Source organism: Myotis nattereri, assembly GCF_964212035.1.
Source record: "Myotis nattereri genome assembly, chromosome: 5".
Classification (NCBI taxonomy): domain Eukaryota; kingdom Metazoa; phylum Chordata; class Mammalia; order Chiroptera; family Vespertilionidae; genus Myotis; species Myotis nattereri.
The window spans coordinates 29,456,950-29,730,521 of NC_138080.1; the positions used below are offsets into that span (position 1 = coordinate 29,456,950).

The window sequence follows — 273,572 nt, forward strand, 5'->3', positions numbered from 1 at the left end:
CCCAGGAGCTGTGGGGGGCCAGTGGTGGCAGTGGCCATAACAACCCCCTCCTATGCTCCAAGCCCAGTGGTAACTCCCCCATGTCCTTAATCCATCTGTCCCCAGCCCATCTTATCTACGGGGCAAGACGCCTCCCAAGGCCACGTAAGAAAGAGAGTGGGCCCAGCCTGCTTGGCTCAGAGGTTCAGTGTCAGCCTATGAACCAGGAGGTCATGGTTCGATTCCCTGTCAGGGCATGTGCCTGGGTTGTGGGCTTGATCCCCAGGAGTGTTCAGAGGGCAGCTGATCAATGATTCTCTCTCATCATTAATGTTTCTATCTCTCCCTTCCTCTCTAAAATCAATAAAAATGTATTTACAAAAAAGAAAAGAAAAGAAAGCAAGAGTGGGTGGGCGGACCAAAGGGGGACAGGATGAGGGGGGTGGAAGCTTGCTGGAGCCCCCACAGGCCAGAAGGTCTCTCAGAACTTCCCCAAGAGCGCCTGGGCGGGGGGAGGCTGTCAGCATCTCTGCGGCCACTGGCTCAACCTGAGGTCAGGGTCACAGGCCAGGTGACCCCTCTCCTCCCCTCTGCTAACAGGGAGGCAGAAGACAAGTGGGTGGGAAGGTCCTACACAGCCTCCGTCCTTTGCCTCCGTTGCCCCATTCCCCGCACCTTCCTCCCCGCTGAACACTGAACGCTGAGCATAGGAGCAAGTGGGGCCGCAGCGGGAGGATGCATTTACAAGTGTCAGCGGAGCAGCCACCTGCTGGCTGCCTGCGTGTGGGAGGCCGGTGTCTGGGGAGATAAACTCCCGTCGGGCCTGTGTGCACGTGCGTATGTGGGTGTGTGTGGTGGGGAGGGGCGGCCGATCTGCTGCTGCTGCTGAGGGTGGTGAGCCCCACAGCATTCCTGGCGGGAGAAAACTTCATTGTGTGGAGCCTCAGTTCCTTTATCTGGAAAATGGGTGCAGTCACAGCACCCGCTTCAGAGGCTTGTAAAACTCGGCGGACACAGCAGGCTCAGCAGAGGCCTGACACACACACAGGCCGCCAAGTCCGGGCTGTGACGAGGGACACACAGGCAGCTGTGGGAGCCCAGGCTAGTCCCTTGATCACGCCTGGGGCCAGGGAAGCTTCCAGGGGGCGGTGACAACTGAGCTAAAACTTTAAGCGAGAGCAGGAGCCAGCCATGGGGAGAAGCAGGCAGGAGGCGTTTTCTGTTCTTGGCTTGCTGACCTCGGTCAGAGTGCAGGGCCACCCTGAGCCGGTTTCCCCATCTTCAAATCCGACTCCTGATACCCACCTTGCAGGGCAGCCGCCGAGGGCTGGGCGGAGGCAGGGGGTGCTGAACGGAGAGTGAGTGCCCATGAGGACTGGTTATTAGCATGGGGGGTTTTGTTTGCTGCGCCCGGGAGCCCCAGGCATGGGAAGGAGGCGTAGGATCCTGTGAAAGGGCTGAAGTGTTGAATGTTCTCCTGGTGAGCGGTTCCCTCCACCTGGGAGCCCGCCCCGCACGCCCAGACGCAGCAGGTGAGGTGGCTCCATGAGGGAGCAAGTCCAGCTCCTGAATCAGCTTCTGGTTTGGGCCCAGGTGATTGTGTCTGTCAGCCTCAGCTTCTTCTCTCCATCCACCGTGGCTGATTGTCCCCACCAGGCTGAATTGCAGGGCATTGTGGGTCTGGGAGGGTCAACCCCTGTGGACTGGTACTATCACCTGTCCAAAGTCGCCAGGTGTCCACGGGAACCCAGGGGAGGAATTCGGGCTCTGGCCTGTCCCACCCACGAACTCATGCATCCCATATGTGTTTAGTGAGCACTTACTTTATACCAGGTACTGTTCCAGGCACGTCGGGGAACACAGCAGACCAAATGCACTGCCTTCATGGAGCTGACTTTCCGGTGAAGCACGAAGCAGGAATTATGCAAATTATTTAAAAATTACAATCGTGCTAGCCTAACGGGCAGTGGGGCACTCAGAGCAAAGTGGGATCCTGGGTTGGACCCTGGAACAGGAAGGAAAAAAAAAAGGTCATTAGTGGAAAAACAAGAGAAATCCACGCCCAGAGTTGGGAATCAAACCCAGACCTGCCATCCTCTCTGCCCAGCTCAGCGCTTCCCTTCACCCTGGGAGTACTTCTGTCCTCTTCTCGGACTGTCCTTCCCTCCCACAGCTCCGTCTGGTCAGCCTCTCTGGGGTCCCTGACTATTTCCCTGAGACCTTCCCTCCACCAGGTTCCTACAACCAGAGGGTCAAGGCAATCCAGGAGGGCTTCCTGCAGGAGAGGGCTCCTGGGCAGCAGAGTGTTCTGAAGATTAGGCCCAACAGCCTGTGATGTCCTGGTTGGTTTGCTCATCCTCACTTGTCCGGGGACACAGGGCTTCGGTGGGAAATCTGTTTCCTCTGCAGTCCTCACACCGGCCTATCTGTCCTGATGACTTCATCTGGGCCCGAGCAGGGGGTGCTGCTGACCTCATCCTCCCACCTCGGGGAGGTGTGTTAGCCAAACCCTGACATGATAAGATGGTAACTCAGCAGCCCCACACCCGGCCAGAATCTGGGGCAACGAGCGTCCTCTACACATTATCTCAGAGCCCCTGTCGCGGCATTGTTACAGGCTCCCTTAAGCAGATAAAGAAACATACCCCAGAGAAGGAATTCGCTTGCCTGGGGAGACACAGCTGCTCACCACTGAGCCACTCAGCTACTGCACTCTCCCTTCGATTCATTCTCCCTGCAGCCGCCAGGGGGTGCCTGTGAGCAGGAGAGTCAGGTCAGGTCCCCTCCTCTACCCGCAGCCCTTCACGGCTCCCACCGCCCTAGTAGTAAAAGCCCAAATCCTCCCCACAAGGTCCTACACAGCCTGCCTGTGTCCCCTCTCTGCCCTCACCGCCTCCCTCTCTCCCCTCACTCACTGTTCCAGACCTATGGGCATCCTTGCTGTTCCTTCAATACTCTAAGCAGGTCCTGCCCCTGGGCCTTTGCACGGGCTGTTCCCTCTGCCCGGGAAGCTGTTTCTGAAGCTCTTTATAGAGAATCTCCTTCACATCAGCGGAGGGTGTGGAGGGAGGAGACTCCTGCTGACAGATGGCTGAGGGGTGGAGATGGTGGGACGCCTTCTGCCCTCTTCAACCACCACCCGCGTAGGAGCGCTCCCCTTCCCCTGGGCCTCTGTTCCCCATCTGTAAACGGACAGGTAACATTTCCAAATCTATGCCAAATGGTTTCTTTCCATTTTCCTCATATCCATACTTGTTTACACCTGCTCACATTTGGAACATCAATAAATAAATGTAGCCCAGCCAGTGTGGCTCAGTGGTTGAGTGTTGACCTATAAACCACAGGAGGTGGTTGTGGTTCCATTCCAGGTCAGGGCACATGCCCGGTTGTGGGCTCGAGCCCCGGTCTGGGGAGTGCAGGAGGCACCGATCAGTGATTCCTTCTCATCATTGATGTTTCTCTCTCTCTCCCTCTCCCTTCCTCTCTGAAATCAATTTTTAAAAAATTAAAAATAAATCAATGTATTTGTTTTTTAAAGTCTCTTTTTTTATCACAAAGGTGAAAATATCAGCATCTCATGCCATAGGTGGCGGTAACTGGAAATGCAATTTAATCTGAGCCTCACTGGCTACTGCTGCCTTCAGAAGCGCTGACCCTGTGTCGTGGGGTTAGCAGCTGGAGAAGTGCTGCAGACCCCCTCCCCCAGGACCCAGCTGAGACTGGGAAAGATGGAAATGACATTTAACAGGGGTCTCTTTGCGCCAGGAGTTTGATATTATTTCCTGCCATGCCGATCACCCAACTCAAAGCACACAGTACCTTGGGCGACGCTGGAACAGATTCTAGGACCGGGTACTGAGACTTCACCCCCCAGGCAGACCCTCCCTGACAGTCAGCTTCAGGTGTTGTCTGTTTCATCCATGTGTTTCCTGTCTGTCTCTCTCACTATGTTCCATGAAAGCCAGAATATGGTCTACCTCGTTCCCTGCTGTGTCTCCAGCACCTAGGGTAGTTTGGCATACAATAGGCGCTCAATAAGTGTTTATAGAATGAATGAATGTATCCATGTCCGCATCTCCTGTGGTTGGCAGAATAATGATCGCCCCCACCCCAAAATGTCACACCCTAATCTCCAGACCCTGTGCACCTCTTAGGGGAGGCCTCAGGGGAGGATCGCAATAGAAGATGCGCCAGCTTTCCTCCTGCCATTAACGTGTCACCTTACGTGGCAGAAGTGACTTTGCAGGTGCGATTAAGTTAAGGATGTGGAGATAGGGAAGGGGTCCTGGATTATCTGGGCGAGCTCAGTGTCAGCACAGGGTTGTCATGAGAGGGAGGCATGAGTACCCGCGTCTGAAACGTGACCACAGAAGCCCAGAACCGCAGCGATACCGTTTGAGAAAGACGTGACCAACCTTTGCTGACTTTGGAATGGAGAAAGAGGCCGGAGGCCCAGCAATGCAGGAAGCCTGTGGGAGCTGGAAAAGGCAAGATCGAGGGTTCTCCCCTAGCGCCCCCAGAAGGACTGCAATCCTGCTGACACCTCGATTTTAGCTCAGGGGAGAGCAGGATGGAACCCAAGGGGGAGAGTGAAGGTGTCAGGACCCTGGAGAGCTCTACCCAGCCCTGAGGCTGCTCAACCAGCATGGACTGAATGCCTACTGTGTGCCAGGCCCTGTTCTGGCTTCTGGGGAGGTAGCAGTAGAGAAAGTTGACAAAAACCCTTGCCCTCGTGGAGCTGATATTACAGTGGAAAAGCTGCACAATAAGCAATCGAATAAAATGCAGAATACAGTGGCAGGTGTATTCTCTCATCGACAAAGAAGCAGGTTACCAGAGGAACAGAGTTCATTTATAAAGGCACCTCTGCGGAGGTGACATTTGAGCCGAGACCTAAAGGAGGTGAGGAGGGAGCGTGCGGATTTCTGCAGGAAGAGTGTTCCAGGCAGAGGGAACAGCGTGTGCAAAGGCTCTGAGGCATTCGCACATGCTGTTGAGCTGTTGTTTTGGGGACAGACGGAGGATGATGGAGGAGGATTGATGCTTCTGAGTGCACAAACCCAGTGCCCCAGCGATTCCGTTTTTAGCCATACTCCTTAGAGGAAATACTTTGCCAAGTGCATAAAGAGACGTGTAAAACTGTCCACAGCAGCAGCACAACATCAGAAACCAAGAATTAGCGTAAAAATGCATCAACAAGCCCAGCCAGTGTGCCTCGGTGGTTGAGTGTCAACCTATGAACCAGGAGGTTGCGGGTCAATTCCCAGTTAAGGCACATGCCCGGGGTTGTGGACTTGATCCCCAGTGGGGGGGGGGGGGGAGTGTGCAGGAGGCAGTGGATCAATAGTTCCCTCTCATCATTGATGTTTCTCTCCCTCTCCCTTCTTCTCTGAAATCAATAAAAACATATTTTAAAAAATGCATCAACAAGAGAACAGATAAATGAATGAAGGCATATTCAAATGATGGAATAGTGTGGGAATTAATTAGATTAATACAATAATAATTTCTTTTTTATTTTACAAATCTGTTTTTTAATATATTTTTATTGATTTCAGAGAGAAAGGGAGAAGGAGAGAGAGATAGAAACATCAATGATGAGAAGAAATCATTGATCGGCTGCCTCCTGCATGCCCCCTACTGGGGACTAAGCCCATAACCTGGGCACGTGCCCTGGGACTCCAACCCTGACCTCCTGGTTCATGGGTTGACACTCAACCACTGAGCACACTGACTGGGCACAATAATAATTTCTAACATTAATTGGGCACCTGCTGTATGCCAGGCACTGCATTAAGCACTTTCTGTGATAACATGCACCATCCCTTGGAAAACCACCCTAAGAATTAGGGAGGATTAGCATCTATGTTTCTCAAATGTGGCAGCTTTAACACGTGTCCATGAATCTGACAATTTCTCCCACAGGGGAGCCTAACGCCCCTCTCCTTGAGGGAGGGCTGGACTGGGTGCTTTGCTTTCCACGCACAGAATAAGGCAGCAGCGCCACGCGTGCCTCTAAGACCAGGGAGTAAAACGCGCTCCCGCTCCCTCCTTGAGCACTGCATTGGGGCGAGGGGAGCGGGAGCCGGTTGCCATATTGGCAGGGTGTTCAAGCCTCACTCTGGCGAAGTCCATGTGGACAGGAACTGGGCCTCGTGCCCACAGCCATGGGCGTGCACCACCTTGGAAGTGGCTCCTCCAGGCCCAGCTGGGTGCCCGCCAATGCCCCCGGCCAGAACACCCAGATACACCGCTCTCAGATCCTGGCCCTGGGAAATTTAGGAGATAATATGTATTTGTTGTTTTAAACTGTTCAGTTTCAGAATATTCTGCTACTCAATAATAGTGACTACTGTACTAGGCTAGAGGCCCCGTGCACAAAATTCGTGCACGGGGGGGGGGGGAGTGTCCCTCAGCCTGGCCTGCACCCTCTCCAATCTGGGACCCCTTGGGGGATGTTTGACTGCCGGTTTAAACCAGCAGTTGGACATCCCTCTCACAATCCAGGACCACTGGCTCCTAACCGCTCATCTACCTGCCTGCCTGATCATCCCTAACCTCTCTACTTGCCTGCCTGCCTGATTGCCCCTAACTACTCCTCTGCCTGCCTGATCACCCCTAATCTCTGCCTGCCTGCCTGATTACCTCTAACTGCCCTCCCCTGCCAGCCTGGTCACCCCTAACCGCCTCTGTCTCGGCCCCCACCACCATGGCTTTGTCTGGAAGGACGTCCGGATAGATATCTGCTCTAATTAGCATATTACCCTTGTGTCTCTTGACTGAAATCTCTCCTTCAAGAGAGATTTATGCACAAAATAATCCTCTCTGCTGTTCATGGTAATATAAATGTATAAAAATGTGGGAATAGAGCTGGGAATCAAATGAAACTTCATATTTAGTTCTAATGTTTTGTTTGTGGGTTTTTTTTAATCCTCACCTGAGGATATTTTTTTCCATTGTTTTTTCACAGAGTAGAAGGGAGGAGGGGGAGAGAGAGAAACATTGATGTGAGATACATCGACTGGTTGCCTCCTGCGCACACCCTGATGAGGGGGTTGGGGGCGTCGGGGAGCAAACCTGCAACCAAGGTATGTGCCTTTGACCAGGAATTGCATCTGTGACCCTTGGGTGGGCAGGCCCGAGCTCTAACCACTGCACCGCACCAGCCAGGGCTTGTTTGTTTGTTTTTTAATGAAATAGATCTGAGGCAAACCCGCCAAGTGTTAACCATTCATTGTCAGTCCTGATGGGAGAGGCACAGGTGTGTGCTGTATTTGTCTTTGCACTTTTAAGTTTCTCAAAATTAAAATTAACTGGTTGTGACAAAGGAAGAGCGGTGGAGGATTTAAATGGGTGCAGGGAGCAGAGGGGTGCTCCAGGCAGAGGCATCGCTTCACGGAGGCCTGGAGGCAGCGGTGGGGAATGAGGAAACCCAGCAGTCCTTCTGCACCTGCCGGCACAAAGCAGGTACCAGCCCCACTCCAGGCCGGTTACCTGGGGGGCAGGGTAGGGGTTAATAGTGACAGAGCTGGGAACTGCCGGGTACATGGTTCAGTGCGGTAGCCTCTTAAAACATGTTTTCTGAGTAATAGTGAGTTATTTGGGGAGAATAATACAGAGGTGAGGGGGATGGGCAGGTCTCTACAAGCCAGTCGTTTGGAGTTGGGATTGTTTGGGCGGCCAAGTTCCTTCCATTGTACTAATCAGTGGCCATCGCTAGCCTCCAAGGATTCCAGGGATGACGTCCTATAAAGGAAATGCAAGGAGATGATGCACAGAGAGCCGCCAGGCAGCTTTTGGAGCTGGGGTTGTTGGGAGGGCTTCCCAGAGGAGGGGACATTTGAGCTGAGACCTAAGGGGTAAGCCAGCCCTAGATTTGTGTGGGAAAGGTGTGCCCGGCAGAGGGAGCAGCAGGAGTGAAGGCCCTGCCCTAGCCGGTTTGGCTCAGTGGATAGAGCATCGGCCTGCAAACTAAAAGGTCCTGGGTTCGATTCTGGTCAAGGGCACATGCTTGGGTTGTGGGCTCGATCCCCAGTGGGGGACTTGCAGGAGGCAAGCCGATCCATGATTCTCTCTCATCATGGATGTTTCTATCTCTCTCCCTCTTCCTTCCTTTCTGAAATCAATAGAAATATATTTAAAAAAGAAAAGAAAAGAAAAGAGTGAAGGCCCTGAGGAGGCGACAGACACACAGGTGGTTCCAGGGCAGGGTGACCGGGGCTGTGATGGGGGACCCAGAGGTGGCGCAGATGGGGAGGCTCAGGGTCAAGCTTCAGCGAACAGGCAGCTAGGATTCAGGTATGAATTCTCCCAATTCAGTGCTGTCACTCAGCAAAGGCCCCGCCCCCGCCCCGTGTCCCTGAGGGAAGCAGCACCTGAATGGAGGCTTTCTCTCCCCGACGGGGGTGGGGGTGGGGGGGCGGAGTGAACATGATCACCCCACACTCTTCTGATTTTAAATTAGCCCAGTGCACGCGGAACGTGGTGCAGGAAAACAAGAAGTTATTAAAATATCATTCTGCTCCCGTCTCCAGCAGCAGAGGGACGGGCAGAGAGAGGGAGGGATTTAGAGATTGGGGAGATGGACAACTCACAGGGAGTCGGGCCGCTGGAACAGGAGGCTCCTGGGGTCCCAGACCTGGCCCCCACCTCCTCCACTCCTGCTCCCCAACAGCTTGGCTCCCACACAGCCACGGCCAGAGCGGCCTATCTGAACCCAGATTCACCCCATCCCACCTGCCCCAGACCCCTGGCTCCCACTGTCCTGCCAGCAAAACCCAAACTGCACTCTCCCCGTCCCACCTGGTGCCCCAGCCAGAGAAACCCGCCTCCCCTCTGAGCCCTCTGCCCCTCTGCCCTTCCTAGGAACAGACAGAGGAAGTCACCCAGGCTCTTAGTCATCTCTGGCTGCGTAAGAAATGAGCCCAAAATTAGAGGCTTCGAGCAAGACATGACTACTCACAGTGTCTGGGGACCAAGAATACAGGCTTGGCCCTGGCCGGTGTGGCTCATTGGGTAGAGCGTCGGCCCACGAATGAACTAAGGGCTGTGGTTTTGCTTCTGTGCCAGGTCGGGGGTGTGTGCAAGAGGCAACCAATCGATGTGCCTCTCTCATGTCAATGTTTCTCTCTCTCTCCCCCTCCCTCCCTCCCTTCCACTGTCTTTAAAAATCAATGGAAAAAAATACGCTGGGGTGAGGATTAAAACAACAGCGTAAAGAACACGGGAGGGCGTGGCTTAGCTAGGCCTGCTTCAGGGGTCATCGCATTCCTGGAGACAGCCCGTGGTGGTATTGGCATCTGAAGGCTGGGCTTCCAGTCTGCGAGCAGCATTCAGTCCTTCAACTGCTGCTGGCCAGAGGCTGCCCTCAGTTCCCTGGGTGGGGGTTGGGGGGGCGGGGTGGAGGGGTGGAGGGGATGGAGTGGGGGGGGGGGTCTTCTTTACCAGGGCAGGCATTGAGGTGAGCCACAGAGAGGAGAGAGAGAGGGAAGGAGGAAGCAGGCGAGGGGGCGGGGGGAGGAAAGAGAAAGAGAGAACCAGCAAAACCGAAGTTGCAATCTTATGTAACCTGATTTCTCTCAGAAGTAACATTCCATCCCTTGCTAAATTCTATTGGTTAGAAATGAGTCATTGGCCCCACTCACACCCAACTGGAGGGATTGCACAAGGATGTGGAATCGGGGCTTCATTAAAGATACCACTGGCCGAAACCGGTTTGGCTCAGTGGATAGAGCGTCGGCCTGCGGACTGAGGGGTCCCAGGTTCGATTCCAGTCAAGGGCATGTACCTTGGTTGCGGGCACATCCCTGGTGGGGGATGTGCAGGAGGCGGCTGGTCGATGTTTCTCTCTCATCGATGTTTCTGACTCTCTATCTCTCTCCCTTCCTCTCTGTAAAAAATCAATAAAATATATTTAAAAAAAAAGAAAAAAAAAGATACCACTGGATGCACATGCTTGGGTTACTACACAGCTGTTAAAAGGGATAGGGGAGCCCTGGCTGGTTGGGCTCAGTGGATAGAGCATTGGCCTATGGACTGAAGGGTCCCAGGTTCGATTCCAGTCAAGGGCACATGCCCAGGTTGTGGGCTCAATCCCCAGTAGGGGGCATGCAGGAGGCAGCCGATCAATGATTCTCTCTCATCATTGATATTTCTATCTCTCGCTCCCTCTCCCTTCCTCTCTGAAATTAATAAAAAAAAATATATTTGTGATAGGGGAGCCCTAGCTGGTTTGGTTCAGTGGCTAGAGTGTCGGTCTGCAGACTGGACTGAAAGGTTCCGGGTTCAATTCCGGTCAAGGGTACATACCTCAATTGCAGGCTCAATCCCTGGCCCTGGTCGAGGCACATACAGGAGGCAACCAATCCATGTGTCTCTCTCACATCGATGTTTCTCTCTCTTTGTCTCTCCCGCTCCCTTCTACTCTCTCTGAAAGTCAATGGGAAAATATCCTCGGGTGAGGATTAAAACAACAACAAAAAAGTGATGGAGTTTTACCTTATATTATCCTGTTACTGTTGAAAAAATATATCTATATATACATACAAACATCCCTCTTAATCCAGCAATGGCCCTGCCCCAGGGCCTTTGCACGTGCTGTGCCCAACGCCTGGAATGCTCTTTCCACAGCTCCCAGCTCTCTGCTTGACTTCCTCCCTCATCTTCAAGTCGATATACAAATGTCACCTCTTCAGAAAGGGCCTCTCTGACCGCTCTCTGTCAAAAATAGCCCATCTGCCTCCCTGACCCCCTCCTCTGTTTTGTCCATAGCACTGCTCACTGCGTGACCTTATGGAGTTATCTTTTTATTTTTTTAATATATTTTATTGATTTTTTACAGAGAGGTAGGGAGAGGGATAGAGAGTTAGAAACATCGATGAGAAACATTGATCAGCTGCCTCCTGCACACCCCCCACCGGGGGTGTGCCTGCAACCAAGGTACATGCCCTTGACCGGAATCGAACCTGGGACCCCTGAGTCCACAGGCTGACACTCTCTCCACTGAGCCAAACCAGTTAGGGCTGAAGTTATCTTATTAACCTCCTTCACTACTGGAACGTCAGCTCTAAGGGGACTTTCGTCTGTTCTGTTTACTGCTGTGTTTCCATTGCCTAGCACATAGGGGATGCTCAGTAAAGATGGATTGAACAAGTAAATTTACACACACTCACATTCTTTGATTCATGTCTGTTTCTCTCCACCCCTGCAAAATCCTGAATGTCTTTTTTTTTAAATAAAAATAATTCAAGTTTGCTATTAAACGTTTAGAAACTTACAGAATTATAAGAAAGATCACAAAATATGATCACTCAGAGACAAATATATTTAATCTATTGATGTAGAAATGAGTTATTATTATTTACATGGATCAAACTATATTCACTACATTATTTATAGCTTAAAAAATAAAGAGCCGAAACCGGTTTGGCTCAGTGGATAGAGCGTCGGCCTGCGGACTGAGGGGTCCCGGGTTCGATTCCGGTCAAGGGCATGTACCTGGGTTGCGGGCACATCCCCAGTGGGGGATGTGCAGGAGGCGGCTGATCGATGTTTCTCTCTCATCGATGTTTCTGGCTCTCTATCTCTCTCCCTTCCTCTCTGTAAAAAATCAATAAAATATATTTTAATAAATAAATAAATAAATAAATAAATAAATTTTTAGTCCACCTTGTCCTTTATCTTTTTTTCTGGCTTATTCTCTTTAAATGCAGGGGAAGTTGGCAAATTATTTCATCAAAGATTGTGTTCAATTCAGATCCACTAGCCCAGCGGTTGAGCATTGATCTGTGAACCAGGCGGTCCCTGTCAGGGCACATGCCTGCGTTTCGGCTGGATCCACAGTTGGGGGCGTGCAGGAGGCAGTCAATCAATCATTCTCTCTCATCATTGATGTTTCTCTCCTTCTCCTTTCCTCGCTGAAATCAATAAAAATATATTTTTTAAAATATATTTTATTGACTTTTTTACAGAGAGGAAGGGAGAGGGATAGAGCGTTAGAAACATCGATGAGAGAGAAACATCCATCAGCTGCCTCTTGCACACCCCCTACTGGGGATGTGCCCACAACCAAGGTAAGTGCCCTTGACCGGAATTGAACCTGGGACCCTTGAGTCCGCAGGCTGATGCTCTATCCACTGAGCCAAACCAGTTAGGGCAATAAAAATATTTTTTAAAAATTCAGATCAACTAGAATTGAGCGTTCTCTAAACATGTATATCTGTCCTATTTACGCTACCTGATATTTTTAGATGATTTACAAGTCCTGCTATTACCATTTTTCTTAAGTAGTTCACGAGAAAATCCGTTTTACTTTTTATTTTGAAATACTTTTTTAATATTGTATTGGGGTGGCATCAACATGAACATAGAGGTTTCATGTGTGGATTACTAATTTACAGAACCTGTATACAGGACCATGTGCCCACCACCCAACTCAAATCTTCTCCTGCCACCTCCTATTAGGGCCCCTTTCTCCCCCCACCTCCCTCCCTCGGCAGCCACACCGCTGTTTGTCTTCATAAGTTTCAGTTTTATACTCCACACGTGAGTGCAATCATACAGCTCCGAGCTTTTCCTGTTTGACTTATTTCACTTCCCATAGTGTTCTCAAGGTCCATCCGTGTTATTGTAAGTGACGCTATTTCATCCTTTCTTGTGGCCGTGCAGAGGAAATCCGTTTTAAACACAAAGACATGTTAGTAAACACAGGAGGCATCCATCTATCTACACTGATAAAAGAGAAACATGGAAATTGGTGTCACTTGGCTATGCCCACCAGCCAATCAGGATGAGAATGCAAATTAACCCAACAAAGATGGCGGTTAATTTGCATATGCAGGTTCGCAGAGTGAAGATTGAAGGCTCCACCTGAGCGAAGACTGAAGACGACTGAAGACTGAAGAGGCTGGGCTTCTCCACTGCGGCCGGAGTGAAGGCCTGGGTCCCGGGTGCCAGAGCAAAGCTGGTGCTGGCCACCAGGGGAAGGAAGGCCTATTGCACGAATCTCTTCGTGCACCGGGCCTCTAGTCTTTATATATAAAAGGCTAATATGCAGTGTCCCCTCAGGAGTTTGATCACTCGCTATGATTGCGCTGACCACCAGGGGGCAGCGCAGAACATGGTGGGTGACCAGTGGGGGTGGGGCACTGAGGGAGCGAGGGAAGAAAGAGGTGGGGTGGGGAGGTGGGAAGGAGGGGGGGGGGCGGGGAGGTGCGGAACCTGATTGGCTCTGATCTCTGGCCAGGCCTAGGGACCCTAACCATGCAAGAATTTCGTGCACGGGGCCTGTAGTTTTCTACAATATTACATAACACATTCAAAATTTTCCCAGAACTCACTACCTACCATTTACAAACTGTTCAACACAGGCAGGTCATCTTCAGAATTTTTTCAAGCCATCATTTTAAGAGCATTCTAAAGATGTTCTAGAGATAAAGAGTGGACGTCGAGAACAATTCTAGAGGGTACACCCACGGGACATTAGAACGGGAAGAATCACTTGCTATAATCTGATCCAGTGCCCACCCTCCTTTCCAACTTTTACTTTATCTCAGAAAATTCAAAGCCAGAAAGATGAATGCCCTTGACCAAGCTCACCGATTGGTCAGTCCTGAGATTAGAGCCTGTGGCTCAGTGTGCGACTCCCAGTACTTAGAGTCTCCACAGAACTCCAGCCCTGCTTAGGGAGCTCCTGGTTTGGTAGAAATGGAAGAATATACTGGTCAGCTGGGAAGTCAGCACCCAGAGCCCCACCCCCAGAGGTAAGGCCTCACCGGCCAAGGCCACCTCTCTGTGGCCGATCTCCCCGGAAGCTGTCCGCATCGGAGCCTTTGATGCGGTTGAGTTTAGATGCCCTGGCCAGTGTGGGTCAGTGGTTAGAGCGTCTTCCATGCCTGGGGAAGTCATGGTTTGACTCCCATCAAGGCATGTGCCCGGGTTGCTGGTTCAGTTTCTGGCGGAGGCAGGCGATCAGTTGTTTCTTTCTCACATTCCCTTCTCCTTTCCTCTTTCTCCAAAATCAACATTTAAAAAAAGGCTTTAGAAAACAGACAGTGTGTTCCACCACAGGACCAAGCAGCATCCGCCGAAGCCGCAAGGCTCAGGCCCGGCTCCCAGTCCTGCCATGGACAGACGGCCGGCCGGGCTGGTGCTGCCGCAGTCACAGAGCTTCGGAGCCCTGCCGCCAAGGACCGGGTTCTGCCTAGGCCCTGCCGTGTTAGTTCCCCGGTGCGACCCGAGGGCAGTGAACAAAGCGGGTCCTGTAACCCTGCTCCACCAATAAGGCCCACGGTCTGCTCTGTTAGGTCATCCGCCTTTACAGCCCGACGCCCCCCCCCCCCCCGCCCCCCGGAACCTTCCCCTCCCACACCCCCAACACGCCCTGCAGGGCCCCGTCTGTGGAGAAGGAACCATTCCTGTCGTAAGAAGCACAAAGCCCCTGGGTCTCTCCTCATTCTCGGGGAACAGTCATCAGGACATACAGGGGCAGTCTGTCTGACCTTGGGCTGCTGTCCTTCTGGGCCACTCTCTACACTTCTCCACCCATAAATGTCCACCCCGAATCCTAAGGACACAACAAGGCTCACCTGCTCTCAGGCTGCGGGTCAGGTTTGACCAACGGGGCGTTGATCAGAGAGAAGATGACAGACCGAAGCGAGTGAGGAGAGAGGATTTATCCTCCCACCTCGCTCCTGCGAGCTCTCCCCTCGCTGGCCGAGTGTCCCCAAGGTCCCTGCTCCTCTCGGCCTGACCTTCACGGAGGGACTGTCCTGCCACAGACAACAGCCCGTCAGGGGCAGCGTGTGCTCTACTATTTCCTGTTCCTGCACTAACCCGTGTGGGTCCCTGCCCTCACCCCCACCTCGATCATCGTGTCCTTGGCCGATGACGCGTGCTCAGTACATCTTAACGCGTGTGCCTCTATGGCCTCCTGACGGATGCAGAGTCAGCGCTTCAGACCGTCTTCCTTAGGGAAAGCCGCGGCCTGCAGTCCTCCGTAGAACATAGAAATGGTTTGTGTTTCCTTCCTTGTTTGGAAGGTGGCCATTCCTCTTTTCTTTCTTTCTTTTTTTAAAAAAAAGATTTTTATTGATTTTTAGAGAGAGAAAGGGAGAGAGCAACATCCACATAAGAGCCCAAACCGGTTTGGCTCAGTGGGTAGAGCGTCGGCCTGCGGACTCAAGGGTCCCGGGTTCGATTCCGGTCAAGGGCATGTACCTTGGTTACGGGCACATCCCCAGTAGGAGGTGTGCAGGAGGCAGCTGATCGATGTTTCTCTCTCGTCGATGTTTCTAACTCTCTATCCCTCTCCCTTCCTCTCTGTAAAAAATCAATAAAATATATTTTAAAAAATAAAAATCATCATTCTCCCCTTTAAAAAAAAAAACAAAACATCCACGTAAGAGCAGCACGTGGATCGCTGTCCCATACTGGCCCTACCAGCGATCAAGCCCGAAACCTAGGCATGTGCCCCAACTGGGAACCAAACAGGCAACTCTTAGGAGCACAGGGGCAACACCCGACCAACGGAGCCACACCAGCCAGCACAGCCCCCTTTGCTTAAATGCTCCCCTCACCCCAGACACTAGGAAGAAGTGGTCTTGACCCTGTCTGTCATTTTCATCCTCGTTGCTAGGCAACCCAATGCTCTTGACTCCCCCAGCCCCCAATTCATATTCCTTTCTTGGGTGGAACAGACAAGCTGTTTCCCCCCCCCCTCCCCTGCCCATGCACCAGACCACCCTTTCTGAACCAGGCTAGCCTCTGGATGAGGGTCCCAAAGCAAGCCGCCCCCCCAGCTCCCCATCCCCCGCGGGAAGAGCCGGGTCTCCTCCATCCATCTTTCTCGTGTTCTGGGTGCCGGCCCTGTGCCGTGTGTTGCCCTGTCACCCAGCGAGTGGCACTCTCATTAGCTACCTGCTTACACATGAGGCTGAAGGGCCCCATCATACAGCAAGTGGCGGCCTGAGGGGCCTCTCACGGGCAGTGGCAGGGGTCCCAGGCCAGGTGCTGTGTGACTTTGGGGAGGCCCCCTTCCCTCCGTGTCCCCCCACCCCCACCCCCAGGCCGGGAGAGGTGAGGTCACAGGATACATTTCAGTTTTGCTCCCAGCTGAGTGGAGTAGCTGGGGAAGCAGGGAGCAGATGGAGGGCCCCACCCAGGAGAAAAGGAGACTGTGGAGCTCAGAGGGCAGCGCTGGGGAGATGCCCAGCACATCTCTGATCCCTGCGACCAGAGATGGAAACACAAAGTCAGGGGAGAGGGGAGGAGAGGGGAGGAGAGGTGGGCGGGGTGGGGAGTGATGGAGGGAGGCCAGACCATTCCCCCCATCCTGGGGCTAGTCCTAGAGGGATATATGAGCCCACACAGTGTCTGGGGGGGGGGAGTGAAGGAGGTATAGGGGAAGACAGTTAGGGGGAGGGGGAGAGGGAGAGAGCCAGGAAGTTGAGAGAGGAGGGGGGAGGCAGTAAATGAAGCGGGTGCCCCACGGAGAAACTGAGACAAACGGAGGCCCAGAGGGAGAGAGAGAGAGAGAGAGGGGGGGGGGGAGAGGGAGAGAGAGAGAGGGGGAGGGAGAGGGGGAGAGAGAGAGGGGGAGGGAGAGGGGGAGAGAGAGAGGGGGAGGGAGAGGGGGAGAGGGAGAGGGGGAGAGGGGGAGGGGGAGAGGGGGAGAGAGGGAGAGGGGGAGAGGGGGAGAGGGGGATGGGGGAGGGGGAGGGGGCAGGGGGCAGGGGGAGGGGGGAGGAGGGAGGGGGGAGAGGGAGAGGGGGGAGGGGGAGAGGGAGAGGGGGAGAGGGGGAGAGGGGGAGGGGAGAGGGGGAGAGGGGGAGGGGGAGAGGGGGAGAGGGGGAGAGGGAGAGGGGGAGAGGGGGAGGGGGGAGGGGGAGAGGGGGAGGGGGAGAGGGGGAGGGGGGAGAGGGGTGCGCACAGCCGCACACAGGGATCAGGGATGTGCAGATAAGGAGAGGGGGGGAGACAGGCACTGAGGTCGGGGAAAGACCTCATGACATTCAGGTCATAGTTGTTGAGGCTGCTGGTTTCTGTTCCTTCAGCAGTTTCCTTTGGGTACCAGGGGATCCCCCTGGGGCCACCCCCGACCCCTTGTGGTCAGGCTGGGGTGGAAAGGGTGGAGCTCGAGGGGAGCAGGGAGGGGAGACCTGGTGTGGGTGGGAGAATAAGGCTGTAGAGCAGAGGGGCTGGGAGCTGGGGCATTAAGGATGAACAGGCAAGCGATCCCTAGTAAGGAATGACTTTGGGTGAAAGGCATTACAGGCAGTGGGCAGAGCCTATGCAAAGGTCCTGGGGTAGGATGGTGGCTGGTGTGCTGGAGGACTATCGAGGAGGCCCATGTGGCTGAACCTGAGTGGGTGAGAGGGAGAAAGGGAGGGCATGAGGCAGAGAGGGGCCGGGGCAGGTTGTGCAGGGCTTTGTGGGAAGACTTGGGCTTTTAACCCTGAGGGAAGTGGGAGTCCTGGGGGCTGTGGGCAGCATAGATGTGACTTAGATTGTAACTGGATCGTTCTGAATTCTTTCCTATAAGGAGAGAAACAAAAATCTCCGGCAAAAGTGACAGCACTGTCCATCAGCTAAGGTCGGTCCTCATGTGGTATTATCCCCGGGATTTTGTTACTTAAGACGTTCTCCAAATATAAATCAACGAATGGCTGAACAAGGACAACCTGAATCCAAGTGGTGGGTCCCCAACTCCAGCCCCAGCTGAACCCACTGACTTGGGGGCTTCCAGGCCTCCCTCTGAGGCGCATTCAATCCTCTGCCGGGGCTGGGGACCCTATGGCCGCCCCTCACCTGGAGCCTCTGGCAGGAGCCTGGCTTCTTCCCTGAAGCTGCCTCGACTCTGAAGGTCTAATTGTGCGCGAAATCCAATCGAATTATCAGGCCCCGATGAGCAGTTTCCAAGATTATTTAGTTCAGTGAAGTAAATGATGACATTAGCTTCTCCTACAAGCTCCTGGAAGCCTGCCCCCCCCCCCCTTCAGTACTAGCTGCCTGCACAGTCTTTTGCCTGAGGGGTGGGAACAAAGGAGAGAGTGAGGGGCACAAAATCTTCAGATGCTAGCACCGAGGGGCTCTGCTCTTCCCTAAGCAGGGCCTGCCCGGAGCCACACAGAGAGTTAGGGCCTCTGGAGCCCGTTTCCGCCTCTTCTGCCTCCCCTACAGGCAAACGCTGACCGCGCCCCCCCACCCCATCCCCATCCTGGGTGTGTGGAGGCAGAACTCAAATACCAGGCAAGGGTAGTGACATGCAGAGTGGTGGTGATGGGGGATGCTGGTGTGCATGAACCCAAAGACCTCGTGGCCTGTGTGGCTCCGCTGGTTGGGTAAAAGGCATTCCAGGCAGTGGGCACAGCCTAGACCAGTGATGGCAAACCTTTTGAGCTCGGCGTGTCAGCATTTTGAAAAACCCTAACTGAACTCTGGTGCCGTGTCACATATAGAAATTTTTTGATATTTGCAACCATAGTAAAACAAAGACTCATATTTGTGATATTTATTTTATATATTTAAATGCCATTTAACAAAGAAAAATCAACCAAAAAAAAAATGAGTTCGCGTGTCACCTCTGACTCGCCATCACTTATGGCCTAAGCAGAGAAGCCAGTAGCCTCAAGACTTGGCAAGACAAAGTTGCCAGGTGCTTCTCATGATTTTCGGGAAAGCCACGATGAAGTTCAAATAAAAAAGGGCGGGGGGACCTTAAGAATTAATCTGTACCAAAATATTCAGTGGAGGAATTTTGAGACCTATGGACAGGAGGGTGTATAATATCTCAATATCTCAGACCCCCACGAACCTGCTCTTCAGATCAGCTGAGAGCCCTCTGTGCTTCAGAAGCCAGATGCATAGGTTTGCTTGCTTTGCTTTTTCAATAAAGGTGCATGCTTTACTTACTTTAATAAATTGGCTTTTCACAGCGCAGTCAAGCTTTCTCATATGAACTCATTTATATGAGAAGACAAGGATCGAGGTTAGGGACAGCCCGCTCCACTGACCCTGGGGGGTTGGGAGGAGAAGGTTTCGTGCCGATGACACCTCTCTGGTGTCGGTGAGAGGTGCCTATAACAAAAGGAATTTATCTCAACATAATAAAGACCATAGATGACAAGTCCACTTGTCATACTCAATGGTGAAAAGCTGAAAGATTTTCCTCTAAGATGAGGATCAAGTCAAGCATGCCCACTCTTCACCACTATAGTTCAACATAGTATTGAAGTGCTAGCCACAGCAATCAGACAAGAAATAAAAAGGTCCAAATTGAAAAGGAAGAAGCAAAATTGTCACTGTTTGTATATGACATGATACTATAGAGAGAAAACGTCAAAGAATCCATAAAAAAATAGACTTAATAAAGGAAATCAGTAAAGTAGCAGAATACAAAATTAATATACAGAAATCTGTTGTGTTCCTATACACTAATACTGAATAGTCAGAAGAATTTAAGAAAACAATCCCATTCACAATTGCATCAAAAAGAATAAAACATCTGGGGATATATTTAACCAAGGAGGTAAAAGACCTGTACTCAGAAAACTATAAGATACTGAGGAAAGGAATGGGAGAGGACACACACAAATGGGAGCATACACTGTGCCCATGGATTGAAAGGAGTGATGTCAGGGAAGTTACAACGGCCACACTCCCCCAAGCAATCTACAGAGTCAACGCCATCCCTATCAAAATACCAATGACGTTTTTCTCAGAACCAGAACAAATAATCCTAAAACTTATATGGAACTGCAAGAGACCATGAATAGCCAAAGCAATCTTGAAAAAGAACAGAGTTAGAGCTATCACACTCCCCGATATCAAACTACACCACAAGGCTACAATAATCAAAACAGATGGTACCGACACACAAAAACAGACACAGAGATCAAAAGAACAGAGTAGAGAGCCGAATGACATAAGCCACACCTGTGCAGTCAATGAATCTACAGCAAAGGAGGCAAGACTATACAAAGGGGCAAAGACAGTCTCTTCAATAAACAGTGTTGGGAAAACTGGACAGATACATGCCAAGAAATGGAACTGGAACACTTTTTTACACCAGTTGTAAAAATACACTCAGTATGGATGGAAGACTTAAATGTTACACCTGAAACCATAAAATTCCTAGGAGAAAACATAGGTAGTAAACTCTTTGACATCAGTCTGAGTAACATTTTCTTGGATATGTCCCCTGGAGCAAGGGAAACCAAAACAAATATAAAGAAATGGTCTTCCTCAAACTAAAAAGCTTCTGCACAGCAAAGGAAACCTCCAACAAAACAAAAGACAACCCACTGAATGAGAGAAGATATTTCTAAACCAGAGGCCCGGTGCACAAAATTCACATGGGTAGAGTCCCTAGGCCTGGCTGGTGATCAGAGCTGATCAGGGCCTTCCGGCTGCTGGCCAGGGGCCTCCTTTCATTCCTCCCCGCCCCCTGGTGGTCAGCACACGTCATAGCGAGCGAGCAAACTCCCAGCCTTCCAGTCGAACTCCCGAGGGGACACTTTGCATATTAGCCTTTTATATAGATAGATGATACATCTGATAAGAGGTTGATATCCAAAAATGTAGTAAACTCATACAACTCGATAACAAAAAAAAATTAACAATCTGATAAAAAAAAAAAAATAGGTAGTGGATGCCCGGCAAGTGTTCTCAGTGGTTGAGTGTTGTCCTGTAGGGCCCAGTGGCTCAGCCTCCCCAGTTACCTGAGGTGGACACTCTTGGTGCACCCCTTTGTGGGCTTTGTGCACAGTCTTGTTGTAGTTAGGCCTTGATTGTTGTAGGATCACTGGGAGGAATTGACCTCCAGGCCAATTGGCTGTGAGAATCAGCTGTGTCTGCAGTGGGAGAACTTCTGTGCTGAAGACACCCTTCTGGGGCAAGACTTGCTTCAGTGGGGCTTTGGTGCTCACTGAGTCTGCCCCCTGAGTGTGTCCCTTATGGATCTGAGGAGTTGTAATCTGGATGGTCCCCCTCTGACCACTGGGTACACTGGCTCTTGGATCTAAGGAGGTGCTAATTTAGCCTCTGCCTGAGGTTACCCAGCGGGAGCTACGAAGAGAACTGCAGATTCCCCTTCCTTTTTTGGGGTTTGGAGGTGCCCAGATGAGGCCCAGCTGTGAAGCAATGCAAGCTGCTGTGGGACCTTGGGCCTTCTCTTGGAAGTTCTGGGTCTGTCTGGCCCGGCTGCAGTTAGGTAATTTTCAGGTTGCAAAAGGCCAGGGCATTCATATGCAAAAGCCTCTGCCACAGCCTGGGTGGGGCGGGGTCTCAGGGAATCAAAGGGCGGAGCAAGCAGCTATGGTTGATCTTCAGCCCTGCCCTAAGGGGCTGTGAGTCTCAGAGTCCTGGTAATTGCTGCAAGCACCTCTGAGGGAAAGCCGCCCTCAAGTTCCGAGTTCTGCCTGCTGCCAGACAGTCCAGTTTCTCCCCGTATGAGCCCTGGGTCCCCAGAGACTTCCCGGAACGGGAGTTCAGAGCAGTCGGGAGCTTGTGACTCCCTCCCGATTCAAAAAGACAGCTGCGTCCTCAGGTACCAGCCCCTTTCTGCGCGCGCTTGGGCCTCCGTACCTCTGCACTTTACTTCTGCACCTCCTCTGAGTCTCAGTGTGCTTTTCTTTTTTCTTCTAGTTGTAGAATTTCCCCTCAGCCAGCCTTCCTGTAGTTCTGGATGATGTCCGTTTTGTCTTTTCGTTGTATTTTTGAAGTTGTTGTGGGAGGCAGCAATTTCTGGTGTTTACCTATGACACCATCTTGGTTTCTCTATTTTCTCTACTTTTATATATGTTTCAAATTCCCCATAATAAAATGTTAAAAAAAATGGTGCAGATAAGCTTAAAAGTCAAGGAATATAAAAAGATTTACCAGGCAAATATAAACGCCCAAAAGACCTCAAAACAATAAACCAGATCCACCCCTGCAGGGTTGACTGTTACCAACATTATGCACCTTCATATTCCCTTCTTCAGTTCTTAAAAAGAATCCTTTTGCCCAAACTGGTGGCTCAGTAGATGAGCATTGACCTATGAACCAGGAGGTCATGGTTTGATTCCCAGTCAGGGCACATGCCTGGGTTGCAGGCTTGATCCCCAGTAGGCAATCAATGATTCTCTCTCATCATTGATGTTTCTATCTCTCCTCCCTTCCTCTCTGAAATCAATTAAAAACAAAAAAAAAGAATCCTTTCTCTGGTTCCCACCCCAGGCCCTTTGCACATGCTATACCCCCTGCCTGGACCAGGTTTTCTCCACTTACGAGTCTCACTGGGCCTTCAATGTCTCAAATTCAATGGTCCCTGATCTGAAAAGCCTTCTCTGTTCTCCAGACTGGGCCAGCTGCTTCATGTACACCCCCAAACTTCCTGGGTGTCCTTCATGACCTTCTGGTAACTGCCTGATTTTGCATCTGTCACTCCCATGGGGCTATGAGAGCCAAGAGGACAGAGACCCAAACAGTAAATCCAGGCCCCAGCATGGGCCTGGCACACACAGTAGGTGCTTGGTCCTTATTGTTCTGGGTGAATGCCCCTTGACATTCCCCCTCCATTTTTGGGGCCTGAGTTCCCTCTCCTGCAAAGTGGTGTGAAACCCTCCCACCAAGGCTGGGAAACTGCTGTGGTGCTTGCACACAGTAGGGGCATTATGACTGTGGGCTCCACCTCAGTTCAGGCCTGGGTGTGTAGATAACCCCATATCAAGAGGAATGGTGCCATGGTCTCCAAGTTCCAGGGCTGAGCCCTGGACCTCTGTGGTGGGGAGACCCCATTTTAGCAACTATGGCCCCTCAGGGAGGTGGTCTCAAGTACCAGATTGTCCCGAGAGGACAAGCAAGGCATGAGCTGGGAGCCTCTCTCTCTCCCTCTCTGTCTCTCTCTCTCTCTCTCTCTCTGGCTTAAAACAACATAAGTTTATTATTTTAAAGCTCCGGAGGTCAGGAGCCTGACAGGTCTCACAGGGCTAAAATCTAGGTGTTGGCAGGGCTGAGTCCTGGAGGCTCCAGGGGAGACTTCTCAGTGCCTCTTCCGGTTTCTAGAGGCACCGCACCCTCAGCTCCCGGCCTCTCATCACAGCGGCCCGGAGGGGGGTCTTTCTCACATCGCATCACTCCAGTTCTTTGGCTCCCTTTTCACGAGGATCCCTGCCACTGCACTGGCTTTACCTGGATGATCCAAGGTGACTGATTTATCTTCTTTTAAAAAAATGTTTGTATTAATTTTAGAGAGAGAGGAAAGGAGAGGGAGGGAGAGAGAGAGAGAGAGAGAGAGAGAGAGAGAAAGAGAGAGAGAGAGAAACATCGATTGGCTGCCTCTTGAATGCACCCTACTGGGGATCGAACCATAACTGTAACTGGGGTATGTGCCCCAGCCAGGAATTGAACCTGGGGCCTCTTGGTGCATGGGATGACACACAACCAACTAAGCCACACTGGCCAGGGCGCCAATTTATCTTTTTATTTTTTATGTTTTTATTGATTTATTTTCTTTTCTTTCTTTCTTTCTTTTTTTTTTTAGAGAGAGAGGAAAGGAGAGAAAGAAAAACATCCATGAGAGAAAAACATCATCCATAGGCTGCCCCCTGGAGGGATCCAGCCTGCAACCCGGGCATGTACCCTCACCAGGAATCCAACCTTCCCTGACAGGAATCGAACGGTGATTTATTGGTTCCCAGGTCGATGCTCAACCACTGAACCACACTGGCTGGGCTCAACTTATCTTAATGTCAACTGATTAGCAACCTTTAAACAACCGAAGCATGTTGTTACCATGCCACAGTAGTCCTCCCTTTCCTCCTTCCAGACTGTTCTATTAATCATCCTCTGCTTGTGTATCACCTCCTTCAGGAAGCCCACCCTGATTCCCCTCTGGTCCCCACTGCTGTCTGTGTGTCCCCATCAGAGCCCTTACCACCCTGTGTGGGTTACCTGGTGACGTGCCTATCACCCCTGCTGGACTGCAAGGCCCCAGGAGCTGTGTCTTGTCCCTGCTGTGTCCCCGAACCCCTAGCAAACAGTTGGTGCCCAATAAATGCCTGTGGCCAGCAGGAATTGAAGGCTGTTCTACTTGGGTCTGTAAATAGCCATCCTAATGGCAATAAACATAATAAGAGCAAACACAGACACTCACGAACTAGACAGTTGGGTGGGCACTGGTGGCCTGGGGGACCCCTTAGCCCTGGCCCTGTCTGGCCCAGCCTGGCCCTGCCTGGCTCAGCCCGGTGCCTGCCACTCACAGCAGCTCCTTCTGGAGTCGTTAAAGCAAGCCTCTTACTTAGGCAGGTGCTGCCAATACTAATTGATTGCCTATATCCCAGGGGTGGAGGCTGAAGGGGATGGGGGTAGAGGGGCGGACTCAAGTTCCTCAGGTCAGCAGCTGGCCCTGGGCCAGGCCATGACAGATGGGAGGGGCCCCTCAGGGAGAGGAAAACAAGGCCGGAAGGTTGGCCTCTGCCTTGCTGGAGGGGGCCCTGCTGGCCACTTGCCCGCCCCGCTCTGGCCCCCAGGTCTGGGGCACCTACTAACCTGCAGGCACATGAACACATGCAGATGAACCCACAGCACACAGATCGGGCAGACAGGCAGTGTCGCATGGTGGTGAGATGAGTGGGCACATAACAGCTCTGTGCCTCAGTCTCCCCACCTGCAAAATGGGATTGTAACAGTACTCCCAACACACACACACACACACACACACACACACACACACACACCAATGGGGCTTCTAGAAGAATGAAATAATAGAAAATGCTTAAACTGGGGCCCAGAATATGTTCAGTGTTCTCCAATGCTTCTTATTTACCTATTCACCAAGCATTACCTATTGCATGGCAGACCTAAGGGTTACAACAGTGAACAGGATATGCACAAATTCCTGTCCTGGGGAGCTGACACCTGAATGGGGAGGGACGGAGTAAGACTAATAACAGACACACACACCACCTGGAGAGGCAGTTTCTACAGCTTCTGCGATGATTCCCATTTCACAGGTGGGATAAACGAGGCTCTGAGATGAGAAGGAAACGGGCTTGTTCACGGCCACACAGCTGCTGCAGCATTCCACATTCTGTGTGACCCCAGAGCACTCGCTCTTGCTGTTCCATTGCCAGGCTCCCTTCCCTCTCCTCTTCCTTCTGTTCTCAGATCAAGCATCACTTCCGCCCTAACCAGTTTGGCTCAGTGGATAGAGCGTCGGCCTGCGGACTGAATGGTCCCAGGTTCGATTCCGGTCAAGGGCATGTACCTTGGTTGCGGGTACATCCCCAGTGGGAGGTGTTCAGGAGACAGCTGATCGATGTTTATCTCTCATTGATGTTTCTAACTATCCCTCTCCCTTCTTCTCTGTAAAAAAAAAAAAAAAAGCATCACTTCCTCAGGACATTCCTTCAGCTCCTCACTCACATGGAGTCGCTGATGAAGCTCTCCGAGAGCTTCTTTCATTAACATGTTACAGATGCCACTGTGTTCGCAGAGCCTAGAACACAGTGGGTGCTCAATAAATGCGCATTCACTGATAGCACCAGTCTTCAGGCCCAGCTCGGGGTGCAGTCCTTCCCAGACAACCCGCCAACTGGCAGCTGGGGAAGGCCAGGCCGGGGTCCTCCCACCTCCCGCCTGGATTCGGGCTCTCCCCCTTGGCCGCCATGCTTCTAGAAGCTGTTTCCAGCTTCTCCTCCTCCCTGGGGAGGCCTCATTACTGCTCCCTGACAGCCCGAGAGGCAGAACGCTGCAGCCTCCTGGGCTTTGAAGCCACACATTAAATCAGAACCAACGCCTCCCCCACGCGGACACCTTGGGCTCAGCCCCGGGGCTGGGAGCCCCTGGCCACCTGCTGTCACTTTAAGCCCTTCCTCTGTGAGTTGAAGGGCTGGCAGACTTGGGAGCAGTTTGGGATTTGCCCGAAGCATCGGGAACTGGTAATAACTGTCATTAGGATAATGATTTTAATTATTATTTAATAAAAGTATATTTAGCAGCATCCATTTGGTGAGCGTTTACACTGTTCAGAGCACTTTTTAAAACTCTTTTGTTGATCCCACATGCCTATCCAGTGACCACCCGGTTTTCCCGAGAGTCCTCTGTCCACACTCACTGTCCCCACTTCCCCTTCTCATGTTCCCTCTAGAATCTGCTCCAATGACTCTCTCTTGCCCCCCCACCCTCACCCCCCACACACTCACACCAGGACACTGTGCACTGGGAAGGGTGCCAGTGGCAGGAGCACCCACCTTGGTGACCAAGGGGCAGATGGAGGGGGCTGGGCCCCTTCTCTGCACAGGGGAGAGCTGGGATCCTGCCTGCAGCCCCTGCATCAGGGGAGCCACAGTGGGGGGATGGGGGGCTTTGCTTCCACTCCCTAGAGACTATCCAGACAGGGTCAGAATTGGGTGGGTCTCCCCACTTCAGGGGCTCGGGGTGGCCTACACAGCCCCGGCAGGGAGATGGAGGGAGCTGTGGGGGAACCGGCCACTCAGTGGGCAAGGGGGACAGTCCCAGACACAGCTGCCGCAATCGGGACTCCAAGTCTGGCCCGTGGCCACCGCTCACCACCCCTCTCCAACCTGGGCAGTTAGATCTGCCCCCTGCCCAGTCCCCCTTCCCAGGGGGTGGGGGTTCACCTAATGCCCCTGGAACCTCCCAGGAAACAGCGCTGCCTCTGTGTCCCGGGTCGAGGTTTGCCAGCGTTGCCCAGAGACGGGTGGGCAGCAGGCAGGCGACGGCTCCCGCACGCAGACCCCGCCGGCCCAGCCCCCTGGAACCCGGGTCCAAGACAATGAGCTGGCCCGGCCCGGAGCGGCGAGGGCGGAGCTGGGGCCGTGGGGGCCTGGGAACGAGGCGGCTTGGGGGTGGTGTGCAGGGAGGGGGGCCTGCGATCAGTCGGGGCTCCAAGTGGGGGTGGCACTGGGCGGGGTGGGGGGGACACAAGGGGCTCCCGGAGGAGGGGCCTCGGGGGGCGGGGCCTCGGGGAGGAGAGGGCGGCGCCTGATGCGGGCGGCACCTTAGCTCTCCCCCTGCGGCTCCAGAAAGACGCGCCGACCCGCGGGCCCCAGGCTCGCCCCAGGGACAGGTGTGAGGGGTTCTGAAGGCAGGATAAGGGGCACAATCCATTTCGGAAGTGAAGTGACATTGGTCGCACCGCTATAAATATGGACACAGCTGACTAGGGGTGGAGGGGAGATCTTAGAGAACCTGGAGGACCCTAGAAGGGGGGGGGGAGGAAGGATGGGGGGCTACGCTGAGATCTGGGGACGCGGTCAGGTTTCTGGATGGACACGAAACCCCGGAGACAAGATACACTCGGGACCTGGTGTCCTGGGGCCCCAGGGGAGGGCAGAAGGCTGGCGGGCCTTCCGGTGCCCCCCCCAGTCTCATGGAGCCCCCACCCCTCTCTCAGCCCCACCCCTTCCTGAGCCCCTTCCCCTCCTGAATCCCCTTCTCTATCCCCCTTTTCCTGAGCGCCCCTCCCATCTTTCAGTCCCTTCAGAGGGGGTGGCCTGGACAGCCCTTCCCAGAGAGTCCAGATAGAAACGCAGCCCTGTGGCTGGTGGGGACCTCCCTGCACCTCCTTAGCTGTGGCAGCACCCTCATATTTTGTGATATGTAGAACGGCCTGAACTTTTCAGGGGTTCCCTGCAGCTGATTACCCAGCAAATATCTGCAAACACCACTGACCTGGGACCCCGGGTCCTGGGCGAGGCTCCTCATCCAAAACCGTGCTGTCCACACCCCTCCCCACTTCACATCCCGGCACAGACCTCTCCACCTCACTTCCCAGCTAGAAGCCCATCTAGAAATGGGGGGTGGGTAGGAATGTGGACATCACTCGTTCAACCATTCATTCATTCATTCATTCACATTATTCAACAAACATTTCATGGAGCACCTGCTGTCTGCAAGCCTGTGCTGGGGGCCCAGGGTACAGTCCCACAGTAGGGGGCTCACGGTCCAGTGGGTGATGGGGGTCAGAGGAATGTGATGGGGGCACACAGGCAGCTGTGGGGATCCGGGAGCTGGTGGGTCCAGAAAGACTTCCTGCAGAAGGTGTCACCTAAACTGAGGGCTAAAGGTATTAGGGGTTAAGGGAGGCTGTTCCTGGCAGAGAGAACAGCAAGTGCAAAGGCCCTGAGGCAGGAGTCCTGCCTTTGGCTCCAGCTTGGCCATTCCTTTGCTGTGTGATCTGGACAAGCGATCGCCTCTTTCTGAGCCTCAGTTTCACACTCAAGTTAAAGGCCCAGCAGGGCACCTGAAACACAGCTGGCACTCCATCGGTAACTGCCAGATGTGGGTGAAAAGTTGAGGTTCTAGACGACTGTCACGAAACAGAAGGCTCCTGGTCCCTGTCTGGGGTGCACAGGTTGGGGCAGCTCGTGACCTTTTCCTGGCCAAGGTGCCCCTTCCCCGGGCCCCTCTCCCCTCGGCCCACCAGCCCTCCACCAGCTGTCCTTCCATGTGTGCGCCGGTCTGTCAAGACCAGGCGCCTGTTCCGGAACACCTGATGCCCCGCTTCCCAGGGATTTCAGAGGAGTAGATGCGCGGAAGTTCAGCTGCCGCACGGGCTTAACCCTGGAGCCTGGGCGCCGGGTCCTCAGAGGCCCAATGCCGGCCCTCTTGACCCCACAGGGAACCTGGCACTGCTCCCAACCTTTGCTGGAAAGACCCCACTTCGACTCCCAGCGCTGGCCTCGCCTCGATGTGTGGCCTGCGGAAAGCCCATCAACCTCTCTAGTCACCCTCACAGCCAATAACGAGGAGAGCCAACACACCCTCAGTGCGAGCATGTGCCCGGGGCCATGTTTAGAGTCTTTCTATCAGTAAACTCTGTCTTAGAGCAGGATTCTGAGTTTCACAAGAAGTGGAAACTGAGGCACAGAGCGAGGCTCTATGACTCACAGGGTGAATAATCCAATCAATATCAACAGAAATAACCTATTGTGTGCCTTCTTTATATGGATCAGCTCATTAAATTCTCCCCAAAACCAAATGAGGTGGTGGGGACCGCTAATAGAGGTCTCTTGTTATAGACGTGGAGACTGAGCCCAGAGAGGCTAAGCAATCGGCCCCAAGTCACAACGCTGTACAAGAGGGACCCCCTGGGAGCACTCCGTGAATAGGACCGCTTTATTACGGCTGCTGTTGCGTTATTATTTTTCTACCTGCTAAGAAAACTTACCAAAAACGTGGGCATGCCAACCGAGGCCAGCTCCCTCCCTGCCCTCCCCAGCCCAGGAGCCTAGCCACCCAGCACCAGGCTCTGCACACCCAGGCCCCTCCCGCCCCGCTCCAAGGAGCAGCTCCGAGAACCTGTCTTCCTCCCATGATGGCAGAGAACCAGGTCAGCCAACCGCTGGGACATCAAAGGGAATCTATAAATACAGCCGCAGGAGGAAAAATAGACACTTTGCTAGCTCTTCTCAGCCTTGCCTCTCTCCCACTCCGAATCTTTCCTGGCGAGGTGCCCACCCCGGTAGTTGCTGGGTCAGAGCCCCCAGCCCCAGGACCCCCTACGGGAAAACGGTGGAGGGAAGCAACTGAGTCAGGGTGGTCAGGAAGGCTTCCTGGAGGAGGTGATATGTGCTGAGACCAGGGAGGATGGGGAAGATAGAACTAAAGAGCCAGGCTGGGGCGGGGGGAGGCTGAGAGGAAGAATTCCGAATCCTTCTGTGTTCTTCCCTCTTCCTCGCTCCCCAAGTCCTGTGCCTCCAAAATGCCTCTCAAATCTTTCTACCACTTTCCACCTCCACAGCCCTTCCCTGCTCCGGGGTCCCATGCCGCTCCCCGAGTCTAAGGCAGTCGTCTTCTCCTGGTCCCCCTGAGCCACTGCTGTCCAGGGTGCATCCTTCTCCACAAGACAGCCAGAGGGATCTTTTTTAAAAAAATATATTTTATTGATTTTTTACAGAGAGGAAGGGAGAGGGATAAAGAGTTAGAAACATCAATGAGAGAGAAACATCAATCAGCTGCCTCCTGCACATCTCCTACTGGGGATGTGCCCACAACCAAGGTACATGCCCTTGACTGGAATCGAACCTGGGACCCTTCAGTCCACAGGCCAACGCTCTATCCACTGAGCCAAACAGGTTAGGGCCAGAGGGATCTTTTTAAAAGTTCAATCAGGCAGTCCCAATGGCTCACCATAAACTCTCCCATAACCAGCTCAGCCTCGGTCACTTCTGTGTTCCCAGCAGGGCCTAGAGCCTGTACACAGTAGGTGCTCAATAAAGTTAGCTGAATAAATAGGCTGATGAGAGTCAAGGCCCACGGGCTTGGTTCTACTTCCTGAAGACATTGGAGGTTTGGTAGCTGGAGCCGAGCTGGCCCCAGGAAGGGCAAGAGGGTACACGGAGCGTGGTGTGGAGCTCCTGAGCTCAGCACCTGCCGAGGGCACCGCCACCCACTGACGTCAGCATCACTCGAGTCGTAACCCTGGTGGCAGTGATGGAACCGCCACTGGCTGAGGTCATTCACACCCCCCTCCACTGTCCCCATCTGTTTTCCTCCAAACAGCTTTTCTTTAAAAAAAAAAATATCATGGTAAACTATACATAATAATACTTATTGTTTTGGCCATTTGTAATGTACATCTCAGTGGCATTGAACACATTCACATGATTGTACAATCATCCCTACCGTCTGCCTCCAAACTTTCTTATTTTCCCAAACTGGAACTCTGTCCCCATGAAACACTAACTCCCCAGCACCCCTGCCCCCCACCCCCACTACACACACACACACACTCAGCCCCTGGCTCCCGCCATCTACTTCCTGTCTCTGTGGATCTGACTCCTCTAGGGACCTCCTGTGAGTGGGATCACACAGTATTTGTCCTTCTGTGTCTGGCTCATGTCACTGAGCACCATGTCCTCAGGGTTCATCTATGTTGTAGCAGGTGTCAGAACTTCCTTCCTTTTTAAGGCTGAGTAACATTCCCCTGTCTGGATGGACCACATTGTGTTTATCATCCGTGACACTTGGGCTGTGCCCACCTTCTGGCCATTGTACATATGCTGGTATGAACACAGGTGTGCAAAAACCTGTTCCTGACATACAGGTGTCTGTTCTGTCTCCCCCCCCCCCCCTTCTGTAGACAATGCCCTGAACAATGTCAAGGGCATCAAAGCTCCTCACAACTTCCAAGGAAAGAGTTAAGAGGAAGAAATGGGGAGCTCTAGGACCTCGAAGGACGTGAGAAGGAAACCCATCTTCGTGGAGCACCTACTGTGTGCCAGGCCCGGGCATCTTTTGAAACATCCTCACACTAAACAACTTGCTCACGGCTGGGAAGTGGCAAAGCCGAGGTTTGGACCCCAGCCCGCAGCGGGCACACCTATTCCACCACCTGCTGGCTTGCCTCTAAGGGGGCGCAGCTCACCACTCCATCGCTGATTCAAGAATGAATCAGTAAGATGACCTTAGAAGAAAAATGCTGGGTGATGAAGAGCTGCTCTGTTGGAGAAAGTGACATTGGCCAAGCACAGCAAGGATCCTCCCAAGCAGACGGAGCAGCCCATGCGAAGGCCCTCAGGCGGGACTGTGCCTGACTTACTGGAGGAAGGGCGAGGAGGGGCAGGTCGATGTGGCTGAAGCAGAGTGAGGGTGGGAAAGTGGGAGGGCTTCTGGATGAAGGCGGCACAGGGCAGGGCCATGGCCTAGGCTCCTAGACACACGCACCAAGACAGAACTCCCATATGGCCTTCCCCATGGTTACCGCTGCCCTCCCGCCTCCATTCATGCTCAGGTCCCTGAGATTTCTGGATAACAAACATTTATTGAGTACCTACTGTGTGCCAGGGTTGTTCTGGGCCAGGAGTGGGGAACCTTTTTTTCTGCCAAGAGCCATTTGTATATTTATAACCTCATTCACGGGCCATGCAAAATTATCAACTTAAAAATTAGCCTGCTTTATTTGGTCAAACATTTAATTAACTCACCCCTAATGCCTTGGCAGGCCAGACCAAATGATTCCTCAGACCTTAAGCGACCCATGGACCAGACGTCCCCCACTCCTGTTCTAGGCGATGGGAATCCAGCAGGGGACAAATGGTGCTGTGGGAGAGGCAATCTGCAATGCTTGGCTGTGAAAATAAAATGAAGAAAAACAGAGCAGGATGAGAGGAAAGAAAGGACAGGGTGTTGCTATAGATGCAGAGGTCACGGTGGCCTCCCTGCAGAGTGACATTTGAGCTGAGACTTAGAGGAAAAGAAGGGCCATACAGAAATCTGGGGAGCCCTAACCAGTTTGGCTCAGTGGATAGAGCGTCAGCCTGCAGACTCAAGGGTCCCAGGTTCGATCCCGGTCAAGGGCATGTACCTTGGTTGTGGGCACATCCCCAGTAGGGGGTGTGCAGGAGGCAGCTGATTGATGTTTCTCTCTCATTGGTGTTTCTAACTCTCTATCCCTCTCCCTTCCTCTCTGTAAAAAATCAATAAAATATATTTTAAAAAAGAAAAATAAAAATCATCATTCTCCCCTTTAAAAAAAAAAAAGAAAAGAAAAAAAGAAATCTGTAGGGAGAGCATTGCAGGCAGAGAGAATGGCAAGTGCAAAGGCCCTGGGGCAGGTACAGAGTTACACATTCAGAGACACCATCAGACCCTTAACAGCTGTACCTCCAACACTTCCGAGTGATGCTTCCTCCTTCCCGAAGTCCCCCTAGAGCTCCTCAGAGCTTCCAGATGAGAGTGGTACTCGTGATGGGGCTGAAGAAGCAAGGAAGGGAGGGTCCATCTAGGTTCAGATGTGCCTAGAAAGGGTGCAGGAAGCAGGTCGCCGAGACCCTACTCACTCAGTCCAGGTCCCAAGTCATTTGCCTGAAGAGCCTTCCCAGCTAGGGGTCCCAGAGCCCATGGAGACAATGAAAAGTGTGGGCTTACAAATCCAGTCCCATTTCCTGGCTATGTGAGCGGCCAAGCCTTTTCTCTCTGGGCCTCAGTTCCCACGCCTGAAAATGGGATCATAACAGTAGCCTTGTTCTGGAGTCGCCGGGCTGCATTCAGTAGCTGCTCGATAAATGTCAGCTCATCCTTCTAACGGTTAACACATGCACAAGACGGGCCACGTTCTGGCAACAGGCCCACGGTGCTGTGTCCTCTCTGGAACGGTCCACACCCTCTCTGGGCACCAGTTACACCGAAATCCTCCAGAGGGTATTTGAACTTGGAAAAGCGTCCAAGAGAGAACCCCCCTCCCCTGCAAGAAAGCAAGGGTTAAAGGGCAGGGGCGGGAAAGGGTAAGGACCAGGACGCACACAACCCCCCCCCCGCACCCCCCCCCCCTACACACACCCCAAGGACTCCAGGCGGTTAGCTCCGCGGAGGGACCAGCTGTGCGGATTTAGCCGGCGCATCTGCCGCCCGAGCAGCTGCCGCTCTGGGGGGGCCGGGGGGGATGTGGGACGAGGGGAAAATCTGTCCGAGGAGAATTGCGTCTGCGCCGCCCAGCTGCCGGCTCAGGCTGGGGGGACACCCCAAATCCGCCGGGACCCCGCGCCCCTCCCCTGCGGCGGCCGCCCCCACGTGCCTTTGGAGGAGGGGGCGTCGGGGAGGCCCTGACGTCACAGGAGGCCTCGGCCAATCGGAGCTGTCCTTCCCGAGCCCCAAAGGGATTCCCGGGCCACACCAGGGACCTGGGGCCAGACCCAGCCGTGACGACCCTCCACCCGGGGCTCAAAAGGGGGCCCGCACCCGGCGGGGGGACCGCGGCTGGGACCCGCCCGAGGGGGGCGGGCCGGTGTGCGGCTGCCAGGCCCGGCTCCCGCGGGCCCAGAGACGGGCAGCACGGGCGGGAGTCACACAGCGGGCGGCGGCCGGGAGCGCGGACGGGGGCGCGCGGGCTGCGGGCGGGCTGTCCTTTCCCCGCTGGCGCCTGGCACCGGGGCCGGGCTCAGCCTCTGCCCGGCGCGGGGCCTCCGGGCCCCTCCGGGTCTCTCCCGGCCCCTGCGACCCGGGGCCGCAGCCCGGCCGCGCTGGGCACGAGGTGTCAGTGCCGCGGGCGCCCGCAAAACCCGCACCGGATTCCTCCCGGGTCGGATCTGGACGGGAGCTCAGTGCTGCCCCACCGGCAGCTCAGATGGGGAAACTGAGGCCCGGAGGGGCGGGACTTCGCTTAAAGTCACAAACTAGGAGGATGCTGCTGGCTCTGGTGACCTTGGGTGAGGCCCTGCCCCTTCCCGGGCCTCCCTGACTCACCCCAGGGGGAGCCGTGAACTTCCTGCCACCCTCTTCCAGGTCAGGGCTCAGACAGTCAGGAGCCCGAGGCGTGAGGGGGGAGTTGGGGGAGGAAAGGGGCGGGAAGGGGAAATGAGCAGCCGGGCCTGACCTTGCCCTGGTCCAGGGCATGAAAGACCCATTCATGGCTGCTGAAGACTGGGTGGCAGCTGAGCTGGCCTGTGGGGGTGGGGCCTCCCTCAGGGCCTTTGTCCAAGCAGGTCCCTCTGCCTAGGATTCCCTTCCCACCCCTCACCCCGCACCTCATGTGCTTTGCCAAATCCATCTATTGTCCTTCTGTGGTTCCCCAAATCACCTTCTCATGGTCTTCTGGGGCCCCCACCCAGTCACAGTGCCCAGTCATCTCAGCCTCGGTTCCTCTATCTCCCTGCTAGATTGAAAGCAGGTAGCTGGATTGTCTTGTTGACTGCTCAGCCCAGGGCCTGGTACACAGTAGGTGCTCAATAAATGTTTATGGAAGGAATAGGTTGCCAGAGAGGAGGACATGCCAGGGGGTGGGCACAGCACAGGTAATGGTATGGAGGTCGGAGGAAGGTGTAGAGCCTGGCTGCTCCCAGAGGTGCTGTGTCTTAGCCCCCTCCTTGTTGAAGGTGTCATCTGCCCAGGTGGGCAGGACACAGGGGTGACAGGTGCAGGCTGATTTGCCTGGGACTCTGGCTCTGCCGGAAAGCAGGTCAGGGCAGAACCACTGGCAGGAAGGCCTGGCTGCTGGCGGAGGTTTGTGGTCACCAGGAGGGCCCCTGGGCAGATGCCCAGGCCCTGAAAGAACCCAGTTGCTCAGGACCCAGTGTATCCCACGGAGCAGGGTTCAAGTTTTTGTTTTGTTTTTAATATATTTCTTTATTGATTTCAGAGAGGAAGGGAGAGGAAGAAAGAGATAGAAACATCAATGATGAGAATCATTGATTGGCTGCATTCTGCATGCCCCCTACTGGGGATCGAGCCCACAACCCAGGCATGTGCCCTTGGCTGGAATCGAACCCAGGACTCTTCAGTCTGCAGGCCGACGCTCTATCCACTGAGCTAAACCAGCTAGGGCAGGGCTTATGTTTTGATGTCATACAGGGAGGCCACATAGCCTGTTGGGGGTCCAAAGATGGGACACAATGGGTAATGCCCACATAGAAGGTGGCAAGAGGAAATGTTCCCTTCCCATCTGCCTGTGCTCTTGGGCAAGCTCCTTGGCCTCTCCCTGCTTCAGTTTCCCATCTATGGGAGCCTTCTAGGGCTGCCCTGAGGAGTGAATGAGGTCACTTCTGCATCAAGGGCTCAGAAGTCGCCCCTGTACACAGTAGGTGTGCAAGACATGTGGCTAGATAAATACATCATAGTAAAACGTTTGTTGATTGCCTACTGCATACTGGAGGTGCTGGAGGAACAAGGGGGTGGGGGGATACATTGTCTCACCCGCATGGGGAGGTGCTTTGGACAGACAGGGACACTGAAGCCCTGAGAGGGGCTCCCGCTGTCCTCAGGTCACAGAGGGTCCAGGAGCTTACAGGGATGTCTCTGGAATCAGAAGAGCAGCTTGTCCTGGAGTCCCAAAGGCCAGGGGCAGGAATGCCCCTCCTGGGCCCTAGGAAGCTCTTTCTGCGCCAGGCCCCGCAGGACGCTGGGACGGAGGACAGCCTCTGTACCATGATCTCTGCAGCCAGCTGGCTCAGGTTCAAATCCCCGCGTTCTTACTAGGTGACTTTGGACAAGATGCCTCCCTGCGCCTCACTTGTCTCACGTGTCTGCTGAGTGTTACAGTTAATGCTTGGAGACTGAATAGATACCCTCATAGGAAGGGGACCCCGGAGACCAGGGGGGTGTCTGACACCGCCCCCCTCATCCACGAGTGTGGTGGGAATGTCCTGAGGATGTGAGTCTGGCCCGAGTGGACCAGAGCAGGAAGTCCGGAGGTAGGAGGGTGCGCAGTTCGGTGCCCCACCCGGACAAAGGCAGGAAGCCTTCTCTTGGATCTCTCTCCCCACCCCCACCCCCACCCCCCATCCCGTCCCCAGTGCCTCCGGCCCCCCACCCAGCTCTGCCGCCCTCCGTTCCGCACCCCTGTCAATCCGGGCCGCGTTTTGCTTGGCTCCGGCCCGGTTTTTGGGGGGGAGAGGTGGCCGACTTGGGGGGGGGCGGAGGTGGCTAGCCGCGAGTTGCTGCGGCCGCCGCGGCGGGCGTGAAAAATGCGGCCGCGGCGCGCCCCGGGTCCGGCCGCCCCGCAGCGCCCTCCCCGGAGCGGACGCCAGCGCCCGGGGAGCCGGGGCTGAGCCCCCTCCCCCAGCGCAGCGCCGCGGCCCGGGGGCGGGGGAGCGCGCGCCCCCAGCCCCCTCCCCATCGGGATGCCCGGCTGAGCCAGCCAGGCCAGGACAGGTGCGCGCACCGACCCCCCTCCCCGCCCCCCGTCCGCCCGCGCCCTCCCGCCCTCGCGCTCCCTCCCGCGCACTCGCGGCGGCCGCGGCTCCGAGGTAAGCGCCCGGGGCGTCTGCGAGCGGGGGCTGGGGAGACGCTGCCCTGGGGGTGTCTGTCGGCGCGCGGCTCGGGGGGTTCATTGTCGGCTGGGGCGGCCGGGTCAGGCGCGGTGACTGGGGGGGTCCCGAGGACCCGCCATGGGGAGGGGGCTGGGTTTGGAGCCGGGAGGCTTGTGGAGCACCATCACGGGGGCATCTGTCAGCAAAGCCGCTGGAGAGGGGGCTGGATTTTAGAGGGGCTGCTGTGTGGGGGGTTATCATGGGGTCCAATGGCAGCGCCTTGAAGAGGCTGGATTGGGGCCTGGGGTGCTGAATGAGGCTTCGTCATGGGGGTGTCCGATGGCACCGCAGCTGGGGGGGGACGACTGGATGTTGACTGGGGGCCTGTATGTGGAGCTATAATAGGGGTTCTGTCGGCACCACAGCGGGTAATTTGTCCGGGGAGGGGCGCTTAAGAGACAATAATGGGGGCTCAGGGCTGCGCCGCTAGGGAGCTGGATTTGGGCCCAGGTTGGGGGGGGTGGTTCGGGGTGGGCAGGGGGCCTGCTGGCCGGCGATGAGGACGGGTGTTGGGTGTTGGGGGGGCGGGGCCCTGAGGGCTAAGTCAGGGCCACACAGGGCTGGGTGGTGGTCCCAGCGCGGTGAGGCCCCTCCATCCCACTTCACCGTCAGCCACCGCACCTTGGACGCCCCTGAGCCCTCTCCAGCCTCCTGCCTGGCTCAGATCGAGTCCAGGGCCCCAGCCACAGGGGAGGGGCCGCGGGGGGCCGAGAGAGCCCGTCTGGATACCGTCTGGATACCCCTCGCTGCAGTGGAGACCCAGGGGGGCTCAGGGGGCCCCCAAGAGCTGACAAAGGGACAAAGAAAGCGTCTCTCTCTGAGACTGCCAGGCAGGGTGGGGGGCACTGAGTGTGACCCCTCCACTCGTGCAGTGCTCATTGGTCCCCAGAAGGGGGTCGCTTGCCCTCTGCCCTACTCTCTACCTCCAGGTTCCCTCCAGTTGGGGGCACCTCCCCAGATGGGGTGCCATAGGGAACCCCTGCCCCTGCCCAGAATGTGTAGGCATTGGAGCTTGAAGTATTTGCAAGAGTCCCGGGACGGGGCAGTTCTCACTGTCAGCCCTGTCAGCCCTCGCTGGCTGAGATCTTTGGCATCTTACCCCTGAGGTTGTCATCTCTGACCCCAGATCTGAGGGGAACTGGGGCTTGGGGTTTTAGGGATCTGGGTTTGGATTTAAGAAGGAAGGAGGGGGGACCGATGACTGGGGCTGCAGAAGGAACCCCCACCTCATTTGCAAAATTGCATTTCTTCATATTTCTTTGGGTTCCCTCAGCTTCTCAAGGGGCCCGAGATCAAAGTTCAGTGCCCTGGGACACCCCTACCCCTTAAGCTCCCTGGCCCCCACCCCCTTTCCTAGTAGACACAGTTTCTTTCAAGGATAAAAAATTTCAGATGTGTCTGGGCAGTTGCTGAAAGTCTATTTTGAGAGAGTATAGCATGTGGGGGTCGTGGGTGGGGTTCAGGACTCACCTGAGAGGAGGTGCCAAGCTCTACAGGAAAGTGGCTGGGGGTCGGTGGGGCCCTTAGGAAACCCCTTGGGTACCGGGCAGGTGGCAGCCTGCAGAAGCCTCACTGAACTATAGAGTGTCCACCCTGTACGGGCTCATTCCCAAGAGCAGATTGGGAAACTGAGGCCCAGAGAGGCAGCAGAGAGGGTGAAGAGGGAAGCCAGGCCTCTCCGCTCCTGGGACTGCTAGATGGGGTCCGGGGAAAGGTGCCCCCACATGAAACCCAAATGCTCTCCCAAAGGTCACCATCCTGGGCTGGGCAGAAGTTAGGCCTGGAGCTTCCAATGCCCTACCCCTCTCAAAAATATATATATATATATATATATATATATATATATATATATCAGCATAGAGGAAAAGGCAGGAAAATGAGAAGTGTGGCCCTAGGCAGGTCTTTCGCCCTCTCTGGGCTTCCATCTCCCCAGGAGGTGCTCTTCGGGTTTAAGGAGCTCAATGGAGGGAGATGAGGCAGAGACAGGTCACGTAAGAAAGCCCTGGATTTGTAACCTCGCCATTGTCCTTCCACTTCCCACCTGCCTCCTGCCAGAGCCGAGCACCCACGGGTCCTCAGGGTGCTGTCACCTTCCCTGCTTTGAGGTGAGAAGCTGTCTCTGAGCCAGCGGAGGTATTGAGTCACCTAGGAGCGGCCGTTCTTGCTCTAGGCTTCAGCTTTCACCTCTGTCCACTGGGTGAGGAAGGTGCTGGAGATTTGCACTGTAGAAGAGTTTGGCATCTGCAGTGGACGCCCAGGGCTTGTGACAGGAGTTGCTGGGGTTACCTGGGGCTGGACCTGCAAGATAGAAATCAAACTGTCCTTGGAAAGGTGACCCTGACGTCAGCCGGCGGGACAGGGGAGCTGGGTCCCCAGGGGCTGAAGGACGTGCTGGTTGCTGCCCAGTCTCCTGGGATGGAGGGTGTCCCTGGCTGAACCTGGGGTGTGGCCCTGTCCTCTGTGCCTGGCCCTTTGCCAGGTGATGCTGGGGGCCAGAGAGGACTCAGCCAGGGTTATGACAGGTGGAAGCAGGGAAGGCTGCCTGGAGGAGAGGATGCTGACACTGGGCTTGAAGGATGACAAGGATGTTGCCAGGAGAAGAGGGAGGCAGGGATTCCAGGTGGAAGGAACAGCAAGGAGAGAGACTGCATGGTGAGTTGCGGGGAGTCCTGAGTGGCTGGGCTGTTTTAAGGGTGGGAGACCATGGATAATGAAGCCTGAGAGTCAGCAGGTGCTGTAAATGCCAAGATAGGAGTGGGCTTTATCCCAAGGGGAACAGGGAGCCATAGAAGGTTTTAGAGCGGGAGAGTGAATGGGCAATATCTCAGACCTTGAGCAACAGTGAGGAAGAGTAGTTACCAGGAGACAGGCTCCTGGAAACCAAGTTAGCTGGTTGGCACAGTGGTGGACCACCCATCCTGGGAGGTAGGCAAGTGGGGTCGTACAGCCATCTTTCCAGAATCCAGGAAAAATAATTCTGGTATCGGTTAGGCCCAGGTGACCCTCCAGATTCCTTCTAAATTTCCAGGGACTGTGGATTTTCTGAACTGGAATGTTTAAGATACCACGATTCTGAAATCCCAAGTCATTTAAAGGGCTGCAGATTCTCAGACTAATTCCTCTCTAAGACCTAACAGTGATTGGGGTTGACTGTGGGTGGAGCCTCACTTAGCAGAAATAGAAAAACTGAGGCTCCAGGGAGCCCCCAACAGACACCGGCGAGAGCCAGGGCCTAAGAGGTCTGGACCTGAGCCACAGAATTATCTTTTATTTCCACGGCCATTCATCACCTGTCCTGCGGGATGTCCAGATAAAGTGGTGGGAGCATTAAAGCACTGGGAGGAGACTTGGGAGGCCAGGACCCCCACCTTTGGGCAGGGACACGGGCCCCTCACTAGCCGCCCTCGATGACCCTTCACTGTCTGGTCCCAGGGTCCAAAGGTGGCTACCCCAGGGCCTGCAGGGAGGGAGACCCTGTTTAGTGAGGACTACATTCCCCAGGATGCACCTTGGCCCAGGCTAAGCCAGCATTCCAAGGGCAGACCTAGGAGAGAACTTCCCAAATGGAGGAGTCCAGCAAGGGTGGTGGGTTCTTAGGGGAGCCCTCATCCGAGGCAGATGGGGAGACCAGTTACTCAACAAAGGCTGCGAGTGGCCTCCACGTGCTGTGTCCCAGCTGCGTGACGCTGGGGTCCCAGAGGAGGAGGCTTTTGCTCTGTTTGGCCCTCAGTGGGGGAAGGACACAGACGCAGGCATTGGCCCTCTGCTACATGGGGTCAGCGCCTGGGCACAGTGAGCAAATGGGTCTGGTGAAAGTGGGTTCTGCCCGGTGGATCAGAGAAGATGCACTTTGGAGGGGCATTGCATCTAGGACCATGATGAATGGATAGGAGTTCACCAGAGGCGACCACACGTTCTCTGATAGTTTCAGGAGAGCAGCCTTCCTTTCCTGGAGCAAGAGTCTTTGGGCAGTTGAAGTAGCCGCTCTGAATGATTGCCCTTAGAGGGGCCACAACCGTCAGATCAGACTGACCTAAGTCTGAGCCCATCTCTTCATTCACTCACTCGGGCCCCCTCCTCTGAGCCTGTTTCCCCACCAGTAAGTCACAGATGCTAGTCTCTCTCTCTCCCTTAGGGTTCAACATTTAAACAAGAGGATGCAGGCAAAATGCCAGGCATCGTCCTGTCTTTTTTTTCTTACTCCAGTAAAAGGAGTTACTTTGAAAAAACAGAAGGTGTGTCCTCTGGCCCTGATTGCAATGGGAGCCATGGGTCTGTGCTCTCATTTGATAAGCTGACGAGTACTTAATGAGCACCTACTCTGCGCCAGGTGCTAGGAACCCAGCAATGACTGAGGCTGACTGGGCCCTGCCCTTGTCATGCTCACAGCCGGGTGGGGATATGGACACTAACCAGAGAGAGAAAGTAAATCAAGTATAATGAGTGGCCTGAAGACAGAAATATTGGATGATGTAGCTGAGAAGGGCAGAGCTGATGGAGTAGGGAGGGTGTCTGAGAAGGTGGCATTTGAGCTGAGACTTGGAAAATAAGAAGGAGTCAGTCACTCAGAGACCTAGAGGAATAGCATTCCAGGAAGAGGGCACAGCCTGTTCAAAGGCCCTGGGGCAGGAATGTGCCTGACGTATTGGAGGAACTGGAAGGAGGTCCATGTGGCTTGAGCAGAGTGAGTGAAGGGGAGAGAGAGGGGGGACAAGGGTGGGGTTGGGGGAGGTTATACAGAGCCTTGCGAGGGGGGCGGGGCCCTGAGGCCTGTGGGCAGAGAAGGGTGGGACCTGGCTCAGGTGACCAGTGGTGACTCTGGCTGCTGCAAGGAGGACTGCTGTGGGAGCAAGGGCCAGCGCCGTGGGTGGGAGTGGAGGGACTGTACTGGTCCAGATGGGTGATGATGGGGGTGGCCCGGTGCAGGCAGTAGAGGGGGAAAGAAGTGGGTGGATGGAGTAGATTTTGGACTTGCTGATGGATGGATGTGGGGAGGGACTGAGAACCTCTTTCTCTGGGGGCAGGTAATGCTGTGATTAAAAGTGTGGTGTCTGGACCAGATGACCTGGGTTTAAATTCCAGCTTGGCCATTTCCTAGCTGTGCAACCTTGGGCGCATCGCTTACCCACACCGGGCCTCAATTTCCCACCTGTAAAATGGTGAGAAGAACCCCTCCCACCTACCCCACAAGGATTTTTTTAATTGATTTCAGAGAGGAGGGGAGAGGGAGAGAGAGATAGGAACATCAATGATGAGAGAGAATCATTGATCGGCTGCCTCCTGCATGGCCCCTACTGGGGATGGAGCCCGCAACCCAGGCCTGTGCCCTGACTGGGAATTAAACCATGACCTCCTGGTTCATAGGACGACGCTTAACCGCTGAGCCACACCGACTGGGCCCCCACCAGGATTTTCTGTAAAGCCCCATAGCACAGGGCTGGGAACACAGAAGATTCTCTGTAAGTGTTTGCTGCTACTTCCCTTCGAATGTCTAATACTCAGGCTCTGGGAAGAGAAAGGAGGCACAGATTGGGTGGCACGTTCCCCGAGGTTGCCCAGCGAGGGCCCCTCGCTGTTTCTCTCCATTGATGCACATTTCTCATGACCCATCCCCCAGAGCCCATATCGCTCTGCCCGTGATTCTGCCATTCCTGAGCTGTGACTCACTTGGACTTGTGGTCCGCTCTGACCCCAGGACCTTCCCTTGGGACCTATTTCCCGCTTTTGTCTTCAAGTTCATTGGCCAGGTCTTCCGTTCCCAGCAGCACTTGGCATAGCCCTGCCTGCGTCCGGCCCAGCATCTCTGAGTGGTGTGTCCCCCTGCCTTTCCTGCCCCCTCCCACTTGGGATCCCTGTGTCCTCCCAGACAGGGCCTCTGAGAGGGGCAGTGACTGGAGGAATTCTGGGTGGGGGCTCAGCCTGGGGTAAAGGAGGGCTCCCAGAAGCCCAAGTGAGTGGGGCTGGGGTCCCCATCTTCTGCTCTCAGATGGAGGACACCGAGGGCAGAGACCAAATCTCCTAATCCTCCCTAAAATGGGGCCCTGAGAGCCAAACCTTACTTCCCTCCGTCTCCCAAAACTGGGCCCCAAGAGCAGGGCCTGACTCTGTATTTTCTCCAAGTTGGGGCTGAGGGCAGGGCCTGCCCAGGGCCACCCCCATTTGGGAATCTGTGGGTGCCCAGCCCACCAGCCCCAGCCCAGACTCCCTAGGAGCGAGCCCCCAGCCCCCTTGGGCAGTCTGTTTCTGGGCCCCCTAATGACTCACGGGGAATAAATGGCACTTGAATTTCCTCGAAATGGTTTCAGCATCACCGAGAAAGCAGCCCCCTCTTCCCCATTCCTAGTTACAAGTTGCTGCTTCCGATTTGCCTCCTGGTGGCCCAATTTCCAAACTGATTAAATTAATTACTCAGGAGCAACCCCTCCCCATCTGGGCCAGGAGTCCCAGGGACCTCTCCCCCATTCCAGGTCCTGCCTCTGCCACCTGGTCTCCGCTCTGGTTCCCCGAGTGCCCTGGGGCAGGACAGCCTCTCTCTGGGTCTCCAGACTGTGCAGCCCCATAGACAGATGGCACATTGTGGGTGCTAAATAAATGTCGGCAAGAGGCAGTGTAGCCACATGCCTGGGTTCAAATGCTGGCTGTACCATTCTGTGCTGTGCAGCCTTGGCCAAGTGACTTCACCTCTCTGAGTCTCCATTCTTCCATCTGTAAGACAGAGGTGGTGGGGCTGGTTTCTGTCTCATATCGGTGTGGACAGGACACGAGTTCATGCATGTGAAGTTCTTGGCCCAGTACCTGGTGCACACATAGTAGGGGCTTCATAACATCTTAGTTGAAATGCCTGCTCTGCTGGGCTTCTGTGGGGTAGATATGCTCAGGTACTCTGAGTACTGTCCTCTTTAAAAGAGACACTCTCGCCGAAACCGGTTTGGCTCAGTGGATAGAGCATCGGCCTGCGGACTGAAAGGTCCCAGGTTCGATTCCGGTCAAGGGCATGTACCTTGGTTGCGGCCACATCCCCAGTAGGAGATGTGCAGGAGGCAGCTGATCGATGTTTCTCTCTCATCGATGTTTCTAACTCTCTCTCCCTTCCTCTCTGTAAAAAGTCAATAAAATATATTAAAAAAAAAAAAAAAGAGAGAGAGAGAGAGAGAGAGAGACTCTGCATTCATTGAGTGCTGACTGCATGCCCAGCTCTGTGTCAAGCTCTTGAGACACAGTCCTGGTCATGGCTCAACCCCTGGCCGTGTTGGCACACAGTGGGTGCTCAGAAAATAAATATATCCTTGTAGCTCTTTTGTAAGTAGGGACTGTTTATGGGACATTCATTCAGCCAGTGCTTGTTGAGCACCTACTGTGTGCCAGACCCCCTGCTGTCATGAAGCTGACATTTTCGTCTGATTCACCAAGGAGGAAGCAAGCCCAGAGAGAGGGAGGATGTAACTCAAGGATGCACAGCCGTCCGTACAGTTTATTTAGCACCTACTATGCGTACCTCATTTACTTTTCATGATAACCAGATGGTGATGGTTATCATGAAGGAGAAACAGGGAGGAGGGTGGGGAATGGAGGAGGACTCACTCTCCGCCTCCCAGGCTGGGGAGAGATGAGTTAACTGGCATTGAGAGAGCATCGGGGGCCAAGGGGGCCCTCCACAGCCGCCTCACCATGCCCAGAGCCCCAGGAACACCCTCTAGCTGCTCAGCCAAGTTCCTAGACAGCTCCAGAGCCCAGCTAGGCTGCGACGGGGGCGACTGAGGCAGCTGGAGGAGGCAGCTGTAAGCAGAGCTGGTAACCAGACCTGGATGGTGCAGGGGCCTGGCTGCCAGGCCAGGTTACTCGATCTCCTCAGGGACGCCTGGCCCCGGAGCTGGAATCCTGGGATGGCCGGGCTGACAGGAGCTCCTTCTATGGAACTGGAAATGGGCATCTTGCCCCAACCTTCGCCACGGCAGAGGGAGAAATGGGCTCGGAGGCTGACCCAGGGTCACTGAGGTCCTGCCATGATACCGAGGCCCAGAGAGGGCTAGCTGCTGGCCCAAGGTCATCCAGCAAGGTCACTTCACATAGAGTGAGCATGTGGACCCGGCCCTGTCCTAGTGCCTCGTATTACAGAAGGCAAATCATCTCGACTGGCCGAGGGGGAGAATCCCAGGCGTCCTCCCCGACCCGCGGGACCTTCTTCTGTCCCTTCGATGGTCCCGGTGACAGTGCATCCGTCCCACGCGCAGCCTTTCACCTGGAGCTGGGCCGCCGCTGAGTCACCTCTGCGACGGGGCCACGAGGAAATTTAAAGCTGCACACGTGCGTGCGTGGTTTTCTGTTGTACGTTGCTGGTCGACACTGTCCTTTCAACCCCGTAGCCACCTAAGGTTTGGACTTACATTCGCCCACAGTTGCTAGGTAAGGAAACGGAGACCCAGAGAGGGGAAGTGACTGTCGGAGCGCTCGAGGCTGGCGAGAGGCAGAGCCGGGATGTGAACCTGGACCGTGCATTTCGGAGACGGGGCTGCTCGCTGAGGCTTCTCGGCGGCTACTGTCCCTGTCCGGCCCTCACTCTGGGCCTCAGTGCCCCCACCTGCCAGCGAGAGTGGGACGGGAAGGGCAGGGCGGGCGGGTGGGTAGATGGCCTGTCAGTAGTTAATTGGGGTCCTTGGAAACTAACAGCCAGGAAGTCAGCAATAGGGGGGTGCAGACAGAAGCTCCCTGGGTGTTACGTGTGTACACTCGGACACACAGGCATGTGCACACACACGTGTGGACCGCCCACCACTGCTGGGCACATACTTGTTCTGTGGTTGCATGCATGGGTACGTGTGAACACACAGATGCCATAACACACGGTAGACGTGGGGGCCCATGGGCGTGCGTGGGGGGGACCCACCCACCGGCGGACACCCATGCATGTGGAGGTGATGAGCAAAGTTGAATCAGGCAAGAGGTCCAATCTGGGTTCAATTCCTTGTGCTGACACTTAGTTCATCAACATACAACAAGCCATTATTGAGCTCAGTGGTGTGAGTTCATCAACATACAACTAGCCATTATTGAGCCCAGTGGTGTGCCGGACACTGTGGGGACATGTCACCGGCCAAGATACACCCAGGCCTGTGCTCACAGGGCTCACCTCCAGGGGGGCAGAAAGGCTCTGGATGAGCTATGATGTGAGTGATTAGTTCATTTGGGGGAATCTGTGCATAGTGGATTTTCTGAGTTATTGTGCACACAGGCCTCTGGAGATCTTGCTAAAATGCAGGCTCTGGTTGGGAGGGTCTGGGAGGGGGCACGGGACTCTGCATTCTAATAGCTCTCAAATGAGGCCGAGGCTGCTGGTTGGAGGACCATTATTTGGAGAAGCAAAGAGTCTAGGGTCTAAAGCAGTGGTTCTCAACCTGTGGGTCGTGACCCCTTTGGCGGGCGAACGACCCTTTCACAGGGGCCGCCTAAGACCATCCTGCATATCAGATATTTACATGACGATTCATAACAGTAGCAACATTACAGTTATGAAGTAGCAACGAAAATAATTTTATGGTTGGGTCACAACATGAGGAACTGTATTTAAAGGGCCAGAAGGTTGAGAACCACTGCTCTAAAGGCTGCTTTGAGAGTCTGACACCATGTGGGGGCGGGGTTGGGACCTGGGGAGGGGTCCAGGGTGGTAGGGGTGGGGAGACTCTAAGGAGACAGCATTTTAGCAGAGACCTGACATAAAGAGGGAGCCTTGTGGGTATCTAAAAGAAGAGGCTTTCAGGTGTGGAGAACATCCTGTGCAAAGGCCCTGGGGCAGGACAGTGCTTGGCATGATGGAGGAACAGCAAGGCCCATGTGGCTGAAGCAGAGTGTGCAAGGGGGAGAGAGGGAGGAGGTGAGGGCAGGGAGGGGCAGATGAAAGCAGGTCATACTAGGCCCTGTGGGCCCCTGGGAGGACTTTGGCTTTTACCGGGTGGAAGGTGAGTCCTGGAGGCAGAGGTGACACAGCTCTGACATAGGTGCTCACACAGGCCCTCTGGTGGCTGCTGGGGGAAATGGGCTGAGGGAAGCAAGGACAGGAGCCAGGGTGGATGGAGGGTACTGAACTGGTCCACATGGGAGAGGCTGGGGGCTGGCCAGGGAGCGGACTGGGAAGGGGTGAGAGCTCTGGATAAATTAGAAGGACTTGCTGGCATTGGATGTGAGAGTGAGAGCACAGGGCTGGGGGCAGCGCAGGCTTGGAGGGAGCTCGAGGGCGGTTCCAGGGTGTGGCCGAGCCCTCAGCTGACACAGGCAGGACCAGGGAAGCAGGGGTTGGGGTGGGGGAGCAACAGCTGTCAGTCAGTAGTTCAATTTGATCTACGCGTCCAGCTCCTTCCGGTGAAAATCCTGACAGGGTTTATGTTTTATCTGTTGTTTGTTTTGGGACTTACCAGCTGATCCAAAAATTTATGCTGAAGCTGTGGGTTTCAAGAGTAGCCCAGGCCTGGCCGACGTGCTCAGTGGAACGTGCCTTGTCCTGTGCGCCAAGAGGTCACTGGTTCGATTCCTGGTCAGGGGACATGCCCGGGCTTCAGGCTTCATCCCCGGGAGGGGACATGCAGCAGGCAGCCCATTGATGTTTCTCTCTCGTCAATGTTTCCATCTCTCTATCCCTCTCCCTTCTCTCTCTAAACTATATAAAAAAAAAAAAAAAGAGTAACCCAGACACCCTGGCAGAAAGAAGTGGGGGAAATGTTCCAGAAGGAAATTCCAGCCTCTGACAAACTTATGGTCACTAAGGCAGTGTAACGCCTGGGAGTCCCTTGACGATGGGAGGAGATGAAGTCGGGTGGCCTTGAGGAACTCCCATCCCTGCCTCAGTTTCCTCACCTGAGAGTGGCAGTCCCATGGGGTGGCCTGCCCGAGTTGGAGTGGCAGCTGAGGGGTCAAGCTGAGAGAGCCAGCCACAGAGGACAGGTCCTCTGGGTGGGGCCTATCACTGGATCCGTTTATAGATTGATGCACAGGACAAGGCACTGTTCCCTGCCCCCGTGGGCGCGCATGCATGTCGCAAGGCTGCAGGCAGGAAGCATGCCCCTCTGCAGGCACGCAGATGTGTGGGTGCATGGGTGCCCTGCATGGCATGGGGTGCACATGCTGGCCACACACGTCCATGCCTGGTGGCAGCTCCCGGTGACCAGGTGCCGGGGCAGGTGGTGGGGCGGCTTCCCGGCAGGCGGGCGCCAGGCGGCTGCTAGCAGAGGAGCCTCAAGTTTCATGGAGAGAAGCAGATGGTCTTAGGGGGCCTGGGGGAGGTGCTAAGGCCTCTGGTAACCCCAGGTGGGGGGGGGGGTAGGCTGAGGCCAGGTGCAGTGGGTTGGCCCTGAAGTAGCCCGGACTCCCCTAAAGGAGTCTGTGGGGTTTAGTTCTGTGTCATCACCATCAGAATAACTAACGTGAAGACACACAGCATCAGCCTCACACTGAGGATGGCGACGGTCAGAAAACAGGCAATGAGAAGTGGAGGCAAGGATGTGGGGGGTCGGGACACTGCGCTGCTGGTGGGAACGTGGAGCGGTGGAGCCACTGTGGAAACAGCATGGCTTTTTCCAAAAAACAAACACACAGAGAATTACCGTAGGACCCAGCAGTATCACTCCTGGGCGCGTACCCAAAAGCATGGCAAGCAGAGTCGCAAAGAGATTCGCCCGGCCCTGTTCACAGCAGCGTTATTCACCGGAACCAAGAGGTGGAGGCAGCCCGTGTCCATCCACAGGTGATGGACACACACAGAGCGACCCATCCACACACGTCAGCCCTGACACCTGCTACAGCACGGATGAGCCTTGAGGCCGTGGCGCTCAGTGAAGTCAGCCAGACACCGGAGGACAGAGATTGTGTGATTCCACTCATAGGAGGTCCCTAGAGGAGTCAGATCCATAGAGACAGAGAGTGGATGGGGGGTGCCAGAGGCTGGGGGAGGGCGAGTTGGTGCTTAAAGGGAACAGAGTTTCAGTGTGGGGACGTGAGAAGGTTCTGGAGACGGGTGGTGGGGATGGCTGCCCAACATTGTGAATGGACTTACTGTCACTGCACGGGACACTTAGGAGGGTTAGGATGGTCCTGCCCGTGTCGCTCAGTGGTACAGCATCAGCCCGAGCACCATGGGTCACGGGTCCCATTTCTGGTCAAGGGCACGTTCCTGGGTTGCAGGTTCCTTCCTCCCCCCTTGGGCATCTGTGGGAGGCAACCAATCCATATGTCTCTCTCATTTCTTTCTCTCTCTCTCTCCCCCCCCCCCACCCCCCGTTTCCCTCTCCTTCCCTGCCACTCCCTTTAAAAATCAATGGGAAAAGTATCCATCATTAATAAATGTTAAAAATGTGTGTGTGTTTTTTAAAAAGGGCACAGAGCAGACAGAGCACCGGAGAGATAAGGGGTACTCTGGCTGGTGTTGTAGGGGAAGGGAGTGGGGTAGGCAAGAGTGGGGCTGGCGGTGAAGTTGTTATTTTAAATTATTATCCCGACGGGAATTTGGGAGGAATAATGAAGGTCCCGGCCGCTGCGGCTCATAAGCGCCATCTGGTGGCGGATACAGGCCACGCCGCCCACCGCCCCCCCTCTCGCCCGCAGGTGTCACCTCCTGTCTTCGCCATGCGGACCCCGCGAGCGCCCCCTCCCCGCCTGGCCCTACTGCTCCTGCTGCTGCTGCTGGGGGGCGCCCACGGACTCTTCCCTGAGGAGCCGCCGCCGCTCAGCGTGGCCCCCAGGGACTGTGAGTGGGGGTCCTGGCGAGGGGGGGTTCCGGAAGGAGGGTCTTGTTCCCCAACTGAGCCCGCTGCCCCCCTCCCTCGGGGACTCACGAGGCCAGGCTCACCCCGGCCCTAAATCACACTCCTCTTCCCCAGACCTGAGCCACTACCCTGTGTTCGTGGGCAGCGGGCCCGGACGCCTGACCCCCGCAGAGGGCGCCGAGGACCTCAACATCCAGCGGGTCCTGCGGGTCAACAGGACGCTGTTCATTGGGGACAGGTATGGGGAGTGTCCGGCAGAACGCAGGGCGGGGAGCCTTTGGGGGAGGTTCCATGGTGGGGCTTATTGTTGGGCCGGGTGTGAATGTGTGGACCTCGGGTGGCACTTTTAAGGGTGCTGGGCTCGGGTGTGGTTGGAGCCGGGTGTCTGCTATGGGGTGTTAGCAGGTGGGGACAGCTGTTCGGTCAAAAGTCACCGGGTGACTCCAGGGGGTGCTGAGGAGGTGGCATTTGGTTTGAAACCTACATGATGAGGAGGCAGCTGCGAGGAAATCTGGGGGAGAGGGGAACATCTGGGCAGAGGGCAGAGGGCAGAGGGCAGAGGCCGGGGCTGTGCCTGGTGGGTTAGAACAGCAAGGAAGTCTGCATGGCTGAGCACAGTGAGAGGGGGAGAGAGGAGGAGGAGGTGAGGGCGGGAGGAGACAGAGGCAGATGCTTCAGGGCCTCCTGGCTAGAGGGGAAGGCGGGTTTTTACCTGGAGGCAGGCGGGAGCCCTGGAGGGCTGTAGGTGAAGGGAGGGAGCCTGACTTAGGTGCTCACAGTCGCCCTCTGGTGGCTTCTTTGGGGAGGCAAGCTGGAGAGACTGAGCTGGTCCAGGTGGGAGACGATGGGGCTGGAATGGGGGGTGGCCATGGAGGGGTGAGAAGTAGGTGGATTCTCAACATTAAAGGCAGGGGAGACTGATGTGTTGGATGTGGGAGGGGGGAGAGGTTTGGGAGGTGAGGGTGACTTCCAACTTGTGGTCTGCACCCTCAGAGGACAGAGCTGGACAGAGGAAGGTCAGAGGTGGGAGACAGAGGGAAGCGGGGTCCCAGTTTGGGGGAACAGTCGGGCTCAGAATGGCCGCACTGAATGTGAAATGCCTGTGAGCCTTCCGCGTGGCGCCTCCCAGGAGCCCGGGGCCCCCGAATCTGGAGCTCGGAGGAGGCCGAGCTGGAGACAGGACTGCGGGCCTGGTCATGAGGGTGCAGTCAGTATCAGAGTGGACGAGGCCGCCCGGGAGGGTGGGGGAGGCAGGAGGCCAGAGAAAGTCTGAAAGGTAGGAGGGAAGCCTGGTGAGTTTGGGGGGCCGGGCCCTTGTGAGAATGAGTTCCCAGGAGGAGGGGGGACCTGCGGGGGCCAGACACTGTGGAGAGGGGGAGGGGGACAGAGAAGTGACTGCTGTACTTCAAACCAGTTGGCCAATGACCTTAGCAGGGCAGGTTTCCATGACATGGGGGGGGGGGAGCCTGGGGTAGACTGAGAGGTGCTGAGGGGGCACCTGATGAAAGGCATCGGACAGTTCATCATGTCAGTGTAACCCCAGGACAGCGGGTGTCGCCCGAGGTGGCATGCGCAGGCAGGTGGCTGTGCTGGAACTATGAGTCTTTGTAGGGCATGAGGACACGTGCTGGGGTACACGCAAGCATGTGAGGCACGCCCAGTGTTGTGTCCATGCCCCAGGGGGTGGAATGCGGGGAGAGTGGAGGCCCCCAATCTCACTAACCGCACCCCTCCCTCAGGGACAACCTGTACCGGGTAGAGCTGGAGCCCCCCACCTCCACGGAGCTTCGGTACCAGAGGGTGAGGAGGGGGCGCAGGTGGGAGGAGGAGGGGACAGCCCTTTGGGGCGCCCACCGGAGGGAGCTGACATGACAATGGGGAGCAAGATGGACTCGGGCCTACCCGGCAGGGGTTCCTAGGGCTGTTGGGTACCCCTTACCCCTCACCAGCTCCCTGTGCCCCCAGAAGCTGACCTGGCGCTCCAACCCCAGCGACATCAATGTGTGTCGGATGAAGGGCAAGCAGGAGGTGAGTGGGCCTTGGTCACGCCCCGCATCAGCCACGACCACGCCCAAGCCACGCCCCAATTCAGCTGGCCACACCCAAGGCAAATCCTCCTCCCCCTTCATCCCAGGCCTGGACCCCGTGTTGTCATGGCTACGCCCTGAGCCTGGCCACGACCCCCAAGGGGTCCCAGTCATGGCCACGTCCTTAGGCTAGGTCTTGCCATAGCCCCATCCCTCAATGGCCGCGGATGGAAAGTAGGCATGGCCATGCCCCATCTCGGCCTATTCTAGCTGTGACCACGCCCCTGATGGTGCTGAGACCTGGACACGCCCACACACGGCCCCGCCCTGTATGTCTCCACCTCGGTCCTGGTCCTCCTTTGCCCTAGGGCCCCCCCACCCCCACCCCCCACCGCCTTGAGGCCCACAGCAATGCCGTGCCCCCCAACATGACCACACGTCTCTCTTCCCTCCCCACCCCAGGGCGAGTGTCGAAACTTTGTAAAGGTGTTGCTCCTGCGGGACGAGTCCACCCTCTTTGTGTGCGGTTCCAACGCCTTCAACCCCCTGTGCGCCAACTACAGTGTGAGTCCCGGCGGCCCCAGGTCCAGCTTCCAGACCTCTGCTCACCTGCCCTCCACTAGCGTGCCCGTTCCCCCGCCCACAGAGCCTCCTACGAGAGCCCTACTGGGTCTGTCCTCCCCACCGCCTCACCCACAGCTCAGGAGGCTTCCCAGGGAGGCCCGTTTAAGGTCAGGGAAGCCCTAGTTATTTGACCTGTGACCCAGTAATAGGGTTAACTGGAGTCGACTCTTAGACCCATTTAGAGATCAACAAACTGAGCCCCGGAGAGGTTCAGTGCCTGGCCAAGTCACACAGCATCCAAGGCAGAGACAGGATTCCCCTTGGAGGGAGGTCTGGGGGAGCCCGGGGGCTGCCGGGCGTGGCCGAGCTCTGTCGCTCAGGCCCCGTCCCCCTGCAGATAGACACACTACAGCCCCTCGGGGACAACATCAGTGGCATGGCCCGCTGCCCGTACGACCCCAAACACGCCAACGTCGCCCTCTTCTCTGGTGAGTGTCCCCCCAGCTCTGGCCATCTGATAAGGCCCCAGCCCCCAGCAAGGCATGGCGCTTTCCACTCTTGGAGTTGGGGTCATGTAGACGGTGGCTGGGAGACTGTCCAGCTGTGAAACAGGCAGAACCTCAGCCTGGAGTCGGGGCTCAGTGGGAGCTGGGGTTCAGCGGGGCTCAGGGCCTCAGCAGGGTTGGGGCTCAGCCTGGGCTCAGGGTTTAGATGGGGTCAGGGCCCAGCCCAGAGGCAGACTCGCTTAGGCTCAGGGAGGTAGACAGAGTGTGGGAAGATCAAGTATTGACCCACACAACCTCTGGCCTCTACGACCCAGCCGCTCACCTGCTCTCCCCCATCGCTCCCATCCAGAAGGAATGCTCTTCACAGCCACCGTTACCGACTTCCTAGCCATCGATGCTGTCATCTACCGCAGCCTTGGAGACAGACCCACTCTGCGCACCGTGAAACACGACTCCAAGTGGTTTAAAGGTGGGATGGACATTCGTCGAATCCCACCACCGCCCCACCAGAATAAGAGTCCCAGCGGAGACAGGGAGGGGACTCCCATCTCATCTTTGGAACCTACTGGCCTCTTTAAAGACAAAGCCAGAGACAAGATTGGCCCTGGCCAGTTGGTTAAAGCATCGTCCCAATGAGCCAGGGTTGCGGGTGGGTTCGATCCTGGGTCAGGACACATACTAGTATCAACCAATGAGTGCATAAATAAGTGGAACTGCAAATCAGTATCTCTCTCTCCCCCCGCCTCCTCTCGCTCTAAAATCAATGTTTAAAAGGCTATAAAAAGATTGAAGTTGGATCTAAAGTAGAACTTGATGGGAATGGGTGGCTTGGGAGCCCAAAATGGAACTACAAGAGGGAGAGAGCAGGAGCTCAGGTCTTTGACACCTGAGGGAGGAAGGTGAAAGAAAATAGTAGCTGTTGCTGTTTGCGGAAGGTAGACACTTTAGGATTCTGACACTTCCTCTTCCCGCAAAACCCCAAAGCTTTGCGTCTGTTTCCCTTTGCCTGGGTGATCACGTGTGTCCCCCCTTCACCATAAGAGCAGCCACCCGGGCTGATGTGTGCCCAGCCCCAGAAGCACCTTTCTCAGGTCAGGGTCTGGGTGCTGACCCCGCCTCTCCCATAGAGCCCTACTTTGTGCATGCGGTGGAGTGGGGCAGCCACATCTACTTCTTCTTCCGGGAGATCGCAATGGAGTTTAACTACCTGGAGAAGGTAATGCCCCATTTCCCCTCCCAGAGAGGCATCCATTCATCACACATGCATCCATTCATTATCTCCTTCATCACCCACCATTATCTCCTTCAAATCATTCATTTACCCATCTATCATCCATCCATCCACTAATCCATTCATCCATTCCTCCATCCATTCCTCCATCCCTCTACCTGCCCATCCATTGCAGCAGCCAAACAGTAGGTGCAAAGACTGCCATTTCCCACTAGTGTGACCTTGGGCCCGTCATTTCCCTTTCCCTGTGCCTCAGTTTCCCCACCTATACAATGGGGATATCAGTAGGCCCTCCCTGGTAAAGCTTTGGGAGGAAAGTAAGAGTTGATGAGAATAAAGTGAACCATCTGTAAGTGTACCTGGTGAGTATTCTAACTGCCACGTTGCTAGGATCCTAGTGCCAATCCCCATATTTCCACCGGGGACTCTGACGCCCAGAGAGGTGCAGTGACCACAGGACCCCACAGTGAGCCAGGGCCAGGCTCCTCCATCCCAGCCCGGGTGGTGGGCAGGGTGGCCTTCGGAACTCAGGGCTCAGGCCTCGCCTGTCTGCTGTCCCCCCAGGTGGTGGTGTCCCGCGTGGCCCGGGTGTGCAAGAATGATGTGGGGGGCTCCCCGCGCGTGCTGGAGAAGCAGTGGACGTCCTTCCTGAAGGCGCGGCTCAACTGCTCCGTGCCCGGGGACTCCCACTTCTACTTCAATGTGATGCAGGCCGTCACGGGTGTGGTCAGCCTGGGGGGCCGGCCCATAGTCCTTGCCATTTTCTCCACCCCCAGCAACAGGTCAGTGAACATTGACCGAGTGGACTCGGGGGCCCGGGTGGACAGGAGTGGCCAGGTCCCGCATTCACTCGCTGCCTATAGTCCTAGGCTGGGCAAGATTGGATCCCCACGACCGCAGTAGAACAAAGCCACACACTGACCCCCCAAGAGCCTTTGGTCAGAACTGGGCAGATGGGGGACATCAACTCCCCCTGCCTTTGAAGGAGGGGGTCAGAGAGAGCTGCCTGGAGGAGGGGACATGGGAACCAGGCTTCAGTGGGTGTGAGATGGAGGAAAAGGGAAGAGCATTCCAAGTTGGAGGAACAGCATGTGCAAAGCTGTGAGGATACAATGAACTTGGTGTGTTTAAACAACAGAGAGGAGCCCATGTGGCTGGAATAGAGGGAGCAACGGGGAGAGTGAGAGTGTGAGGGCAGGGAGGTGACGGGCTGCAGAGAGGAGCCTGGGTTTTATCCTGGAGCACTAGGGAGCCATGGAAGAGCGAGGAGCAGAAGAAGGAATGGTTGTAAGGGGGCAGGAGGGATGTCTGGGAGACTGGACAGTCAGGCACACGACAGTGGAGGCCAGGACACGGGTAGTTGCAGAGAAGCTGAAATAGGATCCCGTCTGAGCACGGTTCAGGCAGCAGTGACTGGATGGGGCAGGTGGGTGACACGCCGGCTCAGGGGACTGAACATCTGACAGCTCCGGAGGACAAGGACTCCTCCACACACTTGCCTGAGGCAGCGCCTCCACCAGGCTCACCGCTCCCTTCCATCTACTTCCCCAGCATCCCCGGCTCTGCCGTCTGCGCCTTTGACATGACACAGGTGGCTGCTGTGTTTGAAGGCCGCTTTCGAGAGCAGAAGTCCCCGGAGTCCATCTGGACACCTGTGCCCGAGGATCAGGTGCCTCGGCCCCGGTGAGCGCCCCTCCATCCCCAGACAGGTGCCGGGGTGGACCTGTCCCCACGACCGACCAAAGGCTGGGGACTCCCAGGCAGTTATCTGGCTGTTGCCGAGTTCAGCTGCACCCATTACACAGATGAGGGAAACAAGCCTTGGGGCAGGGCCTTGAGTCCCATGGAGAATCAGAGCCCCTATATGGGGACCCCTGAACTGCCCTGACCACCCCCTCACCCCCCAGGCCTGGGTGCTGTGCAGCTCCCGGCATGCAGTACAACACCTCCAGCGCCTTCCCTGATGAGATCCTCAACTTCGTCAAGACCCACCCCCTGATGGACGAGGCGGTGCCCTCACTGGGCCATGCGCCCTGGATAGTACGAACTCTGACACGGTCAGTCCCACGTGTGGCTGGGATCCTTGTGGGGCGGAGGGTGAAGATGAAAGCCTAGGACAGGGTGGTGGGTGGGGAAGGAGGGCGGGGCTGACTATGGATGCGAGGTGGGTGGTGGAGAGCAGTGTTGCTGGAGATAGCACACAGCTCAGAGGACTGGCCGGAGACACAGAGAGACACAGAGAGGAGAGAGACACACACAGAGAGAAGGAGACAGAGACACAGAGAGGGACACAGTGAGGGGCAGAGAGATTCAAGGAAAGAGAGAGACAGGCCCCGTGGGAGCCCAGGGTGGGGTCTGTTTTGGAGGAGGGTTGTGTGTAGCTCTGTACCCACACCAGTGCCCACCTTGCCTGGTGTGGGCGGTGTCTCTGTGTCTGCCCAGTGGGGGTGGGACTGAGGGGGCTGTGGTGCCAGACTGACCCCCCTCCCCGGCCACAGGCACCAGCTGACTCGAGTGGCTGTGGATGTGGGCGCCGGCCCCTGGGGCAACCAGACTGTCGTCTTCCTGGGCTCCGAGGCGGGCACCATCCTCAAGTTCCTGGTCTGGCCCAACGCCAGTGCCTTGGGCACCTCTGGGCCCAGTGTCTTCCTCGAGGAGTTCGAGACCTACCGGCCAGACAGGTGGGGTCTGGCAGAGGTCAGGGGGCAGAACCAGTGGAAGTGGGGCACAGCCCCTGAGCCTTACTGATCTGCTCACCCCCAGGTGTGGCCGGCCAGGTGGCAGTGAGACAGGGCAACGGCTGCTGAGCCTGGAGTTGGATGTGGCCTCAGGAGGCCTGCTGGCGGCCTTCCCCCACTGTGTGGTCCGTGTGCCCGTGGCCCGCTGCCAGCAGTACTCAGGGTGCATGAAGTGAGTGCCCCCGGGCCCACTGCTGGGGGTGGATGTGGGGGGGGGGTTGAGGGGAGATGAGCATGGGAAGAGGGGAAGAGCTGAGTCTGAGTTAAAGGGCCCAGCAGCAGCCTGACTTGTTGAAAGATGCGAGGGGCAGAGGGCACAGCACGTGCAAAGGCCCTGGATGGGACCATGACTGGGGTTTTAGAGGAACAGTGAGGAGGCCCATGTGGCTGGAGAGGAGTCAGTGAGGGAGGGGGTGAGGGCAGGGAGAGGATGGGGGCAGGTCATGCAGGGGCTTGTGGGCCATGGGGAGGACTTGGGTGTTTGCCCCAAGGGAGGTAGGGCCCTGGAGGCCTGTGGGCAGAGGAGGAGTGGGACCTGAGTGACATTTTTTAAAAATATATTTTATTGACTTTTTACAGAGAGGAGGGGAGAGGGATAGAGAGTTAGAAACATCAATGAGAGAGAAACATCAATCGGCTGCCTCCTACACACCCCACTGGGGGTGCCCGCAACCAATGTACATGCCCTTGACCGGAATCAAACCTGGGACCCTCCAGTCCGCAGGCCGACGCTCTATCCACTGAGCCCAACCAGTCAGGGCCTGAGTGACATTTTTTTTTTTTAATATATTTTTATTGATTTTTTACAGAGAGGAAGGGAGAGAGATAGAGAGTTAGAAACATCGATGAGAGAGAAACATCGACCAGCTGCCTCCTGCACACTCCCTACTGGGGATGTGCCCGCAACCAAGGTACATGCCCTTGACCGGAATCGAACCTGGGACCCCTCAGTCCGCAGGCCGACACTCTATCCACCAAGCTAAACCGGTTTTGGCCTGAGTGACATTTTTAAGAGCAACCGGAGCAGAAGCTGGGGACCAGGAAGGGGCTGTTTTCCCACCTGTAAAATGGGTGGAAACCAGATGCAAAGTACTGGCCCCTCCCCCGAGCTCTGTGGGAGCCTCCCACCCCGAGACACGCCGCCCGCACCGCCATCCTGGCAGGAGTGACGGCATTGCACAGAGCCGGACACACACTCTGGGGCAAGCCCGCTGGACTCCGACCCCGGCTCTGCTGCTCGGGCAAAAGTGAACTTCCCTGGCCTCAGCTTTCCGATCTGTAAAATGGAGAAGGAACAGCCCCCACCGCAGAGACTTTGGCCAGGACTCCGGGGCTGCAGGAGGTGGCACGGTGCAGGAGGCCGTGGCTGATGCCGGTCCCCTGTCTGCCCTAGGAACTGCATTGGCAGTCAGGACCCCTACTGCGGGTGGGCCCCCGATGGTTCCTGCATCTTCCTCAGCCCTGGCACCAGGTACTGAGGGGGGGAGGGGAGGGGGTGTAACCCGCCTGGTGACCAGGGCCCCTCCTCCCCTCGGGCTCCCTGAGTGGGGCTTCTGCTGACTGTTTCTGCCTTGCCCCCATCAGGGCCACCTTTGAGCAGGACGTGTCCGGGGCCAGCACCTCAGGCTTAGGGGACTGCACAGGTAAGTGGGGGAACGGGAGACCTGGGGACCCTCCCCTGGGGTCCTCATGCCCTTCGCAGCCCATGTCCAGGTGGGGGGCACGAACTAGCTTTGGAAGGTCAGGGGATCCCACACCCGGGTAGGGAGGTAGGTGAGGGACAGAGATGCCCAGAGACAGACAGACAGACGGGTGAACCGAGGGGACAGAGATGCCCGGGGACAGACAGAGGCACGGACAGGCTTCGAAAGGGACGGAGAGGTCATGAGAGCAGACAGAGGCTGGAGACGGATGCCAAGTGACAGAGATGCCACAGGACAAGCAGATGAACAGAGTCTGAGAGGACAGACAGACCCCAGAGAAACAGAGGCGCCGCGAGGCAGGCAGACAGACAGACGGGCAGAGCGGCGGCGGCTGGGTGTGGCCCCCTCCCGCCGCCCCTCTCACGCCCCTCTCCCCAGGGCTCCTGCGGGCCAGCCTCGCGGAGGAGCGCGCCGGGTTGGTGTCCGTGAACCTGCTGGTGACCTCGTCGGTGGCGGCCTTCGTGGTGGGCGCCGTGGTGTCGGGCTTCAGCGTGGGCTGGTACGTGGGCCTCCGCGAGCGGCGCGAGCTGGCCCGCCGCAAGGACAAGGAGGCCATCCTGGCCCACGGGGGCGGCGAGGCCGTGCTGAGCGTGAGCCGGCTGGGCGAGCGCCGCGCGGGGGGCCCCGGGGGCCGGGGCGGGGGCGGGGGCGGCGCCGGGGGGCCCCCGGAGGCCCTGCTGGCCCCCCTGATGCAGAACGGCTGGGCCAAGGCCACCCTGCTGCAGGGCGGCCCCCACGACCTGGACTCGGGGCTGCTGCCCACGCCCGAGCAGACGCCGCTGCCGCAGAAGCGCCTGCCCGCCCCGCACCCGCACCCGCACCCGCACGCCCTGGGCCCGCGCGCCTGGGAGCACAGCCACCCCCTGCTCCCCGCCTCCGCCTCCTCCTCCTCCTCGCTGCTGCTGCTCGCCCCCGCCAGGGCCCCCGAGCAGCCCGCGGGCCGCGCCCCCCACGGGGACTTCCCGCTCACGCCCCACGCCAGCCCGGACCGCCGGCGGGTGGTGTCAGCGCCCACGGGCCCCTTGGACCCGATCACGGCCTCCGACAGCCTCCCGCGGCCCTGGAGCCCGCCGCCCACGGGCAGCCTCCGGCGGCCGGGCCCCCACGGCCCCGCGGCCGCCGCCCTGCGCCGCACGCACACGTTCAACAGCGGCGAGGGCCGGGGTGACCGTCCCCGCGGCCGCCACGCCCGGCCCAGCACGGACTTGGCGCACCTCCTCGCCTACGGGGGCACAGACAGGACTGCGCCTCCCGTGCCCTAGGCGGGGGCCCCCGACGCCTCCGCTGTGCCAGCCACGGGGAACAGGAGCGAGAGACCCGGCCCAACGCCGAGTGGGGTGCTCCAGACCGCCCCCCCCCAGTGCGCAGGGGAGGGGCCTCCGCCACAGGAAGCACAAAGGCCTGGCCCCCCACCCTGCCGGGGCCGCGGGACATGAGGCGGTTTGGGGGGGCGGGAGGATGTGCTATAGATTTGAGGTTGACCTTCTGTGCGTGGGTTTGGGTTTGTTTCCAATTTGCGATTGGTTTTTTTTGCAGTTTTCTACCCAATTGCACAACTCCGTTCTTGGGGTGGCAGCCCAGGGCTTGGAGGTGGCGGGATGAGGAGGGGGCCACAGCTGCAGACCCAAGTGCCCCCCCTCCAGGCCCCTCCTTGACCTAGGCTCCTGGCGTGTGTGAGTGTGTGTGTGTGTGTGTGTGTGTGCATGCCGTGTTCGTGTGCAAGGGGCCGGGAAGGGGAGGGAGGTGTGCGTGTGAATGCCCACGAGGGCTGCTGCCGGCGTGTGCGTGGCGATGGGCACTCATGCAGGGTGTGTGTCTGTGTGTGAGTGCGGCGGCCCCAGAGGCCTGGGCGTTTGGCTGAGCCAACACAGGGGCTTCCAGAAGGCCAGGGGGGCCTCCAGCTGCCGGTCAGGAATTTGAGGGGAGACAGAGAAGGGGTTTCAGGGACAGAGGCCAGGAGGCCTGCCCATTAGCCACACTGGCAGCAGCTGTGTGAACGTCTTGGGGGGCAGCAAAGGTGGGTGGCCCCCTGTAAATATGGCCCCAGGGTGGTCAGAGGGTCCCACACCACCAGTCCCCTTGTGACCTCCCCTCCGACCTCCAGCTGACCATGCATGCCAGCTGAGTGGCCAGCTGAGACTTGGACCCTCTCTGGAATTTGCCTCCCCAACCCCCTCCCGATCAATAAAACTGTTTACAACCACCGGCCCCCAAGGCTCTGGGTCTGCTCTGTCTCCCAGGGGTGGGGCCTGGGCAGTGGCAGGGCCCTGAACAGTTGGGAGCACCCACAAGACTCACAGCTGGGTCACAGCAGCCAACAGAACTCTGGGGCGCTGAGTATGGGAATGCAGAGAGTTGGGGGGAGTCCCTGTCTTCATGTGCATGGGGCCAGTTCCTGACTGGTCCTTCAGCAAATATTTATTGTGCACCTACTATGTGCCAGGCACTATGTGGGGACAAAGACCCTGTCCTCGGGAGCTCACAGCCTAGTGGGAAAACTGACCACATACAAGCAATTAGTGCTTGATTTGCAGCAGGAATATGTGTAATATAATAAAACCAGATAATATGCTCAGTAGTGGAGGCTGTGTGGAGAAGGAGGGGGGTCAAGGAGGGCCTGCCGGGGGTAACATTTGAGCTGAGACAGGGGAGATGGGACAGCTTGGGAGAGATGTGCAGAGAGAGCCTTCTGGGCAGAGGGAACAGCCAGTGCAAAGGCCATGCAGTGGGAATTCACTTGGAGGACAGGTGGCAGCCAGTGTAGCTGGAGCAGTGGGTGAGGAAAGATCAGGGGGCGATGAAGAGGGAGAAGAGGATAGGGCCCCAGATTGGCAGGGTCTTGCAGGTGAAGAGTACCATTTTTTTTAACTGTGGTAAAATATGCATAAATACACATAAATTCACATGTGCCATTTGAGCCTTTTTAAAAGTGTTCACTTCAGTGGCATGAAGTCCATTCACATTGTTGGGCAACCATCCCCACCATCCATCTCCAGCACTTTCTCATCTTCCCAAACTAAACCCCCGTCCTCATTAAATAGTAAGGCCTTATCCCACCCCCACTCGCCCAGCCTCGTGGATTTTAAGTTGGACAGGGAGCCACCGGAGGATTTTAAGCAGGGGACATGATCTGAATTCATTCTAAGAGATCGCTCTCGTGTTATGTCATTACAGTTCACAGCCCTTCCTTCCAGCCCATGTCAATTAAGCACCTACTGTGTGAACAAGACAAACCTGGTTTCTTCTTGACATGGGGGGAAACTGATAATAAAGAAACACAAATACTCTGACGGCATCTAACAGCTCCTCCTGAACTTGCGTGTGTCTGTTTTTTCAGCTTGAGCTATAATTGACATATAACATTGTGTAAGTTTCAGGTACGCAACTTGATGATCTGATGTACGGATATATTGTAGGATGATCACCACAATGAGATGAACTCATCCATTGCCTCACACAGTTACCTTTTAGTGTATGAGCAGAATATTTAAGATCTACTGTCTTAGCGACTGCCAAGTACACAATACAGTTTCATCAACAATAGTCACTATGCTGTGCATTAGAGGCCCAGAAATTACTCATGACTGCGGGTTTCTACCTTTAGGCCAACGTTTCTCCTCTCCATTGCCCTCCACCCCCAGCCCCTGACGAGAACCATCCTACCACCGGTGCCTATGAGTTCATTTTTACATTCCACATATACATGAGATCACACAGTATTTGCCTCACTCTGTCTGACTTATTTCACTTAGCATAATGCCCTGAAGGTTCATCCATGTTGTTGCAAATGGCAGGATTTGTGTCTTATTTTATGGCTGAAGTGTGTGTGTGTGTCTTTGTGTGTGTGTGTGTCTTTTTGTGTGTGTGTGTGTGTGTGTGTGTGTGTGTGTGTGTGAATAATGCAGTAACCAGGGGGAAGCAGATATCTAAAGATGGTGATTTCATTTACTTTGGATAAATGCCCAGAAGTGGAATTGCTGGATTTTTTAATTTTCTGAGGAGCCTCCATGTTGTTCTCTGTAGCACCAATTTGCATTCCCACCAACAGCGCACAGGGCTCCCTTTTCTCCACAGCCTCGCCAATACTTGTCACTTCTTGTCTTACTGAGAATAGCCATTCCAACAGGTGTGAGTGATATGTCTCACGGTGGTTTTGACGTGCATTTCCCTGACGATCATTGATGCTGGGCATCTTTTCACGTATCTGTTGGCCATTTGTGTGTCTTCTTTGAAAAAATATCTCTTCAGGCCTTTTGCCCGTTTTGGTATGTGCCTGTTTTGCGTGGCTGTCTCTGCAGGCCTGCCATTCTGTACTGTGTGTCCTGCTCTGTCCGTGTGTCTGTTAGGTTCTATGTATTTTTGTTTTATCTCTGTCAGTATCTATGTCTGTGGATTCATGTGTATCTATCTTTCATTTTTTTTAATATATTTTATTGATTTTTTACAGAGAGGAAGGGAGAGGGATAGAGAGTTAGAAACATCGATGAGAGAGAAACATCAATCAGCTGCCTCCTGCACACCCCCCACTGGGGATGTGCCCACAACCAAGGTACATGCCCTTGACCGGAATCGAACCCGGGACCTTTCAGTCCGCTGACGCTCTATCCACCGAGCCGAACTGGCTAGGGCTATCTTTCATTCTTCATCTGTGCCTGTCACTGTCAACCTGTGTGTTTATCTCTGAGCCTGTATGTTCTGTCTCTAAGACAGAACTCAGTCATCATCACAGCTGAGGAGGGATAAACCCTTCAGAGATGGGGCAGGGAGAAGAGGCCATCGCCAGGCATAACAGATAAGATAACAACACACACCTGAATTTTTAGAACTCAACCAGAATGAAAGCACTTAATAGCAAAACCCATGAGATGCAGCCAAAGCCATTCTCAAAGGGAAATGTATAGCCTCCTAATGTATTCATTAGTAAACAAACAACCCAAAACGAATGGTGCATCAGCTTAGGATGAAGAAAGAGCAATACCTGAAATCTATATAATTTTATTAACCAATGTCACCCCAATAAATTCAATTTTTTTAAAAAAGAGCAGATGGGAGCTTTGGAGATTGAATTCAACTTCACAGATGGGGAAACAGAGGCCAAGAAAAGTTAAGCCACTTGCCACAGTCACAAAGCATAGGAGTCCTGGCACAGCTGGGATTCAGAAATAGGTTTAGTCCCTCCCAGCTCATTGTTCAAAGACTTCTGGCATCCCTCGCTTTTATATTCTATTTTTAAAAAATTATTTCAATAAAAATATATCCAACAACATGTCATAAACTCAAGACAAGTGTTTTTTGTTCTCATCACTGCACTTCCTGATTGCTCAAGTGTGTCGGAAATAGTACCTCTTGTCCCCATCCTCCAGGACTGGCACCTTGCAAGCTTGACCCTTGATTCCTGGGTTGGGGGGTGGGGGGAGTGGGGACTCACTCCCAGAGACTCTTGGTGCCCACTTTCCAATAGCAGGAATCAGGGGAAGGAAAACTGGACAAAAACAGGGACAAGAAGGGGTGGGCAGCCCCTCTGCTGTCCTCCCCCACCAGGAAACAATTTTGCAATCTTGACTCCTCCCTTTCCTGTGCCTGGCTCAAGTTCAGGCCCTATCGGGAACAGGATGTGGGTGGGTGGGGACTTCCCTACGTTGGTGCCCCTGCCCCCAGCCCAGGTAGGTATAAGGCCACCTCAGCAGACCAAAGGAATCTGGATGGAAAAGAGAGAGGCCACCATGTCCTCTTGGAGCCCAGAGGGAAACCAGAGGTAGGTCCCCACCCTGCTGTTCCTGGGCAGGCTTGGACACCAGGCAGTGCATGGTCAGTCCGTTCTGACCCACTGAAATCACAGGGCCAGGCGTAGGCCTCCTGGCTGGAACAGACCAACACTCAGGCTCTAACTAGGACAGGTTTGCTCCCTTACACACACTCACCTGCAGACATCCCAGGCAGGGAGTGAGAACCCACCCCCGGCCTCAGAGGCCTGCTGGAGGGGGACCGGGAGCAGCAGAAGCCCCAGCCCTTCAAGGGTTACAGTGCCAACTGCAAACCATCCAATATCAAGGCCAAATGCCTGCCCCGAGCCTGCTTTGGGCACTTATTTATTTATTTATTCATTTTGCTTTGGACATTTTTCATGTTCAAAGTCCCATTTGCACCCGGAGCCCTGGCTTGTGCCTGGGTGCTTGAAGCAAGATGGAACTGGACACAGATCACCTGACCTTGTTTAGTCAGGGTTGGAAAGAAAGAGTAGGAGCACAGAGGGGGAAACCATGAGTTCTGCTTGGGAAAGTCAGAGAAAGTCTCGTGAAAAAAGGGGCATTGGAGTTGGGGGCTTTGCAGGATGGGTAGGAGTTCACTGGCTCTGCCTTCAAAACATGAAGAGGAGGAGGAGGTGAGTGCACTAGTCCAGAGGAGCAATGAGGAGGCATGGTTCTGGGGAGCAAAAGTGGATAGGAAGAAGTGGACATTTTCTGGGTATATTTTCCCTGAGTTGGGTATATTTTTATTTTGGCTCATTAAGCACCTTCTGTCATTGCCTCCAGCCCAGGGGTCCTGGATCCCCACCTTTCTAGAGCCCTGTTCCTGCTGCTACTAATTGTGGCCCCCTCAGTCCACGGGGCCACCCCAAACCCTGAAGCCTGCCAGGTGTTCCAGTCAAGCAATGGCAGCTCCGTCAACTGCTACCCACCTGCCAAATTCCCCCGGCAGCTCCCAGCCGACACCATCTTCCTGTCTGTGGAGTTCTTCAACCTCACCCAGCTACCACCCGAGACCCTCCTGGGCATCCCTAACCTCCAGGAACTGCACCTTTCCAGCAATGGGCTGGAGAAGCTGTCAGCCAAGTTTCTGTTGCCTGTGCCTCAGCTGAAGGTGCTCGATCTAACCAGCAACGCCCTGACCCAGCTGCCCCCCGGCCTCTTCCAGGGCTCAGCCACCCTCCACACCCTGGTGCTGAATCAAAACCAGCTGGAAGTCCTGGAAACCTCGTGGCTGCAGGGCCTGAAAGCCCTGAGGCATCTGGACCTGTCCGGGAACCACCTCCGGACACTACCCTCCGGGCTGCTGGCCAACTTCACCGACCTGCGCATCCTTGACCTTGGCAATAACCAGCTGGAGTCTTTGCCCTCTGACCTTCTGAGGGGCCCCCTGAAGTTGGAACGACTGCACCTGGAGGGCAACAGATTGCAAGCCCTCGAAAAGGGCCTGCTGGAGCCCCAGCCACACCTGAGCTACCTTTTCCTGAGTGACAACCGTCTGGCCACGGTGGCGGCCAGCGCCTTCCAAGGTCTGAAGCAGTTGGACATGCTGGACCTGTCCAACAACTCACTGAGCAGCGTGCCCAAGGGGCTCTGGGCATCTGTGGGGCAGCCCGGGGCAGGCCGGGACATGAAGGATGGCTTTGACATCTCTGGTAACCCTTGGAATTGCGACCAGAACTTGGACGACTTCTATGAGTGGCTTGTGTGCAATAAAGACAAGATGTTCTCCCGGAATAACACATACTGCGTTGAGCCTAAAGCCATGCATGGCCAGACACTCCTGGCCGCGGCCATGTCTCATTTGAAGCTTAAGGCTGGGCTGGAGATGGATAGGAACGGCCTGGCAGAACACTGCACCCCATTAGGCAATTAATTCCCTTTGCAGAGTGAGGCAGGCTTCCCACAGTTGCTAGACCCATTTTGCCCCTGCTTCCCAAAACACCCCTTAGGCTCACAGGCCTCCTTGGCTTTGCTCAAGCTTTGCTCATTCCTCTTCCAGGAATGCCTTCCCATGTCCCACATCTCTTGGTCTCCCAGCTCCCTCAGCACAACCCTGGCCACACTGGGGCTGTCTCTGACTCTGGCTCCCCCACTTTTGGGGGGCTCTCTGAGTGCAGGGCCTGGGGCTGAGGTGTCTCACTCAGTTAGGTGTCAGACCCGAGGGGGTTAATAAATAATTGTCAGCCCTAGCTGCTTTGGCTCAGTGGATAAAGTGTCAGCCTAGGGACTGAAGGGTACCAGGTTCAATTCTGGTCAAGGGCACATGCGAGTTTCGGGCTCGATCCCCAGTAGGGGGCGTGCAGGAGGCAGCCAATCAATGATTCTCTCTCATCATTGATGTTTCTTTCTCTCCCTTCCTCTCTGAAATCAAGAAAAATAAAATAAAATGTAAAATATTTTTAAAAATAAAAATAAATGTCAAACGGAATTGGACAAATTGGCATTTACTGTGTTCCTGCATCTCCCAAGTCAACTTCCTACTTCTCTGGGATGAAGGAGGAAATAGGCATGACAGGGTGTGGGGTGCTGGACTTGAAATCTGAAGACCTGTGGCTCCTCCTCCTCCTCTCTCCTATCCTGAGGCTTAACTGGAAATAAAACTCTGACTATTGGCCGGGGTGTCATTTTACTGGTGGATTCCTGCCAGAGCCTGTGCCCTGGGGAAGGTTTAAATTAAACCAGATTGCTTCAGGTCTCCAAACAATTCGTCATGTTGGCCAGTGATAGCCCAGGGCGCAGCCACCCAGGACAAGCATGGGCAGAAGCCAGGGCTGTGCTCTCAGAACTCAGGACCTAGAGCCACCTGCTGACAATGCTGGGTATAGTGGGGCCAGGGTCAGATTTGGGGGGCCAGGGGTGTTTGGGCCATGCTCGGTTTTTTCAGCCCCCTGGAAGGAGTATCATGACCACATTGGTGATCATTCCAGGCGTGAAGATGAAAAAGCCAGGGTCTGGAGCTTGATTTGATTGAATTTAAATCAAATCCGCCAGTTACCGTGGGACCCAGGGCAAGTGGTTTAAGTGTTCTGAACCTCAGTTTGCTCATCTGTAAAATGGGGATCTCAGAGAATGGGCCAGGTTGGCTCCTCGTTAAGTGGTAGATTAAAAAAAAAAAAAAATGGAAAGAGCCCTGGCCAGTAACTCAGTTGGTTAGAGCATTGTCCTGATATGCCAAGGTTGCAGGTAGATATGCCAAGGTGCCGTAGTCAGGGCACATACAAGAATCAAGCAATGAAGGCATAGATGGTGGAACATCAAATCAACGTTTCTCTCTCTCTCTCTCTCTCTCTCTCTCTCTCTCTCTCTCTCTCTCCCCTTCTCCCTCTCCCTCTCCTAAATAAACATTTTTTAAAAATAGAAAGACATGAAGGACTTGCCCAAGGTCACTGGAGAAGGAGGTGGGAGTTGTGGTCGCCCCCCCCGCCCCCCCTGCAGGCAGCGAGGGTGACAAGTGGCCAAACTCGGCCAACGGAAGTAGCTCAATTTTGGGGCATCCACCATCCCCAAGTTGCTTTGGCAACCGCACAGTACTCGGGAGCACAAGGGCTCAAGAGCGTGGGGTCCTGAAGCCCCACCCCTGACACGCCCCTGAGCAGCCTTTCCCTATTGGCCAATCCCAAGAGGCTCCGCCCCCAGAGCCACTATAAGGCGGGCAGGGCCGGCAGAGGGCGGAGACAGGAGCCAGAGTCTGGGGTCGGCGGCAGCACCGGGGGGCTGAGGCTGCGCGCGCCCAGGTGAGTGTCACCCGGGTGGCGTCCAGGAGCACCCAGCAGGCCCGGGGGCCCGAACTGGGTGGGCAGGCGAGGGCTCAGCGGCGTGGGGAGAGGAGGGGGTGACGGGCTGGAGCAGGTGGCTGAGACCCTTGGCCCAGTTGGCTGAAGCTCAGGACCCTGTTGGGCGGGGACCACAGCTCCGAAGGCACGGGGTAGGGATGACCTGCAGGCGGGGAGTCTGAGGTCAAACTCCCTGCTCTGAGTCAGCTTAAGCTGAGTGACCTTGAGCGCAGCATGGACCCCTGTGTGCCTCGGTTTCCCCGATTGTCGATCTGACTGGGTTTATTGGGATTCTACAGTTACCACCGGCATCCCTGTATGGGGCTGCTCGTGCAGTTCTGTCCAGGGTAGGGGCACCAGGGACCTCCCCTGCTTTGCAGAAGAGGAAACAGCACAGAGAGGTGAAGGCACCTGTCCAGAGTCACACAGCAGGTAATGGCAGGATTGACACCCTAAGCCCATGCTTGGAATCACTACAGGGGCCCCACTTTGCCAGAGCCTCTCTAGTGTGCACCTACTGTGTGCAGAGTCTTGTGCACTGTCTGTGCTCCTCATGACATTCTGAAGTAGGGTATTATCATTACCTCACTTTTTGGATGCGGGAACTGAGGCCCCAAGAAGGAACAAGACTTCCTGGAGTCACAGAGCCCAGACAGACAGAACCCAGGGCTTGGGAGGGAGCTTGGTGGGCTGGCCCCCTTCACTCTATCCTGTCCCCCAAGGTGACCCTATTTGCAGCAGGCATGTCAGAAGATGAGGCGGCTCAGACCCACCCACCCAGCCTGTGGGAGCAGGACCAGCAGGTGAGGGGCTGCACCTCCCATGGAGCAGCACATGGGGAAGGGAGGGGGACAGTCCCTCCCTGAACAGCTGGGTACCCCTCCCACCTCTGTCTTTGCTTTGAGCACCTCACTCTCAGGGCATGTTGGACCATGGAGGCTGGCATCTCTGCACCTCCTACCCATTTCCCAGAGGGGCACAGTGAGGCCTGGGAGGGGAGCATTTCTTCAAGCACACCCAGCTGGCTTACCTGGCCTCTGCCCAACCTTCCCCCTCCCACCTCTGGGTCTCCGCCTCTATCTCCCTGTTTCTGTGTCCACCATCGTGGCACTGTCATCAGCAACAATAATAGCAGCACTCACAGCATCCACCCTGCATCAGTCACTGTTCCAAGCACTCCACATACATTGGCTCCTAGAATTCCCATCACAGCCCCAGAAACCCATTTTACAGATGAGAGACGGAGGCACCACGCAAAGCAGTTCACTCACTTGCCCAAGCTCACACAGCTCAGAGGTGGCCTAACCAGAGCTGAATGCGGACAGTTTTGCCCCAGGGGCATGTACCCTTAAAGCCACCAGACTCAGAACTTGTCACGCTGTGTGTGTGCTACTGACAACAGGAGCCTGTGAGCACCTTCACGTGGGCTCCTCTACTGCCCACAGCCAGGCGCTCCACATGCTTTCCCACAGAGCTCTGGCCCACCCCCGTCTGGCCCCTACGGAGGAAGTGGGTTAAAGTGAGGCTGAGCCTTCCACCTCCCTGGGGGCCCCTCTGACTGCACCCCTTCCCACAGAATGTGGTCCACCGAGTGGTGGCCCTGCCCCTGGTCAAGGCCACGTGCACTGCTGTCTCTGATGCTTACAGCGCAGCCAAGGACAGGCACCCGCTCCTGGGCTCTGCCTGCCGCCTGGCTGAACACTGCGTGTGCAGCCTCACCACCAGCGCCCTGGACCACGCCCAGCCACTGCTCAGCCACCTGCAGCCTCAGCGTGAGTCCCCCTGGCCAGACAGTCCTGTGGTTGCCTCATGGTTTCACCCTCTCATGCTTCATCCACGTGGCATGGCCTGAAGTGTGGACTCCCTGACCTGGGTGGTGTCCCTCCTCAGTCTTACCTGTCCTGTGCCTTTAGTCTGACTGCCCCCCCCCCCACCACCTGTGTCATCCTTGCTCAGTCCTTGTGCCAGGGCCATCTCCCAGTCCCTCTTTGCCTGGCCCTCCCCTCTACCTGTTGGCATGTTATGTCTCACATCCTGGTCATCATCTGCCCGTAGCAGCTTATTTGTGGCCCCTCCTTCTGTCGCATTCCATCTGTCGTGAAGTTCTCCTCCCTTCTTGGTTGGTCTGTTAGGCCTTGGGCCCCCTTTACCTGTCCAACCTCCCTTCCCCGTCTGCCCCCTTGTCCTGAGGGCTGCCCCCACCTATCCGGATCCCCATATCTTCCTAGACCTGTGACCAGCTCGCGAGTCCAACCTGACAACCTGATGGGGGTGGGGACAGAGACTCTTGACTCCAGAAGGGGGCCACCTGAGGTTCCCAGCCCAGGGCCTCCCCACTTCCTTCTGTCGCTGGCTTGAGTGACCTTGAGCCTGCTCCGAGGCATCTGCGCTGAGCGTGGGTGTGGAGTCACCTTGGTGCTGGCAGGAGTCTGTGGCAGGGCAGAGGTGTGGAAAGCAGAGGAGGCAGGGCCCAGCCTGGGGGCCCACCACGCCCTCAGGGTCTCCAGCCCCTCAGGGAATCAGCCAGGTCACCCCTTTCACAAAGGCCTCCCTTCATCTCTCCCTATCTGTCCCTCTCCCCCTCTCCCTTCTTTTTTCTCTGCTTCTCCCTCTAGTATTCCCTCCTGTGTCCCCTCGGTCATCGTCTCCCAGATTCTCACTCTCTGCCTTTCCCTCTCCCCCCAGTGGCTACAGTGAACGATCTTGCCTGCAGGGGCCTCGACAAGCTGGAGGAGAAGCTACCCTTTCTCCAGCAACCTTCGGAGATGGTATGGCACAGATCATGGGGATCTGCAGGGGGTGGAAGTGTGAGGGAGGAGGGCTGCCTCCCTCAGACCCAGCCAGAACCCCTCTGCCAGCTGGACTCTAGGACCAAATCAGGCTTTGGTCAATGCAAAAAACACCACACAGATGAGAATACTCAGCACCCAGCCTGGCTGATGTGGCTCCGTTGACTGGGCATCATTCAGTGCACCGAAAGGTTGCTGGTTCGATTCCTGGTCAGGGCACATGCCTGGGTTGTAGGCTCCATCCCCTGTGCGGGGTGTGCAGGACAGCTGATCGATGTTCCACTCTCACATTGATGTTTCTCTCTCTCCCTCTCCTTTCCTCTCTCTCTCTAAAAAAATCAATAAAAATGTGTTTTTAAAAAATAATCGGCACCCATATTTATCTAGCACTTACTATGTGCCAGTAGGTGCTGGTAACCCCTTCGGCCACCCTGTGAGGGAGAGATTTGATTTTCCTCCAATTTGTAGACAGGGGAATTGAGACCTAGAGCTGGGAAAGAGCCAGGGGTCCTTGACCCCCAGGAGCCAGGGAAGGGAGCTGAAAACTGACAGCACCTGGATCGGGGTCCGTCCCGCCAGGTGGTAACCTCAGCCAAGGACGCAGTGGCCAGCAGTATGACAGGCATGGCGGGCTTGGCACGGCAGGGCCGGCGCTGGAGCGTGGAGCTGAAGCGTTCCATGAGCCACGCGGTGGACGTCGTGTTGGGCAAGTCGGAGGAGCTGGTGGACCACTTCCTGCCCATGACTGAGGAGGAACTCGGTGAGGCTGGTGTCCTCTCCACCTGCCCCCAAATCCTCCTGCCCAGTCCCCATCCCCAGAGGTTACAGATTAGATAGGTGCCTTGGCCTGTTTGGCTCAGTGGATAGAACAGATTGAAGGGTCATGGGTTCGATTCCAGTCAAGGGTATGTACCTTGGTTGCAGGCTCGGTCCCCAGCCCCATAGGGGTGCGTGTGGGAAGCAACCAATCGATGTCTCTCTCACATCCATGTTTCTCTCTGTGTGTCTCTCCCACTCCCTTCCATTCTCTCTAAAAAAATCAATGGGAAAAATATCCTTGGGTAAGGATTAACAAAAAAACCCAAACCGATTAGAGAGGTTCAGGACTCACTCGACCACAACAGATCAGCAGGAACATGGAGCTAGAGCCCAGCCCGCCCACCCTCTCCACCTCCATGGCCCCCCAGCCCTCATCCTACTAGAAACCAGACAGGCCAGACCCCAAGGGCATAAGTGGCTTAAAGACTTGAGAGAGCTGTAGCCCTCCTAATTGTATTATCTGACATGTACAATGCCTTTTAAATGTTTTAATTCATTGCATGCACTTAACAATCAGATTTTGCCCTACAAATCCCAATTTTTGGCTTGCCTTGAAAAATTAGACACTTGGGTTGAATAGCATCTGCCCCCTTAAAGCCCACCTTCTCCAATGTTCTAATATCGTCTGCTGGCCCTGGAGTCGATCTGACTTCTCAACCCCTGCTCTGGCACTAGAAGAACATATTGACATACTTTGTCCTCAGCGGAAAGGCTGTAAGGCATTTATGAAGCACTGACTGTTCCAGGCACTTGTGATATATTCTTTAAGAGGCAGTTTAGTAGAGTGGTTAAGGCCAGTCTAGCAGCGGTTCTCAACCTGTGGGTCACGACCCTTTCACAGGGGTTGCCTAAGACCATCGGAAAACACATACATAATTACATATTGTTTTTGTGATTAATCACTATGCTTTAATTATGTTCAATTTGTAACAATGAAATTGGGGGTCACCACAACATGAGGAACTGTATTTAAGGGTCGAGGCATTAGGAAGGTTGAGAACCACTGGCGGTGAGAGCGCCTGGGTTTGAATCCTGGTTCTGCTTCTGGCACACTGTGGGACTTCACCTCTCTTTGCCTCAGTTTCCCCATCTGTGAAATGGGGCTAATAACAGTGCCTACATCATAGGGTTTAGGGAATATTGAGAGTTGAATTTGATAAAGGGAAACTACAAATTTGGGAGCCCATGAGCTTGTCCATCCAGAAGGAGGGTGAACAGACATGGAAGGGGTGTCCACACTGACCCCCTCTCCCCCATCCTGCCCTCCAGCGGCACTGGCGGCTGAGGCTGAGGGCCCGGAAGTGGGCTCAGTGGAACAGCAGAGGAGACATCAGGGCTACTTTGTGCGCCTGGGCTCCCTGTCAACAAGACTCCGCCACCTGGCATATGAGCACTCTCTGGGGAAACTGAGGCAGAAGAAACATCATGCCCAGGACACACTGGCCCAGCTGCAGGAGACACTGGAGCTGGTGAGATCCCTCTGCCTGCCCCCACCCTGTAATGCTGGCCAGTAAGCATGGATTGAACACCAGCCGAGTACCTGGTCCCGTGCTAGACTGAAGGGGGAGGCAGAACTGGTCTCAGCTGCCTCTAGCTGTGCATGTTTAGGACTGGGGAAGAGGGTGCCTGGGGCTGGAGGAGCTTACAGGGTGTTGAGACTCAGCCTGGGGAGTAAAGAAGGGGTTTTGTGGAGAAGTAGGAGCTGGAATTTATAGGCAGTTAAGGTAGGTCCGAACAGGGAGAAGGTACTTCTTCCCTCGCTCTCCTGCCACCAATTCCAATCCTCTGCACCCTTTAGGTTCCAGTGCACACCCAGCTTCTTGTCTCACTGTCCATCCCTCCCTGCCCCAAAGGAACATGGCAGCCCCTGCTTACTGGGCTACGTGCAGATGCCGCAGCCTGCCTGTCCCGCACCCCTCTCATCTCAATCGCCAGCAGCTCCGTTCTCAAACCCTCCCTCATCTGACATATCAGCTATACTGTCAGCTCTGCCCTCAAAGTCTATCCTGAACCTGCCCACATTTCCTCCCTCTGCTGCCTCCATCCACCTGCTTCCAGCTTTCATGCTTGCACACCGTCACCCAGTTCTCCTCCTGGACCCGTCTGTCCTTTCACAGCAGCCAACAGAGGGCACCTGTGAGCACCTGAGCACGATGTCCTGAAGGTTCATCCATTTTGTAGCATGTATCAGAACCTCCTTCTTCTTTATGGCTCAATAATATTCCACCATATGGATGGGCCACAATTTATTTCTATTCATCTTTTAACACATGCCCTGTCCTGGGTACTGAAGACACAGTGCTCCTTCAGGACACTCACAGGCCAGTCAGGGGATCAGGGTCAAAATGGGGAACACGGCAGGTGCTCTGGGACCCAGAGGATGGATCACGCAGCCAGAAGGGGAGGAGGGAGGGCTTCCTGGAGGGGGTGGTGTCCACACTGAGACTTGAACTGGAATGAACCAGCGGGGGAGATGAGGTGGAGGGAAGAGTGTACGTGGCTGAGGGACCAGCATGAGCACATGCCTGGCGGTGAGTCTGAGCTTCAGGACCACAGGTCACAGGGTCAGCCAGAGGCAGAGGATTCAATGAACAGGCCCCAGGCTGGGTCAGCAGGTGCAGAGGCTGCACACAGCAAGTGTTCCTGAAATGCTTATTGAGGCCAGATCCAAGCTAGGATCCGTCCCGGCTCCCCCGACCCCTCAAGTCCTCCACCTCTGATGAACACTTTTCCGGTTGCCACAGATTGACCTCGTGCAGTGTGGGATGACCCCCACCGCCCCAGCCCGCCCTGGCAAAGTGCACGAGCTGTGGGGGGACTGGAGTCTGAGCACCCTGGAGAACGGCCGCCGCCGTAGTCAGGTAGGACGGTAGGATGGGAGTGGTTCTGGATCCACCCGGGGTTGCCAGGGGCCATGACTGAGCTATGAATAACCAACTGCTGAGCTAGCTGGTTGGAGTGCCCATGGGGAAACTGAGGTAAGTTGACCGTCCTATTGGGTGCCCACAGGAGAAACTAAGGCAGGGCTTGGTCTGTGGTGTGCAGGGAGGAAACTGAGGCAGGGTGATGCAGTCCTGTTGGGTATCCATTAGAGAAACTGAGGCAGGGAAAGTCTCTTTGTGGGTCTTTGAGGGAAACCTTCCCGATTCCTGCTTTTGGGAGGCAGGGCTATCTCCTTGTGTCCATGGGTGAAAAGAGGCAGGGAGATAGTCCCATTGTGTCCATGGGGAGATTGAGACAGGGTGGCAATACCATTGTGTCCATGGGAAAAGGGAGGTAGGGCTCGGTCCCGGTGTGTACCTATGGGGAGACTGAGGCAGGGTGGCAGTCGCGGTGTGTCCATGAGTAAACTGAGGCAGGACGGCCGTCTCAGCACGTGTCCATCCGGAACAGTGAGGCCCCCCTTGCCTCCCCTCCCCACAGGTGGAGCTGGAAACACTGGTATTGTCCCGAAGTCTGATGCGGGAGCTACAGGGCTCAGTGGACGCACTGGAAACCAGCGTGCGGGGCCTGCCCCGGGATGCCCAGGAGAAGGTGGCCGAGGTGCGGCGCAGCGTGGACACCCTGCAGGCGGCCTTCGCTGATGCGCGTTGCTTCGGGGATGTGTCAGCCTCGGTGTTGGCCGAGGGCCGGGGCAGAGTGGCTCGGGCTCATGCCTGCGTGGACGAGCTGCTAGAGTTGGTGGTGCAGACCATGCCGCTGCCCTGGCTCGTGGGGCCCTTTTCGCCCATCCTCATAGAGCGGTCGGAGCCTCCACCTGGCCTGGAGAACCTGGTGGACGAGATCGTGGGGGGCCCTGATCCCCGCTGGGCGCATCTGGACTGGCCGGCCCAGCAGAGAGCCTGGCAGGCCCAGCACCGGAATGGGCTAGATCTCCCGGAGGACATTCCAGAGGAGCCTGAGCCCCCCAGTCGCCCCAAACACACCTTGATGCCAGAGCTGGACTTCTGATCCCCTGGAGCCTCACTGCCAGTGGCAGCAGGAGGCTGCCCTACACTTCCATAGCCTGCTGCCCTCTAGTGGCCACACAGAAGCACAACAGCCAATGCCTTTACCCTGGCCCAGGCACGGAGTTGGGGGTTCCTGTGGAATTCTGACTCTGGACCAGCTACTCTGACATCAGACCCTTCCCAATCTTTCCCTTGGACATATGAGGACATGAACCTAAGTCAGGTCTGACTAGTCTCCAGCTGGATTCATCTGTCTGTAGTCACCTGTTCCTCACCCCAAGAAGCTGATCAAAGCTCCTCAGAGAAACACATTTTGCCCAGTGGCTTCTATTTGGGGCTTTGAAAAACAAGCATCCACCTGCTCCCCCAGCTTGTACATCCTGGTCTGAGGGGTCCCCAAAGATGCCGGGCTGCACCAACTGGGCCAGCCGGACCCACTTGCTTTGCTGTTTGGGGTATGCTCTCCAGAATAAAGGTGCTTCATGTTGTTCAAAGGCCCATGGCCTCTGTTCTGGCTGGAATGAGTCTCAGTTACAGGGTGCCCGGGGGGCCTCAGAGGTGTGATGTATGACACAAGCCAGGGTTTGAGATTTGAAAGGAGTGATGCCTACTTCCCCCCCAACCCCTCCCTCCCACTTGCCATTCTGTCTGTACTTCCACCTTAGTGTCCAGCCCACCTGGCTGAAGCATTGCACTCAGATGTAGCTTCCTGGAGTGAAAGTTCACACTAGTATAAATGAATGTCTTGGAACTGCAGGGAGCAGGATCTTGAGGAGAAAGAAGTTAGAGGGGTCAGTCCTCCTATGCCCACCTCCCTGCACCCACCGTTGCTGATTTTGCTGTGGTTTCTCCACTGATCAGGACTGGGGAGACAGAGACAGGGCAAGGGCCATGGGCCAGTCTCATGGGGTCCCTCCCATCTTCTGACCACATTCTTGGCTGCCCCTCAGACTCCCCAGTGGCCAGGCAGGGTGTTAGGAAACCATAGCATGATTCGGTGAGGTCAGGATGGCCCCTGGCTTCCCTGGGACCCAGCCCAGGGGCAGCTCTGGGAGCCCTGACCACTTCCCACTGGTCGGATTCTCTTCCCTGCCCCTGCTCGGAACCGCCTGGCTCCCTGTCGCCCTGGGGCTGAGTCCCAGCCTTGCCGGCAGGTGGTTAGGCAACTTATTTTTCCTCTAAACATGTTTCTCCTCTGAGAAATGGGTAAGTCATGCCCAATCCCAGTAAACACCTCACCCACAGAAGCTATTATTCACTCATTCATTCAACAAATACAGGGTATCCCCCAAAATGTATACACACTTTGAATAATTACTAATTCCAATGGGTTAAATCTGAAAAGAAACATCAATTGAGCTATCAGCTGTTAAAAGTGTGTAAACATTTTTTTGGAACAACCTGTATTTATAAAGCACGTGCTGTGTGCTGGGCAGTTCTCCACCTTGGGGACATGGCAGTGACAAAATGGATAAAATTCCTGCCCCTCTATGACCTGACAATACAGTATGGAACAGGCAATGTACAAGAAAAATAAGTAAATTACTATTTTTAGTGTTAGTAGAATAAGAAAAATAAAAGGGGAGGACAATGGGTAGTATGTGGGCATTTGAGGAGAGATGTATATTTTTAAATAAAAGAGGGGTTCCAGAAAGGCCTCTCTGAGGAGGTGACATATGAGCAAAGACTGGAGAACATTCCAGGTCGAAGGCACAGCCTGCGCCAAGGCCCCGGGGCAGGACCTTGCCTGGCCTGTTGGAGAAACAGCAAGGAAGCCTGTGTGGCTGGAGCAGGGTCGGGGGGAAGGGAGTACATGGCGGCAGGGAGACAGGACGGGAGCAAGTCGTCCAGGGCCTATGGGCCACAGGGAGAACTTGGGCCAAGGGAGGTGGGAGCCCTGGAGAGCTGTGGCCAGAAGGGGACAAAACCTGAGTTGGTATTGATTTCAGAGAGGAAGGGAGGAGAGAGAGCGATAGAAACATCGATAAGAGAGAATCATTGATTGGCTGTCTCCTGCATGCCCCACACTGGGGATCAAGCCCACAAACCAGGCATGTGTCATGACTGAGAATCGAACCGTGACCTCCTGGTTCATAGGTCGATGCGCAACCAGAACCACACCGGCCAGGCCATTTTATTACTTTTGCCGGGGGGAGGGACACACCCAGGATCCAGCTCCCCAATCCTGCAATGTCACCTTTAGGAAGTGTTGGCTAAGGAGAGAGGCTGGGGAATCCCCCTTTTTGTTCCTTGACTGTTTGACTCCAAGGAGACAGCCTGAGGGTCATCAGGCCCAACAGCAGGACCCTCCCTTCTCCCAGCTCAGAGCTCAGAGCCACCAGCTGGATCTTTCCCAACCCCCACCAGCATGACTGTGATCCCTGTTTCAGGGGCAGGCCAGGAAGGGCATGGCAGTCACTCCTCTGCTCATCTGGGCACCCATCCACAGACAGCCCGCTCTACACACAGGCTCAGGGTCTGGGTCTAAATCCTGTCTCTGCCACTTCCTGGCTCTGTGGCCTTAGGTACAAAATACCTCCTCCAGGAAGCCACCTTGGATTGGCCCAAGCCTACCAGGCCTGCTTCTCATGGGCCCCGGGCCCAGCACCTTTCCCCTGTTCTCAGTACTGGGCCACCTCTGCCCACAGCACCCGCCCCCACCAAGCTGAGTGAGTCACAAGCCATCCTATGTTCCAGGCTCTGTTGGAGCTGTTTTGGTCTGTTTTGTCTCCTTTCTCAAGGGAAGTCCCTTCCAGAGAGTGACATGTCCCATCCCTGCCGAGGACAGCCGCTGTTCCTCTCTGCCTGGACCATGCTAAGCTAATGTCTGCTGAGCACCTGCTGGGTACCAGGCAGAGGGATAAACAGGTTACATGTGTGACCTCATTTCCCACTCACAACCACCCTATGAGTTGGCCCATTTAATCAAACATTTATTAAGTGCCAACTGTGTACCAGGTACTGTTCTATTGCAGGGAACATGGGGAGGGAGGCAGCTATGTGGATGTTTGAGGGAAAGTGCTATAGGCAGAAGACATAGCCCATGCAAAGGCCCTGAGGCAGGACCATGCCCAAAGATTTGGAGAAATCGCAAGGAGGCCCCTCTGGCTGGACTGATCAAAGAGGTAAGAGCCAGGGGAAATGAAGGGCGCAACATTGTGGGCCAGTGAGGAGTCTGAAGGGGAAACTGCAGCCAAGGCATCCCAGAACTGAGATTTGAACCATGTCCATCTCATGGATGGAAAGAATAGACCAAGAGGGCATATAGGCTGTGTCTCAGGAACATAGGATGGCCTGGGAATCACTCAGCTTGGTGGGGCGGGTGCTGTGGGCAGAGGTGGCCCAGTACTGAGAGCAGGGGAAAGGTGCTGGGCCCGGGGCCCATGCAAGCTGGGCCGGGCAGGCAGGCACGTGACCCTCCAGGGCCCTCCCCCAGCAGGCTGGCTGCCTGCCTCTGCAGGCCAGGCCTGCGCCTGCCCCAGACCCTATAAGGCCTGGGAGCTGAAAGCAGAGCCAGCTGCCAGCTGCGCCGCCAGTCACTCCAAAGGACCCTCTCGCAGTCCAGGTGAGCAATGCCAGGGTGAGGCAAGGTCTCCAGGTGGGTGTCAGGGAAACTCTGGGGGCTATGGGTGTGGGGCAGGAGGCATGGGAACCCCATTTATGAACCATCTCTGCCCCCTCCCAGCTGCTTAGAGTATTAACATGTCTGCTCAAGAGGAAGGAGGCCGGAAGCCCCACAAACCCAAGGGCAAGGTGAGGAGAGGTATGGGAGGGGGAGATCCCTGCTATGGCCTGGAGACCCCCAGAACCTTACAAAGGTGACCACCACAGCCTTCAGATCTGGGAGTTTTCTGGGTGGAGTGGGAGAGCTCTGAGAGCCAAGGTGCTAACTCTTTCCTCCTGTCCCAAGCTGGGGGTGGGGGCAGACTTCAGCTCCTTTCCTACTTTGTGACCCTCGGCTAGCCACAGCACCTCTCTCAGCCTCAGTTTCCCCATTTGTGAAATGGGGGCTTTGGAAGAAGGCCTTGGAGACTCAAAGGAGGACCTTTTCCTCCTTCCATGGGAGGCCGGCTGCATCTGCCCATTGTCCAGACTAGGAAACTGAGGCCTGAAACTCAAGGTCACCCAAAAACAAGAGCCTGAGAGGTGTGGAAGCCCAGGGTTGTCTGATGCTTTCCCCCACCCCATCCCGTCTCGGCCCAGCCTGCTCATGCTGTCCCCTCCCCACATAGACCCTGAGCAACTTCTTGGGGTTCCTGCCTGGCTTCAGTTCTGCCCGGAACCTGGTGGCCAACGCCCACAGCTCAGGAGGAGAGGCCCAGCCAGTAGCTGATTCCACAGGTACTCCTTCCCCCGAGGCCGCCCATCCCCAGGCCCAGGGTGAGTACACAGCTCGATAGGGTGGGGGGGTCTGGGGAGACTCCAGGAATAGGAAATCCCCTAGCAGGGACTTCTGGCCACTTTGGGACATTTCCTATGTGCCTGCATCATCTAAATAGACACTGCATGACTGGCAACACTCATTCAGCACCAGATGAGGAAACTGAGGCATAAATATGGCAAGTGAGTGGCCCAAGGTGCATAATCAGCAAAAGTGAGGCTGTGAACACAGCCTAGCTCCCTTCAGTACCACCCACACTTTCCACCCCCACCCCACCTCCCATCACCCATTTCTGATGCCTGTGGACCAGGGCCTGGGTGTTCGGCAGGCAGACCTTGTTGGGGGTGGCAATCCTGGTTCCCCAAGAGGGACAGTGGCTTCCCTGGGATGGCAGAGCCTGGGGGTCTCCCCACCCTCGTTACTCAGCCAGAGTACTCGGGACACATCGGGGGGCTGGTGCCGGCGTGGGGGAGGGGGGAGACAACCCAGGTTTGGGTGGCTGCCCGTGCTGGGCCTCATTCTGGGCCGAGCCCTTGGCAGCTGACTTCTGCTCCACATACCCAGGTCTGACAGGCAACTGCCAGCTGTAGCAGAGATGGGGCGGGGCCCTGACTCCTCTCCCTGCAATCTCCCTGGGTGGGCGTCCAGCACCCAGGACTCAGGTGGAGACACCACCAGGGAGATCCTCAGTTCCAGGGGACTGAGGTCCTGGGGGGTCGAAAGGAGCCAAGCCCGTGGCCATAGATGTCACCTCCTGCTGTCCCTGGCGGAGTGGCTGGGACATTCCTGACCTTTTGGGCTGTGCCCGCCAATTGCGCAATGGGCACCAGAGCAGCTGATGCCAGCCAGCTTCCCTCGCATTCCCTGGGGTGCCTGACCAGCTTCTGTCCCCATAGCAGCTACCGACCCGAAGCAGATGGCCAGGGAGGTGGAAAAGCTGCCGTCGCCTTCAGACAAGGTGAGTGGCTGTCAAGAGTCTGGTCTGATGGCCTCTGCCTCCCTCGGGAATGTTTCGGTTCCTGCCCAAGGAGAGAGCAGACATCCCTCTAAGCCTCCACTGCCACATCTGTGAAATGGGTGCATTCCTGCCTCACTGCCCACATGGACAGGCTCCAAACTACAGACCGCCCCTCACTCTCTGTCTAGCATGATGGGAACCAAACAGCAGCAACTCACCATGTGTCAGGCTCTGGACACTGTGCTTTATACGTGCTGCTTAATAGTTAATCCTCCCAACCACCCTGTGAGGAAGGGAGTAAGTAGTACCCCGCACGACAGCTGAGGCACAGAGAAGCTGAGCCGCCTGCCAAAAGTCATATAGCAGGTCATGGTAGTTTGCGACTTGAACCCAGGGGCAGTCAGAGGCTGAACTACACCAACGCTGTATCCACCCTTGGTCCTGAATACATGGGGACCGCCCATGTTATCCTGTCCCCAAGGCTGGGCCAAGTGGAGGGACTGATGTAAGCCAGCTGAGGCCACAGAGGGTGCAGAGCCCTGATAGGAACTCTTCCGCCCAGCACATGCACCCACTCTGGTCTTCCTAGTCTCCCTCTGCCCTCAGCCCAAGCAGATCTTAGCATCTCACAAGGGGAAGAACCTCGACAGGTCCTTCTGGCTGAAATTAAAACAGACCCTTCGCCCCTTCTGCATTTATGCAATTCTTTTCTACTCCTCTCCACTCATGTTAACTGAACACCTACTATCTGCAAAGTGCAGATAATCCTTAATCCATAATCCTTGAAGGTGGTGCTGTTTTAATCACTTTTCAGAAACTGGCTCAGAGAGGGGAATGTGGATTTCACACAGCGAGTGCAGTAAAGCCGAGATTTGAACCTGGGTCTCTGCGGGCACAGATCCCAAGGTGCCCACTTGATTTAATCCTGGGCAGGAAGCAGGTAGTGAGAATAAACTTCTCAATGTCAGTACTGTGGCTATTTGGGGCAGGATCATTCTTGGTTGTGGGTCTCTCCTGGGCACTATGGGTGTTGCACAGCATGCCAGGCCCACAGGCAATCAATGTAAGTAGCGCCCTGTGCCCCCAGTCACAACAATCACAGATGTCCCCAAACTTGCCCAATGTCTCCGGGGAGATGAGGGGGGAGGAGGCTGGATCTCCCCAGATGAGAATCACTGAATTAAAAATAGCACACTCACGGCTGAACCTGAGTTGTGGCAACCCTGAGGCCATTACAACCCTTTGGTATTGGTTGACACTGCCATTGGGTAGGTTAAAAATAATTAGTTATTGACAATTTCCTATGGCTCGAACCCAATACTTGTCCCTGTACTTGTGTGGTTACCACTTTCCCAAATGTTTATTCCCTTCTCTTAGTTGAATACATTCATTTTAATGAACAATTTGGTCTCCCCACTGTAATGGGGAAACCAGGCTCAAATTCTGCTAAAAAAGAACAAAAAAACATAATTCAATGGCTTGCTGAGCCTAAGGCATGGATACCACCAAGGCACCTTGTCAAGGGTTGCAGAGGTGTTAGGGACCCGCTGTCAGCAGGGGACCTATTGGATCAGAGGAGTGATGTGACGTAGTGATGGGCTTGTGAAGGCTGTGTCCTGAAGGCCATGGGTGCCTGCGGGTGGGAAGAAGGAGGCAGGGCCTCTGGGTGACAGATACCACTTACCAGGCCCATCAGGAATCAGGCTGGCAGAAGTCTGCCTCCCAGCTCTGCTCTTGACCACACATGTCCTTTCTCATCAGATGATCTCTGGGGTGAAGGACCAGGTGTGCTCCACGATGACCAAAACGAAAGATGCCATCTCCTCCGGAGTGGCCAACGTGACAGACTCAGCTAAAGGTGTGCTTCAGGGAGCTCTTGGCATGTCCCAACCTGAGCACACTGGAACCAAGGAGGCTGTGGCCAGTGGGGTCGCAGGGACAGTGGATATAGCCAAAGGGACCTTTCAGACTGGTGTGGATACCACCAAGATGGTGCTGACTGACACCAAGAACACCATCTGCAGTGGAGTGACTGGTGCTGTGAACATGGCGACAGGGGCTGTACAGGGGGGCCTGGACACCACCAAGACAGTCCTGACTGGCACCAAAGACACAGTGTCCTCTGGCCTCACCGGGGCAGTGGGTGTGGCTAAGGGTGCCATCCAAACTGGCGTGGACACTTCTAAGACAGTCCTCACTGGCACCAAAGACACAGTGTCCGCTGGCCTCACTGGAGCAATGGGAATGGCCAAGGGTGCTGTTCAGACGGGTATGGACACCTCTAAGACCATCCTGACTGGCACCAAAGACACAGTGTCCACTGGCCTCACCGGGGCAGTGGGTGTGGCCAAAGGTGTCGTCCAAACTGGCATGGACACCACCAAAACAGTCCTAACTGGCACCAAAAACACAGTGTCTGCTGGCCTCACCGGGGCAATGGGAATGGCCAAGGGTGCTGTTCAGACCGGTATGGACACCACCAAGACAGTCCTGACTGGCACCAAAGACACAGTGTCCACCGGACTCTCTGGAGCAATGGGTGTGGCCAAAGGTGCCGTGCAAACTGGCATGGACACCACCAAGACGGTTCTCACTGGCACCAAAGACACTGTGTCCACTGGACTCACTGGTGCAGTAGGTGTGGCCAAGAGTGCCGTCCAGACTGGTGTGGACACCTCCAAGACCATCCTAACTGGCACCAAAAACACAGTGTCCGCTGGCCTCACCGGAGCAATGGGAATGGCCAAGGGTGCTGTTCAGACGGGTGTGGACACCTCTAAGACCATCCTGACTGGCACCAAAGACACAGTGTCTGCTGGCCTCACCGGGGCAATGGGTATGACCAAGGGTGCTGTCCAGACCGGTGTGGATACCACCAAGACGGTCCTCACTGGCACCAAAGACACAGTGTCCACTGGCCTCACCGGGGCAATGGACGTAGCCAAGGGTGCCGTCCAAACTGGCATGGACACCACCAAGACAGTCCTCACTGGCACCAAAAACACAGTGTCCGCTGGCCTCACCGGGGCAATGGGAATGGCCAAGGGTGCTGTTCAGACGGGTGTGGACACCTCTAAGACCATCCTGACTGGCACCAAAGACACAGTGTCTGCTGGCCTCACTGGGGCAATAGGAATGGCCAAGGGTGCCGTCCAAACTGGCGTGGACACCTCTCAGACCATCCTGACTGGCACCAAAAACACAGTATCCACCGGACTCTCTGGTGCAATGGGTGTGGCCAAAGGTGCCGTGCAAACTGGCATGGACACCACCAAGACGGTTCTCACTGGCACCAAAGACACTGTGTCCACTGGACTTACCAGTGCAGTAGGTGTGGCCAAGAGTGCTGTCCAGACTGGTGTGGACACCTCCAAGACCATCCTGACTGGCACCAAAGACACAGTGTCCACTGGCATAACTGGAGCAATGGGAATGGCCAAGGGTGCCGTCCAAACTGGCATGGACACCACCAAGACAGTCCTGACTGGCACCAAAAACACAGTGTCCGCTGGCATCACCGGGGCAATGGGTATGACCAAGGGGGCTGTCCAGACCGGAGTGGACACCACCAAGACAGTCCTCACTGGTACCAAAGACACAGTGTCCACTGGCCTCACGGGGGCAATGGATGTAGCCAAGGGTGCCATCCAAACTGGCATGGACACCACCAAGACAGTCCTCACTGGCACCAAAGACACAGTGTCCACCGGACTCTCTGGAGCAATGGGTGTGGCCAAAGGTGCCGTGCAAACTGGCGTGGACACCACCAAGACGGTTCTCACTGGCACCAAAGACACTGTGTCCACTGGACTCACTGGTGCGGTAGGTGTGGCCAAGAGTGCCGTCCAGACTGGTGTGGACACCTCCAAGACCATCCTAACTGGCACCAAAAACACAGTGTCCGCTGGCCTCACCGGGGCAATGGGAATGGCCAAGGGTGCTGTCCAGTCCGGTGTGAACACCACCAAGACAGTCCTCACTGGCACCAAAGACACAGTGTCCGCTGGCCTCACGGGGGCAATGGACGTAGCCAAGGGTGCCGTCCAAACTGGCATGGACACCTCCAAGACTATCCTAACTGGCACCAAAAACACAGTATCCACCGGACTCTCTGGTGCAATGGGTGTGGCCAAAGGTGCCGTGCAAACTGGCATGGACACCACCAAGACGGTTCTCACTGGCACCAAAGACACAGTATCCGCTGGCCTCACTGGGGCTGTGGGTGTAGCCAAAAGTGCCGTCCAAACTGGCGTGGACACCACCAAGACAGTCCTGACTGGCACCAAAGACACAGTGTCCGCTGGCCTCACCGGGGCAGTGGGTGTGGCTAAGGGTGCTGTTCAGACGGGTGTGGACACCTCCAAGACAATCCTGACTGGCACCAAAGAAACAGTGTCCACTGGCCTCACCGGGGCAATGGGAATGGCCAAGGGTGCTGTTCAGACAGGTGTGGACACCTCTAAGACCATCCTGACTGGCACCAAAGACACAGTGTCCGCTGGCCTCACCGGGGCAATGGGAATGGCCAAGGGTGCTGTTCAGACGGGTGTGGACACCTCTAAGACCATCCTGACTGGCACCAAAGACACAGTGTCCGCTGGCCTCACCGGGGCAATGGGAATGGCCAAGGGTGCTGTTCAGACGGGTGTGGACACCTCTAAGACCATCCTGACTGGCACCAAGGATACAGTGTCCACTGGCCTCACCGGGGCAATGGGTATGACCAAGGGGGCTGTCCAGACCGGTGTGGATACCACCAAGACGGTCCTCACTGGCACCAAAGACACAGTGTCCACTGGCCTCACGGGGGCAGTGGACGTAGCCAAGGGTGCCGTCCAAACTGGCATGGACACCACCAAAACAGTCCTCACTGGCACCAAAGACACAGTGTCCGCTGGCCTCACCGGAGCAATGGGAATGGCCAAGGGTGCTGTTCAGACGGGTGTGGACACCTCTAAGACCATCCTGACTGGCACTAAAGACACAGTGTCCGCTGGCCTCACCGGGGCAATGGGAATGGCCAAGGGTGCTGTTCAGACGGGTGTGGACACCTCTAAGACCATCCTGACTGGCACCAAAGACACAGTGTCCGCTGGCCTCACCGGGGCCATGGGAATGGCCAAGGGTGCTGTTCAGACGGGTGTGGACACCTCTAAGACCATCCTGACTGGCACCAAAGACACAGTGTCCGCTGGCCTCACCGGGGCAATGGGTATGACCAAGTGTGCTGTCCAGACCGGTGTGGATACCACCAAGATGGTCCTCACTGGCACCAAAGACACAGTGTCCACTGGCCTCACGGGGGCAGTGGACGTAGCCAAGGGTGCCGTCCAAACTGGCATGGACACCACCAAAACAGTCCTGACTGGCACTAAAAACACAGTGTCCGCTGGCCTCACCGGGGCAGTGGGTGTGGCTAAGGGTGCCATCCAAACTGGTGTGAACACCTCCAAGACAGTCCTGACTGGCACCAAAGACACAGTGTCCGCTGGCCTTACCGGGGCAATGGGTATGACCAAGGGGGCTGTCCAGACCGGTGTGGATACCACCAAGACGGTCCTCACTGGCACCAAAGACACAGTGTCCACTGGCCTCACGGGGGCAATGGATGTAGCCAAGGGTGCCGTCCAAACTGGCATGGACACCACCAAAACAGTCCTGACTGGCACCAAAAACACAGTGTCCGCTGGCCTCACCGGTGCAGTAGGTGTAGCCAAGAGTGCTGTACAGACCGGTGTGGACACCTCCAAGACGATCCTGACTGGCACCAAAGACACAGTGTCCACTGGCCTCACTGGGGCAATGGGTGTAGCTAAGGGTGCCACCCAAACTGGCATAAATACTTCAAAGACTGTTCTTAAGGGAACCAAAGACACGGTGTCCACTGGATTCACTGGGGCAATGGGTATGGCCAAGTGTGCTGTCCAGACTAGTGTGGACACCTCCAAGACCTTCTTGACTGGCACCAAAGACACAGTATCCACTGGCCTCAATGGGGCAATGGGTTTCACCAAGAGCGCTGTCCAGATTGGTCTGGGCACTATACAGAATTGGTTACCTGGTGCTGGGGAAAGCTCCTATGGTGGACTCACCAATGACCAGGAGACCGACAAATTTGGGCAACAAACTGTGCTGAACCCCCTGGAGACTTCATCCTGCATGGTCTCCAGCCTCCCAGACACTCTCTGTGCAAGCCATGTCCTTGCCACAGAAGCCATTGCAAGTACCCAGAGCCTTGGTTCCACTGTGGCACCATTCACACAAGGAACCTCACTGGGCACAGAGGATGCGGGGTGCATGGCCACCATGCACAGCCATGAAGGTGTCATGGGCTTCATGACACTCCCAGAGGAACTGCGGGAGATCTTCCACCCCATGAACGCTGAGGAGCAAGGTAAGGACTAGCAGTCCTAGTGGGTGCTTGTCATCTGTCCAACCCAAGATCTGGATGCCACAAGGGGACTCAGGTTGAGTAATCCCATCTTCCCTTCCAGCTCAGTTGGTGGCTTCTGAGCCTGGGCCCAGGGTACCCGCAGCAGACCAGAGCAGTTACTTCGTGCGTCTTGGTGACCTGGCCCACGGCTTTCGCCAGCGGGCTTTCGAGCATACCCTGAGCCATTTGCAGCATGGCCAGTTCCAGGCTAGGGCCACACTGGCCCAGCTTGAGGACTCCATCAGGCTGGTAAGAGTGTTCCCCTCTCCAGGGTGCCTTTCTCAGAATATCTCCCCATGGTTTCCCCTACCACAGGCAGTGACCCATCATCTCAGCCACTAAGATGGCCATAGATTGTTCTCATGGCACTTGTGTCCCAGAGAGGGAGATGTACAACCAAACCAAATACAGTAGTCCCCCATTTCTTTGGGAGAGACATTCCAAGACCCCCTGTGAATGCCTGAAACCATGGATAGACTGAACCCTAAATATACTGTTTTTTCCTACACATACATACCTATGATAAAATTTAATTTATAATTTAGGCACAGTGAGAGATTAACAGTAATAATAAAATAGAGCAATTATAACATATTGTAAGTGATGTTACTGTGGCATTAAGTAAAATAAGGGTGACTTGAACATGAGCACTGTGATACCCCAATAACTGATTTGATAACTGATACAGCTACTGTGTGACTAATAGGTGGGGGCATCTACAGAGTGGAGACACCGGACAAAGGGATGGGTCACGCCCCTGGTGGGCAGAGCAGGGCCATTTGAGATCTCATCACACTATTCAGAACAGCGTGCCATTTAAAAATTATGAATTTTTTATTTCTGGAGTTTTTCCTTTAATATTTTTGAACCGTGGTTGACTGCAGGAACTGAAATTGTGGAAAGTGAAACTCACCATAAGAGGGGAATGCTGTACCTACAAAAAGGGATGCAAAGAAGGAAACAAGACAACCATGTAGATAGAGAGGGTCTGGGCTGGGCAGGAGAGCGCCCCTTTGAGCCACATTGTGAATGCCAAGGAGAGAGCCATGCAGAGTTGGGGAGAAGTGGAGACCATAAGAAGAGAGTGCTCAGTCCTAACTGGGTAGCTCAGTTGGTTATAGCATCATCCCAATATGCCAAGGTTGCAGGTTCAATCCCCGGTCAGGTCACATATAAGAATCAACCAATTCTATATAATAAAGAGGTGATATGCAAATTAACCCTCACACCCTCACAAGATGGCTGCCTACGACCAGGCCGGCAGGGGGGTTAGTGAGGGACAACCACATGACTGAATAAGCAGGCTGCATGGGGCGACCAGGCCGGCAGGGGGATTAGTGAGGGACAACCAAGCAACTGAACAGCAGGCTGTGTGGGGCGACCAGGCCAGCAGGGGGGTTAGTGAGGGATGACCAAACGACTGAACAGCAGGCTGCATGGAGCGACCAGGCCGGTGGGGGTGGGGGGGTGGGGGGGGGAGTGGCAACCAGGCCAGCAGGGGGGGAAGTTAGGGGCAACCAGGCTGGCAGAGGGGGGCAGTTGTTGATGACCAGGCCGGCAGGGGGGGGCAGTAAGAGGCGACCAGGCCAGCGAGGGGGGGGTGCAGTTGGGGGCAACCAGGATGGGGGGTGGGGCAGTTGGGGGCAATTAGGCTGGCAGGGGGGGCAATGAGGGATGACTAGGCTGGTGGGGGAGGCAGTTAGGGGCGACCAGACAAGCAGGCAGGTGAGCGATTAGGAGCCAGCAGTCCAGGATTGTGAGAGGGATGTCCCCCAAGGGGTCCCGGATTGGAGAGCTTGCAGGCTGGGCTGAGGGGACCCCCACCCCCACCCTCGTGCATGAATTTTATGTACCGGGCCTCTAGTGAATGTATAAATAAGCGGAACAAATCAATGTCTTTTTCTCTCTCTCCTTTCCTCTCTAAAATCAATGTAAGCCTGGTCGAGATGTCTCAGTGGCTGAACATCGACCTATGAACCATGGGTTTGATTCCCAGTCAGGGCACATGTCCGGATTGTGAACTCCATCCCCAGTAGGGAGTGTGCAGGAGGCAGTCAATTGATGTTTCTCTCTTATTGATGTTTCTCTCTCTCTCTCTCTCTCTCTCCGTTCTTCTCTCTCTAAAATCAATAAAAACGTATTTTTAAAAACTAAAATCAATTAAAAAACAACACCAGAGTGCCCAATAACAAGCTATGTATTCAAGGAACAGAAAGGCAGCTGGGGTGACAGGATGAAGTGAAGGTGGGGACGGGATAGAGGGAGCCCAGGGATCCAGGGTTCAGTGATGTACAGTGATCATGATGGGGTGTTAGCGGGAGATGAGGTCTGAGATGCCTTGGGGGCAGATCGTGCAGACCACAGGGAGGTGTTTTTTTTATCCAACAGGGAATGGAGCCACATGAGGGCTTAGAGTTGGGGGGTGACAAGATTGCATCATCTGTTATTTGATCTCCCTGAAGACCTCATGAGAATTTAGATTATTGCCACTTTACAAGAGAAGACAGGCCTATCAGGGACAGCTGGCTCTAAACTTGTGGCACTCCCACCATGCCACACAGCTCCAGGCCAGGGAGTACCCACCCCAACTCCTCATGCCATTCTTAGGAGAAAGTGTGTGAAAGGTCCTTGCCAAAAGCCCTCACTCATTTCTCTGTTGGGCTCTTTACAGATTGAAAAGGCCAAGCAGGCTCCAGAAGGACAGCCATGGACAGATAAAGCCGGTACCCAAGAGGTACGTACAAGACAAGGCTCCCAGGGTCTTCTCCTCTCTGACCCCTGCTCACCTCTCCCCCTCTTCCTGCAGGTATCAGACTTGGGGGCTCTGTCCAGGACGTGTGGACTCATCCAGCAGCTCCACGTGGCTTACAGCACCCTAGCCTCCAGCCTCCAGGGTCTCCCAGCCGAGCTCCAGCAGCAGGTCAGGCAGGCGAGGCACAGCCTCTGTGAGCTGTATGGTGTCGTCTCCTCTGCCAGCTCCATTGCAGAGCTGCCAGCCGAGCGCCTGGCTCAGAGCCGTGAGAGTGTAGGCCAGGCCTGGCAAGGGCTGGAGAAGCTGCTGGAGAGCGTGCAGCATAGCCCCCCGCTCAGCTGGCTGGTGGGACCCTTTGACCTGCACCCTAGTGGGCAGCAACTGTAGGTCCTTCTCAGAGCCTCCCAGCCCCAACTCCCTGAAGCTCTGGGACTGCCCCATCTACCTTTCTTCCCAAGCATGGCTGGCCTAGGAGCCGAGGGTTGCTAAGACCATTGACAGAGGGCCTGCACTTGAAGAACCTGAGCAAGCACTCCAGTTACGAAAGAGAAGTGAAATGTGCCTGAGTCTAGAAGATTCTCCTAGCAGTCCCCACTAGGAGCCCCATCATCTGTGCAGGGGATGGGGGTCTTTCACCCCAGTCTGGGCCGTCAGCTACCAGCTTAGCGGGTAGTCCTGCTCCTCTGTACTCACTTTGAAAGCATCTACCCCAGACCTAACAAACACCTTGCACCACAATGTACCAGAATGCCACCACCATCCGGAGGCAGGGTCCCAACTTCCTTTGCTGAATGTGGCCTTAAAGGGCTTTGGGGGACTACATTGTTTAGAGGGGCTTTGGGGGGCTAAAAATCAAGTCCCTTCCTGCCTCTTCTGCTTGCCCACCTGCCCTGTCCTACGGGCCAATCACAGGATCACAGAGCTGAGGTTCTGGTCCCTGGGGCATCTGAGCCCAGAGGCTGCCTATGAAAGGGCTTCCCCACAGGGGCAGGGCCCCAGGGAGGATGGGACAAAAGGTGCTGAGTGATCCTTCAGGTCTTGGTAACTTGCTCCAGGCTGGAGACGAGGGCCTCCAATGGTGGGAGCATCCCTGCAACCCCAGCCAGAGGGCCAAGCCCCCTGCCCCTGCCCCCAGATGTGAAAACTCAGGATGTTCATCCAAGAAATTCCCCCTCACTGGCCTAGGCCTCTCTCCATCTGGGAGCTGGACATCAGAACACCAGCAGCCCAAGCCGGGTCCAGCTTCCATCTTCCCAGAACCTGCACCATGCCGACAGCACGCCCCCACACTGCACCCCCTTCTCAGAAATGATCAGGTGCTCTGAGCTCAAGGATGAACGGGCTCACTCTCCCTAAGGGTTACCAAAGGCTGCCAGCATCTGGGAGGGACTCTGCACTGGGGTGCTGGCACCTGGCTTGACGAAAGAACCAGTCAGTGAACCTTCCAAGACTTTCTTTCCTCGACCTCCAACACATAAGGTTATCAGAGGTGAAGACACCAGGAATTCAGCTATTCACAGAAACCCAGCAAAGTGACCTGACTTCAAGTCCAGCCAAACCAAATGGGGGGCAGGCAGGTCTCAAGAAATCCCTGCCATACCAGTCTCCCTCTCAGCTAGGATGGTGGGCTCACGCAGGACAGGGGGACACATAGGGGGCCACTGTTTAGCCAGAAACTGCCGAGGGCAGGTGCCTGGCCGGGAGTCACACACACATCCTCCATCTAAATCCACAAGACTTCCCTGTGAGGCTAGTCAGCCCCTGTCCAGGTGAGAAAAGAGAAGCCCAGAGCGGGAGTGCCACTTGCCGGATGTCACACAGGGAGGCCTGCCCCCAGTGCTTACGCTCTCTGAACGTGTAAAGGAAACAACCCACAGGACACTTCCTGGCCTGAATGCCCTGAACTGGCAGTGCCAAGCACACTGGTTCTTGACTTGGGGGGGTGGGGGGAGGGGGGCTCGCAGTGCCACCTGCAGTCTGGGCAAGAGGGAAAACGACTGAGTCAGTGGAGCAAGGCAGCGGCTTCTGGGGAGAACATGGTAGCCACTGTCCCGGACCTGCCTCCACGCCTCTCCCCCCCCCCCCCCCCCCCCGGCCTCTTTGTTTCTCCTTTCTGGGCACTGGGCAGCCAAACCCAGGACATCAAACCACAGCTTCCATTTGAGCCTCGAAGTTCAGAGAGTTTTATTTTTCCTTTATTATTTTTGGAAAGGCCTTGCTCCCACCCCATTTCTTCACCATCAGGCCTGCCGGGCAGGGAACACCATTAAAACCAAGCTCACATTCACTGTATAGGGTGGCACTATGGCTTAAACCCTTTGTCCCCAATAGGGCCCTTGACAGCTACAGACCTCTCCCCATTCTAGCCCAGCTGCACCAGTAACACTAGAAAACCAAGCCAATAAAAGTGATTTTTTTCATTAAAAAAACCCTTTATAGTCATTTCATGTCGGTTGGAAATCACAGAAATTGGGCAGAAAAAAAACCCCGAGGGACAAATACAAATGAAGAGCACAGCATCTCCCCAACAGTTCTCTGCTCCCTGGGCGGCCGGGAAGGAGTGGGGCAGGCCTACGGGCATCTACATGACGGGCGGGGCCTGGCCGCCGGGCTGCCCGGGGCTCAGCTGTCCTCGTCGTCCAGGGACTCAGAGTCCACGTGCGCCCTCTGGCGCTCCTGCCGGTCCTTCCCTGGCCCGTCCAGGTCGGGGCCCTCCCTCGCGCTGCTGGTGAAGCACAGCACGGTGGGGGTGAGCAAACTGCCTTTCTGTCTGTCTATCTCCGTCTACCACCGACAAACTAAAAGCCCTAGGCCCATCCCACCGTGCCCAATGCAGTGGGTGTGTGTTGAATGGTCTGGGGTTCTCAGCAGGCCGCACACCACACTCGAGGGTGGTTGTGAACAGACTGCCTGCACCCACTCCTGGAGAGTTGGGAGGAAGCCACTGTCTCTAGGATCTGACCCAGGGCAGCTCAGCTTCCTCGCCTGGGGCGCCCTGAGGGGTCTGTTGCCAAGGTAGGGGATGGGAGGCCAGCACGTGGGGGCCAAGTCTCTGGGACCCTGACCAGGATAAGCAGCCCAGACATCAGGGTGCCTTCTCAGCAAGTTGCCCCCCTCCCCTGCTTTCTTAGAAAGTCACCCCCAGTGCCACAGCCCCCAGGGACACTTACTCATTGTGTAACAAGTCTTCAGAGGAGCCCCCCACTGGCCCCTCTTCCAAGTTCTGTCCTTCCTCCTGTTCCTTGTCCTCCGTGCTCCCACCCTTCTGGGATGTGGCCTCACCATTCACTGAGGCTGAGAGATCTGGGGGAGGGAAGGGGGTCATACGACACTGTGGTGCTATTGCCCAGGACCCCTGTCCCCTTCCCATTGAGAGCAGGTGGGAGAGCAAGCCAGCTTTGGGACAGGGGACCCTCGACACCCCTGAAGGACCCTGGCCCCATGTGTCCACAATCACCTCTACCTCCGTGCCTCCCAGTCGCACGGGGACTGGCAGCTCCACCAGCCCACGGCTGGCTGCATGTGCTTCTGCAGCCAGCCCAGGCCCCTGAAGAAGGGAGGGGCCAGTAAATGAGTGCTGAGGCTGGGACAGAGGTAACACCCCGCTGGGCTAGCCCCCAGGCTGCTGAGGCTTTTTCAGCCGAGCCAACTTAACACCAGTCTGAAGGGCTACTCTAAGCATCTGTCATGAGGACCAGGTGACGCCAGCAGGAACACCTCCTGCTCCCAAAGGCCACTGTCCCTGCTGGAAACATCCTTTTTCCTCTCAGCTCACCCATGACGCTCCAGCTGCAGCCCAAGGCCTGTGCCTCACTTGGCTCACACACACTTGGCGCACACACACACACACACCCTCCTACACTGCCTGACTCTGAGTGAGAGTCCAGAGACCGTGAGGGGCAGAGGTGTGTGCGTGTACCAGCCACGAGCTGCCTTGGGGACAAAGCCAGGCCTGCGCAGAGAGCACCAGGACACACCACCACTGTCATCAGGGGAGGAGCCCACCCAGCTCACCAGCACTGGCCTCATCCTCCGCCCTCTCCGACGGGGCCTCCTCTCCCACCGGAGCCTCCTCAGGCTTCTCTGCCTCCGCTGGCTCCTTCTCCACTCCAGTCCTGGTTGCCTTCTGAATGGCCTCAACCTTTGGTCCCAGGACCCGAGACTTGAGCCGGGTGTAGACCTCCGCAGCCTTCTCCATCACCTCCTTGTTGGCCTTGTAACGGCGAATCTGCCCGCCAAGAGGCCTGGCTCAGGGAGTGTAGTTGGCCTCACCCCCCCTCCCCGCCCTGAGACCCTCCCTACTGCTGCCACCACCTGGGCACCTCCCACGGAGACTGGCACACCCCTGGGCAGTCCACCGGCCCTCTCCTCACTGACCAAGGGCAGCTGAGGCTAGACCCCGGCCCGCTTCCAACCCTGGGCTCCAACTGTACCTTTTTCAACGTGGCCACCACATCAGTGTTCTTCTGGAGAATATGCGAGGTCACCTGCAGGGTCCCAAGCTCCTCTAGTGCGTTCAAACACCTCTTCACGTCCTGAGGGTGGGAAAGTAAGAAGTAAGGAGGGATAGCACCTAGGCGACCCAATAGGTCAGAGTAGGACACCCCAGGGCTTTCCCTGTGGAAAGAGCTGCAGAAAGACCCAGATTTGGAGGGATTTGGGGCCCGCCCACAGCACCAGCTGGCAGGGACACTGAGCACTGCACATCAGGATGGCCCTCAGCTAGGGGACACACAATAAAAACAATGGATCCCGCCCCACCCCGCCCCATCCACCCAAGGAACCCTGGATTTGCTGCAATTCCTGGAGACTTCTAAGGGAGCTCTAGACATGCAGGGGTGGCAGGGACTGCTTCATCAGGGAAAGTGGCTTCTCATGACCCCAAGGTGTGTCTTACCGGATTATCAACCTTTAGGGCGAACTTGATCTCGCTGTGCAGTTTCTGAAGCTTCTCCTCCACGGAAGGTTCTGTGGCCAGGAGAGAACGCACTGCCTGGGCCTCAGCTCCCAAGCCCAGACTTGGCCAAGGGCCTGAGCACCCCTACGTGACAGAAGAACCTGCCCCCTCCCGACCTCAGCAACCGTGGGCTGCAAGACCTTGGCAGCGACTGTGACAGCTGGGCCCTCACCTTTCTTCTTCTCAACCTTCCTGTCGGGTGGGAACCCTTCTGACCGCTTCCGGGTTCGTTCCACCTTCATGGGCCTGTGAAGACTCAATCCCTTTAGGCCTCTGACCAACATCCACGAAGCCACCCTGGCCCAACCACTGCCATCCTCCCCACTAAGGGCCGGGAGCTACAGAAGAAAACCTTTAGGAGGCCCCAAAGCTGTGAGGAGGGGTCAGGGATCTTCGTGACCTGGTCTAAGACAGGCACCTAGGACAAACCATGTGAAATCTCAAAGTTCTTTTTTTTTATATATATATGTGGCTGTGGGTTAATGTCTAGTATGTAAGACCCAGTGAATGAGTTACTAAAAGGTGCTCCACTTGGACACTCATAAACAACAGCAACACTCGTTAACATGGTTCCAGTTCGCTATAACCGGTTTGGCTCAGTGGATAGAGTGTCGGCCTGCGGACTGAAAGGTCCCAGGTTCGATTCCGGTCAAGGGCATGTACCTTGGTTGCGGGCACATCCCCAGTAGGAGACGTGCAGGAGGCAGCTGGTCGATGTCTCTCTCTCATCAATGTTTCTAACTCTCTATCCCTCTCCCTTCCTCTCTGTAAAAAATCAATAAAATATATTAAAAAAACAAAACAAAACATGGTTCCAGTTCTATACTCTACTCAGCAGTCAGGCTGCAAGTTCCCAGTGGGTAGATTCCAACCAGTGGCTAGAATTCCATTTCAAAATGTCAGGGAGATGTGCTGGCCCCACAGTGGGTCTTGGACTTAAAAAGCCTGAGAACCACTGGTCTGGGGACAGTTTCCCCTTTGGCACTACTGACATCAGCGCCAGGCCATTCTCTGTGGGGGGCCATCCTGCATACTATGCTGTGTTGAGCAGCATCCCTGGCCCCCATTCACTTGATGTCTGGAACACCCCAGTCAAGGACCACAATCCTGAACAGAGGACACTTCAACAGGATCTGTTTACCAAACTAAATTTGGAAGCTGGGCCCCTCCAATAAGGAGAACCTGGGGACCAGGATGGGCCTCGGGGAGCTAGGGCAGACAGGCTAAGTGAGTGCTGACCTGGATCGGGGCTTCTCCTCAGGGCGCCCTTTCTTCTCCTTCTGGCTGGGTCTCTTCACAGGTTCTGTGTTTTGTGGCTGCAACTTCTTAGCTGATTTCTTCACCTGCAGCAGCAAAATAGAGGGGCTGGAGCGGCAGGGGCTGGCTCTGAACTCCTGAACTCCCCCTTGGGGAGACAACACTTCCTGCCACCACCTTAACACTGCTGGGAGCTGGTAGAATGGACAGGATGGAATGGGAAAGGTCCCTGTGTACCATCCATCCCTGGCAGCAGATCTCAGGCTCTGAAAGGCCCACCAACAGTGGGGCAGCCCTTCGTATTCCTTCTTCCAAGCAGGACACTTCCTGAGGCAGGGAACTTGGTCCCCACTTTGGGACAAGGGAAAGCAACTGGGAGAGAACAGGGTGTTGTCAGGCTTTCCCCATTCCCATGTAAAGTGGGATCCTGGTCTAGAATGTGATGCACCCTGGAAGTCAGTCAGACTCTCGGATTCAGGCCCACACCAACTCATGGGGCTTGATTGTCACCACTGCCCTTTGCTGGCATCAGAGTCTTCCTGACTGCTCCCATGCTCACCCCACAAGCTGTTACCCCATAGTGGCCAGAGGACACATGTGGACATCTAAGTCAGATCCACCCCTTGTCTGCATACAGCCCTTCAGGTCTCCCACTTCCCTCAGGGTAAAAGTCTAAGTCCTCCCCACAGTCCACAAGGCCCTGCACATCCTGACTCCATTCCCTCCCTGACCTCACTTTCTTCTCTCCCCCTGGCTCACTCTGATCCAGCCATACAGCCCTTCTTCTTCCTCCAACATGCCAGGCATGGTCTTGCCCCAGGGCCTTTGCACAGGCTTCGCCCACAGTCTAGGAAGTTGTTCTCCAAGTTATCTTCCCAGATCACCTCCCACTTAACTCAGATCCCTACATGTCACCTTCTCGACTGCAGCCTTTAGGGTCTACCCCATTTAAAATAGAAACCCTCCCATCCCCACACTTCATGGCCTTCCCTTTGCCTTATTCCTCTTAGCACAGAATGCTCTGGAAAGCACCATGTAACATTTTAATGTTGTTTACACTCCTTCTCCCTCCCTCGGATATCAGCTCCTTAACATTGGGGGTTTCTGTGTGTCACCCACTGCTTTCGCGCCACACCCCCAGCACCCAGAACAGTGTCTAATACACAGCAGGTGCTCAATAAACATGCTGGATAAAGGAACGGACTTGAAGGGGTGGGTGTTAGGGAGAAGCCTCTTCAGTTACCCATGTTTCCCCCCCAACCCCCATGGGCTACATGACCCCCGCCAGGTGGGGCGCACCTCTCTCTCCAGCTCAGCCTCCGGCTCCGAGTCAGAGGAGGACTGGGGCCCCCGTCCCCGACCCTTCCGGCCACGCTGCTTCCTGACGGGCTCTTCCTCATCCCTGACCTCATCGCCGCTGCTTCCCCCACTGCCCCCTTGCAGGGCTTCCCCACGCTCAGCCCGTTCACGCCTCCGCTCCTTCTCTTCCTTCTCCTGCTCCCGCAGCCGCCGCAGCTCTTCCTCCTGCTCCCGGCGCCGCCGGGCCTCCAGCTCGCGTCGCCGTTCCTCATCACGGCGCTTCCACTCGCTGATTCGGTCTACCTCCTCACTGTCGCTGGGGGTGCAGGCCAATTAGAGAGGGGGCCTGTCCTCAGAAGGCACTGCTCCAGACCCACCCACAGCCTGGCTGAGGACCCTATCAGAAGCAACCCACCTGTCACTGCTTGAGCTGCTCGGGGGCCGCTCAGGCTTCGGTTTCCGCCCGCGGGGCTTGGGGGGAGGCTTCTCAGCTACGAAAAAGAAAGGGTGGCCTTCTTCTGCACTGTCCTCCAGGCGGGGCAGGGGACCCCCACAGCCCAGCCCAGAGGCGAGGGCCCATGTGGGGCAGGCCCCAGGGAACCAGGTCAGAACCAGTGCCAGCTACCTACCTGGCTTCCTGCTCCTGGGAGGTTTCTTTACTGACACATCCGAGTCTGAGGAGGAGGACGAGGAGGCCAAAGAGGAGGAAGAGGCCGACCTGGCCACGGCCACTGGCTCACCTTTGACCCCTTCAGATTCTGGTTTGGAATCTGAGTCCGAGGCCGATGGCGGCTTCTGGAAGAGGCCGGGGCATGGAGGTGAGAGAGCAGACCCCAGCACCCCTTACAGACCCCAACCCACAACACTTCACCTCCCCCAAAAAAGCTTTTTTAGGCTTAGCATCATAGGCAGCCCTGGATGTGCCTGCAGCTGCCTGATCCTTCACCTTGGTCACAGTGCATAGCCTCCCCAGACCTCCCGCCTCCTGGGTAAAGTGCAAGGATTTTTCCCAGTGGCAAGAGCTTTTTAAAATCTTGCCTGGAGGCCCAACTAGATGTGCTGCCCTCTTCCACTGTCTCTGCCCCCGAGCTCCTGAGTCCCCAGCACACACTTGTACATGTACACTCACATCCACGTGTGTACATGTACACAATACACATAACACTTGTATATAACTTGTACATAGCTCATACATGTCAGACAACACACTCATGTACTTGTACACACCACACATGCACACTTGTACAGGTATGCACATGCTCATACACACACAAGCACATACAATACATACATCCATACATTCACACACACACACACACACACACACACACAACACAGCTCTCTCTCTCTCTCACACACATGCACACATGCACACAGCTTCCTCTCTCTCTCTCTCTCTCTCTCTCTCTCTCACACACACACACACACACACACACACACACACACACACACAAGGGACAACTAAGAGTGCTTCATTCCCTTCTGATGCCAACACCTGTAAAAGACAGGAGCGGCAAAAAAATAGGTCATCTGCTCAGGGAAGTGCTCTGCACACATGGTACTCAGAAACTAGGGGCTGAGGCCATCAGTGAAGCCAGACGTGGAAGTCAGCAGTGCCCTGGCCTACGCCCTATCCTCCTTCAAAAAGGACCCAACTCTAATTGTGGACAGTGGTTGGTGACCTTGAGAGAAGCTCTAAGAGTTTCTCCCAGGTGAGCATAAAAAAAAAAAACCCACCTCTAGCCTGGCTGGTGTTGCTCAGTGACTGAGCGTCAACCCAGGAACTAAGAGGTCAGGGTACATGCTCGTGTTACAGACTCAATCCCCAATAGGGGGTGTGCAGGAGGCAGCCAATCAATGATTCTCGCTCATCATTGATGTTTCTATCTCTCTCTCCCCCCCTCTCCTTTCCTCTCTGAAATCAATAAAGATATCCGTATTTAACAAAAATAAGTAAGTAAAATGAAAACATACTTTAAAAAAACCACACAACACACCTCTACCTTTTTCTTCCGTCCTGCCAGGGGGCCCCGCCGTGGCACCCGAACCATGGCTTTCTTCTCAGGGGTGAAATCCTGGGCAGAGAGAAGAGAGCTGAACAGAATTCAACTGGCTGGCCACTGCTCGGTTCCCACCTGTGTATCTCTCCCCACCCACCCAAGGAGCAAACCACCTGTTCACCTGGTCACTGGTCTTCTCTGACTCAGATGAGCTTTCAGAGTTCTCCTCCTCAGACGGGGACACACTAGCCTGATCCAGGTCACTGGAGGCCTTCCGGGCTCGTTTTGAGACCGACATCTGGAGGGAGAGCAACCCAAACAGACCAGAAAAGAATATGTGCTCAGCAGAGCCGTCTCCCCCCTGACCCCTCTTATCCCGGGAAAGAGCTCGAACTCTACAACAGGGGTGTGGAATTCTGGCCCAAGAGCCGTATAAGGCCCAAGAAATCATTTGGTCTGGCCTGCCAAGGCATTAGAGATGAGTTAATTAAATGTTTGACCAAATATAGCAGGCTAATTTTTAAGGTGATAATTTTGGCACGAGAACGTTATAAGTATCCAAGTGGCCCTTGGCAGAAAAAAGGTTCCCCACCCCTGCTCTAGAACTTTTAACGAGGTCAACTAGGACCCTTCGAGAATCTGATTAAAAAACCAGGAGTGGATAAGTAAGCTGCAGGATGCAACTTCAGGCTGGAAGGAGAAAGAGTCAGGGCACTGCTGGGCCACCAGCCCCTCACAGGCCAGGTGCACCTGCCCCACCCCACCCCTACCTTCAAGGTTGATGCTTTTCGCTTCAGACTGCTGTTGTCACTGCTCTTGTCTGAGTCTGAATCACTCTCCATCCTGTCGCTGGCAGCTGCAGCAGTCACGGCTGTGACAGTCATGACGCCCCTGTCCTCGTCGTCTTCACTCCTCCCTGCCGGGTCAGCTTCAGGGGCCTCACTGTCAGAGGAACTCACCGGCTGGGAGGAGGGGGCAGAGACAGTGAGTGAGTTCATTCTCAGGCTTGGGTGGATTTCCCAACCAGGGCAGCAACCCAGAGGACAGCACCCACCAGTGGCAGTGTCTCAAATGCCAGGGCCTCCTCACTTTCCCAATGGGGAAATTGAGGCCCAGAAAGCCCTGAGAACTGAGGCAGGAGGCTGAGATGGACAAAACTATGATTCAAGCACTGTGGGACTCATGGTAAAACCCTGGGCAAGTGACTTAAGCCTCTCTGTACCTCAGTTTCCACATCAAAGCAATGAGGATGTCACCGCTTTGGCCTCACAGGGATGAGACACAAGTGGTATGTGATGTACTTAGAACAGTGCCCAGACTGGCAAGAGATCCATCAAGGCTTGCTTTTTATTACTATTACTATTATTATTATTCTCATAATTAAGAGAAGGGAGCTGACCTAACACAGGACCTCTGGGCTTAAACTTCAAGGCACTGTTATTTCTGCTTTACCCCAAATTCCTATAGAATGGAATACTATTCAGCCATAAAGCGGGATGAAGCTCTGACACAACCTTATGTGTGGCATTTGTTCTACTCGAACCATATGCTAGGCTCATTTACAACTCACTTTTGGGAGGAGGTACTCGGTGCCAGGTACTGTGCTAGGTAGATGGTAAGTGCACAGATATGAACAGAACATGGTCCCTGCCCCTGGGGAACTTACAATCTAATGGGAGAAACCAACCATAGCCACCTGGACAGACCAATGTCACACTGTGGTGAAGGGCAGCAATGAAGATATCAGCACATGAGTGGGAAGGATCAGAGAGAGGTGTATGCCAGGTGGTGGGAGTATTTTGCACTGGGAGGGGGACCTCAGAAGACATAACATTTTAGCTGAGGAGTTGTCCCAAGCATGCAAAGGGATAGGGGCTAGAGGCATTTGGGAAGACAGGATTGGCATAAGTGAAGGTTCCCCTAAGGAATCTGGACAAGTAGGGGGGGAGGGTGCGGGCCGGGGAGAGGCACAGCGAAAGAAAAGCAAATGACAGCAGAGAGGCTGGGGGGTTAGGCCCGGCCAGGTGAGGCAGGGGTGATCAAGGCTCGAGGCGGTCAGCAGATGGCACAATGACAGGCCACAGGGCTTTCTCGGGTCCCTTTTTGAACTTCTGTATGTTTTATGTTTGTGTGAGGAAGACGGATGGGCCCCGGTCATATATAGCCATCATTCAGTCATTCAATGAACATCACGGAATACCTGCTATATGCCTGGGCCTGTGCTGGGGCTAGAGACGAGTAAGTCAGGGTCCCTGTTCTTGGGAACCTCATAGTCTAATGGGGATACAGACAAGTAAATGCAATTACAACACAGCATGAGGGGAGGCACCCAGCCAAATCCAAGCATAAAATCTGACCAGGTTTTTTCACAGTATGTACCTCTTTTCTAAATAACTGATTTTTTAAAGAACAAGATTGAGATTCTTAAAAGCTACATTCTCTGGAATTATATGGAAACAACCCAAATGTCTATATACTGATGAGTAAATAAAATGTGGGATAGCTATAGAATGGAATATTATTCAGCCATAAAAAGGAATGAAGCTCTGACACATGCTAACCAACACGAGTGAACCTTGAAAGCATGCTCAGTGAGAGAAGCCAGATACAAAGGCCAAATACATGATTCCATTCATATGAAATGTCCAGAATATGCAAATTCATCAAAACAGAAAGTAGGTTAGTAGTTCCTACTGTTTGGGCAAGAGAGAACTGAGGGTGACTGCTAATGAAGAAGGTTGTTTCTTTGGGGGTGATAGGAATGTTCTGGAATCAGATAGTAGTGACGGTTGCACAACATTGTGAAAGTATTAAAAGCCATTGTACTGTATGCTTTAAAATTCTGAATTTTATGTTATGTGAATTTTACCCCGATTAAGAAAAAAGACACTACCCCCAAAAAGCCACATTCCCTTGGTGTGATGACAGTTCTATGGATTGGAACAGGGCATGCACGCTGACCAAGAAAAAAGCGAGGAGGACCAAAAGGGCATGAGAGGACAGGAGAGGGCTGCACCAACGGGACGAACTAAGTGAGACTAGAAAGAGGAGCAAGGAGAGGTGGAGGTTTGTGTGCCTGGGTGGCCAGGAGGAGGGAAGACGGGTCATGAACAGCTGGACAGAGGTAGAGGCCAAGTCCCAGCAGCACATCAAATAGAAGAGAATGGACATGTGAGAGTAGAAGCGTGGGCACCACAGCCAGACCGGGGACGGCAGTGACACAGGAAGGACCGAGCGGATGGAATGGCCGGGAGGGACTCAGTCTGCCATTACTCCCCACTCCATGCTCACTCCGGGTACAGAGCCACATTCTTCCCCCTCCGAGAAACTGAAGTCATAAGCCCCCCCGGCCTTCACCACAATCCCTATTTAACAGGAGAGAAAAATGAGAATCGTGTTGACAGGACTTGGCAACTCAGCACCAAACACCTTTTGTCTCCCTTGCATCACTGTGACCTTAGGCAGGGAGGCAGGGCCTTGTCTGTATGGTTGACAAGATTAAAAAGTATAAAAAGAAGTAGGCTAAGGCCCACACCTAAAACGCTAGAGGAATCGCGCCTTTATGGTGGGTTTCTGTCACACTGTCCTCCAGGACTGAGGAGCACCACTGGTAGACAGAGAAAGGAGATGCTATCCCGTTTGTCCCTTGGAGAGTAAGTGACTAACTGGCTGGTCCAATGCATTTGCAAGTGTTAAGTCAAGTGCAAACCACCAAACACTGAGCTCATCCTCTCTCTTCTCTCCCCCTCTTCCTCTCTGTGTGTAACTTGTGGAAGCTGTTATCCTCATTTTGCAGATGAGAAAAAAGCTGGTGTGACAAGACAGCACAGCAAGTAAGTGTCAGAGATGGGATGCAAGGCAGGTTCACCTTGGCCACGAAGCCTGGGTCCTGCACACAGCTAGTGCTGATTAGATGCCTCCTCGCTTCTACCGAGCTCTTGATCAACTGTGCCTCCATGGCCCAGTCAGGTGATTGGGATGAATGGGCGTGGTCCACAATTAGGGAAACCGAGACTCTGGACACTAAGTGGCTTGCCCTACACTGTGCCTGTGGGTAGAGCCAGGAGCTCTGATCTGGGTCAGCCCATGGTATCTAAGTGTTGGGAACTCTGATCCATGTGGAGAAGTTTGGGGGACATTTGGACATCCAGTGGCTAAGTGATGAGATGAGCACTCATTTCTCTCAATGTCTTACTGAATCTGGATATGAATGAGGTGGAAAGGGAAGGTGAAATCCAGCCTGGCCTCCTCATTCCCAACTACTATCTTGCACTTACAAGGTACCTGACACACATTTGCTCACTTGAACCTAGGTTCAGATGCCCACATAGCACTGCCCTTTTTTTAAAAAAGATTGTTACTGATTTCAGAGATGGAGAGAGAAAAACATCAATGATGAGAATCATAGATCAGCTATCACCTGCATGACCCCACTGGGGATCGAGCCTGCAACCCGGGCATGTACTCTGACCAGGAATCAAACCGTGATTTCCTGGGTTCATGAGTTGATGCTCAACCGCTGAGCCACACTGGCCAGGCTACCAGGCTGATTTTTAAGTTGACAATTTTGTATGGTCCACGAATGTTATAAATATCCAAATGGCCCTTGGCAGAAAAAAGGTTCCCCACCCCTGATGTATAGAAGTTATTCTTGGGGCCTTCCTCCTCATCCTCTAGGCCCTTATCATGGCTTCTATCAGCCAGAGGGAAAGTAATTTTACCCCGGAAGGCGGGAGGCCTAGGTTTTAGTCCCAGCTCTGCTCTAACCAGCTTGAGAACCTTAGATACGTCCCCTTACCTCTTCCTGTATCAGTGACCAGATACAGTAAATGGCATCCTTCTAAGTCAATGGTGTTCAACCAAGGGTGACTTTGTCCCTCATTTGGCAACATCTAGAGACATTCTGGTTATCATGATGGGGTGCTCCTGGCACTGAGTGCATGGGGGCCAGAGAAGCTGTTCAATATTCCATGGTGCCTAGGACAGCCCCCCACAAAGAGGTCTCAGATTCAAGCTGGGTCCCTCTGAGCAATCAAGGGAACTCTCTGGGCCTTAGTTTGCTCATCTGTAAAATGGGGGAAATGCCACTGGCCCACCCCACTCTAGGATTACTGTGTGGATCAAAGGATAATGAAGTTGGAACCGTAGCAAGATACCATTTTTCACCTCCTGGCTTGGCCAAGGGATGTGGAACAGGCCTTGCCAGACACTCCTGGTAGGAGCACCAGATGAGTTAAGGCTGTCGGAAAGAATGAGGCTATTCTCTGCATGTTGCCATGGGCCAGTCATCAAGCTATATTATTGGGGGGATAAAGCAAAGTAGAGAATTATATGCTTTAAAAAAGAAAGCTATAGGGTTTTATATGCATAAAGAATCCTGGAAGGATATAAGGAACTGGTAGCTGTGGCTGTCTTAAGAGGAAATGGAAACAGAGTGACCAGGAGGCAGGAATGACTTTTCACTGTACGCCCCTTTTGTACCTTTTCAATTTTATACCATGACACTGTATTCCCACTCAAAATGTAAAAATAAACTGCAAACTTAGAGGATGAAAAAAGAGACTGTTCAGGTACCCATAAAGCAATGACTCTAAGTCTGAAGACTGGCTCCACCAGAAGCATCTAGGATGATGCCTGGGAAGAAAAACCCCAAGGTCCCCAGAGCTCCGACCTAAACTACTAAACCTAAACCTCTAGGGGAGTAGGGGTGAGGTCCAGGAATCTAGACTTTAAACCGATATTCCATCTGTAGGCACAGACTGGTTAGAGAACCAAACAGCAGTGATAAGCTCTCACACTCAGAGCTACTTCTCAACATGGGGAGCCTGCATGGGCCTAGTTTAATGTCAAGGTCATACCATTTTTGAGTTCTCTTTCCTCGAGGGCAAGCATCTACATAGTACTTAGCAAGCTGTGGGTGTGCAATAAATATTAAATGGAGTGATGATTCACCAGGAGGCAATAAGCTTAGGATGTAACCAAACAGAACTTGAGGTGGGGCCAGAAAAAGAGCTCATGAAACTCAACTACCTTAAAGACCTTCCGATTCCCAGTTAGGGACGTGCAAAGCAAAGGAAAAGAGTGGGTATCAAAGCAAGGGGACCTCTGTCTCCCAGACCCATCACTGGAGGTAAAAGTCAAATACCCCCCAACATGCACTAAATATGTGAGCCTGGTCCACCTGTTGAGTGAACCCTAAATTCTGGGCCATGAGCTCCTGGAAGGCAAGAAGTGTGCCAGTCATTTTGAATTCCTGGTCCCTAGCTGGTGCAGGTGTCAGTACAGTAGTCTGCTGGATCAGTTGGTGGACTGAGCCACAGGGGGCACACCCAAACCATCTTAAGATCCGAAGTTCTCAAGCAGGACCTGGCCCCACAGAACCAAGCCCTCTCTGACTCCTGCTTCCCTCCCCACAGACCTTGCTGGTAGTACTTTTTCTCTCTTCCAGCCAAGCTCTGCCCACGTTGGTCAGTTTGCTTCCAGCCAATCTTGAGCCCACCCATGCTGAGGCCAGGCTACTCCGACTCCCTACGCCACCCACAGAAACCCCAAAAGCAGTGGTTAACAACAGAGTGGAGAACCCCAGCCTAGCCTCCCTTCATCTGCATCTCACCCCAAAATACCCAGGGCAAGGCACCCCTCTGCCATCCTTCTGCAGCCTTCCACAGCTTTCTATGAACTTAACTTCAACTTTTCTAGATCTTTCCCTTCCCTGAATGTTTTCAGATACTGATGTGCCACTAAGATGTCATCTCTGTGATCCTTGGCATTTTTTTTCCACTTAAGCAAGAACTCTCACATGTACTAACTGCTGTCTTTTTCCAAGTCTAAAATCTGGCAGTAATGGCAGAAGTGGGGGTTATTATTAAAAGGAAAAATGTTTTTCTTAGAAAACAAAAGGTTTTATAAGAGCTAACACTATTATAAATTCACACTAATCCCAGAGCAGTGGGTCTCACCAGGGGTAAGCCCACATCCCTCCACCCCACCCAAGGGACACTAGGCAATGTCTGAGGACATACTTGGTTGTCACAACTGGGGTGGGGGGGAGGGGCAGGGGGAGGAAGGATGCTCCTGGCACCAAGTGGTTGGGGCCAGGAATGCTGCCTAACACTCTATAGTGCCCAAGCCGCCGCCACCCCCCGCCCCCACACACACAGAATTACCCAGCCCAGATTGTCAGTAGCACCAAGAGGGAGAAGCCCTGTCCCAGAGGCCTCTCCTTTTTCTATGAGACAAGCTAAGGCTACTGCTAGTCTCCAGTGCACGTGGGCACCACTTGATTTGGCTCTGCAGACCCCATGCCAGCTGTCCCCAACCCCCAGGTACTCACCAGAGGGGCACTGTAACTGGCGTGGGGATTGTTCTGGATTTCCCACAGTCCCTCATTGAAGCCTTTCCTCTTGTTGGGTTTCCCGTACTTATCTTTCCACTTGTCGTAGGGAAATAGGTCCTTGGGTCCCAGGAAGGCTCTGGAGAGAGAAACCACAGCCGATCCTAGGTGAGCCAGGCCACCCTGGGAGGCACCCCTGGGGGAATTCAAGCCCAGTGAGGGACACTTACGTTTCATGTGTACCAAAGAAGAAGATGGGGTACTTGTTGGGTGGGGGCTTCACAGCACCATCAGCAATGTCATCAATCTGCAGTGAGAGGCCAGTAAGGGGGTAGCTGAGGGGCAGGGCAACTTCACCCACTAACCCAGAAATTAGCCAAGTTACTTAAGGGAAAGCATGCTGGGAGAAGGGAAGCCTTCCACCTAGGAAGATGCATCACCTTCCAGTTAGGCATCTGCATTCCTGTGTACCCCGCCCCCCAAGTGCATATTTATCCCCTCCTCCACACACAGGGTTGCCCCCAAGGTAGGTACCTGAGCAAAGCCAAAAATAGTCCTCTGATCAGCCGGGGGTGGGGCCAAGCTCAGCTTCTATGAACTACCAGGACCCTCCCACAAGAACCCCTCCCTCAAAGAGGGGATCGGGTGGTGGGGTGGTTGGTCTCCCAGAGGCTGCAGCAGGCAGCTCCAAGGATGCAGAGGGTGGGGGGTGGGCTGCAGGAGACAGGCCCCGAGCATCCAGGAAGTCCCACCCTCCCCTACAGGCCCATGGGCTCTAGCAGCTGTCAGTCACATCCCACAGGAGGTTAGCAGCCCCTTCACTTCCAATCAGGTGCTTGGAAATGTTCAGGGCTGAAGAGAGCCAGCTGGAAGGGGGTTGGAGAGGGAGAAGCTGGTACTCTGGAAAGAAGGGAAGTGCCCATAAAGTTTCATTGCTCTGGTGCCCCCCAAGAAAATAACAGTGAGCCAATCAGGTTAAAATGGGTTCTCTGGTCCCCGTTAATTCCTTAACATTCTCAATACCCGGGGACTGCTGAGATCTTCCCTGCTCCCCTCACTCAGCTTCCTTCCTGTTTTATAGGCTACTTTTCAAATCCTTGGCCCTGGGCTGTGGATCTCTGGCATCCATCTCAAGCATCACACTCCCACACAGAAGCATCCCCAAACGCCATCACCCTGAGCTGAGGCCCGGCCCAACATGCCTTCCAGGCCATCTTCTGCTCTGGCCTCACCCAGGGCCCGCCTCTGAGCTCACAGCCCAGACATCCTAGTAACAGCACCAGCCCCAGACTGGTCTCTGGGCAGGGGTCCCCGAGCCTCTCCTGACATCCTATGGTGTCCTCCCTGCACCCCAACCCCCAGCTCCAAGTGCCGACCGTCTGCTTACTTCCACCCACAGAGAGGGAAGGTCCAGTCTGAAAACTCCAGCCGTCTCACAGCACTGTTCTGGCGACTCCCTGCACTCCTTCTATTCTAGTCAAATCTTCCGCCTCATCCTTTCACTGTCCCCGGCTGCTGCCTGAGCCTCGTCCTCCCAACCCCCAAAGTCCTTCAGTCCTACCAAGCACAGTCCACCAATCTCAGCCCGGGGGCAACTTTGGACCTAAGACCTGGCGTTGACCATAACCTCCAGGTCCTCTTCCACACGGACCTGCCCTGAAGAGTGCCCAGAACTTCACCCTGCAGACCTGATAAGGGACCCTGGGCTCAGGACTACCTTTCAGACCTGGATGGAATCCTTCGACCACGAGGGTTCTTTGGATCACAGCTTCCTGCAAAGGGGGTCCCCCAAAGTCCCCTTGGCCCAGCCCCCTTCCCTCATACGCTCTCTTTTGGAACCGATCCCCCTTTGCAAGGGGCTGGTCTCTGATTCAAGCACCTTGGGAGGACAACCACACCCCAAGCCCTCCCTCCAGCTTCCTCCACCAGGCTCTGGGAGTGGGGGGGGAGTCTCCCCAAGCAAGTCTTACTCCAACCTCTCATGTCCCAGACATGATCCGATCAAGTCCTCTCAGCTCCAGTGACCTCAGGAACAGAGCCTCCAGCCCTCGCCACCCTCAGCCTTGACCCTCAAGCCTTCCTCCCTTACTGCGCCCCTCATCCCCAGCCACCCTCACACATGGCCCCAGAGCCCTCAGAACTTGGCTTCTCGTGGCTTCCCCCAGGAAGTCCTTCGGCGGGACGTCCCCTTTCCATCAATTTGATCACTCTCCTCAAATTCCACGTTCCTCAGTTCCCCGCAGACTCACGGGTCTCCCTCCAAATCGAACCATGTCCGCTCAGGGCCCAGATCGCTCAAACCCAACCTTCCTCGGCTCTGGGACTCCCCGAAGCACAGGTATCTCAGCCCGGGACCCCCAGGCCCGCAGCTTGCTTTCCTCAGGTCCGGGGGCCCAAAAAAACACGGCGCGCGAGTTCCTCAGGCCTGGGACCTCCCCAGACCCCCGGCGTGTGTGTGCCCCAGAATCAGGGTCCCCCAGACCTCTCGAGTGCACAAGGCCCGAGGCTCCCCAGGCCCCCAGCTCCCAGACACCAGGCGTGTGGTATTTCAGGCCCGGGACCCCCAGACTTCCAAGAACGCGGGTCCCTCGGACCAGGGACCCCCCTCCAGAACCCGGGCGCACGAGTCTCTCCGGCCCTGGCCGTCTACTGCCCCACCCCCAGCCCCCCCCACCCTCCGCCTGGCACATCTCCCGCGCGGCCTCACCCGGGCCGGCCAGTGCGGGTAGCCCTTCATCTTGGCAAACACCAAGTCCCCGGGCTTGAAGGCGTGCGGCATGCTGGCGGCGGGAAGCCCAGGCCGCGGGAAGCGGCGGCAGCGGCGGCAGCGGGAGCAGCGGTGGAGGCGGCAGCGGGAGGCAGCGCCGGGGGCGGGAGCAGGGAACCAAGGGGGCGGAGACGGTCGCTTGGGCAGCGGCCGGCGCGTGCTTATTGGACTGCGCGCTGCCGCCGGATGTCCCACCTTCCTGCCGTCACCGGCGGGAGACAAGGTCGCTCAGAACCACGTGCCGGGATAGAGGAGCGCAGAGACCAATGAGGAGAGGGGGGTTGGAGAACACGTTAACGGGATTGGATAACGGGTAGAGCAGAGGGGCGTGACCCAGAGGCCTAATTGAAGGGAGAGGAGGTTATGGGAGGTGAAAGGGCAAAGGGGGAAGGAGGGAAACGGAGGCGGTCAGGAGCCGGGTGGAGAGGGGCCAGACTTCTTCGGGGCGGAGCTTAGGGTAGAGGGGCCGGCCATGGGCCGCCATAGTAGGAGGGGCTTTATGAGGGAGGCAAGCCATTGGATACCACAGAAAAGAAGGCCCAATCAATGTAGGCGGCGGGTTGTTTGATAGCCTCCACTCCCAGAGGCGGGGCTTAAAAGAGAGTTGCAGGCCGTTGGATGCCAAACAAGAAGTCTCTCAAGGTAGGGAGCGGCCATTGACTACCACAGAAGGCGTGGCTTATGCATCTGTCCGCCATTGGATATCGTAAGAGAGGAAGTGCAAAATAGGGAGGTGCCTTGGCCTACCCCCCAAGGGGCGGGGCTTAGGAGAAGGAGCGGACCATTGAGTGGGTTCTTAGGTCAGACACCCAGAAAATGCACAAAACACTTAGAAAAAGTTTATTGAACACCATTTGCCAGGGCTACAAAGTACCCAATCTATATGGATTCATTCAAGAAAAATGTTTTTAGCACTGCGTGGCCAAGTTACTTAATGGCTCTGTGTCTCAGTCTACCCACCTGTATTATGGAACTCATAATGTACTGATCTGATAAGGGCACGAGGATTAAATAACTTCACGCCTAAGGCGCTGGCAACTGTGCCTGGCATTAGGAAATACTGGCAGCATTGGTATTGTTAGCCTGCCCTCCAAGAACTCAATGTTAAATAAAAGAATTTAACTTCCACAGCTGAATGTCTTTTTAACAGAAATGGTTTAGCTTTGGCCTGTGTGGTTGGGCATCTTCTGGAGCACGAAAAGGTTGCCTGTTCGATTCCCAGTCCGTGCACATGCCCTGGTTGGGGGCTCGATCCCGGTAGGGGGCGTGCAGGAGGCAGCCAATGGATGTTTCTCTTTCTTCCTTTCTCTCTAAAAATCATTTTTTAAAAATCTTTTTTTTAAAGGCCATAGCTAGTAATAATAATAATAATAATTATAAGAATTAGGGGGAGGAGGAGAAAGAAGAAGGAGAAGGAGTAGGAAAGGAAAAGGAAGAAGAGGCCCATTTTGGGGTATGGAGTCTAAACCACCAGCAGCATAGCTTGGTAGGAAAGACATGACCATACATCTTGGAGCTTGCAAGCATTTTTACGCATCAAGTAGGGAAAAGAGGAAAGAAAGATGTAAGCAGTCTGATGAAAGAACTTACATTAGTTGCCCAGCTGGCATGGCTCAGTGGTTGAGCGTCGACCTGTGAACAGGAGGTCACGGTTCAATCAATACTGGGCTCAATCCCCAGTGTGGACGTACAGAAGGCGGCCAATCAATGATTCTCATCATTGATGTTTCTATCTCCCTCTCCCTTCCTCTCTGAAAACAATAAAAGTGTATTTTTTAAAAAAAGAATTTACATTAGTTATAGGCAAAGGGGTGGGAGAAAGTGAAGTGGAGCTAGGGGCTAGTTCTAGGATAGACACAGCAGAGTACTTAAAGCTCATATGTAAACATGAAGCAGAGGCACCTAGGGTTCTAGGGGCTGTTCTCTCTTTCTAGCTAATCTGAGAAATATCTGCCTGGAAGTTAATTTAATAATTTCAACATACACTAAGGCAGCGGTTCTCAACCTGTGGGTCGCGACCCCTTTGGCGGTTGAACGACCCTTTCACAGGGGTCACCTAAGACCATCCTGCATATCAGATATTTACATTACGATTCATAACAGTAGCAACATTACAGTTATGAAGTAGCAACGAAAATAATTTTATGGTTGGGTCACAGCATGAGGAACTGTATTTAAGGGGCCAGAAGGTTGAGAACCACTGCACTAAAGAATATGTGTAATCCTTTGTTTGTTTTGCACTGCAGTTGTTTTCTGATGAACCCCTTTGGTCTCTTCTTTCCACCCTCTGGACTACTGTAATTTAAGACATCTCAGAATTTTCACCTGGTAAGAACTCAGTGAAAAAGCCAGAGTGTTGCCCTAGCCGGGTTGCCTCAGTGGATAGAGTGTCAGCCTGAGGACTGAACGGTCCCGGGTTTGATTCCTGTCAAGGGCACATGCTGCAGGAGGCAGCTGATCAATGATTCTCATCGTTGATATTTTTATCTTTCTCTCCCTCTCCCTTCCTCTCTGAAATCAATAAAAATACATTTAACAAATAAAAAGAAAAAGCCAGAGTGTTGCCCCTAGCCGGCTTGGCTCAGTAGACAGAGTGTCGGCCTGTGGACGGAAGAGTCCTGGGTTCAATTCTGGTCAAAGACACGTACCTTGGTTGCAGGCTCCTCCCTGGCCTGGGTCGTGGTCAGGGCACATGCAGGAGGCAACCACTTGATGTGTTTCTCTCACATTGAGGTTTGTCTTTCCCTCTCTCTTCTACTCTCTCTAAAAACCAATGGAAAATTATCCTCAGGTGAAGGTTAAAAAAAAAAAAGCCAGAGTGTTTAAGAAAAAGTTGAATACTGAGGGAGACTTCGTCTATCCTAGGGACCAGGAGAGCTTTCTGGAGGAGGTGGTTTAACCAGAGACTTCAAAGATAAATGGAGCCCTGGTGGAGCAGCTCCATTGGTTAGAGTGTCATCCCAATATTTCAAGGTTGCAGGTTCAATCCCTGGTGAGGAAGAATCCAAGAATGAACCAATGACTGCATCAATGGGTGGAATAACAAGTCGGTGTTTCTTTCTTTCTCTCTCTCTTTTCTGTTTCTCTAAAATCAATTAAGAAAAATTTTTTAAAAGATAAATAGATATAGGCATATATAGGAGATGGATGCAAGATATTGCAAACATCTGAGTTTAGGATGAAGAAGTAAGAGTGGGGAGAGTGGTAATGCTAGAGGGATCCATTAAGAACCCATCATAGTGCCTTATAAGAATTTTAGGGCTTTGTTTGTTATATTAATCCTCACCCAAGGATATTTTTCCATTGATTTTTTAAAAAATATATTTTTATTGATTTCAGAGAGGAAGAGAGAGAGAGAGAAACATCAATGATGAGAGAGAATTATTAATAGGCTGCCTCTTGCACGCCCCATGAACCCACAACCTGGGTATGTGACCTGACCAGGAATCAAACTGTGACCTCCTGGTTCATAGGTCAGTGCTCAACCACTGAGCCAAGCCGGCCAGACCTATGATTTTTAGAAAGAGTGGAATGGAGGGGAAGAGACAGAGAGAGAGAGAGAGAAACATCGATGTAAGAGAGACACATCAATTGGTTGCCCCCTGCATGTCCCCCGATCAGGGCCAGGGATTGAGCTTGCAGCCTAAGTACAGAGAATTTTAGGTTTTATTTTACCTTCTTGGGAAAATATTGGAGGGATTTGATCACAAGGTACAAAGAAATTACTTTAGCCTCAAAAAATATCTTTATGGATAGAAGCAAGTGCTGCACCCCAAGCTGGGAGGCTTCTGAAGCTGTCAGCCTATGTGTGTCTTCCTACATACAGCGAAAGGGACACCCTTTGAAACCCCTTTCCAGGGACAGGCTCCGCTAGTGGTACACCGGGAACTGGTGGACTGCTGCCTCCAGTTTACCTCTGCCCACAGTTCCTATTGTTCTGTACCTCCTGGCCAGCTTCCACACTGAGTATGATGCAGCTCACAGCCTCATCACTCAGCCTCATCACCCAGCGTACTGATGCCTAAATTGCCTCCGTTCTAAGGGGTTCATCTCTTCGACATCAACAAACACTGAAGGCTGGGGCTGGGGCTGGGATGTTGTTGGAACAAAGGGCGGTTGCATCTTTCCCTTCTCCAGATAAGTCTTCTATATCTTGAAACGCTCCCTGGATCCAGCCCTGCTAGGTTTCTTTGAATCAAGAAAGGCATGTGAGTTGGTTAGGGAGTCCTCCCAATACACCAAGGTTTGGGGTTCCATCCCAGATCAGGGCACATATAAGAATCAACCGCCCTAACCGGTTTGGCTCAGCGGATAGAGCGGCCTGGGGACTCAGGGGTCCCGGGTTCGATTCTGGTCAAGGGCATGTACCTTGGTTGCGGGCACATACCCAGTGGGGAGTGTGCAGGAGGCAGCTGATCGATGTTTCTCTCTCATTGCTGTTTCTAACTCTCTATCCCTCTCCCTTCCTCTCTGTGAAAAATCAATAAAAATATATTTTTTAAAAAAGAATCAACCAATGAATGCATCAATAAGTGGAACAACAAATTGATGCTTCTATAAATAACTAAAAAAAAATAAAATGAATAAATGAATAAATCCTATCTAATAAAAGAGAAACATGGTAATTGGCATACGACCGCTACCTTTCCCATTGGCTAATCAGCGAGATATGCAAATTAACTGTCAGCCAAGATGGCGGCTGGCAGCCAGGTAGCTTGAAACTAACATGAGGCTTGCTTGCTTCAGTGACGGAGGACTCCAATGTTCCCTGCCTGCCTTGCCGGCCTCTGAGCCTGCAGTTTCAAACATTGTAACAAATATAGATGCTAAACAAACCCCCAGAAACCAGCTTTCAGCAGACTGGAATCTCAGAGCTGGAGTTGATACAGAGTTTCGATATATGAACCGAAACAAACCAGATACCTGCTTTCAGGAGCAGAGGCCTAAGAGCTGGAGCCTCAGAGCTAAAGCTGGCCCAGAATAAAAAAAAAAAAAAGAAGCAGTTGAGAGCTTCAGTCCCAGCCTGAAAACAACCCTCAGCCCCTCACCCAGACTGGCCAGGCACCCCAGTGGGGACCCCCACCCTGATCCAGGACACCCTTCAGGGCAAACCAGCCAGCCCCCACCCATGCACCAGGCCTCTATTCTATATAGTAAAAGGGTAATATGCCTCCCAGCACCAGGATCAGCGGAGCTTCGAAGCCTCCCAGCACCGGGATCAGCATGACAGGGGGCAGCACCCAAACCCCCTGATCGCCCTGCGGCTCTGTGTGTGACAGGGGGTGGGGCCACAACCCCCCCACCCCATGGGCCCTGCTCTGTGTGTGACAGGGTAGAGCCATAACCTCCCCATCGGCCCTGCCCTGAGTGTGAGAGTGGCGGCGCCCCAACCCCCTGATCGGCCCTGCTCTGTGGGTGATAGAGGGTGGTGCCCCCCCCCCACGGGCCCTGCTCTGTGTGTGATAGAGGGGAGCTCCCCAACCCCCTGATGGGCCCTGCTCTGTGCATGACAGGGTGGTGCCGCAACCTCCCCATCGACCCTGCCTTGAGTGTGACAGGGGGCGGTGCTCCACCCCCCCAATCGGCCCTGCTCTGAGCCCGACCAGGGGCTGCACCTAGGGATTAGGCCTGCCCTCTGCCACCCGGGAGCAGGCCTAAGCCAGCAGGTCATTATCTCCCAAGGGGTCCCAGACTGCAAGAGGGCACAGGCCAGGCTGAGGGGCCCTCCCCTCCCCACTGAGTGCACAAATTTTTGTGCACCGGGCCTCTAGTAAATAAATAAAACAAAAAAAGAAAGGCAGCCCTGTCGGTGTGGCTCAGTGGTTGAGCACTGACCTATGAACCAGGAGGTCACAGTTCAATTTTGTTCAGGGCCTATGCTCTGGTTGTGGTTGTGGGCTCAATCTCCAGTTGGGGGCGTGCATGAGGCAGCTGATTAATGATTTTCATCATTGAAGTTTCTAGCTCTCTCTCTCCCTCTCCCTTTCTCTCTGAAATAAATTTTAAAATATAGAAGGAAGAAAGAAAAAAAGAAATGTGATGGAACGCCAAATCACTCTTTACCCAAGAGAAATAAAAATAAATATTTACACAAAAACTTCAACACTCACAGTCATAGTAGCATTATTTAACAGCCCAAAGGAGGAAATAACCCACATGTGCATCAATGGCTGAATGGATAAATCAAACCTTGTATATCCTTTGATGAATACTACCCAACAATGAAAGGAAATGCACTAATACACACTGTAATGTGGATGAACCTCAAAAATATTATGTTAGCCTGGGGGCCAGTGTGCTCAGTGGTTAGACTCTAACCATTAGAGCGTCTGCCTGTGCACGGGAAGGTCATGAGTTCAATTTCTGCTTGAGGGCAGGTACCTGCATTTCAGGTTTGATCCCTACCCCAGTCTTGGGGTATGAGCCGGAAGCAACCAATTGATGTGTCTCTTTCACATCGATGTTTCTCCTCTCTCTCTCCCCTTCCTTCCTCAATTTCACTCTCTCCAAAAATCAATGGAGCCCTAGCCGGTTTGGCTCAGTGTGTAGAGCGTCGGCCTGCGGACTGAAGGGTCCCACGTTCGATTCCAGCCAAGGGCATATGCCTGGGTTGCGGGCTCAATCCCCAGTGGGGGTGTGCAGGAGGCAGCCGATCAATGATTCTCTCTCATCATTGATGTTTCTATCTCTCTCTCCTTCTCCCTTCCTCTCTGAAACCAATAAAGAAATATATTTTTAAAAAATAAAAATAAAAATCAATGGAAAAAATATCCTTGGATGGGGATTAAAAAAAGAATCCAGCAAGGAACTGGGGACTGCCAATAACCATTTGAGTGAGCTTTGAAATAGACGTTCCCTCAGTCAAGCCTTTAATCAGCGGTTCTCAACCTTTGGGTAGCGACCCCTTTGGGGGTCAAACGACCCTTTCACAAGGAGTCACCTAAGACCATCCTGCATATCAGATACTTACATTATGATTCATAACAGTAGCAACATTACGGTTATGAAGTAGCAACGAAGTGGTTGGGTCACAACATGAGGAACTGTATTTAAAGGGCCAGAAGGTTGAGAACCAACGCTTTAGGTGAAACTGTAACCCCAGCCAACAGCTTGACTGCAACATCATGAGAGTCTTGAGCACAGAAATTATGAGATGTTGTTATTATAAATTGGGAGATAATTGGCTACGCAGCAATTACTATTATCACTGCTGCTGTTTAGTTCCCATATTCACAATTTCTGGTGGTTATAGAATGTTCTATAGAGGGGATGATCAGACCACACATTATTTGATTTTCGCAGAGAATCTACTCTCAGACCCTTCACTCACCCTACTCCAGACACCGTGTTCCCTGAAGAAGCTGTCATCTCAGGACCCTTCGCTCTTCCTTCCGCCTGGAATGATCTAGATATACCTGTAGTTTGGTCCCTTGTCTCTTTCAGGGGTTCCTATTCAAATGTCAGACTTACTAGCCTATTTAAATATATATATATATATATATATATATATATATATATATATATATATATATAAAATTGATTTTTCACAGAGAGGAAGGGAGAGAGAGAGAGAGTCAGAAACATCGATGAGAGAGAAACATCGATCAGTCGCCTCCTGCACACTTCCCACTGGGGATGTGCCCGCAACCCAGGTACATGCCCTTGACCGGAATCGAACCTGGGACCTTTCAGTCCGCAGGCTGACGCTCTATCCACTGAGCCAAACCGGTTTCGGCTCCCATAACTTGATTCCTTTCTCCTACTGTATTTTTAATAGAAGTGAGCACTATCTGGTGTCATATACTTGTTTAATAGCTGTGTCTCCGTTTGACTGTTAGCCCCTCAAGAGCAGGATCTTGCCTGTCTTGTTCCCTGCGATGACTCTACTGGCCTGACACACAGTAGGTGCTCAGTTAATGTTTGGGGAATGACTGCTCTCATTTCTACCACTTGGAAAAAATACAGCCATGATCATTTCTACCTAAAGTGTGTGTGTGTGTGTGTGTGTGTGTGTGTGTGTATGTGTGTGTGAGTACGTTTGTATAATTTTTTTGCTGGAGTATTTAAAAGCATATCTCAGATGTCATTTCACCCATAAATACCTCAGACTACATCTCTTACAAAAATATACTTAAACATAACTACCATGACCTTATTACCCTTAGCAAAATTAACAGTAGTTCCTTTGTATCATCTAATGTTCAGACACATTCAAATGTCAGTGGTGGTGTCTCTCTCTCTCTCTCTCTTAAGGATAAGTTTTCTTTAAAAAAATATTTTTATTGATTTCAGAGAGGAAGGGAGAGATAGAGACATCAATGACAAAGGAGAATCTTTGATTGGCTGCCTCCTACAGGTCCCTCGCTGGGGATCGAGCCTTCAACCCCTGCATGCTCCCTGACCAGAAACCCAACAGTGACCTCCTGGTTCATAGGTCGAAGCTCAACCACTGAACCAGGACGGTTGGGCAGTGGTGGCCTCAAAACTGTCCTTTTCCTGTGCCTGACTCTCTTATTTGATGTTGCAAACTGCCCCCACCCTGCCCTCCTCTATTCCTGTTTTCCACTTTTTTTTTCCATAGTGCATAACATCTACAATACCACAGATTTTATCATATTGTCTGTCCCAACCCAATCCCATCGAAAAAAAACCAGGAGCTCTGCGAAGTCAGAGAATTTTGTCTGTTTTTCTCATTGCTAATACATTGCCGATTCTCAAGAAATATTAAAGAGGTAACATATAAAGTCTGCCACTTATTGAGCCTTCCAATTGCATTATCGTGCTTACAATTCTCCTAGGAAGCGGGTGCCATTCTTAGCCCCATTTCATAGCTAGGAAACTGAAGCTCAGGAAGGTTAAGGGGGGATGGCGAGAAACTGGGGATGGCCACGGGGCTGGGTTGGGGGGGGTCTAGAAAGTGCCCACAATTGAATTGGGACTTTATCACATAATCGCTGGTTTCTGAGCAGGGCCCGCGATCCTTCCGTGGGGCCAAGTCGGCCTGTCCCTCCTCTCCAAGGGGAGCGCGGTAGAAGGTGCCCGAGCACAGCCTGCAGCTAGAAGCGCGCTCGTCGCCCCTGGCAACAGACTCCGGAAAAACCACAGAGACGCAGCCCGAGAGTGCAGAGCGGTCCCCGCTGGGTCGTGAAACGAGGAAATCCAGAAAGGCGTGCCGGGCCGATTGTCACGTGGGCGGGACTTCCGGAAGCGCCTATTTTTTTATTTTTTTCCGGTTGTTGGCAGCTACGAACTCCACCGGGCCCCGCGCCCCCCGCCCCCCCCCCCCGCGGCCCCGCGCCGCGGAGCCTGCCACCACCATGAAGAAATTCTTCCAGGAGATCAAGGCTGACATCAAGTTTAAGAGTGCGGGTGCCGGACAGAAGCTCACGGAGTCGGCGGCGTGCGTGACGGGGGCTGGGGCGTGAGGCCCGGGGGCGGAGAGTCGGGGGAGGCCACAGAGGGCGAGGGGCGAGGACGGGAGGCCGAGAGTCAGGGAGTGGGGAGAGGCCTCGGGCCGGGCCCGGGGAGCGGGCGGGGGTCAGGGGGAGGGGAGGCCTCCGGGGGCGGGGTGGGAGGGGCGAGGCCGGGGGGCGGGGCCGAGCCGGGGCGGGATCAGGGGGCGGGGCTGGGCGGGGCTGAAGGGAGCCGGTGGGGAACCCGGAGTCCTGGGAAGGGAGGAGGGCAGTGTGGTCAGGGAAAAGCCAGGAGTGGAGGAGGACCCCTGAAGAAGCATTTAGATTTGGGGGGATCTAGGTGACGGGGGTTGGGGGCTGACCTTGGGGAAGGAGCATCGAGAGGCTTAGCGTCCATGGCGTGAGGGGTCTGGGCCCCGGCTCTGGAGCGCCAGGGGGGCCTGGATAAGAGCCTGGGAGGCCAGGGGGTCTTGGGGCATTGCTGGAAGGGTCAGCAAGGATTTGGGAAGCCTGGGTGAATTGGAGGGGGCTGCGAGGGGCCTAGGAATGTGTGGGAGGAGAATGGAGTCGGGGTGGGGGGTGAGAACCCGTGTGTGTGTGTGTGTGTGTGTGTGTGTGTGTGAGAGAGAGAGAGAGAGAGAGAGAGAGAGAGAGATGGGGGGGGGGGGGAGATGAGGGCCTTGTGGGTGTGGATGAGGTAATTGGAGGGCCTTGGGAGATCTGGAAGGGGCAGGGGGTGGTGTGCCCATCCTGAGGCCTCGGGGAGCTTTCTGGGGAGGACTTGGAGAAGGGAAGGGCCTGGGGCAAGACTGAAACCTCAGTGGGGTTATGTGTGGAGGGCCAGGGCCAGGGAGGGGGCGTGAAATGGTGGAGCAGGGGAGGATGCTAGACTGTCAGGGCTGGTGGGCTGAGCGGGAGGCTCCACTGGGGGTGGGGTTGGCCAGGGAGCCTGGGAGGTGCTGAGGCTGCTGGGGGAGCTGTAGAGGGGGCTGTGGGGAGTGGCCGAGGAGACCAGCCTGGGCAGGGGGCTGTGAGGAATAATGGAAGGGATTGTGAAGAAGTAGGGGCTGGGAGGGGTAGCGGGAGAGGCAGGGAGGAGGGCAGGAAGGGTGGTGAGGGAATCATGAGGTGGGTGAGGGAGAGTGGGTACAGGGTCAGGACCTCGGGGCATCCGTCGTAAGGATTGGGGGTTCCTGAGATTCTTGGGAGGAGAGTGCTGAATGGGACAGAAAAGGTCCATGAGGCCCAGGTCTGTGAGTAAGGGAGGGATTAGACAAGATCAGTTCCTGGGAACCTGAGCGGGAGGGGAGGGCAGCTTAAGAGGGGCCAGGGGGAGTGGTGGACCAGACAAGGGGGTCCATTCATTTGTTTGACAAGTGGGGGGTAGAGCTGGGGCTTGGGGCAGCTGGGTCTGTGTGACAGGAAGAAGATGTGGGTGATTGTTGGGCCAGAGTGGGGGCCAGGGAGAAGAGGGAAGGAAGTAGTTGGAGGTTCGGGCTTTTGTGACATGCCTGGAGTGAGATGAGAGACTCGGGTGCTGGAGGGCAGGTGTGTCAAGCACTGTCAGCACAAACGAGACAAAATTCTCATTCTCTCAGGGCTCACCTTCTATTGGGAGGAGATGGGAAAAGAAACCAATGCATGATTTAGCTTATAAATATTGGGTGGTGCATGGGGCCATGAAAAAAATGAGCAGGGGCAGGGGCTAGTGAGTACTGGGGGGAACCTTTAGGTGGCCCAGGAATGCCTCTCTGAGAAGGTGACATATGAGCTGAGAGCTGGATGAAGTGAGGTTGCACGTGCACATAATGAAGCTTCTCTACCCTCTCCCAGACCTCCTTTCCTCACCCCACCCCCAAGTGGAACATCCAGGCAGATGCCACAGGAAGCGCAAAGGCTTTGTGGCAGGAACCAGCTGGCCCTGTGAGAACAGCAGCAGGGAGACCGGGGAGAGAGGCAGGTGTGCATGGCCCGTGGGGACATGGTGGCTTTAGGGTTCTGTTGTGCAGGCGTGGGGAGGACTGTGTGCAGAGGTGTGATAGCACTGACAGGTTTTAGAGGGATCCGGTTGGCTGCCCAGTGGAGCCATGAAGGGAATGGGTGAGGTGTTTTGAAAAGTAGCATTTCTATAGAAAGTTCGGAATATCACATGGGACGAGGGTGGGTCTATGTGACTCATTTTTTCTTCAACATTAGGTTCTCGGCTGTGGGGAAGGTTGGCGAGAAGGGCAGGGATGGGCAGGGATGGGCAGGGATGGGCAGGGATGGGCAGGGATGGGCAGGGATGGGCAGGGATGGGCAGGGATGGGCAGGGATGGGCAGGAAGCAGGTCCCAGAAGCCTTGGAACAGAGAAGAGGGGGCTGCATATCTGAGCAGAGTGGGAGGAGTGAGGCTGTGAACTCTTGGGAAGGTTTTACGAACTCAGCACAGAGGATCCCAATTACTGGGGCTGGGGGAGAACCCTTGAGGAAGAAGGTCAGTGAGGTAGGTGAATAAGACCAGGGTGGGAAGAAGGATTTCTCTGCTGGCACATTCAACACAAGCTCATTTTCCTGCTAAGTAGATTAAGAAGCCATCCATCCCCTGGGGTCATCACATCACTTATTTCCTAAGTGGGTAGAGGAGGGATTAAACCAGATCTTTGTACCATGCTTAACCCAGGGCTTGCGTGGTGTCTGAGCTTCTGTGTCCCTCTGGCACTTGCAAAAGATCTTATGACTGCCCTCAGAGGGGTGTTGGTATGAGGAAAACATACTGTGTGCTGCCTGGCACACAGTAGGTGCTCAGTTAATGAAATTGCAACTGCGCCCTAGTCAGTGTGGCTCAGGTTGTTGGGCCTTGTCCTGTGCACGAAAAGATTGTTTGATTCCAGGTCAGGGCACATGCCCAAGTTTTGGGCTCGATCCTCAGTAGAGGGGTATACAGGAGGCAGCCAATTGATGTTTCGCTATCTCCCTCTCCAAAAATCAATAAAATATTCTTTTTTTTAAAGGATGTCTTTACACACACACACACACACACACACACACACACACACACACTAGAGGCCCGGTGCACAAAACTTTGTGCACTCGGGGGGTACCTCAGCCCGGCCTGTGCCCTCTCGTAGTCTGGGACCCCTTGGGGGATGTCCACCTGCTGGCTTAGGCCTGCTCCCCGGGGGATTGGGCCTAAGCTGGCAGTCAGACATCCCTCTGGCAGCCCAGAAGCCCTCGGGGGATGTCCACTTGCAAGCGGGGAGCAGGCCTAAGCTGCAGTCAGACTTAGCACTGCTGAGGAGGCGGGAGAGGCTCCCGCCACCACCGTTGTGCTGGCAGCCATCAGCCTGGCTTGTGGCTGAGCAGAGCTCCCCCTGTGGGAGCGCACTGACCACCAGGGGGCAGCTCCTGCATTGAGCATCTGCCCCCTGGTGGTCAGTATGTGTCATAGTGACCAGTCATTCCTAGTCGGAGTCAATTTTCTTATAACCCTTTTATTATATAGGATAGAAGCCTGGTGTACAGGTGGGGACTGGCTGGTTTGCCCTGAAGGGTGTCCTGGATCAGGGTGGGGGTCCCACTGGGGTGCCTGGCCAGCCTGGGAGAGGGGCTGATTGTCGTTTTCAGGCTGGCCATGCCCCCTGGTGACCCAAGCTCCCAGCCTCTCCTTTTTTTTCTTTTATGTGGGATTTAGTTATCTTCTATAATTGAAACTTTGTAGCCTTGAGCTGAGCCCAGGGCTGGCCAGGGCAGGCAGGAAGCTTGGCTTCCTCCATTGCCAGGGGCAACCAAGCCTCCTGCTTGTTCCAGCTCCATGGCTGCTGCCATCTTAGTTGGGTTAATTTGCATACTTGCCCCTGATTGGCTTGTGGGCGTGGCTTGAGTGTAGTGGAGGGATGGTTAATTTGCATGTTTCTCTTTTATTATATAGGATATATATTTATTGATTTCAGAGAGGAAGGGAGAAGGGAGTGAGAGAGATAGAAACATCAATGATGAGAGTCGTTGATTGGCTGCCTCCTGCACAATCCTTACTGGGGGCGGGGATTGAGCCCGCAATTCAGGCATGTGCCCCTGGTTGGAATTGAACCTAGGACCCTTCAGTCCGGAGACCAACACTCTATCCACTGAGCCAAACCAGCTAGGGCAATAAAATATTCTTAAAAAAACAAAACAAAACCTGCAACTGCTCACTGTTTTAGACAGTAAGGGTAGAGATGCTTAGGAGGGAGCAAGGAGAGGAGTGACACCTGAGTCTCAGCAGTTCCTGAAGACAGTAGGGTGCTGTCACACACGCTTCACCGGATGGCCCTCCTATAGGGGGTGGGTGCTGTTACTTGTTACCCCATTTAACAGATGATGACTCTGAGATCCAGGCCGCTGCAGGACTTGCCCAAAGGGGCCGAGCTGGGAGTGAAATCTGCCCCAGTGGTTCTGCTGTCTGTGTTAGAACCATGGGGTGGGGCAGAGTGGGGGCCTGGGAAAAAGGGACATGTCTGTCTGATGGAGCAGGAGTAGAAATGGGAGAGGGGCAGAGGCTCTTCTGTGTGACCCCACATCACCTCACTTCCCCTATGTCTCTCCCCAGGGAGAAGGCCCCCAAAGAAAAAAACAGTCAGCCGGCACGCCAGCAGCCCCGCCAGGGACCCACCAATGAGGCACAGATGGCAGCAGCAGCAGCCCTGGCCCGACTTGAGCAGAAGCAGCCCAGGGCTCGGGGCCCCGCATCACAGGACCTCATCCGGAACCAGGGTGACCTGCGCTGTCCTTGGGTTGCAGTGGGGGGAGGCGAGTGGAGGTGGAGTGAGGCCTCTGCCCCTTCATTCTTGAGGCCTGTTCACAGGCCTCAGATCCTGTGCTTGGCCCTGGATGAAAATAATTACATAACCCCCATGACTTTGAGGGGCTTTAAAATCACAGTTGTGAGAGTGGGGAAATTAAGGGTGAAAAGGAATAAGGGTCTGATGTCGTCTGGGTGCCATGTAGGTCAGGGAGGTTGAAGAAGGAAGGGAGGGAGGAGGAGGATGTTGAAAGTCATCATCAGGTGGTCAGGTGAAGCCTGGGGGCATGGAGCATTGTTGCAGGAAGATGGGTCAGGACCTTAAGCTAGGAGGACTAGGACTTGAGGGCCAGCCCCGGTGGGGCCACACCCTGACCCTTCTCTGCCTCTTCCTCCAGTGAGAAAGGAACTTCCAGCTGAAGCATCTGTGAGTGGGAGTTCGCAAGCCTCAGGGACTAACATGGTAAAAGCATCCACAGGGCATGATACTCCAAGGGGTGACCTGGGGCAGGGGAGCTAGGATCCCGCCCCCCAAGTTCTTGCCTGCATTTGTCTAATCGGCCATTTCCTCATCACCAGCTAAGTGCCCAGCCCAGGGCTGTAAGCACCTGGTGCTGGGGCGGTGGGGATGCAGAAGAGATGTCAGGGTGGATAGAGGTCACCTCTGGCCTTGGGGACCCCGGCTTTGAAAGGTGGAGGCAGGGTGTGGTTGAGTGCAGCATTGACAGGGACCTCCACGCTCAGCACCTAATGATGCCAGGCTTGGGTGTTGAGGGTAGGATTGGACCTCATTAGCTTGTTGGTTCACTCCTCCCCCCGCCACCCCCCTCCCCTCGCCCCTGGCTTCCTAATCCCATGAGGGGGGATGCTGTTATAGTTCATACTTTCCAGAAGAGAAAACAGGTTTAGAGAGGTGAAGGCAGCTGTCCTTAGTCCTGCACCTCAAAATCATCAGGGACAGAATGGGGACCCATCTCTGGGACTCCAAAGCACTGGCCTCTGTAGCCTTCTTGGGAGGTGGGAGGGCTCTCTGGAGACAAGTGGAATCAGAGGCCTTCCTGAAGGAGAGAGCTCTGCAGAAAGGATGGTCCTGCAGTTCACCCCTTGAATTCTCACTGGATTTTAGAGTGGAAGAGACTCTAGACCAGGGGTGGGCAAACTTTTTGACTCGAGGGCCACAATGGGTTCTTTTTTTTTTTTTTTTTTTAATATATATTAATGATTTTTTACAGAGAGGAAGGGAGAGAGATAGAGAGTTAGAAACATCGATGAGAGAGAAACATCGATCAGGTGCCTCCTGCACATCTCCCACTGGGGATATGCCCGCAACCCAGGTACATGCCCTTGACCGGAATCGAACCTGGGACCTTTCAGTCCACAGGCCGAGGCTCTATCCACTGAGCCAAACCGGTTTCGGCACACAATGGGTTCTTAAACTGGACCGGAGGGCCGGAACAAAAGCATGGATGGAGTGTTTGTGTGAACTAATATAAATTCAAAGTAAACATCATTACATAAAAGGGTACAGTCTTTTTTTTTTTTTAAGTTTTATTCATTTCAAACGGGCCGGATCCAGCCCGCGGGCCGTAGTTTGCCCACGGCTGCTCTAGATACTGCCTAGGACTTGAGGTTCAGAGGGGCCAGGACTCATCCAGGGCACCATCATTCAGCTCCTCACCACAAAGCCCCGTCTCTACCAGGTAGCAGGGACCGGAACAGCAGAAGCCATTGATTGAGTGCTGTGTCCATGGCTGCCACACCCTTCCTTCCTTCCTTACCCTGCTGGATTCTGAGCTGGTCCTGCAGAGACATTTCACAGATAAGAAAACAGTCTCAGAGGGGCTCGGTCTCAGGCCAAGGTGTTTCATGGTCGAGGGGACAGCGCTGGGACCAGGGATGTCTGACTCCCAGGGCCATGCTTTCAAGGCCGTGGCACTCAGTGACTTGAGGTGGCTTCTGTCCACTGTCTAGGCTCAGACACTTTCATCCCCATCGCCCTAGATAGCTGAGCCCAAAGAGGAAGGCTCAACGCACCTGGCGGCGCCTGGAGTGTACTTCACCTGCCCGCTCACAGGGGCCATCCTGAGGAAGGACCAGCGGGACACCCGAATCAAGGAGGCCATTCTCTCAGTGAGTAGAGGCCCCGTGCCCCCATCCCTCACCTAGAGGTTTCAGGTCAGGCTGCCTTCACTGAGCCCCAGTAAGGCCGGGTGGTACAGATCCTTCGTAGTGTCTTCACCTGTGTGTATTGTGTCTGTTGTCACGTGTTCAAAGAGGTAATGCTTACTTGTGATAAGAATTCAGGATACAAAAAGGGTAGGCAGGGAAAAACCACTTCCCCCCACCTCCCAGCTACCCTTCCAGGATGCAACCTCTGTGGGTGGTTCAAGTTCCTTTTCAGAGACATTTCAAGTATGAACAAACTACTGACATACTTGTATCTCCCCTTCACTTGTTTTGTTTTCCATAAAAGGTAACGTACCACTCACGTTTAACATAGGAACTGCCAGCTATTATATCAGTACAAAAAGAACTCCGTTACTTTTCTTTCTTTAAAACTGAATTTGGAAGTAATTTCAAACTTAGAAGAACAAAAAGAACACACGAATATCCTTGCCCTGGGTCTGAGTTTCTCATTAACCATCATAACAGATTACTACAAACTCGGGGACTTCAAATAGACGTCTAGTCTCTTAGAATTCTGGTCAGAGTGTGACATGGCTCTCACCAGTGGCAGGAGGGCTGCATTCCTTCCTGAAGCTCTGTGAACAGTCCATTTCCTGTTCTTTTCTAGCTTCTAGGTCACCTGTATTATGTGGCTCCTTCTTTCACCTTCACATCTAGCGATGCCAGGCTAAGTCTTTGTCCGGCTGCCATCTCTCTGGCTCTCTCTCCTGATGGGCTCTTATGATTACCCTGGCCTAGCAGGATTGTCCAGGCTAATGTCCCATTTTAAGATCTGCTGGTCAGCAGCCATAATTCTATTGCATATTCTGGGCTGCCGACGACCCCATCTTCCCTAGAGGTGAGGGCAGAGCTGAGGCCCAGGAAGGAGTTGTCAAAGGGCTTTTCTTTTTTTTCTGCTGAGTCCATAGAATTGAGTTAAATACTACTGGCCGGTCCACCATGAGACTGTTACTAGTATTATTACTGCTGCCTCCTGAGTAGTGAGGCCTCCAGGCCATGAGGTAAGCACTTTCTGACATGCTTTCCTCACTCCTCCCAGCACTTCTCCACTGACCCAGTAGCTGCCTCCATCATGAAGATCCACACGTTCAACAAAGACCGGGACAGGGTGAAGCTGGGTGTGGACACCATCGCCAAGTGAGTGGGTGCCCTCTCCCCCCACTGGGAGGCCAGCCTCTTGGGCTTCCAGCATAACCTGCTGAGGGGGCCCAGAAGGATCCTGGCCCTGGGAGCCAGGCCCCACCCTTCACTGCCCCTGAGCCCATGAGAAAGGGGCTTGGCCTCTTGGGGCCTCTGTCTGTAAAACGAAAGGGTTTACAGAATTGGGGATTTCCAACCCTGGCTTCCCTTTGGGATCATCAGAAGAATGGGAAGTAGGTGAGTTCCCACCCCACTTCCCTGACTGAGTAGGTCGGGGAGTGCTGGAAGTCTGTTTTTAATTTTATTGATTAGAGAGAGACAGAGAGAGAGAGGAAGGGATAGAGAGAGAAACAGAGAGAGAGGAGAGAGAGACATTGATTTGTTTTTCCACTTATTCATGCACTCATTGGTTGATTCTTGTATGTGCTCTGACTGGGTATCGAACCCACAACCTTGGTGTATTAGGACGGTTCTCTAACCAACTGAGCTACCCAGCCAGGGCTGGAAGTCCATTTTGCTCATGAGCCCCCAAGCCGACACTGGTGGCCCATTGGCCATGTCCCCCATTGGTGTCCTCCAGGGAAGGCTTGGAACAGTGATAGGACCCAGGTGGCAATGGTGGTGGGGGCAGTGGTGTCCTATGCAGGCCCAGGCTGTTGGCACCAGGGGTCAGGCTCCATGAGGTGTCTGAGGTGTGATGGCACACCCCCCCCCCCCCCCCAACATCTCTCTTACCACAAGCCTGGGTGTGGCTCTGAGCTGCTATCCATCTGTGGATGGGAGGTACAGGGGAGCCAGTCAGACAACCCTGGCCTGTCCCGGATCCCCAATTCTGTCCTAGGTACCTGGACAATATCCATCTGCACCCCGAGGAGGAGAAGTACCGGAAGATCAAGCTGCAGAACAAGGTGTTCCAGGTGAGGGCTGTGCTGAGTGACTTTTAGCCTGTGTAGCCAGCGTGGCCAGGCCTCCAGTTACACAGGGCCCAGTCTGGCGGTGGGGCCAGTGGGAGCGCTCCTCCAGGGGTTTCTGGTTGAGGTGGGCAGAGGTGGCATGTGGAGAGGGGGTTTTATGAACATAGGTCATACACCACATCTATATTTAATCTGCATTCCCCACCACCCGTGGCATGCTTTGACTTTTTTTTAGTTGGGATCACATCAGCACTGGGGGGATTTCTTATACAAACAGACTTCTGACTTCTGTGGAGAAATCAAGGGGTTCCGCCACCCTGGCCCATGTTACCTGTGCTGCTGGCAGGACACCTACTGCCCCCCCTGATATATAGCCCTCTCCCAGTTTCCGCCCCCCCCCCCCCCCATGCTATTCTTTGACTCTTTAGCTCCTCTTCACCCGTTGTTGGCCTTTGGGGTCCCACATCCTCTGTTACCAGCTGTGAGAGCCTGTCCTTAGGCAGTTTTAGGAGGGGGGTTCATCCTGTCCAGTAGGTAGCAGCTGCTCTAAAAGAGGGGGATGCTGGGCCTGGTGGAATGGGCTGGGCAGCAAGGCTGGTTGGGCTTGAGGAGGCCCAAGGGCCCTGCATGACTTCTGATTCTGATTCCAGGAGCGCATTAACTGTCTGGAAGGGGCCCACGAGTTTTTTGAGGCCATTGGCTTCCAGAAGACATTGTTACCAGTTCCGGATCAGGGTAAGCTGGGTAGAGAAGGGCCTTGGCTAAGTTGAGAGGTGGGAGTCGGGGGCGGGGGGGCCAGCGCGGGGTCTTTCTGCTGTGGCAGTGACATCACAATGACATCCCTGCGTATCCCAGAGGGCCCCGAAGAGTTCTACGTGCTAAGCGAGGCCGCCTTGGCCAAACCCGAGGGCCTGGAAAGACACAAGGAGCAGCTGCTGTGCGGCGAGCCTGTGCGGGCCACACTGCTCCGCCAACGCCGTGTCTTCCGGCCCTCACCCATGGCCTCCCAGTTTGACCTGCCCCCCGACTTCTTCAACCTCACGACTGAGGAGGCCAAACGGGAGCAGAAGCTCAGGTCTGAGGCGGTGGAGCGGCTGAGCATGCTGCGGACCAAGGCCATGCGGGAGAAGGAGGAGCAGAGGGAGATGCGCAAGTACACGTACACACTGCTGCGCGTCCGTCTCCCCGATGGCTGCCTCCTCCAGGGTGAGGCCTGGGAGGTGGTGTCTGCTCTGGGGCTGAGTTGGGTGTGGTACAACTGCAGCTGTGGGTTGCTGTGCCTCCAGGAGTGGAAGGCCTTTCTGGTCTGAGCTTCTCTGGGCGCAGCTTGTCTGGGCTGGGGGTTCCCAAGATCTCCAGCCCCACGCTGACTGTTCCACCCCTCAGGGACCTTCTATGCCCGGGAGCGGGTGGCAGCACTGTACAGCTTTGTCCGGGAGGCCCTGCAGAACGACTGGCTGCCCTTTGAGCTGCTGGCCTCGTGTGGGCAGAAGTTGTCGGAGGATGAGAACTTGGCCTTCAATGAGTGTGGGCTGGTGAGTGACGAGCTCCCGCATGCGGGATCTCCAGGTTCTTGTTGAATCTGCACAGGTTCCCCAAGAGGGCGGCCCTCTTCAGTATGGGGTGGTGCTAGGAGCAGGGGTCCCAGAACCAGGCTCCCTCAGTCCTACCTTCCTCTTTACTAGCAGTGTAACCCTAACTTCTCTGTGCCTCAGTTTCCCACCTTTAAAATGGAAAGGAAGGTAGCAAGTGTGTTATTTCGAGTCCTCTGAGGAGCAGGACCCAGATGGGATTGAAAATGTGGGGATTTCCTGACAGCTGCCTAGCACTGAGACAGTCTTAGCCAAATCTGAGGTGTCTCCGAGCCCGGGTCCTCTGTAGGAGGAGCCACTGGTTCAGGAATGGACTGACTGTGTGAAGGCCATCCTGGTGTCGCCAGCGGGGAGTAGTCCTGGGAGTGTGTGGCCCTGATTCCAACACGAAGATTTGAAGGTGAAGAGATGAGCTTTTGTCCTGTAAAGGCCAGAACAAAGCTGAAATTTCTCTCCCCACCACAGGTGCCCTCAGCTCTCCTGACCTTCTCGTGGGACATGGCAGTGCTAGAGGACATTAAGGCTGCGGGGGCTAAGCCAGACTCATCTATCCTGAAGCCCGAGTTCCTGTTGGCCATCGAGAAGCTCTCGTGAAATAAAAGCAGGGTTGGCTTCAGCCCCCATGGGTCTGTCTCCTGCTTCCTCCACCTCTGCTCACGTCCTCATTCTCCCTCCACTTCAAGGCCTCCCGGCCTCCTCTGGGACTGCCCAGCCCATGGGCAAGGGAGAGCCACTGGTTGGCCTGTGACCGCCACTGAGGGCTTTCAAGCAACAGCTGCTGTGCTGTCCTTGGTAGCATTCTCCAGCTGCTATTAAACTAATTAACGGAACCCCAGGCATGACAGACCCGGGCGCCTCCCTGGATAGGAATAGGCCTGCAGCTTGGGTCCGCCCCATGGCTGGCCCTGAGGCTGTCCTGTGGAACTGCCGGTGATAGTGGCATAAGATAGAGATGCTGGGCCTGGGCAGAGTTCTGTAACACTAAGTTCTGAATCCAAATAAACAGGCTGTTTGACTAGTCTCCTGTTGGTGAATTCCAGCCATGTGTTGTAGGGCACCCCGTGGATGAGCCCACCTTGCTGAGGGAGGGTGCCCCAGGGATCCTGGGCTGTGGAGCTAGGGCCTCTTAGGCCCCGCAGAACAGCTCCTGTAGATGTCCATGTCCTCACCCCTGGAACCTGTGAATATTACTTTATGTGACAAAAGGAACTTTGTGTTGATTAAGGACCTTGAGATGAGAGATTGTCCTGGGTTTTCCAGAAGGGTTCTTACATGTTGAGGAGGAGGTAGAAGAGATGGGAAGATGCTACACTGCAGCTTTCAAAGATGGAATAAGGCCACAAGCCAAGGAATGCAGTGTCTTCTAGAAGCTGGAAAAGGCACAGAAATGGATTCTCCCCTGGAGCTTCCGCAAGGAACCAGCCCTGTTCACATCTGTATTTTAAAGTAGTGAGACCCATGTCTGATGATACCCAGAACTGTAAGAACAAGTTGGTGTTTTTTTTTAAGCCACCATTTGTAGTGATGGGTTATAGCAGTGGTCGGCAAACTCAGTCAACAGAGCCAAATATCAACAGTACGATTGAAATTTCTTTTGAGAGCCAAATTTTTTAAACTGAAGCTATATAGGTAGGTACATTGTTATTAACTTAATTAGGGTACTCCTAAGGCTTAGGAAGAGCCACACTCAAGGGGCCAAAGAGCCACATGTGGCTCGCGAGCCGCAGTTTGCCGACCATGGGGTTACAGCTACAGGGAGCTAAGATGGAAACCAAGGCCAGGAGTGTCAAAGGTACTCCTGGTCGTAGCCAGGCTGGGAGATGCCCCCTCAATCACTCACCTGGATCGTCCCCTCCTCTCAGCCCCAGGTGGGCTTCTGGCTCGGTTTCTGTTAGATTCTCCCCTGCATGGAGGCCTGGTGGCTGGTCCTCTGGCCACTGGCAGCTATGTGACAGACATGAAGCTTCAAGGCCCCACATGTGACTTTAAAAGCAATAATCCCTTGTAACCTCAGCAAGCAAGTTGCCCCCATGCCTGCCCTTGCCTCACACATAGGCCACCAGCAGATGTTGGACCTAGGCCTGTCTCCTTTGCTGCCATATCTTGGGAACCCAGCATGGTCTCACCCTGTCACTTAGATCCATCCCTTCCCTGTCCCCAACTGCTGCTAGGATTCAACTCTCAGTTGTCAGATACCCAACTAAAACAGGCTTAAGGATACTTTACAGGTAGTCGTGTCCACAGGTTTAACACATGTGCCTCTATCCTGAGCACAAGCCTGTATTCAGCTGCACCCTACCTCCAGTAGGAGGTTCTGGCCAAGGCTCATGTTCTCACCTGCAACTGGGGTGTTTCTCAGTCCCATCCTTATGGGGCTCCTGGAGGAGATCAGGGTGTTTGTGGGAGCGAAAAACCTGAGGAGTCTTGGCCACCACACAGCAACAGGGTTCAGTTGCCCTGCCTGGTTGTATCCAGCTGATATGAACTGTTCTGCACACTGATATGCCTGCTGGCTCTTCTCCCGTGGGGGCAGTAGGAACAAAATCAACGCTCTACTGTCTAGATATGAGGGGTCAGCAGGAGTCCAGGTTGGATGGAGTATGTGAACTCTGCCAAAATCTCAGCTCACACATGCTCAAATGCCTCTGTGGGACTATCACTGCCCCAATGTGGGGCCACTCCAGGGCCTCATGGACCAAGGCTCCAGCATCTTTAGTTGGCTCCACTATTTCAATACTCTCCTGTGATGTGGCCTGACCCTGAAGTCCATCTGGAAGCCAGGATTCAGGGCTTAGAAGTCCAAAATATGCCCTGCTCACTTCCCAAGGAGCAGGAAGAGCTGATGGGCACAAGCACCCGCTGAGAAGCTACACCCTGAAGTAGGTCATTGCGGAGGCGGAGGACTTTACAACAAAGTTGGGACAGTGCTTTTGCAAAGTGGAAAGCTTGATACAGATGCCACAGTACCACGTGTGGGGTAGAAGGAATGGACACTTGCGAGCACAACATAGAGCTCAGGCCACAGGTGAAGGTAGAGAAACGATATGTTGAAAAGATGACAGACACACCAGGTCAGGGCTAGACAATAAGTTTATACATATCCATGTCAGTCCTGGTGCCACACGACACCGGCAGGGCTCCAGTTCATTTATAAGCATTTCATCATAGTGCCTGCTCAGGATCCTTAGGGCACAATTGGGATTCCCCGTACAGGCCAACACACCGCGATAATGCTTTATTAAAGGGCAGATTAGTATGCAGCTTTGAGGGGAAATTTTTACAAATATAAAAAAGAATGAATCAAGCATCCTATATACTTTCCAACCCTTGAGGGGGCGTATGCGAAGCAGGACAAAGTGCTCTTTACACAGGAATCATAGGACTTTCAAGTATCTCTGAGAAGCATCTGAGAAAACCCTAACCATTCTACATACACACGCCAGCCAGTTTGGGGTGCTCAGGAGGGGCTGAGTGAGTTGGAGGGCATGGGGCTCTCGCTGGTGTCCATTCCTACAGGCCTTCCAGCACTGGGAGTGGTTACACAAGGGTCCTGGACCTCTGCAAGGCAAGAGAGGTAGGGGCTTTAGTGTCTGTACCTGTGTCACCAGGGCCTGAAACAACTCTGAGAGCCGTCTTGGGGTAAGATCTCCCGATCCGACCGTGGTTAGAGAAGCATGGCTGTAGCCCCCAGACCCGTCTCCCTTTTCTAGACGCATGTACTCCCTGTCCCCGCTTCAGCTCACTCAGGGGAAAAGCCAAATCTAGGCCCGAAGCCCCATGGCAAAGGGGAAGAAACTAGAAAACCGAAGCCAAGTGGTTCTGTCAGGGGTCACCGGACATCAGGCTCCCCGCGCCTCGCATCACCGCTTGCTCCTTTTTCCCTGGAGCAGCTTAGTTCAGAGGTACCTCACTTGTGCCAGGACCCCCACTTCCAAGACTCTTCCTAACACAGCCCATGCATCACCCACCAAGGTGGCAACCAACCTTCAGTTCTTTGGTTTCCTAAATGTAGCTTAGGAAACAAAGTCAGATCCTCCAGGGCCTGGATTGGACCCAACTGCCCACCCACACCATTAAACCAGCCCGCCCAGTGCCTTTCAGAATCTTTTAACTCAACCCTCATTATGTACAAAAGAGAGCCAGTGAAAAGGTAACAGTGCAAATTCTCTTCCCCCTGCTGCCAGCCTGCATGAGAAGAGGGACTGGGGCTGTTCTCACCAGCAATATCCGAGATGTCCATCACCACACAGTCACCATCCTCTTCCTCCTCCTCCTCCGTGTCTGCCTGGAAGCCATCCAGGTCCCCAGCTCCGACCTTAACAGGCAAGGGAGCACAGGCCATCAGCATGGGCACTTTGGGCAGACCAGTATGTAACCGCTCCTGCTACACGTGTCTATACTACTGGCCTCCTCTACCATTTTTAAAAAAAAATATATACTTTTTGCCCTGGCCGGTTTGGCTCAGTGGATAAAGCTTCTGCCTGCGGACTGAAGGGTCCTGGGTTGCAGGCTTGGTCCCCACTGGGGGGCATGCAGGAGACATCCGATCCATGGTTCTCTCTCATCAATGTTTCTATCTCTCTTCCTCTCCCTTCCTCTCTGTAATCAATAAAAAAATATTTAAAAAATATATATACTTTTATTATTTCAGAGAGGAAGGGAGAGGGAGAGAAACATCAGTGATGAGAATCATTCATCAGCTGCCTCCTGCACGCCCCCTACTGGGAATCAAGCCTGCAACCTGGGCATGTGCCCTTGCCCGGAATCAATCCTGGGACCCTACAGTATGCAGGCTGGCACTCTATCCACTGAGCCAAACCAGCTAGGGCTCCTCTACCGTTTTAATAACACATGGAGGAGTCCATTTGATAGCTGATGACCAAGCAAACCTTGGCAAGTTCCTTTCAATGAACTAATTCAGAGCTTCGAAAACTATCATCATCATATTTACCTTATCACAAAAACAATTTGTGAACTGTTTTCGAATTAGAATTGGGTTTCTGGGTTGGTTTGAAAGGGAAATTGATAAAGCATACAGTTTCTTTGAATTTATTATTTGAAATAAACGATTGAGAGCCCAGTTGGTTAGTGCTTTCTCTGTACCTTCTGCCTGATGCTTGACAACTCAATTTATGCTTAGACCAGTTTGGCCAGTGTGGCTACCATCTGGGCAATTGTGGACAGAAGTCAGGAAGGACAGGGGACAGCGGGAAGGCCTCTACTGGGGCTAGACTTTCCAACAAAGATTCCTGGGCCGTTTTCATTGGCATTCAGCAGAGGGGACAGAAAGACAAGGAGGAATGTAGCAGGCCTGATTTTAAACACCAACCATCCACACAAGGGCTCACTTTCTCTGTAAATGAACAAAGGGAACTAACTGGCAGAGGAGGCAGGAACAGACTTATTTAAACAGAGAGGCTACTCCTGAAAACACTTTGAAATTCCTCTGCTACAAAAATCTCCATTTGCCTGGAAAAAGAATGACAGAGCAGTAAGATTTGCACATTGGGTACCTGGCCTGGCTGGCAGACTGGGCTCAAGTTTGCAACATCACAGTTCCTGGTGTGCACGCTCCATGCCTAGACTCTTTGGTGGCTGGAGCGTCACTAAGATAGGAATGGTCCCACAGCAAAAGCAGGAGCTGCCACCTAAGGATGCTGACGGCGATTTCCAACTACCTATTCTAAAGAACTGATTGACGGCCCTAGCTGGTTTGGCTCAGTGGACAGAGCGTCGGCTTGTGGACTGAAGGTGCCAGGTTCAATTCTGGTCAAGGACACATACCTCAGTTGCAGGCTCCTCCCCTGCCTGGGCCCTGGTCAGAGTGAGTGCAGGAGGCAACTAATCGATGTGTTTCTCTCACATCGATATTTCTGTCTTTCCCTCTCTCTTCCATTCTCTCTAAAAATCAATGCAAAAATTTCGTTGGGTAAGAATTAAAAAAAAACACCTGACTGACCAAGAACAGACAGCTCAGCTCTCAACTATGTGGATTTGGGGATGTTGGTTTGGGTCTGTTAAGCAAAAGGAACAGAGGGATTTCTTCATAGCCTCCCCTGGTCACTGGGCTCAACAGAAGACAGGAAACACAACTATAGTGGAACCACTATCCATAACTCTCCAGACACAGGACAGGCTATAAAATATTCTACAGTGGGAATTTAGGATGACACCTGAACCCACTGTGCTGAGCTGTCAGCAGCTTATTGTAATGGGAAAGCTTGTCACCCCATTGTCACTGCTGCATGTGGTAGATGAAGAGATGGAAAAGGGGGAACATGTAAAATGGGCAGGACTTAGATATTTGGCAACTGTCAAGAACTACAGCTGTATAACACTAGTCTTTTAGTTTTGTTCTTTGTTTCATTTTAAATATATTTTCATTGATTTCAGAGAGGAAGGGAGGAAAAAGAGAGATAGAAACATCAATGATGAGAGGCAATCATTGATTGGCTGCCTTTTGCACACCCCATACTGGGAATCAAGCCGGCAACCCTGGCATGTGCCCTTGACCGGAATCGAACCAGGGACCCTTCAGGCCACAGGCTGACACTCTATCCACTGAGCCAAACCAGCTGGGGTTTTAGTTTTGTTTTGATCATAGAATATATTTGACTAGAAAGGAGAAACAGAACCTCTCCCCATTTTAAAATAAAACCAAGGCCCACAAATCTGGGTCGCCCTGGTGCCAGAGACACTTGGTGACAGAGCTGAAGTCTCACCTTAGCCTGTTTATCTAACTAGATCATAATACTTTGTAAACTCAGGGCTAATGATGATTTTTGAACTCTAAATAAAGATTTAAATATTCTTAACACTCACACACATTTATAGTTTAGCTACAACTACTTCCAAGGGTGCAGAAATACGCAAGCTTTACCAAAATGTAGGGGGAAGTGTTCTACATGCCCCTCCAATCTTCCCTTCTAGAAAGTTGTACCTGTCTCCCATTTTGTATAGGTGCTATGTGGTAGCAGGCCTTACCCACGCATCCCCCCCGCCAAGCAGGGGCGGAGGGTGGTCAGTTCTCATTTCCATCTCTCTTGCAACTCACAGTGGCTGTGCCTAAGCATTTTGTCCAGAAAGACACCAATGGAAGTTGGCTGGGTTGAGCATTCCTTTCCAGCTACTGCTGGCCACAGACTGGGGGGTGGGGGGGGGGGGGAGTGGGGGCCGGGGGGCAGGAGGACCCGGCTACTAGACTAGGATGTTACATGAGCTCAGGACTAGTTGCTGGAGGTAAACCCCCACAAAAATAGGAGCTCTGTTACCTGAGGTCGGACATAGTCCTGGCAACTCAGGGCTGTCAAGCAGGGTGTCCAAACTTGAGCATTCCAAGGAGCAGGGGTGAGGCTGAATGTCCACAAATCCACTCCTAGAACATTCCAAAGAACCAGCACCCACCCTAGCTGGTTTGGCTCAGTGGATAGAGCATCAGCCTGCGGCGGGCTGAAGGCTCCCGGGTTTGATTCCGGTCAAGGGCACATGCCTGGGTTGTAGGCTTGATCCCCAGTAGGGGGCGTGCAGGAGCCAGCCAATCAATGATTCTCATCATTGATGTTTCTATCTCTCCCTCTCCCTTTCCCTCTGAAATCTATAAAATTAAAAAAAAAAAAAAAAAAAGCCAGCACCCACTATGCTGCCCCACCCTATAGTCCTAGATTCTTTCCAAAGGACTCCGTGAGAAGGGGCTTTGAAATGCAGACTTTAACCACCTAACCACCTGATGAATCAGTTATGGGGGCCAGCATACCCAGATCTCCTAAGGTTTTTAACCCCTTTCCTGGGCAATGCTTCTGTAACAGGGAGTGGAATCCATACAACTGCACAGGGCTGCTGCTGCATGTGTATCATCGGGTGACATGCCTCATTTCACTGATTCCCAGGCACATGCTTTCTCCCATATCTATCTCTAACCTGGGAGAGCACTCCCTGGCTTAATTTCTCTATCCTGGAGGTTCAGTTAGAGAATGAAGCTTCTTACCACCATTGAACACAGGAATTCACATAAGATGCCTAGCACAGTGCCTGGAATGTAATGGGGCAAAACCAGTTTTTCATGTAGGGAAACATGGGTTATGAACACAACGAGGTTGACCACAAGGGAAGCGAAGCTCAGAAATGCGGCTGAGCCCCCACACTGTGTGGGATCTACCCCACCCCAATGAAGCAGACGACGGCACAAAGGTGACCGAGGGAGGGCTGATGGGGCAGAGGCCTGCGAAGGCTACTTATGAGTTCACGCAAAAGGTGTCTCCCATTACCACCCATTTTCAAACTGGGGTCCCCAGCTTGTTTCAACCAGAATAGCCACATGTGGGTTCCTTCTAAGGCTGGGTTAGCAACGACATCAACCACAAAAGATACTGTGTGGCTCAAACACCTAATGGATCTAATGAAGCCCATCATTTTGGGCCCAGGCCCAGAGAGGGAAGTGTTTGGGAGTTTGGAGCCTCCTCCTCATCCAGTGGGCTCCCCACAGCACCAAGCTGCATCCATAAGCAGGCAGAGCTTTGCACACAAATGCTAATGGGTAGGTGCTCTGGGGAATGTCAAGTTGACACTCTACTGTTCTGATAGTCCCTCTTGCTGTGAGTTTAAAGTTTACTGTCACATTCCAGGAGCAATTTCTCTTGCCTCCAAGCCCTGATTTTGTTTTCTAAGCCTCAGAGTAACTCATGTCAGATCAGGGCGTGGGAGCGGGGAGTAAAAGGGGCGTATACCAACTCTCCTCCTCTGTCACCACAGCTATATCTTCAGAGCACAGCTCCCAGAGCAGCACTGCTCTCCTGAAAGGGGCTCTGATCTGAGTGGGAGACCCAGCTCTTCCCACACCTTCATTAAAATCTATAACTCTGTGAGATGCTGACCTAAAGTGAGGACCAAATATTGAGGTGCCATCAAGCAATGAAAAGATATGAGGAAGCTTAAATGCAAATAACTAAGTGAAAGAGCCAATCTGAAAAGCCTATATACTGTATGAGTCCAACAATGTGAGATTCTGGAAAAGAGAAAACATTGGATATAGTAAAAGGATCAGTGGTTGCCAGGAGTTAGGAGGGGAGGAGAATGAATAGGCAGAAGAGAGGATTCTTAGGGCAATGAAACTATATAGTATAATACTGTAATGGTGGATACATCTTACATATTTTCCAAACCCACAGAATGTACCACTCCAAGAGTGAATCCTAATGTCAACTATGGACTTTGGATGTTAATGATGTGTCAACGTGAGTTCATCGACTCTAACGAGCATAGGGCTCTAGTGGGGGATGTTGATGCCAGAAAGGCTGTGCATGTGTGTGTTGAGGGGTAGGAAATATGAAAAATCTCTGTACTTTCCCCTCTATTTTGAACACAATTTTGTTGCCTCAATTTTGCTGTGAATGTAAGAATAAAAAAGCCACGTCGGAGGCCTCCCTGCCCCACCCAGGCCCTCAAGCACCCACTGCTCACCTGCCCATCATGCCTGCGCTTCTTCATGAACTGAGTGATGCACATGCTTCCTGCTGACTTCCTCTTTAGCGAGATGGGTGTCCCCTGGCTGGGCCCTGGGGTGGGGATGCTGCCACTGTCCTCCCTGGTGGCTGAGGGCACCATAGTGACATAACTCCACTGGCACGGCACAGGCAGGTGCTCCTGATCAAAGCTCTTCAGCACCTGTGAGTGGACGTACCAGCACATCCTGAAATCAGGCCTCTTCTCGTACACCGAGTTCTCGGAAATAATACGCTTGAGCCTGGCCTTGGAGGGGATGGCACTGTCCTCGCTGGTGGTGGGGGTCTGCGGGCGGGAAGAGCCGGGGCTCGGAGGGCTGGCGGAGCTGCTCTCAAGACTGCTAGTGTCCTTGCCAAGCAGTCCTTGGCGGCAGCATTCCTGGAATTCCCGGATGATCACTTTGCTTCCATTCACATTCCCGTGTAGCAGCGGGAGCAACTGGGCCAAGACTGGCAGGGAGAGGAGAGGGCACAAGTGGGTGTCAGACATGGGAAAATAGCAATAAATACTGCACATGGTTCCTGAACCTGTCACCAAGATTGAGGGACACAATCAGTTTCAGATGGCCTTTTAAGGATAGCTTTTAGATATATGAACTTGATCTGGAAGAGATTCTGTGAAGCCCAAATTTCACAAGGCAGATTCATTCCGATAAAACCATCGCGACTGACTTTATGCACCTGTTTCCTTAGTAATGGCCATCGTACTCTCCTTCTGAGTCACTGGTCCGCCCCAGCTTTGAATAGTGAGGAGGCACAGGAGTTAGGAATGAGAGTGACCCTGGGCCAAGCACTCTGGGTCTGTGTCCCTGTTGGTAAAATGGGCTAATTAAACTAGCTGCCTTGTGCTGCTGTTGTGAATATCAGAGAAGAAACAGATGTGTCCAGTGAGTGCTAGCCTTTGTGATTTGTTGAAATAACTTCTAAATTATTAATTCACTTGCCTAAGAAGTCGCCTGCCTTTGGCCCTGGACAGATCTGGGCCTCGGTGCAATGGGGAGCCCGACCCCCGCCCACCCCTGCCCCGAGCAGCACTCACTGTGCTGGTCCCTCTTCTTTTTCTTGGAGGCCTTAGGTGTCTGCTCCTCCTCGGGGAGAACCGTCTCTAGAAGGCATGCCGTGAACTGCTCTAGCACCTTCAAGTCAGCGCTGCCATCCTTGTCTGCCGCCCAGATGCAGCCAATCTTCACGGGCTGGAGCACACGGAACCGCTTTCCCTTGGCTAAAAACTCGTCCCATTCCTTGGCCTTCAGCTTCTGGCGGACCTTGTGGTTCTCAGGGTCGGCACACTCCTTGCAGGTGAGAGAACAGGTTGAAATTACATGCCCAGTACAGCCACAGGGCTGGGCATCTCCCACACCAGAGGATACCACTCTTTAAGGCAGATATGCTTATGGGCACACCAGCCTGCCTCATTGGTTGGAAATGTGTATGAGACACATGCCCTTCAAGTATGACTTTGAGACAAAATCATTTCACAACCGATAGGCCTTTGGAGCCCTAAAAATGGCTTACTCAAAAGTTTAACCATGTGGCAAAATTTAGAAAGTTGTTGCTGCTGTTGTTGGTGGGGTAAACTCAAAGGGATATGGGGGAACCTTCTGGAAAAATGGAAACTTCTGTATTTTATATCCAGTGGTGGTTCCACAAATATTGTCAATCATTAAAACTCATTAAACTGAATAAATGTATGCTAATTACATTCAGCTAAACAAATATTTTAAAAAGTTTGGTGAGCTGACCCACAAACCACAGTAACTCTCTGACCGGGTTTCTCCTCATGCACTCCCGTCAGTGAATTTTCTCTCACCTTTGCAAATTCTCCCACCCTTCCAGACAAACTCCAGCTCAGGGTCTAGCATTTCCACAACCAATCACACATTGGGGCTCACCTTCATGGCTATGAGAAGTGAGATACATGTGGGACCGGCCATAGATGGACTGCGACCCTTGGGCACTGTCCCCAGGCAGCTACCAAGCTCCAGCCCCTGATTGGGCTCTTCTCCTAGCCAGTCACCTCCCTGTGCACACACTCACCTCAGTTACTCCCTCATCCTCAGACAGGTATCCATGAGGTACGAAAAAACCATCATCCTCATCTTCATCTTCTACTTCATCATCATCATCCTCAAAGAAAAAAAAAGTATGTTCACATGTGGAAACAGAATACATGCTTCATTAAAAATTTAAATCTGTATATGTCTAAGGAAGGAAAAAAAAAAAAAGCCACAAACTGCTGTTGTTCCTATGGACACCATGAGGATCAACCAAAACCCCATAAAGGAATCCGATTATATTGCAGTGTGTGAGGATGGGGTGTGTGACGGGGAGAATACAAACAAGTAAAGTCACCCAATAAGGCAAGAGGCAGTGGTGGGGGCCTGGGTAAACTAGAGAATGGATGTGCCCCGTCTAGAAGGGGCAACACTGCTCAGTAACAACCCACAACTGCTAGGTGAGCGGGTTAGTGTTGCCAAATAAGGTATTCCAAGAGAAGTTGGGAATCCAGATGTAAACTGTTGGCTGACATTTTCAGACAACTCTGCAGGTAACACAGAAACTATGTAAAGGAATCCAGCCTAGGGCTGTTGCGGTCCTCTGATGGAAGCTGCAATCATTCTAGGTCTGCACTCACCCCTTCACTGTGAGAGAGAGACTCTCCTGGCTCCTCCTCTTCCCACTCATCATCACTGTCCACCTCATAGTCCAGGAGCTTCTAAGAAAACAAGACATGCAGTGCGTCATTGCCGCCTCTCAGGGTTGAGAGGAAAGGGCAGAGCAGAAAATAGAATACTCACGGAATTAAAGAGACCAGTGTAAAGGCAAACTGAGAAGGAAACACAGAAAGACAGGTGTGTCTAGACCACTGGCACTTCTGCTTGCATGCTCACCCTGTCTTGGGCCCAGGGGTCCCTTGGATGGATGACCGTCGTCGTCTTATTCCATGTCCCCCAATATGCTGGTCGGTGATTCTCAGAAAACTGCAGGAGCTTCATCCTGCCAAACTTCTTCCTTTCAGGAATGCCATCTACTTTGCTGCTTTCCACTATCACCACATCACTGAGGAGTAAGACACTGCACTCACTCATATGCCTCCCAGGTGATGCGGTCACCCCATCTTCCCACGGAAGCAGGTCACCAACAGTCTACAAAGGCAGGTAACCATTAAGCAGCAGCACCTACTCCTGAAGAAGGCTAAGGGAACATTTACTCCAGAGACACAAAGAAAACAGGGAGAAACGAAAGTGCCACCATGTTGCTGCCCCAGGGCATGTCTGTGAGCAGGGCCATGGAGAGTAGTAAGTGAATCAGCAAGAACAGAAAAACACCCCTCCAGGGAGGCCAGTATGGAAATGGATCCCTCCCAGGAGAGACTGGAACACAGGAATAGGTAGTCTGCCCTCCAAAAGCACACCCGAGATTTCAGAGGCTCCCAGGAAGCCAGGAGAGAGATGAGACAAAGCACTGAAACTAGGGTCTAAGACCTGGAAGGGAGACGACTAGCCCAGGCCACAATGGGTCAGCAGTGAACCAGAACCTAGAGCTTAGCCAACTGTGCTCTGATTTCACCAACGAGCACAGGACAGTCTTCTCGGGCACTAACCTGTTAAAAATGTCCGCATTCCGGTTAGAATCCACGGTGGGTCCAGACCTGAGGGGCCGCCGGCCTTTTAGATCTTTTAGGAAGGAGAAGTCGCCACTCTGTTGCTGCAGGAGCTGGTCTAACTGATCACAGAGGTCTTGGTCAAAGGTGGTCCGACAAAGAGGGGCGAGGACCATGTTCTCTTTAATTTCAAAAGGGGCAAACTTCCCGCAGGAGCCGGCCAGCGTCTGAAATGGAAATGAGATGGGATGGCACACCTGGGTGATGGACGCCATCAGCAGAGGCATGGGTGAGCCACAGCACGTTGCATTTCAGATCCATTGAGGTGGGCAAGTCAAAGAAGAGATACTGTGTGATGACATTAACACAGGTTTCTGGAACAGGCAAAATTCCAGGGGCAGAGTAGTGGTGGCCAGGGGCTGGTGGGGGAAGGAGGAGACTGTCTATGAGGGAGCCATCAGGAATAATGGAAACACTGCAGATCTTGATATTGCAGTGGTTGTGTGGCTTTATACAATGAGTACTCATTCAACAGTACTCCTGGAAATGGCAAATTTTACTGTAAATTATACTCAATAAATCTTTTCTTTAAAAAAAAAAAAAAAAAAAAAAAAGATAAGACCTGAGCTCCCAGGTGAGGAAACCAAGGCCTGGAGAGTGACCAGCTTACCAAGAGCCACAACCATTACGATACAAGGTGACCATCAACACAGGGCCAATTTCAACACTGAAGGCTGACATGAACCTGAAACACTGGTGTGTGTGTCCTAAGAACCACACACTGTAAATTCTGAGAAGTTTGATTTTCCTGCTCAGGCTCCTTCCGCATCTTTTTTTTTTTTTTAAATATATTTTTATTGATTTCAGAGAGGAAGGGAGAGGGCTAGAGAAATAGAAGCATCAATGATGAGAGAGAATCACTGATTGGCTATCAATGATGAGAGAGAATCATTGATTGGTTGCCTCCTGCACAACCCACACTGGGGATCGAGCCTGCAACCTAGGCATATGTCCTGACCGTGAATCGAACTGTGACCTCCTGGTTCATAGGTCAGTGTTCAACCACTGAGCAATGCTGGCCGGCTCCCTCAGCATCTTCAATGTCTGTGTCAGTGGAACCCAAAGCTGGTAGCACACGAGGGCGTGGGAAGTCAGAAGGACAGCTGACATCTAAGTTCAACATAAGATAGCCAATGTTTCACCTCAGCAAGGAAAGAACAACTGAAGCCAGTAGCCTCATCATGTCTCCACACACAGGATCATCTGGGGACTGTCAGAAATCCTGATGCCCACAGCAGGCCCCTGTTCTCTGGGATGGGACCCAAGCCCAGTGTTCTTTAAAGCTCCCTGGTGATGCCAACATGCACCTGAGGACAAGAACCAGCTGACTATTCTCACTAATGAGCAGGTACTAGGAGCACTGGGCATCCATATGGGAAAACCTGCCATGCCCCACACCGCAGGCATAGAGAATTCCAGCTAGGATAAAGAACTAGACATAAAAAACAAACAAACGAACACAAAAAACAACAAAACAAAAACACCCAAGTAAAATAATTAAAACAAAACCTGGAAAAAAAAAATTAGAATGCATCTACAACCATAGGGTAGCTAAAGCTTTCCAACCAAAAGCCAATTGCCATAAAATAAAAATGCTGACATTAAAACAAAAAATTACAACGAAAGACAAAGATTACAACAAGTTAGCCGAAACCAGTTTGGCTCAGTGGATAGAGCGTCGGCCTGCGGACTGAAAGGTCCCGGGTTCGATTCTGGTCAAGGGCATGTACCTGGGTTGCGGGCACATCTCCAGTAGATGTGCAGGAGGCAGCTGATGGATGTTTCTAACTCTCTATCTCTCTCCCTTTCTCTCTGTAAGAAATCAATAAAATATATTTTTTTAAAAAATTGCCGAAACCGGTTTGGCTCAGTAGATAGAGCGTCGGCCTGCGGACTGAGGGGTCCCAGGTTCGATTCCGGTCAAGGGCATGTACCTGGGTTGCGGGCACATCCCCAGTAGGAGATGTGCAGGAGGCAGCTGATCGATGTTTCTCTCTCATCGATGTTTCTAACTCTCTCTATCTCTCTCCCTTCCTCTCTGTAAAAAATCAATAAAATATATTTTAAAAAAAAAATTTACAACAAGTTAAAAGGCAAGTTAACAGGCTGAATGTATTTGTGGTGTATATCACCAAGGATAAAAATCCTGGCTATATAAATAACTCCTAGAGATCAACATAAAAAGCCAAACCTATAAAGAAATACAATGGCAAACAAATTAAAAAAGATGTTCATGGGGGGTAGGGGAGGCCAGGGGATTGTCAAGGGCAGGGAAAAAAAGGAGACATATGTAATACTCTTTGTAATACTTTAAGCAATAAAACAATAAAAATAAAAAAAAGATGTTCAACTACACTAGCCATCATGGAAAAATATAAAGTAAAAAAAAAAAAATCAATTTTTTTACCTATCAGGTTGGTTAAGTTCAAAGAAAGGTCATGCCCTGGCCAGTGTGGCTCAATTGGTTGGGTGCCGTTACATTGCCGGTTCAATTGCCGGTCAGAGCACATACCCAGGTTGCGTGTTCGATCACCTGTTGGGTACGTACAGGAGGCAGCTGATCAATGTTTTTCTTTCTGTGTCCCTTCTCCTTTCCTCTGTCTCTCATAGCAATAAAAAGGAAGGCACCTGAGCAGAGACAGGTTAGTGACATTCACAGCACCATGGATGGGGTTCAATAGTTGAATAGATCTATATACTGTGATACCATCCACATTATGAAACATTATGTAACAACAAAAAAGACTGAAGTAGACCCAAATGTGCCAACCTGGCAAAAATCCAAGTTACAGCTATGCAAACAACGCAGTAACATCACATATTCAGTGATCCTAATGTATGTGTATACAAATGCACAAATATACAAGGGGATCTAAATGAAGGAAGATCTGGAAGGACACTTGCATTGGGGAAGATGGGTTACTTCTGGAGCATGGAGGGAGAAGAGAAGTGGGGAGGACCTGGGGTCTGCACAAGCAGGTATTTCAGAGGGTGACTGGATGCCAGACTGGAGAAACAGAACTCTGGGCTCTTTTTTTTTTTTTTTTCCCAATATTTTATTTATTTTTTTACAGAGAGGAAGGGAGAGGGATAGAGTTAGAAACATCAATGAGAGAGAAAAATCCATTGGCTGCCTCCTGCTCATTCCCTACTGGGGATGTGCCCGCAACCAAGGTACATGCCCTTGACCAGAATCGAACCTGGGACCCTCCAGTCTGCAGGCCGACACTCTATCCATTGAGCCAACCCGGTCAGGGCTGGGCTCTTGTCTTATGCTTAACCTTGCTTCCCATCTTGTGCATAAAGTCCAGAGAGTAAGGACTAGGTCTTCTCTTAACCTGCCCCATAGAGCGACTCACACAAAATTTTTCATGAAGCGATCCCTAAACATGCGACAGTCTTATTAGCAAATGTGCCACCTTTTGCTTTTTCAAGGACATACGAGAATCTCCAGGCCCTACCAGAAATAGAAGCTCCCTGTGCAAGCGGAGGCCCCTCTGCTCAGAAAACAGCTTTTTATTTTTCCAAAGGAAGAGCCTGACAGAGATGAAAAGCAAGGCTAAATAAAGCTGCTGCTCACCTTGGGGGTCTGTGGAGTCTTTGGTTTCTGGAAGAACCTCGTGATTTCGGCTTTCTCTGCTTTAATGCGCTGCAATATAATAGAAGATGAAGAAATAAAAAGAAATGGTGTGTTTTCAAAAGCACAAAGTCCCCTAGAACTAAACCCCAACCTTGTGGAGTTTTTTTAAATCCTCACCAGAGGATATTTTTTCCATTGCTTTTTAGAGAGTGTAGAAGGGAGGGGGAGGGGACGAGAGGGAGATGGAGAGGGAGAAACACTGATGTGAGAGACACATTGATTGGATGCCTCCTACATGCCCCCCAGCTGGAGCCAGATATCTAACCTACAACCCAGTTATGTGCCCTTGACTAGGAAATGAACCCGCAACCCTTTGGTGCTCAGGCCAATGCTCTAACTGCTTAGCTCTACCAGCCAGGGTAAACCCTGAACATTTTTAAGTTGAAAGCATTACTTTGATGATAGCTTTCAAAACCCATCAATCCTCAACTGGGTACCAAGCAATCTCAAAGGGTCGGAGGTGCTCTTGTAGACAGAAGGGCCTGGGTGTCCAGCCAGCAGGCATGTTATAGGCCAGCATGACCACAATCAACAGAAACATATGTACACACACATGCCAGTCCCCGTGGGGCCACTGGGCTTCTCATGACCTAGGGAACACTGGGCAGCAATAGGCAAAAACCCTGCTTATGAGGATTCCAGGATCCATTTCTCAAACGGAATAGAACATGGAGGTTCTGGGGAGGATGCCTACCTTTTCTTCCTCTCTCAGCCGTTTCTCCTCTTCCTTTTTCCGCTTCTCCTCCAGCTTAGCCCTACGGGACATGAAATTCAGTTTTAGCCAACCAGTGCCCCAAGCACACAAACAAAGTCTGTGTTCCTGGACAAGAACCCACAGGTCAGTTAGGGTCTGCACAGTGTCCCTGGAAGACAGAGGCAGGAGAGGGGAAGAGGGTACCAGGGCAGAGGCTTTTTGTATCCCTTCCTCAGGGAAGATACAGAAAGGGAGGGAAGGGGCAGTAGCCTGGCCCTTGAATGCCCAGGCCACCCTGGGAGGACACTCACTCCAGGGCCTCCTGCCGCTCCTTACGCCGCTCCTCCTTGAGTCGCTGCTTCTCCGCCTTCTCCTTTTCTTCCTTCTCCCTTTTTTCGCGCCTCTCCTTCTCCTTCAGCTCTTTCTCCTCCTCTCTCCTCCTCCTGGCTGCTTCCTTGGCACGCTTGGCCTCCTCTTTTAGCTTCTCCTTTTCCTCTTTTTCGGCCTGTAACTTCAGCTGCTTGCCCAAACGCTCCTTATCCTACAGTCAAGAGACAATTGGACAGCTGTGTCCCTGCAGACCTCCCGGGAAGGGTCAGGTCAGCATCACGGGGACAATCTGTTCAAACAGAAAGGGAAAGAATGGCCCAGCTGGCGTGGCTTAGTGGTTGAGTATCGACCTACGAACCAGGAGGTAGCGGTTCGATTCTTGGTCAGGGCACATGCCCAGGTTGTGGGCTCGATCCCCAGTGTGGGACGTGAAGGAGGCAGCCGATCAATGATTCTCATCACTGATGTTTCTTTCTTTCTTTTTTAATTCTCACCTTAGGATATTTTTCTACTGATTTTTAGAGAGAAGAAGAGAGAGGGAAAGACAGAGAGGAATATCGACGTGAGAAAAACACATCGATTGGTTGCCTCCTGCACACTCCTCGACCAGGGCCTAGGCCGAGGAGAAGCCTACAACCGAGATACATGCCCTTGACCAGAATTGAACCCGGGACCCTTCAGTCCAAAGGCCGGTGCTCTATCCGGAGCCAAACCATCTAGGGCCATAACTGACGTTTCTATAACTCCCCCCTCTCTTCTGCTCTGAAATCAATAAAGAATTTAAAAAAAAAAGGCAGGGGGGGGGGGGGCGGAAGAATGAAGGAACCAGCTCTAGAAGAAGCTTGATGGTTAACATCCATACATGGAAGTGATTTTTCCATCACATTTCCTTCTGTTGTGAGAATTAGCTATTGTCACAGGACCTTGTGGGCCATTCAAAATAAGATTCATTTAAAATAGTTTCTTGTCTTAGCCAGTTTGGCTCAGTAAATAAGAGCGTCGGCCTATGGACTGAAGGGTCCTGGGTTCAATTCCCAGTGGAGGGCGTGTCAAACAATGATTTTCTCTCATCATTGATGTTTCTATCTCTCTCTACCTTTCCCTTCCTCTCTGAAATCAATAAAAATATATTTAAAAAAAAAAATACATACCCTCAAAAATAAAGTATTTTATTTAAATATTTTTATTGATTTCAGAGAGTAAGAGAAAGGGAGAAATAGAAACATCAATGATGAGAGAGAATCTTTGATTGGCTGCCTCCTGCATGCCCCCCAGTGGGAAGCAAGCCCACAACCTGGGCATATGCCCTTGACCGGAATTGAACTTGGGATCCTTCTGTCCACAGGCTGACGCTCTATCAGCTGAGCTAAAACCAGCTAGGACTAAAATACTTTCTTGCCTGGCCTGCATGGCTCAGTGGTTGAACCAGGAAGTCACAATTCAATTCCTGGCTTAAATTTTACTTAATTAAAAAAGATTAAATAAGTACCCCTGGGCTGCCTATGCAGGATGCCCGCTATTCATTTGAGTTGCTTTTATTTAATAAGAAATCTGTGGGAAAGCGCTGGCTGGGGAGCTCAGTTGGTTAGAGCAGCGGTCACCAACTGGTGGTCCGCGAGGTCCAAATGGTTGGCGACTGCTGGGTTAGAGCATCTTCCCAATGCACCAAGGTTGTGGGTTCAATGTGGAGTCAGGGCACATATAAGAATCAACCAATGAATACATAAATAAGTGGAACTACAAATTGATGTTTCTTTCTCACTCTCCCCCCTAAATTAATAAAATCTGTGCTAAGATAAAGACAGAAACACCTATGGATTTCACATCCCTGCCTTTAAAACAAAAGCATTTTTCTTTTCTTTTTTTTTTATTAATATGTTTTTATTGATTTTGAGAGAGAGGGGAAAGGAGAGGGAGAGATAGAAACATTGATGAGAGAGAAACATCAATAATGAGAGAAAATCATCAATTAGCTGGTGAATAGACAGCCAAATGTCATTAATCAGTGCCCATTCTGTGAGCTGGCATGGGAGGGAGAAACCCAGTGGCCTTCTCTGTTCTTCATGGCAATGAGAAAGAAGGCCCCTGCACCGATGTGTGTGAAATGTGGAGAGCCCCAGATAACAGAATCCATGACTCAGAAGTGGATCACTAAGTAGTAATCACCCACCAAGTGCCAAGTGTAGGGGAAGCAATGGAACCTAAATCTATTTGTAGGAGATGGGATGCAAGGAAAGGGACTAGGTTCTTGTGAAGACTATTTTAAGTTATAATAGGACACACAATTATTATTATCCTATCTAATAAAAGAGTAATATGCAAATTGACCATCATTCCAACACACAAGATGCCCACCCCCATGTGGACACAAGATGGCCAGCAGGGGAGGGCAGTTGGGGGGGACCAGGCCTGCAGGGGAGGGCAGTTAGGGGTGACTGGGTCTGCAGGGGAGGGCCACTGGGGGCAATTGGGCCGGCAGGGGAGCAGTTAGGTGTCGATCAGGCTAGCAGGGGAGTGTTTAGAAGGTGATCAGGCTGGCAGGCAGAAGCAGTTAGGGGCTATCAGGCAGGCAGGCAGGTGAGCAGTTGGGAGCCAGCAGTCTTGGATTGTGAGAGGGATGTCCGACTCCCCGTTTAGGCCCGATCCCAGTTGGACATCCTTTGAGGGGTCCCAGATTGGAGAGGGTGCAGGCTGGGCTGAGGGATACCCCCCTACCCCCCCGTGGACGAATTTCGTGCACCAAGCCTCTAGTGATAATAATAAAAGCTTAGAAAAGGCTACATGCAAAGCCTTAATCATCAGCAAAGCTAAAAATGATTCAGTCTACCAAGCCGATATGTAAAATGAAGCAAGAGTTACAAGGGTCAGGATAAGCCAGGAGAGGTAATAACTGGGCTGATGGAAGGCAAAGGGCTTAGCTTATATTTAATGCAAAAATCACAGCAGGTTAATTTTCTATTTCAGGGAAAAAGTCTTACTCTTTGTAGTCTCATCTTGTTCTTCTCGGCAGAACCTTTGACCAATTTCTTAGTTATCTGAAATGAAAGACATTTATCTTTAAATGTGGACTGTTTCAGTCACTTTAACACATTACACAATCCTTTGGGGAGAGGGAAGAAGGGAAGAAGTCACCCACACTATTAAGGAATTATTTGCAAAACAAGAAAAATGAAAACATTTCCAGGTGACCAGTTTTCACCATACAGAACCAAAATATCTTAGTGGGGTCATAAACTGCTATGAAGTACACATATGTGCATCTAGGGATGAGAGGTAATATGGGAGAGGCAGATGACACAAATGAATGACAGGTTTGCGAGGGGCAGGGGAGGGGAGCAAACACAAGAAAAACAAGGCAAGCTTGAAAATAAAAGCAATGTGGATGACAGGGAGTGTTATGATTTGTAGCTAACTAGAGAGGACATACCCTGTCCAAAGAGGATAGAGCTCTTACAGGTAATTTACGAGAGAACTGTCAATTTTATGTAAATTTTGTCTAAAAAGGAACACTACATGAATCAAATAAAGCATGTTTACAGGCTAGATTCCTGTGGGCCACTAATCTGTTCTCTCTGCCTGGTGCAGTTCTGTTTTTAGAATGCAGAGTGAATGCTCAAGAAAAAAGGTCAACTTGCCAGAGGAGGCAATCTGATCAAGAATCCCTATGTTCTAGTCCAGTGATGGCGAACCTATGACACACGTGCCAGAGGTGACATGCGAACTCATTTTTTTGGTTGATTTTTCTTTGTTAAATGGCATTTAAATATATAAAATAAATATCAAAAATATAAGTCTTTGTTTTACTATGGTTGCAAATATCAAACAATTTCTATATGTGACACGGCACCAGAGTTAAGTTAGGGTTTTTCAAAATGCTGACATGCTGAGCTCAAAAGGTTCGCCATCACTGTTCTAGTTTGACCAATGTGGCTCAGTGGTTGAGCATGGACCTATGAACCAGGAGGTCATGCCTGGGTTGTGGGCTCAATCCCCAGTAGGAGGCCTGCAGGAAGCAGCCAATCAATGATTTTCTCTCATCACTGATGTTTCTATCTCTCCCTCTCTGAAATCAATAAAAAATATATATTTTAAAAAAACATATAATCTAGAGCATAACTTTTTCTATCACCCTGCTTCAAACTGAGAATGGTGACAAGGACTTCTTAAGACACATGGTTGGGCCCTAACCGGTTTGGCTCAGTAGATAGAGTTTCGGTCGGCCTGCGATCTGAAAGGTCCCGGGTTTGATTCCGGCCAAGGGCATGTACCTTGGTTGTGGGCACATCCCTAGTCGGGGGTATACAAGAGGCAGCTGATCGATGTTTCTCTTTCATCAATGTTTCTAACTCTCTATTCCCTTCCCTTCCTCTCTGTGAAAAATCAATAAAATATATTAAAAAAAAAAAAAAAAAGACACATGGTTGGATTCATGCGCCATGCTGGCCAAATGGTCTCGGATTAAAATATGAACATGCCTGCTGGCATGGCTTAGTGGTTGAGCATCAACCCAGGAACCAAGAGGTCGTGTCTCAGTCAGGGCACATGCCTGGGTTGCGGGCTCAATCCTCAGCAGGGGTGCATGCAGGAGGCAGCCAATTGACTTATTTTTTAAAATCTCTCTATCCCTCTCCCTTCCTCTCTCTCTAAAAATAAATAAAAACATATTGTAAAAAAAATATACGAACAGTTCAGACTATTGGCCTAAGCTTTCTGCAGAGCAGGCAGTGCTAACAACCAAACCATTAGGTTGAAGAGCAGTGGGGAGAGAGTTCAGACTTGGACAGGCAGCCAAATCATAAGACTGAAGTGGAGCTGGAAAACTAAAGGTCCATTTATCTTAAGATAGCCTGTCTATTGACAAAACTATATAACCATGATTTCTCTATCTACGGAAGCCTCAGCCTCGACTAAGACCTCTGACAGAATAAAACTTACAGATTAATAGACTAAGAAGGCATCCTTCTTGTCATACCAAGTTCTTTCTGAACTCAGCCTTCCTAGAGGAAAAGGCTGAGCAGTCACCTGAAAGCCTTGTGTTGGCAGGAGCTCAAATGCCACAAAGACTATGCCCAAGTGAGCATGTGCCAACTGAAATGCCAGTTACCAAAGCCTACCAAGGGCTTAAGAAAAAGCACCTGCCCCTTCAGAATGCACTTCGGCTGTCAAGTCTGTGGGCTTCACCCCCACAGTAAAGGACTTAACAGCAGAATTTGTAAGTTGCTGTATTTCTCTGTCATTGTCCGTTATTTTGTGTTCAAAGATTATAATGTATGTGATTGCCAGACTCATATATGAGTATTTGGGGGTGGTGATGGGTGGTGGAACACACTTAGTCCACAAACGATAATGCTGATACAGTTGTGCTACTGGAATCTTTGCCCATACTTGTGGAATTTCAGCTGCAGAATCTAGTACCTTTTACATTGCTTTCCCTTTGCTGTGAGTCCAGGAATACTAGAATTAACATGAATATCAGGAGCCACTGTAATGACATGCAACAACCTCAGCAATTATGATTTAATATAAAACCAGTATCTTTACTAGACAACTGGGAGGACCTTTGGTCTAATATAATTTTATCTTTGTGACACATGGCATAAGTATTTATAGAACTCTCTCTCAAAATCATGGGCCACACGTTTTATCTCTCTGGAACATAACTGCCATAAATAAAACCCAGGATCCCAGAAGGAGGCTGAAACATACACCAACTACTTCCAGTGAAAGCAGATTTAACCGTGCCTGTGAATTAAAATTTCTACATTTTATTCATGAGAATCCTGTTTATTCTGCTCTCCTTATACATAAGAAGATCGAATATCTAAGCTCAGAGCAGATAAGCAGTGAATGAGGTGAGGAGGGCTCAGCAGCAGCAGCTGAAAATTTAACAGCAGGATAAGGCAGAGGGGAAACAACACAACCCAAATTGGTCCAGCCATATTTGAGTGTAAGTGGAGAAAAATTATTTAATGGGAGCCCACAAACCTACTGAACAGCCCCAGGATCCATGTAGAAGGAAGTTCATTACATTTACCATTCTGCACAGGCAGAGAATTAGAGACAACAGAAATATCCATCATGAGGCTGACTTTGTAAAGTGCAGTATATCCACACCATAGGCAGTTAAACAAAGATACCTCTTCCCATCCCAATATAGAAAATGAGACACCCTCCAATGAAAAAGAAACAAATTTACAGTGTACACTCACATAAGAAAACAAAATGATACTGTGAAGATGATAATGGCAACCTGGGGGAGAAGAAGGGGACTGTCATCTACACTAATAAAAGAGAAAAATGGTAATTGGCGTACGACGATACCCTTTTCATTGGCTAATCAGGGCTATATGCAAATTAACTGCCAACTATGATTGGCAGTTAACTGCCAACTAAGATTGGCAGTTAACTGCCAACAAGATGGCGGTTAATTTGCATATGTAGGCACAATGCAGGGAGGCGAAAGGGAAAGCAGGAAGAAGCCCCCTGCCACTGACAGTGATCGGAAACCCAGGGGGGAGCTAAGAGCTGGGGGGCAGGGCAAAGGCGGCCCTGGGGCCGCCTTTGCCCTGCCCCCCAGCCATGATTGGAGAATCAGGCGCCTTTGCCGCCCTGGCCAGTGATAGCAGGAAGTAGGGGTGGAGCCAGCGATGGGAGCTGGGCACGGTCGAAGCTGGCAGTCCCAGGAGCTAGGGGTCCCTTGCCTGGGCCCAAAGCGGAGCCCACGATCGCGGCGCCCCCCGCTGCCACTGCAGGTCCCCGCTGCCTGGGCCAGACGCCTAGGCCAGAGGCGTTAGGCCTGGGCAGGGGCGGAGCCTGCAACCGCGGGGAGCTGGGGGTCCCCTGCCCAGGCCTGACACCTCTGCCGGAGGCCTCAGGCCTGGTCAAGGGGCCGATCCGGTGATTGGTGATCAGAGGGTGATGAGGGTCAACTCCTCCGGCCGAGGCATCAGGCCTGGGCGGGGGGCTGAGCCGGGGATTGGGGGGATATGATGGTCCCCTTGCCCAGGCCTGAAGCCTGGGTCAGAGGCGTCAGGCTTGGGCAGGGGGTGGAGCAAGCGATCAGAGGGAGATGGGGGTCCCCTGCCCAGGCATGATTCCTGGGCCAGAGGCCTCAGGCCTGGGCGGGGGCCAGAGCCAGTGATCGGGGGGAGATGGGGGTCCCCTGTCCAAGCCTGACACCTCTGGCGGAGGCGTCAGGCCTGGGCAAGGGGCCGATCAGGTGATCAGAGGGTGATGGGGGTCTAGGCCTCTGGCCGAGGCATCAGGCCTGGGCAAGGGGCAGAGCCAGCAATCGGAGGGGGCTGGGGGCAGAACCAGTGATGGGGGGAAATGAGGGTCCCCTGCTCAGGCCTGATGCCTCTGTCAGAGGCGTCAGGCCTGGGCAAGGGGCCGATCCTGCGATTGGAGGGTGATGGGGGTCAACGCCTGAGGGCTCCCAGTATGTGAGAGGGGGCAGGCTGGGCTGAGGGACACTCCCCCCCCCCCCCCGACCCAGTGCACGAATTTCGTGCACCGGGCCCCTAGTGTTTTAATAATTCTTTTTAAACATGGAGAATTTAATACTTATAAAATTAAAAGTATATGTGAAAAAGTTTCAGTGATCGAGGGCTCATTTGTAGAGATAAGGCAAAGATACCAGTAACACAACTGTATCAACATTATCATTTGTGGCATAATTAGCACATCTCATTGCAAACAAACTTGGGAAATAGTTCTACCACAAGTGGTAAAAAGCTCTAATCCTATCCTATATAATAAAGAGGTAATATGCAAATTGACCCTTACACCCTCACAAATGGCTGCCTACAACCAGGTTGGCAGGGGGTTAGTGAAGGACGACCAAACGACTGAACAGCAGGCTGCGTGGGGCAACCAGGCTAGGGGTGGGGTGGGGTGGGGGGAATAGGATTGGGGGCAATTAGGCTGGCAGGGGGGAACAGTGAAAGGTGACTAGGCTGGCGGGGGTTGGGGGGGCAGTTGGGGGTGTGCATGCAGGCGAGCAATTAGGAGCCAGAGGTCCAGGATTGTGAGAGGGATGTGAGTGTACACCTGGATTGGAGAGGGTGCAGGCTAGGCTGGGGGGAGCCCCCCGCCCCGTGTACGAATTTGGTGCACCAGGCCTCTAGTGCTAAATAAAGCTCTTTAAGCTAGTAATAAAAGGTGTTATAAACTACTGTTTTCCAAAGTGAGAGTCTCTAGATCCCCGGGAAGGGACAGCAGGACCTGCATTTTAACAAGCTCCCCACAAGAAAACAAACAAAAAATAAAACCAAAACAACAACACACAAAATAGGGGACCAATGAATGCCTAGGAGTTCCTAAACACAGTGGTACCAACTCCAGGACTAACAGAGAGCAGTAAAAACCACACATTACATGGTAATATGAAACAATCTGTAAGCTTCCAGCAAGTATCTGGCTATAGTCTCGAAAGAAGGTGGTGAGGGAAAATGGAAAAACAAAGTGTTCCCCACAGTAACAGGGATCAGGAAAATCTCAAATGCCAAGGCAGGGAAAGCTGTTCAAGTTCTGTACCAATCACAAAAGGCACAAGCAAATCAGGAAATCCAGTCATTTCACTTTCACACCTTTGGTGTCACCCAGTATCAGGGGGCTCTACTTCCACTCTTGTGATGGAATGGCCCAATTTTCTGCCTCAGGCTCTGGGACAGCCTGAGCCCTTACCACTTGCAATGTGTATGACTTGCAAAGCTGTGATAATAATGCCTTCTAGAGCATTTCAAAACCCGAGCCTCTGCTCAAAGTAAGACTTAGCATCTCAGATGCAGGACTTCCTACACTGAACTCACCTAGTTCCCATGCTCAGCTATCTTAGAGCCATTTGGGCCAGTGGACAGAGTAACACTGTTTCATGACAATGACCAACTATGTGACTTCCCAATTCTCAGGTTTGACTATGAGCATTAATAAAGCTATTAAGAATGGAAAATGTAATGTCCTGTTCTCCAGGCTAACTGGCTGTGACACATCACATGATAAAGTAGTTCTATAAAGGATTACCATCAGTCTGAAAGGATTTCAACCAACTAGATGGACCCAACAATATGGCTGACAGCAAGAAGGGCTCAAAGTCTGATTTTGAGAGTCTGAGTAACAGCTCAGGCCTCTGTGCCTCAGTTGGTTGAGCATCATCCTATGCACTGAGGTGTCGCCGATTCAACTGTCCTGATCAATTTCTGGTCAGGGCACATACCTAGATTGCAGGTTTAATCCCCGGGTTAGGGCGAGTACGGTAGGCAACCAATCGATGTTTCTCCCACCCTCTCTCTCTCTAAAATCTATAGAAATATATCTTTAAAAAATAAAATAAAAGCTAAAAATGTATATCTACCTACCACACTGAGAAACTTAGATGATATTTTATGAACCCACAGAGGAAGCCATTTTCTCCTATACTTAGGAGATGAAAAACAAGAAATGGAATCATCTAGAAAAGTGAGTTCTTTAGTGCAGCGGTCGCCAACCTTTCAGACCTCACAGATCACCAGTTAGCGACCGCCGCCTTAGAGATCAAATTTCAGAAAGTGATCAAGGTTGGTGGCTTAGAGTCAAATTAAGCAAGTAGAGATTAAATAACCCACCCCAGATCCAACTTTATATATTAAAAACAACAATAACAACCTAAGATGAACAAACTAAGGTTCCACAAAACAAAACAAAAAACCCAAAACATCTTTAGACACACTTTGAGATTCTTAACTGATTTTATCAGTTTTATCTACAAGACCTTAAGGACAGCTGAAAACAGTGACATTTGCCATTGTGTTGATCAGACACCAGTAACAAAGTCAGCCTTCTGTGATCCTTAAAAATCCTTTTGTTTATGCTGCTTTGAGTGAGGTTTTTAAGATGGGTGGCCATGCCCGAGGGGTTTGGCTCAGTGGATAGAGCATCAGCCCACAGACTGAAGGGTCCTGGGATAGATTCCAGTCAAGGGCATGTACCTCGGTTGAAGGCTGGATCCTGGGCCCTGGTCAGGGTGAAAGCAGAGGCAACCAATCGATGTGTCTCTCTCACATCAATGTTTCTCTGTCTCTCCCTCCCACTCTCTCTAAAAATCAACATAAAAACATCCACAGGTGAGAATTAACAACAAAAGAGATTGGTGGCCATGCTGACTAGAGTCGACTCTACGGAATTCCCCATAATAGTCTGCTTGCTTTTTCGGGGGTCTCTTCACCAACACTGACTGACTCTTTACCACCCCTACAAGTCTGTGTTCTAACAGGAAGAAGGAGTGGAGGGAGCTGAGAAGTTACAGTTGCCTACTTACTGCCATCATTTCCTAAAATGACTAAATTGACCAGATTACTAACTGTGAACAACGAAAGCTACCAAAATGGCCTCAACACACTGGTGATTAACCCAGCCACCAACACAACCCAATGTACAGTACTCATCACTGAATACCTACCTCTAATGGTATTTGATATTGAAAAGGATCAAAATTCTGCACCAGAAGTTACAAGACCTAGTTAGTGGCCCCATTCACTCAGCCTCTAACCACCACCTAGGGGCATCATGTCCGAGGATGAAAAGGGGCTGGATTAGAAACACCATCAGCATTAGCATGCTGGGATGTGGGGAGATACTCACTCTGTGGACAGGTGTGAGGGTGGGGAAGGTACTGGGACTGTGCTGATTTTCGGAAGCACACCGCCCTTCAGGTGAGCTGGTAGGAGAGGAAGAACTCAGGGAGGAATGGCTGAGAACAGAGTCTTCTCCGTGGCTAAACTCTAGCACTTCCCTGCGGGAGGGCGTGTCCCGGTCCAGAGGGATGGTTGGAGACTTGGCTCCAGGTTTTATACCCAGGATATCCTGCAAGAGCACCACGGGCACCTTCCCTTTGAACAAGATGCCTCCAGCTTCGCTCCAACTGTCCTGGTCCTTCTCTGAGCACGTTCTTGAACCATCTGTCAATTTGGGGCAGCTCTGAGATGCTTCCTGTGCGTCTCCTCTCCTCTCTGTGCCCCCTGAGCCAGCACCCTCCTCCTTTGTTTTGCATGGAATGTCTAAAAGGGTCTCTTCAGAAAATGTTAGCTCGTCCTTCTGACTAGCCTTTGGCAGCCCCCCCTCATCTCCAGCTTCTTCTCTGACCCTATTTACAGCCTCCTCCAAGGAGGGACAGGCTGCAGAATTTAGTTTATTGTAGGCTGAAATGTTGTCTGATTGGTCACTTGAGTCCTCTGTCAAATCAATGATGACTGTGGTCTCGCCAATACTGGTTTTGACTCTACTTTTTAAAAAGTTATCTAAGGGACCCTTCCCATTGACAAGTTTTGGTCTAAAATCTATGTCAGAACCCATATGAAAACTGTTCTCCAAGTTGTCCAAAGAGGTTTCCACATCGGGGACTTGACTTTGTGCAGGAGCACTGGGAGAGCTTCCTGTGCTGTCCGCTCCGTCCTCCGTTTTCTCCTTTGGGGCAAGATTCAGGCGCTTGAAGGGCAGACGAGCTGAAATAAAAGACAGAAGGAGACCATCCATACAGCGAAAGTGTGCAGAGTGACAACTGATCAATACTTGAACATTCCATATGCTCAAAATGACCCAATCTTCCTTGCGGGGCCTGGTGTGTGTGTGTGTGTGTGTGTGTGTGTGTGTGTGTGTGTGTGTGTCTTTTCATAATTTAACAGTCTATAAAGCAATTATGCCCGTGGGTCCTAAGGTTTGCCCCTCATCTTTTAACTTCAGGAGACTATTATCCTACCACCACCAAACTTGCTATCAGTTGTCAGAGGAGAAAGCAAATTGTTACAGGAGGAAACTATATACCAAATTTTAAAAACCAGAAACCATGGTTTTTAATACAATCCAGCCATTAATCTGGCCTCAGTGTAAATGCACTCCTTTTTTACACAAAAGGATTTGGGGACATTTATCTTCCTGTACAACAATGGTTCAACTGGGGCAGCTGTCGCCAACCGGTGGTCTGAGGATCACTGGTGGTCCATGAGGTCCAAAAGGTTGGTGACCGCTGCTCTAGGGAACATCTAGCAATGTCTGGTTGTCACGACTTGGGGGAAGAGATCAGGGATGCTGCTAAACTCTACCATATACAGGACAGTCCCCCACCCCTGAAAAATTACAAAATGTCAATGGGGGGAAGTAAAGAAAGGCTTCTGTAAAGGCAGTGACCTCTGATTTGTTCCTGGGAACCTAGAGAAACAGGTTATAATAAAATGGATCCCCAGGCTCCCAAATGTAAAGCGCAACTGTTTTTCTCCCCACCAGCAACTGTGATACTACTGCTACAGAGGACCTCTGCTCAGGGGGAATGAAGAACTGTAACTGGGGAGACAATGAAGGATTTAAATTAGGAACAAATATTAACCCATTCCCAGAAAGTTACCTTGTATTAACTTCTTGACTGGAAAAGCTGGTCTGTCTTTGCAATCCATTACTGTGAATAAAAGTGTCAAAGGATACGTTATTAAATGCTGGAAATAATGAAAGTAAACACATAAGTAGCACCTACTATGTACAAAGTGGTTACCCAGTGGGAGTGACTCTGCCACCCTCACCCTGAGGAGCTGGTAATGTCTAGGGACACTTTTGGTTGCCATGACTTGGGGGAAGGTTGCCACTCGCATCTAGTGGGTAGAAGAGAGGGATACTGCTGAATATCCTACAATACACAGGATGGCCCACCACGACTAACTATATGGCCCAAAATGTTAATAAGTTAAGAAATCCTGCCTGTACACTGCCACACCTTCTTGGTTTATTTTCCTTGTGGCATTAATCGCCCTGAAATTTACACTGTTTAACATGTCTCCTCCTACAGAATGCCAGCTCTAGGATGGCAGGGAGACTTGTTCTACACTGTACCTGGACGCCTAACTCAGGGTCTGGCACATAGGGGGAAACCAATGAACACAGTAACTGCAATAATGAAGAGGAGAATAGTAGAAGAGATAAAACACTGTATCACCCAAGTAACCATTAATAGGAACTCAAAGCATCCACCTTCAATCCAACCAGTTCTATAAAATTAGAATAGGGTTTATTTTCTTTTAAAATAGAGTTTATGGCCCTAGCTGGTTTGGCTCAGTGGACAGAGCGTCAGCCTTGTGGACTGAAATGTCTGGGGTTCGATTCTGGTCAAGGGCACATGTTTGGGTAGCCTGCTCAGTCCTCAGTAGGGAGCATGCAGGAGGCAGCTGATCAATGATTATCTCTCATCATTGATGTTTCTCTCTCTCTTCTTCTCCCTGAAATCAATAAAAATATATTTTAAAAAATAAAAAGAGTTTATGAAGGTAATACAACTTAAAGCATTTTGAGCTGGCCAGGCAGGAGCTGAAGCACTGCCCAATAATAATAAAGGAAGCTCTGGCCAGTTTGGCTCAGTTGGTTGGAGTGTCATCCTGTACACGGAAAGATGATGGGTTTGATTCCCAGTCAGGCACATATACAGGTTGCAGGTTCGAGCCCCAATTGGAGTGTGTGCGGGAGGCAACAGATTAATGTTTCTCTCTTACATCGATGTTTATCTATCTCTCTCCCTCCCTCTCTCTAAAACCAATAATAATAATAATGAAAAGTTTACCTGCATCTCCCCCAAAAAAATCTCAAGAAAAGCATCTAATAATATTAAAAATGGTGCAAAAAAATGACCATAAGTATATTTAAATATAAATATAATTTATATTTAAATATAAGTTTAGAAACTCCTACCTGCCAGGAGGTCTGGCTTGGAAAAATCTAGATTATTTTGGGCAATCTATGTTCATTTTGTAAAAGATACATACAAGTGAATACTTTTTAAAAGCAACCACAGCTTTCTGAAAAACTCAGCTGTCCATAGATGAAACTTGCTCTCCCTCCTCCCAAGCTTGAAATATAAGGTACCCAGAAGACTCATATTTCCTCTCTACCCATTTCAAGACAATACCATTCTCCAGTTTTCTGTTACCAAAAACATGGATTCACACTCCCCCACACCAAGTGAAGAATACGTCATCTTTAGCCACTTAAATTTATTTTTAGGACAATCACAAGGATTTATTGGTGTGGTCCTGAGTCACTAGCTTTGATGCAAGTGGAACAGAAGTGATGTGGGCCCAGAAGCAAGCTCAGGTCAACCTAAAAAGCGACCCCAGCCAGGAATCCAGACTGTTCAAAGGTACACACACAATTAACACACACTTAAGTATAAACTCACCACTGCTCTTTATTCTGATATTATAACCCTTCTAATTCTACTTGGTATTAAAATATCCTTTCCTTTTATAATAGCATGGTCATGGCAGATGATGTTCTGTTTGCTTTTTAATTAAACAACCTTACTGAGTCAAATGACTGTCAAGGACACTCAGTTCCCCCACTTAATTATATGAATTTTACTTTGTGAAATCCCCAAATCTGGAAACAGAGCACTGGTTCTGCTCCCCCCCCCCCCCCCCAATGCCTGGATACATTTGGTTGTCACAATTGGGGAGGAGGGGTCGCTATTGGCATGTAATGGGTGGAGGCCAGGGATGCTGCTTGACACCAAGGCCCGGCATAGCAGGGCCCCAAATGTCAATAGTGCTGAGGTTGAGAAACCCTGAATTAGTCTAGTTGATGTCCCTAACAATTCTTAATTCAGTCAACCAACACATATCGGGCACCTAGTATATGCCAAGCATTATGCCAAGAGTTGGGGATAAAATAGGAGCCAAGCTGGCGGGAGGGCAAGCTAGTCCTCTTTGGTTCACCACCCTGTTTCCGGGGCCTGCCAGGTACTAGAAACCCCCATCCCAAGACACTGGGTGGAGCAAGACAGGTCTTCACCTTGTATATCCAGCAGGATGAGAAGGCGGGAGTCCCAGCTCCTGACAATCCCCACCATCCAGGCCCCTTACCTAGACCAGCCCTGACCATCGGACGCAACTGTTACGGTCTCCGAGCCCATGTGACCCCGGGCCTCAGTTTCCCCAACCGGCCAGAGGGTGGCTGCAGGGTCCAACTTGCTCAGGGGACACAAACGCCACCTGCAGAGCTGGCCCCATTCGCCTCCCTGGGTCTCAGTTTCCCCTCCTGGCCACAATGCCCCGTCACCGCAGAGGGCCCCGGAGGAGTGAACTTAACGCAAAAACACGGGGGGAAACGGTCGCTGCCGCAACAATAACCTCAAGGAGAGCGCCCTTTGGATGGCAAGGCCCTTCATCGGGATTGTAACGACCCACCGGCCGAATATCAGGCTCAAAGAAGCGGCCTGGGGCCGGGAGGCCCGTCTGTCCCCAACCACTGAATCGGCCCAAGAGGGCCGCTCGCCGCGCCCCCACTACCCCGCCGCGCGGGCCCAAACCGACCTGCGGCCGCTCCCCTGGCGCCCGGAGCCCCGCACTCCGGCTCCTCCAACATCGTCCCGGCAGCGGCTGGAGGTCCACTCGGGCGACGGAGGCGCGGGCTACCCTCCGGCGGCGGCTCCTGCTCGCCCTCCCGCCCGCGCCGCTGCTGCCGCGGCCGCCGCGCTCGTATTTGGCGGGAACCGCGGCGACCCCCGCAGCCCGCGCGCCGATTGGACAAGATGGCGTCACGTGAGGTCCCGCCTCGGGAAATGAGGAGCGCAGGAAGTATCCTCGCGAGATCCGTGGCTTCCATTCCTCCCATAGCTCCCCTACTGATATTCCCGCGGAGAAGCGGGCTTTCTCTGGGCGGTCCGTGGGAAGAAGGTGTTCTGCGATTGGGGGTGGGAGGTGTCAAGCCAAGAGATCGACACTGTGATTGGCTAAGTTCGTGGGACTGGTCCATAGGAGGAGGGAGGTCCAAGGCTTTTACGTCATGACGAAACGTTTTACGTAGGGTGCAGGTGACAACCTGAAACTACAATTTTAGGTGAAGATTGAAGTTTTGAGTTTATTCTATTTGGACATAGGCTGAATCAACCTCAATAAAGTCTGCAAATTACTGCCCCCCGGTGGTTCAATTCCCAGTCAGGGCACATGCCGGGGTTGCGGGCTCGATCCCCAGTAGGGGGCGTGCAGGAGGCAGCCTATCCCATCCATTTTTCTATCTCTATCCCTCTCACTTCCTCTCTAAAAATCAATAAAACACATTTTTAAAAAAGATTATAAATTACTTTTTATATGAACAAAAATCAAATCAAATCTGGGAAGCATTTGATATGCACTAAACATATTCAGAGGGAATGAATGAAATAGATGTTTCTGGTTTAATCCTCAGGGTTTTTGCACACGTTGTTTCTTGCCTAGAAAAACTCTTCCTACAGCTCTTTTCCTGGCTAATTTCCACCCAACTTTCAGCTCTTAGATTGGCACCCCAACAAGAAGTGCCTACAACTTTTTTTTTTTTTTTTAATACGGAACGCTTCAAGAATTTGCGTGTCATCCTTGCGAAGGGGCCATGCTAATCTCTGTATCGTTCCAATTTTAGTATATGTGCTGCCGAAGCAAGAACAACTTTTTTTTTTAAAGCAATTATAGCTTATTATATTCTGGCAGTATGCAATGATTTAGACCAGTGGGTCACCATTGAGGCTGCCCATCATAATCACCCAGGTGTTCTTTCAAACCATTCATAATAACCCCTTCAGGATCTACAGGAGGGAGGTTGGGGCTTGCACACTCTGAAACAATCCTCTAATCTAGACCAGTACCTTCTGTTTAGGCTTTTGGAAACTTCCAGTAACATTCTGCTGCAGAAAATTACCCAAATCTGTCAGAGATTTCAGCACTGGAGCTGCAAGCACTTTAGCTCTAGTCACTTTCTTGTTCCTCTTTTTGGACTCATTTACTCATTCTGACTCATTATTAATTTCCAACTTATTCAATACATTTTCTGTTTTAAATTTAAATATTTTTGTTAATCCTCACCCGAGGATTGACAAGAATATTTTCCATTGATTTTTAGAGAGAAGTAGAAGAGAGAGGGAGAAACAGAGAGAGCGAGAAACATGGATGTGAGAGAGACACATCAGTTGGTTACCTTACACATGCACCCAACAGGGGCTGGGGATCCAGCCTGCAACCGAGGTACCTGCCCTTGACAGGAATGGAACCCAGGATCCTTCAGTCAGCAGGCAGATGCTCTAATGACTGAGCCAAACTGGCTACGGCTCAATACATTTTCATCAATAAGAATTGATTTTAAGTCATTATCAATATGCCCTGGACAATGTGTCCAGTGGTTAGAGCATCCACCCATGCATGGAAGGGTCACGGGTAGGATACTGGGTCAAGGGCATGTACCTGGGTTGGGAATTCGCTCCCTGTCCCCAGGAGGCAACCAATCGAAGTGTCTCTTTCACACCAATATTCTCTCTCTTTCTCTCACCCTCCGTCCCTTGCACTCTCTCTCTCTGAAAAGCAATGAAAAAGAAATATCCTCAGGTGAGGTTTAAAAAAAAAAGTCACTATCAATAAACATGTTGAATCCAGGAAGGCTTCCTGGAAGAGGCGATATTCCAAGCAAATTCCTCTTTTATACACAAAACAATGGGGGGAAATATTAGGGAAGGATGTGAAAGATAGGAACATTAGCAAAGACCCACAGGCAACAGGTATCATGGACTACAGAAGAGGAAGAGAGCCCCTGAAATCAGAGGGTGGAGGGGCCCAAATTATGCAAGCTTTGTAGGCAATAGCAGGAAGTTGGGAGTGTATTCTGAGGGCAGTAGGTGAGCTTTAAACGGGGAACCGTGATCTGAATCCTGTTACAAAAGCATCTTTCTGGCCTCCTGATGGGGGATAAATTGGAGGGAGAACCCGCAGGTGGGCACAACAGAGCGGAAGTTGGTGAGATGGTTTGGTCAGGGCGGAGGACAGTGGGGATAGTGGAAAGGAGATAGAAGCGACACCCTGATGTCTGACTTGGGCAACTGATTGGATGAACACGGGGCAGGGTTCTGGGTAGGAAGGTAAGGACTAAACGACCCGCATGGTGGAATTAGGATAGCTGAGATTAGCAAATAGTTAGCTGGAGGTTTATAAACCCAGTCTCCCAACCTCTCCAGAAAGGTTTAAGCGCCTTTCCCAAGGCGTTAGATAGAACCACCTCCCAACTTCTAGGGGTCGCTGCAGCCGCCCTGGCCGCTCTAGACTCTCCCCAGGCCACTCGCTGGCAGAAGCGGTCGCTCCCGAGACAGGCGAAGTGCGCGTGCGCTGTCCGGCTGGCAGGGCGCGTGCGCGTGCTCAGACCCGGCCGGCGCCGGAAGTGTGCGGTTGCCATGTAATATCCTGGCCGCGCGGGCGCGAGAGGGGCTGAGGCTGCGCCCGAGCGGGCGCGGAGCTGGCGAGAAGGCTGCGGAGGCGGTGCCGACGGGGCCAGCTGAAGCGCGCGGGGGCTCGGCGGCGCCCGGGAGCCTGTCGCTTGCGCTGTTTCTCCGGTTCGCTGGGTCCCAACGGGAAGTCCGACGGCGGAAGGCAGAATGTCGGTGGCGGGGCTGAAGAAGCAGTTCTACAAGGCGAGCCAGGTGAGCGGAGGGCGAGCTCCCGGACCCGGGCTTCCCAGAACGAGGGGCCAGGCTAGGCCCGGCTCTGGTTCGGGAGGAGGCCGGGGACACCAAGGGGGCGGCGTTGGCGCGTGTTCCTCGCAGGGTGGGGAGAGCCCAGGAAGGCCGGGGGCTTCGTGCGAGGTGGCCCAGGTCCTGCCCGCCTTGTGGGCTCCAGTCTCCTTGAGAAGGGTGGCTAGACCCCTGGGTGGGGCAGAAAGGCCCCCCGAGGTTGATCTGGTTGATCCGCCTTCCTCCCCTCTAAAAGGGCAGGGACTGGGGAAAGACAAAGGGAAGAAACAGGACTCTTGCCAGGGAGAGGAAACATTTGTGTCTAGATCATTTCTTTAAAACCAACATCAGAAACCCGCTGAATGGACCCGGTACAAAGTTGAAAGGGTAAAAAGTCAGTTCCTCACTCCAGTCTGTCAGGCATTCAGACCATCTACCCTAAGACAAGGACTGTCACCGACGACTTACGTCCCTTTTGAAAGATACGTGTGCGCCTTTCCTTTAAAAACGCACACAGGTCGTGTAGCATAGTCTACAGCAGGGGCGGGGAACCTTTTTTTCCGCCAAGGCCCATTTGAATATTTATAACATCATTCACTTAATATAATTCACTTGAAATAAATGTATGTTGCTATGAAAAAACTCCTGGGTTTGTTGAAATTCGAGTCCTACCTGCAGGTGCCTTGGCGCGGCCAGATTAAATGATTTGTCCCACGGAGGGAAGTTCCCCACTCCTAGCCTACAGGGTCCTGTGTTCTTTGAGTTTTTTGTTAAATGTGTCAGAATTCTCCACCCCAGGTCGCTCTCTGTTGGGAGGGGGCATTCTGGACACTGTGGGATATTGAGCAACATCCCTAGCTCAAGGCCAGGAGCACCCCCAGGCGGGACATCCACAAATGTCTCCAGTCCCTGCCAGTTGCTCCTGGGGAACCCCGGCTGCCCCCTGCCCCAGCGTTACTGCGCTAGAACATACTCCTAGACCTGTGGGTCGCGACCAATGAAAATACACCCTGCATATCAGATATTTACATTACGATTCATAACAGTAGCAAAATTACAGTTATGAAGTAGCAACGAAAATAATTTTATGGTTGAGGGGGTCACCACAACATGAGGAACTGTATTAAAGGGTCTCGGCATTAGGAAGGTTGAGAACCACTGCCCTAGAGCTTCCTGGGTCTTTTTAGTAGGTTCCTGGTATTCCATTCCATGAAGTGTACCATAATTAATTTAATCAGTCCTCAATTGATGGTTGTTCAGACTGTTTCCAGTAGTCTTCTGGTACGGTGAATAGATAATATCTTTGCTCACAGAGAGGGTTGGATTTATAGGATAAATTCCCAGAAATGGAATGCTGAATCCAAAAATATATGTGTTTTACATGTAACCAACTATATAGGTTTTTTAGAAAGTTGGGGCAAGACGCCTAAGATTCCTTGAATTCTGTTGGTCCCTACATCCCATGTTATGAACCGTAGGTGTGCAGTTTGTGTGGATAGGCTCCGTGGAGGAATGAATGATAATCTTAGGAATTGTTTAGGCTTTGCTGGCAAACCTGACTGTACTCCTGATTTGAAGAGATCCATTTGGAGGAAAGAGAAACAACTCTCTAGTAACACACAGCTGGTATCTTTTTTTTTTTTTTTTTTTAATCTTCATCCAAGGATATTTTTTCCCATTGATTTTTAGAGTGGAATGGAGGGAGGGAGGGAAAGAGCGCAAGAGAGAAACATCAATGTGAGAGAGACACATCCATTGGTTGCCTCTCATACATGCTGCAAATGGAGTGAGGATCAAACCTGCAACCCAGGTACGTACCTTTGACCAGGAATCGAACCCGAGACCCTTCAGTGTGTCGGTTGATTCTCTAACCACTGAGAGCACCGGCCAGGCCACAGCTGGAATCTTATCCCTTAAGGGGAAAAGTCACAACCCTAGTGGTTGTCTAGGGCTAAAGACATTTGTGGCCAGTCTGTAGACCCCAGATGATGGCTAAACCCTCAAGGAGAAAAGATTTAATCTAGAGCAGGGGAAGGAAACATCCAGCCCTCTGGCCAAATCATTTGGTCTGGCCCTGCCAAGGCAACCCACAGGCGGGACTTGAAATTCAATAAACCTAGGAGTTTTTTCATAGTAACATAAATTTGTATTAAGTGAATTATATTAAGTGAATGATATTATAAATATCCAAATGGCCCTTGGCAGAACAAAGGTTCCCCACCCCTGATCTAGAGGGATTCTAGGATTGTTGAGAATACAGCCCTTTGCCCTAAAAGGATGCAATTATATGACCTGGCTCTAGGTTAGACCCTGCTCAGCAGGCATCAGACTCCCATGTGCTTGACGGGAGTACCTGGGGAAGCTGCTCACTGTCTTGGGCCCGGCGTAGCTCCTCCTGCAGGACTGATGTCGCCATAGGTCTTGGAAGAATTACAGGGCTACTTCGTTTTCTCACATAGACAGGCCTCTGGAAAGCCCTCCCTGCCCCACCCCCAGGGCCTGTGCTGGTGGTCCATCCCATCCCAAATTAGCTGGGCTTCTCAGGCCAGCCACCAGAGCCTTTTCTCTCAGGGGGAAACAGGATGCCTATATTCAGAACTGTGAGAAGTGCTTTGAAACCTGGAAAATACAATGCACTGTAAATTAGTGGTTTGCATCAATTTATTATCTGAGGCCCAGCCCCAAAGAATTGCAGCAATGGTCGTATCCTAATCTGAGAGCAATTCCATGTTGAATTGTGCTCTCAAGAATCACCCTGGCTGTGTTCCATTCTCTTCTGCAATAGTTTCCACAGTCCTCCAGCATCTCCATTGTTCATCTGGCCTTGTCCAACTTTCTGTGTTTCTTTTCTCGATCTGAAGAACATTATCTTTCATCCTCTTCTATGCCCTCAGAATAGGGTTGTCTGTTGAAAAGTAATAATTAATATTTATTGAATTCTCAGTGTGAACCGACAATATGCTTTAAACCAGTTCACCTCAACTGGCCTCGCTTATCTGGCGTAAGGGTAAATATATTCCCCTTTTTACATAAAAAGATTTGTGGACATTTATCTTCCTGTTGAGAACAGTGCTTTTCATCCAGGGCCACTTCCACCCTCCAGGGGACATTGTCAATATTGGGAAACATTTTGGTTGTCACAACTTGGGTTGGTACTGATATCTAGTGGGAGGAGGCCTGGGATGCTGCTCAACACCCTACAATGCACTGGGCAGCCCACACAACCAAGAATTCCCTGGACCCAGATGTTAGTAATGGTGAAGCGGAGAAACCCTGCTTTAAGGTTTGAGAAAAGTGAGGATAATTATACACCCCCCCCCCCGCCCCCCCAAATAATCACATTGGGGCTATTCTTGTGGTAGCTGCCTGCTTTTCTCAGTTTTTAAAACATAGATAATCACTTATACACAGATGGGCATGGACATAAAACTCAGCATCCAATTCCCAAATCTTTAGAACTTAAGTGTCTGTGGCATCTGCTATTTTTAAGAAGGTATAAGCTTGCATCATTGCATCTCAGCCAGGAGTGACTAACCCTGCCTTCTTTCATCTCCTCCCATGCACCTTCCTGGGAACATTTAGCAATGTGTGAGACAGGTTTGGGTTGTCACTACTTGGGGAGAGGGTGCTACTGGCATCAAGTGGGTAGAGGTCAGGGATGGTTGCTAAACATCCTACAATGCACAGGACAGCCCTCCCCACAACAAAAAATTATCTGGCCCAAATGTCAGTAGCACCAAGGTTGAGAAATCCTGCTTTGAAACAGGTTCTTGATTTCAAAGGCTTATAACAGTGTTGTTTCTAAATTGAGAAATAGAAGCCAGGTGGATGTGTGAGAGAGCGCTAGATTTGGCTCCAGGAATAGAGAAACTTGTTTTCTAGCAGGTGAGGCTGTGATGTTAATGAAAATTTTCTAATTTCATTGATGATATTAGTAACAAACAAGTTACCAGTACAGGCACACCTGTTTTGTTGCACTTCAGAGATGTTGCATTTTTTACAAATTGAAGGCAAGCCCCTAACTCTCCACCCCATCCCAGGCAAAAGATTATGACTTGCTTTATTGTGGTGCTGGCTTTATTGTGATTTGGAACCCAACCTGCAGTATTTCCAAGGTCTGCCTATATCTGGCAGTCTGTTGGAAAATTCCACACCATTTCAGTATCTTAGGTGAAAATTTTCAGGTTTTGCAAAAAATCAGTTTGGGCTTGAGTGAGGGGTTTGTGAGTTTACTTCTTCTTATGAACTGGCCACTGCCTGGGTTGCAGGCCTGGACTGAGGAAAGTTGAATAATCTGTAAAGGAAAGCAGTAAAATAAATAGGCATCTGTCCTGGGCATCATTTTGGTCCTCTCTGGCCTGCCTGTGTCGTGCCCACTCCCTCGGTAGCTCTCTGAGACGTAGGCCAGGCTAGAATTGGGGGTGGTGCTTTAAATGCATATTTCTGGGAAGCTGCAGAGGGTAAAGGAACTTTACTAGTGATATCTAAACTTGGAAGTTCACGTCTCATTGTCGTGTGTGTTTGGGTGACATTATTTCCAGACCTATACTGCTAACTGTTTTTCTGATAACTCTTGTGGCTGGGTTGTGGAGAGATCTGAAAGTGTAACTAGGAATAGAGCTGGCAGCTGCCTGGAATGCTGGCCTGACTTTTTTTTTTTTTTTTTTCCTTGTCTGAAAGGAGGGAGAGAGTTTGGACTGAAAGATTGGTTTTGTCTGAGCTAGGAGGAAAATTCACAACCACCATATCATAGCTTTGAAGTTTATTGGGTGCTTGCTAGCTTCACACTCACATCCATACCCAGTCTCACCCCCTTTGTGCCTAGGAGGAAAGATTGAACTTCCTGTGAGAGGCATGGGGGTGGGAGGAGGCCTGGGGGACCTAGGACCCCAACCTGTTAGAGTGTTTTTGGGAAATGTTAGTGTTTGGAATATCTACAGATACCATCTGCACTGACCTATTTTATAAACCTCAGTTTGTGAAATAATGCTTTTGATTTCCTAGCAAAGTGCTTGACCTGTTAAGTAATAATCATGAAATGATCTTAAGATACAAAAATCTGGAACTTATAACCCCTTTACATCTCATCATGAATAAAGGTGGAACTCATGGGCTGGGAATGAGGTGACAGACAAGGTAAGTGGGGTCCCTACCCCAGGTCCTTGAGTTCAGCAGCTGCAGCTCAACTCCAAAAGACCATCTTTCCTGGGGTAGCAGGATGGGACGGGCTTTGGCTGTTGGAATGGCCACTTGTGGTTGGAACTGGAAGCCACGCTGCTGGCTCCATCTGTAAGAAGACCCTTGACTTAGCCTTGTCCCTGTGGGACCCTGGGTGGAGATGTTCTCATCCTGCTCGGTCAGTGGACAGGCTGGGTCCCTCCCCCCACTGCCTGGGTGGAGTAACCAGCCTGTGTTTCAGGCCAGGCTGGGAGATACAAAAGAGACTGTTCTTTCCTAAAGGAACCAGGGGCCTCTTTAAACCTCACACCCACCCACTCCCACCCCCCACTTCCCAGGTCTATCTGTAAAAGCAGGTTAACCTGCCTTGGCCGAGTGCCTCAGTTGGTTGGAGCTTCATCCTGTACACCAAAAGGTTGGTGAGGGCACGTAACCTTGGTTGTGGGTTCTGTCCCCAGTCAGGCACGTATAGGAGGCAACCGATTGATGTTTCTCTCTCACATCGATGTTTCTCTTTCTCTCTCCCTCTAAAATCAATAAAAACATATCCTCTGGTGAGGATTTAAAAAGAGCATGTTGCCCAGCTGGTTTGGCTCAGTGGACAGAGCGTTGGCCTGCAGACTGAAGGGTCCCAGGTTCGATTCTGGTCAAGGGCACATGCCTGGGTTGCAGGTTCAGTCCTCAGTAGGGGGCATGCAGGAGGTAGCCAATCATTGATTCTCTCTCTCATCACTGATGTTTTTATCTCTCTCTTCCTCTCCCTTCCTCTCTGAAATCAATAAAATTATATATTTTTTAAAAAGAGCATGTTGACCTGACCTCTTTCACAGGACCCACTGTTCACAATCGTAGAGGCATCTGTCACCATGCAGCATCCTGCCCATTCTTGTTATTAACAGACCAGGACTAAGGGGTCATAACATTCACATTCTGATTCTAACACTGTGACTGCTGAATATGAGGCCAAAAGTTCACCTCTGACTCAGAATCTTGTGTGTATTAAAGACCAGTTCAAAGGGAAGAGAAGAAACACACACAAAAAAAGGTCAAGTGTCGTGGAATCTAATTACCCTGCTTATCTGGGTGTGTTTTAAGGCAAAGCCATAGGACACTTAATTATATTCCGTGTGCCACTTAATAACAGCCTGTGAGGTTAGGGGTTTTACAGTCTCCCCATGTTCAATTTCAGAAATTGGGGGCTGTCACATTTTTGAGACCCCAGAATTATCAGACTTAGCAATGAGCCAAGAAAACCCTGCTGTTCACCCACCCACCGATCCACATCTGAGCGTGCCTAGTGCATTTGGAGCCGGAGCTCACCCTTTTGCACTTAAGTAGTCCACATGTGTGTCTGTTTGCTTTTTCAGAGGAAGAACTTGTAGGTTGTGACCAGGCTTGCCATTTGCCTCCTAAATGTGTGTCCCTGGCGTTTGGTTCAAGGACATTGGCCTGATAGCTCTGCCTTGGCCCCTATCTCAGCCCTTCTACTTTTCGGTGCTGCCAATATTTTGGAACTGATCCAGTCTGGAGAAACTTGGTTTTTAATTTAGGGTATGCAGCCAACTTCCTCTTTAGGATTTCAGAGGCAACTGCCTGTTTCAGCACTGTGGGGAGACTGGGTGAGCAGCCAGGAGGAAAGTCAAATTGTTTCTGTTTCAGAGTCCCAAGGCGGGGGTGAGGTTTCTAAGCTTTAGAGGGAGGATATATTTAATGCTGAAACTTTCAAGCTACAGGCCTCTTTGCCCCGGGGGTTAGGAGCCTATTGAGATGATTCTACACCCTGTGCTCAAGCCCTAATGGCCGTTTAATGTCCTTGGTGAAATGGTAGGGGTGGTTTTTTCCTGTTCTGTTTTAAAGCTGTCCCTGGAAAGCTGGATGGAAGAAAGGGTCAGAATGTGGCAGCAGCTGGCTTCTCTCTTCTCTCCTCCCCCTCCCTCGCCTTTCACAAGGCTGGATTTGGCAGTCACTTCCCAGAAGACAGCTTCCATCTTCCTTTTCTGCTGGTTCCTAGAAAAACCTGCTGATTGGGCTGAGAGTGGGGTCAAGCGGACACTCCAGCCCAGCAGGAAAATAGCTGTGTGATTTCCTCTGAATATCAGTGCAATTTCCTCTGGAGGACCTGACTCAGCATCTGTACCCTGCCTGCTTTGGAAAGGGCTGCTGCCTGGCTACTGGGATTTCCACACCTGGGCATAAACGCCTCTGGTGGGCATCATGCCTGGTGTATGAGACAGCCAGCCCTGCTCAGCGCTTGCTGTCACAGGAGATGCTGTCATAAGCCAAGGGTGTGAGATGCCCTGTCTGCTGGGCACCTCTTCCTGTCCTTGGCCTGGTGAACATGAGTTCATCCTCAGAGTGTCCCTCCAGCTTTTTCATATGGTGTCTTTCTGAACCTCTGATCCCTCATATCCCCTACCTCCCAGTTTCATGGACTCTTGTGCAGCATCTTCTCAGTAGAGGGCTGAAGTAGACTTGGGTGACTCTTCTGTTATCCTTGTCACTGGATTATAAGATAAGCTCTTTGTAGTCAGGGACCATGTTTTCTGCCCACTGCTGTGTGCCCAGTGTTAAGCCTGGCCCCCACCTGTCCCAGGAACTCAGCAAGTACTTACTAGGGGGATGTTTGCTCCGCACATGAATGAGCAGATGCTGCAGCATGGGTCGGGAAAGTGCAAAAGTGGAAGCAGTCGTGTCAGTATGTCTGGAGAAAGCAAAGGGCTGGAACGAATGGTAAGAAGGATGTCCCTGGCTGACCTGGGTGCGGTTTGAGCCCCAATCTGGCATTCAGGACCTTCTGGAACCCCCACCCCCACCCCCCGGTCCCAGCTTTTATTCCCACCCATCCCCTTCCAGGGCCATACTCTAGTCCTACCGGTCTGCGTGGGCCCACCTAGTCGCCTGTACCTTCCCCCTCCTGTTGAGGCAGTGCTCCTCTCACCTTTCCCAGCCTACCTGGGGTCTCTGTCCACTTTCTGGTTGCCATTAAAAGCCCAGTGTGTGTCTTACTTTATCCTTGCCATCTCCCTAACCACCCACTTCTCCACCCTCTGAGCATCTGGTGTGTTGGTCTCCCCACACATGTGCCACATGCCAAGCACATCCTTGCACCAAATGTGCTTTTTCTTACCAGAGGCCAGTTCCTGAGTGAGTGGGGCTGCCTGAGGGAATGTGACAAACCCCAGGGCCTGAGTTATGGCTTGCTGACTATGTTGTCAGAAAAGATGGGCTCCTTTATTTAAATCCTCACCCGAGGATATGCTTTTCATTGATTTGGGGGGAGGGGGGGGGATCGATGTGAGAGAAAATATTCAATTGTTTGCCTCTCATACTCGCCACTACCAGGGATAGAACTTGCAACCTGGGTATGTGCCCTGAACAGGAATCAAACCCGAGACCCTTTGGTGCTTGGGACGTTGCTCCAACCAACTGAGCCACATAGGCCAGGATGGTGGGCTCCTTCTTAGAGTGGGAGTGGGGGTTCATCACCGGCCCCCACCTGGCTCCTGCTCAGGTCCTGGAAGAACCCCAGGGAAGTGGAGTGACTTGTGAGGCCTTGGAGGGGGAGAGGGCTCTGTGGGGAAAGTCCAACTAACTTAAAAATAAGAAATCAAACTTCAAAGGTTTTCCCTTTGGCCTGCCTCCAGGGGCTGTGGTTGAGAGGGACCTGTACTTGGCTAGGCCAGAGGGGCCTGATCTGTGTCTCATGCAATCTCTTACCCAGACCCCAGGGTCAGGCCCAGATTTACCTGGAAGTGCCCGGCCTGCTCAGAAATGGAGTTTCTCCATTTCTCCTCCTCCTCCTCCTCCTCCTCCTCCTCCTCCTCCTCCTCCTCCTCCTCCTTCTCTTTCTCCTTCTGTTAGACTGCTCTACCTTCTGTTAGACCACTCCCTGGCCTCCAGAAGCCTGCTTCCCATGCCCACTGCACTTCCCACTTTAGCCTTGGTCCTGCTTGCCAGCCCTGCCTGCTGTTTCTGGCTTCCATACCTGCCTGCTATTTCTCCTCTTTTCTCATTTTCTCAGTCAGCCTGCCAGCTCTTTTATTATCCTTTTCTCCCACCTTCCCCGCTTGTCCCAGTTGTCTTTTTCTGTGGCCTTTTTATTCTCCTGCTTCCCTTCTCACCTCCCTGGCACCCACCACCTCTCATGCATCTGTCCTCCAGATCTACATCTCTAGTCATTCCCAACTACGCCCTAGATCAGTGGTTCTCAACCTGTGGGTCGCGACCCCTTGGGCGGTCAAATGACCCTTTCACAGGGGTCGCCTAAGACCATCCTGCATATCAGATATTTACATTACGATTCATAACAGTAGCAACATTACAGCTATGAAGTAGCAACGTAAATAATTTTATGGTTGGGTCACAACATGAACGGTATTTAAAGGGCCAGAAGGTTGAGAACCACTGCACTAGATGGTGATCCCTACCATCCCAAGGGCACAGACATGCAGAATGCTACTATATCCTGTTGTACCTGAAGCCAGCCTTCTTACCTTCCTGCCCCCACCCTTCCCTGCTCTCATCCTCACCCCATGTGAGAACCCCAACTCACTGCCAATTTCTCCCATCTTTTTCCTTTTATAGCAACTCACTTTTTAAATTTATCTTAAAGGGATGTTGACATTATTTCTTGCTATAACATTATATTAACTGAATCACCAAATAGAACTAAAACAAAGCGGGGTAATCAGTTTTCTTGGATACCTTACTTCTACTTGTTTGTTGGTTGGTAGGGCTTTGTGTGGTGTGTGTGTGTGTGTGTGTTAATCCTCACCCAAGGATATTTTCTCTATTGATTCTTAGAATGAAAGGGAGGGCGGGAGGGAGGTGGAGAGAAAAACATCGATGTGAGAGAGACACATGGATTGGTTTCCTCCTGCATGCACCCCGACTGGGATTGGTGATCAAACCTTCAACCCTTCAGTGTGAGGGCTGACACTTTAACCATGTTGCCACACCAGCCATGGCAGGATACCTTGGTTCTGAGCCTGGGGGTTTGTTTCCTCTTCTTAGAGTTGTTTAAACCAGAACAGTGCCCGCCCACCTTGGTAGAATAAGGAGTTTTGAAGTAGCATGGCTGTGGAATAATTTTCTCACTTGTCCCTGTGTTACCTCCTAAGCTATGGGGAACGTAATTCCCTGTAAGTTATGTTAACCTTTCTCCCCCCACCCCCCCCCAAAAAAAATATTTTTTTATTGATTTCAGAGAAGAAGGGAGAAGATAGAGATAGGAACACACTGCACACTGGGGATCAAACCCACAACCCGGGCATATGCCCTGATTGGGAATTGAACCATGATCTCCTGGTTCATAAGTCAATGCTTATGCGCCATGTGCTCCTCTTCTCCTTTTTTTTTTTTTTAATTGTAAGAATAATAAAAATGGCCGGAGCCGGTTTGGCTCAGTGGATGGAGCGTCGGCCTGTGGACTGAGAGGTCCCAGGTTCGATTCCGGTCAAGGGCATGTACCTGGCTTGCGGGCACATCCCCGGTGGGAGATGTGCAGGAGGCGGCTGATCGATGTTTCTCTCTCATTGATGTTTCTGGCTCTCTATCTCTCTCCCTTCCTCTCTGTAAAAAATCAATAAAATATATTTAAAAAAAAAAAAGAATAATAAAAATGCAATCACATTGTTGCCATGCTGATAAAGTTAGAAGTTAAAATTCTATTGCTGTAGATCTGTCTGCATGCGGACTCAAATTCCAGAAGAGCCACCCCTTTTCTGACACCTACAGTCATTCATGTAATCAATTTTTATTTTAACTTTTTAAAAAAATTTATTGGGGTAACATTATTTAATAAAATTATATAGGTTTCAGGTGTACAATTCTATAATACATCATCTGTATACCTTTCTTCTCTTGGCATCTGCCACCACTCCCCTCAGAGTCTTCATGGAGAATCAGGAAATCCTGCAGACTTGAATTAAGGCTCAGAAGATTAGGGTGGATTCCCAAGTGTCTGGAAAGAGGCATGACAGTAAGTGACATAGTTCAGTTGATATTCTTAGTCCCCAGACTAAGTGATTTTTCTGCTTCATTTTGGGTCTCAGTCCCAGGAGTGAGAGGAGACTTGTGTCCTTAGGAAGCCCCTCAGGAAGGGACCTGGGAGCTTCCTGCCCTTTTCATCCTCTGCCACACACCTCCTCAGGATGATGCCCCTTGGCCGCCTTGGGCAGACAGGCAGGCATCTATCAACCCCATGGTCTCAGCTCATCAGAGCTGTGATTACCTAAAGGCAGACGGTTGGGCAGCCCTGGCCTTAGGCCAACATTTGTGGTTCAGAAGAGGCAACTGAGGGAATGGGGACAGGATTTCCTCTAACTTAATCCGGCTGGCCTAGCACCGACTCTTATCTCCTCGGATGTGGAGAATCCTTGCTGTGCGTTAGTCTCTTGCTTCTTGCTGCCTTTTGAGTCAGCATTTCACTCTCAAGGAGAGTGATATGCTGCTACAGCCCCTCATTGATTGCAGAGTGGGTGTCTGGGCAGGGTGACACCAAACATCAAAACAGACATTGTCGCCAAACCGGTTTGGCTCAGTGGATAGAGCATCAGCCTGCAGAATGAAAGGTCCCAGGTTCGATTCCGGTCAAGGGCATGTACCTTGGGTGCGGCCACATCCCCAGTGGGGGGTGTGCAGGAGGCAGCTGGTCGATGTTTCTCTCTCATTGATGTTTCTGACTCTCTATCCCTCTCTCTTCCTCTCTGTAAAAAATTAATAAAATATATTTTAAAAAAACCAAAACAAAAAAACAGACATTGTCTTTCTCTCCAAGCTCTGACATGTTTACTTCACACTGGAAAAGTCTCATGCTTTCTCTCTGGGAGGCTCCTAATCGATTCCTTTCTTCCCAGGGGACTCAAGCAGCTGAATGTTCTCTCTGAGCCCCAGATCCCTCAGCAGGCTCTCCACTTTGTCCTAGACTACCTGGTGACCCTCAGCCTCAACACTGGTGGGCAGGAGGCACCCGTGGGCCCTTTTGTTTAATGGAGTCCCTCCACTACTTCGGGACTGAGGTGTGGGAAGCGGGGGGTTGGGGGAATATGTGGGCCCAGGAGCAAAGTATGCTAGTTTAGGAGAGTGGGGAAGAGGAAGACCTTTGACCAATCTGAATCCAGAAGTCCGCTCAGCCCACAGGAGAACCTGGAGGAGAGGCAACATCCTTCCAAGAGGGGATTCCACTTAGCTAGTTCACCAGGCCCACCAGCCAGCCAGTCAGGACCAATAAGTTTTGACAGGACACATCCCTTTCTGGGCATCTTAAATTTGCATTGTGAAGTGTCTCAGACTGGAAAGAGATACAAAGAATGATCAGCCCAATAGCCAAGTGCCCACCAGAACTTAAATGAACAGCAATACAGTTGGAGTCCTTTATACCTTCACTGCATATGGAGTTATCACTAAAAAATGTGCAGTATTGCCCTAGCCGGTTTGGTCAGTTGGTTGGAGCATTGGCCCTTGGACTGAAGGGTCCTGGTTTCAATTCTGGTGAAGGGCACATACCTTGGTTGCAATCTCGATCCCTGGGCCCAGTCGGGGGATGTGCAGGAGGCAACCAATCTATGCCTCTCTCTCTCACACTGTTGTTTCTCTTTCTGTCTTTCCCCCTCACTTCCACTCTGTCTAAAAATTAATGGAAAAATATCTTTGGGTGAGGATTAATAAAAAAAAAATTTATGTGTATAAATATAAAATAAAAAGTGTACAGTATTGTTCTGCAAGTTTACACCTCATGTAAATGATATCACATGGTGGTTTTTTGTGTGTAACTTGCTTTCTTTGTCCAGCATTATTTATGTTTCGTTCACACTGATTGATGCCTGTGACTGTAGTTTATCTCCACAGGCATATAGCTCCCTGGGTGCGGCTGTTTCACAGTACTTTTATCCATCTTCCTGCTAGTGGGCATTTAGGATGTTTCCAAGTTTTTGCTCTTTCAAACAGTGACAGAGCAGTCTTGTAGATGTCCCTTTGGGCTCATGTCCAAGAGTTTCTCTTGAGTCATACCTTGTTTAATGTGACCATATAGGTTTTCAGTGGTATCAGCCTGGAAAAAACCAACCTATTCAATTTGCATGGACTCAGAGCTGGGAGGGGGGGGTCAGGTGTCTGAGCCTTCATAAAGGATGATATTTCAACTGGGCTGCACGTGCCCGGAGGCCTTGGCCAGGAAGTGGCATGCGTGGGGTGGGAGCTCCATGTTAGCTCAGTGTGGTCCAGAGGGATCATGGACCGTGGATCAACCCAGCTGGAAAAGCTGGAAGCACACAGCTGCTGCCAGCACCCAGAACCTTGTTTCTGCCCCGTGTCCCCCTCATAGTATTAATTTCTTCACCACCCTGTTAATTCCTCAAGAACCCATGTTTTCTGTTTTGTTCTCTGCAATGAAACTAAGCTCACAGACAGCACCTGGCATTTTCTCAGGTTTGGATACACAGTTGATCCTTGTTGTTTGTAGATTCTGTATTTTCAGTTTCACCTACCTGCTGAAATTTATTTGTAACCCCAAATCAATACTTGTGGCACTTTCACAGACCTATGCATAGCAGCAAAAACATTTTGAGTTTCCTGACATGCTCTGCCTTCTTGTTTCAGCTCTTGTACTGTAAACCAGTGCCCTTTTCACTGTTTATTTAGTGTTGCATTTTTATATTTTTGTGCTTTTTGTGGGAGTTTTCACTGTTTAAATTGACCCCAAAGTGTAGAGCTGAAGTGCTGTCCAGGGTTCCTAACTGCAAGAGGCTGTGCTGTTCCTTACAGAGAAGATACATGTGTTACTATTCAGGTATGACTTACAGTACTATTGGCTGAGTTCAGTGTTAATGAAGTAGTGTATATTAAATGAGATGTCTTTAAATAGAAATACACATAACACAAGATTATGTAACCTAACACAATATTTTCTCCAGGAGCAGTGGTTTCATATTTGCTAGTTCAGTGTTTGTGGTGATTTTTAGAACAGAGCCACTATGAATAAGGAGAGTCACTGTAGTTCCTGTGGCAAGTAGCATACCCTCCACCCTCAAGGATGTTCCTGTCCTAATCTGTGGGACCTGTGGATATGTTACCTTATTTGGCACAAGGGTCTTTGCTGATGGGATTAAGAATATGGACCTGCAGATGGAGAGAACATTCTGGATCTAATCAGAAGGACCCTTAGAAGTTCAAACCTTTTCCTGCTGGGGTCAGAGGGAGATGTGACTATGGAAAAGAGAACCAGAAGGAAGGCAGCATAAAGCCTTTGCTGGCTTTGAAGACAGAGGAAAGGGCCACAAGCCAAGGAGTGCAGGTGGCCTCTAGAAGCCAGAAAAGGCTTGGAAATCTCTAGAATCCCCAGAAATGAATGTAACCCTGCTGACACCCTGGTCTTAGTTGGTGAGATCCATGTCAGATCTCTGACCTCTTTAAGATTTTTGTGTTGTTTAATGTTTTGTGTAGTTTTATTTTTACTAGTGGCCTGGTGCACGAAATTCATGCACATTAAAAGGGAATTAATTAGAGAAAATATTTTAATATTGCTGTTTTCCCTTTCTCTATAATAGAAGTGTCAGAGTTGAAAGAAAATTAGTAAAATGTATATGAAAATCTTTCTCCTGTCAGAGTCTGGGGCACGCTGCAGGATCCAGAATCAAGTCCCTGCCCACCCACATGCACCTTGAAATCGTGCAAGAACCAGACCCGGCCGGCCCCACCCCCGTCAAGCCCCACCAGGCAAGGGGCACAGCCTCAGGTGCCCAGCCCAGTGCTGGGCAGGGGGCACAGCCTCAGGTCCCCCATCAAGCCCCGCTGGGTGGGAGGGATGCAGCCTCAGGTCCCCCGCCTAGCACCAGGGCTGGGGGCGCGGCCTCAGGTCCCCTGTCCTGGCACCGGGGTGGAGGGCGTGGCTTGAGGTCCCCTGTTAAGCCCCACCGAGGGGAGGCGCAGCCTCAGGTCCCTGCTGATCGCTCATTATGGGTCTTTATGGGAACCCCGCCTCCACTGTGGGCGCAGCCATCTGTGTTATGGGAACCCTGCCTCTGCTGTGGGCGCAGCCATCGTGTGACGGAGTGAGGGTCAGTTTGCATATTGCCTCTTTATTATATAGGATATTTAAAAATTATTCTCTTCCCCCACCCTCCCCTCCTTTTTGGCAACTATCAGCTTATTCTCTATATGAGTCTGTTTCTGTTTTGCTTTATTTATTCATTTGTTTTCTTTTTCTTTTTTTTAGATTCCACATTTTATTTACTTAGTTAACCCTCACCCGAGGATATTTTTTTCCCGTTGAGTTTTAGAGAAAGTGGAGAGGGGGAAAGTCAGAGAGAGAAACCTCGATGTGAGAGAGACATCGATTGGTTGCCTCCTGCATATGCCCCAAATGGGGCCGGGGATAGAACCTGTGACCGAGGTATGTGCCCTTGACCCAGAATCAAACCCATGTCCCTTTAGTCCTCCAGCCAACACTCTAACCACTGAGCAACCGGCTAGGGCAGATTCCACATTTAAGTGAAATCATATGGTATTATTCTTTCTTTTTAAAAAAATATACTTTTATTGATTTCAGAGAGGAAGGGAGAGGGAGAGATAGAAACATCAATGATGAGAGAAAATCTCTGATTGGCTGCTTCCAATTGGAAGAGATCAACCAAAGAATTTGTATGCATAACCCATAGACACAAACAGTAGGGTGGTGAAGGCCTGGGGTGGGGGCGGGCTTGAAGGGGTCAATGAGGGGGAAAGGGGAACATATGTAATACTTCCAACAATGAAGATTTAATATAAAAAATAAATAAATCTTGTTATTTGAGACAACATGGATGAACCCAGAGGGTATGTGTTAAGTGAAATAAGTCAGACAAAGAAAAATATCTGCTAGCCCACATGGCTCAGTGGTTGAGTGTGGACTTGTGAACCAGGAAGTCACCGTTTGATTCCTGGTCAGGCCATATGCCAGATTGTGGGCTTGATCCCCAGTAAGGGGCACGCCTTGAGGTTCCCCATCAAGCCCCGGATGGTGGGGGGTGTGGCCTCAGGTCCTCCCGCTGGCACCAGGGCGGGGGACCTTGGCCTGAGGTCCCCTGTCAAGCCCCATTGGGCAAGGGGTGCGCCCTGACGTCCCCCGTCAAGCCCCACATGGGGGGGAGCACGGCCTGAGGTCCCCTGTCAAGCCCCACCAGGTGGGGGGCACAGCCTCAGGTCCCCTGCCCCGGCCCAGCGCCACGCAGCTTCAGGTACCTGCTGATTGCTCGTTAAGGCTCTTTACGGGAATTTGGCCTCCGCTGTGGGTGCAGCCATCTTGTGTTACGGAATCCCTGCCTCCGCTGTGGGCACAGCCATCTTGACCGTTACTGCATGATGGTCAATTTGCATGTTCCCTATTTATTCGATAAGAGGTATTACATATGTCCTCTTTTTTCATCCATTGACCCCCCCCTCTCCTGCCTGCCCCTGGCCTTCACCACCCTATTGCCTGTATCCATGGGTTATGCATATGTGCATACATACAAGGTCTTTGGTTGATTACCTCCCAACCTCTCCCGCTTTCCCTCTGATATTCCTCACTCTATTCCATGCTTCCATGTTTCTGGATACACTCTGTTCATCAGTTTATTTTGTTACTTAGATTCCACATATGAGTTCGATCATGTGATACTTGTCTTTCTCTTACTTATTTCACTTAGCATGGTACTCTCCAGGTCCCTCCATGCTGTCTCAAAGAGTAAGAGATCCTTCTTTTTTACTGCTGCCTGGTAATCCATGGTATAAATGTACCACAGCTTTTTTATCCACTCATCTACTGATGGGCATTTGGGCTGTTTCCATATCTTAGCTATTGTGAATTGTGGTGCTATGAACATAGGGGTGCATACATTCTTTCTGATTAGTGCTTCAGGTTTCTTAGGATGTATTCCTAGACGTGGGATCATTGGGTTAAATGGCAGTTCCATATTTAATTTTTGGAGGAAACGCCATAATGGTTGCACCAGTCTGCATTCCCACCAGCAGTGCACCAGTGTACTAGGGTTCCCTTTTCTCTACATCTTTGCCAGCACTTGTCATTTGTTGATTTGTTGATGGTAGACATTCTGATAGGTGTGAGGTGATACCTCATTGTCATTTTAATTTGCATCTCTCTATAATCAGTGACGTTGGGCATTTTTTTATGTCCCTTGGCCATCTCTATGTCCTCTTTGGAGAAGTGTCTATTTAAGTCTTTTGCCCATTTTTTAATTGGATTGTTTGTCTTCCTTTTGTTAAGTTTTATGAGTTCCTTGTATATTTTGGATATTAGCCCTTTATCAGATTGCCAAATATGTTCTCCCATACAGTGAGCTCTCTTTTTGTTTTGTTGATGGTTTCTTTTGCTGTGCAAAAGCTTTTTTCTTTTTTTAAAAAAAAATATTTCTTTATTGATTTCAGAGAGGAAAGGGGAAGGAGAGAAAGATAGAAACATGAGTGATAAGAGAGAATCATTGATTGGCTGCCTCTTGCACGTCCCGTACTGGGGATTGAGCCCGCAACCCAGGCATGTGCCCTTGGCTGGAATCGCACCTGGGACCCTTCAGTCCGCAGGCTGACGCTCTATCCACTGAGCCAAGCCAGCTAAGGGTGTGCAGAAGCTTTTATTTTGATATAGTCCCATTTGTTTATTTTCTCCTTAGTTTCCTTTGTCTTAGGAGATGTATCTGTAAACATATTGCTATGAGAGATGTCTGAGATTTTGCTGCCTATTGTTTCTTCTAGGATTTTTATGGTTTCATGACTTACATTTAAGTCTTTTATCCAGTTTCACTTTATTCTTGTGTATGGTGTAAGTTGGTGGTCTAGTTCATTTTTATTTTTATTTTTTTTGCATGTATCTGTCCAATTTTCCCAACACTATTTATTTATTTACTTACTTAAAATATTTTTATTGATTTCAGAGAGGAAGGGAGAGAGGGGAGAGAGAGAAACATCAATGATGAGAGAGAATCATTGATCGGCTGCCTCCTGCAAGCCCCCTACTGGATCAAGCCTTCACCTTGGGCATGTGCCCTTGACTGGAATCGAACTTGGGACCCTTCAGTCCACAGGCCAATGCTCTGTCCACTGAGCCAAACCACCTAGGGCCCAACACCATTTATTGAAGAGACTCTCTTGACTCCATTGTATTAATTGAGCGTAATGGTTTAGGTCGATTTCTGGGTTCTCTGTTCTGTTCCATTGGTCTATATACCCGTTCTTGTGTCAGTACCAAGCTGTTTTGATTACGGTGTCTTTGTAGTATAACTTGAAATCTGGTATTGTGATTCCTCCAACTTTGTTTTTTCTAAAGATTGCTGCAGCTATTCGGGTGTTTTGTTTTGTTTTTATTCCACATAAATTTTTGGAGTATTTGTTCTAGATCTGTGAAATATGCTGTTGGTATTTTAATAGGGATTGCATTGAATCTGTAGATTGCCTTGGGTAGTATGGACATTTTAGTAATGTTGATTCTACTAACCCATGAACATGGTATATTCTTCCAGTTGTTTATATCTTCTTCTATCTCTTTTTTCAACATCCTGTCCGAGTACAGGCCTTTTGCCTCCTTGGTTAAGTTTATTCCTAACTTTTTTTTTTTTATTTTTTTTGCAATGGTAAATGGGATTGTTTGTTTAGTTTCTCTTTCTGAGAATTCATTATTGGTGTATTAAAAAGCCATCGATTTTTGGGTGTTGATTTTGTATCCTGCTACATTGCCAAAATCATTTATTAAATCTAGTAGTTTTTTTGGTGGAGTCTTTAGGGTTTTCTATGTACAATATTGTCATTGCGAATCATGAGAATTTTACTTCCTCCTTTCCAATTTGGATGCCTTTTATTACTTCTTCTTATCTGATCACGGTGGCTAGTATTTCCAGTACTATGTTGAATAAGGGTGGTGAAAGTGGACATCCCTGTCTTGTTCCTGTTCTTAGGGGAAATGGTTTTAATTTTTGCCCATTGAATATGATCACTGTAGGTTTGTCATGTATGACCTTTATCATGTTGAGATACATTCCCTCTATTCCCACTGTGCTGAGAGTTTTTATCAAAAATGGGTGTTGGATTTTATTGAAAGCTTTTTCTACATCTATTGAGATGATCCTGTGATTTACGTTTTTCAATTTGTTTATATGATGTGTCACATTTATTGATTTGCAAATATTGTACCAGCCTTGCATTCCTGGAATAAATCCCACTTGGTCATGGTGTATGATCTTTCTGATATATTGCTGTATATGATTTGCTAATATTTTGTTGAGGATTTTAGCATCTATGTTTATCAGGGATATTGGCCTGTAATTCTCTTTCTTTGTAGTGTCTTTATCTGTTTTTGGAATTAGGGTAATGCTGGCCTCATAAAAAGAGTTTGGAAGTGTTCCTTTCTCGTATTTTTTGGAATAGTTTGAGGAGTATAGATGTTAGTTCTTTGAATGTTCGATAAAACTCCCCTGTGAAGCCCGGACTTTTATTTGCTGGGAGTTTTTTGATTACTGCTTCTATTTCATCAGTTGTTATTGGTTTATTCAGGTTTTCTGATTTTTACGCATTCAGTTTTGGGAGATTGTATTTTTCTAGGAATTTGTTCATTTCATCCACATTGTCCAGCTTGTTGGCATATAGTTGCTCTTAGTATTTTCATACAATCCTTTGTATTTCTGTGGTGTCACTCTTACTTCTCCACTTTCATTTCTGATTTTATTTATTTGGGTCCTCTCTCTTTGTTTCTTTCTGAGTCTGGCTAATTGTTCATCAATCTTGTTTATCCTTTCAAAGAACCAGCTCTTGGTTTCATTGATTTTTTTTTGTTTTTTTAATCTCTATGTTATTTATTTCATTTGTAATCTTTATCATTTCCTTCCTTCTACTTAATCTGGGCTTTTCTTTTTTTTTTAAATTAAATCTTTGTTGTTCAGATTATTACAGTTGTTCCTCTTTTTTCCCCCCATAGCTCCCCTCCACCCAGTTCCCACCTCACCCTCTGCCCTTACCCCAGCCACACACTGTTCTCATCCATAGGTGTACAATTTTTGTCCAGGCTCTTCCCACACCCCCCACACCCCTTTTCCCCCCCGAGAATAGTCAGTCCACTCCCTTTCTATGCCCCTGATTCTATTATTCTATCACCAGTTTATTCTGTTCATCAGATTATTTATTCACTTGATTTTTAGATTCACTTGTTGATTGATGTGTATTTGTTGTTCATAATTTGTATCTTTACCTTTTTCTTCTTCCTCTTCTTAAAGGATACCTTTCAGCATTTCATATAATACTGGTTTGGTGGTGATGAACTCCTTTAGCTTTTTCTTATCTGTGAAGCTCTTTTTCTGACCTTCAATTCTGAATGATAGCTTTGCTGGGTAAAGTAATCTTGGTTGTAGATTCTTGCTATTCATCACTTTGAATATTTCTTGCCACTTCCTTCTGGCCTGCATAGTTTCTGTTGATAAATCAGCTGACAGTTGTAGGTAACTGATTGTTTTTCTCTTGCTGCTTTTAAGATTCTCTCTTTGTCTTTTGCTCTTGGCATTTTAATTATGACGTATCTTGGTGTGGTCCTCTTTGGATTCCTTTTGTTTGGGGTTCTCTGTGTTTCTTGGACTTGTAAGTCTATTTCTTTCACCAGGTAGGGGAAGTTTTCTGTCATTATTTCTTCAAATAGGTTTTCAATATCTTGCTCTCTCTCTTCTGGTACCCGCATAATTCAGATTTGGTACGTTTGAAGTTGTCCCAGAGGCTCCTTACACTATCTTCATATTTTTGGATTCTTTTTTCTTTTTGTTTTTCTGGTTGGGTGATTTTTGCTTCTTCATATTTCACATCTTTGACTTGATTCTTGCGATCCTCTAGTCTGCTGTTGGAACTCTGCATAATATCTTTTATTTCAGTCAGTGTATGCTTAATTTCTAGTTGGTCCTTTTTCATAACCTCGAGGATCTCACTAGATTTCTTGAGGATCTCACTAAATTTATCGGCGGATTCTAGAAAATTCTTGAAAAACCTTAAAAGTGTGGTTTTGAACTCTATATCCAGTAGCTTGCTTTCCTCCATTTCTGTCATTTGTGACCTGTTTCTTTGTCTCTGCATTTTTTATGTTTCCCTGTGATGATAGAGTGGCTTTTTGGGTTAGGTGTCCTATGAGGCCCAGTGGCTCAGCCTCCCCTATTACCTGAGGTGGACACTCTTGGTGCACCCCTTTGTGGGCTTTGTGCACAGTCTTGTTGTAGTTAAGCCTTGATTGTTGTAGGTTTCACTGGGAGGAATTGACCTCCAGGCCAATTGGCTATGAGAATCAGCTGTGTCTGCAGTGGGAGAACTTCTGAGCTGGAGACACCCTTCTGGGGCAAGACTTGCTTCAGTGGGGCTTTGGTGCTCACTAAGTCTGCCCCCTGAGTGTGTCCCTTATGGATCTGAGGAGTTGTAATCTGGATGGTCCCACTCTGACCACTGGGTACACTGGCTCTAGGATCACTAAGGAGGTCCTAATTTAGCCTCTGCCTGAGGCTACCCAGCAGGAGCTATGGAGAGATTCCTCTTTTTTGTTTAGGGTTTTGGGGATGCCCAGATGAGGCCCAGCTGTGAAGCAATGCAAGCTGCTGTGGGGCCTTAGGCCTTCTTTTGGAAGTTCTGGGTCTCTCTGATTCAGCTGCAGTTTGTTAGGTAATTTTCAGGTGGCAAAGGGCCAGGCCTTTCATATGCAAAAGCCTCTGTGCACAGCTTGGGTGGGGCGGGGTCTCAGGGGATCCCCAGTCCTACCCTAAGAGGCCCCGCGTCTCAGTGTCCTGGTAATTGCTGCAAGCACCTCTGAGAGAAAGCTGCCCTCGAGTTCCACCCGATACCAGATAGTCCAGTTTCTCCCCATATGAATCTGGGTCCCCAAAGACTCACCCGGAACTGGAGTTCAGAGCAGTCGGGAGCTTGAGACTCTCTCCTGATTGAAAAAAACAACCATGTTCTCAGTTTCCAGCACTTTCCAAGTGTGCTACGTCCTCAGCTGCCAGCCCTTTCCGCAATTTCCGGTGTTTACCTATGCTGCCATCTTGGTTTCTCTCTGGGCTTTTCTTATTGTTCTCTTTCTAGTTTTTAAGTTGTAGGGTTAAATATTTTATTGTTGATTTTTCTTGTTTTTTGAGGTAGCCCTATAGTGCTATGAACTTTTCTCTCAGGACTGCTTTTGTTGCATCCCAGAGATTTGGGGTTATTGTGTGTTCATTTTCATTTATTTCCAGGAAGTTTTTGATTTCTTTCTTCATCTCATTGGTAACCCATTTATTGTTTAGTAACATGCTATTTAGCCTCCATGTGTTTGAATGTTTTGGGTTGTTTTTACTGTAGTTGATTTCAATCTTCATGAACTTGTAGAGGTTTGTTTTGTGTCCTAACATGTGATCTATCTTTGTGAATGATCCATGTGCACTTGAGTAGAATGTATATTCTGAAATGATCTATAAATGTCAATTAAGTTCATCTGATCCAGTGTGTCCTTTAGAGTCAGTTTTCTTGTTAATTTTTTGTCTGGAAGATCTATCCAATGAAGTCAGTGGGGTGTTACAGTTCCCTACTATGACTGTATTTGTCAATCTTTCCCTTAAAGTCCTCCAGAAGTTTTTTATATATTTGGGTGCTCCTATATTGGGGGCATATATGTTTACCAGGGTTATATCCTCTTGTTGGGTGGATCCCTTTAGTATTATGTAGTGATCTTTGTTGTGTCTGGTGATGGCCTTAATGTTGAAGTCTATTTTGTCAGGTATGAGTATTGCTACCCAAGCTTTTTTTGTTTGTTTATTTCCATTTGCATGGAAAAAATTTTTCCATCCCTTCACTCTCATCCTGTGTGAGTCTTGTTCTGAGGTGGGTCTCCTTAGACAGTGTATAATTGGGTCATGTTTTCGTATCCATTCAGCTACTCTGTGTCTTTTGATTGGAGCATTTAATCCATTTACATTTAAGATTATTATTGATATGTACTTATTTATTGCCATTTTAATTCTGTATGCCTATGCTTCTCTCTATTTCTTCTCATAACAGCAGTCCCTTTAGGATTTCTTACAGTCCTGGTTTGGTGGTGATAAATTTCTTTAGCCTTTTTTTTTTTTCTGTCTGGGAAGTTCTTTATTTCACCCTCTATTTTGAATGAGAGCCTTGCTCTTCATTACCTTGAGTTTTTCTTGCCATTACTTTCTGGCCTGTAGAATTTCTGTTGAGAAATCAGCTGACAGTCTTATGGGAGCTCCTTTGTAGGTAACAAATTGCTTTTCTCTTGCTTCCTTTTGAGATTCTCTCTCTGTCTTTAATTATTTGGCATTTTAACTATGATGTGTCTGGGCATAGGCTTGTTTGGCTTATTCTTGCTTGGGACTCTGTGCCTCCTGGACTTGTATGACTTTTTCCTTCACTAGATTAGTGAAATTTTCTGCCATTGTTTCTTCAAAGACATTCTCTATCCCCTGCTCACTTTCTTCTCCTTCTGCAGTCCAGTTATGAATATTGTTGTATTTCATGTTGTCCCACAACTCCTTTAAGCTGTCCCCCTGTTTTTTTCTTTCTTTATTTTTTGTTGTTCTCTGATTTAGTGATTTTTTTTCTACCCTGTCTTCTAATTAACTGATCTGATCCTAAGCTTCCCCTAATCTGCTATGTATTCCTTCTAGTGTGTTCTTTATTTGTGCTGTGCCATTCTTTGTTTCTGACTGGTCTTTTTTCATAGTTACTATCACTTTTCTCATGCTGTTGAGCATCTTTGCAATCATTATTCTGAAGTCTATATCAGATAAATTTATTATATTCGCTTCATTTAGCTCTCTTTCTGGAGAATTCTCTTGTTCTTTCATTTGGGGATTTTGTTCTTTCATTGTCTCCCCATTTTAGCTGCCTGTTTGGGTTTGTATCTATGTATTAGGTAGATGTGCTTCGACTCCCAAGCTCTAGTTCAGGACAGTGATAGACACTGTTTCTGACTAGCCCTGAGTACCCTGTTTGGGGCTATCAGCAATCATAGCTTGTGGCTCCCTCTGCTGAGGCTGGATGCCTTTGGAAAGGACCAAGATGTGCAGGGGGTGTGGGTTGCGGGTCTGCATTTCCTACCCCCCACCCCAGAGGATATCAGGCAAAGGCTGACTAGACATCTGCCTCTGCCTACAGTCTGATTGTTATCGGCCTTGATTGGCCTCAGGCTATAGATCACATGGTGGGGCAAGACAGTGGTTCTCAACCTTGACTACACATTAGAATCACCTGGGAATCTTTTTAGAATCCTGATTTCTGGGCCTCATCCTCCGGAAATTCTGTTTCTTTGTTATGGGGTGGGGCCATAACATTAGTAACAAAGGAACAGAATTTCCGGAGGATGAGGCTCAGAAATCAGGATTGTAAAAAGATTCCGAGGTGATTCGAATGTGCAGTCAAGGTTGAGAACCACTGGGTTAAGAGGTCTTCCAACAGGATATGGCAGCTGCTTTTCCCCCAGGCCAAAACTGCCTGGAAAGCAAAGGTCTGTAGGAGAAAGATGTCCTCCGCAGCATGAGGGAATGACTCAGCACAGGAAACTGGGGGGGCTGCCCTCCTAGTTCCAACCCCAGAGCCCCCAACCCTGGACTCTCCTCACATAGCTCCAGTCCACTCTGTCCTTCCTCTGCTGGAGCCCAAGGTGAGTGGCTGCACATGAAATTTTATGCGTTGGCCCTTTAAGAGGGTACCTGTGTTTCCAGCCTTTTCTCTCTGGCAGACAGCAAACCTGCTGCTTTTCACAGCAAGGTGTTATGTGGGCACCTTTCTCAGTTCTGGTGCTCTGGGCTGGAGAGCCCACCTTGTGGCTTAGACCCCAGAGTTGTCAGTGGGGACCTTCAGCTGAGATATCCCTCCGGATCTTTAGCTGCTGTCTATGGGAGCCCAAACACCCCTTTCACGTTTCTGCACTTTCTACCAGTCTCATTGCAGTCTCCACTTTCTGTCCTTGGTTATCAGGTTCTCTCCAGCTGATCTTCAGTTGATTTTTCAGGGTAGTTCTTCTGTATTTTAGTTTTATTTCCAGTTTGGTCCTGGGAGAGTGTCAGTGTAGCTTCCCACTGCCATTTTTAATCTCTCTCATTTTTTTTTAAATCGTCCATTGTATATATGTACCCCACATCTTTTTATTATTATCATTGATTTCAGAGAGGAAGGGAGAGAGAGAAAGAGAGAGAGAGACATCGATGATGAGAGAGAATCATTGATTGGCTGCCTCCTGCACACCCCCTACTGGGGATGGAGCCTGTAACCCAGGCATGTGCCCTTGACTGGAATTGAACCTGGGACCCTTCAGTCTGCAGATCAATACTCTATCCACTGAGCCAAACTGGCAGGGCTATACCACATCTTCTTATCCAATTATCTATGGACTAGAAGCCGTTGCACGAAGATTCGCACAATAGGCCTTCCTTCCCCTGGATGCTGGCACCGGTTATCCTCCGGCACCCGGGACCCAGGCCTTTGGTCCGGCCGCAGCGAAGCCAAGCCTCTTCAGTCGTCAGTCTTCAGTCCGCCCGGAGCTTTCAGTCTTCGCTCGTGCCTGTGTATGCAAATTAACTGCCATCTTTATTGGGTTAATTTGCATACTCATCCGATTGGCTGGTGGGTGTAGCGGAGTGACACCAATTTGCATGTTTCTCTTTTATGAGTGTAGATGTACATCTAGGTTGCTTCCATGTCTTGGCTATTACTGGTAATGCTGCAGTGAACACAGAGGTGCATATGTCTTTTTGGATTAGTGGAGTTTTTTTCTTTGTACAAATACCCAAAGTGGAATTGCTGAGTTGGATAGCTGTTCTATATTTTACTTTCTGAGGAACCTCCATCCTGTCTTACATAGTGGCTGCACCAATTTACGATCCTAACAACAGTGCACAAGGCTTTCCTTTTCTGAACATTTTCGCCAACACTTGTTATTTGTCAATTTATGGATGACTAGAGGCCCAGTTCACGAAATTTGTGCAAGGGGCTCGGCTCCCACTTCCACCCCCATCTCCCCCCCCCACCCGCGGCTTCCAGAAGGACAGAAGGACCTCTGGTCTAATTAGCATATTACCCTTTTATTATTATAGATAGCCATTGTGACAGATGTGAGGTGATGTCTCATTGTGGTTTTAATTTGCATTTCCCTGATGATTAGTGATGTTGAGCTTGGTTTCATATGTATGTTGTCTTGGGAGAGTTGTCCTCTGCCCATTTTTTAATTGGATTGTTTGGGTTTAGGGGGTATTAAGATGTATGCGTTCTTTATGTTTTGCATATTAATTCCTAATCAGATGTATCCTTTATGAATGCCTTCTCCCATTCAGTAGATTGGCTTTTTATTTGATGGTTTTCTTTCTTGTGCAAAAACTTTTTCGTTTGATTTAGTTCTATTTTTTTATTTTGTTGCCCTTGTTTTAGGAGACATATCCAAAAAGATATTGCTAAGGGCAATGTCAGAGATTTTACTGCTTATGTTTTCTTCTAGGAGTTTTATGGTCTCAGATCTTATTATAAGTCTAATTCATTTTGAGTTTATGTTACATGTGGTGTCAGAAGGTGGTCTAGTTTTATTATTTTGCATTTATGTGACCAGTTTTCCTAACACCATTTATTGAAGAGACTGTCTTTACCCCATTATACAGGGTGGGACAAAAGTAGGTTTATAGTTGTAAGTATGCAAAAAACAGAGTTTATTCTTCTATTATTACTTATTAATTATTGTATTACTTTCCATACAAACAACTGTAAACCTACTTTTGCCCCACCCAGTATATCCTTCCTTGCCTTCTTTGTCATGGAATAATTGAGTGTATAAGTGAGGAATTTTTTCTGGGCTCTCCATTCTATTCCATTCATCGATGTGTGTGTTTTTATGCTAGTATTTACTGTTTTGATTGTTGTAGCTATATAGTATAGTTTGATATCAGTGAGCATGATACCTTCCACTTTGCTTTTCCTAAAAATTTCTTTGGCTCTTTGGGGTCTTGTGGTTTCATATAAATTTTAGGATTAGTTTTAATTCTGGAAGAGTGCCATTGGTAATTTAATGGGGATTGTATTGAATCTGTAGCTTGCTTTAGGTAGTAAGCACATTTGAACAATATTAATCCTTCCAATCCATGAACAGGTATCTTCTTCCATTTATTGTATCTGTTAGGAAACTTGTGTTTTAAGTCACTTAGTTTGTAGTAATTTGTTACAGCAGCCATAGAAAACTCATACTGTTTTAATGCCTTGTCCTGCTAAAGGTTTTCAGCTCAACCTTTAAGGATGTGTGTGTGTGTGTGTGTGTGTGTGTGATATTCTTCATTAGCTCTTGTCTCCAACTTAATGGCTGAAGTCGGCAAGAAAATAGGACCAGTTTTCCTTTGGCAAGTTGACTTAACGGGTACTATGCTAACAATGGGTCTCCCTCAGCCATCTTCAGTTAGATGTCCGACATCTATTTCTAAGGCAGCCCTTAGCGCTTCTGTCCTCTGTGTTTTTGCAGACCCCCGCATCCCCTTGTCTCTGTCTTTCCTCACATCACATCTATTTCTCCTTCCCATGTCCAATTTAAGTCCATTCTTCAAAGCCAAGTCCAGAGTCCTGGTCTTATGAATCCTCCCTGGTTCCCTTCCCACAGAAGAAAGTGCTTCTCCCTGTAGGTTCCTTATCAGAGATCCTTATGTTATCACTTTTTTGTGTGCTTATGCTATTAATTTTTTCCTTCTATATACCTGGCGCATATAAATAGTATTTGTTAAATGAATAAGAGCAACCTTCTCAGTAGGGGGCATCTGGTCATCTGACTTTGACTCCAAATGTTCAGATTAAGGCAGGCGAGTGTCTCAACCACACACAGTGGCTAAGTGATTGAAATAGGGCCAGTATGGTGACACAGGGTCCTGTGACAAGTGTCCTGTAGGGAGAAACCACGGGTGACTCACAAGGAGGTGATTGGGACTTTGGCTTTGAATTTAGAAGTAGGAAGGAGGAAAGGAAAGAAGGATGGGATTCAGGGTTTCCTGGCAGGCACTGGAGCTGGGGCCTCTGGCTCACTGGCCTGCTCTGTTGTGTTCTTATCCCTCCTCCAGGAGCCCAGACACTGTGTCTATGGGGTCAGTTCCTCCATGGGAGCAGTAGCTGGGTGCCAGGAGGAGGCCCTTGGTGCTAAACCATAATCCTTGAGTAGAGAGGGATTTGACTATTCTTATGGCTCCTTGCTCAGGAAGTGGCCACACCAGACACGGGTCACAATGAAGAGAAACCAGACCTGGGGAGGAGGGCTGGGCAGCTTTTCTCCTACAAAAAGGAAAAATGAAAGATGAAAAGCCATCTCTGCTGAGGGTACTGTTCAGCCCTCTTGGCAAATATAGCAAAACCTTCTGACTTACAGTGGGGGGAACCTTCATACCCAGAGTGTAAGCACAGCTTTATGGAAGTGATGTGCACCATCTGGAAGGAAAGAGGGTAGGGTGTCCAGGGGCAGGCAGGGATCATATTAGCGAGGACAAAGAACAGAAAGCCACCTAGGGTGAGTAAGGATGGCCAGTAAGCCAGGTTGTTTGGAAGAGGAGGGGTGGCCTGGAGACTCTTGTGCCCAGGTCAGGCATGGTAGCATTTTTACACCACGTGCTACTCTCCATGGAGTATGAGGAGATTCCCTACCCACCTTCCTTCAGATCAAGTCATTTTATCTCCTGGCACTTCATTCCCTCCCTTTCCCCCAAATGGAGCTTCACAATTATGTATCATGGTCACCCATCAACAAATGTACTTGGTACCATGAGTCGGTTAGCCCCTGTTACTGATCTCAGGCCTTGTGGTACATTGGAAGAGTCAGCAATCAGCCTGCTGTTGACATGTCCCGATGTGTGGGGTGATGTGTGTGCAGAAGTACGGATGCCTCATAGGAGGCCCAACCAGGATGTTGTGTTTTCTCTTATTAAAGAAGAATTCGCACCAAACCTTTCACTCCAGAAACCCAGCATTCTTACTGCCCTTATCATCCAGGCCACTTAGCAGACCTTGCTTCTGAATGTTGCCCATGTCCTGGACCCGCGTCAAGCTGCCTGTCCAAGACCTTCCTCCTCGCCTCATTCCTTCCTCCTCAGGGCATCACACAGCCTAGGGCAGGCACCTATTTGTAGGGCAGTTTGTGGTTCTTAAATCATGTTCACATCCAAGTCCCACAACACATCATTGTCATTACCATGTTTCATAGTTGAGGAAATTGAGGCTCAGAGAGGTCCACATTTCTTGCTTAAAGTCACAGCCTTGTGGATAGAGCCAGATCCAGTCCCCATTCTGTGGTCCAAACCTCTCCATTTCCCCTCTCATCACCTGCATTGGTTCTCAACCTTGGCTGCACATTAGAATCACCTGGGAATCTTTTTAAAATCCTGATTTCTGGGCCTCATCCTCCGGAAATTCTGTTTCTTTGTTACTAATGTTGTGGTCCCACCCCATAACAAAGAAACAGAATTTCCGGAGGATGAGGCCCAGAAATCAGGATTTTAAAAAGATTCCCAGGTGATTCTAATGTGCAGCCAAGGTTGAGAACCACTGCCTTAGTACCTTGGACACACCCTTGTCTTGGCTTGTTATTAACACACTTGAGAGAGAGCTTGTAGAGGGTGGGGTCTGCACACAGGTACTTATTTATCTCAACAAATAGTGATTGCCTGAGCACCAGGCCCGTGCTGCTCTACTAACTCAGTTACTGTAGCCAGTGCTGCTGATGACAGCAAGTTAGTGTTTGCAGACGCGGTGTTTGGGGTGGGGAGGTGAGGCTGGAGCAGGGAGGTGTTTGTGGGGGAACACATTTAGGTCCCCTATGGATCACTGGGGAGGAGGGCAGGGCAGCTTTTCTCCTACAAAAAGGAAAAATGAAGTTGCTAGAATGAATTTGAACCTCAGGGAGGAGAAAGGGCCCCTGATAACTGCTCTTCTCTGTGGCCTGAGGTGGGTCCTGGGCACCTCAAAGTCTGGATGCCCACCCATCACTGGGGCATGAGAGTTGGTGTCATTGAGCATGTGTGTGCAAGGTTTGAATGGGTGTCCTTCGAAGGAAAAGCCCACCCACTCTCTTCGGTGCAGGGTGGATGGCAGCTGTGGGACAGACACGGTTTGCCCTGGTGACCACCTGGAACTGCCCACCTGGCCCTGGTAGCTCCTTCTTCCTCGGTCCCATTGGTTTCCTCATTGGTGTGCTGAGGTTAGACAATGGATTCTGAGTTTCCTTCCAACTCCAGGTTTCTAAGACTGACTGTGCAGTTTAGAAGGGCAGGTGTCCCCGGACAAACAAGATGGGGTGCAGATGAAGGTGTGGTCATGCAGATAACAGGATGCTGGCACTTAATACATGGCCTGGGCTCACAGCGCCCATCACTAACCCATGGAAGGGGCTGGTCTGCAGTGCCAAGAGTTGTCCCAGGATTGTGTCCTGCCCAGGTGCTGTTGGTACCACACCTGAAGAAACTGGTCATGGTGACTGTGGGCCACCATGGCCATGAGTCACTTGTCAACTGAGCCTGTTGTCACCACCTTGGTGTGGCAGGCGAGCAGTGGAGCCAGATAAAAACACATTCCTTAGCGCACACTCAGAACTACTGCCCTAGGCTGCCTGGTGGAAGAGATCCAAGGCCGTGCTCTGTCCTCCCCAGTGATCCATAGGGGACCTAAGTGTGTTCCCCTACACAGCGCCCTGCTCCAGCCTAGTGTGTGTTTTGGGGCCATGTCAGTTTGGCCTTCAAATTCTGTTTGCCCGCCAGCCTCCTTTTTCTGTATCCTGTCCTCCCAAACGGCAGACCCTTTGCTTTCATGGGGGTTCCTGTTGATAACAAACCAGCCTGTTCTGGGAATGGGGTCCTCTGGATTTAAGCCAGCCGGGGCCTGGCTTGCTCAGATTTTTTGTCTTTGCAAATTTTCCTGAACCTTTGCTCTCTCCTGTGTGGGAGCCAGCTTTGGGCAGAGAGCAGGGAACTGGGCAGGCAGCCTCCGACAAGAAAACCAGCTTAACTTGAACTTCCCATAAAGGAAAATTGGGGGTGGGAATTGGGCTTTCATCAGCCATCTCCCTAGTCCACTGCCCTCCCAGAGCTCAGCCACTGCGGAGTGGTGGGATGAGATCAGACCCCCATGAAGTTGTATTAGCTAAGCACTTCCTGGGTCTTAGATGCCATTCTCAGCACAAGTATGGCAGTGACCAGATGCTGAGAGGGCCATAAAGAGATGGGAATGAGGTGAATGCCTTTGTGGAACAGAAAACCCGGCAAGCTTGGTCCAAGGTGAGGTCTGAAGGGGGCAGCGGCTTGAGAGAGGGGTACCATGGTGTGATTGGTGAGGTGGCTAGCACCCAGGTCACCTCTGCCTGGGTAAGGAGGTGGGTGATGGAGAATCAGGAGAGCTTCCTGGAAGAGATCCAAGAAGTTAGATCCATTATTTAGACTTTAAAAATGGAAGGGTTCGTAGCGACAGAGACGTGGCATCTATGTTCTAAGAGGCAGGGGCTCTGCACTTTTAGGTTGGTCAGTTCAGCTTAGCTTGCCATTGTTGAGATACCCTTGGCCCCTCACTGAGAATTATGCTGGATATCTACAGCCTCGAATGGAGTAGGCTGTGGTCACGATGTTTACTGCAGAGGCTGTTCTGGTGCCTTCTGAAGGCTGGGCAGGTCTGTGCCTCACAGGATTTCCAAGCCCTATTTCCTGTCCCTCCCTAAAGAGCTGCTTTTGCATCAGCTTTGCATCAGTTTGCATTGATAACAGATTAGTTTGCAAAAACACCTTATCGTTTCTGTGCATAAGCATAACAGAATCACGCTCTGCCAGCCAGGCCATAGACCAGCAGCCAGCAGCTCCCCACAGTGAACCCAGCTCGCTGTTGGTGCTATGGAGCTGGCGCTGCCCTGCCAGGCAGGTCTCAGGGGGTGTATTGCCTCATTTGTTTGTGGGTTGGGTGTTTCTTTTTACAAATTTTCATCTGAAATTGATTTTCCGAGTTGTGTGACATGCAAGTGCTTCTGCTTCCTTTTGGGGAAACTTGGTGGTATCTTTTTATTTTTAAACCAGAGGCCTGATGCACAAAATTCATGCAAGAGTAGGCCTTCCTTCCCCCGGCTGCCGGCACCAGCTTCTCTCTGGCACCCTAGACCTGGGCTTCCCTCGCAGCCCTGGCTTCGTCCGGAAGGTCTTCCGGTCTAATTAGCATATTACGCTTTTATTATTATAGATATTTTTATTGATTTCAGAGAGGAAGGGGGGGGAGAGAGAGAGAGAGAGAGACAGACAGACAGACATCAGTGATGAGAGAGAATCATTGATCGGCTGCCTCCGTACACCCTTCACTGGGGATTGAGCCCAAAACCCTGGTATGTGCTCTGACCGGAGATTGAACCGTGACTTCCTGGTTCATAGGTTGATGCTCAACCACTGAATCACACTGGCCGGGCTTGGTAGTGTCTTAATGAAAATCCCAGGACTGTTGATCATTAAGGTTGAACCTGGACCAGTGCTCTTATTCATAGACTAGAGGCTGGTGCATGAAATTTGTGCACTCATGTGGGGGGTCCCTCAGTCTGGCTTGCACCCTCTTGCAGTCTGGGAACCCTTGGGGGATATCTGACTGCCACAGAGGCAGGAGAGGCTCCCGCCACCGCTGCTGGGCTTGCCAGCCATGAGCCAGGTTTCTGGCTGAGCAGCATTCCCCCTGTGGGAGTGCACTGACCACCAGGGGGCAGCTCCTGTGTTGAGCGTCTGCCCCCTGGTGGTCAGTGCGCATCATAGCGACCGGTCATTCAGCCATTCATTCAATTTGCATATTAGCCTTTTATTATATAGACTAGAGGCCGATGCACGAAATTCGTGCAAGGGGCTTGGCCCTCGCAGCCTGGGCTGCCTCGCAGCCCTGCCCACTTGTCGTTCTGGAACTTCATCCGGAAGGTTGTTCCACTGTCCGGTCTAATTAGAATATTAGCTCTTTATCATATAGGACTAGAGGCCCAGGACACGAAATTCATGCATGGGGTGGGTCTCCTCAGCCCAGCCTGCACCCTCTCCAATCTGGGACTACTGGCTCCTAACTGCTCACCTGCCTGCCTGCCTGATCGCCCCTAACTGTCCCCACTGCTGTCCTCGTCACCCCCAAGTGCCTCCCCCACTGGCCTGGTCGCCTCTTACTGCCCCCTTCTGCGCCACCACCACCCCCACCACCCCCCGCTGGCCTGGTCACCCCATGCAGCCTGCTGTTTGGTTATTTGGTTGCCCCTCACTGCTCCCCCTGCCAGCCTAGTCGCCCCGTGCTACCTACTGCTCAGTTGTTTGGTCGCCCCTCACTGCTCCCCCTGCTGGCCTGGTTGCCCCACGTAGCATGTTCGGTTGTCTGGTTGTTTCAGTTGCGACAGTCATTTAGGCTTTTATATATATAGATTATATAGAATAGGATGAGGAATTTAGGAGGGTCCCCAGAGAAGCCAGGACTAGGAGCCCTAGTGCCCTGACACCAGGCCACCGCCTACCACAGAACACCAGGAGGGTGCTCAGGGCTTGGCCTCTGTCCAGACTGGCTTCAAGGGAAAACGCCTTGGCCCCATGTCGACCAACATTCATTCAGCCTGCCCTCTCCTCCCACATCCTTTGTCGGGGACTGAGGGACGAGCAAGAGTTGACCCTTCAGGGTGATTTGAGTGGTTAGAGCATTGGGCCAGCCAGTCTGTCAGATGGTATCCTCCCCACCCATGCACGGTGCCAGGCATTGTGCTGGGTGACTGCAGAGAGCAACATGGGTGCCTCAGGAGCTTGCCATCGGCTACTGAGGACAAACATGGGCTGCATGGCATGCAGAATTAAAACTCGAGAGTGTTCTGAAAGGTGTGGGGAGTTGTAACAGAAAGTCATGCCCAAGCCAAGGCCTCTGAACACACAAAGCAGGGATTAGGCTAAGGCAGCACTGACGGGCAAGGTAAGAGGGGGAGCTGTCTGGTAATTGCGGTGCTAAGATGGGACAGTAGCCAGGAGAGGGCGGCAGGCCCCAACACATGGAGGGATCTGGACAGGAGGCCACGGCAAGGTCTGGGAGGAGGGGAGACTAGCGAGGAGACTGCCCAGGGGTCCTGGGGAGTAAAACGATGCAAATCCAAGCCAGGGTGGGGGCAGACCTGGTTCAGGTAGGTGGAGAGGCTCACAGGGACCCCCAGGAAGGATTCTGGGGAGTTTAAAGCTGGTGGCACAGTCTGACAGCAGCATGAGGAGTGGGCTCCGCACTGTGGAGGTCCGCGACTTCACTGTCAGCAAAGGAAAATTCTTCTCGGCCTGGAGCTGAAGGAGCAGCTCAGCTCTCGGTGTGAGGAGCCTGTGTATGGGTGCTGGGATCTGCAAAAGGCAGTACTTGTGCACTTCCCCTCCCCCCTCGTTATATCTCGAGGAGCTTGGTCATCTGCCGTCGCCACTTCCTCTAAAGACAGTTCTTCCCAATGTCCAGTTCCTGCTTTCCCACCAGTGCCTGTGTTGTATCCAGCTCAGAATCTTGAATTAAGCCAGGATTTTGAGAGAATTTTTCTTGCTTAAACCCGCCCCCACCCCTCCCATTTTAACAGCACATTCCAGGCAGGGAAGCCACAGCTGAGGCTTCATGTTGACAGTCAGCTCACTGCCTTCCAGATAGCAAAGCATTTATCATCCCTTGCCAGCCTGGAGTCCTGTTCTCAAGCTGGAGCGAGGCAGGCCTGAGAGGTGTATGTGCTGGGAGGTAGGGAGCTTGAGCCACCCTAACGTGATATAAATGGCACCACAGCGGATGGCAGCAAACTACCTAGACTGAGAGAGCCCAGGTGAGGCCAGGTCAGACCAACACCCCTGTGCCAGGCTCCTCTGCACATTAACAACCAGCCCTCCTCCCCGCCTGGAGGCCGGGCCACTGGCTTATCCCTGGGGGGCCTGAGGGTTCTGTTTATGAGCTGGTGTCTCAGCCACCACCCCAGGCCTGAGCAACCGCTCCTTCTAGGAAAATGCTTTGGGCTTCAAAAGCCCACTCTCCTTCTTCTGTCAGAAGTAGGTTCCTAACAAACCCGTGACACTCGGAGCATGGAGGTATGTCTCAGGGCCTGACCTGGTGGTCTCAGTGCCCAGTTTGGGGTTTCCACATGAAAAGTAACTTTAGAAGCTTTTTCCTGGTTGATCATTTCCACTACTCCGGTTCACAAAGCTGTTTCTTAAAAATATATTTAGCTTTGATCGCTGGGTGGAAAGGAAATGTGTGCCTAGAGGCATGAAGAGTACCAGCAAATTGGGGGGAAATTCAGAGTTCTCAGGATGCCGAGTAAGTTCTGACTTGTCAGAACATCTCCCTCCCGGGGCTTATCGAGAAGGGGTGGTGACTTTCTGGGCCAGTCAGCTCACGAGTATTTACTAAGGACTGTGTGCTGGATGGGGTCTCCCTGGCTGCCAGACCTCACTCTTCCTGCTCACCCACCTCCTTGGGTTGAGGGGTTGATTTCTACTCTCCGATTCCTCCCAGTTGGGCTATGAAGGTTCATTTGGGCACAAATAGTGTTTTGTGGCCTCGATGTGTGTGGCACCTCTTCCTTTGCAGCCCAGCCCCACGCCTCGTGGCCTTCACTCTCAAGAGCCATGTGGGAGCTCCAAGCTGCCTGGAATCAGAGTGCCGCCCCCATCAGCAAGCATTTCATAATTGAGCCATTCACAAGGGCCTCAGCTTTGGAAATCATTCTGAGTATCTTGGCGATACTGGGAGCCACTGAAAGTTTCCGGGCAGGGACAGACACAGGAGGCTTGAGGGCAGCCAGTGCACTATGCATATTACCTCCCCAAGAAGCATGCTTGGCTCACCTTTCCAGAAAGAGTCTGGTTAGCCAAAGAGCGCACCATCTTGTGTCTCGGCCAGCGTTTCCGAGTTGAGGGCCCAGGAGTGCAAGCAGAGAAAGGAGATCGAGAAGGCCAGTGGCTTCATGTGTCATCCTGGCAACAGACCATCCGGGGCCCTGCCCATGTTGTGGACTCTCGAGTCACGAGACAGGAGACTGTAATGGAAACCAGATAGGTTGCTCAGAGGTATTTGGCACACGTCTCTTCAAATATTAGGAGGCCAGAAGGGAGGGAAGTCACAGCTGGATTTAGAGCCGAATGGGTTCTCCCTCCCTTCCCATCCCTTTGCCTGCATCACAACTCAGGAATTTCTCAGCCCTGCCCAACATCATCATCGTCGCCTCTTGGGGCCTCCTCAGTCCAGCACTCTGCACATGGGCTTGGCCCTTGCAGGGCCCACACACTTCCGCCCAGGCCCCGCCTAGTCCCCAGGCTTCACCCCATTCCATCGTTGACCAGTTTTCCAGTTTGGGGTTCAGCATATGATGGACCGTCCAGTCTGGCAGGTCTGGGCACAGCTCCCAGCTCCTCCACTTACAGTTGCAGGGACTTTAAATTCCTCCATCTCTCATCTCTCAGTTGCCTCGCCTATAAAATGGGTGTGCTGGTCCTTACATCATCCTTGAGTAAACGTGACAATCAACAATATCATGCGGGGTTGTGGGTGGACCAGGAATGGCGGCTCTTGTACTCCTGAACTCACACAGAACACCCCTGTCAGCCTGATCAGGCTCTGCCTGTTGGGACCCTGTCTTTCCTTTGAGGTCCAGTGTGGATAGCACTGGTCTGTGCAGCCCAGCCAGCCAGGAGCACATCCCTCTGCCATGTTGGAGTGTTCACATCTCCTTGCAGCTCCCCTTGCGTTTTTCTCTGACGTTCTTGTCTCTCTTGCCAGAGTCTTTCGTACCCTTCCCCAGCATCGGACACGGTTCATCTTGTTACATGGCAATTGTCTAGTGCTGCCGTGTTGACCTCACCCCCTCCTGAGAGCAGTCACTAACAAGCCAGAAGTGCTCACACCTGAGAGCTGAGACCCTCAGTGCCTCACTAGGGAGAGCCAGTCACTGACTCATGTGGTGTTGGCTCTTCAAAGGCCAAACAGGAGGGTGGCTGGGCCTGGACCTTCAAAGCTGTCTCACTCCCGGGCCACTGTCCCCAGGCCTGTTGCTCTGGCTGCTGAAGGGGCTGCTCCATAGCCCGGCATGGAAAGTGTCACCCTCATGCACTCACAGACAGGAAGGAGAAGTCAGCCAGGCAGAGGCAGGAACGGAAGCCTGCTTCCAGATTTGGTCCAGGCCAGGAGAGAACAGCAGACGCAGGTGTTTCCCGGTCACGGAGTACTACTGTACATGGCCCCCAGAGCATGATGTCTGGACAAGGTGTGAGGACACTGAGCATAAAATGGGCACCCATCCTGAACAGCAAGGCCCCGAGCAGCCCTTCTTCCCCCTCCTCCATGCCAACTCCCTCCTTCTCCTTTTTTCCCCTTAAACTCTTAATTCATCAAAGTGAATTGTCTGCCCGGGTCACAGAGCCAATTTATCGGCCAGTTTATTTTCTGTGTGGTATTGATCAGGTTTTCTTGCTGAGATGACTCAATTATGAGGCCTGTGGTTGACACCACTGTCCATTTGGCAGTATCAAATTGCTCCTCCAGCTGCCACCAAGTGGCCACCACAGATGTGCCTGTCCAGTGAGGAAGCCACCATCCAGCTCCCCTGGGTAGAGCTCCTCCTGCCTTGTTTCCTGCTTCACTCCTGCAGCGGCTGCCCTAACGGGTCTTGGCATGCAGCATCTGCTCAGTTCCTTTTGTGGACTGTTCCACTGCACATTTCTCTTGCGTGTCAGTCCTTGCTCCTCTCCAAAGACAACCAAAGGTCTAGAACCCTGAAGAATGCCAGTCTTTGAAAGAACAGCCCCCTTCTCCAAGTGATTTAAAAAAATATATATTTTATTGATCTTACAGAGAGGAAGGGAGAGGGATTGAGTTAGAAACATCGATGAGAGAGAAACATCGATCAGCTGCCTCCTGCACACCCCCTACTGGGGATTGAGTCTGCAAACAAGGTACATGCCCTTGACCAGAATCAAACCCGGGACCCTTCACTCTGTGGGCCAATGCTCTATCCACTGAGCCAAACCAGTTATGGCCTCCCAAGTGATTTTATTATAAGTGCCCATGGGCCCGCATGAGAACAGAAATCATGTAGGTGCTCCCTAGCCAGTTTGGCTCAGTGGATAGAGTATCAGCCTGCGGACTGTAGGGCTCCGGGTTCAATTCCAGTCAAGGGCACATGCCCAGGTTGCAAGCTTGATCCCCAGTGGGGGGCATGCGGGAGGCAGCCGATCAATGATTGTCTCTCATCATTGATGTGTCTTATCTCTCTTTCCCTCTCCTGTCCTCTCTGAAATAAAAAAAATAAAAATAAAGTTAAAAAAACAAGAAATCACGTAGGTCAAGCATGTCAAACTCGTGGCCCACAATAAATATTTTTGTGGCCCAGTCGATATAACAGTATGTAAGACACATTTTAATAAAAATTTTGTAACTTAATTTTTACAATATCCTGTTATACATAATTATTAATAATGAACTACAATGTTCGTTAATGACTGATTACTATAATCATGTTGCATTCATTTCCCTTACGCGCACCATTTCTCTCCACTAATACTAGCAGCGAATATTTTAGCAGCCGATTGTCATGTCTTTAGTCTTGGACTGACTTGTTTGGTGTGCGCAACAGGAAATATTTCGCTTTCAGAGAACAAGAAAAATAGGTTTATTTGTGTTACGCTTATTAATTTGTGCAGTTATTCAGTGTCTGGTAAGTTAATGTTCAAGAAAAAAGATTAATTTTTATTACAATGTTTCATTATTTTATATTAACAATTATTTATTTCAGCCCTTTGTATTCAGCATGTCTGTATCGAAATAAACCTACGTTTCTATGAAAGTTGAAGCTTTTGTTTTTTTGCAGACCACATAAACTTAAACCTTGTTTATTTGGCCCGTGTTAGCCTTTGAGTTTGACATGCTTAATGTAGGTGCTGTGGGGTGAAGCCCACCTCCAATCCAGGCCTGCTCACTTCCCAGGTGCCTGGTTCACAGATGTCATTGTCAGACAGTGCAAGAGCCTGAAATAGGCCTGAATAGGTCTGCCCTTCAAACTCACTTGTGGGCATGTTGTAGATGTGACCATCCAGATGGGGGTCCCCAAGGGAGCAGCCTTAGTGTGTCAGGCACTTGGGAACGTGAACAGAACTGGGACCTCTTTTACTCTCTCACTGGCAGTAACCACCTGTGTAGTCTAAGCATAGTTTGAACTGAGGGGAATATGGAGCTGTGGACCCCATCCTGCCCTGGAAGGGTCTGCAGCCTAAGTTGGGAGCAGAGTACACTCTTCCCAAAGCTTAAAAGTACTAACATATGGTGTGAGTCCATCTGGTAATTTCCAGGAAAGGTACGTCTAGAGCAGTGGTTCTCAACCTTCCTAATGCCGCAACCCTTTAATACAGTTCCTCATGTTGTGGTGACCCCAATTTCATTGTTACAAATTGAACATAATTAAAGCATAGTGATTACTCACAAAAAACAATATGTAATTATATATGTGTTTTCCAGTGGTCTTAGGCGACCCCTGTGAAAGTGTCGTTCAACCCCCAAAGGGGTCGCGACCCACAGGTTGAGAACCGCTGCTCTAGAGAGAGAGACAGCAAAGCAAAGGTTGCCTTAGGGGTGAGGGGGTGAGGGGTGAAGGGTGTGGGGGGAGAGCAGTGTTGACTGTGGACAGCCTGACGGAACTTCCTGCCATTCTGGAGCACTGATCTGAAGTTAGATTTTAGAAAGAGATAGGCGCAGGCAGGCGGATGCTCAGGGTGTCACAGAGCAGCACTGGCGGGCCCTGCTCTAGGCCCTCAGTGGAGCACAGTCACTGAGCGCTTGCCGGGGCCCAAGCTGTGCCAGCACAGGAGGAATGCAGCCACCAACCAGGCAGGGGTGGCCTCTCCTCACGGGCTTACACTAGGCACTGGACAGACAAAAATGAACAGAGTTCCAGGAGGAAAGTGAAATGTGGCATGCGGGTAGCACCAGGCAGGTGGGGCACAGGGGAGCGCAGAGCCAGGGCTGCTGGGGTTGGGGTCTGAGAGGTCAGGAGCCCATCTCCCAACAACTGAAGAATTGTTCAGTGGGCAAGAGCTCACTGTCATGTCTGACCAAGTGGCAGCCTCTGCCACAGTGACTTCTCAGCCCTGGGCCGCCCCAGCCTCCCAAGGCTTCTGCAGAAGGCAGGCTCCACAGGGCCCAGGCTGACACCTGACCTGAGGCAGAGTGTTGGAGGACGTTCTGGCTTGGGATGGGCCCTGTGTTGGCACTGGCATGGATTTTACAACAGCAGCCATTGTGGGGCTCACTGGTGGTTGACCCAGGTTCTGACTAGCCAGGTGGATCCCAGGAGGCATTGCTTTCCACATACCACTAAGGTCACAGCCAGGTGGGAGAGGGGGCTGAGCCACGCAGGTCTCAAACAGTAAGCTTATGAGGTTCCTGGCTTCTCATTAGATGTGAGAGAAAAAGTGGGCTTCAGTCCGTAGTTTGCCAGGCCCCACCAAGCGCTGTGCCTGTTTCCTTTCTTGCAGGGTGCGAACTTGATCAGGTTGTAGAGAGTACCAGTTGAGGGGTGAAAGAGGCAGGCTCTGTTAATTTGGGGCACAGACTCTACACGTGGATGGTATTTCCACAGCAACATACTATTGCTCTTGTTGGGCCCAAAGACGTATATAAACCTGAGCAGAACTGAAGTGTTGGTGTGGTGGCCTTCCCTATGCACAGGGCATCTCTGGGCACAGGCCCCTCTCCCCAGAGAGCGTCCTGGCCCCTGAGCATCCTCAGGCAGCCCCTAGAAAAGGCTGTACCTTGCACTCAAAGGTGGGTGCTTGTAACCCATACATGGCTCCCAGCTCTGCCTGCGGACCATTCAGGTCTTCTCTCTGCTAGGCCACGGTCATGCCTCCCGGGAGCCCCACACTCAGCACTGTACCCTTTCTTTGTTGTTGTTGCTGGGTTGACATATGGCTTCTTTGGTTTTCACACTTTTCCTTTATTTATTTATTTGTTTGTTTGTTTGTTTGTTGTTATTAAAAATATATTTTATTGACTTTTTACACTGAGAAAGGGAGAGGGATAGAGAGTTAGAAACATCGATGAGAGAGAAACATCCGTCAGCTGCCTCCTGCACACTCCCTACTGGGTATGTGCCCGCAACCAAGGTACAGCCCTTGACCAGAATCGAGCCCGGGACCCTTCAGTCCTCTGGCTGATGCTCTATCCACTGAGCCAAACCAGTTAGGGCGCACTTTTCCTTTTTTAAAAAAATAGAGAGGGGAAGGGAGGGAGAGATAGGAACATCAATGATGAGAGAGAGTCATCGACCGGCTGCCTCCTGCATGCCCCCTTCTGGGGATCAAGCCCACAACCCAAGCTTGTGCCCTGGCCTGGAATTGAACCATGACCACCTGGTTCATGGGTCTACACTCAACCACGATCCACACCAGCTGGGCCCACTTTTCCTTTTGTCATCTTCTCATCCATTTGTACTGGTTCTAAAACTGAGACTTGGAGAGCAGGGACATGGGGGGCATTCACCACCACCTGAGGGATTTGAGCCGAGAGCTCCAAAATGGGGTGAGTAGGGAGATAGGTAGCCTGGTAGTTCCTCCAAGGCCTCCCCAGCACCTGAGCACAGGATGGCCAGGTAAACCTGGCCCTGAGTGGGGGACCAGAGGAGCTGTGTGGTGGGCTTGGGAAAGCTGAGTCCTGGATTCCCAGTAGAGGTGAGGAGGTGACACTCCTGGGGGCCCTGGACGAGGATGCAGGGGTTCCTCCCTCAGGGAGCCGCTGCCTTCAGTGCCTGCACTGAGGGGGCTGTCTGGCCCCGTGATCTCAGCCCGGAAGGTGTGGTTTTAGGCTTCAGCTCCCCTCAGTGCACCAGCAGAGCGTCTCACGTCAGGCAGTCAGCTCACTTCCCTCTCTGACAGCCACCGGATTTGGGAACGTCCTATTTTCCCATAATCAAAAGAAGTGAAACTGCCCCGTGAAATAGAGTGGAACGCCCCAGAACACCTAGGGCAGACAGGGTCTTTTCCTTATGAAGTCGTTAGCAGAAGCTGGAGGGCAGCCCTTGCCTCTCCTGTGAGGTCCCCTAGAGGATGGTGCACCACAGAGGACAGCCAGCAGCTCCAGGTGGTGACAGTCCCAGGTCAGCCCCACACACCAGCCTTGCTTCCTTCTTGCCCTCCCCCTTCCTGTCCCCTCTCCCCCCTGTACTGATCTCCTTTCTCACCTGTGCCGTTTCCTTCTTAGACTCCCTGGCTTTAGCCAAGTTGAGAACCACCGACTTCCCTCTAACTCTTGGTGGGGAGTGGGGAGGATACGAACAGGCTAGGCCTGGCCTGGAGTTCTGCTCAGTCCCCATGGAGGGACGAGACACGTGGGGAAAGTAATAGTGGTCAGAGGTGAAGACAGTGTGGTTGCCCAGTGCTTACTGTTTGCCAGGCACACTCCTGAGCACACACATGCAGCAGGCCACAGAAGCCGGCACATGGTCCCGTGAGTGCCTATCTGTCACCCCATTTCACAAAGAGAAAAACAGAGGCCCAGTGAAGCCGCTTACCCATGACCACATAGGTAGAAGGTGGCAGGCCTGCCCTTGCATGTCAGTGACCTGGCTGCTCCTGTAGACGGAGCCGCTGGGTGTCCTCAGGAGCCCTGGGAGGGTTTTTCATGTGTGAGCAGAAACTGCTGCCAGCCATTAGGAAATGGAGTGAGTGTGTCTGTGTATGTGCCATGCATGTATGAGTGTCTGATTTTTTTTTTCATGGCTAATCCTCACCCGAGGATATTTTTTCAATTAATTTTTAGAGAGAGTTGCGGGGAGAGAAACACTGATGTGAGGGAGACACATCCATTGGTTGCCGCCTGCATGTGCCCCAACCAGGGCCAGGGATCAAACCTGCAACCCACGTATGTGCCCTTGACTGGAATCGAACCTGTGACCCTTTGGTGCACAGGGAATGCTCTAACCACTGAGCAACATAGGCCAGGGCAAGTATCTGTGATTAAGCATGAGAAATTAAACATGTCACACACTGCTGTTCGGGGTTGTGTATGATTAAGCATGCCAGAGTGCTGTTTAGATGTGTGTGCCCACACATGTCCATGAGAAATGACTTCCAGGCAGCATAACATTTGGCCCGAGCAGGGCAAGCCTCTTCTTCCCTCAGCTCTTGTCAAACATGACACTTACCATGTTCGTTCAGCCATGGGACCTCCTCTCCACTTTAGACCTTCTTGCCTCTCAGGAGCCTCCCCCTACCTGCTCTGGAGCATGCATTTTGAGGGATTTGCCATACCCAGTCATCCCTGAGAGAAGGAGCCCCCACCTTCATTGCAGGAGCGTGTGGTTTGGAGTGTGTGCTCGGTCACCCGTCTTGCCATTGGCTGCAGTGTTCAGCATCTCTGGGAAGCTATCATGCACATCCTGACCCCGTGATCTCCCACCTGCAGTGGACGTGGCATGGCTGGAAGGCATCCTGGGGCCTCCTCCTCTGAGACTCATTCTTTTACCTTCTTCTGTTCCCCCAGCTGGTCAGCGAGAAGGTCGGAGGGGCTGAAGGGACCAAGCTTGACGATGACTTCAAAGAGATGGAGAAGGTAATGGGAAGAGTGGTGTGCCCTGTCTCATGTCTGGCACCATTTACCGAGTCCCTCGTGAGGCCCAGCTCTGACATCTAGGACAAGGCTTATCAGGATGGACTAGAGGCATCAGGTGTCCCTCAGCCCTGGGCAGGCACCAGCGGGGACATGGTGTAATGAACAACAGGGAGGCCAGGCAGCCCTCGCAGCAGCGTGTAGTTATGTGGGCTCCGAGGCAGGCAGGGACTGGGGAGCAGGGCAAGGGCTTTCCAGGGGCCCCTGGTTTGGCCTTTGGTGCCCCAGTGATTTTGAAACCACACATGTTGCCTCTTTACAGAAGGTGGATGTTACCAGCAAGGCTGTGGTGGAAGTGCTGGCCAGAACCATCGAATACCTGCAGCCCAACCCAGGTAGGGACACCAGCTAGCTGCAAGTTCTTCTGGTTACCACAGCATGAAGAAGGAACATAAGGGATCACAAAATTAAAATGTCATGGGGTAGGTGGGTTTTCGGCATGGCTGGGTCCAGGTACCTAAAGGATGTCCTTGGGGTCATGCATTTCTTTTCTGTTTCATCTGGCAGCGCTCATTCCTTGTGTCAATCCCAACCTTTCACCTTTGCAGCTAACAGTCCCAGCAGAAAAGAGCACCTCCCCCGACACCCCAACCGATTCATTGGGTCAATTTGAATTGGGTGTTCATCCTAATTTGTCAGGCACCAGCCACATGCTCGCCTTTGGAACATGAAGTGGGGTCTCTTAGGATGAGAGGGAAGTGGGGACCTTCCCTCAAGGAATATCCAAATGCTAGTTCCTATAGCAAGAGGCAATGGACGTGGAACAGGTACCAATCCCAGGCGTCTCCATTCAAGGCCTATGCCAGGGACAGACCCAAGTGGGCAGAGGTAGGAGCACAGCTGCTCCCCCACCTCAGGAGGATATCCACGTCCGGGATGCCTGTACCTGCCCACCACCACTTCTCTAGCTGCTCCACCACGCCATTGAGGGGAGGGGCCAGTCAGAGCCATGCTCCAGGATGAGGAGGCCCTGAGGGCTCCTGAAGAGCCGATCACCTCTCATGCCCACTGCCCATGATCCTTTGTGGCCAAGAAGAACAGAGTAGGGCAGGCCTGTTCAGGGGCCTCGTATCCTGGTTGTCAGCAGGCATGGCAACCAAGGCCTTGGGCCAAGGGAGTACTTTAGAAATACGTGGGCCTTGGGGAAGAGCAGGAGCACCCAGGGCAGTGGCAGTGTTAGCTGAGCACAGGCCTGGTGGCTCCTGGAGAAACCACCCACATGCCCACCCGGCCCATTCTTTTCCAGCCTCACGGGCCAAGCTGTCGATGCTCAACACGGTATCCAAGATCCGTGGGCAGGTGAAGAATCCTGGCTACCCGCAGTCGGAGGGCCTGCTGGGCGAGTGCATGATTCGTCACGGGAAGGAGCTGGGTGGCGAGTCCAACTTCGGTGAGGGCCACCATGACGGCCTCAGCAGGTTGCATGGGCAGGCGGCCAGGCTGAGGGAGGGAAGGCCAGAGCCTCCCCACACTGGTGAGCAGGAGGGCACTTCCCTCCCATAGCTCCAGAATCTTCTCTAGTGCTGGCTGGTCCCATGGGGGGAGGGAGAATCCCAGCACCACCTAAAGTGTTAAGGCTGAGGGAAGGCCTCCCCCTCACGCCACAGCGCGTTCAGGGCAAATCTGGTCCCTTCTGAGAGTGTGGAGGGGCAGGTTGCTTGACACTTGTCATTACCAGCCCTAGGCCACTGGCTCAGGAACAGACGTGATGGTCTGTTGCTCTGATTTCTGGTCAGTCCTTCGCTGTGGGGTCATTTTAAAAGTTGGGGGTGTCTTGGCCCCACAGGCATCCTGTGATGGCTCTTCCCCCACCCCACACCCCCACAGGCGACGCCCTGCTGGATGCAGGGGAGTCCATGAAGTGCCTGGCAGAGGTGAAGGACTCCTTGGACATAGAGGTCAAGCAGAACTTCATCGATCCCCTGCAGAACCTGTGTGACAAAGACCTGAAGGAGATCCAGGTATGCCTTGACGCCCTGTCCCTCATGCCCACCCCCTATAGCCCTCAGGGGTCTCACATGGGTCCCTCACTCAGTGAGCCTCTTCCCATCCTGGGCCCCTGCTCGGCTCACCTCTGTGCATACTTGCTGTGAGCAGGGCTGCAGGGCATTGGAGGCCCTGCAATTGACCCTCGCCCTGCCCCCAGCACCACTTGAAGAAGCTAGAGGGCCGCCGCCTGGACTTTGACTATAAGAAGAAGCGGCAGGGCAAGATCCCCGATGAGGAGCTGCGGCAGGCCCTGGAGAAGTTCGAAGAGTCCAAGGAGGTGGCTGAGACCAGCATGCACAACCTCCTGGAGACAGATGTACGTCCATGGGCCCGGGGACTACCCTTGCTTGGGAAGACCCTGACACCAATGCCAGCATCCAAGGGCTCAATGCCAGTTTAGGAGGTGAAGGAAATGAAGGGGGTGCAAGGAGCAGAGGGGTGCAGCAACTGGCACCTAGAGGCTTTCGGTGTTTTGGGCCCTTCACCCTTTTCCAGCTGCAGCTCTAAGGTCAGCCGGGCCCCAGGGCTTGGAGCAGTCTGGGAGGGCTTCTTGCAGGAAGTGGCCTGGAGATGGGAGTTAGAGGACAGCCCCCTCTTCAGCTCTGGCTGGTTGCTTGCAGATTGAGCAGGTGAGCCAGCTCTCTGCCCTGGTGGATGCCCAGCTGGAATACCACCGGCAGGCCGTGCAGATCCTGGACGAGCTGGCCAGCAAGCTTAAGCGAAGGTGAGCCCCTTCCCTTCTGTGCTGGCCAGGAAAGGCCTAGTGGCTGTGGGGTCCCTGCTATGGATTCCTGGGCTGGCAGCTGGCTTTTTATAATCTCTGGGCTGTGGGGATCCCACAAGGGAGTAGGACCTCCTCCGGCTTGTCCTGTCCCGAAGGAGAGGGTGGAGTGGCGGTGGGACAGGAGACAACTTGAGGGGGATGGGAGGCAGCTTACCCAGGGCAGACCCTAGGAGCCCTTCCTCCATTGCCAGTCTCCTTGGTTGGCAGTGGTTCCCTGGTGGGGCCACTTGGCAACCTGAAAAATGCCCTAGTCTGGGGATCTGGCCCAGGGGGTTCCTCAGGATTCCCTTGTGTGTTGTGTCCATCTCACAGCCTCCTCAGGGTCCCACTGCCCATGTGGCAGCAGCAAAAACAGCCGGGGGGGGGGGGTGTTTTCTGGCCTTGACACCCTGGCTCATGATGCAGGCTCTGTGTCTGCTCACACCTCCCCCTTCACTTGCAGGATGCGGGAAGCCTCTTCACGCCCCAAGCGTGAATACAAGCCCAAGCCCCGGGAGAGCTTTGAACTTGGAGAGTCTGAGCAGTCCAACGGGGGCTTCCCAACCCCCAAGATCTCAGGTAAGGTGCTGGAGGGGCCGTGCTTTCCCAGGGCCTCAGAGACGGGCCCCTTGTGGGACAGCCCCAGCCTGCTGCCCCATCCAAGCCCTCTGCAAAAGGGGCCCGAGATAGGACCAGGCCCCACCTCAGCACTCTTGGCCCACCTGTGTGTTTTGTTTGCAAGCAGCTTCGTCATCTTTCCGATCTTCCGACAAGCCCATACGGACCCCCAGCAGGAGCATGCGTGAGTGTCCCCGCCTCGGTTTATAACCGTGCCTTCCAGGCTATCCTGCGAGGGTCTCTCTGACTCCCCTGATCTAGTGGGAGTGCACACCTGTTGGGGTTTCCTCAGACCTGCAAGCAGGGAAGGAGCCGAGTTCTTGCCTCTGTGGCCTCAGCCTTCCCATGGAAAATGGGCCGCTGTGAGCGTCCAGGGCACCATGAGGGTGGTGGGCTCTGGGCATCCTAATGCCACTGTGCGCCCCCAGCTCCTCCCAGGAGCATTGTGGTAACCACTCACAGAACCCTTTCCATCCTCCGTGTGTGTGTCACTTGCTCCTTATTCCCAACAACCCTGGGGAGCCAGAGAAAGAGCGGCTCTCCTTAGGGGAAACTGAGGCACAGCGAGGCAGCAGGTGGGGTTTGAGCTGGACGCCCAGACCTTACACCCATACCCTGCCCACCCTCAGCGCCCCTGGACCAGCCAAGCTGCAAGGCACTCTATGACTTTGAGCCCGAGAACGATGGGGAGCTGGGCTTCCACGAGGGCGACATCATCACGCTGACCAACCAGATCGACGAGAACTGGTACGAGGGCATGCTCCATGGCCAGTCGGGCTTCTTCCCCCTCAGCTACGTGGAGGTTCTGGTGCCCCTGCCTCAGTGACAGCGTGGGCCTGCTCACCTCTCCGTCCAGATCGCCTGTATTCCACTCGGCCCGAAGCACAGCAAGGGTAGTGCTCCTCCCAGGGCCTCCCGAGGTATTCCCAGGGCACCAGGACTCGAGGCAGCAGGGCCAATCGGAGAGGCCAGGGGCCCTGTTTACACTAGTGCTCACCCATAGAGGTGGTGGGGGCTCCCCTCCCCACCCGCCCTGAGGGGGGCTAACACTAAGGTGCTCTTAGAAACACTAACGTCCTCCCGCCTCCTCCAGGACTGGTGACTGGGTGGGTCCCCTTCACTCAGACACACACATAACCCTCTGACCCCTCCACACTGGGGCCTGGCCCACCCTGACCTGCCCTTATTGTGAGCAGATTGAAAGTCTGTGTGATGGGGTGGTCCAAGCAGGACCACTGGCCCAGACTCACCACCCTGCTTTTAAATTCCCCCAAGAACTCCTTCTCAGGCCCCTGCATGCCACAGATGCCACCTCCTTAGTAGGGCCTCACCCAGGGGCCCAGTCCCCTAAGGACAGGCCCTGTCCTCAGCTGCAGGGTGCTGAGCCCTACACACCCATGCATACCCTACCCCTAACCAAGCACATGGACCATTTCTGGCACAAGCTGCCACCACCAGCTACAGACACACAGACACACCATACACGGGACCATGGGAGCCTCCAGCTTCCTCTCTGCTGAAGGTCAAGCACAAAGGCTTTGATGAGTGAATGTTGCCAGACCCCTGGCTGCTCGGGAGGGTCACAGGGCCTCCCCCATCCCAAGCTGGCTGCCCTCCCCCTGTTGACAGTATCCCCAGCTGTCTCCTCCAGACCAAGGTAGGCAGCTGCCCAGACCAGCAGGGCCCCGGCCCTGCATCCGCTTTGCCTCTTGCCTAATCTGAAATTGGCCTCGGGGGACCTCGGGCCTGGTTCACATTCCCTTCCCCAGTGACCCTGCACAGCCCCCATGACACCAGGCTCTGCTCGTCCCCAAGGCCCCCCCACCATCATGAGTGGGTGAGACACAGGCATCCGGACCAAGACAAGCAGCATAGCCTTGGTCAGTCTAGGGCAGAAGGAAATGTAATCCTGATTTTTTTTTTTTAAAGAAGTATTAAACGTCTCTTTCTACAGTCTCTTGCCTGGTTGTGGTGTGGGGCAGGCCTTCTCTTCACCGGGACATCCACAGCCCTCCCAAGGGGTCTCTGGTCAGGACAGGACCTACACAGCTGCCCACCTACCCACTCTTGGAGTGGGCACCGGCCCCATAGCAAGCCCAGGAAGGGCGGTTGTCATTCACCCTTCAGTGGCATGGGAGGTATTTCCCCAAGACTCCTTTCCCCATAGCCCCAGGAAGGGACAGGGCTGGGGTTGGGTCCAGCACTGTCCACACACGCGGCTGCATGAGTGCTCCACTGCCAGACAGCAACCTATGCCCAGCAGCAAGTGCTAGGGGGCCCCCTCAGGGTGAGACACAGGCCTGGCTGTTTGCTTCTCTCCTTTATTCTATGAGCACCTGCATCGAACAACGCAGTCCCACAGGAACACAGCAACACAGTCACGAACGAAACCTCTCGACCTACTCCCCTCACCCGGGGTTGGGGGGTGCCGAGTCTGACCAGGAGGCCTCCCAGGTCCTCAGAGGTCGATCCTCTCAGTTCCCTTGCTTAAGGATGCTGTACACCTGCTCCAGCACATGGCACAGGCCCTGGTCCTTGGGCATCCTGCTGGCCAGGGAGATCTGAAACAAGCAGGCCTGGCGCCTCAGGACCATGTCCAGCAGGCCTGACCTGGCCTCGCCCCCAAGGCCCAAGCGCTGCCACATGGCAGAGGGGCTCGCCTACCCACGGTGCACGGTGGTAATCCCTACAGCAATGCTTTCTTCTTAACAAAAGCGATGTTGAGTAACAAGACCCAGCTGACTAATGTTTGGGGTGAGGGGTCATCTGCACTTTACAAATCCTGATATCACTCCAGCCTGGATCCCACTCGCCACATGCTGAGAGCCACCCAGCAGCCGCGTGCCTGGCTGGGAGGTGACCAGGAACAACTTTAAGCCCTGGTTACTGTTTTCTTTAAAAGTTTGAACAGCTGACTTGTGTGCTCAATGGTTAGAACATCAGCCCAGGCACCAAAGGGTCTCGGGTTCAATTTCTGGTCAAAGGCAGGTTCCTGGGTTGCAGGTTTGATCCATGGCCCCAGGTTGGGGTGCGAGTGGGAGGCAACCAACCGATGTGTCTCTTTCACATCCATGTTTCTCTCCACCCCCTCCCTTCCACTAAAAATCAATGGAAAAAATATCCTCAGGTGAGGATTAGCAAAAAATAAAAGGTTGAACAAAACAAGCAAAAGTGTGAAACTGTCTGTATGCAAAGCAGAGTTGAGAGTATCTTCTAAGGATGACTTTCAAACAGGAAATAAATCAGACACACACCGGAGGCCAATAAATTCCTAACTAATTTAAATGTCCCACTCCCTGGAGGGCCAGTGTGCACGCTCACAACACCAGCAGCTCTTGAGACTCTAAACCAGATCAGAACCCTGCACACCCTCCGTGTGTGAGTGGCCGCGGGGGGAAGCAGGGCCCCGCGCAGCTTCAGCGGGGCTGTCCCAGGGCCTGGGAGTCTACAGGACTTTAACGTTTCATCTCCACTTTGATGGTGATTCCCACCCCCACCCTCATGATAAAACAAGGCTGTTTGGCACTGTTCATTTCCAGCTGGAATAGTTTTGTAGAGAACAAGTTAGGGAGTCCCTTTCTCAAGCTGCCCATGGGTATATTCTTGGATGCTCCCCAAGAGCTGTCTTCCTACAGGAGGGGTTCACATGGGACTTGGGGTAGAAGTCTTACCTTGAGCTTGTCAAGGTAGGTGTGCTCCTGGTTCCAGAGTTCCTGGAACTTCACCAGGTCCGGGGCGCCCTTGTAGAACTCCACCAGCAGCATCTACAGGACAGGGGGTGGTTGGGACCCCTCGCTCCCGCCTCCCCACGCCAGGCACTGGGATCCAGCAGTGAGCAGGACGGCGCAACCGCTACCTATCACCTATCGTGAAGGCTTCCAGGCTAATGCAACCAGCAGACAGCACCGCTCACCAAGGAAGTCCACGGAGGAACCCACCCAGTAGACAGGAGGGAGCTCAGCAAGAGGGAAGTGCCTGAGAGGCTGAGGGAGGCACACCGAACGTGGTATCACACAGGCCTGACAGCCTCCTGTTTTGGCCTAACGATACCCTGAAACCACAGGTGTCATGAACTAGCTCCGTTTTTAAAATGCCTGTTGAGCCACAAGCATAAACCATCCTGCTGACACCTGGGGTCCTCCACGTGTCTCCCCTTGGAGAGGAGTGGCCGGTGCAGAGGCCCGAGATGGGAGCATCCCTGGTGTGTCCAGAACAACTAGGAGGCCTGGGGGGTGAGGGAGGTGCTGCAAGGACCTGGGACTGCGTGCTAAGAGACACAGGTGGTTATCTGCAGAAGAGGGACCTGACCAGGGCCTTGGCACATTCACCCATGGCTGTCTGAGTCAGACCTTGTCCTGTAGGCCCAGGTAGGCACTTTCAGACCCGGCCCGCCCCATGAGGAGGGCTGCACCCTCCTCACCGGGGAGTGAGCTCACCATCTCATGGAGGATGTCATTCGTCAGGAAGCTGTCCTGGACGTAAGCCATCTCCACGTCCATGGGGATACCGTAGTCACTGGGCCTTTGCTGGCAGGGACACCGGCCAGTCACCACCAGCCGCCCCAAGCCTCCCACCCCATGACACATCCAGCACGTTGACCCTCGGCCTCCCCCAGGAGTCCTGCCTACCTCAGGGGGTGGCATCACCCAGAACGGGGAGATCTTCGACTCTGGGCCCTGGTTGCCAGAGTAGTAAGGGGCTGTGGGAGGAGAGTGAGAGAGGGGCTGCGCCTGGGGGCTCATGGTCCAGGAGTCACTCACACACACACACCTACCCCAGGGGGCACTTACAGCAGAGCAGGGCGAGGCAGGGCTGGAAGCCATTGCTGGAGCCCTGCAGCCGCAGCTGGTAGTCCATCTGCGTGTCGATGTCCTGCAGCGATGGCAGCGCCGGGCTGTGTGGGTGGCTGTGGTACCAGCCCACCAGGGACAGGCCCCGCAGAAGCAGGCTCTGATAGATCTGGGGACAGAGGCAGGGCTGGAGAGGGCGGGGAGCTGGGGCCCTACCAGCCTTGGTGTGCTCCTGACTCCATCCAGCTCCACGTGAGAGCAGCACATAATGAGTATCTGCTGTGTACCAGGACTGTGCCCACGCCCACCCTAACAAGTCCGGTTGGGGGATGGTCAACAAGTACATAAAAAAGATGCGCCTGTCGTGAAACAAAGGCAAAAAGTGATTTTCCCTGCTGTGTCCCAACTCCTGCAACAACGCCTGCCACACAGTAGATGCTCAAACAGTTGAGGTGGATATGCGTGCATTTGAGCAGGCACAGGCATTCTGAATGCCTGCGGAAAGTGGAGGCAAGCAGGGGCAGAAAGAGAACGGTTCTCGCTGAATCACTATCCATTCACTTATCCCTGAGAGACACAAGAAGGTGGGTGTAGAGCGCTGAGCATGGTGCCAGGGGCATATGAAGAACCATTAGGAAAACATCAAGAATGGCAGCCTGATGGGGGTGGTTCAGTGGTTGAGCATCGACCTGTGAGCCAGGCGGTCAAAGTTCCATGTGTCCTGACCTGGTTGCTGGCTTGATTCCCAGTGGAGGTTTGCAGGAGGCAGCCAATCAATGATTCTCTCTCATCATTGATGTTTCTATCTCTCTCTCTCCTTCCATCTCTCTAGCTCTTCCTCTCTGAAATAAATAAAAATATATTAATAAATAAATAAATAAAATGGCAGTTAAGCCCTGGCTCGTTTGGTTCAGTGGTTAGAGTGCCCGCCCATGGACCAAAGGGTCTCGGGTTCGATTCCCAATCAAGGGCACATAGGTTAAGGGTACACATACCTCAGTTGGAAGGCAACCAATTGGTATGTCTCTCTTACATCGATGTTTCTCTCTCTCTCTCTCTCTCTCTCTCTCTCTCTCTCTCTCTCTCTTTTCCACCTCCCTCCTCCCTCTCTTCTACTCTCTCTAGAAATCAATGAAAAAAATATCAAGTGAGGATTTTTTTTAAAAAAGACCATTAAGCCGAGACCGGTTTGGCTCAGTGGATAGAGCGTCGGCCTGCGGACTGAGGGGTCCCGGGTTCGATTCCGGTCAGGGGCATGTGCCTGGGTTGCGGGCATATCCCCAGTGGGGGATGTGCAGGAGGCAGCTGATCGATGTTTCTCTCTCGTCGATGTTTCTAGCTCTCTATCTCTCTCCCTTCCTCTCTGTAAAAAATCAATAAAATATATTTAAAAAAAAAAGAATTTAAAAAAAAAATAAAATAAAAAGACCATTAAAATGTATCCAGCCCTTACTAGGTGTCAGCTGGGGCTAGGGTTCACACATGCTCATTTGCACATTTTCTGAGCACTGACTGCCGGCTGCCAGAACAGCTGTGTGCACCCATCCCACCCCAGAACACCCCATCCGGTGTGTCCCCTCACCTCCTCTTCCACAGTGGCCCCGGTATCCACGTCCCCCAACCGGCTGCGACAGGGAAAGGCTCTCAGCACCGTGAGCACTGCACAGAGTGGGGAGAGAAGGTGTGGATATTGACCCGGCCCCTAATATCCCCCTGCCCACTAGGCCCCAATTACCCACTCTGGCTGTTGATGTCCCAGCGGCCCCCCAGGTACCCCACGACCTCGCTGCGAGTTAGGTGGCTGTGGAAGTCCTGGGAAGAGGTACATGAGAAGACATAGTCAGGCTACACCTGGCCCCCATCCATCCTGGGAGTGCAGGGCTCTTGTAATGGGCAGGGGCCAACCCTCCCACCTCCTCCTTCTCCCAAACATTGATTGAGCACCTATGAGCAGACAAGGTACCCACCCATATAGAGCTGACATTCCAGGGACCCCATCTGCGTCCAGAGCACCCCAGCCCTCTGCCCAGACCTGGGAGCCCCTGACCCACAAGGCACACACCAGCAGGAGCAGCACGTTGCTGGAGATGGCCACATTGAACGGCTGGAACTTGTTGATGGCTGCGAAGGATGTTACTTCCACCAGGGTATGGGGGTTCCTGCAGAAGCCCGAGGGTCCCACCGCTTCAGGAACCCCTAGGCTGGCTCCTCAGCTCTCCCCCCAGCCAGCTCTGAGGATCTGAGGCCTTGCCCCCGCCTTACTCCTCCACCCACCCCAGCAAGAGCTCGTGTAAACTGGGGTTCGTGTCGGGGACATGGACATATCTGACCTGGCAGAGTCGCGACTGCCCAACATGCAGTATCGCACTGGCACCCGGATCTTGTTTTCCACTCGCTTCCCCAGGGGCGTGGCCTCTGCGGGGTTAGGGTAAGGCAAAAAGGCAGCGTCAGTCCCTCCCCAGCCTGGAACTGGAAATCAGAGACAGGGCAACCCAAGAAGGACAAAACCCTAGAGGCAGCCTTAACAATAAGGCAGCGGGACTGGGAAATCAGGCGGCAGGTTGATAAATTGGACGGAGATTTAAAATCAGATGAAGGGCCCAGATCAGGTGAGGACCTCAGAAGACCAGGTTGGGGAGAAGGTGGAATCAGGCAGCAAGTTTAGAAATGAGACAACAGGGCAAAGAAATCCTATTGGGGAACAAGGAAAGGAGGCAGCATGGTGAAATAATTGGGCAGCACATTAAGAAATTGGTCAGTGGAATATAAGCATAACCAATGGACATAAGACACTGGGGGATAGGGGAGGCTACGGGACTGTCTAGGGCGGGGGGGGAAAAATGGACACATATGTAATACCCTTTGTATTACTTTAAGCAATGGAAAAAAAAAGAAAAGAAATTGGTCAGTGGAAAAAAAAAAAAAAAGGAAATTGGTCAGTGGGAGCAAGAAATCCAGCATTAGGCAGTGAGAGTGAAATTAGTGGGCTAGGCCCTAACCGGGTTTGGCTCAGTCAGCCTGCGAACTCAAGCGTCCCAGGTTCGATTCTGGTCAAGGGCATGTACCCTGGTTGCGGGCACATCCCTAGTGGGGGGTGTGCAAGAGGCGGCTGATCAATGTTTCTCTCTCATCGATGTTTCTAACTCTCTATCCCTCTCCCTTCCTCTCTGTAAAAAAAAAAAAAATCAATAAAATATATTTAAAAAAAAAAAAAAAAGAAATTAGTGGGCTAGGAAGTCAGCCAGCCATCTTGGAGGCACCGAGGAAAAGAAAGCCCATACCCGTCCACAGCCTCCTCTTACACCTGAGCTCTGCATGTCGCCCACCCTGTCTCCTCCCCTCCCTCACGCCTCTCACCAGGGTGGGCAGGTTCTGAGGGGCCCTTTGGAGGTGGTCTTCGAATTTTCTCCTCTGCTGAGACCCCTGCCAGAACCTCCTCCTCCTCTTCCTCCATCAGCAGCTCCTCCTCCTCCCCTTCACTGGCTGGGCTCTGGCGGGGTGGGGGTGACAGCAGCGGGACCCTCAGCTGGGTGCACTCCACCCTCCCCAAGTCCCACCCAGACTGCTGGCCTGCCTGACCCTTAGGTCCTTGCCGTTGCCTCAGATGTCCGCTAGAGGGAGGGAGTGAGCAGAGGCGGCCAAGGGCTCTGGCGCTCAGACCTGAGCCCCTTCATGTGGCTGACTCACAGGTTCGAATCCTGAACAAGCTGCGTGACTTCAGTGCCCTAACCTATCTGAGCTCTATGGTCACCTGTAAAACCGCACGATGACCTCTAGCCCCACAGGGCTGGCGTCAGGGTGAAACAAGTTAACGTGTGCAAAGAATTTAGCATATGCTCAGTTGCTCCATTGAGCGAGCACGCACTTTGCATGGATCATGTTACTTAATTCTCTCAATAACCTCTCTTCTTGCTCTCTCCTAAACCTCCCTCGCCAAGGTGACTTCTCTGTGTCCAAACCCAACAGTCACATTTCATTCTCTGTCCTCCCCCTTCCAGCAGCGTCGGACCCAGCTGATACCCCATCCTCCTGGGAACTTCTCAGGGGTCCTGAACTCACTCAGCTTCCCTGTCCCCCTCCAGAGTCCCCTCAGCCTTCCCATCTCTCCCTTGTTGCCTAGGGCTGGATCCTGGGGCTTCCTCCCTCAGGAAAGCCTGGTCTACTCTCAGGACTCCAATCCTGCCCATGCCCCAACGATACCCACAGGCCTGTCTACATCCTGGAGTTCTCCTGCGCTCCAGACTCAGGGTCCGCTGTCCGTCAACATCACCATGCAGGGGGTGCTCCCACTCAATACAGCCATGATGCACCCGACCAGCCCCCCAAACCTACTCCTCCCAAATCCCCGCATCTCCAATGACAGCAACCCCATCTACCCACTTGCTCAGAACGAAACTCTTAACACCAACATTTAATCTATCAGCAAATCCCATCAGATCCACTTTGAAAATCAGTCAGAACCTGACCACGTCTCCATCTCAATGGCCAGCATCCAAGTCAGTCTACGCCAAAAACTGAGGACTCCCAGACAAGAAGGAATTCTGCCTCGAGACTGCAGCACCAACTCCTGTCTGAGTTTCCAGCCTGCCAGGGACCCCACAGATTTAAGACTTGCCAGCCAGATATGTACACACACATACTTAAGCGACCTAAATTTGTCTAATACACATGGTACTGCTATTACCATTTCCATTTTACATATGACGAAGTCTAAGGCTTAATCCGGGAGGCCGAAGGACGCACCTCATCGGCGACAGCTGCAGGCACGTGGAGCTGGTGTCGCCGGAGCCAGGCGGCCTTGTACTTGTCCAGTTTCTGGCCCTTGTACTTGACGGAGGCCCAGCCACAACCCGACTTCTTGGCCGGGTTCACCAGCTTCTTGCAGTGGGTGGCCCAGGCACTGGGTGAGTTGAACACCTGCCCTGTTTCCTGCCACACGATCCTCCCGTCTGGCTGCAGGTCCCCCATGAACTTCTTCCCCTGCAGCGACAGTGGGCTGGCTGGGCCCAGGACCTGGTACCCACCAAGTCCTCCTCCAGGAAGTCCTCCCTGACCCAGTGCTGCTCCCAGGGCTCAGCACCCACTTCCCACTTCAGCACCCCTTCCAGGAAGCTTTCCATCTTAGGTGCCCCCCTGTACTTATTGTGTCCGCTGCCACAGTCCTGACCGGCTTGGATCAAAACCACCCAAGTATGTGTCTATCCCCCTTCCCCTCACTGTGAACCCCCAAAGGGCAGGGACAGGGTCTGTCTTGATCACTGCTGTGTCCCTAATACCTAACATGCTGGTACACAGCAGGTGCTCAATTCACAAACTGTACCATTCACAAACCAAACAACAATAGTAATACGAGCAAACACAAAGCACTTACTGTGTAGCAGACACCTTGCCGAGCGCTTTATTCATTTAATTCTCATACAACCCCATGGGAGGGGGCGGAAAGTCCCATTTTACAAGTAAGGGGACTAGAATAGTAGGATGCTGAGAGGTTGAGCGAGGTCACACAGCCAAGAAAGCAGTGGTATCCTCGCTGAGCCCCAATTCCTCCTTTGTGGAATGGGGTGTTTGATGAACGGTGGCCTTCTGTGCTCGTGCTGGGACTGAATGTTCCGTGCCTCAGTTTCCCCTCCCCACTCCCAGGCTCCGCCTGCTGCAAGGGAGCTCTGGGCCCCAGTTTCCCTTCCTGCCCCTGCTGGGGTGGGCTGGGGGGCTGGGGGGTGCTCACCAAGTAGTAGATAGACAGCACCCCGGCGCCGGGCTCCAGCTGCGCGTCTTTGAGGAGCACCCGCAGGGTGACCGCGCGCCTGGTGAGCGCGCCCCCCGGCCCGCCGCCGCCCCCGGCTCCCGCCCCGCCGCCGCCGCCGCCGCCGCCCCCGGCTCCGCCACCGCCGCGCGTTCCGCTCGCTCCCGCCGGCCGCTCGGGGTCTTCGGCCTCCGCCTCATCCTCGTCCTCATCCGGCGCCTCCTCGCCCGCGCCGCCCGCCGGGGACAGCGGCTCCGGAGCTGCGGGCAGCGACAGGCTGCAGCGGGGTCGCGCGCCCCTATTCGGGCCCAGCCCCCCCCCCCCCCTCCCCGCCCCGGGGCCTCGCGGGCTCCCCCACGGGCCCGCCGTACCTGCCATGGCTGCTCCTACCCCGCGCCCCGCTAGTTCTTTCTTCCCGACACGTGATGCGGCTCCGCCCCAATTCGGGGGGCGCCTCAGCCATTGGCCGCCGCCGGTGGGCGGGTGGGGGGCTCGGCCCGCCGGTGCGAGCGGGTAAACTGAGGCCGAGGCCTGCGCGTTTGGGACTGGGAGTCGGGGGTCTCCACCCTCCGGGGGACCCCTGGGGAAACTGAGGCCTGCGACCACTCTGCGGGGGAGGGGGTGGTAACAGGGTCCATGGGGACCAATGAGGAAACTGAGGGAAAGACTCCGCTCGCAGGGATTAGTGCTCCAGCCGAGCCGCCTCCTGAGGCCGGAGGCCGGGACTGGGGCGCGGGGCGGTCAGCCGCCAGGACGGGGGGACGCAGAGGCCCCGGCCCGGGGACCAGGAGGGAAACTGCAGCCCCGAGGCTGCGGCCCGAGTGCGGGAGCGGCCCTGCGCCGCGGGTCCAGCTCGCCCGCGGCCATCTCTTGAGTCCAACGGGTTAATTTCCATTTTTCGGGTGGGCCCTCGTATTGGAACGGAGTGGAGGACGCCAATCAATTATCTTCAACCAATAAGCAGTAGGTGTGTGACCTACTCTAGCCAATCAGTGTTAAACCTCTGCGTCCGCCCAACTCCGATTGAGCCAATGGGCAGCCGTCTCTCTCGGCCAATTTCCAGGAACCTCAGCCTCAGTTATCCAACCAGTTGTAGGTTGGGTACTCAGCCAGCCAATCAGCTCCGGGATCGAAAAAACTGCACCCGGGGGAGGGCGGGGGGCGTGGCACCCTCCGCGCAGGCGAACTCGTGGGCGGAGCCGGGCAGGGGTGGCGGCGGTCCTGTCCTTTGTCCCAGGTCCCTTCGCTCCAAAGCGCAGCGCCACCTCCCAGCGCCAGGTCTCGGCTCCCAATCTTCCCAGCCCTTGGCAGGGCTAAAAGCCCGGGTTTGGGGATCCCCCCATTGGGTTTACCCGGACCCCAGTCTGGAAGAGGGGAGAGGAAATTGGGGGCGGGGGAGAGGGTGTCCAGCCAGGGTGGTGTGGAATCAAGACTGGACGTGACTCAAATCCTGCTACCACTGCGCACTTCTGTGACTGTGGCCAAGTGGCTCCACTCTCTGCGTCCCCGTGGGGATAACAATTCCACTTCAGGTTTAAGGTTCAGGGCTTGAGCCCTAACCGGCTTGGCTCAGTGGATAGAGCGTCGGCCTGAGGACTGAAGGGTCCCGGGTTCGATTCCAGTCAAGGGCATGTACCTGGGTTGCCAGCACATCCCCAGTGGGGGGGGGGGGGGGTGCAGGAGGCAGCTGATCGATGTTTCTAGCTCTCTATCCCTCTCCCTTCCTCTCTGTGAAAAATCAATAAAATATATTAAAAAAAAAAAAAGGAATCAGGGTTTGACAGTAAGAGCGGGATAAATGTGAATTATTATTTTTCTCTTTTTGTCCAGCCCAAGCCTCCTTTTGGAGTCCCCCCAAACCCCCACCGCGGGTCCAGCCACCAATCATCGCCCTGCTCCCTAAAGTCTAGCTTCAGTCTACTCCTCCGTGTCCTTGCACACTTTCCCTTCAACTATCTTCCAAACCCTAGGACCCACTGCTATCACCTCGGGCCTCAGGCCTCCATACTAACCCCCAATACCGTCCATTTTCCACCCTGGCCTCAGAGGGAGCTTTCTAAAATGAAACTATGGTCACCTCCCTTCCCAGCTCTAAATCCTTCAGTGACTCCCCATGGCCTTTGATAAATAAAATTAAAACTAACTGCTACGGCTTTATTAACCACGTATGGCACCCCTTTATGGCAGTCTCGTTATCAGCTTTATGAGACAATTCCAGATGAATCGGTGGCCCAGGTCACAGAGCCCGCCAGTGGATTCCAAAGGCTATTCTTTGCTATGTGTGCAAAGTCCAAGCAGCCTCACCCTATCACTATGAAGGACACTGAGTGTGCAATTTTAAAACACTCAAAAAAGAAATTTCCAGCCCTGGCCAGGTTGCTAAGTTGGTTAGAGCTTCATTCCAATGTGCCAAGGTTGCAGGTTCAATCCCCGGTCAGGACACATACAAGAAGCAACTGGTGAAAGCATAAATAAGTGGAACAACAAATCAATGTCTCTCTCTCTCTCTCTCTCAAAATCAATAAAAAAATTCTTTTTAAATCTCCGGGTCCAGATAATTTTTCTACCAAAGGTTCAAAGAAGAATCAATACCACTTTTATATGACCTCTTCCAGAAAACTGAAGGAGGGAACACTTCACTTCCCGACTCATCATTAACAGGATACCAAAACCAGGTAAGGATGGCCCAAAGACAGAACACTACAGACCATACCCTTCATGAACAGGGACAGGAAAATCCTTAGCAAAGTATTAGGAAATAGAATTCAGCAACATGTAAAAAGAATCATGCACCATGTCCATGTGGTGGTTATTCCAGGGAAGCAAGGTAGGTGCAGTATTCAAAAATAAATGTTATCCATCATCTTTAACAGGCTGTGGTGGGCAGAATAATGGTTCCCTAAAGATGTCCCTCTCCCAGTCCCTAGAATCTGTGAATATGTGAGGTTACATGGCAAAGGGAATTTGAGGTTGCAGATGGAATTACAGTTGATCAGCTGACTTTAAAATAGGGAAGTTTTCCCATTGTAATCACAAGGGTCCTTAAAAGTGGAAGAGAGAGTCAGGGAGAGGAGACAGTGGAAGAAGTTAGGAATGATTAGACGAAGTGAGGATTTTACCTACGTTGCTGGCTTTGTAGAGGAGAAGGGAACATAAGCCAAGGAATGGCTGGAAGCCGGAAAAGGCAAGGGAAACATTCATCCTTTCAGCCTCCAACAAGGAATGTAGCCCCGCCAATGCCTTGATTTTAGCTTCGGGAGATCCATGTAGGATTTCCAATTAAATGTGAGATAATACATTTGTGTTGTTTTAAGCCCCTAAGTGCGCTGTACACTGTCACAGCCGCCAGAGGAAACAAATGCAATGGCTGAAGAAGAAAAGTTGCACAATCATAGCAACAGATGCAGAAAAAGCACTGAACAAAATTCTACCCCAACTTATAATAAAAACTCTTAGCAAACAGGACGAAGGGAGACCACCTCAACTTAGTGGAGAACATCTACAACCTTCAATTAACATTGTACTTAATGGTTAAAGACGAAATGCTTTCCCCTTAAGAATGAAAACATGTAATAACTTAATCAATAAAAAATAATAATAATAATAATAATAAAAAAGAACAGTGCCTGGAATGTGGAAAGCATCGGTGAACTTCAAAGTTTGTAAATTCAACCAAAGTTTATTGAGTTTCGACTACGCATCAGGCACTGTGCTGAGCATTGTGAATACAAAAGGTGAGAAAGGAAGAGGGGAAAAAAATGAATGTTTACTGAGTGTCTGAATAAATCACTATGGCAGGTGCTGGGCATCCATTATCTTCATGTTCACTTAGTAACAAAACAAAACAAACAAACAAAGAACAAAAACATGTCTCCCTGGCTGGTTTGGCTCAGTGGATAGAGCGTCGGCCTGCGGCCTGAAGGATCCCAGGTTCGATTCAGGTCAAGGGCACATGCCAGGGTTGCAGGCTCAGTCCCCAGTAGGGGTCAGGCAGAAGGCAGCCAATCAATGATTCCCTCTCATGATTGATGTTTCTATCTTTCCCTTCCTCTCTGAAATCAATTTTAAAAATTAAAAAAAAAAAAGAATGGAAAGATGTCCACTGTCACCATTTTTTTTCAACATAGTACTGAAAGTTCTAGCCAGTACAATAAGGCAGAAAACATAATAAAAGCAGTACAGGTTAGAAAGAAAGAAATAAAAATTAGCCTAATTTGCAGATGACATGATGATACAATGTACAAAATCCCAAGAACTCTACAACAAATGCCTCTCAATTAATAAATGAGCCAGTTCAGCAAGGTTGTAGGATACAAGATCAGCACACAAAAATCAACTGCATGTCTGTATACTCGCAATGAATATGTGAAAATTGGAATTAAAAATTCGAAGGACAGGCCCTAGCCAAGTACCTCAGTTGGTTAGAACATTGTCCCAATACACCAAGGCTGTGGGTTTGATCCCCAGTGAAGGCACATACAAGAATCAACTAATGAATGCATAAGTAAGTGGAACAATAGATCTATCTTTCTTTCTCTCTCCCTCGTTCCTCTCTCTCTTAAAAAAAAAAATACAGGGCCGAAACTGGTTTGGCTCAGTGGATAGAGCGTCGGCCTGCGGACTGAAAGGTCCCAGGTTCGATTCCGGTCAAGGGCATGTACCTGGGTTGCGGGCATATCCCCAGTGGGAGACGTGCAGGAGGCAGCTGATCGATGTTTCTCTCTCATCGATGTTTCTAACTCTCTATCTCTCTCCCTTCCTCTCTGCAAAAAATCAATAAAATATATTTTTTTTAAAAAAAATACAGGGATCGTGCTCTGGCCAGAATGCTAAGTGGTTACTGCATCAACCGTGCACCTGAAGGGTGTCAAGTTCGATTTCTGGTCAAGGGCACGTTTCTGGGTTGCAGGTTCAATCCCTGGCCTCCACTGGGTCTCATGCAGGAGGCAACCAATTGATGTCTCTGTCTCTCTCTCTCTCTCTCTCTCTCTCGCCTTCTCTCTCTCTCTCCCTCCCTCCTCCCTCCCTTCCACTCTAAAAATCAATGGAAAAATGGGTAAAGGATTAACCAAAAATAAAAAATACAGGGCTCAAAAAATAAAGGTTTTTGGGGGGCTGTAAATAGGTACAGGACTTGTATGCTGAAAACTACACACGTGATGAAAGAATCAAAGATTTAAATAAATGAAGAGGCAGACCATGCCCATGGACTAGAAGTCTCCGCCAACTGGTGTACAAGTTTAGTGCAATTCCCGTCAGAAACCCAGCAAGATCTGGGGCTAGATCTAGGCTCGATCCTTCTAAGGTCCAGTCAGCCTAAGGGGCATTTCAGGCCTTCGTGTTATGCTCCCGTTGTGAACTCCCTCGTTACCTCCCCTAACCAACCGGGCAGCACACTCCTTCCTTCCTTCCTCACTTCCAGGCCTTTGCTGAAGCAGGTCCCCCTCCCGGTGCACAGTCACCCCGTCTGCTCCGCACGGAAACCCGCCCGTGGCTTCCTCCCCGTCCTGTCCCGTGAGTCCAGCACAGCCTCCCTGCTCTCTGACCCCTGGGAGAGACGGAGAGTCCGGGATTTCCCTAGGATCATTGGACCTGCCCAGGCCCGCCCCGCCCTGCCCAGCACCGGCAGGGGAGGGAACCCGGGAGCTGACAGAAGAGAGGAAATTCCCTTGGAACCTGTTCCTCTGCTTCCTGGCCCCGCTTGTGCGCTGGAGGGAAGGCCAGGCCAGAGGCCCAGCCTGCCATGGCCTCGGCCCTGGGCCCACCCCGGGCCCCCAAGCCCAAGTGTGCCCTGCCCTCACACTACCATGAGAGCTTCCTGGAGAAGAAGGGACCCCGTGACAGGGTAAGGTGGGGCTAGCCCTGCTGGGCTGCCTGGCAAGTGAGGCACCTCTCTGAGCCTCGATCCGATCCGATCTTGCCACCTGGCCAAGGAGGGCGGGGTTCGTGCTGGAAGGGGCAGGGCAGGGGCTGGCGGCTAGGAAGGGTTGTGTCCATCTGTCCGTCTGTCTGTCTCTCTGACTCTTATTTGATCTCTTTCTCTTTCTCTTTGTCTCTCCCAGGCTGTATCCGTCTGTGTCTCTGGGTCTCAGCCACTGCTTCTGTCAGATACAAACAGGATCAGGACTTCCTCAGGAAATGAGGAATTAAATTAATTGGTTCCCCTTTCCCCAGCCCTGAACTTTGTGAACCTCAGCTGCAGGGGACAGGGTCAGGACAGGTGTATGCGGGGACAGGGTCAGGACAGGTGTATGCGGGGACAGGGTCAGGACAGGTGTATGCGGGGACAGGGTCAGGACAGGTGTATGCGGGGACAGGGTCAGGACAGGTGTATGTGGGGACAGGGTCAGGACAGGTGTATGTGGGGACAGGGTTAGGACAGGTGTATGCGGGGACAGGGTTAGGACAGGTGTATGCGGGGACAGGGTTAGGACAGGTGTATGTAGGGACAGGGTCAGGACAGGTGTATGTGGGGACAGGGTTAGGACAGGTGTATGTAGGGACAGGGTCAGGACAGGTGTATGCGGGGACAGGGTCAGGACAGGTGTATGTGGGGACAGGGTCAGGACAGGTGTATGCGGGGACAGGGTCAGGACAGGTGTATGTGGGGACAGGGTCAGGACAGGTGTATGTGGGGACAGGGTTAGGACAGGTGTATGTGGGGACAGGGTCAGGACAGGTGTATGCGGGGACAGGGTCGGGACAGGTGTATGCGGGGACAGGGTCGGGACAGGTGTATGTGGGGACAGGGTTAGGACAGGTGTATGCGGGGACAGGGTTAGGACAGGTGTATGCGGGGACAGGGTTAGGACAGGTGTATGCGGGGACAGGGTCAGGACAGGTTATGTGGGGACAGGGTCAGGACAGGTGTATGTGGGGACAGGGTCAGGACAGGTGTATGCGGGGACAGGGTCAGGACAGGTGTATGCGGGGACAGGGTTAGGACAGGTGTATGCGGGGACAGGGTTAGGACAGGTGTATGTGGGGACAGGGTCAGGACAGGTGTATGCGGGGACAGGGTCAGGACAGGTGTATGCGGGGACAGGGTCAGGACAGGTGTATGCGGGGACAGGGTCAGGACAGGTGTATGCGGGGACAGGGTCAGGACAGGTGTATGCGGGGACAGGGTCAGGACAGGTGTATGTAGGGACAGGGTCAGGACAGGTGTATGCGGGGACAGGGTCAGGACAGGTGTATGTGGGGACAGGGTCAGGACAGGTGTATGCGGGGACAGGGTCAGGACAGGTGTATGTGGGGACAGGGTCAGGACAGGTGTATGTGGGGACAGGGTTAGGACAGGTGTATGCGGGGACAGGGTCAGGACAGGTGTATGCGGGGACAGGGTCGGGACAGGTGTATGCGGGGACAGGGTCGGGACAGGTGTATGTGGGGACAGGGTTAGGACAGGTGTATGCGGGGACAGGGTTAGGACAGGTGTATGCGGGGACAGGGTTAGGACAGGTGTATGCGGGGACAGGGTCAGGACAGGTTATGTGGGGACAGGGTCAGGACAGGTGTATGTGGGGACAGGGTCAGGACAGGTGTATGCGGGGACAGGGTCAGGACAGGTGTATGCGGGGACAGGGTTAGGACAGGTGTATGTGGGGACAGGGTTAGGACAGGTGTATGCGGGGACAGGGTCAGGACAGGTGTATGCGGGGACAGGGTCAGGACAGGTGTATGCGGGGACAGGGTTAGGACAGGTGTATGCGGGGACAGGGTCAGGACAGGTGTATGCGGGGACAGGGTCAGGACAGGTGTATGCGGAGACAGGGTCAGGACAGGTGTATGCGGGGACAGGGTCAGGACAGGTGTATGCGGGGACAGGGTCAGGACAGGTGTATGCGGGGACAGGGTCAGGACAGGTGTATGTGGGGACAGGGTCAGGACAGGTGTATGCGGGGACAGGGTCAGGACAGGTGTATGTGGGGACAGGGTCAGGACAGGTGTATGCGGGGACAGGGTCAGGACAGGTGTATGTGGGGACAGGGTCAGGACAGGTGTATGCGGAGACAGGGTCAGGACAGGTGTATGCGGGGACAGGGTCAGGACAGGTGTATGCGGGGACAGGGTCAGGACAGGTGTATGCGGGGACAGGGTCAGGACAGGTGTATGCGGGGACAGGGTCAGGACAGGTGTATGTGGGGACAGGGTCAGGACAGGTGTATGCGGGGACAGGGTCCGGACAGGTGTATGTGGGGACAGGGTCAGGACAGGTGTATGTAGGGACAGGGTCAGGACAGGTGTATGCGGGGACAGGGTCAGGACAGGTGTATGCGGGGACAGGGTCAGGACAGGTGTATGTGGGGACAGGGTCAGGACAGGTGTATGCGGGGACAGGGTCAGGACAGGTGTATGTGGGGACAGGGTTAGGACAGGTGTATGTGGGGACAGTAAGAGCCGGTGGCAGCCATGTCCAGCAGGACAGATACTGCGGGCCAATGTGCACGTACATGGGCGTGTGTGTGTTTGTATCTTGCTCAGAAGAAAGCCCCGCCTCTTGGTTCCCACCAAGGCCCCACCTCTCCCTCCCCACTCCCTACATTCATTCAGCTTCTCCTAGAACCCAAACCAGCCACCCCTGCTTTCCCGGCACCGTCCTGACGTTGTCACTGCCGTTCCCTCCCCTCTTCTTGTGTCTCCATGAGCCCGAGTTCCCTCCGCCTAGAGGGCACGAAGAGGCCGTCACCCATCACCGCGGTTAAGAAAGACCATGGGCCCCATGGGAGACCCAGGTTCACATCCACGCTCCACCCCGTTCTGACTCCCGGGCCTACGAGTGAGGCTCCATCCTCGTGCCTCAGTTCCCGCTGTAATAAAACGGGAGGATAGGGCCATGGACACATTTACAGGACAGGGCAGCCCTCGGCCGGCCAAGGACTTGGCTCAGGACGAGCACTGGCTCTTTACATGAATTCACCCAGTTTTCACAACAGCCTCTGAGGCGGATACCATTAGTATCACCATTTCATAGGTCGGGAAACTGAGGCACAGAGCGCTTAAATAACTTGCCCAATGACACACAGCTGGTACATGACAAAGCAAGTCTGACTATACGAAGTTCAATCGCTTATAACTTTATTCCAAGTGCCTGGAACAGTGCCTGGCACAGAGTAGGCCTTCAGTCGATGTTCGTTAAATGTATGACTGTATCTATGGATGGATGGATGGTTGAGTGAATAATAACTGTCAATAGAAGCACTATCCTCATTATCATTACAGACTAAAGCGATTCCTCCTTCAGGAAGCCTTCTCAGATTTTCCAGTTGGAGGGCTCCTCTTCTCCTCTGTGATCTCCTGGCCCAGGGGCTGTCCCTCTCCAGGGCCCTAGTCTTTCTTCCTGGAGGATCTCAGTATCTGTGCTTTCTCTATCTTCTGGAACAGCGGTTCTCAACCTGTGGGTTGCGACCCCTTTGGGGGTCGAACGACCCTTTCACAGGGGTCGCCTAAGACCATCGGAAAACACGTATGTAGTTACATATTGTTTTTGTGGTTAATCACTATGCTTTAATTATGTTCAATTTGTAACAATGAAAATACATCCTGCATATCAGATATTTACATTATGATTCATAACAGTAGCAACATTACAGTTATGAAGTAGCAACGAAAATAATTTTATGGTTGGGGGTCACCACAACATGAGGAGCTGTGTTAAAGGGTTGCAGCATTAGGAAGGTTGAGAACCACTGCTCTGGAACATGATATATTTAGAAACAGAAGTCATGTCCCATTTATTGTTTTGCCTGCAATAGAGCTGGTTGCTGCGGAGTAGTTGCTCATGGAATGTTTGGTGAAAAGACCCTAGAATCTTACAATCGGAGCTGTATAGCCCCTTAGACATCCAGAGAATGGCTGAGCACCAGACCTGTGGTCCCTCAGGCCCCCTGGTTTCTTAGGGTATTTGGAGTTCAGAATCCTGGGGGCAGGGGGGAGGGGGGGCGGGAGGTCCTGAATCTGCAGACCTCCTAGAGTCCAGAACCTTGTGAAATTCTGAGACTATGGACTCAGCACCTACCTGAGGAACTGGCACCTAGGAGATGCCAATAAATATTTATGGGGTGGATAAGGGGCCAGGGAGATATATGTGTGTGTATGGGTGGCTAGATGGATGGGTAGATGGGTCAACAGATGTAAGGGTGGGTGGGTGGATGGATCATCATAAATCTAGTTAGCGAACTGACTGCTAGAACAGCCCCCTCCATAGACTGAGGGACTGTTCCGGGTCCCCCATCCTATCAAGGTTCCCTTTGGTCATTTATCAGAGAATAACAGATCCCCAGAGGCTGGGCCATGAGAGAGGAGGGCCTCCCTAAGAAGGCAACATGTGTTCAAAGACCCAAAGCAGGTAACAAAGGAAACTATGTGAAGGTCTGGGGGGCAGAGTGTCCAGGCAGAGAGAGCAGCCCCTGCAAAGGTCCTGAGGCAGAAATGGGTGGGTTGGAGGTACCCAGCTGGCCAACTCACATCCTTCTCTTTCTCCCCTTCTGTTCCCCAGGATTACAAGAAGTTCTGGGCCGGCCTCCAGGGCCTCACTCTCTATTTCTACAAGAGCAACAGGGACTCCCAGGTAAGGATGCGAATGAGGGCTCAAGAGCTGGCCCACCCTTGACCCCAGGGACCAAGCAGAAGGTATGGGTGGCGTGGCCAAACCAGGGGGCCTGAGGGATCGCAGGTCTGGTGCTCAGACGCCTGCTTCTGTGCCCCCAGCACGTGGAGAAGATAGACCTCGGCGCCTCTGTGAAAGTCACAGATGAAGCTCCCTGGGGGAGCTCCCCTGACCCTGGTATACATTTCAACCTCTTCATCCGGAACCAGGAGATCAAATTCAGGGTAGGTCTCTTGGGGGGTGGGGGTGGGGCTAGCGGGAGAACCTGCTTCCCCATCACACCCACCGTGAACACACACCAGCAAGGAGTCACACAGAGTCTAATGCTGGAGTGATGATACTGGGCAAGTCACTTGATCTCTCTGGGCCTCAGTTTCCTCACCTGCAAAATGGGATAATATGTATGAAGTACCCAGAACAAGATACAATTCACAAAGGCCACCACTGCCATCAGTCAGTCTGCCAACGAACATTAATGAGCACCTGCTATGTACCAGACCCTCCTGTAGTTGCACAGCAGTGAACAGACAGTTAAAAACCCCTGCCCCTGTGGAGTCCACAGTCTCGTGGTGGAGGCACACAATCAACTACATCAGTGTGTAAAATATATGGACTGGCAGATGGCAGCGGATGCTAGAGAGACAAGTGCTAAGAGAAAGTGACTGCAGAGGTCCTCAGACAGGACTATGCCTGGGGTGTCAGAGAAACAATGGCTGAAACAGAGTGAACAAGGGGAGGGAGGGAGGGAGGAGGTGAAGGCTGGGAGGGGGCTGGGCAGGTCATGCAGGGCCTTGTGGGCCACGGAGAGGACTTGCTTCTACCCTGAGGGGGGTGGGAGGCCTGGGAGGGTTTACAGGATGAGGAGGTACATGATCTGAATTACTTTTTTTAATGTTGGTATAATAACATTCAAGAATAACAATCCACATTAAAGGACTTCTATTCAGACATCACCCTAAATGAACCTGCCTTAACTCATTTAATCTTCAAAACAGCCCTTGGAAACATGAACTGTTCAGTTCCTCACTCCCATTTCACAGATGGATAGACTGAGCCTAATCAACATGGACGTTTCCTTTCCTTCTCTCCAGGCGGAGAGCCTGGAGTCTCGGGAGATGTGGAAAGGCTTCATCCTGACAGTGGTGGAGGTCAGAGTGGTCCCCCTGTCCCCCTCTCTCCTATTCCCCACTAGTCCTCCTCAGAAATCCTCTTTTCCTTTCCATGCTTCACTCCCCAAATAAGCCCCCAGAGCAGTGGTTGGCAAACTGCGGCCCCCTGAGTGTGGCTCTTCCACAAAATACCACGTACGGGCGCGTATGTATAGTGCGATTGAAACTTCGTGGCCACACTCAAGGGGCCAAAGAGCCGCGTGTGGCTCGCGAGCCGCAGTTTGCCGACCACTGCCCTAGAGTCTCAAACAGGTCTCAAGCTGGCATTCTACAAACCGAATGTAGTCCATAAACATGTTTTGTTTAGCCAACGAAGTGCTAATTTAAAAGTCAGCTACCATCACTTAAAAACCAGGATTTTAGTCAACGTTCCTAATTGCTATTTTACTCATGTTTCCTACCTGACCCCTGCAGCCTGTAGAGTGAGACTATATTCTAGCACCTGCTCTGTCCTCCTCCCCATCACTGAAGTCTCTCTCCCTGCCTCCTCTCAAAACCTCTTTGCCCTCGAAGGGGTAGGGCAGCTCTGGAGCCCCCAGACCCAGGTTCCCATCTTGGCTCTGTCCACACTCTGCCTTCTGTGACATGGGCACAGCTGCCCATCCCACAGCTACCCTGATCGCCCCTCAGCTCCGTGTCCCGTCCAACCTCACTCTGCTGCCCGGACACCTGTACATGATGGCCGAGGCCTTGGCCAAAGAGGAGGCGCGTCGCGCGCTGGAGATGCCCTCGTGAGTGCCCCGCCTAGCAGAGGAGCTGCGGGGTGGGGGTGGGCTGTGAGTGGGGTCTCCAGTCCGGTCTTAAGTTGAATACAGGGCTGCATTCGTGCTGCAGCGGGGATTCGGTTCGGACTTGGTGTTTGAGGGCTGGGCTGGGCCTCCAGGGGAGGGTCTAGGTGCCTGGAGGACCGGACTGTGCGCCTCTGGAAACGGAACCGGGGGCTGGGGCAGAGCAGGGTCTCCTGGAGGAGGGGGTGAGGTTGTGTCTCCGGAGGTGCCCTGGGGAGGGTCAGGATCTCCGGGGGCGGGTCTAGGTGCCTGAAGGCGTGGCTGGTGGTCCGGGACCCGGGAACTAGCGGGAGGGCGAGACCTGGTGTTGCAAGCGGGGTTGTGAGCGGGCGGGGCTGCGTCCAGGGCGGGGGTACGTACGGGAGGGCGTCTGGGTCTCCGCGGGACAAGGCCTGTCCGGTGTGAGACGCGACCCTCCCCAGGTGCTTCATGAAGGTGAGCCGGCTGGAGGCGCAGCTGCTGCTGGAGCGCTACCCCGAGTGCGGGAACCTGCTGCTGCGACCCAGCGGGGACGGCAGGGACGGTGTGTCCGTCTCCACGCGCCAGATGCTCAGCGGGTGCGCAAGCGCAGCTCCGAGGCCGGCGGTGGGGGTGGGGGTGGGGGTGTCGAAGGAGGGGCGTGGTCAGACGTAGGGGCGGAGCCGAATCCTAGAGCGAGTCCGCCCAGGGACGAGTCCGGGGAGGGTTTGGGGGCGTGGCCGGTGTGCGGGGGGCGGAGACAGAGCGAGGGGCGGGGCCCTCCTGGGTCTGAGACGGGGCACCCAGTCGCCCGCTGCACGTGCAGGACGCCGCTGGTCCGCCACTACAAGGTGAAGCGCGAGGGCCCGAAGTACGTGATCGACGTGGAGGAGCCGGTGATCATTGGGGCGGGGGCTCGGGAAGCGCGCGGGCGGGGTCCGCGCCCCTGCCCAGCGGCCCTAACCGGACCCCTTATCCGCTCGCAGGTCTCCTGCGCCTCACTCCAAGACGTGGTCAACTATTTCGTGTTGCAAACCAAGAATGCGCTGGTGCCCTTCCTACTGGACGAGGACTATGAGAAGGTGCTAGGTGGGTGAGGACTCGGGGGCCCAGTCCCTGCCTCTCCCGCCTCCCGCCTGGATGGGGACTCCCTTGGGTCAGCCCCGGGCCGTGGCGCTGCGCCTCCTCCAGGCAGCCCTCTCTATTCTAGGCTACGTGGAGGCGGATAAAGAGAACGGCGAGAGTGTGTGGGTAGCACCCTTGGCTCCCGCGGTCCTCTGCCCAGGTGATGCCCCTCCCAAGGCAGCCACTGGGGCAGAGGGTGGAGAAACCTAGGACCCACATGGTCCCTCGTGTGCCCAATCTTGTACCCAGCAATTACTCAAACCCTGCCCTCTGGGGACTTCCAGATTGTAGAGGGGGCAGACAGAGCTGGATACAGACACTCCCAGCCCTGTGGGATTGAACCTGGGGCTGGTACAGTGCCTGGAGTAGGGGAGAAGGGGGGCAGGGTAGGGGAAGGCATCCTGGAGGAGAGGGTGTTTTTGCTGAAGTTCGCAAAGGATTTCAGGAGGCAGAGATGGGCAGAGGGGGACAGAAGGTGCACATGGAGTAAGAACTACCCAGAGGTGGGAAATTGGGGTGGGTGTTGGGAAAGGCAGGGGAGGCAGTCCAGCTTATGGAGCAGGAGGAAGAGGTTAGAAGCAGTATGACCCGCCCTGGGCTGGGCAGATGCGGGGGTGGGGGTGGAGGTGGGGGGGCATGTATGTATCTATTCATATGCACATGCCACAATCACCAACACAGACTATATGACCTGAATAATCAGACCCATGTAGACAACAGCTCCACACATGCATGTGTCATGATTCTGTTCCATCTAGCACACATGCATACCTTAAGCCACAATTATGTGTGCACAGCACAAATTCAGGCATTTATAGACACATGAATGTACACATGGAGACAAGTGCCCCAGCACAGACTTTAGCACCCATGCACTGTTATGCATATTTACATTTAACTTATTCATACTCACCCAGTGTTCATGTTTATGCTACACAGGAACACAAACACACACACAAATGGACATGTGTACAGACACATGTGCACAGGGACACTGGCCTGCATCCAGGCATGCACACACACAGTCCTGCTCAGAAGCACACAGACCCACCCTGAGGTATCCCTGCACCATGTGGGTCCCCAAAATTCCTGCTGTTTCCCACCCACCAGGTGCTGCAGCCCCTGCCGGTGGCCCCAAGCAGCCACCTCCTGTGCCCGTCATGCCTGTGCCCAGACAGCACAAGCTGCCCCCGCTACTGAACCCGGATGAGAACTATGTGATCCCCATTGGAGATGCCCCAGTTGCCGAATATGAGAACACGGATGGTGGGTGGTGGACCAGAGGTGGTGAGAGAAGGGGCAGGGGGAGCAGGCTCACGCCGATGTGACACCCCGTATGTTTGTCTGTGCAGCGCTTTCGCCGGGCTGGCCCAAGCAGTGTCACCCAGCCCAAAAGGTTCAGGCAAAGCCTCCAAAGCCACCCATGGCACCTAAGCCAGGTAGGGGACCCTCTTCCCTAGCACCTCCCTCATCCAGTGGAGGGCCATTCTCAGCCTTTATCTGCCTTCCCCAGAGCCCAAATGCCTTGCCAGCGGCCTTGCCAAGAAGCTGGCCATCAGCTCAGCACAGGCTGTCTGCCTCACAACAGGTACGGGGCCTGGGGGGCCGATGTGGGAGGGGTGTGCGCCTCACAGGCGTGCGACCTGTGCAGTCACACAGGACCCAGCACTCCGAAGGGCCTGTACTTGGCTTAATGCTCTGCTGTCTCCCTCTCAAAATTCCTGCTGCCTCCTGAACACATCTTCATCTTGCACTGGGCCCACATATTTCTGTAGCCAGTCCTGGGGGGGGGGATGGGGGGGCAGCATGGACTGGGGATGCTGGGCGCAGCTGAAGTCTAGGGTACCCACCCGCCAGGGTTGGCCAGCGTGACAGCAGAGCTGGAAGAGAAACTGCAGAAGCGGCGGGCACTGGAACACTCAGCCGAGCACCCTGGGGATTAGCGGGCCAGACTCGGAGCGCCAGTCAGAAGGATCCCTCCTCCCAGAATTAAAGTTCAAGTGACCCCAAAGCCCATGAGTGTGACTTGGCTTAGTGGGGCCGTGAGGTGTTTGTTCATCAGCTGGCTCCATTCACTCCTAAAGATCCTCAGCTCAGCAAAAACTGCCCTCTGACTTTGCCAGAAAAGCCCATTTTACAGCTGGGAAAGCTGAGGTCTGGAGAGGGCCAAGGCACAGCCAGTGTCAGACCCTCTGCAAGAACCAGCAGCACACCCGGCCAGTGTTTGACCTTTATTGGGAAGTGAGGTGGGGAGGAGGGCCTGCCCTGGTGCCTGCTTCCTGTTGGTGACCCCTCTTAGGAGTTAAGGCTCCAAGCAGCAAGTGAGAAGAGGGTGCCTGGCTGAAAACAGCCGAGACCTGGTGGTGGCCCCCAAAATCAGCCCAGCCGGGTGCACTGGCCTAGGTGAGGCTGGTATTGGAGCTGCTGGTGGCACTGCCTCGCTTCTGCAGGCAGCGCACGGAGCTGGGGACCTGTAGGCCTGTCGTCACCTGAAAGCTGCCACACCAAACCTGGGAGACAGGGAGGGGAAAGAAGAGGCTGGGCAGCAAAGTCATCCCCCAGAGCCACACGCACCCCCATCTCAGGCCGTGGAGGGGACCTTACTGTGAAAGCAGGCAGCAGTGGCTGAGTGAACTTGGCCTTGAAGGTGTGCAGCAGCTGTTTGGTGCGGGCGTTGTAGAAGGACAGGAGGCCTGGGTGGAGGGCAGAGGGACGGGGGACCGGTTAGAGGGTTTGTGGCAGAGAGATCAGACGGGCAGAGGCGGCTGGAGATGCCAGCTGGGGCCCAGGGTCACCTTGGTGGAAGTCGCAGTGCACGCCCAGGCAGTCAGGCACGGGGGCATCCAGCACCTTGGCCTTGTTGGCATGCTTGGCGGTGAAGCTGACCTGCAGCCAGTTGTTGATGTGCAGGCACCAGGACGCCGCGGTCTTGCCTAGCTGCTCGAAGCGGCCCAGGCTGCGGTAGGCCACCCCCACGCCGAATGCCTTGCTGTCTGGCTCGTAGTGCACCTCCCAATAATGTTCCCCACCGTCGATCAATGTGTCCCCTGTGGGGCAGGTTGGGCAGTGAGAACAGATAGAATAGGGTCCCAGGTGTTCTTCCACAAAGGGGCAGCCACCTAGGTACTCCCCAGACCACAGTTATTCCTTCCAGATACTCCTAGGTCCCCAGCTATTCCTCCCAGATATTTCCCAGGATTTATCAACTTCCTCTAGATACTAAGTCCAGATTCTCTCCAAGCTTCCACTAGTCCTTTCAGATTCTCTACAAGTACAAGCTACTCCTTCCAGATACTTCCGGGCCTTAAAAACTCCTTCCAACTCCCCATGTTCAGTTACTCCTCAGTCCTCAATTCTTCCCAGAAACTAGATAATCCCCAAACCTTTGCTCCTGGCTGATTCCAAGTATTCCCTACTGGAGCCCAGATACTTTCCAGGACTCCAGACTCCTTCTTGTTGCTTCCCAGACTCCCAGTTTGCTCCTTGTGGAGACCAGGTTCTTCCAGGCCTCAGCTTTTCCTGGGGTTCAGATCCCCTCCAGATATCAGCTGAATCCTGAGTCTACATCCTTTCCAGACCCCAGACCCAGATTCTTCCTACCTCAGCTACTCCCCATTCCAGCTATTCCTGAGTTTCAGCTGCTCTGAATACTCCTGCCCTACCCAGATCCCAGCTCATCTCTAGCTGAGAGCTCAGCCCCTCCCCAGAAACAGGACTAACTCCAGATATATTTCTTCTCCAGGTCTACTCTTCCCTGACCTCAGCTACTCTCTCAACCACAACTAGTCTATGCTCCTCCCAGGGGTTAGATAGCTCCCTCTCAAATCTCAGACGCTCTACAGACACCCCCACACCTTCCCCTGCTTCCTCTCCAAACCCTAATTCTGGATAATCTCAGATGCTTTCCAGAAAATCCAAATCTTCCATAGAACTTTAACTTCTCCTCAGGCCTTCGCTTATCCCCAAAACGCAGCAACTCCCTACCTTCCTCTACCTTCTACCCGCTGATAGTACTGACCACACCATCTTCTTCAAACCTCAGCCTCTTTTTTGAGCTCTTTTCTGGATAGTGGTGATTTCCCTAAACTCCAATTCCTTCACGGACTCCGGCTTCTCCTTCAGAGGATCTAATCACTCCTGTAGTGCTAACTAATTCTCCAATCCTAGGTATTCTCAACTTCTCTGACACCAGCTACTTTCTCTGGCTCCTCCAGCTGCTTTATAAGCAATCATTTCCTTCCCAGCTACTTCCCAAATCCCAGTTACTCCCCCAGTCCCAACTATTTGACGGACCCAGGAAATCCCCCCTCAAGCTCCCAACCAGCCACTCCCCAGTCCAGAGCCCCTTTCCTCAGCTCCCTAAGCTCTGGCTCCCCTCAATAATCATTCCTCCCCAAACCTTCCCATTCCAATAACACCACAGCACGTTATTGGGACCATTCCCAGAGAAGCGTTGTTGATGGCTGCCTCAGTTTCCCCAGCCAAAGGAGTTCTCTCCCGCACCCCAGCATCAGAGCCCTGGCCAGAGTCCCCCACTCTCCTCCAAGCTTCCCCCCTCCTTACCTAGCACCGTGTAGGACTCAGCTGTGAAGCGATCCCGTCCCCCACGACCTGAGGGTATCCTCTTGGGAGATGGAGTACCTCTGTGGGTGACAGGGAGGGGAGGGCTCAGTTCAGCCCTCCCCTCCCCATTGGAATGCTTCTCTGGTCCACCCCAGCCACGCGGACTTCTCATCAGCCCTTGACAGTATCTGGTCCTTCTCATATCCTGGGCCCCTGATGTCAGAACATGCCTGTGCCCTTCCTTGTCTGGAAGACTGTTCAGCTGTCAATACCCAGTTCAAAGGCTCCTCTCCCTCGATTCACTATTTTGGCTCCCCAGCTCCACGTCCCTCCCTCCACCCCAGCCTTGACCTCACTGGCTCGTGTGTTCATGTCCATCTTGACCTCCTCTCCCAGAGACTTGGGGAGGGGAGGGGGCAGGCTACCTGGCCGGGGAGTTGACGGGAGACGCCGTCCGCCCCTTGCCGTCTTTCTCTCGAGCTTTGATGTCCTGCACCTTCCCGCCCATGGCGTCCCACTCCACGGAGAGATCGTCCACCCGGAGGTTCTGGTGGGATGTGGACGCATCCAGGCGGAACATGAACGCTGGGGCCGGGCAGACGTGGGAGTCACAGAGATGGGGAAACCCAGAGAGACACAGAGACAGAGAGACAAACAGTGACCAAGACAGACCATGACGGGGACAGAGGACAGAGACAGAGAGAGAGACACCGATAAACTCTCAGAGACAGACAGATACAGAGACAACAGGCAGAAAGACACCAAAAGACACAAGACGGGGAGAAGGGAGGGGGCAGACCATACAGCCAGAGGAGTAAGGCCAAGGGCTTGTTGTCTAAAGGCTCCCAGGCCTGGAGCCATTTTCAAACCACTTGTGCTGCCCTGAGCTTCCGCTGGGGATTAATCCCAGGAAAGGGGGTGGGCAGCAATATGACAGTTAAGCCCGACTGGGAAAGGCCATGCACTAAGAAGTGTGTGTCAGCAGCGCAGACAGGCTTCTAGGCCATGTTCCATATTTGAATCCAAGCCTTCTGGGTGGCAGTCTTAGCTCTGAAGGCTAAGCAGTCTGTCTGCACTGCTGACACACCCTCCCCAGTTCTATAGAGCACTTACTCACTTGGGGAAGGGGGAGAGAGGAAGAGAGAGTGTGTGTGTGTGTGTGTGTGTGTGCGTGCACGCGTGCGCGTAAACCATCCAGGTATAAAGGGATCAAGATCAAAAGTAAAGGACAGAAGCAGGTTTTATACCAGACACTCAGGCTGCGGAATTCTACTGTGGACTAATCTCTGAGCTTTCTGGCAGCCAGAAAGGGCGAAAAGGGCCACAACATCCTGAAGATTCTCATTTCACGCCCGTCCCTGGGGCCCCGGGAGGGAAGGGTTGTGATCAGAGCCAGGGTAGGTGTGGGGGCCAGTCACCTGGTGTCTCCAGAGTCACCGGCTCGGAGAACTCGCCTGCAACTGCCTTATTGCAGGCCTTCACGCGGAAATTCATGTATTTCATGTCAAACTTGAGGCCTAGGAGACAACAGAGGGAATCAGCACAGACTCGGAGCAGGAGGTTAGAGGCCCCTGTGACTCGGAGCAGGAGGTTAGAGGCCCCTGTGACTCGGAGCAGGAGGTTAGAGGCCCCTGTGACTCGGAGCAGGAGGTTAGAGGCCCCTGTGACTCGGAGCAGGAGGTTAGAGGCCCCTGGGTCCCACAGTAAACCCGCCGCAGTAAACGCCTCATTCTAAGGAGCCCCTTGCAAACGACATCTTACCTGAGAAACCTTACCCGCATACACCTGTGCAGCTATGAATTCCCTGGCCCTGCACCCCACCCAGACGGGCCAGAGCCTTCCCTAGGACTCCGGCTGGTATTACAGGGAGCAGGGCAGAGCGGCTTTTTTCTCTGGGCTGGCCAGCTCGGAGGAGGTGCCTCCAGGGAAAATTGTCAGGGCTCTTGGCTAGTCTCCTGGGGAATGCAAGTCCCAGAGCCAGAAAGTGCAACCCCTGGATCTGGGCGTACCTGGTGACGTAGTAAAGATTTTCCCTTCTCCTAGGCTATATCTTGCCCTCCCTTCTGTCCTTTTCTTAAGGTTGCTTCCGATCTTAAAAAATAAAAAGAAGCTTTCGAGCTGTCTTCCCCCTCAAGTTAAACCTCTTTGGAGAGCTTAGGAACACCCCCTTCGCTGCCCCCTCAACCTGCCCCCCCCACCCCCGCCTTGTCAGTCCCCACCTTGCAGGACCCCCTTAGTGGCCACTCTTTCCCTCCTAAGAACACTGTCCTTCCTCGGCAGCCAGAGCACTGCCCTCTCCTGGCTGCCCCTTCTGGTTGCTCCCCTTGGTCTTTGCAGGCTCCTTCCCCCCTCGCCACCCCTCCCGGGTTCCCACCCAAACTGCCTCAGCCGTCTTTGGATTCCCTTCTCTGAATTCAGGGGTTTGCTCAGCAGCGCCATCTACTGCTCGAGAGCTAAAATTGCCACCCAGAAGGCTCAGATTCAAATATGGGACATGGTCTAGGGGTCGGCAAACTGCGGCTCGCGAGCCACATGCGGCTCTTTGGCCCCTTGAGTGTGGCTCTTCCACAAAATACCGACTTCTGCGCATGGGCCACGAAGTTTCAATCGCACTGTACGTGCGCGCCTGCACGTGGTATTTTGTGGAAGAGCCACACTCAAGGGGCCAAAGAGCCGCATGTGGATTGTGAGCTGCAGTTTGCCGACCACTAGTAGGCAGTGGTTCTTAACCTTCTGGTTCTTAACCTTCTGGCCCTTTAAATACAATTCCTCATGTTGTGACCCAACCATAAAATTATTTTCGTTGCTACTTCATAACTGTAATGTTGCTACTGTTATGAATCGTAATGTAAATATCTGATATGCAGGATGGTCTTAGGCGACCCCTGTGAAAGGGTCGTTCGACCCCCAATGGGGTCGCGACCCACAGGTTGAGAACCGCTGGTAGAGTCACTCACTGTGTGCCTCAGTTTCCTATTCTGCAAAACAGCGATCATATTCCCCACACTGAGCAGGGTTCACATGAGGATGAGATGAGCTGAGGAATGGAAATCATAAACAACCAAAACCCTTCTGTCTTTCCAAGCAATCAACGAGATAGTGGGTTGATTGCAAGTAAACATAGGTTATTTCCGTAGGTGAGCACATTCACCTCTTCCTCAATACCACACACCTTTTAATAGATTCGACTTCCTGCCCGGAGGAACTAACTCACTAGGAATTTTGTAAAAGGCGAGAGAGTGTGGCTATAAAAAGGATGCATCAGAAAGCCCGTGACAGAGCAGATCTCTACCTGGACTGTGGTGGTAGTGACAGGAATTTGCCTGTGGGATAAGATTGCATAAGGGATCACACACACACACACACAGAGGGTGTGTGAAACTGGTGGAATGTGAATCAACACTGTAGAATGTAGCCTTGTCAGCTTCCTGGTTCTGATACTGAACTACAGCCATGTAAGCTGCCACTGCTGGAGGAAGCGGGACATACCCAGACAATGGACTATTGTTCAGCCTAAAAAAGGAAGGAAATTCTGACACGTGCTACAACATGGATGAACCTGGAAGACATGCTCAACGAAATCAGCCAGTCACAAGAGGATAAACACGGTATGGCTCCACGCATAGGCGGTACTTCTAGTACTAAAATTCAGAGGAACAGGAAGTCAAGTAGGAGGAGGAGAAATGAGAGTTAGTGTTTAATGGAGACAGAGTTTCTTTCAGTTTTGCAAGATGAAAAGTTACAGAGATGGATGGTGGTGACGGCTGCACAACAATGTGAATGTTAATGCCACTGAACTATACAGCCTATGGTTAAGCCCGGCTGTGGTAGCTCAGTGGATTGGGCGTCATCCCATGGACCAAGAGGTCCTGGGATCGATTCCCAGTCAGGGCACATGCCCGGGTTGCAGGCTCGATCCCCAGTATATCATTGATGTTTCTATCTCTCCCTCTCCCTTCCTCTCTGAAATCAATAAAAATATATTTTTTTATATATATATTTTATTGATTTTTTACAGAGAGGAAGGGAGAGAGATAGAGAGTTAGAAACATCAATGAGAGAGAAACATCAATCAGCTGCCTCCTGCACATCTCCCACTGGGGATGTGCCCGCAACCCAGGTACATGCCCTTGACCGGAATCGAACCTGGGACCCTTCAGTCCGCAGGCCGACGCTCTATCCACTGAGCCAAACCGGTTTCGGCTTTTTTTTTAAATGATTAAGATTGGCCCTGACCATTTTGGCTCAGTGGATAGAGCGTCAGCCTGCGGACTCAAGGGTCCCAGGTTCAATTCCGGTCAAGGACATGTACCTTGGTTGCGGGCACATTCCCAGTGGGGAGTTGTGCAGGAGGCAGCTGATCAATGTTCCTCTCTCATTGATGTTTCTAACTCTCTATCCCTCTCCCTTCCTCTCTGTAAAAAATCAATAAAATATATTTTAAAAAATAAATAAATAAAGTAAAATAAAATGGTTAAGATTGGGCATGCTCTCCCTCCCAGGAGCACGCCCAAGCCTCCTCGGCCCTTCTTTCCCCAATCCTAAACTCGAAGGACCCCACAAAGCTTGCAGCCAGGGCAGCAATGAGCAGTGACACCTCATCCAGGACTAACCCCCCTGAACCTGTTCCCAAGACTCCCTTTTCTCTGACTTTTTTTTTTAAGTTTTCACCTAAATTTATTATTTAGCTACAATTACTCCCTCCATGTAAGATGCAATTTTGTTGGCAAAATTTTTCTTCTTTTATCCTGTGCAAGTGTATTTATTCTCCTTTAAATATATCTCTGACTTCTTAATCAGCCAAAGGAGCCCGACCTAGGCTCATTTCCCAACCTAGTCCCTCTCCTGTTATCCCTAGGCCCTTCCCCAGCTTTAACAAATGTCCTGTAGCCCTAGCCTGTTTGGCTCAGTGGATAGAGTGTTAGCCTATGGACTGAAGGGTCCCAGGTTTGATTCTGGTCAAGGGCATGTACCTCGGTTGCAGGCTCAATCCCTGGCCCTGGTTGGGGTGCATGTGGGAGGCAACCAATCGATGCATCTCTCTCACATCTATGTTTCTCTCTGTCTCTTCCCCTCCCTTCCACTCTCTCTAAAAATCAATTGGAAAAGATCCTCGGGTGAGGATTAACAACAACAAAAAATGACCTCTAAAATAAAAAAAGTAAAAAAAGAGGTTAAGATGATAAATGCTATGTTATATGTATTTTACCACAATAAAAAAGATTGAGGCCGAAGCCGGTTTGGCTCAGTGGCTAGAGCGTCGGCCTGCAGACTGAAGGGTCCCGGGTTCGATTCCGGTCAGGGGCATGTACCTGGGTTGCGGGCATATCCCCAGTGGGAGATGTGCAGGAGGCAGCTGATCGATATTTCTCCTCATTGATGTTTCTGACTCTCTGTCTCTCTCTCTTTCTCTCTGTAAAAAATCAATAAAATATATTAAAAAAAAAGATTGAGGAAAAATGGGGTGTGTTTATTTTGATTCCCACGCAAAGGATAAACCAATCGCTTCTCAGGCCATCTTGTAGACGGGTGGCTTTTCTTTCCCGCAATTAGCATACTTATTATTAACTATGTTTGCTAATTACAGACCAGGAACAGGCTGATTACAGCGCAGGAGCTGTGGTGCTAGTTATCCTGCCAGCAAGGCTCCCTGCCCGAGGGTTTCCCTGGCCCAGGATGGCTCTGACACCCAACTCTCTCCCCCATCAGACCCTCCCCTACCAGCTGGGTGGACTCCCCCAAGCTTTCTTTTTTTTTTTTTAAATATGTTTTTATTGATTTCAGAGTAATAACTGTTATTATTACTTCCTGAGAGAAACATCAACACTGCCCCCTGCACGGATCGAGCCGGCAACCCAGGCACGTGCTCTGACCGGAATCGAACCACAACCTCCTGGTTCATGGGAGGACTCTCAACCACTGAGCCACACTGGCAGAGTCTTTCTGCTTTCTTGTACCTGCCAAGGAAATCCCCCAATCCTGAGAGGGTGGCCCAGAACACCAGCTCCATGAGGGGAGGGATTTTTGTCTGCTTTCTCACTGCTGTAAGGACAGCACCTAGTACAATGTACTCACTCAATAAACTAGAATGAATGAATGAATGAATAAAGGAGAGTAGAGAAAGATGTGGATGGAGGGTGCCTTCTTCCCCTGTGTCCCTCATCTGTAACATGGTGATAAGCCGGCCTGTTACGTGTGGGTAAAGCGTTTAGCACACAGTGAGCCCTCGGTCAGTGGTGCAGGTGCTGTCATCAGCAGCCTTGTTATTACTACTTCCTGCTGCTCCTGGTCAGTCCATCCAGGCTGCTCTCCCCGGTGAGTATGGGGGACCACCACCCATCCCCAGCTGGCTGACAGGGAGACGGGAGCCAGGCGGGACTGGGCGGCACAGGGGGGCTGGCGGCTGGGCCGAGCCGCCCTTACCGGTCAGGGTGTGCTCCGTCTGCCGGATGCCCTCCACAACCATCCAGGGCTGGTCCTCCTTGAGGCGGGGCGGGCCCTCGAAGTTCGTCCGCCGGTACTCCAGCACGTAGTGGTCGATCTTGCTGTCCTCCTCCGGCATGCGCCACACCAGCGTCACACAGTTGTCTGCCACCAGGGTCTCGGCCAGGTCGATCACAGGGGCACTGGGGACTGGCCGGGAGAGGGGGAGGGGGCAGGCCTTGCTGAGCCCGCACACAGGACAGGCCTCCTTGGGGACGAGGCCTCCTCCGGACCCCACGCATGGGGGCCTCTCTGAGTTCTGGGGCCTGGGGGTGCAGCCTCATCAGGTTCCATCAAAGTGTTGGGGGGGGGGCAGAGCTTTTTCAGGGTTCAACCAACAAATGGCTGGGCCTTTTCAGGATTCCACCACTTACAGGTAGAACATTTCCAGAATTCTCTACCAACTAGGGGCGTGGCCTCCATGGACCCCCACCACTGCTGGGCGGGGCCATTGGGGCGCTGCCACCACTGCTGGGCGGGGCCTTTGGGGCGCTGCCACCACTGCTGGGCGGGGCCATTGGGGCGCTGCCACCAGGGGCGGGGCTTCCTCAGGATTCCACCAGGTGTGTGGCCTCCCGGTGGCACCAGGGGGGCTTCTTTATGGCTCCACCCAAGGGCATTTTTGGGGTCCCCACACCTGGCTGTCAGCCTCACTCCAAGCCTTCTCTCAGGGCCTCCCAGACGCCCCAGCCACGTCTCTGAAACCCTGGGGCGGTCCCCTCTCACCCGGCAGGAACTTGAGTGCCTGTAGCATCCTCCTCTCCTGGGCAAAGTCCACCATGAGGTGACTCATGTTGTCGCTGACCTTGGCTTTCAGTGACAGCCGGAAGGCAGGGGCCATGGTCACACTGCAGGGAAGGAAGTGGAGGCAGCCTGCTGGCAGGCATCTCGGGGGGCCCCTCCGGCCTGGTCCTCTGAGGTATGGGGGTGACTCCTCCCCCTGGTTTTGGTCCAGTGCTCTGGGCCAAGGGACCCTCACCTGGGTGTCCCCACCGTCATACCAGGGGCAGGGCACTGGGGTGGGGCCAGATCCAGTATCTTACCCATCTTTGAGTTGCTTGGCAGCCTAGAAAGAGGGACAGAATAAAATTCAGAGTTGTCGCGACTGCATTAGAAAACCACTGTACAGACAGGAAGACAAGCGCGGCAGCCATGCTGAAGTCCCCAGCACTGGGGCAGAAACCCTTGGCTGCGCCCTGAAAGGACAGAGGGCAAAGACACCACCCCTCCCCCACCTCCTGCCCACTGCCCAGAACATACAATTGGCAGAGTTAGCAAATAAAAAACACAGGACAGCCAGTTAATTTGCATTTTAGATCAACAATGCTTTTTTTAGTTATAGGTATGTCCTATTCGATATTTATAACATACATATACAGTAAGTCCTCACTTAATGTCGTCCATAGGTTCTTAAATATATATATATATTGCTTTCAGAGAGGAAGGGAGAGGAAGAGAGAAGTACAAACATCAGTGATGAGAGGGAATCATTGATTGGCTGCCTCCTGCACATTGGACTGAGCCTGCAACCCAGGCACGTGCCCTTGACCAGAATCGAACCTGGGACCCTTCCGTCCGCAGGCCGATGCTCTATCCACTGAGCAAAACCGGCTAGGGTGTCAATAGGTTCTTAGAAACTGCAACTTTAAGCGAAATGATGAGTAATAAAATCAACCTTATGATAGGCTAACTGATATAAACAAGAGGTAGGTTCCTATAGCCTATTTCTGGTCACAAGAACATCACCAAACTTCTAAATAAAGGCCCCAGACACTTCTAATATTAAACATGGAAATAACTGTGAGCTGTACACCCATTTAAGAAGGATTAAAGAAACAAGAAAGAGAATGATTTCCAACCTCCCGATTCCAGTTCAGGGTTGCAGGTGGCCGGAGCCTCTCCCAGCAACTCAGGGCACCAGGTAGGAACCCACCCTGGACAAGACACCTTCCCATCACAGGCGCACTTACACCCACCCTGCACTGGATTCAGACTGCAACAGGGTAGACACACCAATTCACCCCACGTGCCCAGCTTTGGGATGTGGACGGGACTGGAGTCCCTGGAGAAAACCCACGCGGATATGGAGAGAACGTGCACCCTCGACACAGGGAGTGGCCTCAACCAGAATTTTTCCCCCCATATCAGTGTTATAACAAAACAACTTTGAATAAAACAATGTTATTCAAGGACCTGCCGTACTAAATATTGCATGGGATATAGTATACTAAAAAATTACTCATTGTTAAATTTAAATTTCAAATACATAATTATTATTTTAATATAAATATATCCCATGCAACATTTGAGAAATACTTATATAAACATTTGCATGGGACATACTTATACTAAAAAAATTATTCTTTGTTAAGTATGAACTTCAGGTTAACAACAAATAATTATTATTTACTTATTTTTAAAACTTTTATTTCTTGATTTTCAAAGAGAGAGAGAGAGATTTGTTGTTCGACCAATCCACACATTCACTGGTTAATTCTTGCACGTGCTCTGAGCAGGGATCTGCAAACGTGGGTCATTGGAATGATGCTTCAACCACGCCACCTGGCGAGGGCCAACAATTTTTTTTTTTTGGATAAGTATGTCCCAAAGATCACATGGAACATACTTATCCTAAATATTGCATGGGCCATACTTTACTAAAAAGTTACTTGTGGTGGACATGAAATGCAAATTTAACAGGGTGTCCTGCATTTTGTCTGGCAGCCCTACCAGCATGGCTTCTGAGGCCCCACCTGAGGAAAGTCTTCGCTGTCTGTGGCCTGCAGGGTCTGGTTGGCCGTCTCCAGAAGCTCCTCAGAGCTCTCCAGGGCCCGCGTGCAGGCAGCCAGCTGGTTCTGCGGGTGGCAGGGCACTGAGGGAGGAAACCTCTCACCCCAGTGCATCAAACCCTCCCAGGCCTCCCCATGCCTTTGGGATTCAGGGCACCACACCCTTTTCCAGCTCCAAGTGGGAGCGGAAGCTGGAGAAAGGTTGGGTGTTGCTCCTCAAAGAACATCAGCATCACCTGGGGATCCTTCCTCAAACACTCACGTGCCCAGGCCACACCTGAGCCCAGGGCTCAACGTCCCCGGGGATGGGAATCTGGGGTGTTAGGAAGTTGCCCAGGAGGTTTCAATATAGCCCCACCAATCCCACAGGAGCCATGGGGGGTATTTGGCCATCAGATCTGGGGGACCAGTGGGAAGGGCTGAGAAACGAGTCACTGGGTGAGAACAGGAGGGAGGAACAGCCAGCTGTGGGGGTGTGGCTGTGGCAATGGCGACAAGCGGGCGGAATGGACAGGGGATTAAGAGGGAGAACAGGTGGGTGGGGGGTTGAAAGGTCATGGCCAAGGAGGGGCCCGGGAAAAGAGGCGGCGAGGCCAGCATCATCAGGGTGTCTGGCTCTGGACACTGGGAACACGGGAGCATCTCCAAGAAGGGACAAGGAAAAGGGGCAGGTTTGGAAACAGACATGAGGCCAGCTGAGAGCTGAGGGGTGCAGTGGAGATGGCATCTGGGGTCTTGGAGAGTCCCCCGAGACACACACCTGCAGCTCGTAGGTTCGGCTGGCACGGTCCTGTTTTATCTTCATGAGCATCCCCTCCTTCAGCTCCTCCAGGAGGGAGAAAAGGGACTGGAACTCCGCCTCCAGGTCCTCCTGCACCTTGGCCGAGTTCGCCTTGGAGAGACGTTGCAGGTCTCAACAGCCAGGACTGGCCAAAGCCCATGCTCAGATGGGGAAACTGAGGCCTGGACATGGCAGCCGGACCCAGAGTTCCACGGTTATCAGCAGCAACAGGCTCGCTCACAGGGCTGCCCCCGCCCTCCCGTCCATCACCTGCCCTCACCTCCATGTTCAGCAGCATCTGCTTGAGGGAGTAGATAAAACTCTGAATCTCTTCATTCTTCACAGCCAGCGTGGTGATGATCTTCCGCAGAGCCTCCTGCCCCCACGGGAAGCGCGCACACACACAAGGCCAGTAAGCCCCTCAGCCTGGCCCAGCTCCCTCACTTGGAGCTCATCGCTCCAACCTCCGGAGATCCAGGGAGGTGTGGGGCCACTGTGCCAATGCGCTTGGGCACTCAGCAGGAGGCAGGCCCCGGGGGAAGCTCTGGTCTTACCTTCCCTCACCCAGCAGGTGGGCACCATGAAGATACCCATTTCACAGGCGAGGAGACTGAGGCACAGAGTGAGCCTCTCAGTAAGGAACAAACTCTGGGCCAAAGCACAAAGCCTGCAAACCTCCGTCCTGAGGGCGGGGCATGATAAGGTGAGGGGCCCGCTTGGGAAAAGAAAACCCCAAAGGAAACTGATGCCTGCAGCAGATGGGCTGACCTGGGGAAGGGGAGGCCCTCGGAAAAGGGCTTGGCAAGGAGAACGGAGGAAGCTGAGGAGAGCGGGTGCCGGAGAGCCAGGTAAGTGGGGAAGGGGGATGGTCTGGAGGAGGGGATGCCGGGAGGGAATGCTGGGAGGGAAGGCGGCGTGGGAGGGTCTTGCTGGGGCCTGTAGCTCTGACCCAGGCTCGGACGGGTCTGTTTTCTGGGGGCGCAGGGTCGGTGGAGTCACCTGTGCTGAGATGGTGGGGCGGGGCCGGGACACCTGGTCCGCAGTCCGGATGGAAGGCGTGGGGGATGGGGTCAAGGTTGCGCCTGGGATACTGGGCGGAGGTGGGGGTGGGGGTGGGGGTGGGGGCTAGGATTATACGGGGTCTGGGCAAATGTGGGGGGCTACATTCCCAATGGAGGGGTTAGACTGGCCAGACTGCGGCGGGGGTGGAGTCTGCACTGCAGAGCAGCTGGGGGCGGGGGCGGGAGGGAGGGCGCTGCGGCATCCCCTGGTCCCCTCTCTTTGGGTACCCGAGGCGGGTGCCTCCACGCCCCGCCCTGGTCTTACCCTCTGGTCCTCCATGGCTGCAGCCCAGCTCGTCCCGGCCCGGCCCGCGGGCCCCGCTGGCTCTTCTGGTCCCCAAGCTGCCTCGGCCGCTGCCGGGAGCCAATGGCCCGCCGAGCCCTCGCCGCGCCGCCGCGCCCCCCTTCAGCGCTCCATCACTGGCCACAGCGCGCAGGCGCGACCCCCACCCACCGCGGCAGGCTGGGAAATGTAGTCCCGCGCTGGGGTCTCCGCGAGCAGGGACACCCCTAATGGCTCACCCACCCACCCACCTCCAACCCCGCACCCCCCGAACCTGGGACGCACTCGGTGACGTTGGTAATTGGCGGTGATGGCTGAGCGGAAGGGAGCCTGGAGCTGGGAGACAGGACGTCTGGGTTCGACCCCAAGCCCTGCCCTGTGACCTAGAGCCCATCCGAGTCCCCCTGGGGCCTCAGTCTCCCCACCGCATCACCCACACTGCTGCTCACGCTGGAGTTCCACCGAGAACTGGCCCCCGAGATCTGGCCCCTGACGGCTCACAGCCTTGCATTTACTGAAAAGCCAAGGCCTTTGCCCAGCGGACGTTCTGGCTTCCATGCCTTCTTTCCCTCCGAGATCTGGATTCAGCTCTTCCACCTCCACTGCGCCCTGTCCCCACGCCCCGCTGCGGCATCACCTGCCCTTCCAATCCCCGCCCCCCTCCCCCCACCCCCAGGCCAGGTGTGTTTATATATAGCCTTACAGAAAGATCTCCACTCAGTGGGACACATTCCCACTCACATATGCAGATGCCTTTCAAATAAAATAAAATAAAAAAACTTCGAGAAACGGAGGCAAAAGGTGGCTGGGAATGGAGCCCCCTGCAGCATTGTTCCCCAGACATCTGCTGCCTGGCCCAGCTGTCACACCTGCCTCTGTGTCCGGGGCAGAGATTGTGGCAGGAAGTCTGTCACATGGGAGGGATAGAGGTGGTGGCAGGTGCCATCCAGGAGAGGAAGGCCTGATGGGGGGGGGGGGGGGTCCATGGGCACAGCCCTGGTCCTCTTTGGGCCTCTCTCCCCTCTGCACCCCCTTCTGTTGTCCACCACTCCAGCTGCCCACCCCTTCCACTCAAAGCTCCTCTAAACCTTAGTCTCTCTGCTCTGCCAAATAAGGCCTGTCTCTCTCTGATACTCAGTACCTTAGGAGAGTTGAAGGGGTCTAGCAAGGATCCTCAGAGGGGGCCCTTAGGATAAAATTAAACCAAGACCCACATACCAGCCTTGCGTGACCTGGCCTCACTGGCCTGTCATCACCACCTCACCCCTGCGGCCTCCCCTCCCTCCCCCTTGGCCACCCACTGGCTTGTCTTTCTTTTTGTTTTTTCCCAGCACACCAAGCTTGATCTCTCCTCTGGGACTTTGCACATGCTGTTCTCTCTGCCTGAAACACTTCCCTGGATTTCATCTCTCTATCCTCAGCTGCAATTGTGTCTCAAATGCCAGGAGCTTAATGTAAACTCACCCCTTCTGGGGGATCTAACAGGTGCCAAAAGCAAACTCTTTTTCTAATCAGCCCTCTTCTTCTCTCTTTTGACCATTCAGACCCCGGCTCATATGTCACCTCCCCTGAGAGGCCTTCCTTGACCACCCTCAGTAAGTAGATTCTCACCTCATCCTCATCCCCTATTGCCACTCCCTCTTCCTTTCCTCCATTATTGTTCTTATTTCACGACTTCCTGTCTCTCTCTCTGCCCTGGGCCATCAGCTGCCCGAGGGTGGGATTTTTGTCCGTCTCAGTCATCTCTGTGTCTGTGTCCACGGTGTCCAGAAAGGGCCTGGCACATACAAAGCGACGTTTGTGTGGCTGAGAGCTGGGCATGTCATAAAGTCCATCTTGAAATTTCACAAGTGCTGAGAGAGTTATACTCATTTCTCAGATGAGGCCACTGTAGCTCAGCAAGAAGTGAGCTTGCAAAAGATCATACAGACAGCAAGGTTCTAACCTCTTACTGCCTCACCACAGTGAAGGGCTCTGGGAGTAAGACCGCACGTGTACACACACACACACACAGAGAAAAAGAAAGAGAGAGAGAGAGAGAGAGAGAGAGAGAGAGAGAGAGAGAGAGAGACGTCACTCACCTCTTCTGCCTCCCGGCCCTGCAAGGAGCCACAAGCCTGAGTGTGCAACAGGGGCCCAAGTTGCAGCAGGGGAGGCAGGACAGCCAGGTGACCTTGACCTGTCAGGTGGCACAGTCTCAGGCCTGGGAGCAGCTCCTTGTCGAGTGGAGCTTGTGCCCGCCATACATCACCAACCGCAACCTCAGCCTGGAGGTCTGAGAGCCTCAGTGATGACTCTTCTGGCGACCACCTGGCAAGCTCACTGCAACTGGACCATGTGACTGTCAACAACAATGGGAACTACTTGTGCTGGGCAGCCATGGAGATTCCTGGATTGGTGGAGGCCAAGGGCGATGGAGCACAGCTCCCGGTGGACAGGGGTGTGAGAGCAAGTGGGGAGAAGAGGCAGGGACTTGGCACTTGTAGAATCTTAAGACTAGAATTTCAAACAGCTGGAAACAAGCTCTAACCTCAAATCAGATTTTTAGGAACAGAAATCCTGCAAATGCCAAGAACATCAAGTTATAAATCACAGCACCAAAGGCATGCTTAAACTTATAACTCTAGACCAGAGCTCTGGCAAACTTTCTCTGTAAAGGGCAATATAGCAAATAGTTTCTGTTTTGTGAACCAGGGGGTCTCTGTTGCAGCCACTCCGCTCTGCCTTTGTAACCCCTGCAGAGGTCAGTAGGCTAATGGCGGCACTGGGTTCCAATAAAACTTTGAGCCCTGGCTGGTGTGGCTCAGTTGGTTGTGTTGAGACATCACAATTCCATTCCTGGTCACCTGATAGGGTTGTGGGCTCAATCCACAGTGGGGGCTGTGCAGGAGGCAGCTAATCAATGTTTTTCTCTCTCCCCCTCTTCCTTCCTCTCTCTCTCAAATCAATAAAAACGTATTCTTAAAAAGAACTTTAAATGATATAAAGGAAAACAGTGATCATCTATGGGGGTGGTATGTACAGGGAACTTTCTGCAGAGATTGAAACATTCTATGTTTAGATTGATATGTTGTTTATATGTGTGGATACATTTTGTAAGCACTTGTTGAATTATACATTTAAGATCTATGCATTTCACTGTAGGCAAATTTTATCTTATTAAAATATTTTAAAGTATAAAATAAAAAATATAAAAAGGACTTTATTTGAAGAAACAGGCAGTGGGCTGAATTTGATCAGCAGGCTGTAGAGTTTGCTGAACCCAGTTCCAGAATATCACAATCATAAACTCTTAAGTACATCTAATTCTGGAGTTTTTATTAAAAACAATTCCAGCCCGAGCCCGTTTGGTTCGGTGGATAGAGCGTTGGCCTGCGGACTGAAGGGTCCCAGGTTCAATTCCGGTCAAGGGCACATGCCCTGGTAGTGGGCTCGATCCCCAGTTGGGGGCATGCAGGAGGCAGCCAATCAATGATTCTCTCTAATCATCGATGTTTCCCTCTCTCTCTCTCTCTCTCTCTCCCTTCCTCTCTCAATCAATAAAGAATATGTTAAAAAATAATAAAGTGAACTCTTCTCTCTTTAAAAAGGAACTACTTTTCCAGCCCACTAGATACCACACTCACGGCCTTCACAGCTGCCCCCGCCCCCCCAACACTATCCTGATTTCTAGCAGCATAGATCCATTTTGCTGGTTTTCTATTTTATTTAAATGGAACCATAGAGTGTATTCTCTTTTGCATCTGATTTCTTTTGCTCCATGTGTCTAGAAGACTCATTCATGTCGGTGCCTGTGGTAGAGTATCCCAACATGTGACTCCTCTGCCATTTCTCAGCCCGATTTCTATTGATGGGCACGTGGGCAGCTCGGGCCTTGGCTCTCATGAGCAAGGCTGCCGTGGATTCTCTAGAAGGTGTCTTTTCGTCAGCTACGTACACAGTTCTGCGGCACCTGGGACAATTCTAGAATCTCGAAGCACAACATAGAATCTTGCCGTTCTAGAATCCTAGGGCTATAAAATTCTCAGCTCTCAGAACTATAGCTTATAAGGGGCGGTGAACACACTGCAATATACAGATGATGTATTATAGAATCATATACCTGAAATCCTATATAACTTCATTAACCAATGCCACCCCAACAACTTCAATAAAAAAGTAAAAACAAATGAACTAAATGGACACTGCAGACTTAAAAAAATAAAAAGAACTAAAGTGTATGTTCTCATTGGGGCAGATCACTCCCTAAAGAGGCAAACATTGGTTCTTGGGGAGCAAAGAAAAATTTATCTTTTCTATGCATAAACCATAAATATGCACATAATGCACAAATAGATTTACAGTATATCTGTGGTATTAAAATTTCATGGGTGAAGAAATTAACATTTTTAAAAAGACCCCTGGGGCGAGGAGTGACAATAATGAACAGTTGAGAAACCCTGAAATAAAGGAATGGATGGTTCTAGAATCTTAGAACTGCACTCTGGCAAACACTTTAAATAAAGAGACGCCTAGAAGTCTGCAGTCTGAGTAGACCAGAGAATTCTAGAACCCAGAACTGAAAGTCACCGACTCAAAGCTGGAGGGAGCTCTCCAGACCAGCGAAGGCAGCTGCGTCGTTTGCAGACGGAGAAGCTGAGGCGCAGAGAAGGCAAAGTCCTATCAGTGACTCACAGGAGCCAGCGCGGCAGCGGCTTTCTCTCCAGCCCGGCTCGCACGCCCCACTCTGCGTAGGACGGCCTCCTTGGCTGACCCTGGAGCAGGCGCAGGAGAGAAGCCGCCTCTGCCAGGGCTCTGCTCTCTGGAGGTTTCTGATGGCCTCGGGAGCATGCCCAGCCCCTCTCAGACAGAGATGCCCATTCCCCGTCAGCTGGCAGGACTGCCCACTGCCTGCCTCCAGGGCAGTGGACTCTGGCTGTCCTGGCACCCCTGACCCCTCCAGTGATGAGGGGGCCAATCACCAATGAGCAGAGGCACCAGGCTCTGAGCTGTTGGCAGCTGCGAGGGAACCAGTTGGCGCAGGTCCCGTCCTCACAGTGGCTTTCCCGCCCCGCACCGCTGTTTCACAGCCCCCGGGCACCACTGCCCACCTTAGGACCTGAAGATGGAGGGTTCAGGTGCAGCAGTAGGAGCCTTTGGCTGGGGTCACGCCAACTGTACAGACCTGGAAGCATGTCCCCGCTCCGCCAGTCACTGCTGTGTGACCCGGGGCAGGTCACTGACCCTGGTGAGCAGGGTGAGGGATGGAGGTCGCCGTGAGGGTGGTTGAAGCCCGTGACCAGGGCAGGGAGCTCATGATGAAAAAATCCACAGCACCCCAGCCAGACGGGAATGTGTGTCCCTTTCTCAGAAGAGGAAACAGGTGTAGAGTCATCACCTGCCCAGAGTCCAACAGCACGGCAGGCCCCTCCGGTCCCACACAGGGTGGGAGGCTGGGCCCTGAGACAGAGGTTTCTCCTCCGCACGAGGCCTGCTACCCAACGAACCAGACCCCTGACTCCCCCGGTGAGCCTCACCTGGGCTCCCTCCTGCGCCACCCCTGCCGCCTGTGTCTCGCCCACCTCCTGCCCTTTCACCCCAGGACTCTTCATGCTGCTGGAGGCCGGGGTCATGACCTTGGCTGTATCAGGCTGGGCACCCAGTTTTGGGGCTCCTGCCTCAAGGACGCAGGTGAGGGCGCAGGTAGACGTGCCAGGGCAGATGGTTCTGGAGCCATCCCCTCGGGACCCTTCTCCAAGGGGCATAAGTGGGAACTGCAGCCCTTCACAAGCATGGACTGTCCCCCCACCTCCCACTTCTGGAAGCAGGGAGGGAGGGAGGGCTGAGGGCTGAAAAGAGGGGAAGAGGTGAAGGCTGCCCTGTCCATCCATGCTCTTCAGAAGCAGAGACAAAGCCCCCGGAGGTGAGCTGTAGAAAAGCCAGGCTCTTAACGACTGTCCCTTCTTTATTTTCTTCTTTTTAAATATATGTATTTTTATTGATTTCAGACAGGAAGGGAAAGGGAGAGAGATAGAAACATCAATGATGAGAGAGAATCATTGATCAGCTGGCTCCTGCACACCACCCACTGGGGACCAAGCCCACAACCTGGGCACATGCCCTGACCAGGAATCAAACCGCAACCCCTTGGTTCACAGGTTGACGCTCAACCACGGAGCCACACCGGCTGGGCTGGCTGTCCCCTCTGGGTCTGTCATCCCTCCACAGCAACATCCTCTGCTGCCCAGAGGGTCCCAAAGAGGAAGGAGGCAAGGCCTGTGGAGGGGAAGGGGCTGGACATCCCCAGGGAGGACCAGCAGGGCTGTACCTTCCATTCCACCGTGTTTCCCCATCCCCAACCCTCGGTGGCATCTGGCCCCCAAACCTTGCCCAGCCCCAGCCCGCCACCCCACTTCTACAGGCAGAACCTCTCCTGGCCCAGGCTCCTCTGGGCAGCCACGGCCAAGGGAAGAGGAGCCAGACCCCCGGGGACTCAGACAAGACCCGCCAGTGGCTACACGGGATGTGACTGGTCTCGCGAGTCCAGCAGCCCCTCCTGAGACCCCTGTCCTATTTCTTTGACCCTGGACCTCTCCCTTGTCCCCAGGAAACCCCATAAAGGCTCATGAAGAAAGAAAAGCCAGAGTTTGTGGCAATTTGGGGGTGCTAGAAAGATTCAGTGGGTCCTCTGGAGTCCCAGGGATGGCTGAGAGGTCCATGGCAAGGGGGCGCTGTGACGCGGCAGCTCCCCCTCTTGTCCGTGGAGGGACATGTCCAGTTAGCAGAGAAGCGACACCCCCAGCCTCCACGCAGTGCCCTGAGCTGGAAGTCCCTCTCCCCAGCTGGTACCCCGCAGGCAGGCTCGGAGATGGGGGGGAGGAGGGAGAAGGGACTCCCTGGCACTTATCAGCCTCCTGGGTCTCCTGCCCAACAGTCACCTTCAAGTGACACCAGCTGGGCCCAGCTCCCCTCCCCCACTCCTGCTGTTTCCATGGGGACAGATGTCCTTTCAGCAGCAGCATCAGGCCTCAGCTGCCTGCCCCAATGGGGAGGGGAAAACGGGTGGGGGGTGGGGCTGGCCTGAGAGCCCTCCCTGGGTTTCTTTATCTTTTTTATCTGCGGGACTCCGCTGACCACAGCTTTCTGAGTTTTGGTCCCTCCCTGTGAGCCATTCAGGCTCCCATCCCAGCTCTTTCTGCAAAACGAGGAGCTGGGGACCCCCTTCTCCCTCCAAGGGTCCATCTTTTTCATCCTTTCCAGCGGCTGGGGTCCCGGCCTCCCAGAAAGGACACTTGAAACACACAATAACTTATTTATTTTCTGGATCGGAGGAGGACTTTCTTACAATCTTGGGCCCCAGGACCCGGAAGGGGGCTGAGAGGGCAGGCCCGATGCAGCCGGAGAGCCTGGTGGAGCAGGAACCTTTCCCTCTGGCCTCCTCCAGGACTGGAGCGAATCAGCCTCACGGAGCAGGGCCGGGGGCAGAGGCCCCGGGGCAGGGGCTCTGCGTGACCACCGGGTACAGCAGGGCCAGGTGCTCGGCGCCCTGCACGGGCAGCGGGCGCGAGCTGTAGTGGAGCACCAGCTCGGGCACACTGGCGAAGGGGCCACTGTGCTGGCCCAGCACCAACTGGTTCTCTCGTGTCCACGTGAACTTCAGGTGCAGGAAGCCCTGGCTGCTTCTGGGGAACAGCATCATGGGGGGCCTTGAGCACCCCAGCCCCCAGCAGGCTCTCCAGCCCTGAGGCCGCCCCATCACTGCTCCTGGAACCCGGGCACTGGTGTCCCCAGGTATTTCTGTTAAACAGCCAGTTGGTGCCAAGGCGTTGGCTTGCTCCGGAGCAGGAATGCCTTCTAGGCTGGTGGAGGCCCTGCCAGGGGACAGCCCCTCCCCTGAAACATGAACTGACTTTCTCTCCAAACCTCCTGACCCCTTTATCTTTTTTATCTGCGGGACTCCGCTGACCACAGCTTTCTGAGTTTTGGTCCCTCCCTGTGAACCATTCAGGCTCCCATCCCAGCTCTTTCTGCAAAACGAGGAGCTGGGGACCCCTGGTGCCACCCTACCTGACCTCCCCACTAGTTAACCCCAGTCTGAGGTCTCTTTCCTTTCTCTGTCTCGGGTGGGTGGAAAGATGTAGAACCTGGGAATCATTTTATCCACATCATTAACATGATTCAAGTACTTCCTGTTTCTGGGGCACTATTCCCAACATTTTTTCATGTATTTTTTTCCCATTTAATCATTGCATTCCCAGGTTCGATTCCGGTCAAGGGCATGTACCTTGGTTGCGGGCACATCCCCAGTGGGAGGTGTGCAGGAGGCAGCTGATCGATGTTTCTAATCATTGCAGTATTACCATGAAATCGATGCTATTATTCTTCCATCAATGAGGAAACCAAGGCCCAGAGAAGGAGAGTAAATGAGCTAAAGTCACACAGCTAGAAAGTGGTAGAGGCAGGATTTGAACCAGCCTCTTCAATGTTGGGCTTTTAGGGATCTCACGCTCAGATGCCTAGTAGGGTCTTAGGAGTGCCGTATGCTCAGACACAGCTAGAAGCTTAGGCAGAGAAGCACGTAGCACCAGGGTCTCAAACTCGAATGCCCAGAGGGCCACTCAGATTCCAGCCCCGGGACAGACACAGTGAATATACTATAACTTTTGGACTGGGGGGTCCACAGAAAACTGACATCTGCTCCATCTCACCCAAGTCCTAGATCTCCTGTGTGGTGTCCACGCCATCTTCTTGCATACCTCCCGTGACAGGGAGCTCATTCTCCGTAGGTCTCCCTGGAGGCCCCACTGACAGGTTCTATAAGTCCCACCCATGGGCCTGAAAGCCCAGCCCCCTGGCTGCAGGAGGTACACCCCTCTGCTCAAACCTGAAAACATGCCGCATGCAGTCCTGTGACCTCCCGAGGTGGGGTCTCACCTGAGGGACAGGGAGCAGTCTTGGGGGCTGGTCTCGCTGAGCCGCACGAGGTAGCTGCCTTCCTTGCAGAGCAAGAGGAGATTCTCCGCGTCTGCCCGGCTCAGAGGCCCGTGGAACCACCTGGTGTGGGGGCAGATGTCTCAGGAAGGGCCACCCCTCTTCAAACACACCAGGGGTCTGGCGCAGGCACAGCGGTTAAAGGGCTTCTGGCCTCCAGGCAACGAAGAGAAAAATTCCCTTGGGTTTACTCAAGAGGAGCCTGTTTCCCGGGAGGCAGCCGAGCCCAGGCCAGTGTGGAGCATATAGTTCCACCTGACCTTCACCTTAGCCTCCTGGGCTGGATAACTCAGCCCCGCCCTAACTCCCCAACTTGAATCACTTGCTTATCACTCTCACAAGATTTGCTCCATCCTGTATGCCCACCCACCTGGACCGCTCTTTACTTAGCATTTTTCTTTAACGTGCCCACAGAGAGGTAGCAGCTGCAAGCAAGGTGTCGGAGAGGGATGAGCATCAGGGACTTCGCAGTTGTTTGTATTGAAAGAAAATTGAAGAGAATAAACGTTTCACCTGTGCTTCAGTGTTAAGTAGCCAGGTTGGTATCGCCCACCTGCAAGGTTTGGGAATGACTGTGATGAACACAGCCCCCTGGGGCTCGGACCTGGGTGGGGGCTTAGGGAGTCCCTCAGGGCTCCCAGGCTGGAGGGACACAGAGAAGACCCTCACCCTCCCAGCCTGCGCCTCTTCACAATCCTGTTCTTCCCAGTTTTACCCCAGGCCTGTCCTGGGGGTGAGAATCTTTCTGGCTCTTAGTTCCCAGGCTTATGAGCCCCACCCAAGTGGAGGGAGGAAATCCCCCTTTACTCTGGTTGAGCCAGGCACCACCTTGGGGGTTTTCAGCTTAAGGCTCAGGTCCTGTCGCCAGGAGACACAGAGCAGGGATTCGAACCCAGCGTCTGATGCCGGAGGGAGCGGAGACTCCATCTGATTCTGCTTTGCACCTAGCAGCTAGGTCCTAGCTAGATGGTCTGGCACACAGCAGGCGCTGGTGCTCAAGGAAGAGTAGTTGAAGAAATGAATGAAATGAATGAATGAACCAGCTCCCCTAGCCCGGTGGATCTGTCGCCGTATGGGGCCAGGAGGGATGTGACCCAGGCCTTCCATCTTCAGTTTCCCCACTCACGGCTGTTTCTCCAGGGGCAGGGCAGGGTCCACACGCTCTGCGAGATGGGGGCTTCTGGGTGGGGGTTTCCGGAGCTCCTTGGCCGAGCCTGGGGTCCTTTCCCACTCGGGACTGTCAAACTGCACTGAAGGGGGGGAGGGTTGGAGAGCAAAGGTTTAAGTCCAACCTGCCTGGGAGGAAGGGGGGCAACCCCCCCAAAGGAATTTCAGTAGGAAGGCGGTACCAATGGAATCAGAAGAGGAGGCGCTGGGGCCGAATTGGTAAAGGAACAACCAATTGACTTTCAGAAGGGTGTGGTCATCCGCAAGTGTGGTGGCATAGAAGGGCGGGGCAGCTTCATGAGTGACAAATCAGAGAGCAGGGGGCGTAGCTAAAAGGGGGGTTGGAAATTCTGTCCCATTCCCAGCAAATCACAGAACTAGGTAACAACTCCCCACTATATAGACAAGTAAACTGAGGCACTGAGCTCAAATTCCCCTCCCAGTCATACAACATATGGGGCAAAGTTGGGTTCTCACATCTCTTCCTGGTCCAAGTTATTTTTTTTTTAATATATTTTATTGATTTTTCACAGAGAGGAAGGGAGAGAGATAGAGAGCTAGAAACATCGATCAGCTGCCTCCTGCACATCTCCCACTGGGGACGTGCCCGCAACCCAGGTACATGCCCTTGACCGGAATCGAACCTGGGACCTTTCAGTCCGCAGGCCGACGCTCTATCCACTGAGCCAAACCGGTTTCGGCCCAAGTTATTTTATTTATTTATTTTTTTAAAAAATATATCTTTATTAATTTCAGAGAGGAAGGGAGAGGGAAAGAGAGAGAGAAACATCAATGATGAGAGATAATTATTGATTGGCTGCCTCCTGCATATCCCCGACTAGGGATCAAGCCCGCAACCCAGGCATGTGCCCTTGACGGGAATCGAACCTGGGACCCTTCAGTCCACAGGCTGACTCTCTATCCACTGAGCCAAACCAGCGAGGGCTATTTTATTTCTTAAAGCTGACCTTATTGTTACTCCATTTATAGAAGGGGAAACTGAGACTCAGAGCCTTGTCCAAGCTTACCCAAGTCTACCTGATGACAGCTACTAAGAAATGCTACTCTCTCCCCCAACAACTCCTATGTAATTGAGCACTTTGTAGCACTCAATTTCCAAGCACCCTATTCGGTAGGTACCATGATGATCCCCATTTTACAGGGAAAGAAACAGATTCAGAGAGATAAAATGATTTGCCCAAGTAAGTGACACAAACCCAGGTCAAAGCCTTTCCCTTCACTATACTGAGCGGAATAAGTAGGTCCTATTGCACTCTACAAGGTGTTTCCATTTCCAAGGAAGATAGTTTCTTCTGGGAAGAGAAATTTATGGCTATTAGTCATTCACACTTTAGTGAGAACTAACAAACCACCGGAAGTGGCAGATAATTGGCGTCTACTTTGTAAGTTGAAACAGGGGATGTGACCAGAGCAGAAAATAGAGGGACTCAAGCACCTGCAAATGCCTTGGAGATGTGGTCTTTCTTCCACTCCCAGGGCTGATCATACTCATCCGCTGGCCTTTCATCTTCCTGGGGCTGCTGGCTCTGTCCAGGCCTTTGCCCTGAAAAAGGCCTGTCTCCTGGCTCCCCATCCTGCTCCTCATAGGGAGTGTCATACAGCTGCACTGCCCTACAAGGCAGTTCTGGGAGGCCAAGGACACTGGTCAGATCCCACTCCCACCTGGGACCCAGTCATCCTCCCCCAAGTCCTGCTCACTTACCACTCACGACCCGCTGGGCATCATAGGGTTCCATGTAGCCATCATCTGGGGGTGGCGGATGAGGTTGGGCATCAAAGGGGTCCGAGTACTCGGTGTCAACTTCTGACTGGTGGGAGAAGGCAAGGGAGACCAGGCGGCTCTGGATACGCCCTGCCCCCTCTGAGCCCTCTGACACAGCCCCTTCCAGCAGTTCTCTTTTCTGGGGGGAGGAGGGAGTCTCCGCTACCACCCAGGAATGTTGGCAAGAAAGATGCCAGCTTCCCCTACGCCCTTTCTTCATGCAGTTCTGACCCTTCCCAACATAGACACCCTCACCTCCTTCTTTCAATCATTTTTTAAATATATATTTTCATTGATTTCAGAGAGGAAGGGAGAGAGACAGAAACATCAATGATGAGAGAGAATCATTAATTGGCTGCCTCCTGCACGCCCCCTACTGGGGGGATCTAGCCTGCAATCTGGGCCGTGCCCTTGGCTGAAATCGAACCTGGGACCCTTTAGTCTGAACACGGCTAGGGCAGTTTTTTTTTGTTAATCCTCACGGGGGGATGCTTTTGTCCATTGCTTTCAGAGTGGAAGGGAAGGGGACAGAGAGAGAAACATCGATGTGAGAGTCTCATCCATTGGATGCCTCCCATTCACATGTGCCTGAACCTGCAACTGAGACACATGCCCGAGACCGGAATTAAACCCCAGACTCTTCAGTCCTCCGGCCAGCACTCTCCACTGAGCCAGACTGACTAGGGCTTCAATAATTTTAAAGTTTATCAGCTGCCAGCACTGTTCTAAATGCCTCATATATTTTTACTTGTCGTATCAACATTCTGTAGACACATTATCCCCATTTTACAGATGAGGAAACCAAGGCACAGAGCGGGTAAGTAACTTGCTCAGGGTCACAGACCTGGTAAGAGGCAGGTTTTGATCCCAGGTTGTCTGAGTCCCTGCCTCCTTCTCCCTTTCTCTGTACCATCAACCCAACACAGCCTCTCCTAACCCTCCCCAAATCCCTTCTCTGTTTCCACTGAGGGTTTGCAGTGATCCTCTAAGAAAAATACTATAGGCCGGCCGGCGTGGCTCAGTGGTTGAAGGTCAACCTATGAACCAGGAGGTCACAGATGGATTCCTGTTCAAGGCACACGCCAGGGTTGTGGGCTCGATCCCCAATAGGGGGCATGCAGGAGGCAGCCGATCAATGATTCTCTCTCATCATTGATGTTTCTATCTCATTGATGTTTCTCTCCCTTCGTCTGAAATCAATTTAAAATATATATTAAAAAAAAAGAAAAAGAAAAATCATAGGCATTGGAGGCAGGTCTGGAGTTAAACCATGTGACCACAGGCAAATTGCTTCTTTACTTTTCTGTGAGCCTCAGTTTCCAGGTCTGGTAAACGGGAATAATAACAGGCAGTTCAGGGAGTAGTGGTGAGGATGTTTCAGTGCCCCGTAGGGGAGCGAATGGCTCAGGTCTGTTTTAGAAAGCTTCCTCCAGCTGCGGGAGGAAGGAGCTGGGGGAGGGGCCTGGAGAGGGACATCAGGGGCAGGACAATGTCCGGTGGCAGAGAGGTGGGTGGACCAGCGCTGTGTGCTGAAAGGGGACAGGCATCACACTTCGCCCAGCGGCTGAAGGACTGCGGAGTGTCTGCGGTCACACATTCAACATGCTCCCCAAGTCCAGGGCCCAGCCTGGTCCTCCCCGCCCAGTCTCTTCGGGCACCCAGCTCCGACCCTTAGCCACGCACCTCCGCCCCCGCACTGCCCAGCAAGACCTTGGCTCTGGCCACCTCAGCCATGTCGGCTGCCTCCACCTTGATGAGCCGGTGCTTGGGGGAGTCGTACTTGGAGTCCCCGGGGCCCGCAGGGTCTGGCTCCAGGCGGCTGTCCGCGTCCTCATAAGGGTCCTCGAAGTCCAGATTCTTCTGTTCCAGGTAGGCCCGCAGGATGTCGCTTTCCGTGTAGTCGGGAGTGGGTGGCTGCGGAGGGGGCCTCCGACCGCCAAAGCTCAGGTAGTCCCGTAGCCACTTGGCCATTTGGGCCCGCGTCACCCCAACACCTGGCTACTGTAAAGGGGAGACACACATGCCCTCTTCCGGGCGCCGTCCTCAGCAGATTCCCCTGGGAGGAGGAGGGGGAGGGGGAGGAGGAGGGGGAAGGGGATGAGGGGGAGGGGGAGGGGGAAGGGGGAGGAGGAGGGGGAAGGGGGAGGAGGAGGGGGAAGGGGATGAGGGGGAGGAGGAGAAGGGAAGGGGAGAAGGAGGAGGAGGAAAGGGGATGAGGGGGAGGAGGGGAGAGGAGGAGGGAAAGGGGAGGAGGAGGAGGGAAGGGGATGAGGGGGAGGAGGGGAGGAGGAGGAGGGAAGGGGATGAGGGGGAGGAGGAGGAGGGAAGGGGATGAGAGGGAGGAGGGGAGGAGGAGGAGGAAGGGGAGGAGGAGGAGGGAAGGGGAGGAGGAGGAGGGAAGGGGAGGAGGGGGAGGGAAGGGGAGGAGGGGGGAGGAGAAGGGAAGGGGGAGGAGGAGGAGGAGGAGGGAAGGGGATGAGGGGGAGGAGGAGGAGGGAAGGGGAGGAGGAGGAGGAGGGAAGGGGAGGAGGGGGGAGGAGAAGAAAAGGGGGAGGAGGAGGAGGAGGGAAGGGGATGAGGGGGAGGGGGAGAAGGGAAGGGGAGGAGGAGGAAGAGGGAAGGGGAGGAGGGGGAGGGAAGGGGAGGAGGGGGGAGGAGAAGGGAAGGGGGAGGAGGAGGAGGAGGAGGGAAGGGGATGAGGGGGAGGAGGAGGAGGGAAGGGGATGAGAGGGAGGAGGGGAGGAGGAGGAGGGAAGGGGAGGAGGAGGAGGGAAGGGGAGGAGGAGGAGGAAAGGGGAGGAGGAGGAGGAGGGAAGGGGAGGAGGGGGAGGGGGAAGGGGATGAGGGGGGAGGAGAAGGGAAGGGGGAGGAGGAGGAGGAGGGAAGGGGATGAGGGGGAGGGGGAGAAGGGAAGGGGAGGAGGAGGAAGAGGGAAGGGGATGAGGGGGGAGGAGAAGGGAAGGGGGAGGAGGAGGGTAAGGGAGGAGGAGGAGGAGGAGGAGGAAGAGGGGAAGGAGGAGGGGAGGAGGAGGGTAAGGGAGGAGGAGGAGGAGGAAGAGGGGAAGGGGAGGGGGAGGAGGAGGGTAAGGGAGGAGGAGGAGGAGTTGGGAAGGGGATGAGGAGGAGGAGGAGAAGGAAGGGGAAGGGGATGGGGGGGAGGAGAAGGGAAGGGGAGGAGGAGGGTAAGGGAGGAAGGAGGAGGAGGAGGAGGAGGGGGAGGGGGAGGAGGAGGAGGGGGAGGGGGAGGAGGAGGAGGATCAGGTGTGCCCCTTGGCTGGGCTCAGGAGAGGGTGAAAGGAGAGAAAAAGGAGACGGAGGGGGCGGAGACGCAAAGCCCACCTGAGCCCGGCTCTGGCAGGCCGGCGGGAACGGGGTGCTCCGCAGGGCCCCGAACGCCGAGCGCGAGGTCGTCCGGCCAAGGCGAGGGGCATCCGCGGGAACGCGTGGAGCTCCTGCGGGCGGCGAGGTCCCCGCGCGCACCTCGGCCACCAGGCGCCGGGAAGCGCCGGGATCCCTCCCCGGGGTCCAGGGGTCGAGGGAAGCGCCCCTGCGGACGCCCCAGCCCGCTCAGACGGGACGCCTGGGTTCGCGGCGCAGCGGGCGGGCTCCCCCGGGGCGCGCCCCGCCCAAAGTTGGGCCGCCGGGACCTTGACCCCGACGGGGGGTGCCTTCTGCGGCGCTGGCCTCTGCTCCGCGGGAGCCCCGTCCCCGGCCGCCAGCCCCGCCGCCCGATGCGGCCCCGCCCGCGGCACAAAGGGAAATGAGCCCGCAGTGCCCCTTCGCGTTTTCGGAGACTTTACCGCCGCGGGCGCGCGGCCGGGAGGGGGACTCCGGGGCGGGGCGCGCAGGCGGCGCTCTGGTCCCTGCCCGCCGCGGGCCGTGTCGGGGCAGCGAGGCTAAGGGTTCTCCGCCTCCCGCTCCGCGGCGGCCCCCTCCCTCCCCCTCCCGCGCCCCCCTCCGAGGTGCCGGAGACCTTCCGTTCTGGGGAGGGGGAGCCGCGGCCACGGAGGGAGGGGTGCGAGGCAGGAGCCGCGGCGCCGCGGGAGCCGGACGCGGACCCGGAGGGCAGAGGCGGGCGGGAGCCGACAGGCGCTGACCTTCAGGGGAGTGCGGGGCGCACGGGCGGGTTGGGGGAGAGGGCGGTGGAAATTGGCCGGGAAAAGGGGGGCTGGACTTGACCACGAGACAGGGCGGGCTGACCAGCAGAGGGGGTGAGAGTGACCACCACGACTGGCCGTTCAAACTGGACCAGGGTCTGGCGGCGAAGCTGACCCGGAGATGGGGGGGTGGGATTGTCGCAGGGGTCACCGCAGCGAGGCTGACACAGAGGAAGAGAGAGGAAGCAACGCCGGGGATCGGCTCCCCCCCCCCCCCCAGGACTCCCCAGGGGCACTAATGGCAGGATGGGGAGAGGGCTGGGCAGCTGGCCCGGCGAAGGGAGATGGTATCTGCCTGGCGAGTGTCCTCAGCATCTGTCCCTTTGTGGCTTCTGGGGAGGGGGCCGGGAGGGGGACAGAAATGGGGGGGGGGGTCCTGCGCGGCCTGGCGGCAGCTGCAGTGTCTGGAGCGAGGACACTAGAGGTTTGGGGGAGAGAGAGAGGCCGCTTCCAGAGCCAACACATTTGCCTTCGTTCCCCATAAGGGCTTGCTCGGTCCCCTAATACTGGAGTGAGAGAGGGTGGTCAGGGAGGGTGGGATCCCAGATTTCCTTCTCCCAGCGCCCCAGGCTGGGCAGGTGCCTATGGCGTGGAGAGGAGGGAGGACCCGAAGTCAGAGCTGACGGTGCTGTGAGCTGCCCCTGGGAAGAGCAGTGGGGCTAGGGCGATTGAAAGGGGCAGCAGTAGAATTTGGGGAACCAGCTGGTACTGTGAGAGACATGAATCCTGCTGTTCACCGTGATTGTTTTATTCTGATGAAAGGAGGCACATTCCACCCGGGCTGGAGCTGACCCGGAGATGCCGCCCTTCCTCCCCATTCGGAGCTGCCTGTTACCATGGAAAGATGAACAACTTTGCTGCAGAAACCGGAATCGCCAGCCCTTTGAAGGTCCCCAGCCCCTTTGCCCACCTGCAGGCCTTTGCAGACCTCCAGCCTGTACCTGTTAACTGCCCATCTGGCACTCCTTTCGGATTTCCCCGGGTAACCCCAGCCCCTGCATATCCCTCAGCCCTTGGAAGACCCCTGGTCCTTTTGCATGTCTGTGAACGGCCCTTCTGCCTGCTTCTCCTGTGTACTTTTACTATCTAAGCAACGGGCTCATGGTGGGGTGCAGAGCAGAGTTCTGTGGCTGCTGTAAAGGGGAGACACACAGGCCCTCTCCCAGGTGCCTTGCTCAGTAGATTCCCCAGGAAGGCGGGGGAGGAGGAGGGGCAGGTGTGCCCCTTGGTTGGGCTCAGGGGAGGGTAAAAGGAGAGAAAAAGGGAGGCCATGACTCAACCCTGTCTCTGCTTCACTGAGTAGTGACCGGCAGCCCGGACCCATTGTTCGTCCGGTTACATATTCGCTGCCCCTGGGAAGGACAGTGGGGCTAGGGCTATGTCTATGCTTCCGCACTTTGCTTCCGTGGCTTGAAATATGGGACTTCTGCTAGGAAACCCCCAAAGAGCTAGAGGAAGGACTGCCCGAGGGAGAGCCATGTTTTCCTGGTGGGGAAACTGAGGCACGGGGAGGGAGCAGGACTTGCTCAGAGCCACCCTGCAGCTCATTTCTCCCTGGACGCCAGGACATGGCCTGGCTTGGGGTGGCATTAGAGACCCACCAGAGTCTCTTCATGGAATCAGCGGCTCTCCGGCTCCCCTCCACTGCTAGCCCCATTTTCCAGATGGGGACACTGAGGTCCCAGCTGCCAAGGCAAAGCCGCTAACAGCAGCAGGGGCTTGCTTCCCCGTGTCCTCCTCGCTCTGGCTGTGTCACCCAACACAAACCTGTTCAACCCAGTGCTCCCTCCAGAAGCACATGCATTCAGCCCCCAACCCCAACATGCCCACTCTGATCAGGCAGCAGCCCTGGGGACCGCTGGGGAGCACGGCGGGTAATTGTCCTGTTTTCTGTCCGCCGCCAGGCAATTCCAGGCTCGGCTCAGGGCTGAGCTGATGACAGATCTCATCAAATCCGAGTCCTCCCCCTGGCGAGTAAACACCGGCGTCTGAGGTATAAATATTTGAAAGGGCCTTCTAATTACAGTTTGTGTCAGGAATAGCAATGAGAGGCCCCGCAGGCGGAATCAAACGGCATTTGACTTCCCTGCGCTTTTGAGCTGGCTTCTCCTGGGACTGCCCCTCCACCGCCAGGCAGGGAGCGGGGAAGGGGGTGGGGAGGAGCTGGAGGAGGGGGACAGGAGAGCCGGGCTGGGCTTCCCGCGACCTTGAGGTATGACCTGTGAAGCCACATGACCTCTTGGGGTTTGGCTTTCTGATTGGAGACCAGGGAGCCACGGAGCGGTGCTTGGAGGGGGCCCTACAGGACAGAGGCAAGAAGGTGGGTGGTCTGGTGTCCTCCCTCCCCCCAGCGCCACCCCCAGGCGGTTCAATGGGGCTCCTCCCGGGTGGGGCTCAGCCTGCCTGACCTTGGGCAGTGGTTTGGAGTGTTCTCCCATCTTTTCTATGGGAAGGTAACAGCTCACCTCTGTTGAGCACTTATTGCCTGGCACTGTTTGGGGCACTTTTTATTTTTATTTTTAAATAATGATTTTTAGAGAGAGAAACATCGATGTGAGAGCAGCAACATCAATCTGCTGCCGCCTCCCCTCCCCCAACGTGGATTGAGCCCATAGCCTGGGTATGTGCCCTGACCAGGAATCTAAGGGGCAACCCTGTGGTGCACCGGATAACCCCAACTAACTGAGCCACACTGGCCAGGGCGAGTGGGCACTTTTTAAAAAGATATAATCCACATACCCTACAATTTACCCGTTTAAAGTGTATACTTGCGTGGATTTTAGTATGTTCAGAAGATGGCGTAACCCTTTTCAGTATCTAATTCCTGAACATTTTATCACCCCAAATTTAGCAGTAACCCCTTATTCTCCCCCAAATCTCTATTCCATGGCATCCACGAACCTACTTTTTGTTCCTGAGGGTTTGCCTGCCCTGGACATGGCACATAAATGGACTCACATGCTGTGTGGCCACACACCTGGCTCCTCCATGGGCATCATGTGCTCAAGGCTCACCCATGTGGCCTGTGTCTGTGCTTCAGTCCTTTCCGTGGCTGAGTACTGGTCGGTGCACGGAGTGAGCAGGTGCTATGTGCTCAGAGTGGATGGGACCTCAGGAAGGAGCTGGGGGGGACCTGGCTGGGGGCTGTGCCTGCCCTCTGGTCCCGCTGGATCAAGTCTGGAGTGGGGATGGGAGCCAACGCAGCAGGACAGAAGGGACAAGGCAGGGATGGCTCACTGCTGATCTGAAGGAGGAGGCGTGGCCCTGCTTTAGGAGCTCCCAGTCTGACAGGGGAGACAAGCTTTGCTCCCAGAAACTCCTAGACACAGTCATGCCTTTCTTTTTTTTTTTTTTTTTTAATATATTTTATTGATTTTTTACAGAGAGGAAGAGAGAGAGATAGTTAGAAACATCGATGAGAGAGAAACATCGATCAGCTGCCTCCTGCACATCCCCCACTGGGGAAGCGCCCACAACCCAGGTACATGCCCTTGACCGGAATCAAACCCGGGACCCTTCAGTCCGCAGGCCGACGCTCTATCCACTGAGCCAAACCGGTTTCGGCAGTCATGCCTTTCTTAACGCAGTCTGAAGGGAGAGGCCAGGTGGATACGTGCATGCTTTAATAGGCTCTGTCTGACAGGGGAGACATGGCCCTACCCGCTGGAAGCACCCAGTGTGACGGGGAGGCAGGGCTCTGACTTCAGGGGCTTCTAAGCTGAGGAGAGACATATGGCCCTGGCTCTGATGGAGACATACACCTGTCCTGCCCTTTGCAGTTCCCATCTGATGGGAGAAATATGCACTTTCTAATGGAGGAGACATAAGCCTTCCTCCAGGGGTCCCAGGCTGATAGGAGAGGCACAGCCCTGTCATCATGAGTCTCCAACCTGATTGTGGTGACACAGCCCAGCCCCCGGGGCTCCCGTCAACAGAGCATGGTGATCAAAGCAGCCTTGGAGCCTTGCAGTATTTTTTACTTTAGAGAGAGGAAGGGAGAGACAGAGAGACCTGGGTCAGCCGCCTCCTGCACATGCTCCAACCAGGGAGTGAGCCAGCAACCTGGGCATGCGCCCTGACAGGGAATCAACCTGCCACCTTTCGGTGTACAGGACGATGCTCCCACCAACCGAGCCACACCGGCCAGGGCGGAGCCTTAGTTTAAACCCAGGCCTCGTGCTTCACTGGCTGAGCCCTGGGAGTCTCCCCTCCTCTGTAAAATGGGGCAGCAGCGGGCTCGGGTGTGGAGGGAGTTTGGTGCAGGGCCCGCCCAGGGTGACGGCAGCCCCTCCTCTGCTCTGTGAAGCGCAGGCTCAGGCAGGAGTGGGCTCCAGCAGGAAGGGCGGCCACCCTGCCTGTCCCTCTGATGTGCTCAGCCAGGCAGTTCCCAGGGAAGTTGACAGAGATTCTGGATGGAGCCTGA

The 273,572-nt window shown here is 52.8% G+C and overlaps 12 protein-coding genes across 37 annotated transcripts; 7 read left to right on the forward strand and 5 right to left on the reverse strand.

Moving 5' to 3' along the window:
* Positions 1 to 36,576: 36,576 nt before the first annotated feature.
* Positions 36,577 to 60,453, forward strand: SEMA6B (semaphorin 6B). Its single transcript, XM_081092506.1, has 17 exons — positions 36,577 to 36,665; positions 49,317 to 49,458; positions 49,592 to 49,715; positions 51,217 to 51,277; positions 51,443 to 51,505; positions 51,967 to 52,068; positions 52,466 to 52,556; positions 52,924 to 53,043; positions 53,702 to 53,790; positions 54,370 to 54,587; positions 55,357 to 55,488; positions 55,713 to 55,862; positions 56,304 to 56,486; positions 56,569 to 56,715; positions 57,937 to 58,014; positions 58,128 to 58,186; positions 58,625 to 60,453. Exons 2-17 carry the CDS (start codon positions 49,338 to 49,340, stop codon positions 59,506 to 59,508), a joined length of 2,622 nt encoding a protein of 873 aa, XP_080948632.1. The 5' UTR covers positions 36,577 to 36,665; positions 49,317 to 49,337; the 3' UTR covers positions 59,509 to 60,453.
* Positions 60,454 to 63,946: 3,493 nt separating this feature from the next.
* Positions 63,947 to 66,602, forward strand: LRG1 (leucine rich alpha-2-glycoprotein 1). Its single transcript, XM_081092519.1, has 2 exons — positions 63,947 to 64,001; positions 64,780 to 66,602. Exons 1-2 carry the CDS (start codon positions 63,949 to 63,951, stop codon positions 65,867 to 65,869), a joined length of 1,143 nt encoding a protein of 380 aa, XP_080948645.1. The 5' UTR covers positions 63,947 to 63,948; the 3' UTR covers positions 65,870 to 66,602.
* Positions 66,603 to 67,666: 1,064 nt separating this feature from the next.
* PLIN5 (perilipin 5) lies at positions 67,667 to 76,847 on the forward strand. 4 transcript variants are annotated; one of them, XM_081092513.1, is made up of 9 exons: positions 67,667 to 67,730; positions 68,069 to 68,201; positions 68,492 to 68,572; positions 69,346 to 69,541; positions 70,455 to 70,537; positions 71,138 to 71,318; positions 72,647 to 72,846; positions 74,122 to 74,238; positions 74,801 to 76,847. In XM_081092513.1, exons 3-9 carry the CDS (start codon positions 68,513 to 68,515, stop codon positions 75,326 to 75,328), a joined length of 1,365 nt encoding a protein of 454 aa, XP_080948639.1. In that variant the 5' UTR covers positions 67,667 to 67,730; positions 68,069 to 68,201; positions 68,492 to 68,512; the 3' UTR covers positions 75,329 to 76,847. The 4 variants fall into 4 exon arrangements, with proteins under 4 accessions (XP_080948639.1, XP_080948642.1, XP_080948640.1 ...); XM_081092516.1 differs by having other exon boundaries at positions 69,417 to 69,541; XM_081092514.1 differs by having other exon boundaries at positions 67,673 to 67,730; positions 68,508 to 68,572.
* Positions 76,848 to 79,029: 2,182 nt separating this feature from the next.
* Positions 79,030 to 90,238, forward strand: PLIN4 (perilipin 4; the record flags this gene model as incomplete). The annotated part of the gene is made up of 6 exons (XM_081092724.1): positions 79,030 to 79,080; positions 79,560 to 79,707; positions 80,605 to 80,666; positions 82,428 to 87,060; positions 87,161 to 87,348; positions 89,906 to 90,238. 6 exons carry the CDS (start codon positions 79,030 to 79,032, stop codon positions 90,236 to 90,238), a joined length of 5,415 nt encoding a protein of 1,804 aa, XP_080948850.1.
* Positions 90,239 to 92,024: 1,786 nt separating this feature from the next.
* Positions 92,025 to 109,547, reverse strand: HDGFL2 (HDGF like 2). 7 transcript variants are annotated; one of them, XR_013996068.1, is made up of 16 exons: positions 109,405 to 109,547; positions 106,928 to 107,004; positions 106,698 to 106,836; positions 100,135 to 100,326; positions 99,546 to 99,662; positions 99,362 to 99,439; positions 97,994 to 98,159; positions 97,780 to 97,855; positions 97,365 to 97,680; positions 96,048 to 96,151; positions 94,981 to 95,054; positions 94,749 to 94,819; positions 94,285 to 94,386; positions 93,866 to 94,095; positions 93,022 to 93,154; positions 92,025 to 92,576 (listed from the first exon to the last, which is right to left on the reverse strand). XR_013996068.1 is itself a non-coding variant. In XM_081092528.1 (16 exons), exons 1-16 carry the CDS (start codon positions 109,474 to 109,476, stop codon positions 92,474 to 92,476), a joined length of 2,025 nt encoding a protein of 674 aa, XP_080948654.1. In that variant the 5' UTR covers positions 109,477 to 109,547; the 3' UTR covers positions 92,025 to 92,473. The 7 variants fall into 7 exon arrangements, 6 of the variants coding, with proteins under 6 accessions (XP_080948654.1, XP_080948652.1, XP_080948653.1 ...); XM_081092528.1 differs by having other exon boundaries at positions 92,025 to 92,573; positions 93,866 to 94,079; positions 99,368 to 99,439; XM_081092526.1 differs by having other exon boundaries at positions 93,866 to 94,079; positions 99,368 to 99,439.
* Positions 109,548 to 118,516: 8,969 nt separating this feature from the next.
* Positions 118,517 to 130,503, forward strand: UBXN6 (UBX domain protein 6). 5 transcript variants are annotated; one of them, XM_081092532.1, is made up of 11 exons: positions 118,517 to 118,864; positions 120,711 to 120,837; positions 123,445 to 123,608; positions 124,035 to 124,099; positions 125,638 to 125,766; positions 126,863 to 126,960; positions 127,805 to 127,880; positions 128,528 to 128,612; positions 128,733 to 129,083; positions 129,264 to 129,412; positions 129,935 to 130,503. In XM_081092532.1, the coding sequence occupies exons 3-11, from the start codon at positions 123,521 to 123,523 to the stop codon at positions 130,061 to 130,063; spliced, it is 1,170 nt and encodes a 389-aa protein (XP_080948658.1). In that variant the 5' UTR covers positions 118,517 to 118,864; positions 120,711 to 120,837; positions 123,445 to 123,520; the 3' UTR covers positions 130,064 to 130,503. The 5 variants fall into 5 exon arrangements, with proteins under 5 accessions (XP_080948658.1, XP_080948659.1, XP_080948657.1 ...); XM_081092531.1 differs by lacking the exon at positions 120,711 to 120,837 and having other exon boundaries at positions 118,680 to 118,864; XM_081092530.1 differs by lacking the exon at positions 118,517 to 118,864 and having other exon boundaries at positions 120,218 to 120,837.
* A 2,038-nt stretch (positions 130,504 to 132,541) lies between these two features.
* On the reverse strand, positions 132,542 to 162,795 carry CHAF1A (chromatin assembly factor 1 subunit A). The gene is made up of 15 exons (XM_081092535.1): positions 162,615 to 162,795; positions 159,668 to 159,718; positions 157,912 to 158,771; positions 150,273 to 150,329; positions 147,276 to 147,505; positions 146,965 to 147,025; positions 146,211 to 146,279; positions 142,571 to 142,797; positions 141,858 to 142,026; positions 141,602 to 141,682; positions 141,004 to 141,093; positions 140,006 to 140,258; positions 138,926 to 139,416; positions 133,688 to 133,784; positions 132,542 to 133,027 (listed from the first exon to the last, which is right to left on the reverse strand). Exons 1-15 carry the CDS (start codon positions 162,664 to 162,666, stop codon positions 132,927 to 132,929), a joined length of 2,889 nt encoding a protein of 962 aa, XP_080948661.1. The 5' UTR covers positions 162,667 to 162,795; the 3' UTR covers positions 132,542 to 132,926.
* A 2,648-nt stretch (positions 162,796 to 165,443) lies between these two features.
* SH3GL1 (SH3 domain containing GRB2 like 1, endophilin A2) lies at positions 165,444 to 214,886 on the forward strand. Of its 2 annotated transcripts, XM_081092536.1 has the most exons (10): positions 165,444 to 165,736; positions 209,435 to 209,503; positions 209,823 to 209,895; positions 210,807 to 210,950; positions 211,388 to 211,521; positions 211,707 to 211,865; positions 212,170 to 212,273; positions 212,776 to 212,891; positions 213,058 to 213,114; positions 213,560 to 214,886. In XM_081092536.1, the coding sequence occupies exons 1-10, from the start codon at positions 165,692 to 165,694 to the stop codon at positions 213,754 to 213,756; spliced, it is 1,098 nt and encodes a 365-aa protein (XP_080948662.1). In that variant the 5' UTR covers positions 165,444 to 165,691; the 3' UTR covers positions 213,757 to 214,886. The 2 variants fall into 2 exon arrangements, with proteins under 2 accessions (XP_080948662.1, XP_080948663.1); XM_081092537.1 differs by lacking the exon at positions 213,058 to 213,114.
* A 346-nt stretch (positions 214,887 to 215,232) lies between these two features.
* On the reverse strand, positions 215,233 to 223,967 carry MPND (MPN domain containing). 2 transcript variants are annotated; one of them, XM_081092539.1, is made up of 13 exons: positions 223,835 to 223,967; positions 223,446 to 223,723; positions 222,464 to 222,700; positions 221,078 to 221,210; positions 220,051 to 220,135; positions 219,783 to 219,879; positions 219,460 to 219,532; positions 219,303 to 219,379; positions 217,721 to 217,889; positions 217,559 to 217,629; positions 217,367 to 217,456; positions 216,602 to 216,694; positions 215,233 to 215,491 (listed from the first exon to the last, which is right to left on the reverse strand). In XM_081092539.1, the coding sequence occupies exons 1-13, from the start codon at positions 223,839 to 223,841 to the stop codon at positions 215,405 to 215,407; spliced, it is 1,497 nt and encodes a 498-aa protein (XP_080948665.1). In that variant the 5' UTR covers positions 223,842 to 223,967; the 3' UTR covers positions 215,233 to 215,404. The 2 variants fall into 2 exon arrangements, with proteins under 2 accessions (XP_080948665.1, XP_080948664.1); XM_081092538.1 differs by lacking the exon at positions 215,233 to 215,491 and adding an exon at positions 215,803 to 216,028.
* A 5,002-nt stretch (positions 223,968 to 228,969) lies between these two features.
* On the forward strand, positions 228,970 to 239,327 carry STAP2 (signal transducing adaptor family member 2). Of its 4 annotated transcripts, none has more exons than XM_081092548.1 (13): positions 228,989 to 229,308; positions 233,962 to 234,033; positions 234,174 to 234,296; positions 235,164 to 235,220; positions 235,872 to 235,972; positions 236,452 to 236,586; positions 236,814 to 236,883; positions 236,974 to 237,076; positions 237,198 to 237,272; positions 238,223 to 238,378; positions 238,465 to 238,551; positions 238,626 to 238,700; positions 238,970 to 239,327. In XM_081092548.1, exons 1-13 carry the CDS (start codon positions 229,207 to 229,209, stop codon positions 239,053 to 239,055), a joined length of 1,242 nt encoding a protein of 413 aa, XP_080948674.1. In that variant the 5' UTR covers positions 228,989 to 229,206; the 3' UTR covers positions 239,056 to 239,327. The 4 variants fall into 4 exon arrangements, with proteins under 4 accessions (XP_080948676.1, XP_080948674.1, XP_080948673.1 ...); XM_081092547.1 differs by having other exon boundaries at positions 235,113 to 235,220; positions 238,970 to 239,120; XM_081092550.1 differs by lacking the exon at positions 237,198 to 237,272 and having other exon boundaries at positions 228,970 to 229,308; positions 238,970 to 239,120.
* Positions 239,328 to 239,330: 3 nt separating this feature from the next.
* FSD1 (fibronectin type III and SPRY domain containing 1) lies at positions 239,331 to 253,645 on the reverse strand. 6 transcript variants are annotated; one of them, XM_081092540.1, is made up of 13 exons: positions 253,055 to 253,645; positions 252,009 to 252,104; positions 251,708 to 251,839; positions 250,912 to 251,013; positions 249,202 to 249,224; positions 248,885 to 249,006; positions 248,099 to 248,308; positions 243,094 to 243,192; positions 242,101 to 242,260; positions 241,676 to 241,755; positions 239,908 to 240,159; positions 239,717 to 239,805; positions 239,331 to 239,622 (listed from the first exon to the last, which is right to left on the reverse strand). In XM_081092540.1, the coding sequence occupies exons 1-13, from the start codon at positions 253,067 to 253,069 to the stop codon at positions 239,512 to 239,514; spliced, it is 1,491 nt and encodes a 496-aa protein (XP_080948666.1). In that variant the 5' UTR covers positions 253,070 to 253,645; the 3' UTR covers positions 239,331 to 239,511. The 6 variants fall into 6 exon arrangements, with proteins under 6 accessions (XP_080948666.1, XP_080948667.1, XP_080948670.1 ...); XM_081092541.1 differs by having other exon boundaries at positions 239,999 to 240,159; positions 253,055 to 253,217; XM_081092544.1 differs by having other exon boundaries at positions 249,138 to 249,224; positions 251,708 to 251,910; positions 253,055 to 253,217.
* Positions 253,646 to 260,349: 6,704 nt separating this feature from the next.
* SHD (Src homology 2 domain containing transforming protein D) lies at positions 260,350 to 268,685 on the reverse strand. Of its 3 annotated transcripts, none has more exons than XM_081092330.1 (7): positions 268,332 to 268,685; positions 266,676 to 266,993; positions 264,933 to 265,038; positions 264,666 to 264,854; positions 263,169 to 263,292; positions 261,986 to 262,105; positions 260,350 to 260,733 (listed from the first exon to the last, which is right to left on the reverse strand). In XM_081092330.1, the coding sequence occupies exons 2-7, from the start codon at positions 266,961 to 266,963 to the stop codon at positions 260,514 to 260,516; spliced, it is 1,047 nt and encodes a 348-aa protein (XP_080948456.1). In that variant the 5' UTR covers positions 266,964 to 266,993; positions 268,332 to 268,685; the 3' UTR covers positions 260,350 to 260,513. The 3 variants fall into 3 exon arrangements, with proteins under 3 accessions (XP_080948456.1, XP_080948457.1, XP_080948455.1); XM_081092331.1 differs by having other exon boundaries at positions 266,703 to 266,993; positions 268,332 to 268,458; XM_081092329.1 differs by having other exon boundaries at positions 264,933 to 265,131; positions 268,332 to 268,458.
* Positions 268,686 to 273,572: the final 4,887 nt, after the last annotated feature.

Excerpts from the sequence above, each read along its gene's own strand:
- HDGFL2 (XM_081092524.1), bottom strand. The coding sequence starts at position 109,476 with ATGCCGCACGCCTTCAAGCCCGGGGACTTGGTGTTTGCCAAGATGAAG. Across the intron at positions 99,663-100,134 it reads GAAAAGCATCAACCTTGAAG|ATGTCGGTCTCAAAACGAGC; the intron begins GTAGGGGTGGGG and ends CTCTCCCTCCAG. Across the intron at positions 95,055-96,047 it reads GAGGAGAAGCCCCGATCCAG|GCCCATGAAGGTGGAACGAA; the intron begins GTCAGCACTCAC and ends GAGTCTTCACAG.
- FSD1 (XM_081092540.1), bottom strand. Across the intron at positions 249,007-249,201 it reads GCCAAGCAACTCAAAGATGG|TGTGACCATGGCCCCTGCCT; the intron begins GTAAGATACTGG and ends CCTTCCCTGCAG. Across the intron at positions 239,806-239,907 it reads GCACTGCGACTTCCACCAAG|GCCTCCTGTCCTTCTACAAC; the intron begins GTGACCCTGGGC and ends CCCTCCACCCAG.
- MPND (XM_081092538.1), bottom strand. Across the intron at positions 219,533-219,782 it reads GCAACGTGCTGCTCCTGCTG|GACTTCCACAGCCACCTAAC; the intron begins GTGTGTGCCTTG and ends ACCTCTTCCCAG. Across the intron at positions 217,630-217,720 it reads CTGCCTCGCCCTGCTCTGCT|CCCCTTACTACTCTGGCAAC; the intron begins GTAAGTGCCCCC and ends CTCCTCCCACAG.
- UBXN6 (XM_081092530.1), top strand. The coding sequence starts at position 120,686 with ATGAAGCTTCTCTACCCTCTCCCAGACCTCCTTTCCTCACCCCACCCC. Across the intron at positions 124,100-125,637 it reads AAGCCTCAGGGACTAACATG|ATAGCTGAGCCCAAAGAGGA; the intron begins GTAAAAGCATCC and ends CCATCGCCCTAG. Across the intron at positions 127,881-128,527 it reads TGCAGAACAAGGTGTTCCAG|GAGCGCATTAACTGTCTGGA; the intron begins GTGAGGGCTGTG and ends TTCTGATTCCAG.
- STAP2 (XM_081092547.1), top strand. The coding sequence starts at position 229,207 with ATGGCCTCGGCCCTGGGCCCACCCCGGGCCCCCAAGCCCAAGTGTGCC. Across the intron at positions 235,973-236,451 it reads CGCGCGCTGGAGATGCCCTC|GTGCTTCATGAAGGTGAGCC; the intron begins GTGAGTGCCCCG and ends GACCCTCCCCAG. Across the intron at positions 238,552-238,625 it reads ACCCATGGCACCTAAGCCAG|AGCCCAAATGCCTTGCCAGC; the intron begins GTAGGGGACCCT and ends TGCCTTCCCCAG.
- SEMA6B (XM_081092506.1), top strand. The coding sequence starts at position 49,338 with ATGCGGACCCCGCGAGCGCCCCCTCCCCGCCTGGCCCTACTGCTCCTG. Across the intron at positions 52,557-52,923 it reads CAACGTCGCCCTCTTCTCTG|AAGGAATGCTCTTCACAGCC; the intron begins GTGAGTGTCCCC and ends GCTCCCATCCAG. Across the intron at positions 53,044-53,701 it reads CGACTCCAAGTGGTTTAAAG|AGCCCTACTTTGTGCATGCG; the intron begins GTGGGATGGACA and ends CCTCTCCCATAG.
- CHAF1A (XM_081092535.1), bottom strand. The coding sequence starts at position 162,666 with ATGTTGGAGGAGCCGGAGTGCGGGGCTCCGGGCGCCAGGGGAGCGGCC. Across the intron at positions 142,027-142,570 it reads AATGCGGACATTTTTAACAG|TGATGTGGTGATAGTGGAAA; the intron begins GTTAGTGCCCGA and ends CTTACTCCTCAG. Across the intron at positions 140,259-141,003 it reads AGGATGAGGGAGTAACTGAG|GAGTGTGCCGACCCTGAGAA; the intron begins GTGAGTGTGTGC and ends CTCACCTGCAAG.
- LRG1 (XM_081092519.1), top strand. The coding sequence starts at position 63,949 with ATGGAAAAGAGAGAGGCCACCATGTCCTCTTGGAGCCCAGAGGGAAAC. Across the intron at positions 64,002-64,779 it reads AGCCCAGAGGGAAACCAGAG|CCCAGGGGTCCTGGATCCCC; the intron begins GTAGGTCCCCAC and ends CATTGCCTCCAG.
- SHD (XM_081092329.1), bottom strand. The coding sequence starts at position 266,963 with ATGGCCAAGTGGCTACGGGACTACCTGAGCTTTGGCGGTCGGAGGCCC. Across the intron at positions 265,132-266,675 it reads TGGGCAGTGCGGGGGCGGAG|AAAAGAGAACTGCTGGAAGG; the intron begins GTGCGTGGCTAA and ends TCCTCCCCCCAG. Across the intron at positions 263,293-264,665 it reads CATCTCCAAGGCATTTGCAG|TGCAGTTTGACAGTCCCGAG; the intron begins GTGCTTGAGTCC and ends CCCCCCCTTCAG.
- SH3GL1 (XM_081092536.1), top strand. The coding sequence starts at position 165,692 with ATGTCGGTGGCGGGGCTGAAGAAGCAGTTCTACAAGGCGAGCCAG. Across the intron at positions 209,896-210,806 it reads ATACCTGCAGCCCAACCCAG|CCTCACGGGCCAAGCTGTCG; the intron begins GTAGGGACACCA and ends ATTCTTTTCCAG. Across the intron at positions 213,115-213,559 it reads GACCCCCAGCAGGAGCATGC|CGCCCCTGGACCAGCCAAGC; the intron begins GTGAGTGTCCCC and ends GCCCACCCTCAG.
- PLIN5 (XM_081092513.1), top strand. The coding sequence starts at position 68,513 with ATGTCAGAAGATGAGGCGGCTCAGACCCACCCACCCAGCCTGTGGGAG. Across the intron at positions 70,538-71,137 it reads TCCAGCAACCTTCGGAGATG|GTGGTAACCTCAGCCAAGGA; the intron begins GTATGGCACAGA and ends CCGTCCCGCCAG. Across the intron at positions 74,239-74,800 it reads ACGGCCGCCGCCGTAGTCAG|GTGGAGCTGGAAACACTGGT; the intron begins GTAGGACGGTAG and ends CCCTCCCCACAG.